General features: G+C 42.9%; 1 protein-coding gene, 2 long non-coding RNA genes and 1 pseudogene across 4 annotated transcripts; 1 reads left to right on the top strand and 3 right to left on the bottom strand.

Annotated features, from left to right (window-relative positions):
• Positions 1-55,211: 55,211 nt before the first annotated feature.
• Positions 55,212-55,343, bottom strand: LOC143842505 (U2 spliceosomal RNA; annotated as a pseudogene).
• Positions 55,344-111,445: 56,102 nt separating this feature from the next.
• Positions 111,446-227,737, bottom strand: ZSWIM6 (zinc finger SWIM-type containing 6). Its single transcript, XM_077347199.1, has 15 exons — positions 226,983-227,737; positions 171,949-172,305; positions 166,124-166,272; positions 164,057-164,207; positions 142,938-143,117; positions 141,295-141,471; positions 140,876-141,022; positions 138,000-138,146; positions 135,198-135,458; positions 132,336-132,471; positions 120,806-120,963; positions 120,249-120,412; positions 117,554-117,635; positions 112,397-114,594; positions 111,446-112,251 (listed from the first exon to the last, which is right to left on the bottom strand). The coding sequence occupies exons 1-14, from the start codon at positions 227,704-227,706 to the stop codon at positions 113,732-113,734; spliced, it is 3,696 nt and encodes a 1,231-aa protein (XP_077203314.1). The 5' UTR covers positions 227,707-227,737; the 3' UTR covers positions 111,446-112,251; positions 112,397-113,731.
• Positions 227,738-228,279: 542 nt separating this feature from the next.
• On the top strand, positions 228,280-282,014 carry LOC143842277 (uncharacterized). Of its 2 annotated transcripts, XR_013233051.1 has the most exons (5): positions 228,280-228,518; positions 251,654-251,829; positions 252,024-252,172; positions 258,408-258,556; positions 281,684-282,014. It is a non-coding gene; the product is annotated as an uncharacterized LOC143842277 (long non-coding RNA). The 2 variants fall into 2 exon arrangements; XR_013233050.1 differs by lacking the exon at positions 252,024-252,172 and having other exon boundaries at positions 228,297-228,518.
• LOC143842278 (uncharacterized) lies at positions 231,148-244,378 on the bottom strand. Its single transcript, XR_013233052.1, has 3 exons — positions 244,260-244,378; positions 234,237-234,427; positions 231,148-233,032 (listed from the first exon to the last, which is right to left on the bottom strand). It is a non-coding gene; the product is annotated as an uncharacterized LOC143842278 (long non-coding RNA).
• Positions 282,015-288,358: the final 6,344 nt, after the last annotated feature.

The following is a 288,358-nucleotide window of genomic DNA, read 5'->3' as shown; positions in this document are numbered from 1 at the left end:
ATGATGATGCATTAGTCCCTAAAGTTGCCTGTTTTTATTATTATTTTAGTGCAAATTATATTACAGTATAAGTGCTTAGTAACCACTGCAATAGACTGTCTGCATAAGTCAGTGAATAAAATAATTACATCGCTTTTTAATTTTGTTAAAATTTTTGAAGACATACTTTAATTAAGAAGGGAATAACAAACACAGAAACAATAGCATAATCCTATAGGAGATGTACCACAAATATAAAAAACAGCCCAAAGAGTAACCTGGGAGAAGTCTGATGTTTGAAAGAAAGAAATGGAATGTGTGAGCTGGGCACACCTCGACACAAACCAATGGGACAGAGTGGCATAGCTGTGCACTGGATTGCAGCCATTATGTGCCTGTCACATGTTCTCAGTTAAATATGAGGATATTTGTAATGTAATGTATGTACATGCACATAACCAGAATTAAATATTTAAAAGGATCTATTGGGTCTTAAGTTTACGACTGTATTGATTGTTTATTTTAAATTATGGCCCTTTAAAACTGAGCGATGGCTTTAAATAAGAGGCTGTTTAAAACAATATATCTAATTAGAGGAGAAAACACTTTGAAGATTGCTTTTTTTTCCCTTTGCCATTGCTAAGGATTAAATATCCAAGACTAAATTCTTTATTGCTGATTTTCTGATATTAAACCAGCGACACATAAGCAGCGCTGATTGCAATATAAAGAATTATTCTCTAGGGTCCTACTTGTATTCATTCTCATTCTACACTTTAAAAACCCATTCATCAATTACTCTGCAGTGGCACTGGAGCTTAGCATGTGCATATTATCTTCTCATATTCCAATGCAGCCTTCTGAAGAGAGATGGAAACGGAAGGCGGGGGGAGGGTGTTGAGAAGCAGGACACAAGTGCAGGTTTTGTGTATAAAGAGGCACAGAAACCTATATGACTATACCTGCACATTACACCGCACACAAAAACACAGGAAGCATTTTTAAGGAATGTAGGCATAACCATTTCCGCGCATGCTTCTTTAAAAAGAGAAGAGAGGAAAAGAAAAGAAACGAAGAAAGAATCTTTGTGTGTTAAGCCCATCCTCTAGTCTTGTAAACAGCTAGGTGAGTGTCGGTGGAGGCGGAGACAGGAGCCTTTTGATACACAGCAGAAGTGAATTGCTGCATAATATAAAATGATGGTACTATTAATCCTATAGCACTGGTGATATACCCAACCCCCCTCTGCTACTGATACCAAAACCATTGTCTCGGGCTTTAAGCTTCATCAGTATGCAAACGGAGTGTCAGTATGATGGGTGGTAACTTGGTTGGATGCACTTTCTACATTTCTGGCAAATGAGTATAATTATTTTCAGAGCTGCGGGCAACTCATGCATGTTTTATCCTCCATCTGGACCTGCACGGTACACAATAGTGATAAAAGATGATTTTCCCCCCTTGGATGTTCATAGGCCATCATCGACACAGTACTGATGAAATGGTCATGTATCCTCTAACACTTCTATATCTGCCACAGCTTGACAACAAAATTATTTCCCTATAGAACTAAAACACTTCAAATATTCAAGCCCTCTGTGCATATATTTGTGTTTTGAAGCATTCGGCGTTAACATAATGTGGTAATTTATAAACTGACAAATTAACTATGCAGAAATCTCAAAGTGTGAGGCCTTCTGAGGTCTGAAAAGGAGGGAAAGGGGGAGGGAGAAAGAACACAAACAGGGTTGTCCCCCCTGTACTCTGAAATAATATTAATACTATCAGCTGTCTGAGGAGGCTTTTGAAGCTTGCTGTACAGCTAAACTTGGTTATGGCATGCTTAAGTCAACAAAGGACTGGGCCGCTATCATCATAGAGCCATGGCAAAATGCAAAGTTCCAAGAAGGCTAATTTACACAATGAGATGCCCATGTAAAATTTCAAAAATTAAATATTAAAATCCACAAGGGGAAATAAACTGTCAAACTAGGTAAAAATCAATATCTTTAAAAGGGGGCCACTCATGAGAGAGAAAATAAAGACAGGAATCTTTTGTTTCTTTGTTATAAAATAATGTTACTGACTAAAAATACTTCCCCGTGATAGCCCTCCTTAGTAAAAGCGTACCATCCTTATAGGTTTACTATTGATCGCTAAACAGTAAGGCGATGGGAGAGAGGAAGCTCTTAACAAATGAAGTATTTTCACTTTGCTTAATTCAGAATAAATTAAAAGCTAATTTTCCTGGACTCTGAGAAGACACTTCATATTGCCGGCTGCCCCGCCTGTCAGATGTGAACACTTGGACTACCTTTTTTTATTCTGCAGAGCCAGGAAGTTATTTACAATTCACAGTAAGAAGATTTCACATTCCTTCATAGTATTTCAAATTAACCCCCCCCCTCCCTCCCTACACACATGCCCACACATTGTATATGTGAATCTCTCATTCCCCCACCCTTAAATGGTATGTACAGGGGCCTACCAAACATCAGACAGTCTTTATCAGCAGTTGTGCCAGGGTCTCCATGGCAACAGTATAATAGATTTGCCCTTATTCAATCCCAGAGGCCACATTGAAGCGCAATGCAAAATTTGCTGGAGCCTGAATTCCTTTCAAGTCATGGCTCATGTGTCAGGAAACAAGTCAATGCACAGACAGCAGTAAACATAAAGATGGAAAGGAACCTTTACTCTCCAATGCTGTTCACTTACAGTGACATTCAAAAGCAGAGGCCCTCTTCTAGATCTCATTTTTGTCTGGTTTTCTAGTTATTAATTCATTTCTTTGGGTAAGAGGAAGAGGGGGTGGGAAAGCCATGCTTTGCAGTAATAAACGGCCACAGAAAGTGCAAAGCAAGCTGTATGCAAGAGAGCAGTGGGCATTTTAGCCTTTAGCCTTCCGAGGTTATTGAATTCAGTATGGCTGAGATCCACCATGACAGAGTTGATTCCAGCCCTTCCAATGAGCCAGCCAGGACTCTGGAATTCCTGAACACAGAAATGTGTGCACACAGGCGCAAACACATACACTCGGAGAAATACTCCTCGGCAACTGGAAATTCTTAAAAGGGAGAGAGAATGACAGTCTCTTGTTTGGAAAATTCTTGGCCACAAGAGAAAACAGTTTCTACACTTTAAAAACATGATATATAAACATCTTCCTGCAGAAGACCACGCAGCAAAGGGGGGGGGAGGAAACTATTTTCTTCAATGTCTCTTAGGATAGATCTTTTAAAAATGTTTTTTACTTGAAAAAAACACTTTAGTTTTGATTTACTTACAGCCTCAGGAGTAGGCATTTTTGTTCCTTGGTCTCCCCTGGGTTTCCAAACTGAAACCCTGTAGAATAGAATTTTTGCTTTAACTCAAGAGGGGGGCCATGTTACTACACTAACCAGAGAAAAAGCAAATTTGTTACAATTTCAGCTTAGCATGTTCTTCTTGTACCCGTTTTCTTTCCATATTATTTTCTCTCCTTGCTCCAGAAATTGTTGTCTCCCTCTCATCTTTGTATTTCAGATTTTTCAGTATCCCTCCCTCTTTCTTCTCTCTCCATCCATCTCACTTCTGTCGCCTCTCCATCTTTTTTTTTTCTTTTCCTTCTTACAGGTTTGTTTACAGCCCTATTATCTTAGTTACCTTCCTCTTTTCTTCTGGACCCCTCATAACAGATTCTTCCCTTTCTGTATTACCACATAGGCCCATTATGCACGGCCGCCGAAACGGCGATTTCGGGTCACATGGAAAACGCGGAGGGGGAAGATGCGACGCACACCGGTTATGCACGGGGCGGGGCGTGATGGCGGCAAAACCCAGAGTAACTGAATATGCACGCGGCGATCCGGGCATCCGGACGCCACTTCTGGTTGCGCCCCGGTCATCCAGAAGCTGCGCTTTCTTCTGCGTTTCGCGAACGCGGCTTTTTCGGCGGCATGCACTGAAGCTGCGGCCGGTTGCAGCCGGCACCATGCGTTATCGGTGATTTTAGTTGCCGCCATTCCACCCCGAATGTGCGTTAAAACCCCCGTGCATAATGGGTCATACTGCTGGTCAATTACATCTCTGATCCCTGTCTTTTACTCTGCTTCCCCACCTACAAGACTTTGTACACCAAGTCTCTCTTTATTTTTCTCTTTTCCATACCTGGGCGCACTTTACTCCTAGTTATTTTCTTTTTTCTCCCAGATCCACTCTTCTCATTGACTTCCAACTCCTCTTTTCTCTTTCCCTGCCCTAAGAGTTTCCCCATACCCATTCATCAGTTTTCCTTTGTCTTCCTTCTTCTTTTCTTTTTTTTTTTTGTTGAGTTTTGCTCTGCTCCCTTGTTCCACAATCTCTACTTGCCAAATTTGTTGGTAACTTGCACACCACTTTCACAGCAATTCACACATCAAAAGAGACTGAGACACAGGTGAGATGTGGAACACTTCATCATATACATCTGAATCTAGGGAGAAGAAATTCAAGGTGCAGGGCCTGTAAGAGAGAGTTCTTCTGTCAGGCATTCAGTTGAGGCCAGGCTAGGAAGTACTGCTTCCTCCCTGTGTGGGCCCATAAAGCCACCGGGACATATCTGTAGCTGAACCCTGGGGGGGTTGCGACTGTTGGATGTGGGGGCCAGGGGTGGGTACTGTGTAGAGGTCTCATCCTGTTGTTGTGTTTTTACCGCCATCTTTGGGTTTTTATTGGGATCTTATTGTTTTATGGGATTTTAGATTTATGTAAACCGCCACAAGCCGGTGTTTCTGGGAGTGGTGGTAAATTTTTTTGAAAATAAATAAATAAATAAAAACTCTCCCTTCCCCTCCCTACCTTTGAAGGGGTTTGGTGAGTGCCTGATGTTCTCAGAAACAGGTGCAAAAAGGCTTAAAAATGGGGATTCAGGATTTCCTCAGCAAACTAAAAACAGCAATGTGTGCAGGCACGTATAGGAAGGAGTACTGCTGGTTTTCCAAGCAGCCCCTTCTACCTACCGCAATACTGCTCCAATAGTTTCCTTATCATTGGGGGGAAACTCTTTGGGCTATGGGGGAGCTGTCACTGTAAGGAGAAGCCAAAATCCCCTGTGTACATATGGAAGACTGCATGCAGCCTTCTGCATCCCGGAGAGAATTTTTTACTTTTTTGTTTTTTAACAAAGGGTTTATTTTCATGTTTACATAATTGAGATATAATTCTGTACAATATATTTTCTCTCCTTCCTTCCCTCCCGCCAATGGATGTGCAGCCAGTTTTCATAAAAATTAAATAGTGCTATATGCGAATTATAGATTGGAAGCAGGTGCCAGAAGACAGGGGAACATTAATATGAATCATTGCAGTGATCCCTCAGAACCAAACACATGCATAAGGAATGTCTCTTGATCAGGTATTAAAATAGGCCATTTTTAACCAGTTCAAACATACTAGATCATTGACAATTATGACTTTCCAAATTAATCTAGTACTCAAAAAAAAATGCAGTATATTCACATAACACAGCTTAAACAAAAATATTACAGGCAAAGAGAAAAGAATCTTAAAAACCAAAATAGTTTAGACAATCTGCCCCAAACAGTTTGGAAATTCAGCCCCAGGTATCAAGTAGTGCAGTGGCATAATCTTGTACATTCATGTGGTGACAGATATCCTAATCTAAGTAAAAGGGCGATTGTAGTAATAAGCATTCCTTAAATATTCCAAATAAATTTAGCCTACCGGTCCTGAAGATTGTTGTTACAGGTTTTCAATATTAAAAACATACATGAAAAATAAACCCAATATGATTAAAATGGAGCCCAAAGGATAAACCAAAACTGTCAACAAAATGTATAAATTAAACCCTAACCTTAAAAACTTTGCCCCACCTGTGAGAATTCCTAAGAGAATTCAGCTCTTCTAACTTCCTTCAGAATGGAATTCTGGAAAGCTGGAGCCATGACTGATAAAACCTTTTGACCTAACATGTTTTGTCAAAACCAACCCTGAGTTGGATAGCCTAGAATAGCTTGATCTTGGAAGTTCACCAGGATTGGCCTTGACTAGTATTTCCTTGGGAGAACTCCAAGGAATACCAGGGTTGTGACACGAAGGCAGTCAATGGTAAATCACCTCTAAATGTCTCTTACCTTAAAAATCCTTACAGGGTCACTGCCCCTCCCCTGCAAAAAACAACAACAACAACAACAAAAACAGGTAGAACCAGTAGGACCCTTTATTGGCTGGCTCTTATTCGGCACATGGGACTGAAACACATTTATAGGAGTGTGTGCATTGTATTCTCTGCTCATTATTAACATGACTCTATTATTCTATGATTCAAGATGTATGTGTTTTATACTGGAGAATCTATAAATACAAATGATAATTTAAGAAGCAATACTCAAATAACTATAGATGTGTACCATATAATTTAGCAAACAATTCTGCAGAATTTAGCATCCAATACATCTCTATGCAGAGCAGACATTTGAGACTGAGGGCCATTCTGCACACTGAAAAAAAATAATGTTACGCCAGTGCAATGGCATAACACTATTAAACAATCACGCTTCCGGACATTCCTCACATCCTAGCTCTCTCGCTCTCCTTTGCCGCCTTCTCGCGCTCCTTGGCACTCTGCATACCTGCTTGAAATGGCAGAGGAGAGGAATGTACTGTACACGCAATTCTCCTTGCCTGTCAATCAACCCAGGCAGCCAATCACCTTTCTTTTAAGTAAAACCACTTTGTTGCTATGCCCATGCATCTAATCATAGATGCATGGTGCTTACTTTACTGCCCTCCCTTTTGGAATTATGAGCCTTGAAGCTTTAAAAAAGTAACCTTGTTCCCGATTTGATGGGGGGGGGGGTTTCAGAGAGGCCTGCTTTGTGTTTTAACTGGTGGGGAAAAAATGTTTTGATCTGCCTGGACGATTTAACGCAAACTTGTTACTCCTGACAGTTTGCTTCAAAAAAAAAAAAAAAAAGCCCTGTCCACAGGAGAAGGGAGAGGGATGCGGGTGCGAGGGCGAGTGCTTGAGTGCTACTTCGCCTCCACACCTTTCCTTAGCACACGTTTGCCGGTTGCTCTCCTCTCGCTCATGCTATATGGCTGGGGGACTCCACTTTTATGGATCTTTAAAATGGAGGATGTAGCTGCCGGTTTGCTGCTGGGATGATGGATGCTGATGATGTCATGTAAAATACCAAAAAAATGGCATCAGCAAAAGATAAGCCTTTCACTATATTTTCCAGGTGTGGAATGGCAGCATTTTTCCCCTAGAAAAAATGGCTGTTTTGAAGGGTAGAATTGATGATATTGTACCCTGTTGAGGTCCTGCCCCTCCCCAAAGCTCATGCTTCACATGCTACCCCCCCCCTCCGCCTCAAAAAAAAAACTCCAGGAATTTTCCAAGTTAGAGTTGTCAGTCCTACTCACTATGGGGCACCATATGCTGCTGTGAGTACACAGGAGGCCACACAGCAGGGCAAGCCCCTCCCCCTGGAGCCATTTCAGCTTGGAAAGATGGTGTCACATGTATTATCTAGCTGAGCCCTAATGGTAACACTCATTGCTAGCAGCTTTAACTTGCTTTTCCATTAACTTTGGTGCAAGGGAGAGACTGGCATGTGTGGGTGGTCCTTCCAATCCCAGACGTTTTGTTTGCTGGCATAAACTGAGAAGCAAATTTTAATCAGAGATTAAGTCTTTCTTAGACTCTTCCTAAAAATACAAATGGAGGCAGCTGCATAAAAATGTGGGGGAAATTTCTAATGTTGGGTTAGCTGAACTTAGTGGGATTAAATGCCACCCTTCTGCCTAATGCATTATGTGAGTACAGCTCACATGTCTGAGGACAAATGTTATTATCTAAATCACCTTGTTCAGACATACAAGGGGGATGGCCTTTGCAGAATTGTGTGAATAAATAGGATCCGACTAATAGTGCTTTCTGTGAATAAACCACATAAGCTTTAGTATTTTTGTGTTGTTTATTTTGACACAGGGTTTTTTCTCCTGCTTTGTCAAGAGAGCCCTCTCTATAGCTTCCTTATACAAATGTCTCTCACAGTGTGTATCTATCTACTTAGGAAGAACAGGGGAAGGTCTAAAGAAGTTCAAGTCTGAAGCTCATCTTGAAAAGTGAAAAGAATGGGAACCAAAGCAAGGTTAAACATGAAGAAAATTGATTCCAAGGGCAGCAGCACTACAGGGAGGATTTCAAATGTTGGTCAAATATTTTCTCTCTAGCTTAGTTATGAAAAATAATCATGGCCGAGTCAGGTAGCATAAAGGGATGATAAAAGAAACCACTATGACAAAAAGAATTCTACTGAAAGTCTTCTCAGTGTTCCAGAAAATGTGAGATAATTCACTTCTATACAGACTGATTTCCTGCACAACACCCAGGATATACTCAAATATCAATTTCCCTTCCGCTCTTAACTTTATATGCAGAACTGAAATTGGTGGTAAGTGCCGTCGTTGCAGCCAACTAATGGTGACCCCATAGTGTTTTCAAGGCAAGAGAGTCAGAAGTAATTTGTCATTGCCTGACTCTGTATAATGATCTTGGATTTCTTTGTTGGGTTCCCATCCAAATACTAACCTGAGCCAACCTTGCTTAGCTTCCAAGATCTGATGAAATTTGGCCAGCCTCAGCCATCCAAGTCAGGGCAGAACTAAGGCTGGAAACTTCTTAATTAGGAATTTCATCAACACAGAAGAAGAAGAAGAAGAAGAAGAAGAAGAAGAAGAAGAAGAAGAAGAAGAAGAAGAAGAAGAAGAAGAAGAAGAAGAAGAAGAAGAAGAAGAAGAAGAAGAAGAGTTGGTTCTTATATGCCGCTTTTCTCTTCCCGAAGAAGTCTCAAAGCAGCTTACATTTGCCTTTCCTTTCCTCTCCCCACAACAGACACCCTGTGTGGTGGGTGAGGTTGAGGGAGCCCTGATATCACTGCTCGGTCAGAACAGCTTTATCAGCGCCTGCAAGCCCAAGGTCACCCAGCTGGCTGCATGTGGGGGAGTGCAGAATCCAACCTGGCTTGCCAGATTAGAAGTCTGCACTCCTAGTCACTACACCAAATTGGCTTTCTACCCCAAACTGGCTCTCTCATAATAAATTGTTATGATTTGAACATCCCCCAAAACAGTAAAACATAAGACCCACCTAAAAATAAGAAGTACAAAATACCAAGTATTGGCAGCAAAGTCCAATATAACCTCCCCTCTCCACCCATCCATGTCCAACAATAACAACACCCCACCAACCTTGGGGGGAGTATCTTCTGCCAAAATGTCCAGCCTGTCGGGCCTATACAGAGAGGGATCCAATATTCCTATCCTGGCCTCAACCAAATGCCTGGCAGAAGAGCTCTGTCTTGAAGGCCCTGTAGAACTTTGATAGCTTTGTCAGGGCCCTTAGCTCTTCTGGCAGCTCATTCCACCAGTTCAGGGACCTGACCTTGCTCAAGGTCAGGCATATTTCCCAGGTACTGGGGACAACCAATAGATTCAAACTTGCAGAGCAGGTGGGAACATAAGGAGACAAGCAGTCCCTCAGATATTCAGGATCCAGGCCACTGATGGTGTAGAGGTAAGAACCAAAACCTTAAACCTTAAACCTGATACAGAAACCTTAAACCTGATACAGAAGCTAATTGGTAACCAATGCAGTTGTCTCAGCACCAGCTGAATATGGGTTCTCCAGGTTTAGACTGGCAAGACTGAGGGCATTTCTGCACCCTTTAAATATAGTGTAACATTTACCATAAGTAGTCATTATATTCCAGCCCGCCAACATCCAGCCTCCAAGCAGCAACTGGCTGGCTACATGCACCATTTTAAACTGCTAGTTGATGAATCCCAAAAAGTGAATTCACCAACATATGTAGCTCTACCTACCAAGGAGCAATCAGCAGGCCACCAGCAAAAAAAATGTATGGAGGTGAAGAAGCGCTATTTCCACCTCAAAAGTCCCGCCCTCACACCCGCCTCCCTCTCCCTTCTCCCGGGGGTGAATAGGCATTAATTCGTGCAGGCAAAGGCAAAAGAAAATTCCCCGAAGTTGTAGTAAAAAGCATGCCTCTCCAAGCTTCCCCCCGCCCCGCCGCAATCAGGAATGAGATTTATTTTTAAAAGAAGCAAGATCCGTGATTCCATAAGGGGTGGCAATAAAGAACCACTATGCATCTATGATTAGATGCATAGGCGTTTCAACCGAGAAGTACTGATTTTCTTTTTTAAATAGCGGGTATCGTAAGGTCCTTTAAAGCATAGGGAAAGGGGATTGACTGCCTGGCTTGATTGACTGTTCATCTCCAGACAACAGATATCAGTTCCCCTGGAGAAATGACTGCTTTGGATGGTGGACTCTATGGTATTGTGCCTCCACTGAGGCCCCTCTTGTTCCCAAGCTCCATATCTAAATCTCCAAGAGTTTCCCAACATGGATTCAGCAACCCCGCCCCCATTCCCTGTTGGTGGCCAAGAGAGACCTGGCAACCTCATCACTGATCCAGATGTGAACACTGGCTCCAGTCAGAGGCTTGCGATGAATATTTTCATGTTTTACTATTATTACCCTCTGAATATGCCTGAAATGCAGAATGGCATATAAATAAAATACCAACCCAATGCTATTCTGCAGATGTGACCCATTATGCTGACTTATTCCTTATCACTTTTCCAATGAATATGTTTTCCGTTGCGATTCTCTATTAATTACAGTATTCTCAACTGAAAGACAATTGCATAGAGCCACACACACTATATTTATATTCATATAATGCTTCATATTGTGTTAAAAATAGGCAGCATTGTTTAAGTCTTCGGGGGAATGTACTGTATTCTTTTTTTTAAAAAGAAAAGCTTCTAATGCAGCAGCACGGAAGGAAATTATGTAATTTTTTTATGCATAGCAGCAAGACTGGAGTTTATTTCTAATTCATAATGAAAAATTGGAATTGGTGAGCAGTGTTTTGGGACCTCACTAGGCCTCGAAGCACTAGCTAGATTTACACACAAAACATAGATGGTCATTTGCAGACTGGCTCATTTTACTTAAACAAACACATAAACAGCTTCTTGCTGGAGAAAAGATTTCAAAGCGTAAGAGAGTTGTTTTTTAAAAAGATAGAATTTCAGAAACTCCAGGAGATCAAAGGTGAGTCAAAATGTAATATTGTTGAGCAAGGCAAGGAGACTCCCTGGTACCCATGGGTAATATTTTTCCCGTGACCTTTTCAGCCAGGTTTGAAAGTGTGGTGTTCGGTATAGACAAAATAATTTGTTGTTTAAAACATTCTTCCTTGCTCTCATAAGATCTTGAGGTGGAGCCCCAAATAAGGTGGCCCCTGACGAATACAGGATAGGATATGAATAATAAGTAAGCTGAGGTGGACTACAGGCTGAGGAATTCACAAGGGGGTTCAAATGGGTGGGGAAGTACAGGATGGACATACTTAAGGTTGCGAGGGGATGGGAGGGTAGGTAGCGTTTTCAAATTCAGGTTGAGAAACTCATGAAGATTTGGGGATGGAGCCTGGAGAGGACAAGGACCTCAGTGGGATACAATGCCTTGGACTCCACCCTCCAAAGCATTCGTTTTCTCTAGGGGAACTGATCTCTGTAGTCTGGAGATGGGAGGTGATTCTCTAGATTCACAGGACTAGAAAAAGTCAGTGAGATGGCAAGTCCTTACTGGTAGAAGCACTGATGCTTCTGTGCAGTGGCAAGATCTCACATTATTAGCATTTTTCCTGCACCCTCTGGCAGGATTGCCAGTCTCAAGGGATACCAGGGGATACCAGGGAGCTTCATGAAAAGAAACAGGAGCTGAGAAAACTAGAGTGAGTTTGGAGGAGGAATCAGGACAAAGCATCAAGAACATCTTATAGGACACTTATGAAAGCCTATGGGATGGCAGTAAAAGTCACGAAAAGATAATTCTATGCAACTTCCATTGCATCAGCTAGCTCTTGTCCAGCACAATTGTTTAGAGTAGTTCAGTCATTTAAAGAAACTAGATGTTTATGGACTGCCCCCACAGTGAGCCTAGGCCACCATTCCCATCCCCCCTGTTGTGATATGTTTTAGCCACATTGAGCACTATTTCCCTCACTAGAGAAGACTGAGGCGAAATAGGACAGGTGATTGAGCAGGCAGTTATGATTCAGTTACAAACATACCTGAAGCCTTCCAGTCTGGCTTCTGGCCTGGCCACAGGGTAGAAATGGCTTTGGTCTGATGACCTCTGAAGACAGCTGGATCAAGGAGGGTCGGTGCTGCTCATGTTGTTAGAACTCGTGGCAGTGTTTTACTTAGTCCCCCCAAGTTCCACAGGGCCTGCAAGATGGTGCTCATCCACCAGGCGTTTGGTTAAGGCCAGAACCAACTAGTGCCAATAGAATCTATGGGTCTCCCTCCACTCATCTCCATTATTCCCTTCACCAAACTAGAGTCAGTATAACACCATAGGATTGTAGAATGGTTTCTAAGAAGCAGATCAACAGACTCATCTGTAAATACAATGGAGCATGTAACTGTTTTGATGGTGATTTTATTGTGTTGTTAACCACCCCAAGCCTGCCTGATAGGGAGGGGTGGTATATAAAACTAATGATCGATAAATAAAATAAATAAAGGTTGGGATTGGAATTTTCCTGGAATTAGCATGAAGCCGGTCTCCGCAATGCAGCCATCAGTTTACCTGCTGAAAATGGTATGCCATAGATTTTAGGAGCAACAAAAGTCTAAGTGTAACATCACATGTCTGTGGAGCTCTCTCCCCTCTCCAAACTTTAGCCTCTTTAAACACTACTCTGAAGTCTTCAGGAATTCCCCAAACCAAAGCTGAAAGCCTCCAGAAACATACACTCACAACTGAAAGCTACCCATGCAGGCTGCATCATCCATGCTATGCTAGTTGTGTAATCGTTCCACTTGAATCCATACAGATAATGAACCCCCATTCAGGTTTGTGGAGATTAGAAGCAACATACAACAAGCAGGGACTCACAAGGAAGTTGCCAGGAGACAGCCCCTTAGCTTCCTCTCTCCCACCTCTTCTCTGTCACTCATGCCTCCCCCTCTTTCTGTTTCCCTCTTCTCTGTTACCAATGCCCCCACTCTTTCTGTCTTCCTCCTTCTCTCACTTGTTCCCCCTGTCTCCCCACAAACCTTCTTTGTAACTTATGCCTTGTCTCATTCTCTCTGACTCCCCCTGGCCCTTCCTCTCTATATTTTGTGTAGGGATTGGCTTACTTACCAGCCCATTTCCTGCTGTCATACCTGCCTGGCCATTCCCCCTGCAGCTGCTCTGGCTTCCCAGATCCATGCCCTCTGCCACTGCTCTGCTTACACTGCTCAATGGCCCAGTAATCTGTCTCATGTCATGGTGGTAGCAAAAGAGGGACATGGGGGGTGGGGGCAGAAACTGCCCTCAGAGGCAGCAGCAAAATGGCTCACCAGCTTTATCATTCCAATCTCCAGTGTTCTGGCAGGCCAACTTGGTGGGTAGAGGTGGCCGCTGAGGTTTCCCTTCCTATTCACCTATTTGCTCACCGCCAGCGATGCTGCTTCAGCAGCACTTATAGTGGCAGGGTGTGGTGGGGTACCATAGGCTATCCCTACTACTCACCCATATGCCTGGTTTCAGTGTTGCTACCTTAGCAGCTGTTTCAGTGATGCTGGGGGCATTGGAACTTTCCCCAGCCAGCCCTTACACAATTAGTAAAGCCACCTCAGTAGCAGATGGAAACAAGGAAATAATTGTCTATGTAAGTGCAGACAACTTATCTCTGTTATTAGATTTGGGAGGGGATCTTACTTTTGTAAGGTTTTAGATTTTCTTCAAACCTGGGCAGGGGACAAAAATCATCCTTCTGTCAGCATGGCCCCAATCCACAGATGTAAGTATTCACAGAATTGGCCTTGTTGAAAATTAATTATATTGTATTTTCAAAAGTAGGACTGGATTTTCAAAAGTAGGGTTTTGTTGGTGTTTGAGAGGAGATGTCAAAGCTGGGGACGTGTGTTTTCATCTTCCTTTCATAAAACATAAAATACAATGGGGGAAAGCTGCATACATTAAGCCAAGTGCCGGACTGTGTTAAATTATGTATCTTTTCACTTATGCAGAATGTTATTACAGGAGTGTCTTGTTTTTGCTCCACTAACAATGAGCAATCCTGCAGACTTCACTCAACAGTCACCCACAATCACAGCCATTGTTTTCTACATTCACATACATTTAACATCACCCGATGCTCCATTTCACTTGCTGCATAAACCCATTTGCAAAAGGAGGGGGGATTTTGCCTTTCAAAATATTTGATCAGAACAGTTTGACATTTCCTTAATTTATGTCCTGTTTCTCTATTCCCCATAATTAGAAACACACGTATCAACCATGCAACCTATAATATCAAATACAACAAAACAATAAAAAGTATATCAAACTTAAATGTTCAAGCATAGAAGGCTGAAAAGTAAACAAGAAATGGGGAAAGGCACCCAAGTTTTGTCTTGCTCCTAATCAAGACCAGGAGACAAAGAGCAAGGGAATCAGTATGAGAATTTCAGACATATTGTGAGATATTTTCAGTGTATTCATTCACTGTGGGAAGATATTCATATTTTTCAACAACACATGGCTATAGTGTTTTTTCAGATTCTGTCCTAAACCCATTCTCTATTGAAATATCTGCGGAAAAATCCCACAGAATTTCAGAAGATTCTGGGACATATTTGTAGACAGTATTTTGTGGTCTATGAACACTTGGGGTCTATGATTTATTTGCTTGCTTGCTGATTTGCTTTATTCATCATTCACCTTCCATTTTAAGGTAGATCATGGAATTATAGAAATAAAGCAATAAAGACCAGTATGATACATACAATAATACATGCAATAAAACTGAATTACAGAATTAAACAATAATGGAATTAAAAACTGTAAAGGTAAAGGTATCTCCTGTGCAAGCACTGAGTCATGTTTGACCCTTGGGGTGATGCCCTCTAGCATTTTCATGGCAGACTCAATATGGGGTGGTTTGCCAGTGCCTTCCCCAGTCATTACCGTTTACCCCCCAGCAAGCTGGGTACTCATTTTACCGACCTCGGAAGGATGGAAGGCTGAGTCAACCTTGAGCCAGCTGCTGGGATTGAACTCCCAGCCTCATGGGCAGACAGCTTCAGATAGCATGTCGCTGCCTTACCACTCTGCACCACAAGAAGCTCTGTAGAACACAACAAATTGAATTTTACAGTTAGGTAACAAGTAGAGGACCCATCTCATTTTCCTCTCCCCCACTATTCTTTCCCTTCCCCGAGATCCCCCATATCCTCTCCCCTTGTCCTGCTTCCTTTTCTCCTTCCTAACGACTAGTCAGCTTATTTCTCCATACCTAGTCAACTGGCTTCTATTTATGGGTGCCAACTCCAGGTTGGGAAATTCCTGGAGATTTATGAGTGCCACTTGGGGAATGTGCCACATGGGGGAGGAAGGACCTCATCAGGGTGTAATATCATAGAGTGTGCCCTCCAAAACAGCAATTTTCTCCAGGAGAACTGCTCTCAGTTGTCTGGAGATCAGTTGTAATTCTAGGATATCTCTAGGACTCACTTGGAAGTTGACTCTATTAATAAGTTATTAACCCATAATGTCAGCCTTAAAGGGTAGGCTCTATTGAATCATATCTCAAAAGGGGTCCTGCTTCCCCAAATTCTGCCCTCTCCAGGGGCTTCCCTCAAATGTCCAAGAATTTCCCAGGCAAGAGCTGGCAACCCTATAAATTGTTCTGAGGATACAAGATGTCAGGGCATACAGAGTCTATTGCCTGTGCCTAGAATTGCTAATCTCCAGGTGGGGCCTACAGTTCTCCTGGAGTTACGGTTGATCTCAGCACTATAGAGGTCAGTTCCCCCGGAAGAAATAGTAGATTTAGATAATGGACTCTATGGTAGCTTATCCCTGCTGAGTGAGGGAGAAGGGAAAGGGCCACAAAAATTATAATTGAAATGGGGCTCTTGGGCAGTTGAAGACTGAGTACGGCTGTTCAAATGCACCCATCAAATCAGTGTGAAGCATGTAGAAAACAGGGGGTGTCCCTGTTAATTATGAATTGATGGAGCATATGATATGGAGGATATAACACTTGTTAAAGGCTATACCTTACCCTAAACTCTCTGGGCAGGCAGGGTTTATATCTTGCTTAGACCTCTTGTAACTCAGACTTCTAGGAACCTATGCTGATATAAGCAAAATTTTGAGAAAGGGCAGAATAGAAGTCTAAGTATTAAATAAACAAATTAATTCATAAATGGATAGTATCCCTTATGATGTGATTAATTTTGACAACGATTAATATGCTCTAGTGTGTTTGATGATACTACATAAAATTTACTTTGATATTAGTGCTCTTGGAGAAGGAGAAAATAGGGGCTGGCATCACATGATGTCAAGACATCACTTCCGGTTGCATACCCAGAAGTGACATAATCATGTCATGTGACACACTAGAAATGTCCTAAATCTCTATGTTTGCTATACAAGTGGAAGTAACACCACAGTGTTGTGTTACACTAGGGGCATTTCTGCACATTGCTAAAAATAGCGTTATGGCAGCTCAGTGGCATAGCGCTAAAGATTATCGGGCCTCTGGCTATTCCTCACCTTCTTGTTGTCTCGCTGCAGTCTGCTGCCTTTTCACGCTTCTTACACTCCACATGCCTGCTTGAAATGGCCAAAGAGAGCAACACGCTTTACAGGTGACTCTCTTCTGCCTGTCAATCAAGCCAGACAGACAATCTCCTTCCTCCTTTGACTAAAATGGGAATGTTGGTTTTTCTGACATTCCATGGGCCTGGAGGAGTGGGGGTTTGAGGTACAGCCTCCAAAATTTCAGGGTATTCAGGCTCCCATGGGCTCCCAAAGTGAGTGCCCCCATCCCTCCATTCTATCCTACAGAGGGATGGGAGTACCCACTTTGGGAGCTCCTAGAAGCTGACCTGTTGGACCAATCCTTTTGAAATTCGAAATGGAGTCAGGGAAGAGCCTCCCAGAAGTACCCTGAAATTTTGGAGGCTGTCCCTCAAACCCCCACTTCTCCAGGCCCCTGGAAAGTCAGAAAAGTCAATGGCATCATTGACTTACACGGGAGCTACAACCAAAGCTGCCAAATCTGGACCTTGCACAAGCCTCCTGATTTTTTTGGGAGTGGGGACTTTAGAGAGGCATGCTTTGTGTTTAAACTGTGGGGAATTTTTGTTTTGTTTTGTTTTTGTTTTGCTTTGCCTGCATGATTGAACGCCTATTGATTGCTCCAGGCAGTTTGCTTTAAAAAGAAAAAAAAAACATTCCCAGAAGAAGGGAGAGGGAGGCGAGTGTGAGGGCAGGCACTGGAGGCAGAGATAGCACTACTTTGGCTCTGCACATTTCCTTGGTGTGTGGCCTGCTAATTGCTCTCCTCTAGCTTGCACTTTTTAGCTTGGGGAATCCACTTTATAAGATTCCCCAGCTAGCACTTTAAAATGGAGGATGTAGCTACCAGTTTGCTGCTTGGATGAGGGATGTTGGCATATGCAGAAGGTAATCTTTTCATTATATTTATGGCATGTGGAAAGGCGTGGTATTCCACAGTATCCTGTCTCCCCAGAGATCCCAGAGGTTGCCAGCAGAGGGCTGATAACCCTGCTTGATATGTAAATATTTTGTTAATGCTTGATACTTTCCAAATAGTATACTTTATTTTGCTTACCATTTTTTTTTCTAATTTCAGTTTCCAAACTCCCAGCTGACAAAAGATACAGGTGCTAACGCAATTTGTAACACTCTTGCTCTAATATTGGATCTATTCATACTTTGGCTGGTAGAAATCTATATACATTTTAAATCCCACGAATATTCCAAACAGTACAAATATGTATATTAACTAAATTATAAATGGTGCATTTAATGTTGTATAAGTATTAAGATAAGTTTGAGGAGGAGGAGGAAGAAGAGGAATTAGTTTCTGTTCCCCGCTTTTTACTGCCCCCCAAAAATCTCAAAGCAGCTTAGAATCACCTTCCCTCCCTCTCCCCACAACAGACACCCTCTGAGCTAGGTGGGGCTGAGAGAGCTCTGAGAGAACTATAACTGGCTGCATGTGGAGGAGTGGAGAATCAAGCCCAGTTCTCCAGAGTAGAGTCTGCTGCTCTTAACCATCAAGTATAGTGGTCCCCCCCCCCAACATTCCAGTTTGTTTGTTTCTTCTCCACGGCTTCAATATCCAGCAATTTAGCCTCTTTAACTGCAATTCATTTTTGAAAATATATTCTTTCTCATATTGATGCCCATCCCAATGTTTTGAAGTGGGGCACCTGATGGTCCAATCAATAATTAAGTCCCAACATGACATTTGCACATCACTTCGGATACAGGAGTCACTCCTGGGAGCCATCCTGTCTCTTTAACAGAAATATGGGAAGCAGCTGCTAAGCCCGGGTTATGTGAGTAGCTGTTGGCAGGGAAAGGTTTTGGCCTAAGTTTCAGGACTAGGAGCTCCCGGATGGGATAGCATGTGATCCGTGGAAAGAGTTGCTTTTCTAATGCAAACAGAAGGGAGGCTCATATTTCTAAATTAGTTGAGGGAGAGGAACGTGTTCTGTTAAATGAGATTGCTACAGTTTTTTTTTTTTTTTGCATCTGAAGAAACCTTAGACAAAATGAGTTATCTTTCATCTAATAAATTTTAAATTAAAAAAATAATCCTATGTGCAAATGTGTGTCGGAATTAATGGCTATTGTATGACATGCAAAGTATCTCACCATTTATAATACAATAAAAGAGGATCAGATAAACACTGGCGTAACCTCTGCCACAACTGATAATGTAAAACATCCCTTGGATCATTTGTCTTTCCTTCAGGCAGTATACAAAAGGCACAAAAATGAACAATTCATGTCTAAACAAAGAGGAGCTTGAAAGCAGCTTATGTCAGATGTTTAGACTTGGTCATTATTAGGGGGGCAACTGGGCTGGCTGATCAAACACAGGTCACTTTGGACAGAGGGTGCTCAGTGGTCTGTTTAAGGAAGGCCACCAGGTGGTAGGGTTGCTAGCTTTTCAAATAGTCACTACAGAAATGCTTTTTAGAGTTCATCTCCATGCTGGGGAAAAGCTTCCTTTGTTGAAGCCACAATTAAAGGCACAGCTCTGTACAATGAGTGGCAACTAAAACATTAGCAAAAAACAGGCTCTGACCTGGATTGGCCAAGCGAGCCCAGATCTTGGATGTTAATTACCATATTTGCCGGCGCATAAGACGACTGGGCGTATAGGACGACCCCCCAACATTTCCACTCAAAATATAGAGTTTGTCATCATTGTACGGCCGCAGCGCGACCGCAGCGCCTCCAGCCCTCCCCTGAATCTCCCTGTGACCGGCACTAGTGCGCAAGTGCGCATGTGCAAGCTCTGCGTAGATAAGGGGCAGGCCAGAGCGCCGCTGCTTCCCACCGAGCAGAACAGGCCGGTCATGCCGAAAAGGCTGGCACCCCTGTCTGATGACCCACCGTGGCCGTGCTGGATACCACGTGATACTGGATGGAATGTAGAATGAGGTGGGTGGGCATCGGGAGGCCACTATGGGCACCGGGCAAGCATTGGGAGGCCATTATGGGCAGCTATGTCTATCCCAACTGAAGTGCACCCGGCGTATATGATGACCACCCCCCCACACACTTGGAGGCAGTTTTTTCAGGGGGGGAAAGTAGTCTTATACGCTGGCAAATACTATAATACTAACCCTGGCTAATATTTGGATGGGAGACCCCCGAAGATTTAGGTGGCAGTTCTTTCAAGGAACACTAGGGGTCATGATGTGAAAGCAGGAAATTGCAAACCACCTCTGAACATCCCTTGCTGGACTGCCAGATAATCCTTAGATCTCCTGGCTACATGACACATGTCATACAATGAATGAATGAATGAATGAATGAATGAATGAATGAATGAATGAATGAATGAATGAATGAATGGATGGATGGATGGATGGATGGATGGATGGATGGATGGATGGATGGATGGATGGATGGATGGATGGATGGATGAATGAATGAATGAATGAATGAATGAATGAATGGCAAAGAACAAAGCATAAGGAATTCCTTTTTTACCTGAAATCATATATTTCTATTCAAAATTGCTGGTAAGCACTTGTCCCAGTTGTGATTTATTTATGTATTCATACCTTGTTTCTCTCCCAACTAGGCCCGTAAAGTGGCTTATAAAATCATTCTCCCACCTCCATTGTATCTTCACACTAAGAATCTTGAGAGATGGTTTGGAATGAGAAAGTGATGAGCAAGAGGTCACATCCAGAGAACATCCAGGACAAATTTGGAAATTGATCCTGGGTCTCTAACTCTTTGAACCACTACACTGCATGGGCATAAGTAAAAGAAGACATATTTATTTTTCTGCCTGCATATAAGGAGTAAAGGTCCCAATCCAGAGATCATCACCCATCACTCCATATCCCCTCTTCAATTAAAAAGATGTTCACATTTACGGACAAACAGTAACCTGATGTGGTAGAAGATGATGATTAGAATTGGTCTCTCCAAACTCATCTTGTGGTTCTTCATTGTAGAGTACTTTTCCCTGGGAGAAATCTCTTTAGTGGATGAGAAACGTGCAGTTGTTTTCATTTTCCATATATACTTAAATTTGGATTGGATTTTTTTCTGCTGTCTGCAGAAGGTATTGAGGGGTTTTAGAACACCCCAACCCCCTGCAAAATTTGTTGTCCAGAGGTGGAAAGAATGATTTCAGCATCTTTTAAACCACTTTGAGGTCTCTTTAAAAAAACAAAACAAAACATCAAACTACTGTTTCCAGTTAAACAAAACATGTATCCCTTAAACACACATGCACAGACATTGAGCAAGTACCATCTTTCATTGAACTGTGAATGGGAGTTAACTCGAAGCATGAAGCAAGATCAGAGAAAGGATACACACCCCAACCCCCTCACTCACACACACACACAAAACCTGCCGGAGACCATTGGGAGGTGTTCCTTTAGTAGCTTTCACTTGATTCTAAGTTTGAAACATGGGATCTTTCAGGAATGTCACATCTTTTTATGTTCTCCATTTTAACCATTCTTATTCATTGCTGAGTTTACACCCAGTCCAACCAAAGGCAGCAGAAGAAAAAGTGCCTAAACAAACAGAGGGAGCCTTGGGGATTCGGTAATGGGTACAGAGCACGCATGCCGTAATCATTCTTTTGATTTGTGCGCAGATATGTTTTCGCCTTGCCTTGCAGAGAATGTGTGCTTTCCCCCTGGATTACAAATAATCTGAATCTGGATAAAACCATTACAAAGTGCCCTTCAAAACACTGCGCCTGCATCTGAAATGAATATGTGATTGAAAGCCTAAGCACGAGGCTTTAAAACTTTGGGAATGAGCACAGGATATGTGCCTGCATGCCACCAGACACAATAAAGAGAGAGGCAGTTAGAGGAACCAGCCTCATTCTTGACTTTTAAAGTCATTTATTCCTACAAGCGTTTAGGGGATTTCATAACACGCACAAAAATATTTTTGTCTGGTTTTTGGACAAAGTAATGGTGTATATGCACAAGAGGAAGCAAATGTTTGAAGCTTTCCCACATAGAATCATAGAGTTGGAAGGGACCTCCAGGGTCATCCAGTCCAACCCCCTGCAGAATGCAGGAAACTCACAACTACCTGCTTACCCACAGTGACCCCAGTACCATGTCTGGATGATCCCGCACACACATACCAAAAATTTCCATCAGGCCTGGAAGAAATTCACCTACCATCCCACAGTGGTGTTCAGCAATTCCCTGGGTATGCAAGGAAGGGCCACAAGAGACAAACACTGGCACATCTCTTCCTGCCCACCCACTCACTATCTGCCTATGTTCATAAAAAATGCCGCAAAGGCCTTTCCCCAGATGACTATGAGAGGCAGATCTATGCCATACTTGTGTTACCAAAATACAAAGCAACTAGTATCATATCCTCATCTATACATAATGAAAAATAGGAATTCAGTAGTGCTATCCTTGCTGCAGGGGTGGGGGGAGAATTATCACAGAATGATCGCCACTTTCTTATACCTCTGGCTTTTCCAGCATGGTGATCTTCAGTGCTGGTGTGAAGAAATCATAGAATCACAGAATCATAGAATCATAGAGTTGGAAGGGGCCATCTAGTCCAACCCCCTGCTCAACGCAGGATCAACCCAAAGCATCCTAAAGCAGGATGAGCTCACAAGCCTCTCCTGTTCCTTCTGGTTGCTCCTCAGGTCACAAAAAAAACTGCCAACTTGAGTCTCTGCTTGGTGATAACACCCCTTTCCCTCACTCCCTGGTCTGCCATTAACAACAATAACTACAACTACAACTACAACTACAACTACAACTACAACTACTACAACTACTACTACTACTACTACTACTACTACTACTACTACTACTACTACTACTACTACTATAATAATAGAGTTGTATTTTCAGTCCACCCTTCCAAACACTCAGAGCAGGTAACATCAATAAAATAAACACCCAGTTAAAACAGTGCCTAATTGTAGCATATTCTCAGTGAAATGTAATAACTGTGGCATTTTGTTCAGATATTGACTGGCAATCACTGAGGAAGCCACTGAAGCCACTCCCCCTCACTGGCAGTCTTCAAGCAAAGGTTGGATACACACTTTTCTTGGATGCTTTGGGCTGATCATGCATTGAGCAGGGGGGTTGGACTAGATGGCCTGTATGGCCCCTTCCAATTCTATGATTCTATGATCATAATAAAATTTTATTTTTAGCCTGCCCTTACAAATGCTCAGGGCAGGTAACATCAATAAATTGAACACACAATTTAAAACTTTAAAACTATCAACCTACACAAGCAACCCCTCTAAAATACCCAGACAGGGGAGTCCTCTAGAAAGGAGCCAATCTTCTAATTTCTCCTAATCCTAGCAGTGAGAACAGTTTTTGGGTGGGCTATTGTGGTGGTTATTGTGGGCCATGACCGCAAACCCATAATCTGAGTAACCCCACTGTCACTAATATCTCTGTCATATATCTAGCTCTTTTTAGGCGTGTTCTTTTTAAAGACTCTGCCAACACCTTTCTCTGTCCCATGGAGTGTTTTGAGAAAGCAGGTGGGGCCAGGTATGGTGCTTGCCCAGCATGGCTTCTGATTGGCTGGACAGATTACTATGACATCGCTTCAGTGGTAGCTGTCACTGCAATGTTGGTTTTATCCTCTGTCTCCTCTTTCGCAGTGTATTTTTGGAGTTTCCCTTCTTTTCTCCCCTCTGCATATGTGGATCCACTTCCTGCAGCAGCCATTTTGTGACTGGTTCTACCACTTTTGGCATACATTTCGTGGTTGCACCCACTGCCTGTGTCAGAAAACAAAGGCTCTCCAAAGGCTCAAAAAGTTTGGGAATCCCGATTTCACCTTAACCCTGCCCACACGTACACACACACAAATATCAATGCCACACTGCTGTGCTTCACTGCCAGGTATTTAAAGGAAGAATGAGCTAAAACTCAGCCATATATACATAAATACTGTGTAGGGTTTTTCTTAATGTCCGATCACTTGGTTTCATTTGTGTGTCTGTCTGCCCAATGTCACTGGCTGGCTGTCAGCTTGGATCTGCATCAGTTCATACATGCACATTCTCACACAGTCTTCTAGGAGCCATAGTTTTACACCCATATACACACAACAGCATCATTTAACTAACTAACATCATTTAACTAACTCAACTTTCCAGATGAGTTTCACTGACTGTACGGGTGCAAAAGCAGCAACGACGAAGAAAGAAATGGAACTCCAGTAGTTCAGCTACTGTGCAGCTGCTATTCAAGCTGGATGGTCCTGAGATGAGGAAAGCCAAGGCTTGGCCTGGCCTATAATCACTGTCAAAAATGGTATGTTCAGCCGATGGCCATATTCATCATGAGGTTCTTAGCACTGCTGTGTTTAATCCCCTCTTCCTTGATGTAGGCTGGGAAGTTTAGACAGGGGCTGGACTCTCCCTCTCCCCATTGTGGAAGAATTTGAAGAAGGCAAGATCAGATTTTACATATGATGCTTAAACTATTTTCTATTTCTCTGCTGCTGTTCACACATAAAAGATGGAAATGTGCTTTTAAATAGACTCATACAGTTTTGTAAATCGAATGATGGTTATATGGGGAAATGGACAGAAAATTGCATTTCAGCCTTTCTGTTTTTTGTTGTCGTATGTTACCTGTGAATGATGACCTATACACACACACACACACACACACACACACAATGTGCCGCCTATATACAAAGTCAAGCTCAAACAATCACATATACATTTCTGGGAAATCCGGATGTTAAAATTCCAGCGGGGCAGCTGTGTTAGTCCATGGCAGCTCAAGCAAAAAGAGGTTTTGCAGCACCTTAAAAACAAATTTATAGAAGCACAGTCTTCCATGGGAGGACGTGGGCTCCAGATCAAAAACATTTTATTCTTCAATAAATCAGTCTTTAAGGTGCCGCATGACTCCTGTGAAGTGACTCCCACCTTCAGAAGCACACCTGACTATAAGCATCTTGTTCACACTGGCCAATCTTAAATTGGTTCAGATCTTTCCTTCCCTTTGGAAAAGGGCCCGTTGCTATGGAAATGAGTCAACCTTCACTCGTTTCTTTGGACACTTACAGTCCATCAAGTTAAATATAGACACGTCAAATATTGTTTCCTAGTTTAGTTGCTTCTGATGGCCCAGTCTATGCAAGGATTATTTCCTGCAACAGAAAGAGTTGCCATTCTTAGAGCATTTCCACCCCCTTTAAATATAGTGTAATGCTTACCTTGTTGTTGTTATGTGCGAAGTCGTGTCCGACCCATCGCGACCCCATGGACAATGATCCTCCAGGCTTTCCTGTCCTCTACCATTCCCCGGAGTCCATTTAAGTTTGCACCTACTGCTTCAGTGACTCCATCCAGCCACCTCATTCTCTGTCGTCCCCTTCTTCTTTTGCCCTCAATCGCTCCCAGCATTAGGCTCTTCTCCAGGGAGTCCTTCCTTCTCATGAGGTGGCCAAAGTATTTGAGTTTCATCTTCAGGATCTGGCCTTCTAAAGAGCAGTCAGGGTTGATCTCCTCTAGGACTGATCGGTTTGTTCGCCTTGCAGTCCAAGGGACTCGCAAGAGTCTTCTCCAGCACCAGAGTTCAAAAGCCTCAATTCTTTGACGCTCGGCCTTCCTTATGGTCCAACTTTCGCAGCCATACATTGCAACTGGGAATACCATAGCCTTGACTAAACGCACTTTTGTTGGCAGGGTGATGTCTCTGCTTTTTAGGATGCTGTCTAGATTTGCCATAGCTTTCCTCCCCAGGAGCAAGCGTCTTTTAATTTCTTTGCTACAGTCCCCATCTGCAGTGATCTTGGAGCCCAGGAAAATAAAATCTGTCACTATCTCCATTTCTTCCCCATCTATTTGCCATGAATTGAGAGGGCCGGATGCCATGATCTTCGTTTTCTTGATGTTGAGTTTCAAGCCAACTTTTGCACTCTCCTCCTTCACCCGCATCAACAGGCTCTTTAGTTCCTCTTCACTTTCTGCCATTAGAGTGGTATCATCTGCATATCTGAGGTTGTTGATATTTCTCCCTGCAATCTTGATCCCAATTTGTGACTCCTCTAATCCCGCATTTCTCATGATGTGCTCTGCATACAAGTTAAATAGGCAAGGCGACAGTATACAGCCTTGCCGAACTCCTTTCTCAATTTTGAACCAGTTAGTGATTCCATGTTCAGTTCTCACTGTTGCTTCTTGACCTGCATATAAATTTCTCAAGAGACAAATAAGATGCTCTGGTATTCCCATCTCTTTAAGAACTTGCCACAATTTGTTGTGCTCCACACAATCAAAGGCTTTAGCATAGTCAATGAAGCAGAAGTAGACATTCTTCTGGTACTCCCTAGCTTTCTCCATGATCCAGCGTATGTTGGCAATTTGATCTCTAGTTCCTCTGCCTCTTCGAAATCCTGCTTGTACTTCTGGAAGTTCTCGGTCCACATATTGCTGGAGCCTAGCTTGTAGGATTTTGAGCATAACTTTGCTAGCATGAGAAATTAGTGCAATGGTGCGGTAGTTTGAACATTCTTTGGCATTGCCCTTCTTTGGGATTGGAATGTAAACTGACCTTTTCCAATCCTGTGGCCATTGTTGAGTTTTCCAAATTTGCTGGCATATTGAGTGTAGCACTTTTACTGCATCGTCCTTTAAGATTTTGAATAGTTCAACTGGAATGCTGTCACCACCACTAGCTTTATTGTTGCTCAGAATTCCTTAGGCCCATTTGACTTCACATTCCAGGATGTCTGGCTCCAGGTCAGTAACTACCCCATTGTGGTCATCAGGGATGTTAAGCTCACTCTTGTATAGTTCTTCTGTATAATTTTGCCACCTTTGTTTAATCTCTTCTGCTTCTGTGAGGTCCCTACCATTTTGGTCCCTTATTATACCCATCTTTGCATGAAACGTTCTCTTCGTATCTCCAATTTTCTTGAAAAGATCTCTGGTCCTCCCCATTCTATTGTTTTCTTCTATTTGTTTGCACTGTTCATTTAAGAAGGCATTCTTATCTCTTCTAGCTTTTCTCTGGAATTCTGCATTCAATTGGGTGTATCTTTCTCTTTCTCCCTTGCCTTTCACTTCCCTTCTCTCCTTAGCTATTTGTAAAGCTTCCTCAGACAGCCATTTTGATTTCTTGCATTTCTTTTTCTTTGGGATGGTTTTAGTTGCTACCTCTTGTACAATGTTGCGAACCTCCATCCATAGTTCTTCAGGCACTCTGTCTATCAGATCTAATTCCTTAAATCTATTTGTCACCTCTACTGTGTATTCGTTGGGGATATGATTTAGTTCATACCTGAGTGGCCTAGTGCTTTTCCCTACTTTCTTCAATTTAAGCCTAAATTTCGCAACAAGAAGCTCATGATCTGAACCACAATCAGCTCCTGGTCTTGTTTTTATTGACTGGATAGAACTTTTCCATCTTTGGCTGCAGAGCACATAGTCAATCTGATTTCTGTGTTGACCGTCTGGTGATGTCCATGTGTAGAGTCGTCTCTTGGGTTGTTGGAAAAGAGTGTTTGCTATGACCATTGTATTCTCTTGACAAAATTCTACCAGCCTGTGCCCTGCTTCATTTTGTACTCCAAGGCCAAACTTGCCTGTTATCCCGGTTATCTTTTGGCTTCCTACTTTAGCATTCCAATCCCCCATGATGATAAGTACATCATTTTTTGGCGTTGCTTCTAGAAGGTGTTGTAGGGCTTCATAGAACTGATCAACTTCATCCTCTTCAGCAGCAGTGGTTGGGGCATAGACCTGGATCACTGTGATGTTGAATGGTTTACCTTGGATTCGAACTGAGATCATTCTGTCATTTTGGGGATTGTATCCCAAGACTGCTTTTCTTACTCTCTTATTGATTATGAAGGCTACTCCATTTCTTCTGCGAGATTCTTGTCCACAGTAGTATACCTGATGGTCATCTGAATTAAATTCACCCATTCCTGTCCATTTTAGTTCACTGATTCCTAAAATGTCGATGTTCAGTCTTCTCATTTCTTGTTTGACCACGTCCAGCTTACCTTGATTCATGGATCTGACGTTCCAGGTTCCTATGGAATAAAAATCTTTACAGCATCGGACTGTCTTTTCGCCACCAGTTACTTCCACAACTGAGCGTCCTTTCGGCTTTGGCCCAGTCGCTTCATTCATTCTGGCGCTACTCGTACTAGCCGTCTGCTCATCCCCAGTAGCATATTGGACACCTTCCGACCTGAGGGGCTCATCTTCTGAGGGGCTCATCATGCTTACCTTATGAAGTTGTTATTTCCAGCCCCTCTACATTATGTCACCAACATCCAGCATCTGGGCAGTAACTGATTGGGCTACATCCTCCTAAAGCGCTAGTTGGTGAATCCCAAAAAGTGGATTCACCCACATGTTTAGTGCTACCTAATGGAGAGCAGACAGCAGACCACTAGCCAAAGACAGGTATGAAGGCTCAAATGCATGAAAGGTGCCTGCCTCATCCCACACTTCCTCTCGCCCCCACTTCTGAGAACGGGAACGTCATTTTTAAAATGTCTGACATCTTTAAATGCCCCTGCCACCCACAGCAAGGGAACTCTGTATGCATGTATGTGTGCATGTGGGCGCATGCATGCAGCAGAGGGAAAACAGCGACAGCAAGCCCTCACTGGGTAGCATGCATGTGTGTGTGCATGAGAGAGGGGGGAGGCATTGGCAGCAGAAGGGAGGTCTTTTTTTCAACTGAACTGCCCGGAGCAATGAATAGGTATTCAGTTGTGCAGACAAAGGCAAAAAAAAAAATTCCCCTAAGTTGTAGCACAAAGCATGCCTCTCTAAACTTCCCCCCTCCTCCATCAGAATGAGATTTATGTTTGAAAGAAGAAAGCATTGAGATTACATAAACGGTGGCAATAAAGACACACTATGCATGTATGATTAGATGCATAGGCGTTTCAACAGCGAACTACAGATTTTTTTAAAAAAATTAGCTGGCATCACAGGGCCATTCAAAGCATGGAGAAAGGGGATTGGCTGCCTGGCTTGATTGTCAGGTGGAAGAGAGTCACCTGTGTTGCTCTCTTCCACCATTTCCAGCAGCACTTGTGGAGGGGGAGAAGTGCGAAATGGTGGCAGATAAGAGCAAGACAGCCGGAAAGGTGAGGAGGGACAAGGAGCTGTGATTATATGTAGTGTTACGCCACTCAGCTGGCTTAACGCTATTTTTAACCACGTGCAGAATTGCTCTTAAAACTCACAATCCAGATTATAGTCTTCTGAATTTTTGCCTCCTTTTAGCTGGATCCAATCCCCCTATTGCTCACCATTGCTTTAATGTCAATCACAGTCAAATATAACTAGCTTGGATTTGGACTACTGCAGCACTACTTTCTTGTTCAATTTGTTGAAGTCACTAATGATCTCAATCTAGTGTTGTTTAAAGAAATTCTCTTAATTCCTCTTTACCCAGCCTCCCCCAGATCCAACAATCCATTCCCCCTTCCCTTTCTTTAGGAATTTGGAGCCAGTTTCTCATTAATTTTGTTTTGAACAAGAAGAAATTCAAAGAAAGGATTCATATTCAAATAGAAATTCAAAGGCAGAAATGAAGGGTCTGACAAATTTCAGAATTTAACTCTGGAGGTACAAATGCTTTGCCCCCTCTTCCCTTATCCACACTAGGTTGACACAGTGTTTATGGCACTAACCGCTACTGGATCTGGATGGTTTGGATGCAAATATGGCTGGGAAAAAGAATCGCTATAGTTTATCCTCCCAGGAAGTACAACCCCCCCCCCACACACACACACACAATCCGGCTTCTCAAATCAAATGAAAGATGTACTTAATGATTCATATACAAAGGGTGTCTGTTTGCGGCTTCTTGTGTGCAGAGTGTATCTTTAACCCCCCCCCCCCCCGATCACAGCATGAATGTTTAACACAACTGAATTGCTCATCGCATTTTAAGAACAGAAAACCCATGATTAAAAGTTGAAAAACTGACCATTGGTGCAAGGCGGAGAGAGGCTCTTAACTTACCAGTACTGGCCAATCAGCACTGTACACCGCTGACTTCTGGTTCAGACAGGAAGAATCCATCTTGCTTCATCCCTTGTGAAATGTGACGAATTCACTTCTGCAGCACATCATTCATTTTAAAAAGGACAAGTATGATTCATCATGATATATATTTTTGCATACCACCCTTTATAATGATTAAACATGGGATTTGGGCAGCAATTGCACACACATTTACTTGCAAGCAAGTTTCATACCTCTGCCCAATAAATCCAATAGAACAGTGGTTCTCAACCTGGAGGACGGGACCCCTTTGGGGGTCGAATGACCTTTTCACAGGGGTCGCAGCAGGGTGAGCAGCTTGGCTGGGGGGGGCGCTGCCACTGTTGCCCCTCCCCCTTCAGGCGCCTATGCTTGGCCACCAGCCGCTCCAGCAGCGCCTCCAGCAGAGCGCAGTCTCCTGCCAGGCACTTAGGTCATGGCACAGCTTGTTGGGACAAGAGGCAGAACTGAACTGAGAAACACTGGGGAAAAAACAATTGATATACAATCACGAACAATGGATCTTCACGCCATTGGTCAGTTTCAGTTTAATTTCCGTGAAAGAACACTTGCATAATTTTATGGTTGGGGGTCACCACAACATGAGGAACTGTATTAAAGGGTTGCGGCATTAGGAAAGTTGAGAAACACTGCAATAGAATTTAGTAGTATTTAACTATTCCTGACTCATATATGGATTTTTTTTTTTGGCCTACTCTTGTTTGTATATGCATTACTAAATCAGTTGGTATTTCATAATCTGATCCACAACCCAGCAATATTACAGTTTAAGAATAGTTGTTTGCACAAAAATCTCTCAAGAGAAATATGATCACATTTAGAACACTTTAAATTCTATAGATTTGGGCTCAGGCAAGAGAAGGGCTCAGTCAAATCCAAATACTTCAAGTGAACAGGATTGTGGATTGAACTACTGGTTTATAATCACTGAAAAGCATTAAGGTATAGTCTTTCAAGTGTGTTCACTGTAGCTTCTTCTTCTAGTGGCTGGAGCACAACTTGAACCACTCTGAGGGCCAGTTCTACAGCTTCATTGACTCAAGAGGCCCTTGTTGCTACTTCAACTGCAGGAGGGGGGGAATTGTTGCTATTTTATCTCCATTTTTAAAAATCCATTATCTGGACGAGTTCTCATTGCTTTGCTCATCATATATATTGTTTTAGTACATTGTTCTCTGACTTTGAGAGCTATTTTTATTGTGTAGTTGGTTGTCATTTATTATACTGCTCTTGTTGTATTAATTTTAATTGTGCAATTCATTTTCCATCTCAGCAAGAAAGGCGAACCATAGATGGGCTTTTCTGTACATGAGTTCCTTGGTACATATCATTCCTTCTTCCCATGTTATTAGCCAAAGTAGGCTAAAAAATAACATGCATACCTATTGTTTTCCCCTTTCTCCATTACAGCAGCTGGGAGAGCATGGTTCTAATGTTGATCACCTCCAGACTGGACTACTATGATCTGTTTTATGTGAAGTTCAAGTGCTGAATAATCTTAGTAGTCTGAAATATGGCTGTCAGGTAGAACTAAACTGATGGCACTATTTTGTTCAGTCTACCTTGATAGGCAATTGATTTCTGACCCAAATTCAAAATACTGCTTGTAACCTATCTCTATCTCGGGGATCACTTTCTTCCTTCAAGGCCTGCTTGCGCACCAAGAATCATTGGAGGTCCTTCTTGCTGCATCCCTCCCTCCCCCCCACACACACATACACACACTGTCCAAATACAGAGACTGTCTATGAGAAGGAATATATTCTCCATAGCAGCACGACAGTTCAAGAATCTTCTCCCAAGGGAAGTCCACCTGACCACATCTTAGCTGGTTTTCCACCATATTCTGAAGAGAATCATCTCAGGGACCCATTATGCATGGGCCAGAACACCAGCGCAGGCCACTTCCCTCCACCCCCAGCTGCTGCTTACCTGCACTCCCAGCGCTTCCGGCCCTGTGTTGCGTGCGTGGGGCCATTGCACCGGGACACTTGGTGGAGCTCCACCCACATATGTACATGGGGGACAGCGGGGCTTTTTGCCTCACCACAACAGGGTGGCAGGTGGCAGGGCGGAGTAACTGCCACCATGCATAATGGGTCAGGAAGACCTTTCCTGGTTATGTTGTTGAGGTCAGCACTGTTCTTTTAACAATACTGGTTTATCAATAGGGATAAAAGAAGACATTTGTGACTGCCTTATAAGTACATATTACTCACTTGGAGGGACCATGTTTTGATAGAATGGTGGGATCTAAAGGGATTTATAAGTATGAAGAGCTTTTTTTGTATACCAATTTTTACTACCCAAAGGTGTCTCAAAGCAGCTAACAATTGCCTACCCTTCTTTACCCTACAACAGTTGCCCTGTGAGGTAGATGATGCTGATGGAGCTCTGAGAGAACTGCAACTGGACTGAGGTCACCCAGCTGGGTGTGGAGGAGTAGGGAATCAAATCTGGTTCTCCAGATTAGAGGCCACTGTTCTTAACCACTACAACAATGTCTCTCTATGATCATTTCTGCACTGGGAACTTTGCTGCCTCAGCTCCTATGCAGGAACACAAATCCAGAGCGGATGAGGTATACCAGGCCAAATGCTCCACAGTGCAGGAGCAGGAAGTGGCAGGGCAACCTGCCCCAACTCAAATTCCAGCCTGCAGCCTGGCGCAAAGCCTCCAGTGTGAAAACGGTCTATTAGAGCTAATTAGTTGGGCTATTAATAAGAAGCTAGAAGGGTCAAAAAGAGGCCTACAAACCCAGAGTTGGGTTAAGATAGTTTGTTTCCCCAGGCAAAGTGAACCTATTTCCATCTGTGGTGATACAGCCATTCAAGTCTGACTTGGTCATCAGCTGAACAAATTGAGAGACTCTACCAATCAACTTCTGTGCTGCTGATGGCTAGGAGTGAGTAAAACCTTTCAGATGACCCCCCTGAAAGAGTCACTCAGGTAGTTTGGCAGGAGAACTTGGCCAGACAAGCCCTATGTTTCACAGGCTTGTTCTGGAAATTATATAACTCACATCCACATTCTGGTTGCCTCTGCAGTAAATTCAGTTGGGTGATTCTATAAATATACAGCCTATTGTAACTTCTGTCATATCTCCTTTAAAAGAATCAGTGATAATCTTCAGGTACCCTGCAAATTCCTACCTGCTAAAATGGAGCAAGTCATCTAAAATTCTTCCCACATACACCCACTTCAGAATCTATTTATCTTAGTCACGACTATGAGCAGAAGACAGAAAACATTTCTCAGAATAAAAATGTGCTGAAATCTTGAGGAAATCTTTTTGGCAGGGCTGCAAAGGTAGAGTATCTGGTACAGTCAGGTCCTCCGATGGAAAAGCAAGCTTATCTAAGAAAGATTCATGTGCAAAGGGAGACATTACATTCTCCATCCACCATTTTTAGTGCCTTTTTAAAGATGGTATATTGGGGCTAGGGTTATCATCCCCTCTAGAAGAATCCCCTTTAGTTGCTTTAGCACATGCTGACTAACACAGCTTCAATCCCCCCTCAGCAACCATTTGCAAGTAGATATTGCCATTTCACACACACACACAAATCCAGTTGCAAAGTGGATTGAAAGTGTGTCTTTTAGTGTGTGAGGAAGTTCCCCTTTGTCCCCTCTAAACAACATAAAAAACAAAATTAAAAATTAAAAATTTGCTTTCACTCCTCTGTAATATCTGCTTGCCTACACAGTTTGTATTTTGTTTTCAAATTTCCTTACTTGCTTACACAGGAATATCAGAGTCCAGTAGCACCTTTAAGACCAACAAAGATTTATTCAAGGCGTGAGCTTTTGAGTTTGAGGAAGAGTGCTTGCACTCGAAAGTTCACGCCTTGAATAAATCTTTGTTGGTCTTAAAGGTGCTACTGGACTCTCATTTTGTTGTGCTACTTCAGACCAATACGGCTACCCACTTGAATCTGGCTTACACAGAGTCATACAGGAAGGATTAAGACTAATTTTGGATTTATGATGGGGCCACTAAGGATTGTGATGAATGGGGCTAGGGTTGCTATTAGGCCTGCAGGTTCAGTAGACACAGACTAGGTGCTTCAAAAATACATCTTTTTATTGAATCCAAACACCAACCAAACAATGAACAAGGAAAAACCACAAATGTATATGAAAAGGAGGAGGAGGAGACTTGGTTCTTATATGCCACTTTTCTCTAAAAGAAGGAGTCTCAAAGTGGCTTACAACCCCCTTTCCTCTTCCTACAACAGATATCCTGTGAGATAGGTGGGGCTGAGAGAGCCCAGATACTACTGCTCGGTCAGAACAGATTTATCAGCTGGCTGCATGTGGAGGAGCAAGAAATCAAACCCAGTTTGTCAGATTAGAAGTCCACACTCCTAACCACGACACCAAGCTGACTAGCTCACCAAAGAACCTGATTGGGCCTTAATGGTCATTGTTCATTGGTTCACAAAGTCTCCCAGTTCAAGTTTTACAGTACCTCATTTGCATGGTGGTTGGAATTAACACAACTAGAATCGCTTGGGACTCTTCTGGAAATTTGGGGGTGGTATCTGAGGCCTGCAAAATTTGAAGAGGGGAGAGAATTCAGAAGGGATGTTATGCCAGAAATTTTGCCACTAAAACTGTCATTTCATTCAGTGGCCAACTTCCCATGGTTGGGCTTTTCCTACCACCCTTGCTCCTCTGAGTGCCCAGGCCAGAAATTACATTCCCTCCTGTAAAATCAGATGTGAGCATGTCAGATGATGTTCTGGCTGTCCCTGAAAACTCTGCATTACTTGCCATGGAATTTTCAGATATGGACAGAGTATCACCTGATGCCACTATGAACATGATGTCACACATTGCCAGACATTATTTCTGCCCATCACCCTGCCCAGAAAGTTCCCAGGAGCCCTACTCTGTAATCTGGAGATGACTTATAGTTCCAGGAGAACTCCAGGTTCCATCTGGAGATTGGTAACTGTGAATGGTGCCTAGGGTGGCCAACTCAAGGCTGGGAAATTCCTGGAGATTTGGGAATGGAGCCTGAATAGGGCAGATTTGGGGGGGGGGGGCAAAGAGCTAAGGAGGAGCATGATTAGGCTTGCTAGTTGATGGCTGGCAACTGGGGAGTAGGGCAGATTTTGGGGAGGCAAAGAGCTCAGGAGGAGCATGATTAGGCTTGCTAGTTGATGGTTGGCAACTGGGGAGGACAGAGATGGGAGAAACAGCATCACACCAACGGTACAACACCATTTTAAGTGAATATCTGGATGTGATGTTACAATGCCAACATTACATCACTGTAATGCTCTAGGATTTGAGCAAAACTCTGTGGTAGAATCATAGGATTTTGCCCAAATCCTAGAGCATCACCTCAATGACATGTTGGTGATATGACATCACTTCTGGGTATTTACTAGTTTTTGCTGAGCTTTTTGGAAAAATTGCTCCCACCAACCTTCAGTGGGCCAGTAGACAACAGAGATGAAAACTGAGAGGTCTTCTTAGAGATCTAGGCCATACAGTGTACCTGCCAAAGTTGCCATTTTCCCTAGAGGAATTGATCTCTGTAGTCTGGAGATGCGTTAATACTTATACTTTGTTTTACCTTTGTTACAGATTTCTACTTGGTTTCAGTTTTCTGCTATCCAAATTTTAATGCACAGCTTATTTGATGTCCCACCTCGTTGATCTACCTTGATTCTCAATGAGAAAGGCAGACTCTAAATAATGTAAATCAAGTTGTAATTCCAAGAGATCTCCAGGCACCACCTGGAGTTTGGCAACCCAGATTTGAGTTCTCTGGTACACTGCCTCTGTTCTACTTAGTGTGCATGTTTTCTGGGTGTTTCTGAAGTGAGGGGAAAGTTAATAGGGTTCATCTATAGGCAAGTAGCTAGGGGCCTAACAGACAAGATAAGAAAGATTTTAGATTAGGATGTTCTGTGGTTTCTTAACAAGCTAATTTGCCGTCCCAGGCAGTTTTTGAAAAAAACAGGGAAGAGTAGCTGGGGGAGAGGGTGTTTAACACTTTCCTCTAATGCCACAAGTTAAATAGCCTAATCAAAGCAGCAATTAGCTCCATGGGTGGGAAAAGACAGGTTCAAGCAGTTGTGAAACGTCTCCTCTTCTGATTTTTGACAGGATCCTGCATCACGGTTATCCGCCTTTTAAAAAACACTGGGAAGACAAGCTCATGGATTTCCCACCACCTAGACCTTATTGAGTATGAAAATGAAGAAATATTTGCACTAGGAACTATGTGCCTCATGGCTTCTGCTCTTCAGCATTACATATGCCAAATCAGTCCTGAGGCATTTAGGAGAGTATCAAAGCACAGAAAGGAATGGCTATTTGAGAATCAAGGAGAGACTCCAAAGCAGGGCCACAAGCCACAGGGCCAGGTGTGAAAGGCTCTTAAGATCTGGAAACATCAAGAACTAGTCTTCTTTCAGAGGGAATTATTTCCATATTTGCCAAGAGCTCCAGAATGCCTGAGGTCCAAATCTCAAAATTAGTCTGGTAAAGCAATCGATGAAATGGAGAGTGGGGGCTCCAGTTTATTATTATATGGAAGCTGGTGTGCATTTAACATGTCTTTATGGGAAGCTATTATTCAAATAAGTGATATAAGTCTTGACAAGAATATTTGCTTTGAAGCGCACTAGAAACAGTTGCAACATACGTGGTTATGTGAAAAGTATATTAGCAGCTTGGTCCAATTCATATTTACTCAGAAGTAAGTCCCACTGAGTTCAATGGGATTTATTCCTGTAGGCTGTCTTCCACATTAATAAAATATAAGTATCTTATTGCAGGCAAATCATAAACTGTAACAGCATGTTTGAAAGATCAGTGTAATAAAATACTGCAATAAATAAATGACTTAATAGGTCAGGAAAATCTATACCATTCATGGCCCAAAAAGTATGGCTTTGGTTTTACTTGTCCTAAGTAAAAACAAAAAAATACATCTCATCTTTATTTTTTTATATAGATTTGTGAACAATAATATGGTTTGCTATCACTCAGAATTTCAGAAAATGAGCGGCCTTTCTCTGGAGGGTAATACTGCATAAAGAAACATCAAGCTGCCTTATGCTGAGTCAGGCCTTCAAGGTCAATACTGTCAGCTCAGACTGGCAGTGGCTCTGCAGGGTCTCAGGCAGAAGTCGTCCATATCACCTCTTCACTGGAGATACTGGGGATTGAACCTAGGACCTTCTACATGCCAGGTTGATGCTCTACCACCGAAGCACAGTTAGGGATGTCAGCCTGCAGGTGGTAACTGGGGATCACTCTCAGAATTACAAATCTCCAGACAACTGAGATCAGTTTTCCAGGAGAAAACTGATGCTCTGGAGCAGGAGTAGTCAACCTGTGGTCCTCCAGATGTCCATGGACTACAATTCATCGGAATTTTAGTCCATGGACATCTGGAGGATCACAGGTTGACTACCCTTGCTCTGGAGGCTGGACTTTATGACATTGTATACTGCTGAAGTCCCTGTCCTCCCACTGGTAAATCTCCAGGAATTTCCTACCCTACCCCCATCTCTCCCTAATGGTCAGAAGGACCCGTCAACCACAGTCTCTCCCTAAGGGAGTCCCCAATTTACAATGCCATTGTCCCAGAATCTCCCAATCAGACCCTAGTCCAGCACCCTGCTTCCCAAAACCAACTGGATGTCCCTATAGTAGCTCACTAGCAGGAAGAAAAGGCACCGGTCCTTCTTCAGCACCACCTCTCCAAGAACCTCTCCAAGAATGGAGGTTCAGTGACATAGTATCTCTGGATGGAGAGATTCCATTTGTCCACCTTTGCTAAATGCTCTTCATTCACAGGGTCAAGATCTTGCTTAGGTGAGTGGTAAGTTGCAGTAGAGAATACTTGTTTTCTGTTGCCCCAGAGGGTTGGACCAGAACCAATGGGTTGAAATTTTGGCTAAACATCCGGAAGAAGTTCCTGACAGAACGGTTCCTCAGTGAAACAGGCTTCATTGGGAGGTGGTGAGTTCTCCTTCTTTGGAAGTTCTTAAGCAGAGGCTAGATAGTCCTAGTTCAAGGTTCCCAAGTTTCCAGTTAGCCTTCCATTTTACAAATTATTATGACAATCTAATGCACAATTATGTGCTCTGAAGTCTCACTGAGTTCAAGGGAAAATAGTTCTGTCCTGGGCAAAGGTCTGAGTCCACACACACCCACACCCACCACATTTGCATATGTATTTTGTGTACATTTCACAATACTATAAAATATTTGAGGATCTGTTAGAAACCTGAGTAAATACCCTGTACATGTTTTTTATACCAAAAAACATATTTGCATGCCTGGGCTAAACCATGATATTGTCATCTCACAAAAGACATTCCATGTGATTTTCCATCTCATCACCATGATTTGAGAATCTTGCACTTTAGAGAATAGCAGTGGCAGGGGGATGAGCTTTAGATTGCCATAATTTATCATTTTGTTTAGAATAGCAATAATAGTTGAAATCTTGGACCAGGTAAACAGCTTTGGAGGCACAGATCTTTGCACAGCTCCCACTGGTCATCGAGCAACATGCCAGCAGCCATTTTAGTGATTCCAGACCTCTGGTATTCATTCAATATTGCAAAAGCAAAAACTGTAAAAATGATGGAGAAATGCAGACCTTTTCAGTGGCAAGCTTAAGGATACAACAGAGCTATATGCCAAGGGAATGACATTATACTTAAAGTAGCAGATAGAACCAGGTTGTCTGAATAACTATAGCCAACCAATGGTTAATACCACTAAAAGTATATGAACTAAGAAAAAAGAATGTTGCCAACACCAAAAAACATGTCGTCAATACCATGATGGGATATCTACCCAAAGCTCTTTTACCTTGGACTACTGAAGCCAAAATTAACAAAAGTATGAAGTCATAAAACACACTGTTAAACACACATGAGAATGGGGATGACCCAGCACATTCTAGAAGGATACAGCATGCTTAAATGATTCCCTCTGATGAGGCATTCCCTAAATTCTAGGAAAGAATGTGAAATCTGAGACACTGGAAAATGTGTCAGGCTCTGCTGATTATTTATTGATGCCATCCAGAAAATGTGAGATGACAAGCAAGCAAAGATGAGATGAACTGTTAGCACGTTTGGCTGTGAGGAAAAATGAATTTACATTCATAAAAACCAACCCAATCTCCACAGCCTGGAGTGAGAGGCCCACTGAATATTCAAAAACGCAGATATTCAGCATTTGATATTTGACATTTGATACTTGGCTGCTATTTTATATTTACCATTATTCTTTCATTGTCCCTACCTGACAGCCAGTAGTGTTTAAAAATGTCTGCGTTGCAGTGAATGTCCAAAATTTGGGTAATGTCATACGTCAACGCTGACAGCCCGTGCTTTGAAAACTCAGGGGCGGAAAAACCCACTGAATGCTGGCAGGGCCCTAAGTGTGGTTGTCACTATTGGCTGGTGTCTCTTTCTAAAATGGGGGGAGATGCATCTGTTTTCTGAAAGTCACAACATTCTTGTGGCATATTTAGCATTTCCCTCTGAATGTCAATATTCACCAAGGTTTGGCCATTCTAAGTCCTCTGGCTTCAGCTTGTTTTAACTGGATATGACAGGCCTGATTAGACACTTTCCAAGCATAATGGGCAGCCACAACCACTGAACTATTCTCCCAACAGGGAAAACATAATAATTAAAATGACTAATTTTTTCTGAATAGGAATGACCACAGACCAGAAGCATTTTCTTTACAAAATACCAACCAGTTGGTGGTCCCTGGCCCCAAAGAAGGATGTCTGGCCTCAACCAGGGCCAGGCAGTCTTGGCCCCTGCTTGGTGGAATGAGCTCCCAGAGGAGCACTGATGGAGCTGATTCAGTTTCACAGGGCCTGCAAGATGGAGCTCTTCCTCCAAGCATTTGCTTGGGGCCAGCGATCTCATAACATCTAGTGGACCCCCCCCCCACACACACACACATGCACAAAAAAAGCACCCCACAGAAACATCAATGTGAAGTAGATCTGATGGAAACCATACTAGAATAACAGTATAATGGTGGTGGTTGCTGGATACAAACGCTCATTTTAAATGTTTTTTTTTAAGTTTGTTTTAACCCATTAGTGTTACCGAATGTGATGTTTTACACTGGGAGGGCTTGCTGGGAGGGCGGTACTTAAATCAAACAAATAAATATGATACCTACAGTTTTATTTATCATATTTCTATCTTTAAATTCTAGTGGAATAACTAAGCTGGTCTTCCACGAGCTTAGAAGAATGTAAATCTGCTAAGAATAGCAATGCAAAAGGAGTTTCGTGGTACCTTAAATACTAACAGATTTACTGAAACATAAGCCAAAAAATGTTACCCTTTAAGATGCCACAAGGTTCTTTTTCCCTTACATCAATGGCCCAGGCTGATTTTGTCATATCACAGAAGCTAAGCAGGGTTAGTAGCCGGATGAAAGACCACCAGTGAAATCCAAGATTGCTACACAGAGGTACATGATGTCACAGTACCTCTGTCCCTCTCTTGCCTTGAAAACTCTTTAGTGTCCCTTTACAGTGGATGTGACTTGATGGCACTTTCCACCACCATGTTCTTTTTTTCACAGATTTTCTCTAAAGTTTAGCTGTTTTGTTGGGACAATAATATTTAAACCACAAAATCTAGACCAGACCAACTAAATGGAATTATTTCAGAGCTTGGAGTTTCATCCTATGATTCTCTTCTGCTAACGAAAAGCTGAAAAAACTGAAGAAAGCTGTGAGCTGTTGGTAGAGGCTCCTTTTACACATGGAAGTTCCCTTCTGCTGGAGAAGTTCCCTTCTGCTCTGCCACACATGGAACAGAATTATGGTTTCCAGAAGAGCAGATCCAAACCTCAGTGAGAAATATGTTTACCCAGCTACATTTACTTAAGAATTTGTCCTCACATCTAAGCCAATCTGGCCATGTTGATCTGTGCAACTATAACCTCTGTACAGAAAAAGCATGCTACATTGGTCTGTCCTTGAGAACGGAAGATTCAACTGGAGTGAAATATGGCTGCCCATCTGCTGACTGGTATAAATTGATATTTTCTTACATCATTATTATTACAAGCTTACTTGATTTATATCCCACCTTTTTCCACACTGAGGGCTCTAATTGGTTTATATCATCTCTCCTCTGATTTATTCTCACAACAACCCTGTGAAGTAAGTTAGGCTGACAGGGTGTGACTAGTCCAAGGTTATCAGCAAGTTTCCATGGCACAGGGGGGAGTAAAATGTGGGTCTGCCCAACCCTAATCCAACTAGTCACTTTCAGAGTTCACTCACAGCTTAGAGAAGGCATTTAAAGGGGCCGTGATTCCTTTAAATGCCTTTTCCTTCCTCAATGGAGAATGTGGGCACCTTCTTTGGGGGCCATAGAATTGGACTCCCTGGTCCAGTCTTTCTTAAACATGGGGGATTTTTAAGGAGAGGCACCAGCAGTTTACTACAAGTTTGGTGCCTTTACCTAAAAAAAACAGTACCCCAGATAACCCCAGATCAATTTCCCATTGTATTCTATGGAGACCATTAATGATAATGGTCTCCATATGGAGCCAGAAAACATTGGGATTACTGGATTGGATTTAGGATTTTTTAGTAATCTTAATATACCAATATTTGGATCTGGGAATATCAGAAATACTGATAGGTTTCAGGTTCAATATATGTTTGTTTGCTCACTTGCTTGCTTGCTTGCATACCCCTAGTCTGCATCACTGTGCCTCATGTTGAGGAGAGACTAAGGCGACAGAGAAGGAAGCCTTGTCCTTCAGTTAAGATATACAAGGGCTGCCTTAGCCATGGATGGGGAAACAGCCCTCCAGATATTGCAGTAATTGAAAAGGTTATAAAAGGTTAAATATAATGATAATTCTTGTGTCTTATAGTATCTTATGCTAACACCATCTTTGGTTTGATTATGATCAATAGGCATTGGTGAGTTATTGCAGAGGGTATAGAATAGTCATATAACTCTTTTGATTTATAGCATCTGCAAGTGTAGCTCTCCATGAGCTGCAGAGTGAATACCACTGTTATGGAGTATGGCTCCTAGGCCTAGTCTACCATCCCACTAAGTCTATAGCCTTCTTCCAGCCAAAGGAGTGTTTCCTCCATCTTAAGTGGTGTTCTGTTGGAGGGTCCCTGGGGGAAGGTTGGATATTAAATTTCTCAGTCACAATCATCACACATTCACAGGTGACCAAGTCCCATCAATGTCACCTGGACTTCCCTATGTATAGAACTACCTCTGTGCAAGTCTACCCTCTCTAAATTCCATTAACAGTCTACTCTTTATTCCATTTTAATAGCATACACAAAAGGTTTCCTTGAATAAATTCTTACTGAAGACTTCACGTTTGTATCAAGAGTTGGCCTTTCTAATAATAACGGAACAAACAAAATTAATTCCCTCTTGGCCAGAAACATTATAGATGCTTTGCTTCTCCCTGCATCCATTTATCCACCTGCAAAATCCATCTAACGTTTGCTTCCCCATGGAGTCAGTTTCATTAATGCATGCAAAGTGCTTGGAGATCCTGATGCATATGTTACTGCATAAGAGCAAAATACTAATACTCCGTTCATATTTGCATGCAGTGTAAGGCATCTCTGCAGGTCTGAAGGAAACCTGGATTTTTCATTTACCCTTACTCAAACAATGCTTTCCAACAAGGAACTATTGAGTTTCTTGCAGTACAGGTTCATTAGGTATGAAGTGGGCTGAAACCAACAATTCTTCCCAATAATCCATTGAACTCAGCAGTAACGTGATGCCGTGACACCTATTCCCAGACAAACCACCTGATCAAAATTCTTCAAGCAGTGGAGCCTTGTGGAATTAGTCTGGTTTCAAAGAATATTTTCCTGCGACAGTCAAAATCAATTTGTTCCTGTGATTGACACATCCTGTACCACGGCCAGCTTCCTCTTATGCTAACACCATCTGTGGTTTGATTATGATCAATAGGCATTGCAACACACTCTGGAAATATGCTGCATGATTACTTTTATAAAGAAAACAATATCGGGGGGAAAGACTACAGAACAGAGAAACCAGCAAACACATTACAGAATGCCGTCTTTGCACTGATAAACTTTTGAACTTTCATTGAACTTATATATTAAGAATAAGCAGTTTTTCCAAGAGGAAAATTCACTCGACAACCTGCAATTTTTCCTTCACATATTTAAGGGAGATGTTCAATCTGGTAAGGAAATAATAGTAATTTATGTCTTTGATAATTGAGAAGAATTATAGTTCTAAACACTGAAAAGAGCAATTGTCACCTGGCCTCTGTGAGTCACAGTCACTTTAAAGTAGTAAATTCCACCTTAACCACGGAGAAACTGTCAGCTTCTAGGAAGACAGGGCTGGAGAAAAAAAGGTAGCAAGAGAAAGCTCCACTTTTAACATGGGAGAGCTTTTGCCCTTTTGATCCTGCCTTACATTAAGGCTGCTCTCAGAATCACTGCACTCCCATTCCTTTTATTTCCTGTCTCTTCAATGTTTAGATCACCCTCTCCTGGAGCACAGATGAAGAGTCCTTTCTTATATTCATTACCAGGTAGCTCAGAGGAAATTAAATGCCTTGGGCCATATGGGAGGAGCCCCTTCCATGTTACCCCATCCAACACTGCTTCTGGAAGCTGCCTCAACATGCATCACAGGAAGGACCTGTGATGTCAGTAGTTCCCGTGCAAGAAACACAGTATGTGTAGGGGCCCAGAGAGGTGCAGACTCTGGAAACCATATTCATTTCCTGATAACAACAAAGAAGGGCACTGTGATGGACTGCACTTAGAGATGTTGCATAAACAGGTAAAGAACTTTTCTTCACAGAGTCAGGCAGCCTATTCCAAGCAATCTGAAAAGCAGAGAAAGACTTCTGAACTGGATGCAGAGAAGAATTCAATCTGATTCCAGCCCTAGCTGAGAAGGTGTCAAGTACTGACAGTTTCATAATTCAGTCTTAATTGAGGGCAGTTTAACAGGCAGGAGAACTGGGGAAAGTTGGCAAGGACAAGTGGGTAGTAAAACAGAGACACCCATTGGGGAGAGAAATAATTTCCCGACCCAGTCTAAACAGACTGCTAGATTTCTAAAGTACAGAAATCCCTAGTCTGGCGAGATTAGAAAATGCTCTTAGAAATCTTAAGAGTCACTTAAAAACTCAAGACAAGTACTGATGTTTCAGGAGAAGGGGCTTGGCTACTGTAAAGAGTGTTCCAGACTTCTAGAAATGAAAAGTATTTAATCTGTGGGTTCACAAATAATGAACACTTGACTAATTAAAAAGATGGCCAAGAAAAACCTAACTAAAGCATAAAAACAGCACAGACTATTTAACAAACAAAAATTATAATTACTTCACTCAGCTTGGTGTAGTGGTTAGGAGTCTGGACTTCTAATCTGGTGAGCTGGGTTTGATTCTCTGCTTCTCCACATGCAGCCAGCTGGGTGACCTTGGGCTCACCACAGGACTGATAAAGCTGTTCTGACCCAGCAGTGATATCAGGGCTCTCTCAGCCTCACCTCCCTCATAGAGTGTCCTTTGTGGGGAGAGGAATGGGAAGGCGATTGTAAGCCGATTTGAGCCTCTTTCTGGTAGAGAAAAGCAGCATATAAGAACCAACTCTTCTTCTTCTGAAAAGGCACATGGGGCTCTCTTCTTCTCTTGAAAACATGCCTTGTGCATGAGGTTTGTTTAATGTATTCTGTGACTATTTTGTTGCATTTTTCTTCAAATCTCTTAACTCATAACCATTTTACAGTAAGTTTCATCACACAAATACTCATATTTAGGTAACTGCTAGTCTACCATCTTGCAGGATGCTTCTGAATATTATCCGTCACACTTTATGACTTGCTTTGAAATGACAGGCTACACATTAAAACTATGCCAGGTTGCTGGATTAGCCAACCCTATTGGGGTATTTTCACACCAGCTTGTTCCCTGCTGTGCCACCCAAGCAACCTTAAAAAGAGGGAAGAGAAAGAAGACTGATAAGGAGACTTTCTCCTTTTCCTTCAAGGAACCTGCCAATTTGTAACATTTTGCTTATCAAATTTCACTTCTTGCAAATTTGTACACACTTGCCAGTTTCTGCTTGCCATTCAAAAACTGGGGGCCATTTCGCACGGCTTCAAAATAGCACAATGGTTGCTAATTGGAAACGCTACTAATTTGCCATAACCCACGACGTCGTAGACAATCTGCAACAATCCTGAAACCGACCCGCCAAAAGCGCTTCGTTGTGGCGCTTTCAGGGGAATCCAGAAAAGTGGATTCACCCTCCGGATAGCGATACACTCCTGCAACCAATCTGCAACAATAGCGATAAAGACCTGTGCGTTACCATTGTTGTGGGTTCTTCAAAGTCCCTCCTCCTGAGCCTGTCCTCCAAACTTCCAGCGAAGCGATCGCCATTTTTTTTTCCCCGAGCGAGTGGAGATCAACGCACCGGCGAGCCTCCGTTTAGCCAGTGAGGCTTCCCAGGCTGCAGTCCCTCCTCAGAGCAGTTTAGTCACTAAGCACAAGAAGCCCGCAGAAGCCCGTTTGCTGATGTATTTTCCCTTTATTTTTCACACTGTTTCGGCTGAAAATCGCGCCCGTGGGGGGGGGGAGGGGGGATTTTTTTTTCCCACTCGGAGGCAGCATGGCCACGATCAAATGACAGCTCAAACAGAGGCTTCCCCGGCTTCAGTCCCTCCCCTTCAGTCACTAAGTGACCTTCAGTTTCACACATTCCATTCAGCCGAAAATCGGGCCGTGAGAGGGGGGGGGATTTTTTTTTTTCACTCGGAGCCAGCGTGTTAACGATCAAACAATCAAACGGAGCCAGCGTGTTAACGATCAAACAATCAAACGACAGCTCAAACACCCCAGGCAGCTGGATGGGTCTCTCCATTGCAACGAATCTACTCAGATTCGTTACAATGGGTGTGTGTTTTTTTTTTAAACCTTTCTTAAAGGGAAAGGGGCTGTTTGGGAGCATGCTAACGGCTGCCCATTGGCTGCTTGACGGCCAGGGGCGGGACGAGCTTGGCAATAGCGCTTCCTTTCTAGCGATTTCTGCCGAGACCGGAAGCCTGTGGGAAACGCTAAAAAACGCAACTGATTCCACTACAAAGCCAGGTATGCAAAACGACGAATTCCACTATTTTAAATGGCGATTTTTCATTCAGTGACCAATTTGCAACAAAGATCCCCGTGCGAAATGGCCCTGGGAGCTGATTTTTCAGCTGTCAGTTCAATTGTTCATTGCCCCATTTATGGCAGTTCACCAGGTTGCTTCTCTGTATCACTTCCTAAGCATGCAGTACAATTCAGTTGGCTTTTTGCACATGCTCTACTATATATTCTAACCACTTGGTTCAGCAGGCAATTGTTTAAATAGACAAATAATTCACAAACTGGTCATCAATAAATGTATATTATGCAGCCCTATATATATATTATGAGGGCAGAAAGGCAGTATATAAATTTGGTAACAATAAATAAATAAATAAATAAATAAATAAATAAATAAATAAATAAATAAATAAATAAATAAATAAATAAATAACAAAAACAGCAGCCTTGTATCCTCTTTCTCCCAGCAACATTAAGAAACATAAAATGCATGACATGACATAGTCACCTCTGCTTTACCGGCTGCTGTTTAAAGGGGCCAGAAAAATTGTAGCTAGCTGACATTGCATCCTATTTTTTATATACAGGCAAGGAGCAGTAGATTACACCACTGTGCATTGGGTGTATTATAAATAACAAATAATAATTAATAGATATTTTGTAGCCCATTGTTCCTGGATAGCTCAGGGTGGCTGGCAGCATGAATTGAACAATCCATTGGAATATAAAATCACATATAAATATAACCAATATAAACATTTTATATTTCAGGAGCTCCCAACTTGTATAGGTAGGGGGGAGGGGTCAACTCCATATGTTTCAGCAGTGAGGTCAGTACTTCTTAATCGTCCATCAGGGCCTTGCCCAAAGGCCTAGTGGAGCATTTCCATCAGGGTCCTGATCAGAGCAGGGCTCTAATCTCTTTGGGCAGAACATCCCACAAGACCAGGGCCAAGGCAAAAATGGCCCTACCCTGATCAAGGCCAGCCTCATATCCTTTAGCCTGGGGATCCTAAACAAATTTTGGTCAGATGATCTTTGGGCAACGTCTGCTTGCTGTATATATATTATCCATCTCTCACCATAATATTTTGTACTTATGTAATATTTTTCTGCACTCTGGATCCTAGTATTCTATGCTGATTTCTGTAATCCTAATCCGACAGTCCATTGCTTGTTAGATGTTGCATCCTATTGAATGCAATTTACACAGTGCAATCTGCCTTAAGTCTCCATGAGAAGGTGGATGATAAACACAGTAAGTCAATATATAAATAAGCTGGGCTTGTGTGTCATCTTCTAGCCCCCTGGCTTAACAATAAACTGTTTTACATTTCGTGGACAGCATATATTAGATTCGATATGGTACTGTGAAAAATAGTGAAAACCCTTTTGGAATAAATGGAGCAATGACTGATGTTCCTTGCAGTCAATGAATCTGTTCATATGAAGAGGTTCTCTAGAGAGTTTCTTTAATTCGGATATTACATTGTCAATCTCTCCATTCTCTTATAGGTTTGCTCTTTAGAATATATTGTCTGTTCCCCTACCCCCTTTTTTCACCAGAGCCCATGGTGCAAAGAGAAGAAAATTGCATTTGTTACATGTGAGATCATTCCTTTTCAGAGACATCTGGGTGCAAATGACAGCACAATTTGGAACTGGTTCCCAGAATGTGCTCAGGGAAGACAGTGGACTGGGTCTATTACCTCCCTTCTGCTCCCTGAAGAATTCTTCCCTGGTGGAGGAATGTTCTTTCCTCCATATTCAGGCTCTTTTGGCCTCCTTTTTCTTGTAGAGCAAAAGAGTTGTTGTATTCACTCTGTTATCTTTTGATCTCAGTTGTCCATCCATCAAAATGGGAAGCAACATATATATGTATGAAAGTGCCAATAAATCACAACAGACTTATGGCAACCCTAATCAGGGGCTATCAAGGCAAGTGAGAAGCAGAGGTGGTTTACATTGCCTTCCTCTGCAGAGCCTTCCTTGGTGGTCTGCCATCCAAGTAGCAACCCTGTTTAGCTGCCAAAATCTGATTGGACTACAGAGGTAGTCAAACTGCGGCCCTCCAGATGTCCATCGCTGACAGGGGCTCCTGGGAATTGTAGTCCATGGACATCTGGAGGGCCGCAGTTTGACTACCCCTGGACTACACCATGCTGCTTTCCCTGAGAAGCAAGGGAGGCAGGGATAAAATGATGTCAGGCAAGTCTACAAAGCATTCAACACAGTTCTAGATTATAATAATCCAGGCCTCACATATCATAGATTTGTGACCAGACCTCACAAGTGCAGAATTGCACCTCAAAAGAATGCAGCAATCTGAGATTTCTCAACATTCTCCATCATTCATGAACAACACCGTTCTGATCCCAGAGTCTGTGAACGTGAGGCTGACCATGTGCATCCACCACCTAGCAAAACCTAATTCAGTTGTGACAGCCTGCCCTGATCCTGTGCTCAAACAGTGGTAGGCAACCTTTTTTGGCATTATGTACCAAGAAGTCAGCAACATGCACCTGGGAAGACACTGGGTTGCCTGCAAGCAAGAGAAGAGAAATGTGAGTTGTACTTGGCTCAGTTGTGACAATACTGCCAGCTTCTCAGGGGCTTGCCTTGGGGGGATATTCTCTGGATCAAGTAAAATGGGTCTAGCATATAGTCTGGCCCATTGTCAAGGGCTCCTTACCCCCCCCCCCAAAAAAAAGAAAGCCGACTACTGAAGTGAACACCATGGCATCAAGGACATGAGTTTGGATGGAACTTCAGATTTGCGCTACACACACCTGCCTAACAAGCAGGATGCTGGTCTGCCATCGGAACTGGCTAACTGAAGCTAGAGATGCTGAGTAGAATTCTCACCAATTGAGGGCTGCGGTTTCATGACTATATATAGTATTTGTCCCTATTCTTCACCAGTCAAGAATAAACTATATAAAATAAGCAAATACGTTTTGATTTCCTTTAATATAGTATATTCAGCAATACAAATTCTTGAGATAGGTTGTGGACTTCCTACTAGGAGAAGTGATACAATGCCCTGTTTATAACAAAAACCAAATGATCACTAGCCTAAAAAATGTAATGGGTGAACTGATTCCCCAAAAGTATGGAAATGTCGCACACAGAAAACTTTGAGAAAATCTGCTATATTATGGAATATTGTCACCTAGTCCTAGACATTTTGGAAATGGGGGAGGGGGGAAGAAGAAGAAGAAGAAGAAGAAGAAGAAGAAGTTAGTTCTTATACCCGAAGGAATCTCAAAGCGGTTTACAGTCACCTTCCCTTTCCTCTCCCCACAACAGACACTCTGTGAGGTGGGTGAAGCTGAGAGAGCCCTGATATCACTGCCCAGTCAGAACAGTTTTATCAGTGCCATGGTGAGCCCAAGGTCACCCAGCTGGCTGCATATGGGGGAGTGCAGAATCGAACCCGGCGTGCCAGATTAGAAGTCCGCACTGCTAACCACTACACCAAACTGAAGGCATTTTGATTGTGACTATTCAAGTCTAAAAAGATTGGATTTTTTCACATTAGGTCATTTTCACACCTCTCCATGGCTATGTTGCTTCCCCCCTCCCACCAGAAACACTCTGAATGATGGACATTTTCCAAGCTGGCCACTCCTCTTTTAGAGCTTTCCACGAGCTACTGTGGCTTGTTGCTCTGCCGGTACTCACCGTTCAGAGCAGCCCCAGGGGCTGCTGCTTGACACAGTTATACAGACAACACCCAAAACCAGTGGGACTGGAATCAAGATGTTCTCACAGCTGGGTTGCATGAAAAATAGAGGTTTCCTGAGAGATGAACTGAAAGGTGAGCAGCTGAGCCGTGAGAAGCAGCAAGTATCTCCATTGTATTTCTTTCTCAACTTCCCTTTATTATTTCCTGAGAAAATATCCACGATTACAGCAGGTGATGGAATATGGGTTGGATCCAGCTACCTCTTTCACTCTATTCCCCTTCTTACTGCACACCCCATCGTAAGTGGTTTTTGTCCACGCAAGTCCCATGATCCTCAGCCTACCATTGTTGGATGGGTACAGAGACTCCTCTTTCACTTTTATCAGTAGAAATACCAGTTTCATCCAACCTTATGAGTGTGTAGAGCTCAGGCCTGTATAGTACCAGAATTCCATGCTGAGATAACTGAACCCATCTCCGGTATCCTCATTATTACACATCAGGCCACCTTTTGGCAAGAGTAAACAACACGCTTTGCTGTCTTTGCAAGATGCCCCCCACTGTATTTCAACCCATTGGGTTGCCACTGCAAAGCACCAAGAGAAGGTGCATATTGTGAGGCCAAAATCATCTTACATGGGACTGAACATTCATTAGAATATTTCATCTTTGTATCATATCAAAGCTACCATTTGTAGTTCTGGTATTTCTACATTCAAGCCTTATTAAATTGAACACATTGAGTAAGCACCTAATAATCGGGTCCACTTCCATGACTGCAAACTAACCGCAGGTCCTTTTTGCAAGGAACCTTCTAGTCTAGAGAGTCTCACTTGCAAAGTTAGACTGAAAAGTGTGCCCTTTTAGAGCAATTCATTAAGTGGAAATTGTTCCAAGTGTCATTTGTGAGTTATCTGTATGGTTCCTTTTTTATGTAAACCGCCCTGAGCCTTCGGAGAGGGCAGTATATAAATATAATAAATAAATAAAATAAAACACTATTGACTGTGTCGATGCAGTTTTGCACCATCTGCACAAGGCCATCCAGCCCAGCTGGTAAAATACATCAAACTACTAAGGCAGGAAGCAGTCATTTTTAAAAAAGTTTTCTTTATACAACACTGTTGTAGAAGGACGCCACTGATGCACCATTTATGGGAGCTAGATGCTCTGATTTGCAACAGCCAAGTTTTGATAAAAACTCACTGCAGACATACCCTGAGATCCAGTAAACAGTATCAGAGTCATTACGGTATTATAATGTATATATGTATGTACAAAATCATTTATACACATAAGAGAAAAATAAGAAAAAAGAGATTCTCTCATAATTTGCCTCCCCAATCCATATTGATGCAGAAAAAAATTCAGTTCTTTTTGGATTTGGCCTGAATCTATTTGGCCAAATCCAAAACACCCAAATCACCAGTCACTGGTTTGGATTCGGCAACATGGATTCAACTGAATCCAAAAAGTACCTTTTCCCTCCCTGTGCACATGCCTATGGCACCAGCCCTTCAAGGCAGCAGAAAGCTGGCTCTCCATGTCTGCTGCCTGAGAAGGTGGGGCTAGGCATTTAAAGGGCACTCCAAGCTGCTGGTCATGACAGATCAGCTGTTTGATGTGCTCTCTCTCTCCCCACAGACCCATCCTAGGCTACCGAGAGCCCCTGAGAAGGGTGCAGTGGGAGGGAGGGGAGAAGTTTAAACTGGCCAAATCGAGGCCTACTCATCAAATTGCAATTCGGATACCACTGATTCGGCCAGTTTAAAAGACAGAGGTGGGTGATTCGGCTCAGATACATCTGAAAAGCACATAAATAGTCTTATACGCCGGGTGCACTTCAGTTGGGATAGACATACCAATCGGTCTGCATAACTGTTGTACCTGCTACATTTTTAATATTATTATATGCTTCCTGGGTGTAACTCTGCCATACAATAAATAAATAATAATGGACAGAGAAAAATGGATTATATGGACACAAAAATTTTACTAGACAAGTAAGAATGCTTCACTATAAAATCTATACCATCCACAGCATACCGCATGAAATATATCTCCTTTATAGGTTAAATTAGAAGTCTGCAAGCACTGCTATTCGGATGAAACATCAAGGGCACCGAATGAGACAGCCACCAAGGTATTGACACAGTATATTAGGCTAGTCAAAGACTCTGTGGAAGCTTCTCCCTCAATTAAGTGATAATTTCCCCAGCTATCCTGCCAGTCATTGCACACTGTATGAATTTAGACAGGGCCTGACTCACGACCTTAAGGGAGTTAAAACAGTCAGATTCTCTGGCAAGCTGACATTTGATGTTGGATTAACAAGTGGGACCTCAGCCCATTTCAGACTGGTTAAGCCAGGGGTAGTCAAACTGCAGCCCTCCAGATGTCCATGGACTACAATTCCCAGGAGCCCCTGGGTTAAGCAGTATTGGAGAAACCGTTAGTGGCGATGAAAAGAAGGCAGAGGGCAAATTTTATCATACACTTGTTTGATCCCCTGAGTGATCATATTAGACAGGGGCTCCTTGTCAATAACGGGAAAGGGTGGCCTGCCCACTAATGCCGACGATGCCAGATCAACTTGCTTGAAAAGTAATGGGCTTTCCAAAACTATGAGGGCTGAAGTATGGATCATTACTCAGATTTTTGGGGATATGCTATTGAAGACAGCACTGTGTAGTAGATGGAGCCGAAGATTGGGCATGAGGCAAATCAGATTCAAATCCCCATTCAGCTATGAATCTCATTGGGTGACCTCAGCCCTGGTACTCTCTCTAGGCCTAACTTTTCTTAGGGGATTTTGGAGGGATCAAATGAAAGATGGGAGCTATTTTTCCTGAGCTTTTTGGAGGGAAAGGAGGTGTGATTCCCCTAACCCTAAAACACAATACAATCTCTCTCAGATCCAAAGGTGACGGTAGGTTAGGCAGTCACAGGTTTGCCACCAATATTTTCTTTAATTTTTTTTTTACAAGACCCCTGACCCTTTTACACCCTGGGTCCACTCTTCAAGCAAAGGTTGGATACATACTTTTCTTGGATGCTTTAGGATGCTTAGGGCTGATCCTGCGTTGAGCAGGGGGTTGGACTAGATGGCCTGTGTGGCCCCTTCCAACTCTATGATTCTATGATTCTATGATTCACTCGCTATTGTCCTATTGCCACTCTCTATTGTCAGATTGGGCAGCCCCTCTCCCAGATATTTCCCTGTGCTACATATTAGGGATAAATAGTTCCTTAGCAGACATAAATAAATAGTTCCTTAGTAGACCTAAAAGACTGCATCTGTGGTCCCTCGAAGATAATACTAAATGAGGCTTTCAGTATTAAAAATCTCATTTTGTTCACATTCTACTGTTATTCAATATGTCCCACTATGGAGCATTCTTACTGTCTTGGTATTCCTTGGTAACACTCGGGTTTTGTTATTGTTCTTTGTATTAGTAAAGTACATCCTCAGTGGAAAGAAAATACTGAAGACATTGTTTAAAGGGGGTGAGGAGGTTGGCTTTTGGTCTCCAAACAAACTAGCTGAGGATGTTGTTAACATTTGAGCTGTTTGGTATGCTAGAGGAGGATATTAATACAAAAAGAGACCTGACAGCACATTCCCAACTCAGAGGGCTCTCTTTTAAAAAATAAAATGAAATAGGAGTCAGATAGAAATAAAATTAAATAGAACCTAACAATACTGAGAGGTAGTGAATCCCCTACCCACTTGAGTCTATTAAAAATCTTTTGATCAAGGAATTAAAACAATTAGAGGAAAGAAACAACACAGAGAGAGACAAATCAGAGAAGATACTTGAAGACTGTGACAAACAATTGAATGGGAAATTATCTCACATTATTGTTGAGTCAATTGAGAAGTAGTCAGAAGCCTGGTTCAAATTTTTCCCATTCCCTCCCGCCATCAGAAAAAATGGGGGAGGGTGGACGCTTCAGACTGGCTAATGGTATATATTTTTGAGTGAGGAAAACTTTATCTTTAAAAGCACTTTTCTCACCCAAAAGATAAAATATTTTATAAGGGTTTCCCTCTCCCCAGTGCTTAATGGTGGAAAAATTAAGAAAGGCCTTGAATAAACCCAAAACGTTTTTCAAAAAATCTCCCAGTTCTTTTCAATGACTCTCGGATACTTCTGTGAGAGTACTGATCGGAGTATGTATTGTAAAAGAGGCAGCACTACTTGGGCCTAATCCTGAGCTGCTTTCCTCATTTTTATGTATTCATTATTATACTTTTTATTATACTTTTATACCCCCTCCTCCTTTGTGACTCAGGGCAGTTCCCAGGGAACATGAATCCAATATGCAGCTACAATGTGAATTCAGTAACTACATCAAATCAATTAGAACAACAATATCAACAACATTGAACATTTAGTTATTCAGTTCTTAACTGTTAACATTTCAACCACAACCCCGCAGATTGGTCAGTTCAGGATGGCCCCTTGATGTGTCTACTGGGCATATCTGGTTGGAAGTGGTTCTGGAGGGCCCAGTTGATGTTCACAGTTCACTTACAGCCTGGATTATTACTAATTATTTCCTCACTAATCACTAGTTCAGCTCCAGATCAGTTGGCAGAAATATGTAAACAATGGCTTACTCTCTGGTTCCACCTCAAGAAACTGGTTGCCTTTTTAAAATTTCTTCTTCCCCACCAACCTGCTTTGAATATTTTTCTGAAGAGGACGATTCTGCCTCTGTTCCGGTCATTCCATTTGAGACTCTTTCTTCCGTTTCTTCTTTTGTCACATCATTCAGTATGCAGCTAAGTGCTGCCAATGTTCACCAACCACTGAAAAGACCAGCAGAGAGGCAGGCACTGCCACTGCATGCAAAAGATTTGTTTCCATTTGTTTCGCTTCACCACCACCTGCAATGAGATGGAGAAACCTAAATATTGCATCTTATATCATATTCTCTCTGTTTAAATAGATGCATTTCCCTTGTTTGTGCTGGCAGTTACTGAATTTTCCTGATAATGGAAATGTCCCAAGATGTCCCTGTGCTGAAATATCAGCTTGCTGTCTTTCATCCTGGATTTGACCACTTTATTAGGCTGTATAAGCACTGAGTCTCAAGACCGAGCAACTACATCTGTGTGTCAAGGTAAAAAATAGAAATGTTTTCTAAGTGGAGGAAAAATTACGGTTCAAACATTTCCAAATCAGGGGGGTGGTTGACCATCAGGCTCCATAGAAATTGTTATTCTAAAATTGGGAGGAGAGTGCAGACTATCAGACTCCATAGAAATCATTGTCCAGTACCCTTTTTTTGCACAACATAACCCGTGTGCCTATTTTCATCTAGCAAAGGTAATGGGGATTTTGTGCGTGTGCTTAAAATGGATATCTACATAACAATTAGCAATGACCTCAACTTAACCATAATCTATGCTCTGCCAGTTGCAGTCATCCTAACACCACAAGAGGATAAGCAAATTGCTTTACTCACTGCTCTGTTGATGTACCACGATCCTTTCTGTTTATGGAAGGCATTTTTGCATTTGATTATTTATAAATCAGATCTCAAAAAGATCCAAAAGCAATCTCTAGCCACAACAAAGTCCAATACAGCTACACAAAAATCAGCAAGATCAAATTTTATCAAACATGAGCACTAGTAGAATTTGACTGAAGTTACTACTAAACATGCAGACTAAAAACCAGGGGCAAAATTCATAACAGGATTGTGAAAGATTTAAAAACACAACTAAACAACAAAGGGGCTGCAAAGCAGCAGATTCAGAACATTTAGCAACAAAAACAATTAAGATACTACACTTGATCTTAGCCAAAAGGCCGAGAAACGATAAAAACAATTTAGTATGGACGATTCATAAAAGCTTGGCCACAGAATTCATTGCAGTGGAAATTCGCCTGCAGTATGTTCTAACAGTGCTGTGGGCTTCATAGTGCAGTGGGCTTTTGTGTTTAAGAACACAAAAATATGGATCGGACCAATGGTCCCTTTAGTCCAGCATCCTGTCTCACACAATAGCCAACCAGTTCCTCTGTAGGGCTAGCCATCAGATCCCCTCTCAGTCGTCTCCTTTCCAGGCTAAATAGACCAAGCTTCCCCAATCTTTCCTCATACGTCTTGGTCTCCAAACCCCTCAGCATCTTTGTTGCTCTCCTCTGGACACACTCCAGTTTGTCTACATCCCTCTTCAACTGGGGTGCCCTCTTTAAATGTGACTGCAAACTTGCTGGCAGTTGTGGCACAATCTATGAGAAGTATCCTGGAACCCTCTATACGCCAAATTTATAGAAGAATAGCAAAATTATAAATGTAAAAAATAAATAACTACAAATCCCCATTCCCTTAGAAACTACCCCAATTAACCCCACCAAACTGGTTCATTGACAGAAAATGAACAGATTATTGCAAAGTTATCTGCACTGATTTCACCTAACCAACATCTCACCTCTTGCCTACAGAGAGCTGAAGAGTGAAGATTTTGCATTGCATCCACGAGAGTTATCCAGGACAACCTGGAAACCAACAAAAGATCAGATCGGTTGAACATGGGGTTGAGCCCTGCCTGGGCCAGAGTGACATCACTTCTGGAAGTTTATGTCATTCCTCTCTAGGAATCACCAAAAACACTATGGTTTCATCATTAAATTTCCAGCAATTCCAAGGCAGGCATGATGTCAAATCCATACCCCCCTCCCCCAAAGTAACATCACGCTATTGACCAAAGGGCTATGTATTTATTTTTCTCCTGCTGCCACTCAGAGTGGTGCCAAAAGATGAGAGTCAATTCCAGCTCCTATTTCGAAGAATCGACAGTTCTACTTTGGCCACTCTGAGAGGTGGCAGGAAATGTGGCCGAGTGGGAGATCCCCCAACACCACTGGGGGATTGGCAATTCTGAGGCCCATCTGTCTGTCATTTGTACATAGTGTCCTACGTTTCATCCAGCTAGCATATTTCACTAGTGATAACATTTGTTTAAATAATTAAACATTGTTTTAATGCACCTCCCATGCAACTGGAAGAGAAGAGACACAACTTTGATCTCTCTTCTGGTGTGGAACTCTCTTGTCATCTGCCTCCATGTAGTCAAATTGACATATCTTGTTTAATCTTACCTAGCAGCAGACATTAAATTGGAATGTACTAAAGAGATAATGGCTGTTGCGTGTCTTATTTGCCAAGTGAAAAGAAAGTCTTTTTTGTTACTGTTTTTTTGCAAACCCACAATCAGACATCCTTGTTCTTTGGCTTCTTCAAAGCCACACAATTGTCACTTGCATAATGTTTTTTACTTCGGGTTTTTTTTTTACAGATTCAATTTTCATATGTTCAGGGATTGTAGGGAAAGCTCTCATTTCTCGTCATGACGTGTGTTGTCCCCAAACCAATAAATATTTCATGCATTTAATGCATTTATCAACTCTGCTGTACAAAAAGTACAGAAGATCGTCTGCAAGGGTGACAAAAACACCTTGCATATTTAAGGAAACCAAGCAACCTCCTGGGTTTCTTTTCTCCAGCATGCAAGTTATATCTTATCCATCAGATTAGTGAGAAGTGACAACTGTTCCATTATCTCTAAGGATAAGGAAGACAAGGGTCTCAGAAGAAATGCAGCACTGATAAAGGATAGAAGATTTATATATAGTTTCAAATTATGAGTCTTTGGGAAAGAAGTTTCTCCCCCTAAGTCAACACGAACAATGGAGATTCAAAATTTTCACACAGCATTTCATTTCATACTTCATACTGAAGACAGATGACAGGTTGTTGTTTTTTAAGGTAGGGCTGAGCAGAAAGGTCTCCAGCGAATACTGTCAGTGTAAAAAAAAACGGGGGATGGTTGGGTGTTCAAGTTTAAAATTTCCTACAAGGCCTTCAAAAGTTTTCCTTTTTCCATAAATGTGCTGATATTTTCAACCCCAATCTTCAATGCCATTTTCTGCCTGAATGCCCCACTCATCTTAGCAAAAGTCATGACATAAAACACAGAACTTGGCCATCTAGTCACAACATTGAGGCCAAACAAAGCTAATTCCAGGTGAGGGCAGTGCTTCCAGAAATTCCACTGTACTCACTCTGAACTGGCTTCATTAGTCCTCTATTGACATTATTAGAAGAAGAAAAGTTGGTTTTGATACTCAAAGGAGTATCAAAGTAGCTTACAAATACCTTTCCCTTTCTCTCCCCACAACAGACACCCTGTGAGCTAGGTAGGGCCAAGAGAGCTCTGACAGAACTGCTTTGTGAGAACAGTTCTAATTGGATGGTTTTTAACATGATGGTGAGAAGCCCCAAGTCATCCAGCTGGCTGCAAGTGAGGGGAGAGGAATCAAACCAGTTCTCCAGATTAGAATCTGCCACTCTTTACCACTACATCAAACTGGCCAGATCTCATGATATTATCTCATGATCTCATGATATTATCTCATGATAATATCACTGTTTCTAAGAAGGGTTTTAAAAATCAAATAGCTCAGTAGAGGGTTGCCTAGGGGATCTGAAAACCATCTTCAAGTATTTAAAAGGGTGCCATTTGGAGGATGGAGCAGAATTGTTCTCTCTTGCCCCAGAGGGACAGACCAGAATGAATGGGATGAAATTAATTCAAAAGAAATTCCATCTAAACATCCGGAAGAAGTTCCTGACAGAGCGGTTTCTCAGTGGAGCAGGCTTCCTCAGGAGGTGGTGGGTTCTCCATCGTTGGAAATTTTTAAACAGAGGCTAGATCTGACGGAGAGGCTGATTCTGTGAAGGCAAAGGGGTGGCAGGTTACAGTAGATGAGTGATAGAGATGTGAGTGTCCTGCATAGTGGAGGGGTTGGACTAGATGACCCATGAGGTCCCTTCTAACTCTATGATTCTATGATTCTATAACAATGACTAAGCTGCAGTCAATTAGTGTTGAGTTCATAATATAGTGCTGCTTTTGTTTTTCAACCTGAATGGCCATTTCAGAGGGGCCTGCAGGTTGCTAAATGTATGTCACAGAGGTGGCTCTTTTTCTCTATAATATTTCATATTTCATACAGCCCATATTGGTCCAGTCCAGCGACAAATGGCATGTTGAGGACATCATTGCTTACAAGGCAGGCTTCCCATCACTACACCGGTGACCAGATAAAAACCCTGTGAAAAAAATCACCAGTGAGTGATGGCATGGTGCAGCCTCCAATGGAAACCCTTAAGTGATGTCAGCTCTCTCTAGGAATCACCAGAAATGCTCTTCCTGGAGTGGTGTGACATCACTTCCAGGTTTCCCCCGGAAGTGTTGTTATCCCAGTGTCCCTGTCCCTTTGGCCTCCCACCAGCTGCCAGTTATTAGCTGGTGAAACTAACTCAAGGAGGTCAGGAAGCCTCCCACACTTTTATTGTTCTGCAGGAGACGTAAGATTGAATTGTTCAAGATGGCGGTTTCATAAAGGGAGCAGGGTTGCAGATTATTGTATTGTTTATGCCCTCTCTGTTTTATAGTATTGTTTTCTACCTTTTTAAATCCCGTTTTTATATTGTTTATGGTGTGCCATGTCTTACTTTTTCATTTGCAGTGTTTTCTAATTTTATCATCCAGTTTTATTGCACATCTTATGGTCTTTTTATTGTGTTGTTTTTAAATTCTATAATCCACTCTGAGTCTCAGCAAGAAAGGCAGATTTATGCAATCCTAAATATCATCTTGACCAGAGATGGAAGTGGGACAGGGGGAACAAGCGTGTCTGCCCCATATAAATATAGCCATTGTCCTTCCATTTTCTGGGGGAAAGGAAAAACTTCCTTTAAAGCCTTAATGAGACAGATGCTCTTATCAGAGACTTCTCACTCAACCCAGTTGTCATTTGGGATGAAAATAATAAAGTCTAAGTGCTAAAGTACATTTAATATTTGTATTTTCAGAAGAGATGCTATTAAAGACCGAATGAAATCCCATCAACATTGAGAACAGTTTCCCCAAAATAGTGGTAATAATATTAACAGAATATTGCCAACCGCTCCCAAATCCAAATAAAACATAAAACATTATTTCCCTGCTACTTCTGATTTCTGCAAGGGGACTGGATCTAGGCCTGGCAGTAATTGGTCAGATAATGATGTTTATCCTCCTCTGATTGAAGAACTGACGGAGGATTTGGCAAGAAAAGGCCAGAACGAGAAAAGGGGAAAGAGTAAGTAAAAGAGCAGCTGTGAAACCAGTGTGCAAATCTTCAACCATTCTGTAGAGCGCATGGCTTGTTCTTACCTATCACGTAAATCAAAACGAAAGACAGTGACAGAGGAAGGCAGGAGGCTCTGGTGAATTCTGGCTACACTTTACTCTCTACCCTTAAGGCTGCAGTGGCATCTGACTTCTCGTGACCTAATTTCCAGTCTAGGGTTGGCACCTCCCCCAGGTGTCCATTGCTCATTCATGCTTGTTAATTTATTGTCAGCCTTCCAAAAATGATTGATGGCCCTGCGTATTTACTTTGAAAGATGTATATCCCACTTCTGTCATGTAGAAAGCGGCTTCCAAAAATAACACACCATAATAATCCACAATTCTAGATGACAAGCAACCCAATCAGAGTAAAATACTAATTGTAAGCAACTCCAAATGTCAACCCTCAAAAATAAGAGTTCCGTCCAATAACAATAAATTAAGTTAATTCTACAAATTAAAAGAACCACCACACCCAACAACACAGACTCTGTCAAATGGGAACTTTTAAAATGAAGAGCTCAGTGTTCGTCATGTTTAATTGCTAAATGCTCTTTGAAATGAAACAGCCTTACCTCTTGCTGGGGATGGGACCCTATATGCCTCATTTGGGAGTCATTTCAAGGTGCTGCCACTGTAAATCTTATGCACCTCCCAGAAGACATGGGCTGATCTGACTTGGCAAATGGGACAGTTCTTCAAGTCCCATTAAGCCAGGTTTGATTCCACGCTCCTCCACATGCAACCAGTTGGGTGACCTTGGGCAGTAATCTCAGGGCTCTCTCAGCCTCACGTACCTCATAGGGCATCTGTTGTGGGGAAAGGAAAGGGAAGGCAAATGCAAGCTGTGTTGAGACTACTTTGGGTAGAGAAAATTAGCATATAAGAACCAACTCCTCCTCCTCCTAGTTTTCAGGTTAGATTTCCCTTTTGAATTTGTCTAATCTCAAGCTAACCTGATCTCACTAGATCTCAGAAGCTAATCAAGGTCAGCCCTGGTCAAGGAAGTCCAGAGTCCCTTTGCAGAGGAAATCAATGGCAAACCACCTCCAAACATCTTTTATTTTGAAAACCTTACAAGGCTGCCATAAGTCTGCGGCAACTTAGCAGCACTTCCACCAACACAAATCCTCTTTTAAAGGCAGGCGTTTTTATCAAGATTACATTGGTGGGAGGAGCTGCTAGGAGCTTGTTCACCTGTGAAAATGTGTACAAGAATATAAAAGGAAAATAGTTACCAATATTTATTTGTTTACTTATTACATTAGTTCTGAATAACACAATTTCAATGGTCTTAAACAACAACAATATAACAGGAATGGTAACTTGGCTAAGGCCCCCCAGAGAGGTCAGACTGGTTCAGGCCATGGAGGGGATGTCAGAGGGGGATGGGTAGGTGTTATTTGGGTTTGGTCGGTCTCGGGCAAATGCCTGGTGGAGGAGCTAATTTTAATTCTCTAATTCTAATATCTAATTCTCAATGCGGCCAGATCCGTTGAGACTTAAATCCAGAGACTGAAGCCATCAACAGATAAGACAAACCTGAAAACACACACAGGTTTATATGGATACTTCTTGTGCCTGTGGTCACCACTGGAATTTTGGTAGTGACCATCTCTTCAACATGACTGCCTTGGGAGATAAAGCCAAAGTCAAAATGGCTGCTGCAGGAATCAAATCCAAATGGAATACATCCTTCCTCATATCTCTTAGGAAGAAAGAAATTCTATGGGGGAAATGGAAGCCCAGGTGCTCCCCAGTCCTCCTCATCTCCACTGTATAACCCTTTCATATGAATGAGGGCAACCAATAAGAAACCCTGGCTACTTTCTGAAATCTTGCATGCATTCAAGGAAGTACAGGTGGATGGCATGGTGCCCATCACACCATTTAGGGAGATTCAATTCTAAAGTGCTATAGACATGCAATGGGAGAGTAATGGATGGATGTTGTGGTGAGATCCATATTCAGAGCTCTTTGCTGACTACCATCAGCCTGTACTGCCTTGGCCCAATGAAGGTCTGACTTAATTACCATCCGCCATGCATAGCCATAATAACTAAATGATTAGAGGAGATATATGCCTGATGACCAGGTGTGCATTGCCTTAACATCCTGCTTTTAAGTTTCCAAGAAAGGCCACCCAAATGAATGTAAATATAAACAAATAAATCTGGCCTCAGTTACAAAACGACAGACTAGATGAACCAATAGCCTGATCCAGTAAGGTCCTTCTTAAATTCTTGTATTCAAAAAGGAAAAGTGGATAAAAGGACAGGCTGAATAGGAGGTCACAGCAACTGTACTGAAGCTTCAACAGACAAACATAATCTCTGGGTTGATTGTAAGCAATTTAACTCTCAATCTTCTGCAGGTCCCATTTCCCACCCACATAAATTGGCCATTTCAAACACAGCACCACATGGACTGACTAGCAAAGCAGAATGGTGGATTTCTCTATATGGCCACTCTTTACAGATGACCATCTGTCCACATGGATGGAACCACCGCATGGTGAGACTATAAGCAGCCACCATCTGGCCCTGCATCATTGACAAAAATTAGAGTAGTTTAATGTATTTTATTTTTTAAAGCATGTGCCCATATTGTATTCACTTCAAATGAAGCACTTGGTTACAATGCTGAAAAAAACATAGAGGCTTCAAATAACGTTTCAAGAAAAAGGAAGAAAGTAAATAATCCACAAGAAGGTAATAAAAATTGCTGCAGAGGAAGGGAATAGCCTTGAGCATGTCCCACTTTTCTTGCATACATTTCTAAATGAAATCTACCATACAGTATATGAAACTCTTATACTGAATCAGACCATTGGTCCATCAAAGTCATTATTGTCTATTCAGACTGGTTGCAGTTCTTCAGGGCCTCAGACAGAAGTATTTCACATCACCTACCACCTAATCCAATTGAGATGCCAGGGATTGAACCTGGAACCTTCTACATGCAAAGCAGATGCACTGCCACTAAGCTAAGACCCCTCTCCCCATTGTCATTTTTACATAACATATAACTTTGTAAAGTATAAAAAATGGTGAAGGTGGGATGTCAAAAGGTGTCTCTCATTTCACATATAATTGGTACAATTGCAACTGACACACTAGCTGGGGGAAGAAGAAAGAAATGAAGACTCAGGGGCAGAACTGAGCCAGATTGCCTGGGAGACAGAACCCAGGGGACAGCTGCTGGGAAGATGAGTGATAGTTTATTTTTGCTTTTTGCCTTTCCTAAACTGCTAAATTACTGGGGAGCATTAACTGAAGTTGGTGTGTTAGACAGAGTTTAAGGGTAGGTGGGTGCTCATAGCCTTCTGGAATGTTATTGTCTGGGACTGTTTGGGTCTTTATCAGGTTTGTTGCTCATTGAGCAAGGTCGTTTGGCCTGAGCTGATTGCAGGTCCCACCCTCTGCTGCTGCTGTTGGGAGGTAGAGGCTGAGGGCCTCTGAACTATAAGGCTCCTCCTAGACAGAGGTGCAATCCATTGGCATAAGACAAAGGATGAAAGTCAAAGGGCTCTTGGCCTGTAGCTGTTAGCCTGAGGATAAGGCCTGGAAACCCTCCATCACACTAGATACCTTTAAACCAGTAACCAATTATGAAGGTAGAAAGCCAGCTGGTGCTATCCAATGTTTTGCAGAGAGTGCCACATGTATGATTATCTACCCATTGAGTAGATCTCTTGAATGTGTGTTCACTACATTGAGCTCGTGGATCCCAGGGAGCAGGTTCATTCCCTTGTTGCTAGAGCTGCCGACCAGAGGATGCTGAGGCAGAGAGAGAGATTTAGGGAAGAAATTCCCAGGAACTTAACAGAACAGTCCACTAGTGTTGACAGTTCTTCTGCTGTTGTGGAGTGTGAGAGTCTTGAGAGCAGAAGGCATTAGACTGAGAAGGAGGGATGTGATCCCTAAGAAGAGACCCTTTCCTTGGGCAATGGGCTAATAGCCTCTCATACCAAGGATACCCATAACAAGAATACTAGTGTGGGAAGCCCTGCACAAATTCCATCTGGGCATCTTACATATGAAGGCCTTAGCAAGGAGTGATGTTTGGTGGCCCAGCACAGACACAGAAATTGAGGAATGGGTCAAGTGGTGCCAGGTTTGTGAGGATAGGCAAACTGAAATGCCTCAGGCTCCCATGCAGCATTGGGAAATGACGCAGACTGTTTGGTTGCACCTACATATAGACATTGCCAGCCCATTTCAGGATCGAAACGTTGATCATAGTAGGCTCATGTTCAAAGTAGCTAGAAGTTGTGCCAGTCTCCACTGTGATGCTGAAGGTAATTATTATAGCCCTCCAATTCATCTTCACAACCCATGGTCTCCAGAACACCATCTCAGACAACAGGGCTCAGTTCACTTTGACTGAGCTCTGGGACTTCACAGTTGCCAACTTAATATGGCACATCACATTGGTGCCATCCCATTATTAAACACAGAAATACAGCAACATACAGACAACCATAAAACAAACAACCAATCAACAAACAATACACAAACCACCACCCTGAAATTTCAATTCGCTATTTCAGCTGATTATTACTTTTACTTAACCTTACTATTACAACTCAAGTCCTATGTCTCTTGTCCTGGTGTCTAATACATCAACAGTCTATACATACTACAGTTTGAAACATACTCCAGATAATTCATCAGATCAAGCCATCAGATTATATTGGAATTATCCTTCTCCCCCCCCCCCTTTAATTACTTATTATTAGTTAATTTTTCCAAAAACATAGCTTATTTTGCCCGCTATTCACTGAAATTCTTTCTGCACTCTTCCAATTTGTGGTGATTACCATCCTGGCTGCCACAATAAGAAAATTTACCAAAGTTTTGTTTTTACACTGTGTTACCATCTATGAATATATTAAATAGAACTAACTAAATTGAAGGCATTAATTCCTTTTTGTAATTTTTTTCAATTCCTATAAAAATTTCTTCCCAAGACAATGTTATTAGAGGGCACTCCCACCACATGTGAATAAAAGTTCTCTTCATCTCACAACCCCTCAAACACAGAATAGACTTATGGACCAATCTCAAGCCTCCATTATGTCTTGGCAGGAGCCTCAAAAGTATATATAAGTACCCCAGTTATAATTGCTGTTCAGTATTTCTGGTTCCAGTCAAGTTGTTGGAGCTGAGTGTCCATGTCTTACTGAGCCCACAGATTTAATACATGATATATACAGTGCTACATGAACTTGGGAAAGAAGAGAGTAGTGTATTGGCCCTCACAGCTTGCCATACCATGAAGTGAATTTACCATTTTAGCAAGTGCAATTTCACTTTTCACTTCTCATTCAGTTGCTCAACTTCTGCAGTTATAATAAATACTTATGGGGCCTGACTGTCTTGATATTGAATGGCAAACTTGAAGTTAAAATTGCCTGCCAGAACTGTGCAGTTTCACAGTCCTAACTCCTCTGGTTTGGCTCATAAATGGGCTACTGTTTGATGGTACGAGCAGCATTTTCAAATTATCTTTACATTGTTTCACTTAAACTTAACAGCCTAAGTAAACTCTTATTCCTCCCTGATAAAGTTTAGCTGGAAAGCAAAATCAATTAAATAAAAAAAAACCAACAACACCAGCCTAAACATTATTTATGCCTCTAATTATCTCATTCTAGTGAGTATTTTAGTCCCTGTCTGGTCAGGACATTAATTATTTTCATAACTACAGCAAAAGTTAAATAACAAGCACTCAGGGCTACAGAACCACTGTAATGCTACTGCTTAAATGAACATATAAATTTTATTAATGGATGCTTTATACAACTCCATACATTATAAATCAAACAAGAGGCCTATTTCCATCTTTTAAGGATGCTGTGAAAAAGCTGTAACATTATTGAGGATAATTTTTATTAAGTTTAAAACTCCTCTTTTTTTGTGGTAATGAGACTGTTATGAGGATAATTTAATCTGGTTTGTCATGAGGCACCTCAGCTTGTTAAATAAGTTAATAAATGACTATGCATTAATCAAAGTGACAAAGCTATGAAGAGCTGTGGATAGGAGACAATTCTGGTGATAGTATTAATTAGTATTTAATTAGAAACTTAGGGGCCATAAATAAAAAAACATCACAGTATAGACGTTTATGCAAATTGCTTGGAATCTGCAGCACAGTTAAATTTGCTTTTAAAGAAACATCTCTCCTTTTTTATCTCTCCGGTGTATATACAAACTGTGACAATATCATACGGGTGGCTGCATGCTACGATGAGGAGGCCAGTTATTTATTTCCATCCCCCAGATTTTAAAATACAGGTTTTTCCTTTTAACCGTGCCAATTTAAGGGGAGCTGAGATATCTGAGGAGATTTTTAGAAATGGAAAAAAAAAAGAATGTTGATCGCTCTATAAATTAGAATATAGTTTACTTTTTAAGAAAAAGGACCAGGTCCTCAACCAGCTCAGCTTCTGGGTGCAGAAATATCTTCCCTTCAGGTAGCAAAACCATTCTGGTCTTTGTAAGCCACTAACTATTATTCAGGTTGCACCTACTGCAGTGGGGCTACTTTTTGTAATTATGGGGAGGATTTTGTTTTTTGCCTGAGCACTCAATAAGATGCCCATTCTTAACTGGACAATTTTCTGATAGCCAGAGAGATAATACATCATCCTGTTATATGCTTCAGAGTGTTCTTTCTCAGCAACACAACCTATTTTCAAGACTTATTATTTGTTGCATTTATACAAGGAAAGGTTATCCACAGTAAAACTGCTTTTTCTATTCAACAGTCTATCTCTGTCACGGCTCATTTATGTGTGAACATGACTGACTGAAACCAGCATTATCCACAACTGACAAGTGTCAAGCCTATGGTTCAATCAACCTCTTCCTTAAGATAATGCCAAGGGCCTGGTGTTTGAAGTAGGTGGACAAAAAAAGCGGAGAGAGACAATCAGGGTCAAATTGATCCAATTCTCTGAATATAGAAAGGATTCTCCCTAATAACGGGGAGCTTTCCATTGAACTCCAAATGCATTAGAGCTTAAACAGGGACACAGCCCTTCAGAAAATCTCTGCGTGACACAAAAATGTGGACGTTTTAAGGTCGTTTGTCTAGAAGTTTCCTCCTCTGGTCTTTTATACTTTTCGGTAACTGGAGAAATAGAAGAGAACACATTCAACATTCAGCAATCTTTATCATCAGTTTAATTTAATGAAAACGGCAAAAGACATAGTGCGGTGCCAAATCATGTCCTATTTAACTAATCGTTCCTGCCGAGGCCAAGATATTAACAAGAACTTTCTACCAGTGAGATTCCAAGTTCTTATGTCTAATACAGGGAATGGCACAAATCCTTATTTTATGCTAACAAGCTAAATCCACAATGCTGGCACAGATAGACCTTAAATCACTATTCGGTCACAAATCACTACAAACTTCCCTTAACTAGCATTACACAGCTATTCCGTAGGACTCCAAAGTTCCCTGATTATGACCATTTATGCACTGGGCACTTCACTGCCCCAGCTCTCATGCAGGAGCACAGTTCGGGGGCAGATGAGGTGCACTGGGCCAAATGCTCCTTCTTGTGGGTGCAGAAAGAGTTGGGGTAACCTGCCACAACTAAAACTCCAGCCTGCAGCCCAGCATGAAACCTCCAGTGCGTAAACAGTCTATGACAGTAGATTCTATGTGTCCAATCTAGGCAGCATTAAGACCTTGATTTCAATGGAAATGTTAAACATATGCTTGCATTGCTCCTGTAGGAACCAACAGGACTTGCAAGTGCTTAACTTTGGCTAGATCATGCTTTGTATGTTTTTCCACAACTCATGTTATTATTGTACCTCCACATACACACATAATTCAACTCTGATTTTTGTCATGGAGATCCTCGCACTCAAGAATGAAACCATGAGAATCCAAGCATATAGCTTAAATGTAGGGTTGCCGCCTACAGGTGGGGTTGGGAGACCACCCAAAATCACAACTAGTCTCCAGACTATAGAGGTCAGTTCCCCTGGTGAAAATTACAGCTTTGAAGGATGGACACAATGGCATTATAGCCCCCTGAGGTCCCTCTCACCCCCGGGCTCCAGCTCCAAAACTCCAGAATTTTCCTAAGCCAAAGCAAGCAATCCTAATTAAACTAGGTTTTATTTAAGGCTGATCTGCACAATCAAAAGGTTGGCATATGCAAGATCTGCAGTGTACATGACTCAAAGGCCTATGAAGAATATCCTACAGGGGAAGATGTAATTTTTGCATTGTTAGAATAAAAACTTCTTGATGTTTTTCAAATAATCTCCTCCAATGTCGGTGCTCCTCCTTAGAAGTTGGTGCTCCATACCACTACACCAAGCTGGCTCTCCTCCCTCTCCCCAAAGTCCTTGTCCTCCCCAGGCTCCACCACAAAATCTTCACAAACTTCCCAACCTAGGTTTTGGCAATCCTACACCACCTTCCCCTGCCAGGGGTCAGGGCAGATCTGGCAACCCTGCTCCTAGTTTACACACAAAACTGCACAGAGGTATTATGCCACACTCCCCTCAAGCAACTAGGGGTTGGATTGCTGCTGCTCAGCATCAAAGAAATCTTCTCTCCAAAACACCCAGATGGGCAAGTAGATGGACCAGGTCTACCACTATATCAGGAGACCTCCTGTCCCCTTCTTGCATGGACATTGCTGCCCTGTATAAGTGTTAGTACAACAGGAAGTGACGCCACACACTGCTGCAATACCCTAGAAATCCCTAAGATATGTGCAATTTTACCAAAGAATTTTGGTGACTCACTAGAGGATTACAGCACTATACAGTGTTTCTTCTGATTATATGACTGGGAGTAGGGATGCCAGTTCTGGACTGGGAGATACCTGGAGACTTTTTGGGGGGTGGGAGGAGCTGGGAGTGGGCAGGATTTAGGGCAGGGAGGGACCTCAATAGAGTATAATACTATAGAGTCCACAATGGAAAAGAATTGATGTCACCCTCCATGTGCCTGGAAGTATATCTCTAGGCATGCCAGGGGCACTGGCATTTGGGCCAAGCTTTACTGTTTAACCATCAGGTTTTGCTCATTCATGCACAGCGACACCAGTGATGCACTGAAATAACTTCTGGGCACAGAGGGAGTGACAACAGTGCATCGGAATATCACGGTCATTCCCATGTTAACCACCATCCCCCCCACCCCCTGCCAGCCAGCTGAGAAGCAGTGGAGAAGTGATCACTGGCAGTGACGGAACAGCAGACTGGGTCTTAAATCATCAAATACCGGGAAGCTATAAACCCAGTGTGAAGGTAGAGTTGCCAGTCCTGGGTTCTAAAATACCTGAAGTTTTGGGGGTAACGTCTGGAACAGTGGGGTTTGTGGAGGGTCCAAAGCCATTGGGCCCATCCTTCAAAGCAGCCATTTTTCTGTGAGGGAATTGAACTTTGTCACCTTTGTTATCAGGCGTAATACCAGAAGGCTGGCAACCCTAACATGAGGTGAAATGGCTGCATTGCCACCAAAACACAAAGTAAGGTTGTACCTGGGAGACACAAAACTCTCAGTTTCTGAGATAAAGTCTTTGTGTTTGTCACAAAGACAAATGACATCATGCACACAAACACGCAGGATGCTGTAACATGTAGATTGTCTTTGTTAAACAAGTTGCCCATGCCTCCGTAGGCACATATTTTGAAGATTACCATATTTTGAAAAGCAAGTAAAGAGGAAATATTTCCTTACTGATCACTTTAAACAAATTATCACTATGACAAACCTCATGTTAAAGACCTGTATTATTTAAGCTGTGATAATTGCTCCTGACTAGGAATGTTCCTAACTGGTTTCTAACCCCAAAAGCAGACATTTGCATCATTTTTTCAAAAACAGCACAACAGAGGACAGATAGAAAAAAATAGAACATCTGGGAACCCTAGATACGTAAATATTCTTCCATAGTATCCCTGTTTATGTGCCACTAGGTGACATTTGATCTGAAAACAGAATATTTTACAAAGCTTCTCCCAATACAAGGATCCGACATTAGTTTCTCACCTTGTGGGGCATTTTCCCAGTAAGAAATAATACTTGCAGCAAAAAGTGGACAAAAGGCTCACAAAGTAGTCAAATCTAGACAGGAAAGGCCCTGGCTAATTGCTTTCCCAAGGAAACACTTGCAGAGCAATTAGACAAGATGAAGCGCCATCTACAGTGAGCATTCAGTGGTGTGACTGTTCACCAGCACCCAGTTAAGTTCTGTAAGAACCTGCTGTCGTAGTCTGCGGGCTCTCATCAAGTCTTTTTGTGTGTGTGTGGACTCCCCAGAGTTTTGGAAGAGATGATCATGCAAGCCAAGAATCCTCTCTTGTTGTTTCTTCTGGGCTTCTTGAACAATGGTGTATTTGTCTGAAAATCCAATACTAATCTTTCTAGAATATCAATATAAAAACCATCCAGATTTATTCCACTGTAATCAGTAACTACATAGCAGCCCCAGACTGACATCCTTTCTCTGTTGCATCCCAAGATGGTGCAGTATAAGGAAACGATAATACTATTTATTGGCGCACACTATCTTAGCTATCTCTCATTGAGAGACAGTAGCAGTACCTATTAAGGACACTCTTGGTAACAACCCTTCTGAATTGCGTGGAAAATATTGACTGGTCCCTCTGGGAGAAACCCCTCCCCCTCCGCTTAATATGTCATTTTTCATAATAAGTAAAAAAAAAAAGACCACTAAATTCTCATTATAAATCGCAGTCATCTCAAAAAGACATTGGACATTGATTGCATTTTACATTCATTTTCAGCCCAATTTTGTATCTTCCCAATATTCATAGAGCCTTTGGTTTTCTTCCTTGAGCAGATTAATCTGCATTCAAGTTCCCTTCCCCCCCCCCCCCATTGCAGATTTTTTTGTCATGAAAGTGGTAGCTATTATCACAGTTGGGAGTTTATATTTTTACCATGTAATCAAAGTCCATAAGCAATCTCACAGCAAAACATTTAGAATGTACAATATAGCTAGGATAATAGAGAAGTCTTTCTCTCTCTCTCTCTCTCTCTCTCTCTCTCTCTCTCTCTCTCTCTCTCTCACTCACTCTTTCTGATGCACTCACTCTGCTTGTGAAAAAAGAAAACCAGCCCTTCGCAAAGGTTTCTTACATTCTCAATTTTAATCCATCAAAAAAACAACAACCCAAATCAGTGTTTTGGGAAATACAGCAAAATAGTCACAGAATACATTAAACAAACCTCGTGTACAAGGTATGTTCTCAAGAGAAGAGAACCTCATATGCCTGTTCAGATCAAGATCAGCCAAGTCACAACTACCAGGTGAAAGATGGAGCTGCCACAGGGAACTTTCTTAATCCTCCCACACATAAACACCAGAAAGTACACATTCAACTCAACTGCTAGCTGCCCAGGGATTGAAAACAGGATGGGAAGATCACCCTAACCTCTCCCACAGCCCACAGATCCAAGAGTGGATGAATAAGAGTAGGTCATGTCTAAGCTATTGGAATATGTAAGACTACTGGCCTAGGAATACAATGGGTGCTAGATTGGGTGGGGTGGAAGAACTCTGTGAATGGCCTCCCCCCCCACGACCTGGAAAGGCTGCAGACAGCTGTTAGGGTGGTGTGTCGCTAGCCAAGGCTGCAGCCAGTTGTCTCAGTTGTCTAGAGCAGTGGTCCCCAACCTGCTGGCCGCGGCCCGGCACCATGGAGCTGGGCCACGGCTCCCTCTCCCCGCCCCCCCCCCCCGCAGTAAAAAACTTCCCAGGCCGCAAGCTTGCGGCCCGGGAAGCTTCTTACTGCGGGAGGGTGGGGAGAGGGAATCAGGGCCGGGCCGCGCATCGCACATGCGCGGTCCGTGGGCGCGGCCCGATGCACGGGCGCGGCCCGGGGCGCGGGCATGGCCCGTGTGGGCGCGGCCCGGTGCCCTGCCGGTCCCCAGCCTCAGAAAGGTTGGGGACCACTGGTCTAGAGGTGAGGCGCCTTCCCAGGGAGCCCCAAGGGCTAGGGGCTGAGGGCCCCCAGGCAGAGAACTTATGGCAGGGGCAGCTCTCACATGGCAGGGACCTGCAGACTCTGAGCCTCGGAGGGAAGTGGAAGGAGGAGGGGTTGGTCAGGGGTAGGGGACAGAAGGCGACTGGCTGGCCACTGGACAAACAGGCAAGTCGGTTGGAGGAGGAGACACTCAGGGGCGGGACAGCCACCCTGAGTGGGTGTTAAGCACTGAATGGCACTTAAGCTCTGAGACCATGCTCCTCCTCCAAGCCCTTACCAGAAATATTAAGTGGAACAGATATGTAGTATATATGATTCAGCAGCACATGAAGAAAATCCTACAGAAGGTACCAGAAGAGATGTGTAGTTAGCATATTTAGACTCAAACCTTCCAAGTCATTTAAAATAATCTCCTCTAGTGTCCTGATTGGCTCAATTGGAGACTTCTTCTTCTTTGACCACACTTCCTTCCCGCTTGCCTCCAGAGCAGACTGAATGAATGCAGAACAATGGTTAGTTAGGTCTCGCTCTCTTTTCTCTCTTTCTTTACCAAGTTGTTTCTCTTCATAATAAAGCTATTCTTTTAAGCTTTGCCCTGGTTAACTCTGCCAACATCAACTGCCTCGAGGATCATTTAATTGAGGGCCAAGGTCTAATTCTTTCAAATCAACAGAAGAAATAGGAAAAGTGGTGATTTTGCCAAATATTGCTGGTTTTCTTTGCAATCTTGTAGCAAAAGGTCAACCTAATTAGCTGTGCCAGCCTCCCAGCGGGGCCTAGAGAGCCCCCAGATTTGCAACTGATCTTTAGGACCCCAAATTGTTCCCCTGGATGAAACGGCCACTTCTGAGGGCATGCTGTATGCATTATACCCCTCTCCAAACCCTGCCCTACTCAGGCCTTACCCCAAATCTCCAGACGTTTTGCGACCCAGAGCTGATAACACTAAACCTAACTGCAACATCACCATGGGGTGAAGCAGATACTTAAATTTTTTTCAAACTTTCTGATGCTGCACCCATGCCTGCATCTTCTGTGCCTTATCAGCCTAGGTACCAGATAATATCTCTGGCCTGACTTCTAAACCCCTGCACTGCCTTTGGATAAAACACCAGTTCCCATGCACAGGTTTGCCCTAAAGAGAGTTCACACACATGAAGAGAAGAGGATAATTCCAAAGGCAATGTAGTACAGTGGTTAGAGTTTTAGGCTAGGCCTGGGGAGGTCCAGAGGTTGCTTCCCCCCCCCTGCCTTGTTGGCTGTTGGTGAGGATAAGATGAAGGAAGGAAGTACCTGGGTATACTGCCCACAGCTCCTTGGAAGATGTAAGAACAGAAATGGAGTAGGTAAACTAGCACACACTTCCTCCCTCCCCCCCCCCCCAGGTCCTCTGTCCTCTCCTGTTGTCACTTCCAGACCAGCATGAGGCAAGTGGGGCAGCAACAGCCAAGAACTAGTGACAGCCAACCTCTTGCCACAAACCTTTGGGGATGATGAGCCACACTTGCTCTGCTCATGTGAGTGTCTTAAGATGAGAGAAGAAGACAGAAAAGAGGCCTTTGTAATGTGAATGAGCAAGGGGGAGGCTTTAGTTCCGTGACAGAGCATCTGCTTGCTATGCAGAAGTCCCCAGGTTCAGTCCCCAGCATCTCCAGTTAAAGGACCAAGCAGTTGAGAATGTGAAAGACCTCAGCCTGAGAGCCTGGAGAATCACAGCCAGTCTGAGTAGACCTTGATGGACCAAGGCAGCTTCGTGTGTGTTCACTGTCGCCAACATGGGTTTCATCTGTGCATGACAGCCAGTCTGAAGAAAGAACTGCAATTGAGAAACCACCTAGTCAGGCCTGAGCTTTAACCGTATCTGGTCCGACTGCAGAATTATTTGTGCCCTCCCACATGCCAGGATCCAGTGCCTGAGAAATGTGTGAACAAAGAGCCCCCCTCCTCCTCCACCCCCCCCCCCGCTTGCATTCCTGACATAATGGTGCTTGCGCTAGCAAGAGATAATCAGCCCCTCTTGCTTTTCAAGGAAAGAAATGATCGAGCAATTGCTGAGAAACAACTCGCAGGGCCATTTGCAAGCTAAAAAATGGAAAGTCTTGCATTCAGGGCTGGACTGCGGAGCTATTTTGGAAGCAGCAGCTCAGCACGCAAGTCAATAAGACTTGTAAATCTATCTACTGCATCTCTTTAGATCAATTTCTCCCCTGCCTTCTTGTCTAACAGTTAAAATCTACTAACACGCCAAGACATGCTTTTCCTGTGGTGCCCTTAAAACAAACTACTCAATCACCACAAGACATGGCCAAGCTGTCCTAGGACCACAAATTGTGACAGGTACATTTCAAATCCCATTTGCATTGTATATGGGGAGCATTACGATTAAGTACAGACTCCTGACTTTTTCTGAATTAAATCTCACAGGGGGGAGGGACTGCTGATGCAATATTTTCTAGTTATTATTTACCACAAATGTATCATTTATAATCTTTAGAGTCGTCGTTCACAGGCTTTGTGTGTGCAGTCGCACAGTCTGGTGGAATTGCTTAGTTGCCTCCTTGCTACCTGAATAAGTTATTTTATTTCTCCCCCACTGTCTCATCTCCAGCAGAAGCTTGGCAAAAGGAAGAGGGTACGTCTCAGCTTTTCGGCGGTCAGGCTTGGAGGGTGCTTCTCCTTACAGATTCACACAGGTACCACATCATCAGATCTCAAGGGGACAGGGAAACCCAGGAGATACATGACTACTATAGTGAAACATCCAGCAATGTGTGGATTCAGTCCCGTAAATGCTTGAGAGATCTTTATTGGGGGTTGATTGCTTCTGCCTTAGGCACCACAGCACAGGAGAGTTTTCTGTGTGGCTGCTGTGTGGCTGCAGGGGAAATAAATTGAGTTTATGAAACATGGATCTGACTTATCAAAACCAGCAACGAGTAGTTTGGCTGTAAATGATAGGCTTTTCTTGACTATGTCCTCCAGGTTGAGGACAACCCCCAGATCCAGTCGGGGATTTTATGCTTGATTCCCAGATTTGTAGGGGCTTGAGTCTAGGGTATAAGCTGCATGGAGCTTTTATTCCATTCCCAGGTCAATTCAGTCCCTGCTGTCGACACAGAATGCGATTTCCATTTTGATTTTGGGCAATTTTAATTTTCCCTCTGCACCAAGCAGGATTGATCCGGGGTCACCCTACCATTTCTTCACGATATCCAAGAGTGCTTTTAATCCTCGATATTTATTTTTATTATTATATGGGAAGATTTGGGTTGAGAAAGCATGAGAAATCACTCCCTCCATGATAGAGAAGCGCTAATTGGCTAGCTGACTCCGTGGTAGAGCAGTTCTGATTGGCCAGCTGACTCTGTGGTAGAGCAGTTCTGATTGGCCAAACCTGCCAAACCAGCCAAGGCTATTAGCTTTTCTTAAAGAGGAAGCCTTAATTTTCTTTCTGTAGAAACTGCAGAAGCCCTCACTTCTGTGGATAGAGTTTTGCCTCGTGTTTTTTTTTTCTTCCTTCTCTGTTATCTTCAATCCTCCCCCCCCCCCCCCATTCAAGAAAAGAAAGAAAGAAATAGGCTCTGTCTGGGCTTGGCTCCCCCCTCCCCTTCTGAGCTTTCCCAATCAAGTGCAGAACACTTTTCTGTTTCAATAGGGAGGGGGGAAGAGGAAGACCGAGTTCAAATTGATCTGAATTCAGCAGGATCCACACCAGAAAAAAACAAAGAAAGTGCAGAAAGCCTATGATTACCAGATCTCTCGCTATGGCAGAAAATCTTCCACCAGCAACTCCCAATGCCCACTGGTACTCAAAAAGGGGCAGGAGAAATGGGGGGGGGGATCATCTGTGCACTGACAAATCATTTTCAATCTTTAATTGTTTCTGGGGAAAACCTGGAATTAACATCATGTCACTCTAGGGCAGAGTCTGCACTTACTTTGTTTATTCCATTGTCAATCCTGTTGAATTCAGATCGCTTTGAACTCGGGTCTTCCTCTCCCCCCCCCCTCCCCATTGAAACAGGAAAGTCTTCTGCATGTGGTTAGGGAGGCTCAGAAGGTGGGGGGGCTCTTTCTTTTCTTGAAGCCTCTTTCTTTATTTTCTTGAAGGGGGGGGAGGAGAAGCCAAGCATGGAGCTTCTTTCTTTTCTCGGAGGGGAGGGGGAGAGGATCGAAAAAGGCAGAGGAGGGAGGAAAAATCCAGGACCGACAGAAGTTGAGAGAAGTTAGGGGCTTCTCCTTTAAGGCAAGCGTGTCACATGACCAGGTGTGGCCTATCAGAGGTTCTCTACCATGGAGCTTTCTTTATTCAGGATTTTCAGCACTCCAAGATATCGCACAATAAAGATAGGGTCACTCCGGATCAATCCTTCTTGCTGCAGAAGGAAAATTTAAATCGCCCAAAATCCAAACAGAAATCGCATTCTGTGTAGAGGGCAGGGACTGAATCGATCTGGGGTTGGAATAAAAGCAGTTTACACCTAGGAATCCATGGAAATAGTGAGATAAAACCATAGAATTCTCACCAATTCCTAGAGCAGCATGAGGTCACTTCTGGGTTTCCTCTGGAAGCAACATTATGTCATTGCATCTATGACAGACCGGTCTCCCACCAGCAACTCTACCTTATTCATATTGCGACGCATGCCACTTTCCTGACCTGAAAGCTGCCATTCGACTCATTTGGAGAATGTAATACATACTAATGTATATCTTTTACCAGTAAGGTAAACAGAAGCTCCCTGGGGCCATTTCAGTGTAGGAACATAGTGGTCCTGATCTAAACTGGGGCCCCATGCAGCTGAAAATTTAGTTCCAAGATGGAATTCTCAAACCACACCTGTTAGCTTGACCCAGGGATGTACTCAGGAATGACCCAGGGATGTACCCAGGGATGTACAATGTAATTAGCTCTCAAGCTTCCAACAAACTGGATGTGGCCCTATCACAGCCAGGCAAACTTTATATTATATTATATTATATTATATTATATTATATTATATTATATTATATTATATTATATTATATTATATTATATTATATTATATTATATTATATTATATTATATTATATTATATTATATTATATTATATTATATTATATTATATTATATTATATTATATTATATTATATTATATTATATTATATTATATTATATTATATTATATTATATTATATTATATTATATTATATTATATTATATTATATTATATTATATTATATATTTCTGCTCTGTGCCTCCCCATTTCTCCCTTATGCTGTGCTTCCTCAATTCCATATGGTGAGCCTTCAACCTACATCCTTTTAAGGCCTGTTACAGGTAGAAGGTTGCCAGGTATGCCCTGGACACTAGCAGGGGGTAGGATTGCTAAGTCCAGTCTGGGAAACATCTTAAGGTTTGGGGATATAACCTGGGGAGGACAGAGGGACACAATGCCATAAGGATATATTTTCTCCAGAGGAACTGATTTCTGTAGTCTGAAAATGAGCTGTAATTCCACAAGATTTAAAGTTGCAAGTGATGCCAAATTGGGAGGAGTCACGAACACCCCTGAAGATAGAGTTCAACAAGATCTGAACATGATGGGAAAGTGGGCATATGAGAACAAGATGCAATTCAATAAGGATAAGTGCAGAGTTCTACATTCATGTTACAAAAATGAGAAGCATCATACTGGATGGGAGATATACTTCTGGATAGTAGTTTGTGTGTGTGAATGAGATCTTAGGGGGTACTTGTGGACTGTAAGCCAAATATGAGCACACAGTGTGATGTGGTGGTAAAGAAGGTATATGCAGTATTGCATTACATCAAAATCTCAAAATGTATAATCCCACTGTATACTGCATTGGTCAGACCCCACCTGGAATACTGGAGACCTCACTTCAAAAAGGACATGGACAAAATTGAGAAGGTGCAAAAGAGAATGATGAGGATGATCTAGCCCTATGAAGAAAGGCTGAGGCACTTGGGAATGTTCAGCCTGGAGAAGAGGAGGTTGAGAGGGGACATGAATGCTTTAAGTATTTGAAAGATTGTGTGAGGATCTTTGGTTACTCAGGAAAGCAAATTCTTGGCGTAAAGTCAGAGGTTTTTTTACCGAAGAAAGAGGAAGCTGCATGGCTACGGATTATGACCATGAGTTGGGTGACTGGACCAGTCCAACATGGAGGTGGCACTGCAATGGGAATTCCCATTGCAGCAATTCCAAGCCCAGCTGGATGGTCTGGTGGGGATGATGACAACACGGTTTGTGGGGAAGGACGAGAGGGTAGTGGCCTTGGCGTGATGCATCCTTCAGAAATTTGCGGAAGAGGAAGAAGAGGAAGAAGGAAGCCTCCACCATTTCTCTGCTGTAGCCACAGAGGTGGTGACTGCTGCGGTGATGGACCCCCAGACAGGGCATATTGCTGCTGCTGGAATAGCAGCTCTGATCACAGCACCTGGGGGGGTCCAGGATAAGGTGAGCGGATTTTAACATTGGTAAAACAGGACACCATTGACCGGGGGGGAGGGGCTCTTGATTAAAAATTTGGTTTATATGGAGCAACAAAAAGTTTCATAGAACGCATAGAATGCAAAAATAGTATTGTAATATATATTTTTTTAATTTCAACATAAGTACAATTGGCCAGGTACCCCCAGATGTCCCTCCCAAAGTGAGACAATCTGGTCACCTTATTCCAGGAGCTGTGGAAGTTCCACACCTACTTTGATGGTTCAGCAGAGAACCTGTCATTCTTTCCGCTCCAGGTGCAAGCTTCCATGGATGATTGCGGCCATCTCTTCCCTGAAGGGGTATCATGTGTGTGCCACATCGGCGCATTCCTGGAAAAAGAAGCAGTCAGCTAGTATGTGGGTCTACATAACCTGGATGCCCCGGAACTCCTGAACTATGATCAATTTATGCAGGCCTTGCAGATGCACTTCAAAGCCCAAGTGCAGGCAGATACCATCCGCGAGTTGTGCAACCTGCAGCAGGGACTAAGACAATCGCCCAGTATGCCACCAAATTCCGCTGGTTGGCTGCCAAGGTCTACAATAAGAATGAAGCCCCCAAGGTCCAGTTCTTTCATGAAGGGCTATGCCCTGATCTTCTGCAGCAGTGCATGGGGCAGGTGAATCCCACCACCCTGCTGGTGCGAGTGTGTCTCGCAGGAGAAACCGAGGCTCAGTTCCAGATAGTGAACTCAGTTCCAGGATCAAGGAAACTGGCTATGCTGACCGGGGAATAGAAAGCCCTGCGCACAGTGGCTCATGTACTCTTGACACCCTTAGTGGAATATCTAGCGCCACCTTATGCAAGGGAGTTGGAAGAGGAGGCAAGTGAGACCTGCAAGCAGATGGGAAACGGGGCTGACTGTCATGAGACAGCAAGATTGGTAAATCCCATCCATCTCCTATTAATCCTCGTGACTCTTTCTGATCCAGAGACAGGTGTAGGAGTCTGAGTACAAGGCGTGTTGGACTGCGGGTGCACCCGGAAACAAATTAACCCCGAGATGGTCCAGGGGTTGGGAGTGGATCTGGAGGAGCTGATATGACCTATCCATTTTGCCCTGATGAGAGTACTTTCTTACTTAATAAAGAAACCTTTGACTTGATGCCAAGAGTTTGCTTTTCTGAGTAACTGAAGATCCTCACACAACCTTTCAAATACTTAAAGACAGCAATCATGTCCCCTCTCAACCTCCTCTTCACCACCCTCCAAAGCAGCCACTTCCACCAGAGAAGCTAATTACTGAAATATGGAGATGAATTGTAATTCTGAAATACCTCTGGGCCTCACCTAGAGGTTGGCAATCTTTTACTTCAACTAGGCTTCTCAGCATAGCCAAAAGTCTCCCTCCCATCACAATTCCCTCTTATTCTCCCAGCTTCCTTTTCTGTTTGTCTCTTCTGCTTGTTGTATTCTTGCATCCCTTTGTAAGACTCCTTTGGCCAAACTCCTTGACATGGCCCCTGAACTGTTTATGCCTCCAGGCATTTCCTAAGCAACCTCCTGGCTTTTCTGTGGAAACTGCCCACAAATCCATTCCAGTCCTTCTCCTAAGAGGACATCACAGCTGCAGAGGTTCCTGCTGTTTCGAAGCATTAGAGCTACTGCTGAAGACTTGGCAGCCCTAGCAGCAGCTCATAAATTGGCCCACAAGTCATACAATTAACCTCCATTTTACTTCATTTGGGAATGCAAACAGAACACTGAAGCCACTTTTAACCAAAGCCGTTACTCAATCATAGATTTGCTTTTATGGCCTTTCCCAGCAGCATGGTATATCTTGGTAGAATAAGCTTTGTTTCTAGCTCATGTCTTTTTAATATGGGATTTCAGTCTTTTCCCAGGATCACAATCCTATGGATTCCAGTCCCCAGGTGGGACCTGGGGGTCCCCCTGGAATTATAGCTCATCTCCAGACTAAAGAAATCAATTTTCCTGGAGAAAATGGCTGCTTTGGAGGGTGGTCTTATACTCCACTGAGGTCCCTCCCTGCCCCAAATCCCACCTACTCTTGGCTCCACCCCCAAAGTCTCCTGGTATTTTCCAACCCAGAACAGGCAATCCTACATAGTCCAATCATTAAAGTGAACTAGTTCTCAAGCACGGATCATTCAGTTCATTCCATCTTGTGCCTCAATGGGTCCATTGCCTGCTTTTGGTGCCTGTGCTGTTGGTGGCATCAATGTTGACATCCCAAGAGGTCATGGGTCAGTCATTTCCAGATGCATCCCCTGGTATTTCCAATGACATTGATCAGGTACAAAGTAATGTGAAGGTTGTTACAGGTAGGATCTTGGTGTAGTAGTTAGAAGCATGGACTTCTAATCTGGCAAGCCGGGTTTGATTCCCTACTCTTCCCCCACATGCAATCAGCTGGGTGACCTTGGGCTTGCCACAGCCCTGATAAAGCTGTTCTGACCAAGCAGTAATATCACCTCCCTCACAGGGTGTCTGTTGTGGGGAGAGGAAGGGAAAGTGATTGTGAGCTGCTTTGAGACTCCTTCAGGGAGAGAAAAGTGGTGTATAAGAACCAACACTTCTTCTTCTTCTTCCCATTTGTCATTGGGCCTCTGGAAAAATACAAATTCCCCATTCCCCATCTCCTGCATCATTCTGCTTGCTGTCTCTTGCAATGGTGACAGCAGGGTGGGAAGTGATTGTTGTACCAAGGAAAACAAGGGTGATTTCCACTGCACAAAGAACAGCATCCTGCACAAACAGATGGGCTGACATTCTTAAAAAGAAAAAAAAGAAAAGCTACATCTTCATTACAATACTTCATCCCTAACCACATTAGGAATAGTTTATACTATCTTTTCCCAAGCAGAACCTCTAAAAATAAACTGAGCCACTTTTTAAAAACACAACAACAACTGTGAGCAGCTTTTTCTGGCGATGCCCCAAAGTGGATGTTCAGATTCAATGAGTCTATTTTTCTATTACAAAGACTGCATGTTACTAGGAGTCCCCTGGACAGTTTTACCATAGGAGACACCCACCCTCACCAGTCCCCTCTGCAGCTGGGATCTTCAACTACAGTTTGCATTGCAGGAGGTCCCAAGGTTCTCCTCTGGGCAAAATACCCTGGCATTATAGGCTTCATTATCTCAAACACCTGCTTTCCTGTATAATTACAACAACTTCCAAATAAAAACTCAAAGAGAAGGGAGGGGGAGCTGGCTGCATATCTGCAGCCATTGTGCCCTGCTCATTTGAATTACAATATGCTGTTGTTTATAGCATAAGAGGAGGCTCCCCCCCCCTTCCCGCTCAATATAGAACTCCCTCGGGCCATATATTACCTGTGTGCATGTTCAGTGCCCAATGAAGAAAAGCTGTCAAAAGATGGAATGCTACAGTGTACTGCTGAAGAGAATTTGCAGAATGGCTGTGCGTGGCATTCAGTCCCAGACCACATTAGGTCTCTCAGAAAAGGTACTATGGTTTCCAGCCCAAAAGCCCAAGGTTTGGTAGCACAGTAAAGAATAATGGTCTCAGGTCAGATGGCAAAGCTCCAGTAGCTTAAAGACAGGTAACTAGTTGACTCCTCAGCAGGGCTGCAGACAAATTGATCATGGACCGAGAGCAGCCTTTCTGCAGCCTTATAGAGAGTGTTTCTCTACAGGTACTGCTGGTGCACACATAAGACTCTGATTCAGCTCCTCTACTCACGAGGAGCACTGGCATCTAGATCCTGTGTCTTCCTCCAAGGACTCCTCCTCCCCTGTTATCCCAGGGCAGTCAGTGACAGAGGGCTAATCAACTGGTAGAAGAAGAAGAAGAAGAAGAAGAAGAAGAAGAAGAAGAAGAGTTGGTTCTTATATGCCACTTTTCTCTCCTTGAAGGAGTCTCAAAGCGGCTTACAGTCGCCTTCCCTTTCCTCTCCCCACAACAGACACCTTGTGAGGTGGGTGATGCTGAGAGAGCCCTGATGTTACTCCTCAGTCAGAACAGTTTTATCAGTGCTGTGGCGAGCCCAAGGTCACCCAGCTGGCTGCATGTGGGGGAGTGCAAAGTCCAACCCGGTTCGCCAGATTAGAAGTTCGTACTCCTAACCACCACACCAACAACTGGTTCTCAGTTTGCCTTGTAAATAACAATTTACAACAAGATAGAGGTGTTACTGGTGGGGGGAAAGACTGAGATGAGAACTGAGGTGTCTCCTGTTCTGGATGGCGTTGCACTTTCCCTAAATAAAACAGGGCCATAGCTGTGGTTCATGCCCTAGCAACACCTGGATTAGATTACTGAAAACACACATTACACAGGGCTGTTCTCAATGTGTGTCTGGACGGAGGTGGTGAACTCCCCTCACTGGCAGTCTTTGAGCAATGGCTGGATAGCCTTTAAGCAATGCCTGGACCATGGATGCTTTACGCTGATCCTGCATTGAGCAGGGGGTTGGACTAGATGGCCTGCATGGCGCCATCAAACTGTATGATCCTATGATTCTAAACAACGCGACAAAATGCTGTGGCAAGAATGCTGAGTGGAATGGGCTATACGGACCATACCACTCCAGTGGCTCCCAGTTTGCTTCCTACACCACTTTTGGTGCAGCATACCTCAAAGACTGCATGCTCCAATATGTACCAACCCAACACTATAGTCAACCTTGGAGGTCCTGCTTTGAGTCCTCCCCACCGCCACCATTTGAGGCTACATGGTCAGCAACCCAAGAAAGGACCTCCCCAGTTATGGCACAAAAACTGTAGAAGTCCCTCCCCACGGAGATTTCTCTGTGCCCCTCTCTCATTGTATATGCCCAGCAGGTGAAGATGTCTTTTTTGTTTCCTTTGGTGTTCCTTTATTGACCCTCCTTCCTGTTTGTGTGTTGACTACAGCCAAATATGCCCTAGTTTTTATGTCGTTTTTTTTTTTTATTTGGAGGTCCTAACTGGGAGGAAAGGTTGGGTTTAAGAAAATGTTCTACAAGTAAGCCAGTCCAGTGTAGTCTCTTGATGAGTACAAGCACGTGTTTTTAAATTAAAAACAGCCGTGGAAGGCTGAGAGTTCCAGGGGATAAAGACAGAGGTAGAGATCATCTAAGCTCTCCCTCCACTAGAGGATGGAAGCCGTGGATCACTGGCATTGGCAGTTTTATTTCTGATATGGCTTTGTGAACTACAAATGGGCTTGAGTGGTCTGATTGGCTGGTTTGGCAGAGAGTTACCATGTGGCTGTGTGTGGATGCTGTGACACAGTCTACTAATGTAACAGGATTAACCTTTGCTAATATATTCCTACTGTTATGATGGCCAGTTCATAGTCTGACAGAGTGCTTGCTCATGCCTTGAATACATCTTTGCTGGTCTTAAAGGTGCTACTGTACTCTGATTATATTGGTCCACTAGATGGTTCCCCTTCCCCAGTTGCTCTCTTCTTTTCCCCTCCCCATCAAGTCACCGCTGACTTATGGTGACTCCAGAGGGTTTTCAAGGCAAGAGAGATTCAGGGGTGGTTCCCATTACCTGCCTCCGTGTCATAACCCTGGTAGTCCTCGGTGGTTTCCTATCCAGTAGTGATCAGGGCTGACTCTGCTTAGTTTCTGAGATGCAACGAGGTTGGGCTAGCCTGGGCTATCCCTATCAGAATTGTTCTATTCTGCCAGATGTGATAGAATTTAGCAGCCCCCTATTTGTTAAAATATACAGCCGCCTACAGATCAAAGTTAGGCATGAACTGAATATGGAAGAGTAAGGATATCAGCCTTAATACAAAAATGCCAGCTTGTCCATGCCATTGTCTTCCCTATGGATGTGAAAGCTGGACCCTGAAGAAGGAAGACAGGAGGAGAATAGATGCTTTCGAATTATGGTGTTGGAGACGAATGCTGCGAATAGCCAAAGTTATCAGCAAGATAGTTTTAGAGAGGAGCAAACCAACTATGTCATTAGAAGGGAAGATATCACGGCTAAAGCTCACTTACTCTGGACACATCATGCGATCAAACTCGCTAGAAAAATCATTAATGCTCGGCATGGTCAGCGGCAAAAGGAAACATGGTCGCCAAAGGATCCACTGGCTCAACACGATAAAAGACGATACAGGGATGACCATGAACCAACTAAAAGAAGCAGTCAGAGGCGAGGCGCATGGCGAAGACTTTCCTATAGAACTGTCGAGGGTCAGACACGATTGAACGGATAATATCATCATCATCACAGATCAAGAACAGAGGTGTTCTTCCACCAACCTACTTTCTAGATTGGCTCCCAGAACTATGGGTACGCCACTTAAGGATAGCAGGTTAACATTACGCACATCCCCATGCAACATCTAATTTAGTCCTGAATCAGTGCCTACTGTTTTGTTGACACATCAGTAGCTCTTTGCTCCCCCCTGCATTTCCCCCCTTCTTTGTTTCCCTTTCAAAAAGGTCACAGCTGAGCAGTAGGAGCTTCTAGAAATGTTCTTAAAATGTGATTAGCCTAAAACTGTTTGATAACAGATGGTTTTTAAAAGAGAAATAAGCACCATTATCACATCTCTTGTTGGTGTACATCTGAACAGTAATTGCAAGTACATGTTGTACCCTGGCACTTCTCTGTGCCAAGACACCGACAGATCTTTTACGAAATGGAAGTGAACTGGCTTACCCTGAGAAACAAGAGAAGGCATTTTTACATAGATCTTACGATAGCTGGCTTTTCATGGACTGAGCCAGAGAGAAGAACAAAAGCCTGGAAACAGCAGCTCTGAAACAACAGCCATCTCATAAACGACATCTAATCAAAGGAGAACCGGATTAGAGAGTGTTGACAAACAGAAGTGTTACCCTCCATCACTTTTTATTTTAAGCTGCCCCTTCAGGTTGTACCTTTCAACGAGTACTCTATAAGGTCAGAAATGAAATACTAAAATGTGTAAAGCATCATTATTGGCGGATCTAGAGAGAGAATTGGGGGGGGGGGGGAGGAAATAGGCTCCAGCCTATAGTGTGGGTTGGGCCCTGCCTGCGGAGGGGGAAGGAGTTAGATCTCCCTATACAGGAAAACTGGGAGAACTCCCAGCTATTTCCCCTGCCCCCCTCTGGTTTTACAGGCTGGAGGGGACAAATGGATGAAAATGGGGGACCAGTGCCAAATTAGAAAGGGCATCCCATTGGGACCAATGTTCTAGGATAGCGATCCCCAACCTGTGGGCTGCGGACCACATGTGGTCCATCGACTAATTGGAGGTGGGCCACGAAGGACCCCTTCTCCCCCCCCCTGGCCCTTTACTTCACCCCCCCTGGCCCTTTACAACACACTTCAGGTGTCATTGTCTCCCATCACTCCCAGATGGGACTATCTCGTTGCAGAGAAACAAGCTCAGGGTTCCCATTGATTTGTCATTGTCATGAGTTACAATTTCCATGAAAATAAAATGTTCCTTATGTTCATTGTTGTGGCGTGTCTGTATCTTATTTTGAAGGGATGTTTAAACATTACCATAGTGATCAGAGAGCGTTAGGGCAGTGGTTGAGAGTAGAGGAGTAAACTACCCCCCCCCACCGGGCCTTAGTAAAATTGTCAAGCATTGAGTGGTCTCCAATGATAAAAAGGTTGGGGACCACTGTTCTAGGATTCATCCGAAACTGCTGAATTTCCTCTGATATGATGACATCACTTCCAGTTGAACATGAGAAGTGAAGTCACACACTGGATGAGTCTGACATGTTTGTCCTTGCCCCCCAGTTTCTGATGGGGAGACACTGACTTTTGTTAATTCTCCCTCCTACTGAAGACCTATAATTCCCTTCCCCATACTCTCCCTAGAGACCCCATGTCCTCCAGAAGCGGCATTGGAGGGAACATTTGCAGTTGCAGAATAGCCAGGGAGATAAGAAAGACATGCTCTGTTGACAGAAATACTGCCACTGGTGGTAATTTTGGGCCTCAGTTTTGGGTGGAAATCACTGGTCCTGATGATAAGAACTGGAGTTAGCAGAGTTCAAAATGTGAACTCTGTATTTGTACTTTTCTATCTTGTGTAAAAATAAAATAAAAATAAAATAAAAACAAAAATTATTTTAAAAAGTGTACTCTCTTAACTTGAAATCACATATCTAGGCACACTCAATACACCTAGACTTGAGTCAGGGCCACCCAGTTTTGTACCTCCCTCTTCTAAAATACATGGTAGTGGTAGAGAGACTGCTCCAGTGCAACTGATAATAAACCTCAAGACAATGCATACCACTGGCCTGAATCAAGACCTAGGTTTTCTGTCTCATTACCAGTGCTGGTTTCTCTATGCCAGGCTTTCTCAACAGGGGTTTCCTGAAACCCTGGGGCTTCCCTAATTCGGTGCAAGTTAATTAATGTTTATGTATTTTTCAAAGTTTTTAAAATTAATTGGGTGATGTGACCATATGAACTTATGTTGACCAAATCCTCCTTTCAAAATGTCCAATGATGGGCCTGGAGGAGGTGGAAAGGAGTCCAGAAAGGTAAGTACTCTCATTTTAATTTAACACTGCACTGGGAGGGTAGCAGGGAGTGATGGGATGGCAGATGCTTGCTAGGGCTGCTAGGCAGAGGTGGACAAGGGCAAAACACCATTGTGTTTTTTCTCCTGCCTTGAAAGCCCTTAATCTGTGACTCGATGACACTCTCCAGCACCACCTCCATGCTCATCTCAGCCTACACCACACTTCATGCTGTTCCCAAGAGTCTCTCAGTGCTCAGAAATGGCTTTGGAGAGGAGCCATAATGGCGTTGATGCACGAAGAGGAAGCGTCAAAAGGCAAGTCCACAAATGATGCTCTGCTCATGATTCTTCAGATCAAAGGCTTTGATTTCAATGGGCTTAAGCACACTTAACTCTGCGCTGCAATATTGGGGGGAGGGGTTGACACATTTTGTTTTTAAAACAGGAGTGCAAAAAGGAGCAGAGCTAAGCTGGTCACGATCGCCTGCAGATAATAAATCTGAAAGTTACTGGAAATTTTCAAATTGAGTTGGATGGTTCGTTTCCATCCAGGACTTAGATGCAACAGCCTAAAGGGATTGTTGCTTGAAATTTCAAATCGTATCGAACCTAATGAAGGGCTCGACATGATCCATGAGAAAAGGTCAGAAATGCTGTAAGTGTTTATTTCAACGCGACCCAGGAAAGGGCTTTTGATGCTTGTTTTACCGTTTCGTGTTTATATCCTATTACACAGGGCACTGGGAACATTTCTAATTCAGTTGAATTCTAGAAGCATAGCAACAACACAGATGGATAATTGAAAGAAAGTACACATTGCAAATAGTGCTATAAGGGGCCGGGATAAGAGGGCTTTGAAGGTAACTGTACATGGACCATTAACTCTTTCTGTTCATCTGCCACAAGATATAGCAATGGCCACCAGCTTAGATAGCTTTTAAAAGCTTTAGGAAAATTCAGTATACTATATCTACCAACAACTAAGATAGCTAATTAATTATCTGTTCTCTCTTACCCTTCGCCAAAGAATCACAAGGAAGCATGGCTGGTGGTTTGATCCCAAAGAATTCTTGCTCCAGTCCTATAAGGGCAGGTTATGCTGAGATGTAGGTAAGTTATGCTGAGAGCAAGGACACTGCATAAGCTTTGTGCTGACTCTGAGGGGATATTTTAATGACCCCGCTTTATGTCTTATATATATGTTCTAACTTTTGAAACAATTTTGACCTTACCATGGTGAACCATATTTCCATAACTTTCCCAGCTTGACTACTATAACATCTTGAGACACACTATCAATATTACTCATTGTTGGCTCTTTTCTTTCTCTCTTTTCGAGAAGAAAAATACTAGTTGTGTGCCTGGTTAGGTCCAAAACACGCTTTGCTGTTCCCTCACAGATGCAAATGGACCATGGAATTGGTGTCTTCACGCTGGGACTATGCCCCAGTACTCCACCAAAAACTTCTGTGGTAAAACCATGACTTTCTTAAGACAACAACATAAACTAGGAGCTCAGAGGGGCTGTTGCACATATCACTATAATGTTATATTGATATAACAATATGCAGCAGCTGACAAAAACAATAGGTGGGGAGAAATGGCTGCCACAGAGACAGGGAAAATCATTACTATTTGGGTGGGAAAATCCAAACCCTCCTCCCTCACAGGCACCCGGGCTTTACTGCAATCTTTTCCCAGTACTTTGCAGCAGAGTAGGTCTGATCTCAGAAAAGCCAGGGAGACCTCAGGAGGTGCACAGATGCACTAAGCTGGAGTGGGAATTTATTTGTTTCTTAAAATATTTATATATTGATTTTTGTCACGGTTCAGGGTGGCTTGCAATAAAAGTTAAAACATTTCCAGTTAAATCTGAATAAAATAATGAACTGGGTTATTAGTGGGATGACCTTTTGGGTGCAGGTTCAGCCCAAAAAAGAGATGAACCAACCACATCCAGTTCCACACATGGAACAGGTGGTTCAGAAAGTCTTGAACAAGTCACTTGGGGAACTGCAGAGAGAGTGGTCCATTTTATTCTTCGATCCGAGCCAAATTTCTTAACTCACTGCTGTGTAAAAGAGAACTGCATTCGGATGAACGAAAGACTCAGTTTCTTTTGACATCCCAGAACCCTGATATAATCGAACCACTAGCAAAGTTTTTACATCTTGCCATGAGAAATCGTGAATGTATTATGTCTAAAGCATGATCTTTGCATTTGTTCTCACTAGCAGTGGATCCTTTTGCATTTTTCCTTCTTATATTGTACTTTTATATGCTAGTAAAGGCTTGTTGTTGAGTGGACCACAAGAGCCAAGGAAGCATCCTTGCTCAGTAGGCCCAAAGTGAGGCACGTGATGTTCCCTAATGCTATAAATGTTCCTAGTTTGGTTGCTAGACCCCTGCTGGAGACAGGGGTTCACAGGCCCTGCCCCCTGTCATCAATCAGTTGGCCTGCAGAGGAATTTACAAAGAGCAGGAGGGATGCCCTGTCTAGGTTGCCAATCATGTGGTGACATCTGGTACACACCAGAAATGATATCATCACATCAGTGACATCCCAATGACACTCTGGTATTTGAAAAAGACTCTCGGATATTTTTACCATACCAATTCCCCCCCCCCCAAATATCAGATCACTGCTGTGACATTCCAGTGTGATGACATCACACCAGAAGCAATCCTCATGGGACCAGTGATGTAGTCTGGATCCCCCTTCCTCTCCTGGTAAGTCCCCCCCCCTCTCCAACCTTCTGCTGGTTGTCAGTGTTGGCAGAGTTTAAATTTGTAAAGAGGAGCAGAACACCAAGCTGCCTAGAAAAATAAAATAGCTTCATTTAGAAGAGAAACCCCTTTGTGTGTGAGAGAGAGAGTGCTACAGTCTAAGTCAGGCTTTCACAACTAGGGTTTCGTGAAACCCTGGAGTTTCTTGATGGTGCTGGAAGGATTTCCCCAATGGGCGGGAGCTAATTAATTTGTAATATATTTTCTAAACGTGTAAAAGTTTGATCAGGTGATATGACTGTATACGGTCATGCTGACTTGCTCCCCCCTCCCAAAACAGCCAATGATGAGCCTGGAGGGGGTGGCTTTCCCTTGCCTTTAACAGCAGCTGGGTCTGCAGGAATCAGCAAATGAAGCCTTCAGCAGAGTAGCGCTGTTACCTGCTAATGTTTGTATATCAGGCTGCTGTTAAGGATGCAGCTGTAGAAGACTAGTAAAAAAAAAATCGCCACCCTGTTTCAGTTAAATTACACTTATGAAAACCAGACTTGCCTCTAGAAAAAGACTGGTGTTCTCTTAGCAAGTTCTAGTGTTATGTCTTTAACATCATGATCTGCAGAAATCAAGCTTATTATTATTATTATTATTATTATTATTATTATTATTATTATTATTATTATTTAGATTTATTACTCACCTCTCCCCGGAGGCTCGAGGCGTCACAACATATAAAACCCCAGTAAAAACATGCAATAGTGCTGATTTCTAATATGTCTTTAAGACATATTAGAGATTCCCTGCTGATTTCTGCAGATCAAGCCCCAGCTAAGAAGCACAGCTGCACCAAGAGGGTGAAAAGTTGCCCAGAAAAAGTGCTTTAGCGCAGTGGTCCCCAACCTTTTTATCACCGGGGACCACTCAATGCCTTTTACTGAGGCCCGGTGTGGGGTGGGGGGGGCAGTTTACTCCTCTACTCTCAACCCCTGCCCTAACGCTCTCTGGTCGCTATGGGAATGTTTAAACATCCCTTCAAAATAAGATACAGACACACCACAACAACGAACATAAGGAACATTTTATTTTCATGGAAATTTTAACTCATGACAATGACAAATCAATGGGAACCCTGAGCTTGTTTCTCTGCAATGAGATAGTCCCATCTGGGAGTGATGGGAGACAATGACACCCAAAGTGTGTTGTAAAGGGCCAGGGGAGATGAAGTAAAGTGCCATGGGGGGGGGGGGAGAAGGCGTCCTTCGTGGCCCACCTCCAATTAGTTGAAGGACCACATGTGGTCTGCGGCCCACAGGTTGGGGATCGCTATTACATTGAAAAATTAGAGCCTCCAACAGAGAGAGAGAGAGGCCCAGAAAGCTTTACAACTGAGCATGGACCTAGTCCTAGTCCTGAGCCCAAATAGCTCCCATGGCCCAGGAGAGGGAAGACTAAAAGGCGTTTATGATCCAAGATGGGGCAAGAGAGAAGGAAGACGAGGACGGATTTATTCTCTGAGAAGAAATCCAGTCTCTGGAACAGTTATAGTGCCAGACAGCAAGAGGAAGAGAAAAGAGAGGGGCAAAGAGTTAAACAGACTGATTGGAAAGATGAGAGGGAAGTGAAACAGCTAAGTCTTCTGGGAGAAAGTTGCAATTATAAAAAGACATGGGGAGAGCAGGTGAAGTTGCTAAGGCGGTAAAAGAGTCTGAAGTGAATTAAAGGTGATTGAGTTAAGAGTGAGGGTAGAGATGGAAGTAGGAAGCAAAGGACTGATGGGGTTATTTACATTTCTAGACCACCCTGTCCCAGAGGCAGACTCTTGCTTACTCTGAGACTCCAGTTGCACCAAAGTAGACTCACTTCATGACAGAACCCATCAGAGCTTTTCCAGGCTGTGAGAGGGCTCTTGTCTCAGTTATTCAAAAGGTAGCCCAGAAAGGTTTTCAAGCCCATTTTGCGGGTAACATTGCCCGCATCTGGAGCAACTTAGATGCTGTAGTTGGTGCCGTTCAGCACTCTGGGTAACCACTCTCTCAGTGGCCTGGGTGTGGGAGTCTTTGGGAGATTTATTTGTTTTCATTATTTATATCCCAGTTTTCTGTTAGACTGCCCAAGGTGGGTAACAAAATCAAAATTTCATAAAGCAATTATAAATAGATCAAGGAGAAATCTATTTGGAAATCAACAAGGGGCTTTCAACTGTGTCGGACTGCCCTATTATTTAAATTTTAATAGAAGTTTAACTATTTATAGCAAATAATTCCCCCCAACACCATTTCCTTCCCAGTATACTGGGGATTTTTTTGGGGGGGGGGTCACCATTTACATATGTATAGAAGGAAACTCTTGAAATGTATGTCACCAAAGAGTACAAGGAGTTGCTCGGTTTCTTTGGTTAAATGCGACTTTTCCAGCCAAGGTCAAAAAAATCCCCTGCCCTGTTTCAGTTCTGGGAGTTTTAATTGACTTCCATTGCTGGGTTTCCTTTTTTGGAAAATAGAACTGTCCTCAGAAACCAATCACACGGGCTTGATGGCCACGTCTCACATTTTGGAGACCTATTCCAGTATATCATGTGTGATTTTGGGGGATGTGATACTTCTTCAAGGCCAACCACACATTATTACCTTTCAAAAAGTAATCAGAACCCCTTGACACCTTAAGCTTAATCTTAAAAAGCAGCCCAGGCAGATGCTTGCTGAGGAAGATAGTATAAAGCTTTCCTCGTAGAGCATACCCCTAAATCAAACCTGCCCTTCCCCAGCTATTAGTCAGGATAATGAAAAGGATGCTTTCTTCGTCTTTTTACTCCTATAGGGGCTAGTAGGAGCATGGGTGGGCAGTTTTGATCAGGGAAATGGTGAGAAGGACTGATGCTCAGCTCCAGTCCAGACCACAGATTGGATCTTGACTATATAGACCATCAGCAGAATACATGAACACCTGAAGCTGCCTTATACTGAATCAGACCATTGGTCCATCAAAGTTAATACTGTCTACTCAGAGAGACCAAGGATCTTCAGGGCCTCTGGTAGAAGTCTTTCCCATCACCTGCTATCTCATGATGAATCAGTCATGTAATTCTGTAAGACATGTATCTTCACAGTGGGCACGCAGTGTAGAGGGTACCTTAATTATTAACAGTTTTTAAGGATTTCCTGGTGGGTAGGGTCCCTTTCCTCTAATGATGTCTTTGAACTCAGAGCAGCAGCTGTGGGCCTTAAACAAATTTCTTCTCTGGATTTTCTCCATTTTGATTGGCCGGGAGTACTTTTCTGATCCCTTGCAAGGATCTAATTGGAAGGGAGAAGATCTTTTCTTGTAAACCACCATGAGTCTTTGAAAGCAGCGGTATATAAGTCAAAATATAAATAAATAAATAAATAAATAAATAAATAAATAAATAAATAATTGTCCAGGAAATCAGGAGAATCAAAGAAAAACAAGACACCTGTGGCTACTGATGACAGTAAACATTCAAGCAAGAAAAACACATGCTTAAGAATCCCAGAGTTGTACTTATCATGGTGACAATTTTTGTCCATAGTTTTGGTTGGTGAATTTCAGGATGCACATCCCTACTTCTTCTGATGTTGTCTCCTAGCACTGGTATACAAAAGTTTGTTTCCTTTGAACATGGAGGTTCTTTTTGAACACTGTAGCTAGTAGCTATTGATGGACCTATCCTCCATGAGTCTGTCTAGCCCCCCCCCCCCAAGGTTATGGCTATCACTGTATTCACTTGCCAATTAAGCTTGGATCCAGCCCAGGGCATCCATTCACATACTAGTCAAGTCTAGTATGGCATTAATACACAGATACAGACATAAGGGAAAGAATGATGGTAGATGAGCAAACACACATCCTGCAATAGCTATTTCAACATTGTTTTAGAAATTGTGTTTGAGGGTGCTTGCATGCATGTGCAAAAAATATAAAGTTCCGCAAGGCCTACAAGATGGAGTTTTTCCGCCAGGTTTTAGATTGAGGCTGGGTGGAAAGAGGAAGATCTAGCCACTTCACAGATGTGCCCTACTGTACCATCTCCCCTGGTGTTATGGCAGTTGTGGGGGGTCGGCTGGGGGGAGGACTGGTGTGAAGGTGGTTGGGGATTTTAGGAGTTGAATTGTTTTTATTGTTTTTATTGCAAGGGTATTTTTATTACTAGGATATGTTGCTGAGAGAGAGAGAGAGAAGGACTGGCACAAGGACACCCATGGAGTGTCATGGCTGAGCAGGGAGGCAAACAGAGGTCTCTTCATCCTCAGCCAACCACACTGCACTTACCATGCTAATATTTGGCCTTGGGTCAGTCTTCATGTCCAGACCAATTTCTATAAATATTAGGAAGATAAAAAACATGAGGATGTTGTCTGAATCCCCCACATGCTGCTTGCAAGATTATGATTCATTTTGAATATTTTTATTCCATGCCCTTAAAACAGAGGTCTCCTTCCCCCCCTCCACACACCCCTTTCTTTGCCTATGAACATCTTTAGAATTTTGATACAGTGGGGGCAGCACAGCTACAAATTAGCTGCCACAGGATGGAGAGCGAGCCACAAAAGGCCTCAGAAGATCCTCTTCAACTGGTGGGCACCTGGCTGTATTTCGAATGACTTCTAGGCAGGGTGGCCTACTGTTATGCTTGAATTACAAAGACATCTGTAATGGAAACAACTCCAACTCCAGTACAGCCCAATAAATAGTAAGCTTCAAACTCTATAAATTCAACTTTCCTCATCCTGGTGTGTGTTGCTTGTTAGACTGTAAGCCACAAGAGGGATTTATTGTTCCTAACATTTGATCAGGCACTTTAATAACATCTTTGTTTGGGTCTGCTAGCTGTAAAGTTGGCATACTTATGAAGATTGCAAAATTGAAAAAAAAAAACCCTGAGTTTGATCTAACAGCCATTCCACATGGAAACCAGGTTTAAAACGTGTTAGAATTATGTCTCTGACCAGGTCAGCAATTATCCTGGACGTTCCAGTGAAGGTATGTGGGAATTAAGTGCCACTGACTATGTTTATGAAATCCATTACTATGGAATTCTTGTGCTCTCTGCCTCGCTCACAGATAGCTTAAGTTCATGATACTCAGTTCTCCCAAGAATAAGGCACTTACTCTCTCTGTGCTTATTAATTTTACATAGCACTCGGAGACAACTTAATAATAAGATTCGTGTCAGCCTTTGTCGGTTAGGGAACTGTTTGCATAGATGAGAAACCAAGTGTTAATAGCAGAAGCTCTCAGGAAAAGGGGAAAGACAAAAAATGTAACCAATCTTCTTCTCTGAAATGGAATTTTAATGTATGGAAAAACAAGGAGACTCAATAATGCATTCTGGACAGAATCATTAAAGAGGAACAAAATACTAATATGTACATGGTAATATGCTTAGCACTCACAACACCAGCATGATTAAAGCAGGGAAGCAACAGCCCCTTGCTAGCTTGAAATATAAACTAAGGCTTAACAGGTACCACCCCCTCCGCGTTTGGGCGGCGGGTGTATTTTAGCCCGCCCACAGAGACTTATGGAGCCCAAGGGATTCCCGAATGCTCTGCAGTAGCGATCCCCAACCTGTGGGCCGCGGACCACATGTGGTCCTTCGACTAATTGGAGGTGGGCCCCGAAGGACGCCTTCTCCCCTCCCCCTCCCGGCCCTTTATGTCATCCCCTCTCCCCAGCCCTTTACAACACACTTCATTGTTGTGGCGTGTCTGTATCTTATTTTGAAGGGATGTTTAAACATTAGCATAGCGATCAGAGAGCGTTAGGGCAGTGGTTGAGAGTAGAGGAGTAAACTACCCCCCCACACACACCGGGCCTCAGTATGAGTTGAGTGGTCTCCGGTGAGTGGTCCCCAGCGTTGAGTGGTCCCCGGTGATAAAAAGGTTGGGGACCACTGCTCTGCAGGACCCAATGCCGTCTGGCAACTCATTGGCAACCTTGGTGGAGGACTGGCAGTCCCGCCTAATGGCCGCTATTGATAAAATCTCTCCTCAGCACCCTCTCCATCCTCCCCTCCAGCAGGCTCCTTAGTACACCCAGAAGCTTTGTGAGAGGCCCATATCCAGCCTGTGCTGAGGCAGCAGCATTGGCTACCAATTAGATTCTGGATCAGTTTCAAAACTTTGGTTGTCACCTTCAAGGCTATCCACAGCCTGGTTCCCACATATCTGAGGGACCGCTTTTCTCTTTATGCCCCACCCAGGGCTCTCCACTCTGTGGTTTGAATCTGCTAGTTGTCTCCAGTCCCTGGGAGGTGCGCCTGGCCTTGATGAGGGCCAGGACTTTTTTGGTCCTGGCCCCAACCTGGTGGTATGAGCTGGAGTCCGTGATAGAGCTGTCACAGTTCCACAGGGTCTGCAAGTGGAGCTCATCCACCAGGCATTTGGTTGAGGCCGGGCCAAGGATAACCAGGTACCTCCCTGCAGAAAGCCCCATATGCCAGACATCTGGGCAGGCTGGGGCAAGCAGCCAATGGAGAGCCGGGCTTTGTGCAGCTCCCCATTGGCTGCTTGGCCCTGGAGTGACACTCGGAGGGCCCAATCAGGAGCTGCTTTGTGGCTCCTGATTGGGCCCTCTGAGTTTTTATCCCAGACAGAACCTGCCCTTTCTCCTCCCCCTTAGGGCTTACTCTTTTATTTATTCCGCTCCGCGGGAGCGGTTAAAGATTGTTTTATTGTTAGCAAGGTCTGGGAGTGGCAGTTAATAAAAGCTAATATGAATGAACGAATGAATGAATGAACAAACAATCAAACAAACAAAAGACAAAGCAGCTCAGCACACATTCATAACATTCTGTGCTCACCTTCAAACTCAAAGTGTTGGACACATGAATGAATCAAAGGCTGACTGAAACCCTTTGGTGTTGTCCACAGGCTTTGTTGCTTACTAACATAGAAGTAAGCTCCCTACTGCCACTTCTGCCTGTGTTTTTCCTAGGAGGAGGCAGTAGTAGCGGCAGGAGAAGGAGAGAGCAGAGAGAGAGGGGCAGGACCAAAGAGTTCAGTGTTGAATTCACTAGTATTCCCAATACTTCGGGTTTGAAACTGGATTTGATGTCTGAATAACATCTCATATTCTGTGCTGGTTTTGGTGTCATATCCCAACTCTTGTCCATATCACTGATTTCAGTGACATTTACTCTGAAGCAAGGCTTGGTGTAGAGTGTGGACTTCTAGTCTGGCGAGCTGGATTAGATTCCCTGCTCCCCCACATGCAGCCAGCTGGGTGGCCTTGGGCTCACCACAACACTAATAAAGCTGTTCTGACCAAGCAGTAATATGAGGGCTCTCCCAGCCTCACCTACCTCACAAGGTGTCTGTTGTGGGGAGAGGAAAGGGAAGGCGAATGAAAGCCGCTTTGAGACTCCTTTGGGTAGAGAAAAGTGACATATAAGAACCAACTCTTTTTCTTCTAGGACAGCAGCACTGACTTTCTGGAGCATCTCTTGATTTTTGATGAGCTTGCTTCTGTTCTCTGAACAAACCATCAACAGCTATCCAGATCATTAAATGAGTAATCAAGTGATCAAAAATTATGATGATCATACATGCATGAACCCACTCATAAACAATGTACTGCTCTCTTTGGGCATGGATAAATTGTCTCTAAATTGGCAAATATGCAATGAACCTACACTGGCATAATGAAGCCATAGCACGGATAACATCTACTGCTGCACACTTATGAGAACTGGGAGTAATGGAGGCATGGTAGGGAAGGAGCGGCCCTTAGCCCAAATTCATAACTTAAATGCAGGTAATTCTCACCCCTAATAAATGTGTAACTTCAAAGGTGTTGTATAACTGCAGACAGGACAATTTTTCAGCTCCTCCCATATCATCCTCATAGTCACAGAGAACAGGTTATCAATTATCTTCAGCCAATCATGACACAGCTCCAAGATATATGAGAAAGGGAATATAATTATATATCAAGGCACACAAAATTACATTAGTTGGTCCCCAAAGGGAATAGTCTGGGCTATAGTCTCCTCCTCCCACTCCCAATTTGCAACTGGCTCTTCAAATAAATGAATGGAAAAATCTGGGATTTCCTGGTAACAGACTTTCAAGAATTTGACAGGCAAGAGAATTTCAATATTTATGAATGGTTAACTTTTAAAATATATTAGAACTTTCTTTATTCAGGCTTATTATTTAATAATAATAACAACAACAACAATAATAAGCTTTACTTTTATATCTTGCCCTTCCCATGAGGCTCAGGGTGGGCAACATCTTTAAACCGCTCCTATGGAGCGGTAGTAATAAAGAAGGAGATAAGGCGGGCTCTGTCTGGGATAAAAACTCAGAGGGCCCAATCAGGAGATGCAAAGTGGCTCCTGATTGGGCCCTCCAAGTGTCGCCCTCCGAGAGTGGCTCCCCATTGACTGGTTGGCCCAGCCTCACCTGGGCCGGCCGGGGAGTTGCCACTCCAAGGAAGAAGCCTTCCCTGGAGGTAAGTCCTCCGGCCGGCTTCCCCTCGGCCTCAGGAAAGGAGCAGGGACACCATGTCGAAGACGCGGCGTCCCTACTCCTTTCCTGCCCCAGGTCCCTTACTCCTCCACCACACGGAGCCTTCTGCCGGGCCCTGGGGAAGCCTTGCCGCATCCAGGACGCGGCGAGAATACCCTGGGCCCAGCAGAAGGCCACGCTGACCACCGCTGCCAGCCACCCCCACCATCCTCGCTCACCTCTGCCGCCGCTTCCCACCACCCACCCACCCCTCCCCCACCTTCCCCACCCATTGCTACTGTCCACTCCCCCCACCGCACCTTACCCCCCTCTTCCTCTCACCCCTGCCCTGTCCCCTTTCATGCCACCTACCTGACTCCCTTCCTGCCTTTCTTCCTCACAGCATTCCCTTTGTCCTTCCTTCCTTCCTTCCTTCCTTCCTTCCTTCCTTCCTTCCTTCCTTCCTTCCTTCCTTCCTTCCTTCCTTCCTTCCTCCTATCTCCCTCTTTCTCACTCCCTGTTTATCTCCCTCTTCTTTTGGCTCTTTCTCTCTTCCTCCATTTCTTTCTTTCTCTCTGTCTCTTTTTCTCCTTCTCCTCCTTCCTTCTGCCCATCCGTCCACCCACCCACCCACCTTCCTAGCACCCGCTGTATTTTGGCTACAGCGGGCTTAATATCTAGTCAATGAATAAAATACAATCTTAAATAACATTAAAATACTGCACTGTAGCAATTAAGCAAAAAACATATAGTATATCTGTCAGTAATATAGGCACTGAGGGGTTTCATTCCTCGGATGGGGATCTTTTTTGGTATTTCAGGAAGACTCATGGGAACTGTAATCCATGGACATCTGGAGGGCTGCAGTTTGACTAACCCTGTGTTAGAGTGACCAGAACTGTCTCTAACCCGTGGTTAGGTCAGAAGCCGGATTGGAATGGGTCAAGTGCCCATTCCAGAAGTTCAGAAGCTTTAATTTACCTTGAATGAACTTTTTCCTTTAATAACTAACAAATTCCTTAAGGTACCCTCAACTTCCTCTACCCTGTCATCATGACCACATTCAATTCATTCCAGGTTTAGTGAAGCATAATATTGACAAAACTGCTTTGTGCCAGAAAAACAGAATTGGACTGATAGGAGGGTTGAATTTTCAATGCTACCACTTGAGGGAACGCCATTCACCCATGACTGTATTTAACTAGAAGTTTCCCAGTTCTAAAAACTCTCTTTCTTATGGAAGCAACTACATCAGTCATCAAAATAATTTTTTTTTAAGAATCTGGTGGGTAGATTTCTATTTTGGGTGGTACCTTCGGTGGCTTAACTCATAAATCTAGAAATAGGAACTCAAATGGAGTTCTGATGATGCAGAGTTTGGCTAATGGGGTACTTGGCACAAACATCCAACAACTAGGGAGTATAAAAGGAGTGGGGAGAGACATAATATTTTTATGGAGGACACCTTATTTATCGTAGAGCTCACATTTCTCTCTCTCTCTCTCTCTCTCTCTCTCCTGTGTTTGCCTGTATGGTAAATAGATAAATAGATAACATTAGGATTCTGAAAAATTTCATTTTATCCCAATCAAATTGTTGAACCTGACATGTAGGCAACATTGCTAAACTGTTATTGCAAACTGGATTAAGAATAGTTTACAAATCCCTTTAATTAACCAGATTGAGGGTTACCAGGTCCCTCAGACCAGCCGGCGAGGCATTGGGGGCGGGGTGACCTGGAGAGAGGTAGAATGCTGAAAATAAATACACAGGAGTTGGCTGGCATGGAAATATTTTAAAGACTCATCTACAAAGTGTCTCTTAGATAATGTGTTTTCTCTGTTGTGGCTGCCACCTTATGGAATGGCCTGCCAGAGGAAATCAGGAAAGCTCCCATTCTCCTAGCTTTCTGCAAACTATGGAGAACTAAACCATTCAAGAGTGCTTTTCTGCAAAGATAATTGGGTCACACTGTACAAAATGGTTATTTATTTAATTACATTTTTAGTTGCCACTCATAAAAAGGGTCTTATGGTGACTTGCAATATTAAAGTCAATATGGTAAAAACAACATAAAAACAAGTAAGGAATAAGATATAAACCCTAAAATATTAAAATTTGTGGCTGGCATCATACTACTATAAAAGCAACCCAAACATGTGGTTACCTTCCAAAGGCCAACCTAAACAAATCAGCTTTGCAGGCCCTGCAGAGACTAAACAACTGCAGTAGGGCATGGATGTCATCCCAAAATGCACAGTCAAGCAATAAACTGGGAGAGGTGGTCCTATAAGAATGAAGGTCCCGGACAATTAAAGTCTTTAAAGATTATTTGATTTCTACACTACCACTCTCCACAAGTGGGTTCAGGGTGGTTCACAACAATAAATAACATACTTTAAAAACAAGGCTCGCTTTCATTCATTCCCACCCAGCCCTTACTACTGTTCAATCCCATGCCAGTATATGAAGCCAAAGAGAGAAGGGAGGCCCTATGATCTCCAGCCACCATGGCCTCAACCATAAGCTTTGTGGAGGAGTATCATCTTACAGGCCCTTGGGACTCTGACAGCTCCAGCAAGGCCCAAGTTTTGACTGGAAACCTATTCAACCAGATTGGATCCAGGACTGAAAACACTAACACTTTTAATTATATCTGGAGACTAACTGGCAGCCAGTGCAGCGGTCACAGAACTTGGGTAACATGAGCTGACCATGAGTTGGCCATGCCAGCAATCTAGCAGCTGCTTTCTGGACCATCTGTAGTGTCCAAAAAGTTTTCAAAGGTAGCCCTACTTTCAGCAAATCGCAATAGTGCAATCTGGAAGTGATCATTGCATGGATTAATTTGGCAAGGTCTGACAAATAAGGAACCAGTGGATAAGCCTGCTGTAGGTGAAAAATGCTAGCCATGCTACCATGGACACTTGTTCATCCAATGAGAACGCGAAATCCAACCACACCCTGAAGCTCTTTACAGAGTCTACAGTGGTCAACTGGAGATACCCTCCAGCTAACATTTCAGTCTTTTCAAGCAACATGACCTCCATGTTGGATAAACAAGTTGACGACACCCAACTCCAACTCCAAACCTCCTGATAAGACCGTGCATATATCGGTTAAATGACACATATATTTCACATAGATGTGAAATGACATTTGAGAGAGTTCAAGTTCTATGGGACCTCACAATTCAGGTCTTGTCAGGAAGACCTCTCTTCCCCAATAGCAGCCCTCAGAGGGTGCCCCTGAAAGAAGGAGGAGAACCAACTAAGGGCAGTGCCTCTTCCCTCCAGAGTAAGGCAATTGATCAGGTTCACAAACTTAATTGGATAATTAATGGATTAGGGACTGGTCTATCCCACTCTGTATTGCTTACTGTAAGAAGACTCCTATAATATAATTTTTGCACCTCTTCATCTGTCATGTTAATACTGAATGTTAAGCTTTAGTCCTGTCTTTTAGATTTCTGGTTGGTTCAGGGCATCTAGAATCCTTATGGATTGTTTGTTGAATGTCCCATTTTGTGGATTATATTGACTCACTCTGTGTAATCCAACCTGAGGACCTGTGAGAATGATAGAGTATACATAATGTAAATAAATAGAGAAGAATCCCTAACAGTGAGTCACATTTTAAGGTTACCCGAGATAAAGGCTTTTGGGGGTTTTTTTGCAGTGGAATATCCAGTTTGGAGCCAGATTGATGTAGTGGTTAGGAGTGCGGACTTCTAATCTGGCATGTCGGGTTTGATTCTGCACTCCCGCACATGCAGCCAGCTGGGTGACCTTGGGCTCGCCACAGCACTGATAAAACTGTTCTGACCCAGCAGTGATATCAGGGCTCTCTCAGCCTCACCCACCTCACAGGGTGTCTGATGTGGGGAGAGGAAGGGAAGGTGACTGTAAACTGCTTTGAGACTCCTTCAGGTAGAGAAAAGTGGCATATAAGAACCAACTTTTCTTTTTCTTCTTCTTCATCCTCTTGCAAGATAGTTGCCAGATTTCTTCTTTATTTCCCAGTGGGCGGTAAACTTTTGCTTTAAGTTTGCTATTTTCATGTTTTCAAATTACTTTTATTGGCTTGGATAAAATGATCCCCTTCCAAGAAGATTTTTTTTTTGTATCAGTACAAGTGTTTCTTTGCTCAGAAAAAAAAAAACTTAGCGGAAGAGATTCACTGACTCCACCCTCTCCATATTACCTTGGATTGTTGCATGATGCTTTGAACTTAGGCAAGTAAGAAATGCTATAAAATAAATTGGCTGTCACTCACCATTCTAGAAAACAAACCTGCTTCCCGGCTTTTCCAAGTACTGCAAACAAGTATCTGCAGGACAAAGAACAGATGTGATTCAGAGAGCCATTTCATAAACACCCCAGAGGTGCTTTTTACCAATGCTGTAACTATGAACTACTTTCAGTTCCAAGATCAGCAGTTAAGTGCTACCCCTGATTTACGCTTTAAGAATCAAAGGATAGGACACATTTAGAGTTCAGGGTAGCCAATTAGCCTCTTACCTTTCAGGGCTTGAGCTACTAGAATCATAGAATTATAGAGTTGGAAGAGGCCATACAGACATCTAGTCTACCCCCCTGCTCAGTTTAGGATCAGCTTATAGCAGGCTTTCTCAACCAGAGTTTCATGAAACTCTGGGGTTTCTTGACAGCTCTGGCAGGATTTCCCAAATGGTTAGGAGTGAATTAATTTTTGTACATTTTTAAAATTTGTTAAATCTTTATCAGGTGATATGACCATATATGGTCATGTCAACCCACTCGCCCCTCCAAAAATGGCCAATGAGGGGTCTGGAGGGGGTGAGAAGGAGAGGGACCTCAGGTGAACGTGTACACAGCTCTGCTTCCCAACCATATTCTGCATGATCGAGAAACCCCAGAAGTGGTGCAATCATGCAGAATAAGGTTGGGAAGCAGAGCTGTGTACATGTCCACCTGAGGCCCCTCCCCTTCTCAGCCTGAAGAATGTTTCAGCGGTTTCTCAATGGTCAAAAACTCGAGAACGGCTGCCCTATAGCATGCAGCCTAAAACCAGCCTAGAAATTGCTTAAATTTGTTTTTTTTTTTTAGTTTGAAGGATCTTCTGCTTTAGGATAAGAGGTAAAGAAACCATCATTCTTTATTTTTAAAGAGGATAACAATTCTGATAACAAAACTGGGGGCCCGTCAAATTATGAAACACTGGGTGATATCCCACCTAAATTCCTTAATATAATAAACCTAAATGGTTTATTATAGTAAGTTTGAAATAGGGCTGTGGCTCAGTGGTAGAGCAACTGTTTGGCATTCAAAAGGTCCCAGGTTCAACCCCTGGCATTTTGTTAAAAGGATTTGGTAGCAGATACGAAAATCTCTGCCTCAAAATCTAGCAAGTCACTTTGGAAAACAGCCCCACAATCCAATTTTCTATTATAACTTGGCTATTTTCCTCTGGTTTTTGTGGCAAGGAAACTAAAAAGATTTGTGTTAGTGAAATGACTGAATGTTCAATGCTCTAGCTTAATCATTGAGCTTGGTGTGCTTTCAAGTAGGGCCAGGGCTGCCAATTATTCATGCAAAATACACTGGTCCCTAGATGGAAGCAAGAAGCAGAGCCAGGGGAGAAACTAGTGGGGCAAAACATGGGGTGGAACCTCAAAGAATATGATTTTTCAGACAGCAGCACTGACTACATTGACAAAAGATTGTTTTAACTAGGCAGGTCTATAGTGAGCTCTGACACAGGGAGCAGATGGAGAATGAACCAAGTAGGAACCTTGCTGAAGCTCAGCTCATATGGATCTGGTCAATAGTTTAGATCCAGCCAAAGTTTGAAGGATTTCTGTCAAACAAAACTTGAGTTTCTTGCCCTTGCTACAGCCTGCAATACTGCTTCAGAAAATAAGGAGCCCTCAGATGCCATGTTGTGAGCTGCAGAAGGAAGGGAGAGGTGAAAGCAGAAGTCTGCGTTAGAACTCGATTGGGAGATTTTCCAGGAACTGTAAGCCACCTTAAATTCCATGATGGAAGGGAGGCAAGGTCTAAATGATGTTTCTAAGGCAATTTTAGGCATCATCAGAATATATCTATGAGGAAAGGTATCAGAGGAAAGGAGATGTGGCTTTAATTGAAAGGAGGGGCTGTAGCTCAATGACATAGCACAACTATTGCAAGCAGATGATGCAGACCCGGTTACCTCAAGTTAAAAGAACGTCAGCTGTCCTAAAGGGCCATTCTCCTGTTGAGGTAGCTGCTGCCAGTCAGGGAATTACTATTTATTTATTGTATGGTGTGTGTAATGGAGCCGGGAGACCTAAGGACTGTCTGGCAGTCAGAGGTGGTGTGCCATTTTCTGCCTCCATGTCATGATGCTCCCTAGTGTTCCTTGTAGAAACTACCAATCAAAATCCTTGGAGGTCACCCATCTAAGTATTCGCTAGAGTCAGCCCTACTTCGCTTCCAATGGGCTCAGGTTTGCCTGGACTATCCAGGGAAAGGCAGGGCAGGGATACATTGAATGAAACAGATTTGACATAAGGAAACTTCATGCAACTCATTTGCTCCACATTCCATATCCAGCATTGACCTCCTTAAAAATGCCGCTTTGCAGAGGACATCTTAAAGAAAGACTTGCCATAAGAATGCCACATGTTATCCTGAGACCGAGTGGGCACATGCCTGTTATATTTGACTTTATGCTTTTGGTTATCAGTTCAGGTAGAAGCAACTCACAAAATAACTAGAGCTGTAAAAGTGACAGATGGAAAATGTGGTTAGGGACCCAGAACATTCAAGGGACACAAGCAAAACAAGTTTCAGCTTTTCAAAAATTAGTGGAAATCAACAGGACAACCTATGAAACGGTTGCATTTTCACGGTTGAGTTAAGACTTCACGCCGAATGAAAGCGACTCAGTCACATGTGTCCTGCTGGAAAGCTCAGTATCACCTTCAGCAGGTTATGCAAAGCAGCAAAACCAAGTCCAGATCGTCATCAACAAAACAGCTGATTGCATTCACAGCGTTATCAAGCCATTATCCTGATCTCAGCCCAAATCAGCAATCCTGGATGACTCACAAGCAACCTCACACTTGTCCTTCGCAGTGGCTCTTCATGCCCTGTAATGGATGTTGCTTCAGGAAGGCATTGAGCAAGCTATTGGTGTGCCACTGCTACCAGAGTTGTTCCCACAGGGTGGGTGGGAGCAGCTGTGAGGGGGGGAAAAAACAGGCTCACAAATTAAGAAATCCAGATTTTTGCCCAAGGCTATGGGTTTAGAGTTCCTGGCTCAGTATGCCAAGCAAGGGACCTGCAAGTGGAACCTCCAGCACTGTAGTGAGTCAATTTTGTACTGCAAATGGCAGAAGTTTGGAAATTCAAGGGTGATTCAATGGTAATCTTGACTTTCAGGAGACTCACAAATCATATGCACCAGAGTGTGTAGATCTGCTCACTTACTAAATTGCCTTTGTATGCTGAGAAAATTTCTACACCAAGAACTCTGAACTGGATGCATTTGCATCCTATTTTTGTTATTATTGTCTTGCTTGCTCCTCCGTCCATTGGCTATCTCTGCTTCTCTTTTCGCTCCCTCAGTTGTGTCTAGTACATTAGGGAAATGTAGATTCTAAGTATTTCAGAAGCCTATCTTTTTTTTGTAACCCAACAGGGAATATTAGTGATAAAGACAGCTGTTTGTATCTAGAAACCCCTCAGAAGTGTACTTTTCTCCTAATCCTGGCTCAAATGAGACCCAGGCTCTTTCCTATGACAGTCTAGGCTTTTCTGCAATGGGTCACCAACCTCACATAATCCTGGAGTTTGCTGCTTTACTGGAGCACTGTGAGAAGAAGACACCAAATGGCACACCCCTGAGGCCTTTAGAGCAGAGGTAGTCAACCTGTGGTCCTCCAGATGCCCATGGACTACAATTCCCATGAGCCCCTGCCAGCAAATGCTGGCAGGAGCTCATGAGAACTGTAGTCCATGGGCATCTGGAGGACCACAGGTTGACTACCCCTGCTTAGGGGATTGCATGCACATCTGGCTGACTGTTAGCTCTGGACATAAGGGTACTTCCTTGTGCTTGAGCCAGGAAATGTAAATGAGGAAAACCCTCCTCGTGTTGTATTTCCTTTCATACTGAACTTAGAATCCCATGTAGGGAAATAAGAGAACAAAAGGAAGGAGGGAAGTTCAAAAACAGAGCTCACATTAAAGCTCATCCGTAACCTTTCAAATTACATCCAGCAGATACCATGTTTAAATCTAAAATTGTTCAGAGAGTATGCCATGATCAATTACTGCTTTCAGCTCTAGGAAACAAAAATATCACCTATAGATATAAGCAGTTCTGCTCTTGAGCTTACGCTTTGCCTACATTTGAAAATGAAAAGAAGATAGACATTCTAGTGTTCAAGGAATAATCCATAGCCAGTCACAAAGGATAACAGTAACTTTGGATGTAGCTGAGCAAGATGATAGAACTCAACCATAAGAAGAAGAAGAAGAAGAAGAAGAAGAAGAAGAAGAAGAAGAAGAAGAAGAAGAAGAAGAAGAAGAAGAAGAAGAAGAAGAAGAAGAAGAAGAAGAAGAGTTGGTTCTTATATGCCGCTTTTCCCTACCCGAAGGAGGCTCAAAGCGGCTTACAGTCGCCTTCCCATTCCTCTCCCCACAACAGACACCCTGTGGGGTGGGTGAGGCTGAGAGAGCACTGATATCACTGCCCGGTCAGAACAGTTTTATCAGTGCCGTGGCGAGCCCAAGGTCACCCAGCTGGTTGCATGTGGGGGAGCGCAGAATCGAACCTGGCATGCCAGATTACAAGTCCGCACTCCTAACCACTACACCAAACTGGCTCCTTCTGTGGCACCTTCTGTACTGGAAGCAGCACCAGTTCTGCAGATAAAGCTGAGTAGAATGGGAAGATCCAGCTCCATCTCTACTTCGCTGAAGAACTCATAGGAATTGCTAAAATACTGGAAATATAAATACCAACAAATATGGCAGTTCCCAGCATGTCACCATGAGAGCTGTGACTGTTAAATCAGCATAAAAACAGTTTCTAGTTTTGGTGTTTGCATACATGCACAATCAGAGGTGCAATGTGGTCCACTATCTGATATGTGGTGACATTTATGCTGCTTTGTCTATGGAAAAGTAGCTGCAACTAGGATGGGTTCTCAAGATTTTAAAAAAACTATAATAAACAAGGGTTGAGTAGAAATTTAGATCTGTACACACAGAACTCTGAATATCCAGCTTCTCTCCCATTTCCCTGCCATCCTTTAGTGATCCTGTTATTCTTTGATCTTCCAAGGACCACATGGCCTCCCTCGCTGGTTTTCTGCTTCTAATGTATTTGAAGAAATGTTTATCATTGATCGTTATAGTTTTTGCAGTAAGTTCCTCACAGTGCCTTTTTGCCTGTCTGATCAACAACTTGCATTTTATTAGCCAAAGCCTGTGCTCCCTTTTATTTACCTCACTCAGGCTAGCCTTCCACAGCTTAAAGGAATCCTTCCTACCTTGTATTGTTTCCATTACTTTGTTAACCATGCCAGCCTTTTTTATACCTATTTGTACCTTTCCTAGCCTGTACTTTATATTTTATCTGAGCTTCCAGGATTGTAGTTTTAACTAACCTGCAGGTTTCCCAATGGGCTTTGACTCTCCTTATATTTCCTTTCAGTTTCTTCTTCACAAGCCCCTTCATTTGAGAAAACTTACCCCTTCTAAAGTTAAATGTGGTTGTGTTGTTCTTTTGGGGCAACTCCCTATTTAACATAAATGCTAAACTTAATTTCATTATGGTCACTGTTCCCAACTGGTGCTAGCATGTTTATATCTTACCAGGTCTTGAGGATTACTAAGGACCAAAGCCAGGATCACCTTCCCTATGGGAGGTTCTGTGTGACCACCTGCACCATTTATTTTATTAATTCAATTTGTATTCTGCCCCCACTATGACATCTCCTGGTGTGACATATCTAGGAACCCAATCTCTTTCTCCTGACTCAAACACATATTGAGCTAATCAGTGTGGGGGTGGTTAAAAATCACCTATTCTGGCACAGTTATTTCATCTATCCGCTTTCCTTAATTCTTTTGCTGCTTTTAAATCATCCTCCAACAGCATCAGCCAAACAGCATTGGTCCTCTACAAATTACCTTCGTTCCTCACTATCATATGGCTCCATTAAGGAATGCGGTGTGAGAGAACAAGATGACACTCGTTCAAAAGAACTTGGCAGTGAAAAGAGAAGTCATAAAGGGTAGATACAGGAAGAATAGGAGGAATAAAACGGATGGCCTTAAACTTACCCATTTGGGGAGGCTTGTGTGTTGAGTGATTTGATGGAGAAGGCAAGGTTCATGGCTCTGTGGTAAAGTACCTATTTTGTGCAGGATCCCAGAGTCAAGGCTTGGTATCTCCCATGCTCAGGAGTGCCAAGTCTTTCCCCATGCAGCCAAGGAATTGTGGCAATAGACGACTGAGCCAGAAAGCAGATAACAATGAAGGAAGAGGCCGACAACACAAGTTTGAACACCTATGGAATCTCTCACTGCCTTCCAAATAAAGATGTACAGCTGGAAACTTACTAATTAAGAATCATCCATACCAGGGGTAGTCAACCTATGGTCCTCCAGATGTTCATGGACTACAATTCCCATGAGCCCCTGCCAGCATTTGCTGGCAGGGGCTCATGGGAATTGTAGTCAATGAACATCTGGAGGACCACAGGTTGACTATCCCTGAGCCATACAATTCCAGTTAGCAAACAAAGTAAACCAGGGATAGTCAAACTGCAGCCCTCCAGATGTCCATGGACGACAGTTCCCATGAGCCCCTGCCAGCCCCTGCCAAGCCCCTGGGAATTTTAGTCCATGGTCATCTGGAGGGCCGCAGTTTGACTACCTCTGAAGTAAACCTTTGAATCCAAACATATGTATTTCCAGTATTCTACAGTAGCCAAAACCCTTTTAATTCTGACCATTATTCTGGGACCACCTTGCTTCAATTTCCCGGTCAGGACATACCTGCCATTTTCTCTCCACTGGGCTCTTACAGCTGTAATTAGAATGCTGAAACAGAGCAGACTAAGAGAAACACAATGGTATGCCTTGTTGCAATATGCTCATCATGGCATAGTAATCCACAGGGACATTTTGAGCCACTCAGAATAAGCTTAACTTACCTCACAGGACTGCTAGGAGGATAGCAGAACCTCCGAGCTACTTAAAGGATATGAGGGGGTGGAGTTCAAACTCTACTGTCCACATGGCTCCAGGTGTATTTCAACGCCAAAGAAGATGAACATGCACAAAACAGATCTTTCGTCCATGCTGAAATCTTGCAGATGGGAGGAGCATGATCCTTAAGGTGCTCAGCAGCATTCAACTGAACCCTAGCTGTTGTGTGGCAGGGAGGGGGAGGGGTTATTGCTGGAGTTCAACATCTCTTGGCACAATCCTGTTCATGAAATAAGGTGCCAGAAACAGCCATGTTTATTAGCATTAAAAATATTGAGATGCACATGCATCCCTTCGAAAGCAAAAGCCAACATCCATGGTTGGCGGCACACCTGGATGGGCATCCTACCGAAAGTAATGGACAGCGACCATAGTGCGAGAGATATTCTGATAAAAACCAGTGGGGACCTATGAGGAACCCAGAGAGAAGAGGAAATCACCCCCCCCCATTGTATCTGCATCCTCCTGCTGCTTCGCTATGTCAACCCATTGCCTTTTCCCCGTCTTTTGCCTTTTCCTCCATCTTTCCTTTCCCACCTGCAGCATCACTGCTGGCTGCTCCATTCCCCATTGCCTGTAGTGCTGCTACTGCTCTCTCTCCCTCTCCATTCTCTGGCATCTGTGATGGACAGCACCTGGAAAATGAAGTGCTGAGTGATGTAACCCCAGCAAGAGTTAGTGAGGGTTTAAAAATCCTCCTCATGCTGCAGTTTGTGGCATTTACCTGAGGCAGTCCTCTTCTCAGCACTCAGTTCCATCTACTGGCCATCTACATTGCCTTTAGATTCCATTTGTTTCTTTGACATATTCTGCAGTGAGCTGTAGTCAGGCTATAAATCACAAAAATGCAGGCTGGCAAGGGGAAGTGCCACCCCCAAAACATGCTCCTTTCACGTGAGCCTTCATTTTACAAGCTCCACATTGGGAGATCGGATAGAATTCTTTCACTAGAGACAAAACACTATTTGGAGAACGAGCAATGAAAAATACTTCGGAGGCTCACGGGATACATTCAGATGCTGGACGGCTTATATTTTGTACCTTTCTCCAACGCCCCGTTTCCAGTTCTCAGTATGGTTTTGGTTTTGTTTGCAGGCAAGTTGCAAGAGGGACTGCTTTGGAGTGTTACATCAGTCGTCTGAATTTCACTTCTATTAAACAGTTCTGCTCGGCTTCTAAATATTGACAGAACTAGCATGATCAATGGCACACATGCCATGGAAGCAAAGCCTCTCTCAAAACTCTTCCAACTCTTAAATTCTTGTGTCTAGCCCAGAGGACAAAAGCCAATCTTACCCCCAAAGGCTTATCCAACAAGGCTGGAGGAGCGGGGGGGCGAACATTTCCCTGGTGTTATACAGAAACAGACTCCAAAAGCTCTATAATAGATAGCATGTACCATTAACAATCAAAACATGGCAAAGCGTGCTGTGAAATAGCTACAGGGAACCAAAAGTTCATGGAACCAAAGAAGGGCTAAGACCTCAACATGCCTTTCAGATGGTTTCAGACTCTTTTCGTTCATTTGATTCTCTAGAAGCAGGAGAAGGGGAAAGAAAGGGGGAAGACAGGCAGAGCTTTGCAAAGCCAGTGACAAACCAGCAACCCTGCCAATGTAGCCAAGATCCACACATTTCAGAACACAAAACAGCCTGTGGGGGTATTACAGCTGCGTGTACCAAGACAGATGGGCAGCCCGTGAAGTCAACAATATTTACGGAGCACTGTCCCTTGGTACAGCGGAGTAGCAAACGTCGCAATATCAACAAGGGTGTGGTTGACAGCATCAGTATGAAGCAGAAAAAAAGGGGCCTAGCAGCCATTCCACACAAGCAATGCCCCAGTCCGGTCCAGGTCATTGGAAATTCCAACCAGATTTTTGGGTTTTTTTGTTTATTTTTGCAGCTGTTGAAATACCAAGCAGAGAAAGCTTTTCTACTATTAAAACGCCCCGCTTCACACTAGCTACTCAAAACATGCTGTACTTTCCATTCCTCAAGACACAATGTCATTATGAGATCAGCATACGTCGTTTGGCAATGCAAGCTGCCCAAACATTTACAGGCTATGGGCTGCTGATCGGAAAAGAGATGGAAATACAACTAAGTATGACAAGTACACTTTAAAGTCCCAGGAAGATGATGCATCCTTCATATCAGTATAACTAAGGGTTAAGCAGCAACTGAGGAATAACTACGTAGGGACCATTTGTTAGTGTAATACCTCAATTTCTTGGAAAGGAGCAAGGACTTCTGTGAATGCACAATCCAGTCAAAAATCTGCCCCCACCCCCAACAATGCTAAGTGGATAAAGTCTACTAAAAAAAGGCAATGTTCCTTCATGGCCCACTCAAGTGACAGATGACCAAAAAGGAGTCCAAAATCAACTTTCAAAAAACTAATTTTAATCAAAACAAAAAATTGTTGATCATTAACAAGTTTATAAAACAGTGATTTAGTTACATAAATAAATTGATATCAGTGTATCAAATCTTAATTACTTTCAACTTCATGAGGATGTTTACATGGGTGATGAAGTACAACCTTTTTCCCTAGTATAATAAATAAAATGAAGAGCATGAAACGAGTCCCCCCCGCCCCTAAACAAAAAAAAAATCTACAAACATACCTCTAGCATGTTCTCTAATGAAGGGAACAAGACACAGGACAACTTTTGCACCAAAATGTTAAAAAATTGCTTTAAAAAGCACAAGGATACAGAACCATCAGCTAAAGTAAAAGACACTATACTGTAACCAAAGTTGGTATAATATAATGAACAGTTTGGTAGTTAGATCTCCAGTTTGGTTATTTTAAAGCATTAAGACAAGGCAAGAGAGAAGGCGGCTTTTGTTTGAAGTAATTCTAGAGGAAATAAAAGGATTTTTTTAAAACAAACCAAAAAGTAGAACAGTCATACCTACACAACTTTCTGTCCTGCACAAAGTCAAATACCTATGCAGAATATATTTATATATATATATAATATATATGTTATTTGTGCACAAAGGTTAGCTTATTATTAGCTCATTGCAAAGGCGTAATGTATTATGTCAATCATTTTGGAAACATTGTTGGTAGCTACAGGTGAGACTGTGCCACCCAGCTGCCATTTGTGAACCAGCTGTGGAACGCACGTGCCTCTGCGGAAACCGGTCATTTGCAGAGACCAGCTGAGCGCCCGATAGCCTATACCAGGGGTAGTCAACCTGTGGTCCCTCCAGATGTCCATGGACTACAATTCCCATGAGCCCCTGTCAGCAAACGCTGGCAGGGGCTCATGGGAATTGTAGTCCATGGACATCTGGAGGACCACAGGTTGACTACCCCTGGCCTATACCACCCCTAGAGCATCCCCTGTTTGTTGAGCTGAAGACTAGCGATAAAAAAAAAACAAAAATCATCTCAACGCACGGCGAGATGCTACAAGGTAACCAGAATCCTGCGTGGCTGCAGTGTGCATCTCAACTCATTGACAAGCAGCAACTAGACAGCGACCAGTCACCTGTAACCACCCTGTGTGTGTACATAGGTGTGTGTGTGTGTGTGTGGAAAAAAAAAGAGAAAAAGATACTTAAGTTTTCTAGGCTAGGAGGCACAAACCCCAATTCTGGCATACTGTATTCTTAATGCTAAGGCTTGCTGCTCTGGCTGTGTTGCCCTCTTCTTTACTAGTGTGCCAGTTAGAAGTGCACAAGTTTGTATACATCGATATATATGCATACCATCTGTATAAATATATATACATGTATAACGTTTCCTCCCATTTTCAGCCAACAATGCAATCCAGGAAGGAGGCTCTGCATAGATGCCCAGCATTTTTCGTTCATCACCTGAGCCAGCCCCTAAAGCTCGGCGCACCTGTGTCTTTTCAATACATTTTCTTGTTTTTGTTTAAAACCAAGCTACTGCAGCTTCAAGTATTTTGCATTATAGATTTTTTTTTTTTTATAAATTAGTTAATGTTATATTTTTCTCAATATTCCGACATATACTATAATATATATACAGTACAATAAATGCTCTCATTCTTTAATTTTTTTTTTTCAGATAAATCCCTGAGAATGTATGTTGACAGTCGCTAAGTTTCCACATGCACAAGCAAATCATGTGCCATGCTCCGGATGAACAAGCACTGCAAAGCCACATGGGTCAGCCTTTGAAACTATTTTGTTATTTCTGTGTGGTTGGTTTATTTAGGTAAGCTGAAATGTCGGGATGAGTTACAAAGGAGTAAAGCTGGAGCCATTCGAGGTACTTATCACAGGATGGAGGTGTTTTTGTTTGGTTTTTTTCTTCTTCTTTTTAAAGCCATTGCAATATATATATATTTTTTGTTTTGAGGCTGTGAACGTATACAGAAGGAATAGAAGAGCTCTGTGGGCTTTTGCCACTTGACAACATATACTCAGTGTAAACCAAACTTGTTTTTTAAGCCTCTCAATCACTCATACAAAAACAGAAAAAGGAAAATAAAAAATACACAAACTTTCACAACATGACAATTTAGTTTTGCAAACTCAGTATATAACTATACACATATAATACCGGTGTGGCTCTGGGTTTTTTTTTTTTTTAAGTTAAAAAGGATACAAAGGCAGGCTCAAGTAAAAACATATCACCCTCCCAGTCCTTTCCCCCCCCTCCCCCCTCCCATTCACACATTTTGTCAACCAAACCGTTCACGAACCAGCATCATCAGTTTCTTTTTGCCTTTGTAGATTTGTTTTAGGTTGTCGATGAATTGTGTAAACTGAATGTGTCCGTCGTGAGCCATTAAGAAGGTCTCTCGGGCCTTACTCAGGAATTCTATAAACTCACTGTAATGCCGTGGACTGATGTGCGTGAGCCGAGAATGTGTGGTATTAATGTACGCTCCAATTGTGGCATCCAGAAGTTGCCTCAGGGGGGCTTTGTCCAATGACATGAGCTTGCCAGAGTTCCTTCGCCCATGAAGTCCCACCATTCCAGGAGTGGTCAAAGTACATCTACGCAGGATGTCCGACAGCACGGTTGCACATTTGACACTTTTGACCACTAGAGGTATTATAGCTGCTAGCTCATTTTTTCCAAGGGAATGGCTGAGTGCGCACGCCCATAAAACATCGTTAATGGCAGGGTGCGTGTCCTGATTGTAACTCAGGTTGAGATGCGTCATGGCCAAGGTGGCTAGTTTGTAGGCCCTCATTGGGTAACCACGATGTTCCATGTATCGTGCTATAGTGAAAAGCTGCGTGTAGCTCATGCCAGTGGCAGCTGCATCAAGAACAATTTGGTAAGCAGTCTCAAAAGCTATATGATCCTTTTCACATAAGGTCAGTGCAGAGAGGGCACAATTCTGAGGATCCTTCATGGCACACTGAAGAGCAAGCGTCCTAGCACTGCCGGCCAGTTTCTCCTGCTGATGGCAGTCTAGATGCAAGCGCACTATGGTGCTGTTGGACATCACTGTGGTAGCAACAATACTAGTAGCTTCAGTTGGAGTGAAAAGTGTAAACCAGCTTTGCATAATGCTATCCAGTGCATAAACACCTGTGGGAGGACAGAAGAAAGAAAGGTCACCAACACTGAACCAAATATCATCTCTAAAGAACTGGATGCCTTAGAGCTATTGGTCCAGATTATTTCATGGAAGCCCCTTGTATCTACGCCTCGAGAACTGTTCTTTTTCGCCACCTGTGCTAGCATGGCAACATAACATGGAATTCAACAATCAGCACCTCAAAAAGGACAATTCTGCATTCCCGGGCAGAGGCTCATGGGAATTGTAGTCCATGGACATCTGGAGGGCCGCAGTTTGACTACCCCTGATCTAGACTACGGTGAATCAAACACATGGTAGATAATATCTTTTTGTTTTTTGCTAGATGTCAGTTAATATAGCAACCTGTAGTCCAGTATTATTCTAGTAGTCTTTTTAAAGGCAACCTCTGTGTATGAAAAATTATGATACTCAGTTGTACTACCTTTTTTCAGAACTTAATTGGCTGGCTTTCAGCTAGTTTTCAAATACAATTAAATATGCTTGGTATTGCCTTTAAAGGCCTTAATATAGTGCGGGATAAGATACCCGAGGTATTGCCTTCTGTCTTCTTAGCCACATACAGCCCGTTCTATAGGGGCATCTTGGTTATGGAACAGATGATAGGCTGGTGTGTTCATGGGCAAAGATGGTCTTAAGTCTCATGTCTGAAGGGTTCTTAACCCTTTTTTGCTGCCCTGTGTGATTTAATCCATTTTCCTGTTATTTAACCCTATTCAAAGATTGGTTGGTTACATAATTTGCTTTTATTCACCTCTGCTTTACTGCCATCTCATTTGCAGTCCATCTTTCTCAAACACACACAATTTAAAAAGTTCCCCGCGTGTAAGGAGAAGGGCACTGCTGCTCACATGGAGGGGGGAGCTTTTCATTCCCCCCCCCTTTTACCGCAGAATCTCACAATGCACCCCACTTTAGTCTTCCCAAGGGTTTCACAACACCTACAAGCTCCTCTTTGGGATACAAAAGCATCTGCAGTAGTAAAGGATCCATGGTACGTGCCAGATAGTTCTGCAAGGATGCCTGTTCTTTCTGTCTGTAGTTGGCTATAAGGAAGACCAGCCTGCCCTGTGGACTCACTGAAAGATCATAGCCTTTGGTTGACCTTGGAAGTCACTATTTCAATACATTCCCCCATCTACTATCCATTTCCCAGCCTCATGGGGAGGGGAAATGAATACAATAACTGATAAATCTGTAATACATTTTACAGTTATCACACACGACTGTTTTATTCATGTTATCACACTGACTCTTAGTGGAAGGGCTGGGTTAAAGCTGAATGACTCCAAGCAAATCCCAACAGCCAATATATTTATGCCAAAATAAACTCACAACCTCTCACAAAGTTCATGCTGCTGTGGATACAACCCCAACAGGAAAACTCTATCCTTAAGGAGACATCCTACTCTATACTTACTACCAGCTTTCCTATTTGAAATGTGCAGGTTTCTTTAGTACCCTTTTGCTGCTCTTGCAAGGGTGAACAACGACGGATGAGCTCCATAAATTGAAGCTTATAGGCAGCTTGAGTGCCTCATTATGGCTCCAAGTAATTTGCACACATCTGTGCACTCATCTAACCACACCCAGAGGTCCTTATTTTTTGCAGTTGGACTTGACTGTACTATGCACAGTCCCCCTCGCCTTACCCTATGGCCAGCCATTCAATGCCTGGTCTTCATTTACATAAACAAACATGCTCCCAATTTACAAACTTGCTCAAGTCTCAGAGGTGGTTTTTGCATGACATTACAGTTTCCTTATGGAAGCTACATATATATGCTAATGTGCTACAGAATCTTTTAAAAAATTGTTTGCTGAGAGCAAACCAAGCAAAACAATGTACTTTATCCTCTAATATCTAGAACATAATCAGGGCTTTAATTATTTCAGCCAAGACAAACATGCCATTAAAAAGAGAAGAGGACTCCATGCAAATCTGCAGACATACATTACTTGGTGCAAGAGCATGGAACAGTAAAGGCTAGGTAGTGTTCTTTAATATTTAGGGGGAGAGGAAAAAGTGATCTCGTTTTTTTTGCAAAGGGCTAAACTAATCTAGATCTGATTCAAGAATACTGAGTACATATTCAACACATGAAAAGCAAGAGTCCTCTGAATTAATATATAGGTCCTACTGAAAGAGGAAGTATGCCTGAAGAAATTTTCTCAGAAACAAAGGACATTCTATAGAACACGACAGTGACTAAGCTGGAAGCATTTAAATGCAACAGAACAGCTGTAAGGAACATATATTGCCAATAATGGTTTGTGCTTCTTGGGAGGGAAGGACCGAGTACTTCCAGAATGGATGTAAAGAATATGTTTTTGCTCTTAAAGGCAGACATGGCATGTAAGAGAAGACAAAGTCTTCAAAGTGTTCCTGGAAACCCAGCTACAGAGGACTATCCTATTTGTGTTCCACAGAGATTCTGAAGGGCTATGTGGACATCCAGAATCCATGTTGAATGGCAGATTATAATGATTATACTTGTAGGAGAAGCAACAGCACATCAGCCTGCTCACATGCGGCGACCCAGCCCCACCCCAGCCCCACAGCCTCCTCAAGGATACTGGTCCTGATCTGGTGATTTATTCTCACCATTGAGTTCATAGTGGCAATTTGTGTAGGGTTACATTTTTCAGCTGCAGCTGAATTTCGTGAATTCGCTGCCTCAACAGTTCCAGTTGTATCCAGGAAGATGGCGGTCAGGTCCTCTGGGACCAAACAGCATTCCAGTACAGGCTCTCTTGCTAGAGTGAATTCTTGGAACATCACTATTTCTATGCATGCCATTCCCACGCTCTAGCTTTTATCGTAACAACATGGTAAAAAATCTCTCCCCCAAATCCTATGAAGAAACACCAACATATTCAAGGCACAATCACTCTGCTTTATGGCACAAGCCCAATTAGGATTCTTTGGAGAGGGACACCTGTACATACCTACTTCTGTTGCACATGTTACCAACCATCTCACCATCTCGCGCCGCCGCCAATTGAGAGTTGATAATGTCATCCGCATCACCTATTGAAAAGATTTTTGTTTGTGACAGTATGAGAAAAACTGCAGCACACGGTTGGAAAATGCAAAAAAACAAAACAAAACAACCCTGAGAACAAGAGCAGCTAAAAAAGACAATTTGTAAGCTAACTTTCAAGTGCTCCAAGGCCCCCCATCATCAGCTACAGAATTAATAAGGATTTGCTAACTTGCAAATTCCTACTCGCAGTTGTTCTTCTTTGGTACAGGTGCCTCTTCCCATACAGGGAGTAATTTTACTTAGCTACAGACAGGGATGATTTTTTGTGCTACCAAGATAAAGGCAATCCAGCACGTGAGCAGAGATCAGCAAAGAGAAGCCCCTCAACCCAATTTTACTTTGTTTCATGAGGTAGCATTGGGACTTTGAATTCTTTCAAACTTTAATTGCTATGATATCGTAGGAAAGTAGAGGTCAAGCGTTTCTAATCAAGAATGGCTGGATACAGGAAGGCTTCTTTCAGACCTGACAGCCAAACGTGGTCCGCCACTATCTGAACAAGCTTTTGAGAACATGCTGTCTCTGGAAATTTAGCTACTAGTTCATGGGAAAACCAGTGATTGACGTTATATCTCAACTAGTATGGTATGGAGTCAAAAAAGTTGGGTTCCTATGAGGAATCCTGATCTGCAGGGCAAGCACAAACATGCTGATCTGGATATAATGGCCAACCACGGTTTATTATGGCCCTGGAAACAACCATCTCATAGGATGCAAGAAGAAAGGGAAAGCATGTTCCCGAGAAGTTTAGGAGCTTGTTCAAACCATACCTCAAACATTTTCCTAAGATCTCACAGCAAGAATGAGTTTTGCTCAATGAACTCTTCCTATTTAGTCCTCTTCTCCCACTCTGAACATTCCTTTGATTACCTTCTCATACCCAATGTCCTCTAGCTGCTGAATGTGTATTAAATTCTGTCCAAAAATAGCTGACTTCTGATCTTTTAAAAGTTTCAAGGCAACAAATTTAGGTGGTTTGCATGGACTGCTTCTGCACAGCAATCTGGACTTCCTTGGTAGTCTCTCATCCAAGAACTAATCAGAGGCAACCCTTTTTAGCTTCTGAGATCTTATGAGATCAGGTTCACCAGGACCCCCTAAGACAGATTTCTAGTCAGATCTCTTTAAATCTAATCCTATCTTCATCTTCTAGTAATTCCTTCTATCTACTAGAAAACACATGCAAGCCTCTCATTGACAGCCAGATATGTTCCCCAACAGCCTGAACATCACTGTGATCCAAGGGTTCAAACTGGTATGTCTGAGCATGTTGGACAAATATTCTTCATCATGTAACAAGGTTCACTGTAACCTGCTGCAGTAATTTCTCACAACAAACATCACTAAATTTGGTGAGGAAGAGGATCACTCTACCAAACTAAAAAACCAAGTAAAGCCTTGCAAAGAAAGCTGTAATTAATTTTTTAAAAAATTACCTGTCAATATATATGCATTATATTGTCAGCAATCCTTTGTTCATACATAAATGTTTTATGAATAAGTGACAGAACGTTAAAGTGTGCAGATTCCTAATGCTGCCTCACAGATGATGAATTTAAGGTAGTTGCTATGTTCAAGCTACAAGCCTAGCTAATGCAGGAAAAGGTCACTTAGACTATACACACACCTGACAGCAGCAATTTACAAATTGTGTTTCATTAAACTCCTATTTAACCTTGGTTGTCCTTTTTGCTGCACTAGTCAGGTGGGTGGCTCTGAAGGAGCACCATATATTCCCCTCCCAGTGGAAAGAAGCCTTGCTTTAGTGGTAGAGCAAATTCTTTGTATGCAGGAGCCCCCAATTTGAATCTGTGGCATTGCTGGTTAGAGGACTTCAGGCAGCAGGTCTCGGAAAAGACCTTTTTCTTCTGCCTGGCTCTGACAAGCCAATGCCAGTCAGAATATGAAGCTAGATGGGCCAGCAGCCTGATTTATCGTAAAACAGCTATAGATGGCCATATCTACCCTGAATACATCTCAGACATAATCTCACATATAGCATTGCCTATTCACTAGACAGCGCTCCTTCATGTACTCCTTTAACTCAAAGGTCATTTCAGCAAAATAAGAACATGCATGAAACTGAGTTAAAAAAAAACCCTTGTCACCTCTCTGGGGAACCTGCCTGATTTGGTGTTGGGTCACTGCTTCAAAAAGTTCAGATCTATTTTAATTGATTTAAGAACCACCCTAAGCAAGTATAGATTTCTGTTTAAACTTTGACATTGTGACTGTTGATATATCATGAATGGCAGAGGAAGATCTGGTTATCTTGACTATTTACTTCCAGACTAGGCTGTGAATGGATGACAATCGCCACATAATTCAAATACATTCTGCCAGCTTTCCCATGTGCTTCTTTGCTGCCAAGAGAACAAGAAGTCCATGATACATCCAAGCTTTCTAACTGTGGGAAGCCTTTAAAAAAATACCACCTATGTGTGAAAGCAACACGGCACTCCCTCTCGCCTAGCAGTTAAATGACAAGATAGTCTTTGACCCTCGATATGCTGGAAACATTAAACTAGTTGTGCTCACTGTTATGTCCAAGGATCACCTTGCAGTGCAGGATGGAACTGCTTTAAAGAAAAACATACCTGAAGACCCAGCTCCAGGGACACTTTCAAAAGGGTGATATCCGGCAAGCTGTCCATGAGTGTTGCTATTTTGAATGCATCTTGGGCAAGTTTGAAGATGTGCGATGAGGAGTGAATGTTTTTTTGAATAGATTCTAACACTGTTTCAAGCCTTCGAACATCACCTGAGAGATGAACAAACAAACAAAGAAAAACGCTGCATAAATATTACTGTAATCAGCACTAAGGGTGTGCAATCCATGAGGTTATCAAGAGCCTGCATGCACTGGAAGATTGGCTGAGCCTCAAAAAAATTAAAAACACAGAAAGCACTTCATATATTCCCTCTCTCAATTCATGTGCACATTATATGAACCAAAACAAACCATTACATGCAGGGATTCAAGATGCTCTTCACTTGACCCACGAGATCCATATGGAAGCAAATTTGGGTTTAAATGCTCTTTTGACACAGCCTTACTAACACTTATAACATCTAGATATAGAATAACCTTCCTCCCAAACACACATGTGCAGTCCACTAAAAAGAGTCACCTGCTTAAATTGCCAGTACTTACCTTTGGCTGCTGTTAGCATGGTTGATGCCAGCTCACACTGCTGAGATTCAATGTGACTTAGGGTGAACCAACGGGGATACCGGTTTGGAACCACTGATGCTATGTGATGTGGGCGGGACATGTCTCCTGATGGAGCTGTTGATTCCAATACCAGTAACCTGTGCAATGGGAGGAAAAATCTTACTCATCATCTGATTATAGCCACGAGTAGCGGTCTGACCGTAAAAGAAATGCTGCAATGCAGATCACGGACCTCCACTGAGTTGAGCTCCTTTCCAACTAGTGATAAAGTTTTTCATGCACAATGAGAAACACTGGAAACTGTAAGAGAGGCAAGCCGATATCAAGATCTCCAAGTTTCTCAAGGATCTATGGCAGTGGTTCTCAACCTTCTTAATGCTGCGACCCTTTAATACAGTTCCTCATGTTGCGGTGACCCCCAACCATAAAACTGTGCAAGTGTTCTTTCACGGTAATTAAACTGAAACTGACCAATGATGTTATCCATTTTTCATGACTGTATATAAATTGCTTTTTTCCCAGGGTTTCTCAGTTCAGTTCTGCCTCTTGTCCCACCATGCCGATCTCGCTCTTTTCCACTGCTCCAAATAGACGAATGCTCTATCTCAATCTATCCCACAAGGCTGTTGTGTGGATGGTGCCCCCCCAATCAAGCTACCTGCCTTGCTGCAACCCCTGTGAAAGGGTCATTTGACCCCCACCAAAGGGGTCCCGACCCCCAGGTTGAGAACCACTGATCTATGGGAACAGCACTGAGGTTAATGAAAATATACATCACACTATGACGCAAAGCAAAACTCTGTTTTAACTCCTTCAAAAAGTGGAAGCTAGAGAACAGTTATAAAGAAAGCTGTGATGCCAAGTCATATTTTAATAAAGCAGCAAATATCTCAAATGAGAATTATAGTCCTGATGCACCATTCTTGGATTCTTTTTTTTTTTAATTTCTGTTCTGTAATATGAAAAATGGCATTATTATCCAGGAGGAAAAAGTTTATATATGGCAACATATATTACTACATATAGAAAGACCTTAAGGGCAGCAAATTTTATTGTACCCTCTGATCATTATGGAAAAGTACAACAGTTTTCGAACACCAACTTTCAGCAGAGAATACTTCAATGAGCTGGCAGCTTCTTAGATGCAATTCAGAAAGTTTCAAGATTATCTGTTGCACTTGACCAGAGGCCTCCCCCCAGTGCCTCCAGAAATTATGCAGGTGAACTCTAGAAAGGGTATTTTCTGTGGTGACACCCCATTTACAATATACCCAGAGAGATTTGCCTGGCACCTTCTTGTTTTTAAGGAATCAAGCCAAAATAATTTTACTTATCCCCATCGTTTTAGTTAAGTAGCACTTTTTAGAGTGCTTACGATATTCATATTTGGCTGATCTGTTTTACTGGTTGTGTCAACTGATTTTGTTGGTTTTTCTCATTTCGCAAGCTATAAAAGTTATAAAAGCAACTCATTTACATAAGCTGAGTGAAATATTACCCCAGTGTTACATGACGTTGTTGGAAATGTAATTTGGCTAATGTAGATTTGTTGCATCTTTGTTCCACATACATTGTTATAACTAAATGCAGTGTTAGATTAATCTCAGGTGCCAAGTAATCATAGCAACTACAAAATTAATTGTGGGGCCTAGTATTTTTAGCAAAGATTTTATTGCAACATATCACAGTTATTTTCAGTGAAATTAAAAAGGAGTAGATCTAACCAGTTTTTCTGCTGATGAAAAAGAAGAGAAAGAGGTCTCCCTTGATCACCAAAAATCTTGTTTGAGATCATGGGACTTGCATGGGGAAAAGTCTTCTGTAGTAGGACTGAATAACTGGCTGAATCCAACCCCAAAATTTGCATTAGAGCATCCCCCCCATGTCAAACATAAAGGTGCATAACACAGCTTGGTTAGGTATAAACCTGACACCATTCAGTAGTGGTGGATCAATTCAATTGTTTTCTATACAGGCTCCAATATTCAATCAACAGGGGCTTTACAGGCAATAATGACATTGGGGGAAAATTAGGCTAAAGTTAGATCATTTGTAGCTTTTGTTCTGGTGTTGACAACCAGGGTCACTCTTCTGTATATACTGCAACAGTTCCCATCACTGTTTTAATAAAATTATGAGAAAATGTGAAGAGGTTAGGGTTAGGTTTTGTGGTGGCGATAATTAGAAAGTGCTATTAAAATATGAAAGCCAGAAGAATGAAAAATGAGACAGGCTTCTAGGGCCAAATGGTCAAGGTCTGAATCAGGCCCATGTAAGCTCCTCCACGCTACTCCAAATGCCTTCCACTGAACTGTTTATTAACATTAGTAGATCTACTGCCAACTAAGCACAAAAACAAACAGGCTGTTAAAATGGACAAGAGATAGATAAACACATTAATCCAGTAAGCAAGCTTAGGCTGATGAGCTAACTCCAGCAGTAAGTATTTAAATTTATTGACAAATCCACCCAATTAGGGTCTAGTCTCCTCAGACAGAGCCCATATATAATACCATATTTCAAACACTGCCAAGTGCATCTGCTTGAAATAAGACAACTTAAAAAAAATTAAGCCCTTTTTTATAAATGCGAAGTTACCAAGTACAATTTAACACACATTGGCTTTCAAAACTAATATTTCATTCATGTTGCAGCTGTGTCCCTTTCAGAACTAATTTCAGCAAGAAGACCTGTCTTAAAGCCCTTACTTTAAATGTATCTGTAATAAAAATCTCAGCGTTTAGGACAAGAATGAAATATTAAAAAACACATTTCAAAAGGAGCAGGGAAAATATTTCAGTAAGTAATACTAGGGTCAAAGGTTAGCTTTTGATTGTTGTGTAATGGCAACCTGGTCATAGCTATCCACCTTGCATCTCTATAGCCCATTATGCACGGCCGCCAAAACGGTGATTTCGGGTCACATGGAAAACGCAGAGGGGGAAGACGCAAAGCACACCGGTTATGCACGGGACGGGGCACAACGGCGGCAAAACCCAGAGTAACTGATTATGCACGCGGCGATCCTGGCGCCGCTTCTGGTTGCGCCCCGGTCACCCGGAAGCTGCGCTTTCTTCTGCGTTTCGCTAACGCGGCTTTTTTGGCAGCATGCACCGAAGCTGCGGCCAGTTGCAGCCGGCACCGTGCGTTATCCATGATTTTAGTCGCCGCCATTCCACCCCGAATGTGCGTTATTCCTCCCGTGCATAATGGGTCTATGAGAAAGCTGGACCATAACGATGTATGAAGAGGTTGGTAGGGATTAGGTTGTATGGGAACTAATGTTGACATTTGATCATTAAAATACAAAGCTTAGGGCTAAACAATGAATCTGCTTCCTAGACATCTGGGTTGGCTCCCAGGGCCAAAGAAAAAATTGCCAAGGACTGCACTAATGCAATGAGAAAGCCTCCTTCTAATATATAATTGTGGGTTTTGTTTTGTTTTTGTTTTAGGATTACTAGAAAAGGTTATAGTAATTTGGGTTGAATGTGTCAGCAACAACAACTAAGACAATATAGGCAAAGTAATAGAAAAGCAGAGCAAAGCTATATATGAATGGATGCATAAGGCTACATATGTTGGAAGAGAGAAAATAGAGTAGCACTGGATGTATGCAAGAAGGATATGTGTATATTTGATTTATGTTGGAGAAAAGCAAGTTTTAGGATCAAAACCATTAACTTGTATGTTGACTACAACGTGAAAGTGTTTGTGAGCCTTACCAATGAAACATTCCTTTCTTCAATGGCAGTTTACAGACTGTACATTTCTGATTTTTTTTTTTAAAGCATGTATGGGACCCAAGTTGTCTCCCTTCAATCTGGTCACTTCTGGCAAGTAACAACTGCACTGGGGTGACGCTTTGCAGCTAAGTGGGAGAGAGCGGCAACAGCTTTCCCCTCAAGGAAGCCACTGTGGGATGCTAGCCCTAGAGCTGCCAGGTTCGTGAAGCTGTAGAAGCCAGGTGAACGGAGCACTTCACAGGTAAGCATTCCTGGAAATGTTGTCTGCAATGCTGCATGGCTTGCCTGTTTTGAAGCCAGAGAAAAGCACCGCAGCCAATATGCATTATTCAGAACACATAGGCATGTTTCCCTCATGTTCCCCACCTAGTAGCCATTACTGTCTACCAGGTGGTGAATACCTGGGGGGGGTCCCCCCCAAAGCGCTTCCCAACAGCAAATTTAGAAAAGCACTAAAGCACTCTCCTATGACATAAGTTTTTGTTTTGAATAAGTGAAATGTTTATCTGTGCACACACTTTCAAGAATGTTTTTATCAAATGGAAATAATTTTGCCACCAATTCATATGCCGTAATGGATTAATGATACATTATTAGACAGTTCAGTGATTTTGAAGTGATAGCCTTAAACTTGATATCCAAACATGCTAGGAGTTACCTATTGAGACTGTATCTGAGTGTTTCTGTCCAAATAATAATCTTTTGCTTACTACAGAATTTATTTTCTACTTTCAACCTTTAATTTGTTATCCCTCCCAGATGTCAAAACTTAAAGCACATGTGCTGAGGTAGCGTAGGCACGGCAGCTTTTTAACACTCAAGCATTAGCTCTATTTGCATTTCTTAAAATAAAAAACATGATATTTATACTTTTGAATTCTAAAAATATGACCAAGAGCAGTTTTATATGCTGTTATAAATGATGCATTTTAAGCTTTTAGATCGGGGGGGAGGAGTTTGTTTGAATTAAAAGTACTGAATATGTCACCTCCTCCCCCCTTCCTCAAGAAGAAAAACCTGAGACTTCCTCCAGTGTTGCTTCAAAGTGTCCCCACATTTTAAATCTGATTGCCTATAGTTAATATGCCGGCACTTTCAAAGGAAAAGTGACAGCATAACCCAAAACACTGCTATGCAATGCTAATCTGGAGGGGTGTGTGTCCAGAGATGCTTGTACGTATATTCTTACACATGTCCAGACATTCAAGGTTTTGGGAACTGGACCAAACGCTGTCCAGAGAGATTCCCCAGATTTCAGAAGCTGCTTCCCAAGGATACTGCAGGCAAAGGAGAAGTATGGAGAACAGGGGAGAAGGAAGGTCTGGCATTTAATAAATGTATAGAATTAGTTACTTGCAAAATTATCCCACACAGGAACATGAACACGAGTGAGGACCTACACAGAGTGAAAGGTGTGGGTTGGAAAAGCCATAGCAGCTGTAACAAAAATAGTTGACAACCCAACTGACAAGCTACCAAGTTTTTTCTCTCTCCTCCTACAGACCTATTATTAGAAGGGACTACACTGTAATCTTCTTGAATGAGAATAGAGTGTGTGTGTGGTGGGGGTGCATATGTGCATGCGTGCGTGTGCGTACACTGAACTAACTCCTTACCATGATGATTAGTAGCAGCCTCAACCTTCAAAAGGTCAAAGCACTAGGGAAAGACAGCTGGGAAAGGATGCTAACAAGCAGAAGTCCACCAGAAATGAGAATGCTTGCAGCCACAAGGATTCCGGATGCACCGTACTGAGCCCCAGAAAACGATCATCAGAAGGCTAGAAGGCCTTCAACAAAAAGATCTTCGGCCACACAAGAGTCCAAACAGCAGCAAAATCTGCCAACAATTTCGAGGATCTGTCTTCTTTAGGAATACACTGAAGGAAGAATGACTGGGTCAGTGAACAAGTTGACAGTTAAGATCCCCTCAGAGGGAACGAAGTTTAAATTGTTGACTTCCATGCCTTGTTTCCAAGGCAGTGGGGAACTCAAGAGGAAAATAGCCTTGAGGTTTAAGGATCCTCTGCCGATCTCAGACAGGTTTGGGGCCCTAACAATCAGATTTCTGGGAGACAGGCTACTTTTCTGAAGAGCTGAGACACTGCCTATTAACTCAGTTGTGCTAGCTGCTCAAAATTGACCAGATTGTTTTCATAGGCCCAGTGACGATTGGCACTGACGCATTTGCTCTATAATGTAAACAGCTCAGGCTAGTTACTGTTCTGATATTTCAGTTCTCGCTTTAATTCTAGCTCAAACCCATGAAGTTATTTTGGAATTCGTATGTTTGCTTTTTATAAGATCAACTTTTGTAACTGTTCATTCCGCAAAAGTGGTCCTTTCCTTTTGAACCCTGATGTGACAGAGCAGGATTTAATTGGAAGGGGGGGGGGGGATTCCTGCAGTAGTGTACTTTGCAAAGAAGGCCCACATTTGAGATATACACCCAAGGAACACTTGCCACTGTCACCCAGTTGTTATAAACATGCTTTTGTTGATATTATAATTTCCATTCCTGTCTTCAATGGAGTAATACACATGACTTAAGACAGTAAGTGGCAGTTTTCGTTTATAAATATTTAACAAATACCTTCAAGACGTGAAACTGGATTAAAATTAAGAGTACTGCACGAAAGGTGGCATTCTATTTGCAACACTAACACATCAAAAGAACCATGCCAACAGCAACTTTGGGAAAACAGTTAAGCCTTCACTTCACAAGGATTAGGAAGATTCCAGTTTCCTTTCATGCACAGTCAAAGTGTTTATGTAAGCTATTTAAGTATCTACTTTATAATTCACCTTTTTCACCAAGAATGAAGGTGGATTACACAAAACAATGTAATAAGAATGCAATAAAAACATACAGTAAGTAAAACTAGGGAGCAAAACAAGAGAACAATGGGACTAAACAGCCTTACACAATATAACTCTGCATCACACAGAAATCATGCAACAGAGCTGAACTGCAAACTTGGAAAACATGCAAAGCAATGAAAGTTGCCTTAGTTTCACAGATACCTTATTCATAACATTCAAAGACAACAAAAAATCTTTGGGTCACAGAAACTTTATGGCTTATTAAGCTACAAGTCAATCATCAGTAGTGATAACCTGTACAGTTACAGTTAAGTGGATAGACGTTCTTATATTAGCTCTCTTTGCATCTCTTGTCCTGAATTTTTGATGAAATCTGGCTTTTTAGTTGGAAAAGGATGCTGATTCCCAGAGCAGGGAACAAGACAGATTCAAGTGGGTCGCCGTGTTGGTCTGAAGCAGCAGAACAAATTTAGGGTCCCATGGGATCTTTCAGACCGACAAAGTTTTATTCAAGATAGGAGCTTTCATGTGCACACACACTTCCTCAGGTGCAATGTCAGTAAGGAACAATTCTTCCAAGCCATGTGTTTGCACAGTTGAGCAACAAGGACTGCTATATGCTGTGCGAGCCCACTCCTGATGCTATCTCATGCACACAAAAACAGCATGCTTTCAGTACAGGTGATAGTGATAAAGGTTAATCTCTGGAAGCGGCCACCTAAGACATATTTACGGAAACCAACCCTCCCCTTCCCAAATCAAAACACTGAGCACAGGATACCTGAGCTGAGGGCTTAGATTAGTACCATCTTGCAGCTGGTTTGATCTCTTGGGGAACCCATAATTTTTTTCAGTTTGGTTGGGGAGGGGGGGATCTTGAAAAAGCCTGAAAGCCAATCAAGATGGCAATTCCAACTTTTACCAAGCACTTAAGCACAGCTGGCCTCTTCTTATGTTTTAAGACCTAACTGGTCTATTCAACTGCAGACTTTTAACATAAGATGTGCCACTTGAAGTTATTTCTAGTGTCCCTGCTTCTTACCGGTTCCAAAACAAGCCCTCAGTGAACAGGTAGCTCAGTTACTACACACGGTAATGAAAATATAACCAACAAAAACAAGTAGACTGAAATGTTCTCAAGGTTCAGAGATATGTGGCAATCTTTCCCGTATTAGGTTTCTGAGATGGTGGCTGAGTATTTCTACTGGTTGGAGGCAAGTCTTCAGGGAACTGTGTAATTCTTTATTGTTCCTCGGATACAAAATTTATGCCCAATACAAAGACCTGCAAATGATACACATAATTTGCTTTATTTTCCTAACTGGTCAGGTTGCAGAATTTCAGTGTTTGGTCACAGAATTTGGACATTTGAGTACAAGTACATACAATCTTGAGGACGCCATGTACAAGTCTGAATTTTAGCAGTCATATTACAGGCTGCATGTATTATTTTGAGTGGTGGTTCTCAATTTCTTGGACAGCACAAATGGCTGAAACTATACCCTTGATTTTTTATGAGTACAGACTAACAAGTGAGGAACTGAAGCCCTATATGTTGACAGATAAATGCTGAAGCAGACTAAGGATGAAACTCATCATCCCTTTCATAATGAAAGTAAGAAGTTACTTAAGAAGATTTCAGTGTAGTAACTACATGGCAATTCTCAGTGGCTTCATGGATTTTTGTGGTTCATTTTCAGGAGTCTGACATGTATCAGTAGCCTGTACTGAATCTTACCAAACTTTCAAGTATATCTGAGATAGTTTAGTACTTCTTTACTTATGTCATTTATTTTTAAGAGTCTTTGACTCCAGTTTATTATGGTTTTTTATATATTGTACTTAAAAATGAAAAGGATTTGTCTGCATTGCCTGATCAAATATTTGCACTTAATAGGCTCCTAAGGGTTCCTTTACAACATGCAAGCTGTACTAGTTGTGCTAACAGCTGTCTAAGGAGTTAGCTTGTAGACTCAACACTCCTTCGGGGCATGCCCATCTCCCTACTATCACAAGCTATGGGGACCTAAGAGCTGATGTAATGGCATGACACACCTCAATTCTAATTTTCTATCTGGATATGCCCAAGGCTGGTGGTTAAGGAAGAACATAAGAACAACCTTACTGGATTAAACTGGAGGTCCACTTAGTTCAGCATCTCTGCTTCACACAGTGGCCAGTCAGTTCCTCTGGATGTCCAACAGGACATACAGGCTAAGATCTTCCCTTGATGTTCCCTCCTGGCACTGAGATTTGGAGGTTTACTAACTCGGAATATGGAGGTTCCCTTTAGTGACCAGAGCTAGAAAACACTGATATACCTATCCTCCATGAACCTGTTGAATATAAAGCTGTCTATACCTATGACCATCATAGAATCATAGAGTTGGAAGGGGCCATACAGGCCATCTAGTCCAATCCCCTGCTCAACGCAGGATCAGCCCAAAGCATCCTAAAACATCCAAGAAAAGTGTGTATCCAACCTTTGCTTGAAGACTGCCAGTGAGGGGGAGTTCACCACCTCCTTAGGCAGCCTATTCCACTGCTGAACTACTCTGTGAAAAAAATCACTTCATCCTCTGGCAGCAAATTCTACATTTTATTCAGGCACTATGTAAAGAATTATTTCCTGGACTGGATCACATGACAGCACTGAAAAATTCTCCTTCTCCACCCCACAAATCCAAGGGTTATACCATTCTAAGCCTGCAGACTTTAATGAATTCATAAGGTTATAGTTCTGGGATTCACCATGAAAAAGGAGAGAAACTGCAAACTGTCTCAGAGTCTCCTCCGAAGAACCACAATGAGAAAAGCAGCTTACATGATAGCAGCATATACTTGAAAGGAGGTCTACCAAGGCAGATCTTTCTCAACCATGATTACAATATATGTGCTTCAAGTTGGCCACTGTAGTAAAGCACATCAAATATGCATTCAAAAAGACAAATGTCAGGTCTATTTTTTGATTTTCATTCTAACTTAAAGAAAAAGAAAAGCACACAGCTAAAATATTGAACTGCCTTGGGCAGAAGGCTGAAATATTTTCTTTTAACTCCTCTATTAATAAAGCCTGAGCTAGAATTTGGAGAATTTAGAGAAGACTATTTAAACACGTGCGTTACCGTAACCTTAACTGCAGCACAAGTACAAAAGCCTCTAGCTTGGATCCAAGCCTCTCCTTTCAAAAGACTGGAATGGTTCTGCCATTGGCACCAATTCCCCCTTCCTGCTGCAGCACTCCATCATATCCCTGAAGGTCCTCAGAAGCAGCTGTTGAGTGTGCAACAGGGAGGCAGGAAAGCCACATGCCGTGAAGCTCTGCTTCTGTTTATACCCTACTTTAGCCAGACTGGCTTTCCACACAACTAACAATTCAGGTCCACAGCAGTAAGTAACTCATACAGCAGTTGACAATGAATTAATCCTCAAATCCACTTGCTTATTGTTAAAAAGGGTGACCGACACACTGTTGGATCCAAGCCATCAATCAAGCCAGTCTGCAACTTGTATGTGTTAAGTACCATCAAGTCACTTCTGACTTATGGTGACCTGATCAGTGGAGATCCTCCAAAATCTCCTATCATTAAAAGCCTTGCTCATATCTTGCACAATAGCCATGGCTTCCTTGATTGAGTCACTCCATTTCATGTTGGGGGGGGGGGGTCCCTGTTTTACTAGCATTATTGTCTTTATTGTTTTTCCCAGTGACTTGTCTTCTTATAATCAAATTAAGGTACCCTCAGTATGGCCACTTTAGCTTCTAGGGAGGGTTTGATTTCATCTAGAACCCACTTATTTGTCTCTTTGGTAGTCAACAGTATCCGTAAAACTCTTTTCCCACATCACATTTCAAATGAATCAGCTTCCTTTATGTCAGCTTTCCTTAGTGTATAAGCTGTCAAACTCATACACATTAATGGGAAATACAGTGGAATGAATGATCTTGATCTTGGTCACCGGTGCTACACCTTTACATGTAAGGATCTTTTCTAGCTCCTTCATAGCTTCTCAGTCTCAATTTCCTTCTGATTTCATGGCTACAGTCTCCCTTTCGATTGAAGACTGAGCCAGGGAACAGAAAACTCTTCTTCATCATCAGCTGGTGAGCCAGCTGATGATGGTTAGGACTATTGGTTAGGACCGCGGACTTCTAATCTGGCAAGCCGGGTTTGATTTCCTGTTCCCCCACATGCAGACAGCTGGGTGACCGTGGGCTCGCCACAGCCCTGATAAAGCTGTTCTGACCAAACAGTAATATCAGGGCTCTATCAGCCTCACCTACCTCACAAGGTGCGTGTTCTGGGGAGAGGAAAGGGCAGGTGATTGGAAGTCACTTTGAGACTCTGTCGGGTAGAGAAAATGGCATATAAGAACTATTCTTCTTCTTCTTCTTCTTCTAGCTGTATAATTCCCTAGAAATCATTACTTTTGTCTTCTTGGTGTTCAGGTATAATCCTAATTTTGGCAGTTTATGCTTTACCTTTCTGCAGCTCCCACTAGATATTAAATGTATACCCATCCATTGGACAAATAGGTTCTCAAATAAGCATAGAATAAAAATGTTTAATCATCTCATACATAGTTATCATTCAATAAGCATGAAGCTTCTTCAATACAGAAACAAACACAAACTATACATCCAAGTTAGGCTTGCTCTCCATAACCCCTTTGAAGAAATGGAAGCAGCCTTCAGAAAAGCCACAATGGAACTTACTTGGGTGACCTCTAATGGGAGGGAAGTCCATTAAAAAAGTACCACCACTGAAAGAGCTCTGTTGTTTGTCACCATTTTTTAAACCTCAAGTGGTCCTGGTACTTGCAGAAAGGGTTTCTCCTAATGACCTGGGGGGGAAGGACTCACAGCTGGATAGGAGCCCAAAAGATTTGGAAAGTACGTTCCAAAGGATTTGTTTTTTTAAACCCCAGAAATCCACCTACCGCATTGCTCTCAGTGCAGCTTTGTATGCCAGTTCAGCATCATGAGGTAGGAGAGAGGTGAAGAGATACTTGGCGAATGTGTGCATTGGAACACTCTCTCGATGGATGATTTCACCTAGACCGCTATAGGGCCCGGCTACGAGAGGGGGAGGGAAAAAAGAAACAAAGTCTTATTAACAGCAGTGTAACTTGAACATGCCTAAGTACTAAAAGTTAGCTAGAAATATTGTAATAATCCAACACTCACAGTGAAGAGAAATAAGCTCTCTGTTGAGGGGTCCTCTAAGTAATGTGCAGTACTAAAAGAAAACGGCGGTGATAAATATATCTTATTGAAGTAAAGTAATGTGGCCTGGCTTTAGCTTTTCTTGCAGGGTTCAGAAAGCCCAGAGCTTTAAAGCAGCATGTGTTAGCTCATACAAGATTTTGAAAAGCAGGCTATTTGACATGGTAGAATTTAAGTCTTCAACATGGAGCAACCTCATTACTGGAAAGCAAAGTTTCCACATCATGACATTAAAGCTACTGCCATGATGAGCATAACATGAACAATCAAAACCTGAAAAATGCTCCAGCCCATAAGCCATGGCAGAAGGTGCTAAGAACAGATTAGAAAGCCTTTCAATCACATATCAAAACCAGGCCATGAAACCCCCCCACACAAACACACAGTACCCTCAAAAGTAGTCAAACAATACAACATGGGTGACCCTAGGATGAGGGCATGGGAGATTTATTCTTGGGAATCCAAGGTTATTGAATTCTGCAGGATTATTTAACCTCACAGTCTTCACAGACAACAATACTCTACTAATGAGCTAAGTGTCACAATACTGATGTACCCCCAGCATCATGCCGCTTATTATTTCAGTGTATAACCTGACATCAAAACCTCAGAAGCAGACTTCAGGAAGTGCCAAGCATTACAAGATTGGGTAACTGTACCCCTGATGACCCCATGGAAGCCTAAAGGGTCACCTGAAAACAAGCTACAAAATTCTATCCCTTGAATTTGGCACCAAAGAAAAATCCAAGAACTTGTTCTTTAAAGAGCCTTTAAGTGTGGGCCAGACTGGACATATTTTTTAGAAATTAAAGACCCAAATACCACCACTCTGAACAGGCTTACAAAATCATTCAAGCCAATGACATGCATGCTAGTTGTTAAAAGTGTTGGATACAGCAAACTACTATTACCATTAGCTTCAACTACCTCAGAGATGCATGTACAGGCTCCCGCCCCCAATTTTATCCTCACAATAACTCTCCAAGGTAGGTATCAAAGTAAGAGGGAATGACTGGTCACCAAAGTCACCCAATAGACTTTGTTTTTTCAATCACTAAATAAGAATTTTAGTAGTAATACATAACCTAGAGGTACAAGCATTGCTAGTGAGGTTGTGGGCCAAGTGGTGGTAGAAAGTGCCGTCAAGTTGCAACTGACTTATGGCATTCCTGCAGGGTTTCCAAGGTAAAAGATCAACTAAGGTGGTGTTGTCTTTGCCTGCCTCTGAGTAACAGCCTCAGTAGCCTCCCGTCCATGTGCTAATCATGGCTGACCTTGCTCAGCTTGAGATCTGATGAGACCAGGCTAGCCTGGGTCAGTGGTCCCCAACCTGTGGTCCGTGGCCCGGCCAGGGCGCCGGGCTGCGGTTCCCTCTCCCCGCCCCCCCCCCGCAGTAAAAAACCTCCTAGGCTGCAAGCTTGCGGCCCGGGAAGCTTCTTACTGCGGGAGGGGGGGGAGAGGGAATCAGGGCCGCGCCGCGCATTGCGCATGTGCGGCACTTTCGAAAGTGCCGCGCATGCGCGCTTTTGGCCGCGCAGCGCGCATGCGTGGCCAGGCCACGCATGCATGGCCGCGCATGCGCGCTGCGTGGGCAGGGCAGTTGCCCTGCCGGTCCCCAGCCGAAAAAAGGTTGAGGACCACTGGCCTGGGTGATCCTGTTCAGGGCTGTATGCTAACCACCCTCGGCTAAAACAATATCAAACCACTACTAAAGGCTCCAGCTTTTTAAAAGCAACTAAACTGTATTTAGATACTCATGTGAGTGTGTGAAGAGAATGGCAAAAAACATGGCTGTGTATCTGCTTTGCTGGATTGTTGCTTTATTGATGTCCCCGTGGCTTCATCCGTTCTCCTGCATCAGTATGAGGCACAAGTACAATATGCTCTCCAACTCAACATCTCCTTTAGCAAAGCCATCAACAGTGCCATCCTAAGCAGAGGTACAGCCTCTTAAGCCCAATGACTTCAGTGGACATAGAACCAAGTAACTACGCTTAGGAGGGGCACTGTAAGATATTAATATACTATTGAGGAATGTTACAACTCTTGTATCTGGGTGTGGAATTCTGCTTACGAGGGTGACTGAGATGACTTTGGCTAGTCCCCAAACTCCCTTTCTGCAAATGGAAATGCAACTGTGGATTGATGTGCCCCAAGTCTTCCATCTAACTCCAGAAACTCAAAACAATCCCAACAGCCTCCACATTCTCAGGGGCAGCAGGGTCACAGTGGGAAAGATCTTATGGCTTGTTTAAACAGGACACATTTACAAATTCTTTGGTACACATTCAGGATCCTCCAATCAGAGAGAAGTTTAGCATTCTTAGCCCTTATATGCTAGCCAGGGCATACAAGGAAGGTGGGGGAGAGAATAATATAATGCATAAACAAGGCCTTTCAATCTCTGCATCAATGCGGTATTTAAGTATAGTAGATTGGGGGTTGATGGAAGATCAATAAGGGCCATTAGATGTCTAAGAGCATGATAATTACCAGATAATCTGACTCCCAAACAAGTCCCTGATCTTTTTATCAGAAACCGTTAAAAGAAGCAGCTACCATCGATAGCCAGCTACCTTCTAATAGGAAGACTGCTTGCTTTTGGAAAATCTTCACCAGCGTGTCGTCCAGTTCGATTTCCTGGAGCTTTGAAATCAGCTGCTCCTCGTTCCGACAAACTTTCTCTTGTGCGTACAAACCATCTGGCATGATCCGCTGCTGCCCGAGCCCGATCAGTGCCACTTCCACAGCTAGTGTTAAGAAAGACTCCCCTTCTTCTAAGAACTTGTGCGCAGGCAGGTGATAGTACTCCAAAGATTTGCACTGGCCCATGTTCTCTGGAAAGAAAATCGTAAGGAGAAAAATACCATTAAAAGCTTATCAGGACTTTCACATCTTATTTATGCTGGGGATGGGGTTACGGTTCTTGCAGGTTTTTAAAAATTATCTGTGAAGTTTCCAAGAAGTGCAATAATCATAGCAAGTCTCAGTTTTAGGTTGTATCAACTGTGAGGCAAGCAGCAGAACAGAAAAAAGCCTGCAGCAGTGAGACCTGAAATTAAACTAATCTAATTTTCAGTACCATTTGGTCAGTACAGCCTGATTAACTATAAAAATACTCCGTATAAATAAGCTGTCCTCTCCCCTCCCCAGTTACCAGTAGTTTCATCCATGTTTTTCAGCTTGTGCACCTTTAACATTTTCACGTTATATCATGTACAGTGTGAGGAGACAATGTATTGACCCAAATGGAATGCACCAGGAGAAAACTGCTTGGTGCTTATTTTGACATGGCCTTTGCATCTTCGGAGAGATTCATTTCCCCTGAATGCTTTGTACACATAATGCAGCAAAGTAACATATCTGAATTTGCTACAGGTGTACCCATGCATGTCAAGAATGCTCAAGTTTGACTATATTAGCTGCTGATTGCAAAGGAATATTCAACAAATGATCACCTCATGGTTCATTGTATGCTACCTGGAATCAAGTTATTTCGCAAAACATCTCGCAAATACATTGGAAGCCTCACAAAAATATAATATTCCTTTAGGAACTTGCTTTTTCATTTATAAAAATAATTTAATTTCATTTTTGATGGTTTAAATCAGGGGTAGTCAAACTGCAGCCCTCCAGATGTCTATGACTACAATTCCCATGAGCCCCTGCCAGCATTCACTGGCAGGGGCTCATGGGAATTGTAGTCCATGGTTTAAATGATGCATCCTGCCTCCCCCTGAAAATCATGGAAGCAGAGTAGTCTATCCCCAAAGACCGAACACTTTTCAACAGTAACAAAATGTTTATGTGGCAGATCCTGTAGTTTAAGCAGGATAATCACTTTTCTGTAGCTACAAGGACCAGTCCAGGAAGTGAGAGTCCCTTAATCCAGCCCCAAAGAATGATTTTAATATCTTTGATTTAGGTCAAGGAGCAGCACCCAGTACAAAGATCTTAATTTTCAACTCCAGCATTGAATATTATTCACAATTATGGTGTTTTTATAATGAGATTAGCATAAAGAAGCACATGACAGGTAAGGAATAAACAAGAAAAAGGGACAAAACGTAGGAAGCCGAATGAGATCAGAACTGCAGTATTCACCTTTCCCACCTATGCTGTTCCCGGTCCATTCGAGCCAGCAAGTCATTATTTTAATATGCAGATTTCTATAAAATGAGCATGGACTGAATTTCAACAGTCTTATTTAACCACAGTGTTTATTTTCCAGAATTTCTAAGCCTTTAACTGCAACACTTCTAGGCCACCTATTTACTCCCCTTGGGATCTCCCCTTCAAATGTAGCGAACAATAAAAACATTAAAACACGATTAAACAACACACACACAACCCCCTCCCCCCAAATTTAAAACAATCAGGATGTGCATTTTCTGGGGGGAATCTGAATTGGAAAATGTTACAATTGAAATTTGAATACCTATTTAAACAACGTCAGCAAAAAGAGCCAAATACACCTTGACTACGCTACAAGCACTGGGGTTTGCCCGTGGCTTCATATCCCACATTTAGCCCACCTACCACAATTGATTTGACCTGACAAATACAGGCTATATTTATGTAAATAAACAGAGGAGGAAGTTTTCCACAGAAAAATCCAATGCTGGAAAATATTCTGATTTTTTTTTAACAACAAAAGAAGGAACAAAATAACCCGCCTTGTTACACAAGTTAGGAACTTTAGAGGCTGAGCAGCAAAAGAATAAGCTAAATATTAAAATTCAAATATTTATTATTCATGTGCACTTTTAGAATTTTAAAAACATCAACGGTAATCTCAGACTATTGCACAAATCCAGATCATATTGACACACAAATATATCTCTGTTGAAGCCTCCCTTTAAAAAGAGTTATTATTCAAAATTCCACCCTTATTATAGTCCACCATAATGTTGATATTTTAATTTTTTAAATTGTGCACATGAATTTAATAAATATCTGAATTCTAATATTTAGCTTGTTCTTCTGCTGAAAGCAGTTAAACAAAACAAACAAGATTGGGAGGATGTCTTCCCTAGTAAGTGGAAAGATTATGATAGCAGGGGATGGATACATTCCCTTTGTTTTCAAATCAAGCTTAATTATAGAATCACAGAATCATAGAGTTGGAAGGGGCCATATAGGCCATCTAGTCCAACCCCCTGCTCAACGCAGGATCAGCCCTAAGCATCCTAAAGCATCCAAGAAAAGTGTGTATCCAACCTTTGCTTGAAGACTGCCAGTGAGGGGGAGCTCACCACCTCCTTAGGCAGCCTAAGGAGGTGAAACTTAATTGAGAAACTTAGCTGGGCTCCAGAGACAAGAAAGGACTTTAAAATGCTCCACAGTATTTACATAGCATACTGGCCACTGTGTCTTACCTGTGAAGTCTGAGAACATATGGAAGCTCTCTTCATCCACCCTACAGGCTTCCATAAGGCTACTGAAGAGAGTGCCAATTGGGTCCAGCGGGTGCCCAACCCAGCCTTCCAGGTTAGTGATAGAGGTTATTCCTTTGTGCAGAAGTTCTACATCATCAGAAAAACAAAAGCAACTATATCACCACAGTGCATTTCACAAGCAAAGCTTCATAGTTCTATCCAGCACTAGTGATGATAGGAGGGGCTGCGATTTGAACCTGATTGTCCCAGGCAAAATTCCCAGTCTTGAAGAACTCAATACAGTTTCTCATTCAGTGCGTTTGAGCAAGACCGACAGCAGAAGAACCTTGGGCTGAACCCATTTCTCAGCTGAAGGTAGTGAGGGTCACAGAGAACCTTGGTGTAGCGGTTAAGAACAGTAGCCTTTAATTTGGAGAACCAGGTATGATTCCCTGCGCCTCCACATGCAGCCAGCTGGGGGTTCTTGGCCGAGTTTCTTAGGCCTATGCTTGCAGAGCAGTTCTATTAGAGCTCTCTCAGCTCCACCTACCTCACAGTGGGTCTGTTGTGGGGAGAGGAATTGTAAGCCGCATTGAGACTCCTTTGGGTAGTGAAATGCAGAGTATAAAAGCCGACTCTTCTTCAGTTTTCCCATGTTACCTTCCCGAGCAGTCTTTTCCATCCCTTGGAAAGTTTATTCCTGGGATCACAGGACTCATGGATTAATACCCACGTGGGTCACGAGGTTCGTCTAGAAAGGGGGAAAGAGACAAAATCTCCCTGTTGATGGAAGACAGAGAAGAGAGCAATTTCAGATCTGGAGTTTCTCATGGCCCTGGGAATAAACTTCCCGGGGGTCGTAAAGGACTGCAATCATGATCAGTGATCCTTGCTGCCAGGATTGCTGGATTCAGACCCTTGACTTAAAAACAAACTTGCCTAGCAGATAAAGTTCACAGGTTGTCCCATCTACCTGACTTGGAATGAGGAATAGAAAGCCAGGTGTGTATAAGGAAGCAATGTCTTAAAAGTCCACCATCATTTATGCCTACCATGCATTAAAACTGCCTGTATTAGTATTTGTGGAGGATAACTTGATGATGAAACAGCTAAGCTTTCTTTAGGGTCAGGGCTGAAGGATTTATAAACAGGAAGCAAACTTGCGGCATGGTCTGCAGAGATAGCTATTTTAGCTTCCTGAGAAAAACAAAGAACACTATTTTAACCAATTAATCTTGTGAAACTGGGGGTGGTTTGAGAGACAAACTGTATTGCACAAGAAAATGTTTTAATTACTAATTAGCATGTGGGGGGTGAACTTAGGTCTAATTTGCAGATTTAATCAATCCTTTGTGGGCAGATGAAACAAAATGATATATATGGGTTTAGTGTTGGGGTCCACAGACAGGCTGTCCTTTCTGTAAAGCTGCATATTTTCTAGAGCAGAGGTTCTGCCCTATCATAAAAAGCTCATACACTCCCTGACTTATCCACTAAGCCACTAACTGTCAGACATCCTAAAGAAAGGAGAAGCTTATTTCTTTGTGTTGTGAAGCTGTTTTGAATCACTCTTTGAGAAGAGGAGCTAGAACACAATAGAAATTACATCAGAGCACTTAGTATAACACAGTCACCTGGTAAGATCATCTCTACTGACCACTTACAACATACACTGTGACTAAAACCAATTCAGGAAAAGAGTGAAGTGCATCAGTGGGGAACTGAGGAAAGTGCCTGGCCATCAGAGAGATACATCCAGCTACATTACCCATACCTAACCCCACAGTGAAGAGTAACAGCAGTGGAAACAGTAGCATGACCTTGCAGGTATTTGACCGTAGGTGTACAAATCTGCAACTTTGTTTTATTATTTGTTAATGGATTTTTTGTTAAAGGAATGGGCTAGTCATCATAAAGTAAACAGAACTATTGTTCAGACAACTGGAGCACTGATATAAGTAGCTAAAGGCTCACAAATTCTTTACTCATGAATGCAGTGCCTCAAGACCATAAAGTTGGTAGGTGTTGTGTAGGTGCTGTGTCTAGATGTGACAAACGGAAGGCCTGGGTAGCAATACTTCATACACAGAGAAGGATATTAATACCCTCTGCCTTACTTCCATTATACCAAAAGCAATTGTATAGGGATGTACAAACGTGTGGCAGGATCACAGAGAAATGGTTAATAGCCTACATACATGCTACTTCTTAGGAATAATAGCATGCCCCACTGCCTGAAACTAAAGGGTAGGTCAAGTCCAAACGATCTACTATCAGAAAACAGCAATTGTTAGCATGGATTATTCACAACCCTCTTCCCTTATTCCACACAGACAACAGGTGTTTCATGCATCAGAGACAGATTTAGGTTTGTCACCAAGTCTACACTCAAGAGGAACCCTGAACCAAATCTGGATTCTAGACTGGACAATATACACGTTTTCAAACATCTGTGCCACAATCGCTCTGTACACTTAAAAATCACGGGCATACATGGAAATACAATGCACGAAGAGCCTCCAGCAATACAAGGCAAAACATGTATTGGATTCATTTACAGCTAGACCTTCTTAGCTGGCTGTTTTGCCAACACATTTCTGTTCCTCTGAAATACATTGAACTAGCCAGGCGCCAAAAGCTCCACGCCAGCATTAGGGCCTTATTGTGACCATTATTTCGAGAGCTACAGAGAGATGGTCCAAGCTCTTACACAGCATTGGGCAATTAACCTGCTCTCACTACCAGCTACTGTCAATCCCTGAAGCGAGTCACCTGCTGAGGTGCGGTTTCAAACAGCATTTCCTTATTGACTTGGCACTGTTCCAGCCGTACCATCACCTTGCGGTGTCCTTTACCCTTCTCTTGCCCGTATTTACCTTTCTTCTGATACCGGAACATTTCCAGCTGCTTCTGCTGCTGCCTCCTTAAGGTATTGACGATAGCTATTGCCAGTCGCAGTGCTTCTCTAGGATAGCCGTGAGACCTTAACGCATCCACCCTTGCACAGGCTGTAGGCACATGCTCTGAGAGGGGGCAGAGAGAAAGAAAGGGGAGAGAGTCATTAAGGAGCGCATCCACGTCTGCAGTAGCCCCAGTGAGCTACTGAAAGGGTTTTGTTTAGAATCTCTGGAAACAGGGCTGCTAAAAGACCATTTGAAGGGAAGCTCTGTCGCTATTGCCAGACCTTTCATTCCACTCCCCAACCCCCACTCCCCCCCCCCAAAAAAAAACAAGCACCATAGAAACTGAACAAAGCACCAAGTCATGGAAACGTCTTTCCGGTTGAGCCACTTACCGTGCCAGAGGGGCCACCCATGAGAGTCAAAAAGCGTGTTTTCAGCATCTTCATGGTAACAGTAGTTGGTGTACAAGTCACTGCTGATTATGTGCTGCAAGTGGCTGTCCTGCCAGTGGAGATCACATGCCTCAATGGCTCGAGTGAACACTGTCCGGTGAGACCTGTTTGATGAATCTGTCAGGCCCACAAGTTCAGAGAAGTTGAGTCTATTCCTCCATGTGGCAAGGTATCATTTACTCACTTCACCTTACTCTTCTCCTCCAACCCCTCCTCCAGTTACTCCTCCTATGTCCTTCCAGCGAGCAGACTCCAAGCATCACCAAGTTCTCTATGCACCGAGCCTGTTTACAACTCTACAAAAATAACCAAGGTTCTAAAACGGCTGGGACTTAAAAGCTAAATCAAGGCTGTCTATAAAAAGTGAATGGCCAAAACTTATCCTGTCTTTGAAATGCATACGTGGCAAAATAATCTAAATGTTTAAATAAGGAAGAACAATTTCAGAAGGGCCCAGGAAATTCAGTTCTTGGGAATCATTAAAGGTTTATATGTCAAGAAACAGAAATTATATCTGCTGTGTGCTTTTGCTGGAGCTTTCAAAAGCTTTATAGCATCCCTTGGCGTCAAGAACTGCAGGGAGTTGTGCTAAACTTTCAAATAGGACAAGAACTTTGCATTTCTGCTATAGATTTGAACCCGCTGACCCTGGACCCTAGGATCCCAACTCACCTACTGCAATGCTTGCTGGATTTTTACAGTGGAGTAACTGCAGGTGTCACAAACTAAGAAGATCCATATGCATGGAGGTGGGGAAGGAAATAAAGCACCACAGGCAGTTGCATAGTAAATGCCATTTCAAGCAAGCTCCTGGTGATTTTACAGAATCAATACAGGGTTGTTTTTTTTTTTTTTTTTTTGCCATTCACCATTCACCAAACATTAAGCGGCTGGCCAAAAGAAATTTCAGATTCTCTATCTCAAAGCAACAATCCTTAAGAATTCAGTGCATATTGAGATACATTCCCCATAGGAATGTTATGGATATGTTACAGAAGGATTTAAGAAAGAAGCTGGAAGTGCCTTGAATATCCAACGCTACCCAAATGTACCTAGTAATACCAGCTATGGAGATGGCAGCAGAGCCACTAACTATGCCCTTTCTCACAAGACTGAGTAGATTCCCCCCTCCCCCTTAGCACTCCTAAGGGGAAGAGGCCACATGTTATATAGCAATTGCAAATAGAAGAATTTTACTAGCTGCAACACTGCCCCTGCCCCCCCTCCCCCCAGTGCACAGGACCATACAGGAAAAAAATTATTAGAAACAGCTTTTTGGCATTTGATCTATGGCCAGTTCAGGAAAGTAGCAGACGCAGTATAATACGCTGTATCAGACATATTCATTAGATTTTTCAAGAATGACTTGAAATGCCTCCAACGGCTAAGAAAGCAAGTGGTAAGGTACACACAGTTAGGAAGCTTAGTTTCTTTTTACTAAAGTCTGGAGGTTTGCCATCCATCTTTCACATGGGCACAAAATGTTTTTTTTTTTAAAAAAAAACACCCAATTACACAACAAAGAGAATTGTACAAGCACACTCTCTAAGCAGCATTTCCTGAGTAAATTAACAATGTCTCACCTTGGATTGCATTTGCACCCTGAGGCAAAGCATTGGTTAGACTGGGCAGATCATTTCCATGGTTCCCATCTTCCCAGGGACAAACGTCAACACTGTTCCACTTTTTCAGCTGCTTCAACCAACTGGCCTTTTGCTCCACCTTGCAATGGGGATTTAAGACTATGCACATCCAAAGAGCACCTATTGAGACAAAACCAATTGCCTTAATTTTGAGATCATTTGAGAGCAACAATTTGAGAGCATTTGCACCTGCAAGCCAACATTAACCAGGCTACCACCTCAATTGCTCGTGTATATGGCACAAATGCTTCAGTGTTCTGAGAGCTGAAAGAAATCAGGTCTCATTGCAGGCATATATAAGTACTCAGTTCACAGGAGCACAACATAAGCTCACCGGCAACTTCAGTGAACCCAGGAGAACTACTGTGAAGTATCCACAGTACGGCAAATCAAAATGTATACTAAAGATAGTGATTTTTATTCTATTACACTTGTATTTGGGAAATACCAAAAATGCCAAATACCCAAAAAAGTGTTAGACGATTCAAAGCTTCCAGCTTTGATACAAAGATAAAAATACCAATAAATACAAATCAGAAGCTTCCCTCTTTGACCTGTAAGGCAGTAACGACAGCTGCAAAGAAATTTATTTATTATTTATTTATTTATTTAGATTTATATACCGCCCTCCCCGAAGGCTCATAAATCCGATTTCACTATCATTATCCCACCCAACTCAACTGCTCAAAGTCACCTGCCCCTTGCTGACCCTGAAATTCTGAAATCGCAGGAAATAATAACTGATTGTGATTCCTAAATTCTTTGCTGACAAAATCTCTTAAATATGTTCTGGTTTGGATGCTAGTTACAATAGAGTGTCAATGCCTAAAAGAACACTCAATGCGTAATCTGGTCCTTTTGCGGATCATTTTAATCAATGTACCATGATGGATATCAACAGGATTGAAAGATCTATGAAGAGCGCCACTTCTACAATGGAGTCATGTCCTCCTTGACTGTTGAAAGTGTATCTCAGAACACTGAGGGATGGATTATATCAATGAATCCCTGAAATATATCATAAAATTCATCATTGACCCAGGGAGAATTCCCGAGGCCAATTAAAACAAGTTATTTGCAACTACTTAAAAAACCATCAGTATAAAAGAATGCTGTGGATTATTATCACCTGGTTTTCAACCTTCTCTTCCAGAGTTAAGGTGATAGAGAGAGCTGTAACAGAACTAATTTTCCCCAGATTCCTTTCTGTCTGCCTTCATGGAACAAAGATAGATTTGGTGACTTTTGATTATCTCTGAATGCAAACAAAAGCTGTTCTTCTTGTTCTTACTGGGTTTATCAGCAGTTTTGGATATGGTGGATCATGTCATTTTACAGAGGCACTTGGAAGAAGCTAGAATTAAGGGATGTGACCTTGGACTGGCTTACATTTTTCCTTACAGGTGGGACAGCTTTTGGAGACTTATTATTATTATTATTATTATTATTATTATTATTATTATTATTATTATTATTATTATTATTATTATTATTATTATTATTATTATTATTTCAATTTATTTCCCACCACTCCCAAATGGCTCGCGGCGGGTTACAATGTCTTAAAAAAACCATTAAAACTCCCATTAAAAGACTTTAAAATGTCACAACATGGCAGCACAATAATAAGATCCCCTTCCTACCCCCATTGCTAAAAAAAGGGGGGGGTGGAGGAGAAGGAGGTCAACGATGTCAAGAAGCCCGGGGGAGAGCAGTCGATGTACCCCAGCAGCCCCAGCCTCAACCATACACCTGGCGGAAAGTTGAAGGGTCCCGCAGGGCCCGCAGCTCACCCGGGAGCTCATTCCACCAGGTGGGGGCCAGGACCAAAAAGGCCCTGGCCCTGGTCGAGGCTAGGCGTGCTTCCCTAGGGCCGGGAACGACCAGAAGATTCTCACTCGCAGAGCGCAGAGCCCTGCGGGGGCCATAGGGCACTAGGCGGTCCCTCAGTTATGTGGGTCCCAGCCCGCGTAAAGCCTTAAAGGTTAGAACCAGAACCTTGAACTGGATCCGGACAGCAATTGGTAACCAGCGCAGCTGCCTCAGCACAGGCTGGATGTGGGCCCTCCAAGGTGTGCCGGTGAGGACCCTAGCGGCTGCATTTTGTACCAGCTGGAGTTTCCGGATCAGAGACAGGGATAGGCCCGCGTAGAGCGAGTTACAGAAATCTAATCTGGAGGTGACCGTTGCATGGATCACAGTGGCCAGGTGTTCGGGGGACAGGTAGGGCGCTAGTAGCCGAGCTTGGCGAAGATGGAAAAATGCCTGGCCGACTACTTTCCTGATCTGCGCCTCCATAGTCAGGGAGGCATCAATGGTCACACCCAAGTTTCTGGCCTGGGACGCGATGGTAAGATGTGCCCCTGCTAGGGTGGGTAAATGCGCTTCCTGTTCCCGCCCCCTACTTCCCAGCCACAGGACCTCCGTCTTGGAGGGGTTGAGTTTCAGGCGACTCTGCTCAAACCATTCTGTCACCGCTTCCAAACATCTGGCGAATGGTTCCGGGGGGGAGTCTGGGTGGCCGTCCATGAGGAGATAGAGCTGGGTGTCATCAGCGTACTGATGGCAGCCCAACCCAAAACTCCGTACCAGCTGGGCCAGAGGGCGCATGAAGATGTTAAATAGTGTGGGGGAGAGAACCGCGCCCTGTGGGACCCCACAAGGGAGTCCATAAGGGCGCGAGAGCTCATCCCCCACTGCAACCCTCTGGGTCCGGTTCTGGAGGAAGGAGCGTATCCAGCGCAAGGCTGTACCCCGTATCCCCGTATCGGCGAGGCGGTGGCCCAATTATCACTTAATGTAGCATTTGACCTGCAGGATTCCACAATGCTCTGTCCTATCCATGTATTTCTATCTCTCTAAAGACTTTTGGATAAATCACTGACAGTTTTGAAGTAGGCCATCATTAATATGCTGATGTCACCCAAGTCTGTTTCTCTTTACCCAAATCATTTGGTGAATCTACAGAGATTTTGAACCAACACATTACTGCTGTGACTAGGAGTGAAGTGGAAAATGAATCCTGGTAAGGTGGAGAAAATGCTTGTATGGAAGGCTGAAATCTTGTAGGACACTTCATTCTCCATGTTTGATGGCATCCTGCTGACATGCCCTGATGCAATTAATAGCCTAGGAGTTCAACATTCAGCATTACTACTAGAGAAGACAACGCAGCCTCAAAAAAGAAAAAAAATCTATCAGTTTTTCATAGTCTGGCAATTGGCCTTCCACCTTGACTTAGCAGACCATGCAGATTCATGCCACTGTTCTCTCAAGGCTAAATTACTATAATAGAGTCTACAAGGGTCTTCCCTTGAAGCCAGCTTGGAAACTCCAGCTGGTACAAAATGTGGCCTCCCAATTAACAATTATGAGATTGGATTTTTATGATGATTTATTGGGGGGGGGGATTATGCATTGTACTCCACTAGTCCCTGGAGAGTGTTGGGCTTGAAAACTAAGAAATAAATAAATACATACATACTAGCAGGTACCAGAACATCCATGTCACACCCATCCTTTAGCTGTTACATGGCTATTACCATGTAATTACCATGTTCACTTCAAGATACCTGAAGGTTATTGCCTACAAGGCTGTTATGGTCTAGGGCCAGCATACCTGCAGGGCCATGTTTCCTGCTGTGCTTTATTACAGAAGCTTAAGTCATCTGAAGAGAACCTTCAAAAGTTCCTTCATGCAAATAAGTAAGAGGATGGTTATCAGTCTGGCGGCTTCCACCTTTGAAATGGTCAATCTGGGACTTGGATGGTTCCCACAGTATTATCATTCCACAAAATGTGCAATCCAGTGTTCAGGAGGGCATTCTTGTAATAGTCATACTGTTGCTTGCTTTGTTCATTTTTGTACTCCTAGTCATATCTGCATTGACTTACTCAAGTACAGTATGATTACTTTACTCTGTAAACTGCCTTGAATTTCAGTGAGAAAGGCAGGTTAGAAATAAGCTAAAGTAAAAAAAAAATCTTACTTCTTGTTGTTAACTGCTGAAAGTATAAGTCAGATGTATTCTAGGAGGTCTGATTACCCTGCACTACTCCAAGAGAGAAATATTCAGCAGTATAATAAAAGCAAAGTCCTGTAGCACCTTTAAGACCAACAAAGATTTATTCAGGGCGTGAGCTTTCGAGTGCAAGCACTCTTCATCAGACTATGAACTCCTTACATGACAGGGCAGTATGTATACCACCCTGAGCCAGTCTTGGGAGGGCTGTTAAAAAATCTAAATAATAATAATAAAAATAAAGGGTCTAAAGCAATACCTTTTTCTTTTCTTTTTAGAAATAGAGGTTCAGTTGTGTACTATTCATACAATTTTGTGCCAGACAAGCATCACGGAACTAATTTCTGCTGACTCTGAACCAATGCAGGAGATACGTTTATCACACTGTATGGCCAAAGAGGCATGCATATATCAGGAAGTTCTGCAGCGTTTCAGAATACGCCATTACTGCCGTGGCAAACACTTGTCAATTTCGGTGAAGACATCAACAAGTACTATTTAGCAACACTCCATTTGTTCATCAAGGAAGCGTTTTTACACACTTCAGAGACCTGCAGAACCCACTAAATTGAATGACAGCCTTTCAGAGAAGGAGATGCAAGCGCCAAATGTGACTAACGAAGAATGCAAATATGAACTGTGCAAAAAGGGTTGCTCTATTATGTTGATTTGCAGAAGCAAAATCAGGAGTAAAGCAGGTAACACGTTCAACAATCTGGAGGTCTGATCACGTTAAGAGACAGTCGGATGAAAACGAGACAGTTCGGCAGCTTGCAGTATACTTCCTTATGTGTTCTATTTCCAATATTCATAGCGTTCCACACATGATGGGGTAACAGAGAAGCGCTTGCATCAGACAACTGGCATTCAATCTGCCTCACTTCAATAAAGCAGGGGTAGTCAACCTGTGGTCCTCCAGATGTCCATGGACTACAATTCCCATGAGCCCCTGCCAGCAAATGCTGGCAGGGGCTCATGGGAATTGTAGTCCATGGACATCTGGAGGACCACAGGTTGACTACCCCTGCAGTAAAGGACTCTTTAATGGGGAATTTCCTAACTCTATATGCTGCTTTCAACCATCTCCTATGATGCTTTTGCCGGACTCACCGTACTGTAGAGCTCGGTGTTACTGAAATGTAAATTCTGTAAGGCTGTATAGGCTAGTCATACAGAGTGGCTAATCTAAGAAGGCATTCTGTGCTGGTAGTAGGTCCCTTAAGATCTGGCTGCATTCCAGTGTTTTCAAGCTCACCCATTCCTTAGCAGCCCAAAAGATGCTCTTCTGAGGGACAGTTGGTGACAGCATCACAGAGTGAAGACATATGGTATACAGTACAGGCCACTGTTTAGGCTGACCCTCTCACTATCAGGCTGTTGATGTTCAACCCCAATGCTATTTTTCCAAAGGTGTGTGCGGGGGGGGGGGGTCACAGTATGGGTCTGGCCAAGATTCTAGGATTCTTAGATTGTTCCTCTCTCTATGGAAGGAGAGGAAGCAGAAGCAACTGATTTGTAACCTTGCAGAGAATCTGGCAGGATTTTCCTTTTCCTTCCCAAAAACTTAAAAAACGCTCTGCATGTTTCTGCATGGTAGTCACAGGAGGGGTTTCAGGACCCTTTGGCCTGCCATCACAACAAAACTGGAAGCTGAGAATCTGGAGGGCAGCTAGCATTTGAAGCTGTACAATTCCAACATCTATGGTCACATACCCAAGCTTGTTCTTAGGAGCAGTTCACCCTTCTCTATGACATTATCCTGGGTGCAGAGATTCATACACCATAAACCAATATGCAAATTTCATATTTCCCCAAAGATAATTGGAAGACGCATCATGCTGTGACTGCAATTTGGTATTAATTTCACACAAGGGAAAGAATATTAAAGCTGTCACATCCTAGTGAGGCATTGTCAGTTCTAGTTCCACAGTCACTCTCTTGACCTGAATAGGAGCTGGCTGCACCACATCAGACCGCTCGCTCCAATGCAGACATGACAAAGGAAGAGCCGGCTCCAGTGTTTAGCTGCCACCAGGTAGAAAGAAAAATCGGAGATCAGTCCTGGGCCAAGAAGTGCCTTCCTGTATCAGTATTCAATCTAGTAAATTCTAGGTGGTGTTTATTAAAGTGCTAAGTTATCCTAACAGTAGGTGCTATTAACTGCCTACTTGTGCTCTCGGTATGCTGCGGTTTCATGAGGTAGGCAGGCAACTGCTCCTTTGAGACGAATCCTTATTTCAATAAATCCAAGGAAGGTGCATTTTATTCTGAACAGGAGATTTCACCACAGTTCGTAAGTACCAACAAAAGGTCTGGCTTTACAAACCGTAATTTAAGCCTGGGGGAAAAGGAATAACATGTTGGCTGCATTTTGCTCTGCGATTCTTCCAAATCACCTGATGTAGCAAATCTCTCCGTCTCTTTAAAAGCCTCATTCTGGGGGAGCCTCATTCTAAGAGCCTACATAAAAGTTTTTCCACTCTCATCACAGAAAGTGAGGAGTCCAATCTACACCTTTCCAAAATGCTTAAGCAGCTGCATAAGAGCAACGTACTGAAAAGTTTCAATTGGAAACATCCAGAAGAAAGAGGAGGGCTCAATTTTATGACTTGACATAGCCATCTTAGCTAATACAGGAGAAAATCATTAATTTATTTGTTTATTTAGATTTTTATACCGCCCTTCCCTACAGCTCTGGGTGGTTTACATAAAACGTTTTAGAACATTTACATAGAACAATATGAGTATCAATATAACAATAACAGTAACATACCAACTAGAACAGTTGGTTTTAAAAAGACTGAGTAACATCTCTGATGCCACTCATTTAATAATTCAACTAATATCATAATCTTATGGTTAGTTATATTTTTTATTTCTATCTATCTACCTATCTCCTTCAAAACTTTATTTGTATTATCGTTTCTCTGCCTTGAGGGTTTAGAGGAATGCAAGGATGATTATTTGGGAGGGGGAGGGGGAGCTGGTTATACTCATAATTAGAAGTGAGCCATGAGAAAGCACCTCTAATGCATCAGCTAATTGTGGCAGTTACAGCAAAACCAATTCGACAGCTCCAACATTGTCTGAGATGTCTGAAATAGATTTTAAGGGCCAGTTTTGGCAAATATTTTAAAACTACTTCCCAGCATTTTGTTGTTCCCGGAAAAAAAATTCCTTTGCCAGGCCAGAACTGTCTGCAGCATGCATCAGCACAAAATTCTAGTTGTAGAGAGCTCAAGGTACAAAGAGTCCCCGAGGGTGGTTCCCCATCCCCACCCCTAAAACTCCCTTGCACTCCTTTGGCACCAGTATTATAACACTGGCCACAGATATCAGACACCAACAATCCAAACTTTTCTGCCACCCGATTCACATCCATCTGAGACAAGTAGAAACTTCCCCAAAGTTGATGTCCACTGGTTTGTTTAACAAGGAGAGGAAGAGTGTGCATCATTACAGCAGGTAAATTGTCCCCTTGGTGAAAGCTTAGCATCCATCACCATAAAGCAATAAAGTTGCCATTTCCCCACTTTACCGTGAAGTTTGCAATGTAAGGAAACAACACAACTATTTCACAACAAGAAGGCCTTGACACCGGTACTGAATTCATAAGGTCTGTGAGTGGCTTATGCAGATGCGCCCTATCCATTCTTGCTGCAACTGGGTATGCAACTAGGAACTCTTCAATGTCACTCTGCAAATGCCTTCCCTTGCGGGCATTCAGCTATAAGGCAGCATTAGGCCTGCAATGAAACTAACCAGGGTTAGCTGTAATCATGGGCTGCGTGCTAGTTTCAATATATGGTTAAAACATGAGCCATGATAGAGGCAGTACACATGAAAGGCAGGACTGTGGTGTAGCCCTGGCAAGGGAAGGAGGAGAGGTTGTGAGAACCAGCAGCCTGTTTTTCATCTCTTAACAATTGTGTTATGGTAGCACAATATCAGTCTTATATCCTGCCCCAGACAAAGCTTTAGCAGCTATTATGTGTGTGCTATTACTCATGTTTTGATGGAAGAATAGGCAGGTGGGGCAATGAATGTAAAAGAGCCTTGATAGGCAATAGAGGTCTGCTGATTCTCACTGCTCCCCTTCAAGCATAAATGCCCCAAATTGCGGGGGGGGGGGGAGGAGAACAGCTCTGGGTCCATGCAATTACAACGGAACATGATCAAAGGCCCCACAGGAGAATAATCCAATTAAATCATTGCAACCCTGAGCAGAGACTATTGCTTCTTACCATGGAAAGAATCCCAAGGAAGTGTGTATGCAGTATTCAGACAGAGGAGGCTGCAATTTTTATTCATTAAAAGCCCCTGCTCTCAATGGAATCCAGCTTTCCTACAGAACCCTAAAAAAAAAAGCCTGCAAAGGGTGCTGTGGTTCTTGAAGCACAGAATGTTTCATTTTGCTCTAATTCATTCTATTACTGAATTAAACTTTGATGTATTGGTCTTGACAAGTGCTTCATGCTGATTGTATTGTGTATGATAGTATAATCACTCCCTATGCATTTCACACTAGCTGGCTGATTAATGCAATAGATTACCTGCAGCATTGATGGCAAGGGGGAATTACTGCCCTTCCACAAGCGACATTCTGCACGTGGTGGCGGTGGTGGTGGCAGCAGAGGGCGAACGAAACAAAGGGACAATGTTCGGAGATGCCAAAAGACAGCAGTAAATTTTAAGGCTGGGTCTCAATGTCAAGGGAGAAACGTGGGCTCTAATGTCGGTCAGGGGAAGATGTGTAGGTTAGGGGAAACAATCCCTTGACTTTTGGCTTAGGCTTGCCAGTAACCTGGCCACATCTCTAGGGTGGACTGAACAGAATTCTCCTCCTCATGCTCACGTCCTCCAAGCAAATTAAATGAGCACCACATATATATAGCTAGATCTCGAGATACAAATCCTGTGCTGACCAGAAGTTTCACCAAATGAAGGTGGGAATATTCAGGTGGGACTGTCCTCTGGATAAAGGTGCTTCATCCAGCTCTAAGTGCCAGTCCATCCTCTATAATCATGGATAATGCAAGGACTGCAACTATACAGCAAATTTAGAGGGTTTTTTCCCCTTTTATATTTTGTAGCAGTGGAAAATACCACTGAGTGCTTTGATCAACAATTATGGGTAGAGTTGAAGCTTTAAAAAAAAATAGTCATAATGTATTCTAAGTGTTACAAATGGGTCGGCAAACAGGAAATATGTCTTTGACTTATCTAGCCAGCAGGGAATAGTTCTTGTGTATTGATTGGATTACTATTAAACAGTTGTACACAGACAGGAAAGGCTTATGGCAACCAGTTCAGGAAAACCAAGAATAGCCATCTGAAGATCTGTAAATATTTATGAAGGGAGAAATCATATGCTAAGGAACCAGATTATATCAGACAAGGAGCTGAATACTTAATTAGCAGAACAAGGTCTTCACAGCATCAGAATATATAAGACCACTATGACAAACACCAAAGTACATTCACAGGAAGTAAACATCTGGGGACAAATCTGGATTTCCTACTACTTGATGAATAACTTTCAGTTTACCTAGGTGCATTTTGTTTCCAAGCGCTCAGTTCAGGCCTATTTAAAGCAGACTGGCTCAAGATGAACCTATAGGTAAAGGTAAAGGTATCCCCTGTGCAAGCACCGAATCATGTCTGACCCTTGGGGTGATGCCCTCTAGCGTTTTCATGGCAGACTCAATACGGGGTGGTTTGCCAGTGCCTTCCCCAGTCATGACCGTTTACCCCCCAGCAAGCTGGGTACTCATTTTACCGACCTCGGAAGGATGGAAGGCTGAGTCAACCTTGAGCCGGCTGCTGGGATCGAACTCCCAACCTCATGAGCAAAGCTTTCAGGCGGCTGCCTTACCACTCTGCGCCACAAGAGGCTCATAGATGAACCTATACGGCCATATATATCTTGGGTGTACCAACACCTTTAGCAGAATGGCATCACAATGCTCCATATAATACAAATCAAGGCTCTTCTGTTTTAAAAATATCTGGAGGGAGGGAAGGAGTGTCTTCAGGAGGGCAGGGCTGCTGAGAATCCACCACGGGTCCCCATACAAAAAGTCCACCTGCCCTCTCATATGACCCTCACCTAAAATAAATGGCAGAATCAAACAAATCACTTGGCCTCCTGTTACTATGAACAGAATAATTGCAATTAGGATTTATTGCAAAAAGCCCAAAATAACTGTAACAAACCAGTTACAAAATAACAAAATACAAACCAGTTACAAAATAACTGTAACAAACCAGTGAACAGAATAACTGCAATTAGTATTCATTGCAAACCCCCCAAAATAACTAACAAACCAGAAGCAAGCAGAATTGGGAATACTGCCCAGGATAAATTGACACAAATCTGACATCAAGAATCACAAGAAGATTGTAGGGAAGGGAACTGTAAGCTGGTTTGAGACTCATAGAGAAAAGCGAAATATAAGAACCAACTCTTCTTCTTCTTGTTCTTCTTCTTCAAACTTACACCTCTGTTCTTCGCAATCCCCCAAGAAGGGCCATATCCAAAACACCAAACACACTGGCTATTAAATTTAGGTGGAACTCAAGTTCCCCGGGAACAAGCCCCATTGAATAAAGTGAGACATCAGCCTATCTCAAAAAGTACTAAAGTGATTAAAAAAAAATATTTCTACTAAGCTGAAAGAAAAAAAACAAATTCACGGCAATGTGAAAATGCTTAAAAGGGTAAGGAAGATTGGAGAGATATGCAAGGTTGGTGTTAATCTTGCTGGAGGCAGGCAAACTGAGTCTTCCCTGCCGGTTTGAAGTTACTCTAGTCTCTGGTTGCTGAAATCCAACTAGCTGCTCAGAGAGAGAAAAGAAACTAGGCAAGCAGGGGGCATTGGGCAACTGAAGTGACCATGGAAATGATTTCCAGACTTATCCTACCCTAATCAAGTTGAAGGTGCATATCTGACTGGGCCTTTCAACAGCAATCTTTAGCAGGTCTCCTTAAAAGTAAGGCTCATCAAGTTCAAGGCTTTGGTTCTGACCTTTAAGTTTATATGTGGCTTGAGTCCTGCCTATCTGAGGGAGCACTTATCTGATAATGCTCCCCCCTGCAGGGTTCTTCACTCTGTGGGTATGAATCTGCTGGCAGTCCTGGGCCCCCAGGATATTTGCCTGGCCTTGACTAGGACCAGGGCCTTTTCAGCCCTTTGCCCCAACCTGGTAGAACGAAGATCTAAGGGCCCTGATGGAGCTGTCAAAGTTCCGCAGGGCCTGTAAGATGGAGCTCTTCCGCCAGGCATCTGGTTGAGGCCTGGGGAGTGCCCAGAGTCACAAACTGGGGTCCTGCCCAACGTTGAGCGCAGTCCATCTGGCAGGATATATCTGAGCCTGACGGAGTTTAATTTACGTAGGTGCATTGGAAGATTATAACCGCCAATTGGAATAGAAGGGTAACCGTTGTTTTTACCGCCATCAGTGTATTTATGGTTTGATAATCTTATTGTGCGGAGTTGTAGGTTTTAATGCTTTTATGGAATTTTATTATGGGGTACATTGTTTTATTGCTGTAAGCTGCCTCAAGATGACAGTCAAGAGAGGCGGGATATAAATACAATTATAAATACATTTTATGCAAGGAGGCTTTCTCCTATTCCATCAGCATATGTGTTTTTTTAAATTTTTTAATGTGATGTTAATGACAAGATACCATCGCTTCGTAGCATGCATGTCATGGGAATTGCAACTGCTCTCCTCCCTTACATTTTCCCCCATGTGTGTAGTTACAGCTGCAAATTCCATTTTGGTTTTGCCATAACACACTAAAGAATACAGAAATTGGATAAAAGACATAATTGGATAAAAGCAGCACAGGTTGCTTCTCCTCAACTTTTCCCACCCAAGCTGTTCCTGGCCCCCAAATGGCCTCCTTTTCAATTTATTAAAACTCTCGTTTTCTTTGCGTCAACCCATGGGGGTTCTCCATGTCAACAACTTCCTTTGCAGAGCCTGTGCCTCCTATTGTTGCCCTCTATAGTCACGTGTCTAATTTTGTAATTTTACAATTAGAGGAAGTGTTTTATATCCCGCTTTTCAGCACCAGGATTCTCAAAGTGTCTTACAATCGCCATCCCTCCCTCTCCTCACAACAGACACCCTGTGAGGTAGGTGGGGTTGAGAGAGCTCTGACAGTATTGTTCTGTGAGGACAGCTCTAACAGGACGGTGACTAGCCCAAGATCACTCAACTGGCTGCATGTGGAGGAGTGGGGAATCAAACCAGCCTTACCAGATTACAAGAAATCTCTCTTAACCACTACACTACTTGGGCTCTCATAATAAATCTACCAATATAGGATATACTTAAATCTCAGGAAGTGGACTTCAGACGAGGCTTAATGCTTACAGTAGCAAAGTTGCATTTACAAAAGGCCAAGTATCATATGTCCCACCAATACAATAAAAATAATAAAATCCACTGCTTGAACCCATTGCTTGAAGAGTGTTTATCATGTAATTAAAATGATGTGATTATTCGGCACAGGAATAGTTTATTATAATTCTAATCGCAAGACTTCATATGTGCTATAGCCATGTCTAAACAAGATGCATCTTAAAACTGCACATAAATTACAATCACAGGATATTTATTGCTTTGATATAAATTGGAATGAAGGTATTCACCATGCTGCATTTATAACCATTAAAAATAGATTAATGTAGATCACAGTGCATTTACTGTGTGTGGGGGACAGATCACATTTTCACTGATAAGATTCTTGGGAGAAAATTAGCTTGATACACATATGCACCCTTTCTGTTCATAATTATTATAGAACTAGCTTCGAGGCCCGCTGCAGTAGTAAAGGCAGTGGGCGTTAGTGGCAGAAAGGCAGGGGGGCGGCAGAAGGCACGGAGAGGCCTCCGTCCCCCTTGGCCACCTCCCAGAGCCGAAGGTGTCAGGGCGGAGGCGCATGGGCATGGGAGATGGCAAATGCTGTGGGGTCCGCGAGAAGCTGGCGGCTTACTAGTGTGGCGGCAGCAGGCCCGCAGCATTCCCGGCGGTGACAGCAGGGCTGGTGAGGGTGCTTCGTGGGCGCAGGGCACGTAGCGCAGCAGGAGCCATGGCAACCATGAGTGGACAGGGCAGGCGGTGCTGCGCAGGTTGTTTGCTGCCACCAGGGCCTGGTGCCCTGTGTCATTGGTGGGTGGCTAGGCCTCTTTTTTGGGGTGGGTGCAGGCAGGCCCTCAGCAGACCTGTGCCTTGTGGCCATAGCGGGCAAGTTGGTTGCCGCTGCCTCATCTTCCATGACCTCAACAGCTGGCTCAGCGTTGCATGGCACGGGCGCAGGTGGGTCCTCGTCAGTGGCTTGTCTGGGTGCGGGCCCCAGCAGCCAGCGGGTGGGCGGAGCAGCAGACAGTTGGAGACACCCTGGCTCCGGCAGCCAGGTAGGCATGTGTGAGTGGAGTTGCAAGCGGATGACGTCCAAAGTTCGCTGCTGTAGGGGCTGGCCCAATCAGGGTGCGCACAGCGAACACCCTGGACACGCTCTACCCCCAGGCCAGTTTCAGAAATATTAAGAGGACCAATGGATAAGGATAGAAAAGCTTTGTTCATATTAAGTATGCTTTAACTCCCCATCCAAGTTAGGGGCAACAGAGCTCAAAATGGAAACCACAGAGAAAACCACAGAAGGAGAGGGTAAAGAGGAATTTAGGCATACCAGATTGGTTGAGGGATATAGCAACTTCCCATGTTTTCCCAATAGCCCTGGAGAACTTTATTTTAAACAACTGCTGTTAAGAAAGGACAGAAAACAGTACCATGAAGAAGCCATATCTACTTCTTACTCTGCTCTGCCTTGTCTGCACCGTGTGGCTGCAGTGCGGAAATGCCCTAAAAATAAAACTGAAATGCATTTGTTGAATGCAAATTGATCCCCAACTTCATGGGCACTGGAATTTTCTTGGGCCCCGGGAGTTTTGTACCCACAGTCTCCCTCAGTAGCCCTATAAGAGACAGTCAGGTTCTCCAGCAAAGGCCTGATGACCTAAAAATTTCTGAAGAGTAGACAGGTTGTGGGTCAAGATTATCCAAGCAGCTGGCCAACATCTATACTATCCACAGCCCCAAGAACCAGTTCTACTATTTTAAAAGAATGCATTTTTTAAAAGATGGACTAGGTGCCTTTAAAATGATTCAGCTGGCCTCTCAAAGCGGCACACGGTAGCAGATGGGAAGTCCAGAGGATCATACTTTCCAATTTCATACTTTGGGTCAAATGCTTATTACCAAGGCAACAAAAGGAGATATTCTGCACACGAGACTGGGTTTCTACACAATGGGGGTGCAGACAAATTTACAAGCACAAACACCCTCCCAATCATGGCCTCATGACCAGACAAGATAATTGAACTCAGAACACTGGCAGCAAATAAGGATGAAGAAGAAACAGTTGAAGCTGGGAAATGGATGTACTGAAGCCCTTCACACCTTACATTACCACCTGGAAGGGCACATTTGAGTTGCAGTGAGTATGTCAACTTTCCAGTCTCCCCTTTCAATTATTTCCAATAGCCCCCACCCTCTATTCATTTTGATATAATACTGGAAAGGCCTACAGCCTCCATTGCCCCTTGATCATTTCAGGCCTTGGGGAACCAACGCAGTGTCCTGAAGTCCATCTGCAAATGTGATTGCCATACAAATCCAACTGTTGGCACTAGATGTCAAACCGTGTATCAAATGCCCTGTTGAGACATACTGCAAGTACACTGTGAGCTACTGGCAGACAGCATGGCACTGGTTAATAGCAACATATTTAGATCACCTCCGATTCAAGACTGAAATAATAAGCCACCTTTGGGCAATGTGTCCCTGTACCTTTTCCTTCCACTCTATTCATTTCAAACTTTGATTCAAGACGTGCTGATCACTCTTAAGTTTGAGTTCAACTTAAATGAATGGTTTTGCCATTTCAAAAACAGCAAGGTCTGTAAATGAGGGGGGGGGGGGGGAAATACCATCAACTTTGTGACCTGAAATCTTGATAAGCAGCTTTCAAAACTGTTCAAAAGCTACTATACAATTTGATGTCCTCAGTCCTGATATTATTACCTTACTTCTAGATCAAGCTTCTGTAATAGGATCAGGATATTTAGTACTGCTAACCGCAAGAGGATAGTCTTAGGATACATGCCAGTTTTGAATACACGTTAAGCTAGTACAAGCAAGCTTACGAAACATGACCCTGTACATAACAATTCCGCCATCTGGTAAGGAATCTGTTTAAGCCTTACTACTCAAAACACATACAGGGGCACTGACAGATAACCTTACGTGTGTGCGGCATTTCTAATACACAATAAACCTCACTATGCATCTTTAAAAAAAAAGATGGACAAATCTGGCAGCATCTGTGTGGCCTCCCCAAGGAAGACACAGGTAATGTTCAACTGCTCCAGCATTTTCAGTAATGCTGGCATTCTCTTCCACCAAGTTTATTTTTATAGATGAACGGGAGCTTGTTATAGAAACTCCAACACACAACCACCATTGTCTACATTGTCCAACCAAGAAACAATACATAACACATTGCATGGCATATGCAGGATTAGTTTGAGCATGGTTGTGCACAGAACCCCTGACCAAAATGGAAGAAGAGTTGGTTCTTATATGCTGGGAGAAACCAAGCTCAGAACTTCAGGAAGCTAAGCACAGCTTCCTGAAGTCAGTAATAAACTAAGTCAGTAATAAACTAAACCCCAACTGGTTATACAGACTAACATCTGAACTAACTCAGTTTTGGAATGAGTGAGAGCATGGCAGCGAAAGTCCCCCACTGATTCTAACACACAAAGGAACCTTCTCATCTGTGCTTGAAAGTCATATGATGATGGATCCACACATTTTAAATTAAAGTTAACTTGTATATCAAGTCTGCGATGGTGGAACTGAAGTGTTTGTTTTGAAATTGTAATACTTTTGTGTGAAGGTTCCTCACTTCTAAAATAGAAGGAAGGCTTGGAAGAGATAATGAAAACCGTAGATTAGAAGAAACAAGAGTTGATCCTGTAATCTACGTGTTGACAAGCTGTTGGGCTCCATCACTCCACCAAGCATCGATACTCATCTTTCAGATTCTTCTGCTTGACTGTTCTCATCAGATAAAGCATCAGAGATTTAATTTAACAGTTTCAGCTTTATTAAGCTGTCACAAGAGCAGCCCCACTTTGATAACAGTAGCTGTGCCAATTATGGCTTGGTTTAGGGTTGACAACTATAATGATTTATTCGTGGCACATGAGACGCAATAAAAGGTTGTCTTGCATTACAGCTTTAAAAAAACAAAAAAACAAAAAAACCTGGGCACTTTTTTTTCATTTAATTTGTCACTTAGCTTCTGCTAAGAGGACGTTTAAATTGCAGTTAAGAGGCAAATGGGTCTTTTCGTTTGAATGGTAATCCCCATATTTAAAAGGAGCAGTAATGGCGCAGCTTTCAAGTGGGAACTGCTATTGTCTCACCGTGGGTCCCGATGGTGACTTGTGACATTTGTATTCTGGCCCGGCGTTACCCATGTGGCTAAAGGGCTTCCAATTTCATATCACAGCCAGAAGCCCACAGAAAACACCAATTAACTGGCAGATCCCGTTTGCTGACAAAAAAAAAAAAACCCAAAAAACTCAGTCTCTTCTCTACGTCTAGCATCTGGCAGGACTCAGCATTTGATTCCAACGCACAGTCGTGCAGCAATGCGATCCCCACACAGAGGCACAAAAAGTCAAACCTCTCTTCACCCCCACACTACACAAAATCGTTCCCTGCCCCCTGAAAGCACAGAAGAGACTCAGACTTTGTTTTCTGGCATATGACCACAGGGTTGTTACAGATTTCAAGCTGCAGGACTCGGAACTGTGAACAGGGCCGCTTAGGCCAGGGAAGCGGGAAATAGTTTGACCTTTGCTGGAAGTCAGCTAACAGGAAGCAACAGGCACCAGCAAGTAAGTGCCGAGCATTCCAGGCCGATGAAGGGAGACCGAGTATATGAAGGGTTATCACTTCAGGTCTTACACCCTGTCAACCGGCAAGAAGCCTAGTAATTTGAACAGCCAGGCACAATTTATGAACTACTTTTCAAAAGCAGGATCAGTCATAAGACTTTACTCTGCTCTGGTTCGGCCTCACTTGGGAGTACTGTGTTCAGTTTTGGGCACCCCAATTGAAGAGGAGCGTGTCCAGAGGAGGGCAACAAAGATGGTGAGGGGTTTGGAGACCAAGACATATGAGGAAAGGTTGGGGGAGCTTGGTCTGTTTAGCCTGGAGAGGAGATGACTGAGAGGGGGTCTGATAACCATCTTCAAGTATTTAAAAGGCTGCCATATGGAGGATGGAGCAGAGTTGTTCTTCTCTTGCCCCAGAAGGACGGACCAGAACCAATGGGATGAAATTAATTCAAAAGAAATTCCGTCTAAACATCAGGAAGAAGAAGTTCCTGACAGTTAGAGTGCTTTCTCAGTGGAACAGGCTTCCTTGGGAGGTGGTGGGTTCTCTATCTTTGGAAATTTTTAAGCAGAGGCTGGATAGCCATCTGACGGAGAAGATGATTCTGTGAAGGGTTAAGGGGATGGCAGGTGACAGTGGATGAGCAATAGGGTTGTGAATGTCCTGCACAGTGCAGGGGTTTGGACTAGATGACCCATAAGGTCCCTTCCAACTCTATGATTTTATGATTCTTTGATTCTAAGACGCATACTAAGTTGAGTTAGACCAGACTGAACCACTTAACTCAGTAAGTCCTTCTTGCAAGTAGTATCAGCTGTCCAGGGTCTCAGGCAGAGACCCTTGTTTAAAAATCTACCTTGGATTTTTAAACTAGAGATGGTGAGGAGTGAATCAGGGACTCTGCATGCAACACACATGACTTCCCAATGAACCTAAATAACCATCTACATGATTGCTTGGATCCAACACTGCACAAGCAGAAACACATATGGGCTTAGTGTGGTTCTGCTTGTGTAAGACCTTGTGCAATACCTAGAACTTTCTTCCCTCTGTATCACACTGCCCAGTGGTTGGTGGGGTCAGATCTTGCGGAAATGCTGGTGGCGATACAAGAAGTTTGACTTCACACAATGATTACCATGGTCTTTTTCTTGCATTTCTGTTTGCTGAAGAGTTCCAGTGCAAGCACAATAATTGACACAGCAGATGAAAAGTTATGGTGAATTTGAAAGTTTGCATATTTATGCACCCTTTAAAGAACTATTATTTTAATTTGAGACATGACAAACCTGCTACATACATTTTTCACTTTACTAATAACCCACAGATGGACTTAATATTCATGTTATATTAGTCACTACTGCTATCTGGCTATACCTGGAAGGGATTCACACATGCACAAAAAGACACAATGAATAAACTCATGATCAAAAGTCTGATATCCAATATTGGTTCCAATTAGATACAGAACCTCCAAGGTATTTTAGACCGCGGGATAAATCAGCACTAGAAGTATATCTTTTGTTTTCTAAGATTATATGCTTTTGGCTTAAAACAACATGAGGGGACTGAAACAAAAGCCATTTCTCAAACAACTTTTGATATCATCGGCAATATGCAATGGGAGCTTGGATGCCATAGATGCCAATGTGGTCTATGGCCACTGGAATTAAAGTAAACCCATACTCCATTTATTAGGAGAATGGAATTTTACATTACATTTTAAGAGGGTTTGAGTCTGTTGACTCGTTCCCTAAGCCGCGAGCCACTAAACTGGAGTAATAACATTCAGTTTCTCAGCATTGTCTACATCTGGATGCAATTGGAAGGCAGCAGTTTCACACATTAATAGGGGAATCTTTACTGACTCAATTAGTAGCCTTATGCTTTGTTTGCAAAGTAGGTGGCATAAAATAGGAGACCAGAGTTCATAAGGTACCTCAGAGCTACACCTTGGACTTTGATCCCAAAGAAGATGATGAATGTAGTGCCTTATGGCCCATTCTACACCAATCCAATTGGCATGATTTGAACCAATTTAAAATTGTCAAGCTGCCCTTAAGAGCAATCCAGTTTCCAGCATTACTGTAATCCAACTGAGAAGTCACCAGGACATGAAAGACCAGCCAAACCCTTGTTTTCCACAAAGAGGCATGGATGATTAACCAAAGCAGACAGAACACATGCCTGGCTACAGCCATTACCTGGAAAATCCAAAAACAGGTCTAAGGGTCTTACCAAGGTAAAATCTGCTTAATGGCAAGAGTGACCCTGGTTGTATCAGACATATTCCACACATCTATATAAAAGGGCTCATCTACAATCAGCAACACTTTGTGCTGCTTCAGTGCTCATAGTTTTCAAGCAGACTAGGTATGTACTTCAGCTCTGTATGGATAAAGTAGTGTCTAGAAGCTACTGAACCAACCCGCTTGATGTTCCTTACTCTGAAAGAGTTCAAGGCTTCAAGAGTACAGCTGGGCAGGTGGTTCTATAGACAACTGGCAGCGATCCAGCTCCATCAACCTTTGGTGACAGATCATCCCAATTGACCCATCACAAAAGACAGCTGATCTTCACCATGCAGCTGTCTATCTAAGACTCAATGTAGGCTTTCCTTCATCATGACTAGTAGAGAACACAAGACCCAGGGCATGACTTGGCACACACTGGTCCTGCTACACAATGGGACACTGAAACCCTAAATAGTGCTTGGGAATCATAGCTTGAGATACCACAACACCATAAGCAAGACTTGAGAGCTTGAGAAATATGTAGGCAATGGGATGGTTCTCTGTTCATATCACTAAACTCCAGGAGCTAACAGTTAAAATGGGCCTAGCAGGGAAGATGGAACTCTTAAGTATCAAAACACTTATCACCTAATTTGAAGCTGTATTTACAGATATCAAGCTGGCAGTATCTGAGCCCTAACAGGATCCCCCCCCTCCCCACTTCAACCAACCAGGCCTCTGTAATGTACACCAAGCCATTATTGAATATAGTATGCCCCAAAGAATGCTGAAATTTGTTGCAAGGACTTCCTTACTGATTGCTTATCTGTGCAAAATAAACTGAAATAATGACAACTTGTTATTATAGCACCTCTGGCTTTGGTGTCATATTTCGTAACACACAAAGGCACACTTAACTTAACTTCAAAAAGAATGCGTATATGCTGCTCACCAAAACACTAGGCATGAATTACAACCAAGGCACCTACTTAAGTCCCAGTTTCCACTGAGGTAGACCGAGACATTTGTATCATGAAAGCTTGCCAAAAAAAAAGAAAGAAAAAAAAATCAAAGGGTGAAGCACTGTTTCCAGTAGTCTTTTGAGTTCAGAGTTGTGCAAAGCTCAACTACTAACACTAACTGAAGTTAGGAAGCAGTCGTCAGCCCAATGGCCCAACTGCGTTCATGACTTATGTGCACGCATGCATGCCAGAAAGCATTTTGTCAAGGTGTGGTGGGTGACTACGGCCAGAGCCTACCAGTTTACGTGGGTCTTCTTGTCTTCGGTCCGCAGACCCAAATACACTGGAAGTAACGAGTAACATTACCCTGGAGCTCACTTCCATGTATCCTCTTCTGGCAAAAAAAGAACAAGAAGTGAGCTTTAAGACCTAGTTCCCCACTACACCACCTATCCGAGTTTAAAACGGAAAGCTGCACAATTTTCCACACCAAATGAAAAGTGATCACTGAAGCAGTATGTCCTTTCATGGGCATTTCGGAATCGAGAGATAGGCAGACCTAAGTAAACACTTACTATTAATAGCTGCAAACCTAGCTCTTGTTAATACAATGGATTACTTATTACCTCGGAAGTGTTTATATTCTGACTCCTACTATTAAACATGTCATGTGGTTATTTCTGGCCGCGTGTCCCCGGCTTTAGCCAAAAAAATGCCCGTGAAAACAACCGGCCGGGCTGCCACATTTCTGAGAGACAGGCAACTTCGCCAGGCTTCGTGGAACAAGAGAAAGGCCTCCCAATGCAGTCAGTATTCCTTTATGTCATCCACGAGCAGCGCTTCTCTGCATTTACCTAGCTCATCCCAAAGCTGCCTGTACTTGTCCGTCATTGCTGTTCCTTGTTGCCTCCACAGAGACAGACGCGGGTCGGCCATGAACTGTTCCGTTATCAATGTCAGCATTCGAGCGCCATTGGAATCTCTCATCTTTAGCATCTCTCGCACCTAGGAAACAGAATCAATGCAATGGAAACAAAACACAAGCTGAGACAATTGGAATCTCCTCCTTTATATTCCTTCTGTGTTTCTTTTCTTTTTTTCAGTTGTTAGATTTTATCTGTGTCTTTCAAAGACGTTTAATGGAAAGAATTAATTCAAAACCCGTGCTGCCAAAAGAAATCTCCCCAAACCCAAGATGCTAACCATTGAAAACAAAATTGGAAGAAAATTGCATGCAAACAAAACAAAGAAGATGCCAACAGAAGCATGGGATTATTTGTGGAACGCTGGATACTGTCAATTTGGACTAATTGGAGAGGAAACTAGTTACAAGATGACTCAATGCAATAGCGAAGAAAGTACGTGATAATGTGTCAGAAGCAATAATGAGTAGCAGGAAACCTCTGCTCCTCATTGTGAGTGGAGGTATTCTACATTGAAAGATTAGGAGAACGTGTTAATTTATTAAACTTTCATATTATGATTTTGTAAAATCCAATCTAATCCTCTTGACTGAGGGCCAAACTATGTTAAACTAGTTCAGCAGTGGAATAGGCTGCCTAAGGAAGTGGTGAGCTCCCCCTCATTGGCAGTCTTCAAGCAAAGGTTGGATACACACTTTTCTTGGATGCTTTGGGCTGATCTTGCATTGAGCAGGGGGTTGGACTAGATGGCCTGTATGGCCCCTTCCAACTCTATGATTCTATGATTCATGCTGAAGGGCACTGAGCAGGCACTGTCCTCCTTCCTCTTCCAATGTGACCTTCATTTGTGCAATGTCTTTCTGTTCTTGCAGGGAAGGAGGGCGATTCCAAATTATTCCCCATCTCACTGTGGCCATACCACATGGCATCATGACCCCCCCCCCAACTCAGTAGTGACATTTCAGGGGGCACAGGAAGTTGCTGGGGGAAGAAGAAGGGGACAACAATTAAAAGTTTGCTCCCTTCGTGTTGCTACATAGACACATTAATGGATGGGATCCCAAGTGGGTCTTATTGTATTTTAATTTTTAAACATAAACCATTCTGAAGATTAATGCATTGTATACGCAAAATAAAGCAGATGCACTAGAAACAGGCAAGTTTATCAACTACTACTATTTGATGCATCACAAGGAAAATATTTCTAGCTTAAACTGAGTCAATTCAAACAGTTTTCCAATTGATGAGAGTCCACTTTTCTTCTTCCTGGTTTCCCATTCTTGATGTCCTCAAGATGCAATTCCTATGACAATCTGTCAGTTTTGCCCTCAAGACTACTACTGCTTGAAACTGTTGGGTCATCTGCAATGCAAACAACTGGGCAGAAAACTCCTTGTTCCAGAACTATATTAACACTATCTGTCACTTTGCCTCCTGTTAAAGGGTTTTGGGGAGGCCTAAGAGGAAGCACTGGTTAAACTGTACTACTGCTTTCGTTAACAGCAAGCCAGAACATGCAAAAAGAAAACTTAGATCCCAAGTACTGGTTATTTCATTAACCTTTTGGATATCATACTACATGTTTCCTTAAAAGTCCTCTCTTTTTAGCGCCAGCTGAGTAAAAGCCAGGCTTTAAAATTTCCACGTTTTGAAACTATTTATGGAATACACACTGCATGCTTTTGCCTGAATCATTAACTTCATCATGGCCAACGCTTCATTTGCAACAAAAGAGCTAGGTATTTTGAAAGCCCCTTTATTCCCCACTTAGCAACTGGTGGCTTTACAAATTCCGACACCACAAACATTGGTAAGCTTGAAACATAACTGGATCCCAAATCTCATCAACTCTCTTTACTCCACAGGAAGCTATTTGCTAGTAATAACCAGATGGATCCCATTAAGCAAACAGGGCCCATCACTAAAGTCGCAGCTTTCCACTTTAAGTCAGCCATGAAGAAAACACAATATGCATATGTTCTAATCACTCCTACCTACCTTTGCAAAAAGCAAGTTGAGCTGCTTCCCTGATCCGTGGTATCCACCCTGGGAGAGGAAGAGTTTAACCTGCTCCTGGACCTGCTCTTCATCCAGATGCCAGCAGTTCTCATCATCTATGCTAGCACCTGCTGTTGGGTCAGGGGCACCTAGGACACAGCAGAAAAACGTTACTGCAGGAATCAATGTACTCCCCGTCGCATAATCCTCAGAAATATTGATGTTTCTTCTAAATGCTCTGGTAGGGGGTTGCTAGCTTATGAGTAACAGCCTTGGTGCACAGTGCCAAATAGGTAGAACTCTGCACATATCCCAAAGGATGAAGTGTGTATTTATTGTATACCCTGGCCTCCCTCCCCCAAGTGGCTTATAGGGTTCTCTGTCCCTTTTGTCCTCAGAACAACCCTGTGAGAGAGATAAGGCTGTGTGTATGACTGGTTCAGGATCGTCCACTTCCTTGGCAGAGTGCAGGTTCAAGTATGGGTGTCCCAGATCCTGGCCCAACTGTGTACTACTACCTCAAATTAGCATTCTAATTTACATCAGTCTGTACACAGAAGACTCCGTATAAGACACCTAAGTCAGTATGAACATCAGCTGCATTATTACATTAAGGAACCAGTGCTCATGGGTTGAAATACACACTTCTCATGCAAAAGGTCTTAGGTTCATTATATGCAGCATCTATAGTTTCAAAAGGAACCTGGACACCAGGGCTAGAAGAATCATCTGCCTTAGCTCATGGAAAGCTGCTGCCAGATGAGCCCACTGCACGAATCAGCCCCTTAAAATATTTGACAGCACTTGTACAACTGAGATGTCAACCAGCTCCACAGAGCAGGATTCCCCAATCATGTTGAGCTTCTGGGCATTTTTGGAATTCAAGGTAATGAGCACCACTACATGATGGTTGCTGTAAGGTTAGGACCAACCACAGGTACAATGGCCAAAGGTACAATGGCCAGTCTCAAAACATTGGGAAGATTAAAGCCAAGTGCCATTTTATTAAAGAGGCAGCTGCTTCTAGAATGGAAGCTTCTTGCAGGACAATAATTATGCCTGCTGGGGTCTTGCTGAAGTACTTCTTCCAGAAAGGTGGATGAACTCTGGGATCATTTCTCTGCTTCAGGAAAGAGGCATCATTTGTTTTCATTTTCCAAAGAAGGGGGAAGGTTTCCTGTGTTGGACTGAGACATTTCCAAGCTCAGGAGGACAAAAAAAAAGACATTGTCTCTAACCAAAGTGGGAGCACATAGATGACATGTACCTGACCAAATATGTCCAGTTGTTTGGTAGCTAGTCAGCTGGTAGGGAGTGAACCAGAAGTTCCCTTTTTTGCCTATTCTATACAAGATCCCTTTGTCTTTTATTCCCAAGAGCAAAGCAGCAAACACACACCAGTGGTGAACACCAGTGGTCCTGGAATCACTGTTGTAGAGTCTACAGACAGATCCATCTTAATACAGCTTACAACCACCAGTTCCCTTCCTCCTTATTGATTACACAGCTAGGCAAACATCCTCACCTACATGGAACCTTTCAGAAAAGCCCAGCAGTTGGCAGAATAGATATTTAAGTGCCTAGAAAATGATTACAAGGATTCCCTGGCCAAAGTACACCGCACCATTACAAGACTGAGGTGCAGTTGGGAGGAGAGCTGGTCAAAATTGCATTCTTCAATGGGTGCAGGTGGAGGAAGAAGTGGAATTCCGCCAAGGATTCTGGGGACAAATTCTTTGGGGAAGGCAGAACTATTCTGCCAACACCCTCCATGAGCATTCCTGTGGCACCCAATCCCATAAGAATTGTTCTGATGTGGAGGGCAGTCTTTTTTTAAAGGCCATTTTCGCTAAGATGTAAACTGGATAGTCACTTAAAAACACTGAGCTATATTTTTCAGCCAGGCAAGCAATATTACTGAACTTTTCCCAAATAAGCCTTTACTTTGGAACTCATCCAAGTGCTTCAAATGTCAGTTGAAATACACAACGGCCCAAAACTGCTAAAACTTTAAGTTCTTGACCTCCTTCATGCATGACACAAGAGTAAGTCTGTCTTAATGGAGGCACAACAAAAATTGAGTCCAATAGCACCTTTAAGACCAACCACGGTTTGAGCTTTCATGTGCAGGCATCTTACCATCGCGTCCCAGGCCAGAAACTTGGGTGTGACCATTGATGCCTCCCTGACTATGGAAGCGCAGGTCAGGAAAGTAGCCGGCCAGGCATTTTTCCATCTTCGCCAAGCTCGGCTACTAGCGCCCTACCTGTCCCCCGAACACCTGGCCACTGTGATCCATGCAACGGTCACCTCCAGATTAGATTTCTGTAACTCGCTCTACGCGGGCCTATCCCTGTCTCTGATCCGGAAACTCCAGCTGGTACAAAATGCAGCCGCTAGGGTCCTCACCGGCACACCTTGGAGGGCCCACATCCAGCCTGGGCTGAGGCAGCTGCACTGGTTACCAATTGCTGTCCGGATCCGGTTCAAGGTTCTGGTTCTAACCTTTAAGGCTTTACGCGGGCTGGGACCCACATACCTGAGGGACCGCCTAGTGCCCTAAGCCCCCCGCAGGGCTCTGCGTTCTGCGAGTGAGAATCTTCTGGTCGTTCCCGGCCCTAAGGAAGCACGCCTAGCCTCGACCAGGGCCAGGGCCTTTTCGGTCCTGGCCCCCACCTGGTGGAATGAGCTCCCGGGTGAGCTGCGGGCCCTGCGGGACCCTTTAACGTTCCGCAGGGCCTGCAAGACGGAGCTCTTCCGCCAGGTCTATTGTTGAGGCTGGGGCTGCCGGGGTACATCGACTGCTCTCCCCCGGGCTTCTTGAACATCATTGACCTCCTTCTCCTCCACCCCCCCTTTTTTTAGGAATGGGGGTAGGAAGGGGATCTTATTATTGTGCTGCCATGTTGTGACATTTTAAAGTCTTTTAATGGGAGTTTTAATGGGTTTTTTAAGACATTGTAACCCGCCGCGAGCCATTTGGGAGTGGCGGGAAATAAATCGAAATAATAACAATAACAATAACAATAACAATAACAATAACAATAACAATAACAATAACAATAACAATAACAATAACAATAACAATAACAATAACAATAACAATAACAATAACAATAACAATAACAATAACAATAACAATAACAATAACAATAACAATAATAATAATACTTCCTCAGACAAAATGGAACAAAAATCATATCAGTGCTGATATATAGAAAAGGTAAATTAGTAGCAAATTAGTGAACTGAGTCATAGTATCCAAATTATGCCATATTATGTCAAATGATTATTCTTTGCTAAAACACCTAATCAGTCATTTTGAGTTCAATTGTAGTTCAGAAAAATATTGGAGAAATAAAACTGTCCATGTTAGTAATTAATAGCAGACACTTTCCCAGTTGTGAAAAGAAATTCTAGCCTATCGAGTGAGGGCACAATCTAGGCCCTCACCAGGATAGGCCAGAAAGGCTTCTAGGTCCTCACCAGGACAGACCAGAAAGTGACGGGGAAGTGGCAGGACACCATGTGTAAAAGAAGGAGGCCTTCCCCTCAAGGCCCCGGGTGTGCTTCTAGGCCCGAGGGGAAGGCCACACCGCTGCCAGGGGGAATGGAGGGGGGAAGCAGACCTTCCCCTCGGGCCTAGAAGCACACTTAAGGCCTCAATGAGGCCCCAGGTGTGCGTCTAGGCCTGAGGGGAAGGCCGCGCCACCGCTGGGGGGGAGAGGGGAAGCAGGCCTTTTCCTCGGGCCCAGAAATGGTGCACTCGGGGGCAATGCCACCTCTATGTGTCTGATGGGTGGCCCGCCCATCAGACAAAACATATTGTCCATTTGTTCTTTTGGGAGTCACAGAACACATACGACAGTGAAGCATCTGAAAAGTTAGAAAAATATTCAAGGCTTTAAAAGCACATGTCCTAACTAAGATTGCCTTGCGTTGTGTCTAATGCAGGCCATCAGTAGATATTTGAAATCTGCCACTACTCAGTTGTCTAGAACAAGATTATAGTAAGTCATAAGATTAGTATGGCATCCAAGGTAGGTACTACTCTGCAAATTGCTTTAAAAGATTAATTGTCCCAATCCAGATGAAGATAAATGTCAATGGAACGCATGCAAAATGCAATCCTAACACCAGCAAAGTTGCCAGAACATGCTCATTGATGGCATAATGCTAAAAGACATGATGCCACTGCATTCGACCTCCAAGGAGCTCAGAGTGGCACAAGGAGACTCCCATCACAGCTCTCATCAGGTCCGCATCGGATAAGTTTCATACCAGGAATGGAATTATCGTCTGCTCTTTTGTATCACAGTAATTCTGACAAGTGAGCTGCATGATACCATATGATGTTGCAATATATTTTTTGTTTTACATGATTTGGCACTTGTACAATTATTAGGAAGCATTTGAAAATCTCATAATTGCTAAATTTCAGCAGAAGTGCAAAGAAACCAGAAAATGAATCCATTGTTGACATAGGACCCAAGGTACAACAAGAACCTAGTAATATGGATTTTGCTACTGAAAGCATAAAGCTGAAGATTCCGTCACAGCTCTTAACTGATAAGCACTGCGCCCAAAGTAGTTCACACACGTCTCCACAATAATCCTCACAAATGCTCTGTAAAATAAGTCAGCATTACTCCAATGAGCAAGCCTCAAGGGAATGGACTTGCTCCATAAACACCAAGAGTTCACTGCATCTAGGTATACACCCATGATTTCCCTGTAGCCAGGCAAACATGCGAAACACTGCACAGTCCCAATAATGCAGATAAGGAGAGAGAGGCTAGAAGAACAGTGACACACAGTGAACTGGACCAAAATCTGACTATCCTCATGGGCTCATATTCAGTTATGTTGGTACAAATGGCAAAAGGATATCACTCAAGTGGACTTTTCCAAGAGCACAACAGCTACATGACTGATGCCAGTCTTAGACACCCATCAACCAATGTCATGGATATGATATCAGAACAGGCTGGCCTGGCACCCTTGGAATTACACCTCAAGTGGGAATGACTACAAGACAGACTAGTAAAAGGGAAAATATTTATCAGAATTACAGATGCCACAGGAAACAAAGGAGAAAAGAATTCTCACTTTCCTAGGCTGTGTTCAAAAGAGATGCAGCTTAACCCTTGTTTTAAGGCATAAGCATCCACATAAATATACCAATAACCTACGTGGCTAGAGGCTTCACAGCACAGCCACAGTCCACAATAAGCATTTAAATAGCTCCTGAATACATCCTTGGCTTGCAACAGCCCCAAGAACTCTAGCACTGCAAGAACACCTTGTAGAATCCAGCTAGTTATCTTCTCCAAGCCTATCACCACCAACAATTACCTGGGCCTGTGATAACTTCCTCGAAGTGTTATAGAAGCTCAGCTTCAATCCACTGCCTACTTAGGGCATAAGCTAACACTTGAGAAAAAGGTCTATGGGCAACTACAAAGTACAATTCCATGCAAGAAAGTCAGGCATGTCAACAAAAACAAAATCCATACATGTGTATTTGAAGTACATTCTGGAAAGAACCTGAAACAGGGATTCCCAACCAGGGGTCCACTGCCTTAATGGATTCGGCCACAAGCTAAGGAACCTGCCACTTCCATTTCTCCCCCCTCCTGTGAGTCTGGAGCTGCACACCTACTCCGCAGTTCTGCCTGTTAATGTCGGTGGTGATAGCACTTCCAGTGACCTGTAACTTCTGGGGGCACGGCAGGCTCCTTGAAGCCTGAAAAATTATTACAGGGGTTCCTCCATGGTCAAAAGATTGAAAAGGGCTGACCTGGGGGGAGGAAAAACAAACTCACCATGAACTTGATTGATCTCCGAATTCTGAGACAGAATTTCGTCTGCCAATTTCTGAGCGGTTGGCAAGACTTCCGTGTGATGCACTGTGATCAAATACTGTACAAACTTTTGTAGCTGGTCTCTGTTCATTTGAAATAGAGTCTCTGAAATGGGAAGATGCAGTTTGACCTGATCGGGCTTGCGGATCCGGTATAAAGAAAGCGCCACGACGTGGGCACAGTAAAATATGTCTTTGTTTCCACAGCTACAGGTCACTGAGGTAATCTTGCAACGATCAAAGCTGATGGCTACATTGCAAACAGTTTCTGGCTCCGATTGCGCTGCAGGCTCGGTCACCGTGCCACTCAGGTGGAAACCTGTGCAGTAAAGAGAAATTTTAAAAAGGACACGTCAGTGAAGGGTCTGGGATGCTCTGTTTGAAAAATTTAAAGTAGCACGTCTTAAAAGTGTTCAGTTTTCTTGGAAACAGCTCAGAAAGCAACTGTGGTCTTCAGCAGGGACCACCCGAATCACCCACAGCAGAAGACAGTGTATATAAATAGTTTCATACACTCAAAGTAGTCATTGTGGTAGATGACTACAAGGGGAAAAAAAACAGGAAGCAGACAAACACCAATCCACCAAGCCTACATTAATTTAAAAGGCTTTCAGCAATGTACTTTCCAACTCCACAGGCACACAACTACAAACACGTCAGAATCTTCCGCTGATGAAGTATGGCAAAAGCCCACTGGTTTAATACAAGTCCAGAATTTGATTCATCTTTGCTTCCAACATGCAATACTGTTGTAGGGGTTATTTAGGAACATAAGCCTTATTTCTGTTTTATTCACCGGCAGAGTTCCCCAGTGAGAGTACAGGGCAGTTCCCTGCCGAATTCTCTGTAGATCCGAAACACTGCGTCCCATGTTAAGTGTATACTGATCAAGATGTTCTGTGATCATCCATCCCTCATGCAACATGGATGCCACATGATCCTGAGCTACAGTCCAGGCAGCTTTTCTCAGATGTTTATAAGCTGCCTTTCCATCGAGGTCTTTCATGGTACAATAATGAAATATAAATGAATCTACAATACATTAAAAAAGTCAACCGAGCCAGCAATAAATACAATTACAGAATACTAAAAGTGCAAGCTTTGTTAAAAAAAATTTACAAATATGCTCATTGATACCTGCGTGGTGGAGACAGAGTGAAAAGTTTAAACGTGGGATGTTTTAAATTTTGATTATTAACTATTTTGTAAACTGCCCCGAGCTCGCTTGCTGAGAGAGGCAGTCTATAAATATTAATATAATAATATAATAATGATTAGTCGTCACTGATAGCCCCATCCTCCATGAATGTGTCCACTCCCCTTTTAAAGCCTTTCAAGTTGGGGGCCACAATCACATCCTGAAGCAGAGAGTTCTACAAATTAACTATGCACTGTGTGAAGAAACGCTTCCTTTAGGCTGATCTGAATCTCCCACCCTTCAGCTTCAGTGGATGGCTCCAGGTTCTAATATTATGGGCAAGGGAGAAAAAAGGCCCTCAAGTGAGTGTGCTGGCCCTTGTTTCCCTGCCTCCACATGATCACCAAGTCATGAGCATGGTACCAACCTGCTGAGAACTGCCCACTCGCTTGGTTCCTATTGGTGCGGGGGATGACACTTTGCAAATATCCAGTCACAACGGTATGTGTGGACACTTCCATCACACATACATACTGTGGTCAGGGATACTTTTAGCCACTTCAGAGTCCTGGGCAAAAGTCCAGAATGGGGCCCCGGAATCACCGCTACCATCTCCACTCGTGTCAACCCAGGTTGCTTTTCTTCTCCTCCCCTTCACAGGACACACAGATTATACCAAAATGACACAATAGAGAAATGCTACATAGAGTACACAAGTACGAATTTGTGTTCAAAGAAACTGAGGAGCACACATACCTATCAATATTTCTCCACTATTTTCTCCAAGTAATGGTGTCAAGAGAATCACCTGGTGAATCTTTGACTAGACCAGAGTACTTCAGCCTACATGCTACATTGGGGCCTGCTGTGAGTTTGAATGATTCCCTGTGCTAAACGCAAACTCTCTGCACACTCTAATGACATGTCAATATGAAAAGCTCATATAGAACGGAGCACTGAAATGCTGCTAAAGGGAAAGCTTTGCTTTTTAAGGACAGAATAATGGAAAGACCTGCTGTACATTCATAGGTAACTAAAAGGAAGGTACATTTGTGAGCATTATTATTTCATTTTCTTTTTCTTACTGTAATCATAAATAGGTTGCATACAAGTCTTCCGGTCAAGGAGGCAATAAAATGCCACAGAAACCACAGCACTGAACAGTTCCAGGAGAAGAAGCTGGGATGGTCACAGTACATTAGCTTTGACCCCAACTGAGATTCCAACTGTCTGGAAATACAAGATACAGCAGTCGGTTTCTGAGCATTGTGGTCAGAAAACCCTGAGCATGACTCTGAAGGGGACACTCACAGAATGCTACTGATACCACAAATTGGGAGCCCGCATGAAAACGGCTAGACAGAGGTCTGTCACCAAAGGAAGCAAGTGAAAATATCCGAGGTTAAACAAGATTCAGAGACAGAATATGTTATTCCCAGTAATGTCAGACACATTGTTAACTCAGTTAATTTAGCCAAGAAAGCCTAGAGATGCTCATATTTTTACCAGCACGCCCATCAGTGTCTCATTTGGACTTGTAGCTTTTCTGGCCTCTTAGCTTTCACCTCTGATGAAGTTTCACATTTGGTGCCTATATTGTTAAATTGCAAGACAGGAATATCACAGCTTTGGTACTCAATCCATGCAAAAAACCTCAAGACAAAATATGCATGGCAAGAATTTGGTTCCTATCTACTCTGAATTTAAATGCTAACAAAGACGTACTTGTATTTGTGCTTGTACCTATCTATATCTCAAACCAATTCCTTTGTTTGGCCCCATTATACAAGACAACAAAGACTGTGGGCCAGAGTTTTCCACATGTCATAAAACAGTTTAAAGGGCTCTGTTAACTATCTCACCATTTCCCCAACTCTTTCCAGCGGGGTATTTCTGCCATGAAGTCACAAAGCTGGAAGACATTTTGCCCCTCTATCAAAATATGCAAAGAAGCACTGAATCCTCACAAAAGGTTTGTGATTTAAAGTTGCATACCAAGGAGCAATCCAAGATTTCCACCTGGTGGATTGCTGAAGGCTTCATTAGAAGAACTATGAATCCGGAGCGTTTTAGATGACACCAGCATCTCGCCCAATAGGGGGAGAGGCGGAGAGCAGAGTCATGACAAGATCTGCACTGCAGCCAACAAAACGGAACAAATTAAAACAAGCTGCCAATTTTCTATTTTGCGAATTTCCGGAACAAGCATGCATACTAATTGATGTGATAATTGAAACATGTTTGTTTGCAGCTAAACAGAACCTTTATGCTGGCAGAAGCTTAATCCAGAGTTTCTGGCTACATAAACCCACATGCTGGGTGGATAAAAATTCAGTTAACAAAAAAATCTTTGTTACAATAAGTTCAGCAATAGCTTAGTTTAAAACAGAGCCTAAATTTGATTTAAACATTTTTTAAAAAACAGATTTTAAGACATTCAAGTTATATTTTTGTGGGGAAAGAACTGTGGGGAACACAACAATATAGTAGCTCATATATTATGGTTTCACCAAGGAGTTAAGGATTGGCAAATCACCACCACTAATGTCTTCTGTTCCTCTATCTGGGTGGCCTTCTACTCATGTTCTATGCCAACTATCTGACCCTCCTGTGCATGATTCTGTAAGCCAACACCAAAGAACATGGCCTCCATTTTACAGAAACCCTGATCCACCTACTATGCTTTTGGTTGAGATTGTATTGTGGGGGAACACACAAGACGGAGCAGATTGAAATTGGCCTTTTGGGAAAAATTTGGATTTTAATAATAATTCATATTACTAATCAATCCACATTACCCAAGCATTTTTTCTACTATAGGATTTCTATCTGTATGGAGTCAACTGGGCAGCTGAGAAATTTAAACATCAAAACACTAAACAAGGGCATTTAACTGAACACTAAAAACTTAACCAGAACTTTCCAGAAGCAAGACCTGGCTAAAGTTAGACAGAATAATCCAAATGCAAAACTCATGTAATAACCGTTAACACCAACTAAAATTACACAAGACAGTGGTGCAAGATTTCAAATTCTCCATAACTCATCAAGCTGGATGTTAACCCCACCCTCCCTTTCCCAAAAGGCAAAGGAGAACAGTTGTCTCAGGCTGCAATTTTGAAGCTCTCAGAGTCAACTCAAACATATGTGCTAGGGCAAGGACTTAATTTGGAGCCAAGCACTTGTGGCATTCCTTGTGGGAAGAAGACTGAGAACAGTAACAAACTCCACTGTGAGTACAAAAACAAAATACTGGGCAGAAATAGTTCCACCATAAAATGGCAAGTCAGTGCCCTTTGGAAGTTTAAACATTCAGTCTGCACACACTAATATAGGTGACCTATTATGTTCTATGGGTAATATTTAATCTCAAGTCAGACATTTTTGGCATAGTACAAAGACTGGAGGATTTAACTCTTCTGTTCAACAGTAAATGACATTGAATTTTAGGAGATGGAAAACATGTAGTATGTTTACATTTAAGACAAAACACATTTTGTCTTATATACTGCCCTGAGCCGCAAGGGAGGGCGGTATGTAAGCGTAATAAAATAAATAACATAAAAAAATTTAATAGTGATTTTTTTAAACCAAGAAAAATCTAGTTTAAACCTAAGATTTATTTAAACAAGTATACATTTTTACCTACACTGGCAACAATCCCCCCACCTAGAATCATAAAATCATAGAGTTGGAAGGGACCTACTGGTCCAACCCCCTGCACCATACAGGACAACCACAACTCTATCGCTCATCCCCTGTAACCTGCCACCCCCCTGAACCTTCACAGAATCAGCCTCTCCATCTTACATCTTAGGGAAGCTTTGGGCTGCTCCAGCCAGAAGCACCTTGTGTGTAACTTGCCATCACGTCGCAGCTGAATTATGGTGCCTCCACATAAAGATGATTTGCCATAGCCTTCCTCTGCATAGCAATCCCGGAATTCCTTGGTTCACCTCCCCCCCCCCTCCAAATACTAACCACAGGTGACCGACCCTGCTTAGCTTCTCAGATAGGAAAAGATCATGCTATCCTGGACCATCCAGGTCAGGGCCGAGATACTGAGCAGAGCAGGGCATGCCAGTGCGCATTTCCAATGAAGGATGACAGAGGAGAATGATGGTCAAGATGTGCCTGGTGAGGGAGGAATCGTGCAACCAACAAAGTCTGTGTATTCCACACATTATAATATTTCCTTTATTTTGCCGAAGCCTTGTCTTGTGGTAACGTGGAGCTTGTGTTTTGTAGAAATAAAGTTATTTAACTAATAAAGTCCGCCCACTTCCTACCCATCCACCTTGGCTACTCCGCAAACCGAGGTAATGGGGAGTTGATCTTACTGCGGGGGGGGGGGGGGGGAATACGCTACTGGAGAAAGGAGGACAAGAAAATACTTTCTGCCCCAGTTTCCTGAAGGGGCTGTGATCTGACTGAGGAAGTCTAGGGGAAAAAGCAACTCACTGACAGGGCAAGTTAAGTAGCCTTGCCACAGAGCAGGGTGGGAAGCCAAAAACACTCCATCATTCCGCACACTGAAATAGACAATTAAAAGATTTTAACTTAGCCTTCTTCCCAACTAGCTAGTTCCCTATGTGCATGGTGTTCTGTTTGTAGGGCGAAACTGTTAAGTTGTGAACCCTCACTCAATATGACACAGCACAGCCCAGATACAGGTTTACCACCTCTGTGAGAGCTAGGCTATGGTCTAGCAGGATTGATAGGCTACTACAGACCCTTTCTCATCTGGCTTTTCCTGTTTTTGCTGAAGGAGAAGCCTGTCTTTAATGATAAGAACTGTAATGATATAGCAGCGCCTCAAACACTTCCTTCGTTTCCTTGTTCTAACTTTGCTCTTTGGGGACCAAATAGAAGGGTGCCATGTAAAGCCACCTTGTGCCATAGAAATTCAGTTACAGAGCAGTAGTTTCCCTGAAATGTCCGCTGGTTGTTAAATATTCCTCATTCATCCCCAATACATAGGTCAGCCTATACTCTTCAACAAAATTCCATTAAAAAAAAAGGTTAAGACAGACAAATGAAGCATTTATGCCATGGAAATTCGGGACTTCCTCATCAGATGGGTACTCCTATTTGTCAGTGGCTGGAGAGCAGACATGACATAACTGTATGGGTGGAAAGAAAAAAACAGTGTCTTTATCCACAAATTCCACAGCAGATGCTCCTTGCAGAACAAGTAACCCCCACCATGCACCAGCTTTTCTTACATGTCAGCATTCAGGAGTAGCTACTTGTCTACTAAAGTAATAATGTGACTTTTACTATAAAGTCAGATGAAAAAATTGCTCTTCATAAACCAATCCTTTCACCCTTCCAATGCTCCCGGCTTCTTAAATGCGCCTCCATTAAAAGCACATCTCAGAACGTCCTGCTGGCTTGGGTTGCCAGAATGCTCTCCCTCCCCGCCCATTCTTCTCTTTAGTCTCTTGTGGACTATACAGAAGAAATTAGCTATTAATTACATGTGAAGGAGTCACAGATAGAGCTGCACCCTGCTGTGGAAGACTGCTACTTTATGTGTCAATTTCACAACAAAAGCATCTGCTGCCTTGCTAATATGTATATTTAAAACTGCCTCACAATGCGCAGAATTATATGCTGTTCATTGCCTGTTTGTTCAGATATTATGAACTCTTAAGCAGTATTGCTCAAAATTATTCCCTTTGAGGCTTTCACTTCCTGGTTTTCTTTGTAATGCACTCCCCCCCCCTCCCTTTTTGAGTAGCGTGGACACTTAGGGGAGGGAGAACACAACCTGAGCCAACCATGTGAGATATTTGGGGGGTAGCAACTACCAATGTGTTTAATTTTGCACATTAATGGTAAAGTAGAATCATGGAGTTGGAAGGGACCTCCAGCGTCATCTAGTCCAATCCCCTGCAGAATGCAGGAAACTCATAACTACCTGCCCACCAAAACAAAAACAAAACACAGTCTGGCCTGGAACAAATTCAACTGCTGACCCCAAAATGGTTATCAGCATTTCCCAGGGCATGCAAGAAATGGCCACAAGAGTATTAGTCTCATGAGTTAAGCCTGAAAGAAAGATCATCCACACATTTCAATACATAGTGGCAAGGAGATCAGACACCGGAGTCTAGAGTTCTGCCCGGCCTAGGCGTTTTTTGGGTTGCATGGGTTGCTCCAGGCTTCCGTGCCCCCTCTTTTTAGGTGGTTAGGCTTGAGGAACATCTTCCCCTTCCTTGGAGACGGAAACGGGCCCTGAATGGGCAGAAAGCGAGGTGGAGTGGGGAGAGGAGTCAGTGGCCTTTTGCACAGAACATCCTCAGGCTCGCGTTAGGAGGCCCCTAGGAGATGATACCATAGCCAGGGTGGAGCACCAATGCGAGCTGTGAGCTGTGAGCTGCTTGCTATGTTGTTTCGGAGGCTGCAACAAGGACACTTGCTTATAGAGACCTGGCAGACCCTGCTCCCTGCCTTTCATCTCCCTCCTCTCCGGGCACCCAGCCCCCTCTAAGGTGCCCCCCATGAGTACAAAAGGCCGGGAGGGGAGCTATGAAGTGCGTCCACTCACCAGACCGAGGTCTGCTGCTAGTGCTGCAGGAAGGAATCATCCCCGCAACTGTGGGCGAGATGGACCGGGGGAGTTTGGCTCTTGTGGCTGGTTTCTTCGCGGCCCAGCTACATGGTGGCAGAGTGCGATCTGGGAGCGGCGGATTCGGCTGAGAGGCTTGATCCTCTGGCTTGTGTGTACACCACAGGTCTTTGGGGCCCTTGTGAGTGTAGAAGATTGTCAGGTCAGCGACCGGCAGTTCCCTGGAGTGCTTCTTACCCAACCTGAAGCCCAGCGAGGCTCTCATGGTGGAGCTACCTAGTGGAGTGGCAGCCTGAGAAGAGCAGGCGGGATTTTGCCTTTAAGAACTGGTGGCTTCTGAACCATCTGCTGGCGAGTTGACCATCTTCCAGAGCTATTAGCTCCAGGATTTGGAGACAATTCTCCTGTGCAACCCAGTGGTGAAGTGGTGACTGATTGGTTCCATCTTTCAGTCATCAGACCCTGGCTTAGGTCTGAGTTTGTGTGTGGGGTTACTCTTAAGATCTTGTGGAGGGGAACAGATTAGGTTTTGTATTCCAGCGGGGGGAAGTAGAGCTGAGAGAGCCTGTTAGGTGGGATCTTGCTCGACCCCTCCCTCCAGTTTAGTTAGTGGTGGGTATCTGAGTCAGCTGGTAAATTAGTGGGTTGGGTGGGGGGTGGCTGGGGAGGGTGGGTCTTGGGTTTTTGGTGGGGAGGGTGGGTAGGTTTGGGATGGTTAGAATGGGAATTAGTGCAGCAGCTGGGGATAGATAGGTTAGGCTAGTGGGAATAGTCCCCCCTGCTAGAGCGTGGAGAGTGGGGGGCCATTATTGGGGGGCTGGGATCCCAATGGTGATGGGCCATTGGTGATATGGCAGGGGGACGAGGTTGGACAAGAGAAGAGTTGGGAGTGCTGTTCTGTGCACTCAATCCTCTTCTATCATCCGTCCCATCACCAGATGTGTGAAGGCGGAGGCTAGGGGAGATCAGACATTGATCCTGTGCAACTCAAGGGCAATTAACAACGAGGCCTCGACTATGCAACATTTTTTTGCAGTCAGGGGCGGACCTTGCTTGTGTGACCGAGATGTGGGAGCAGGAAGGAGAGACAGTTACCTTGAAAGAACTGACCCCCCCCCCCAGGTACTCGGGTCTTGCATCAATATTGGGTCCGTGATAGGCAAGGAAGGGTTGCAATCCTGGTCAGGGAGTCTTTCTCCCACGGGGCTCTCCGGTTCCAGAGGTCAGTGGGGTGGAGTGTGTTGGTATTGGATTGAACTCGGTTGAGAGCTTGGCCATCTGGCGGGTTTACTGCCTGGCCCAATGCCACACCAGATGCCCTGCAGAGGCGGTGGCCACCTGAGTGTTGCAGTTTTCCAGGCTTCTGATCCTGGGAGACTTCAACATCTACACAGATGCGCAGCACCCGGGGTTGGGACCTGGTGTCATCCATGGCAATGCTGGGGCTCTCACAATTCATTGCTGAGCACAGCCATCAGGCCAGCCACACCCTCAACTTGATCTTCAGGGCTGGTATAGGATACCTCCCCATCCCCAATTGGGTACTGGATGTATTTCTGTTCACCTGAAGAGACTCATGGATCCACTTGGCTCTGTGGGACCCAATGCCTCCTGGAATTGACGGCCCTAGTGGAGGACTGGCAGTCCCATATGACAGTCACTATCGAGATTGCCCCCAGACGTCCTCACTGCCCTCAACTCAAATAGGCCCCCTGGTTTACTGGGGAGCTTCAGGAGAAGAAGAGGGAAGTGAGATGATTACAGCAAATGTGGCAGAAACATGTAAATTCACTTCACAACCATATGGAAGTTCATTCGATAGCATAGTATACAAAACCAGAAAATCTCTAGTACTACAAAATCAGCAATAATAAGACAATGGAGAACTCACTGCAGTTGTACAGTCAGAAAAGAAACCAAAAGATGCTCTTGGAAACAAGAGGAAGAAACGCTAATCACTGAATTGGTCGTCTGCCAAAATTAAGAATTAGATTTATTCCAATGTTCCCAGCCACATAAACCTATTAATTTAACAAGAGGCTACTAAATGGTTGTTACCACCTTAAACATATATTCATAGTCATTGTCATGCCTACCTAGAAGACATGGAATTTTTAAAATGTATTTGTAGGAGTAGAGTCTGAAACACAACACAAAGACCTAACCTAGAACTTCGTTCAGCAGCAGTTTTTAGTGTTCTCCTCTGAGGCAACAGATGCACAAATGTCACATCACAAGATATTGCACAAAAGTATTAATCATCATTGGGCATATCAACCATTAACTGCCAATACAGTGCAGTAATGGAGCAAACTTCATTGCCTAATACCATGAGGGAACAGTAGCAGACTCTGAAAGCAGCAGCTAGAATTCAGTTGCAAAGGAAGACAATCTAATAATGTATTTAATACTTTTTTACTCCACCCACTCTTTTACCCATGTTATCTGAATGATCATATAAGCCACAAAAGGCAACGAGGAAATAGCTGGACTAGTCAATGGTCTATGGTCACTTACAGTAAACTCTGGAGCAGAAGGAGGATTTTGACCTGGGTCTTCCAGATCCAGGTCCCAGCACTCTAAGTCACTAGACAACATTGGCAACTAACAACACATTCCCTGTTATTGACACAGCAATACCAATGAGAAAATAGCCACAAACACCTTTCATTGGTTGGATTTAAGATAAAGCCTTCAACATGAAACGGCTGTATGATGCAGGCACTTAAGAAGCACCTTTCAGGCAAGAAAACATTGACTATAGAGACTGGCAAGGCAACAGACAGAAAGCTATTTACTGTCTATTTGCAACATTTACTTTGTTCCCCTACTCACACACCAAACAATTCCCTTCCATATCTCAGACTGCACCGCCAACCTGGCTGCATGATCACATCCCCTGGGAGGAAAAGGAGGAGTCCTTAACTTGCACAAACCAGACAATGTACACCTCTGCCAATTAAGCCGGCGTCTGGATAAAGTGCAACCTTCCAAAAAGACCAACACTGTATAAATCCACATTACTATTATTTAGAAGAACTACTTTGACTGAGCAAGATCACATCTGTTGGTAAGAAAATGCAGACCGAAGATTCATCTATCAAAAGGAATCAACTCCAAGCTAAATATGCATTATTTACATCCTGCACAAAAGCGTATTTGTTCTTTCAAGCCACTATAATGGTAAGTCAAATGCATGCACTGTATTTCCAAACTTAACATACCAATAAGTCACAAAGCATGATGTATTCTAATGGAATATTTTACCCCGAAGTTCATCTAATATCACATATTATCACAATCTGGTTTCCGAACTGTTTGCCAAAACAGTTGCTGTACACAGAGTTCTGCAGGACTGAGCCGCCTATTTTATAAATCGCTTCATTTGGTTGTGCTAATCATGTCCTCCCAGGAATAGGAAATAAATTATTTATTATTGGGTATGGAGAAGATTGTGTGATCATGCTAGAACTCTGGAATAAGCACGCTGATGTTACTCCATAGATCAGGGATAACCAACCTTGTTGAGTGTGCAAGTACATCTGGAATTGTGAAAACACCTAGTGGGTAGCACCACAAAATGGCTACCATGAGAACACATAGACTACAAGACTATATGCTAAGGATACTGGGCCCATCTTAAAATGTTGTGGTTACAAGCCTCACAAGCTTGTTTCAATAAGTACAGAATCAAGGTAACGCCTCCAGCGACCTCCCAGAACACTTTTTGCTCCGTAGAAGAACCAATGACCGATTCTTTGCTTAGAGGAATAAAAGTGCCTACAACATTTTGGCAGGCATCATGTGTTCTCATGGGGACCACACAGAAGATCACCAATGTAGACAGAACATGCTAGAACTTCAGGAAAAAAATAAAGCTCTCCTGTTTTTGTATTATTTTGACTTTTGTTATTAGCAGAGGTTCCTGCTGGTCACACTACTGCTGTATCACTAATGGTAAACATTACACCTCTGTTCACCCTGAGAATATAATCCCTTTGTTGTTTGCATGATCAACTCTGAGGATATATTTTTGATATGGAACATTTACTGGCTGGCTACCTCAAACGGAGGTCTATGGACATGACGTCCGTAGTCCTGCCCACAGGGACCATGACAGCAGCACCAGAGCACTGAGGCACACCTGTTGCTTTGGTGTCGTTGCCACTGCTGCCAGTGTTCTGAGGCAGCCCCCACCCTCCGGAGAGCGGGGCCAGCCTTGGGAGACTGGGGGGGGGGGTGCGGCCAGCCCAGTGCAACACACCAGCAGGTAAGGAGAGGGGGAAGGGGGGAGGGAGGTGGCAGGAAACAAGGATTCTCGCCCCTTATGTGGAAGTTCCACATAAGAGGTGAGAATCCTTGTTGGTTGGGTTTTTTTACAAAATTTATCTTCTGCATTTCAGCCCTCACAAGGGCCACCAAGATTACTAACAAGCTAAAGCACGCATAATAAAACCACATTTTAAAACCACCCCCACAATCCCTCCCAAAAAATGTTAAAAAGTTAAGAACAGAGCTAAAACACATACAAATACAGAAAAAGAAATAATTGAAACACTAGTCAGGAACAAGCATTATTCAAATGCAAGACCAGTTTTTTCCAAGTATGCTAACAAAGCAAAGTTGTGTTATCCTATGTTTGCATACAACTTAGTTGTCCAGTAATGTAACAGTTCTGTGTACAACATTCAGGGTTGCCTTCCATATGAGTAAATATGGTTTTTGCCATTGGGCTTTGTTACTCAGTTGTATTTTTGAAGATGTTGTTATCCTTTAAGTGTTTTATTGAGAGGGGGGGGGAGAAAAATCAATATTGCCTCAAGGCAGCACATCAACACATCCTTTTAACTGAAGCTTGTGCTATGATAAGGGAGGAAGTTGTTCAGTTTGTAGCAAGAGTTTAGAAATACGTTTTACCACCAACCTGTTTAAAGAAAAGGGTCACCTGCTGTTTCTCCCCCTCCTGCGACAGCTACCGTTTTTCCCCAGCATGTATCTGCTTGTGACCCACACTGCAAGTCTTATCTACTGGATCAAGGGAATCAACGGAGTACTGGGCTGGTATCATTTTGGTCCTTTTGTCATGCTTTTAACATGCCGCTTGGAAAACCTTCCTTCCAGGGTCCTTTTAAGGGACCTCCCAGTACCGAGCAAAGCAGCATCAGCTTGGTTAAGCATGTATCAACACACTATTTACGTCTTTGGGAGAGTGAAGGTAGATCTCCTGTATGGCTTGCTTGGGTTATTTGGATTTCATTACCATCTAAACAACAATGCATGTATGGCAAAGATTCTCCCTCCCTCCCTCCCCCACCCCAAATTCCAAGGACAGCACAGGCCAAAGCAGCATTTCACAGCAGTTGAGGAGGGGGAGGCAACATTGCCCAGAAATTCTGAGAGAAGTAGGCTCTTGTATTAGAACAAACAGCAGCCTGTTTCTATCGCTCCTTTGTTTGACAAGTTCGAGCTGGCTGGAAAGGTCATTTATGCCCCAAAGCATCGAATCAACATTTGGAGGAGATGAATTTTAAAAATGGCTATTCGGCTCTGCTCTCTGAATTACTAACTTTAAAAAAAGGCTTAGCCAAACCCCAAAAGGAAAAAAAAAAGTAGTCTTTCCTCAAGCAAACTAAGCATTGATTTTATGTCTATGTCAGCACATACCCCACCTATATCTTAATTAAACCTCATTTTGAGCACGAGAGTTAAGCCAGTAAGATGAAGTGATGTCAAATTCATGGGACTACAGAAAGAAAATTACTGTTTAATTATCGCAGGAGAGGTCTTTTAACAGTTCATACAGAACATTAAAGTTTCCTTCTCCCTTGTCATCGAGATAGTACACAGTCAATTTGTAAGGAACTCAAAATGCAAAATAATCCAGGCAAAAGCCTCCCAAATACAGAAGCTGGCTAGTCCATTTATGAAGATCAGCAGAGGTCACAGTACTCATATCAGGGAAAGTCCAGACTTCATTTCTTATAAACTTTCTACCTAAAGCATGCAAATGGCTTCCTGCAGGATAGCTCAGGCTTGACACTGCAGCTATGAATACTTGGCAATTTATATATAATGTACAGAATAGCCTTGAAAATCCCTGTGCTACACTTAATAACTGGCACACCGACCCACCCATGTTTATTTTCTTTGGCGCAACTGACACCATAAAAGGAAAAAACCATGTACCTTGTGCTTAACAACTCTCTGCTTGTCTCGTGAACGAAAGCAGCCTTTACAAATCTAACAGGGGAAACACTTACCAAGACCTACAGTCTTTAGATGTTTTTAAGATATCTTCCCCTCAATTCTGACAATTCACATAAACTTCAGCCAGCCTTTTCCAACCTTCTGACTGTGGAGGAGCCCCTGGAATATTTTTCAGGCTTCAAGGAGTCCTGGAACTGGGCCAGAACCTGGTAGGGAATATCCCTGACTTAAGCCATGAAGGTCATTTGGTTACACTTCAGCATGTAAAAAGCTGAAGTTGGTAAAAAAAAAAAACAACAACCCAAAACCTCTCTTACTATAACCACTTCCATGTTTATTGTTATATAAACTCATGCAAGCTGAGAAAACAAAGCCTTTGGTGGTCTCTCCGAAATCCTAATATTTAAAGTCACACAAGGCAATTAACCCAGCAAGCTAGGAATATGACAAGCTAGGCTGTTATCAGCCCCTAAAACATATGGCCCACTTAAATAGACCAGCATTCCAGTGCACAAACTCATAATCCCACCCAAAGCTTGCTATGGACATTCCATGATGCAGACAACAAATGAGTGTGCCGGTGATCATCTGAGAAGCTCCTGTCTTAAACTGTTATATGCATGAATATGTTTGTCTATAGATCAACACTATGAGAGACCAATATGGCATTCCCATATTTGTATGACTATTCACATTCATCTTATATTTTCTGTAAGACTGTGCTATCATATACAGTGTCAAGGACAAAGCTGGAAGATTCATGCAAGAAGAAAGATGATAGATTTTCGGAGGTCTACCAACCAAGATGTCCTTAAAGTCAGTTTTCAAGAAAAGGGCTGTCATCTACGCCTACCACCAGCAATGCACATAAAGAAAGACTGGCAGTCTTAAAGGAAAGGCTGGATACACACTTTTCTTGGATGCTTTAGGATGGTTAGGGCTGATCCTGCGTTGAGCAGGGGGTTGGACTAGATGGCCTGTATGGCCCCTTCCAACTCTATGATTCTATGATTCTATAAAGACACCTGTGAAAAACCAAAGTCTTGTCTCACCTATACCATATTCAGTTTTTAAGCACAACACCAATAGATCTAGCAATATGACCAAACTGACTTCCTTCAACTGATATATATATATATATGTAAGGCTTAAGACCAACTGAAGACTGAGATATTTTTCAGTCACTATAAACCCTGCTGGTCCAATAGCAAACAAACAGAGCATTATAACCTGTATGGCAACCCTACCATTGGGCAGACTTTTTAGAAGAATTTCAGAATTGTTTTAAATTGGGATTATAATGTATTGTTGGTTATAGTTCACTGCCCTGAGCCTACTCTAGTGGAAAGGGCAGTTTATATATTTAAAGAAATAAATAATTCCGGTTTGGACATCACAAATTATCCTCATTACAAACACCAACAGGCTATATAACCACCTGAGTTAACACAGTTGTCATTCAACATGCTGCACAGCTTGTGGTAAATCTCTCAGATCATGGCTAGACAATACGTGAGTAGAGTAATCTTACCATATTGTGAATGCCAGCTTAATTTAAAAAATCTTCCGCAACTTTGTTGAAAAAAGACTGCTCTGCTCAGTTTCTTAGAGCACAGCTGTGGCTCTAGTCATTTACCAGCACATGAACACTTGTGAGGATCAGTAATCATTTCCCATCCTTTTCACACATAGTTTAATGGTCTTAACAGAGACATTCTGTTGTGTCAGAGCCCTGCATAAGTTTTTTATGGGTGCAATGTGTTTTGTCCTGCTTAAAGAAAAAGAGGCACCTGTTTCCTCAACAGCCTGAAAGATCATTGAACTTGACTCACTGTGACAAAGAGTCCGTGTTGCAGGCCAAAGACATATGATATCTCACGAGGTTGACTCCCCTGCTTTTACAAATAACTTAAAAAACTAGAGAGTGGAACTTAATGCCTCCTGTCTTAACAGCTGAAGTAATACACACCCCAATATGACGCATTGCTGATAGAGAATAGGGGGAGAAAAATGAATAATCAAGACGGTTACAAACAAAATTAAAAACTCTACCTCACTAAAGCAAATCCATTTAAAGACTTGGACAAGCTTATTTTATTGTACAGGCATAGATCAGAGTCTGTTTAAGTTTGGTAGTCTAGAAGAAAACTTTGGTTAACAGATAGTTTGACTTCTAAGGTTCAGCCAAGCGTTCCTTGGTCTGAACTTCACCAAACAGCAAGAATTCCTTGGATCAAACCAGAGGCTCCTGTGTTCTCAAGATGATGGTGGGAAATACCATTGTCAGAGTTGACTTGCAACAACCCCAAAGGGTTTTCAAGGCAACAAAGGTTCAAAGAGGCCACCACATCATGATCCATATCATGATTCCTTGGTGGTCTCCCATCCAAAAACTAGCCAGAGCTGACCCTGCTCAGTTTTCTGAGATCAGATGAGACTAGCCTACATGGGCTATCCAGATCAGGTCATCTTCTCAAGCTGTCTTACATGGTCACACATTCATTAGGACGAAAAGGACATCACTAGGAATGGGCATGAACCCACTAACAAACTGAACAATCACCACAAACTTTCACATATTTTGATGCAGTTCATGATAGATCATGAAGAACAGAAGGCAGGGTTTTAATCTCTCACTTTCTGCTCCTCTTGGAAACAGCTAGGCAGCAGGGAGCTCCTCCGTGGCTCAGCTGTTTCAGGCACGAACTTCACAAAACTATTTCAGTTCATACGAACTGCATTTTTGTGCTTTATATTAATTTCTAGCCATCACTCTCTTAAGGGAGTGGAAACTTTGACTCCATTCTTCTTTCTGGGCTAGAAAAATCCTATTTATTCCATGGTTAATGTGGTTCCCTTGTATTTTTCTACATAAATTCTTTTCCACATGGAATTCTCAATGCAGTCGCTGCCACATTTGCCTAAGCATGAGCTATCTTTGAAAATAGTAGATTGTAAAATGGGGTCACATTATGTAAGTTAAATCAGACAGTTTATAGTATGCCATTTACTGTCCATATTGCCTGGCATATGGGTCAAAAGTATAAAAACAGAACATTGGTCATTATTTTAATACTTTGAAATTCCAGGCCTGCTGGGATCACAATATTATGAGAAGCATGTATTATTATGTATTTATAGACGACCTTCTCTGATCAGGCTCAGGGTGATGTACAACAATATCCTACTAGTCCATTTGTATTCCATTTCATGGCCTTGACCTACCTTTTGTCAATCAAGGCATTATCTGTGGTAAGAAACAACCATTGGTCACTTCCCAAAGAGGGTCCTTCTCCTCTACAGATAGGAAGACTTCTGAAGATAGTCTTCTCATCCACTTTGAGGGAGAGAGCAGTTAAACATCAATGAACGCTCTCCTTCGGAACTCTGGCATGTGCACTGAGAGCCTTCTTCCCTAGTCAGGAACTCAAAAAACTCTCATTAGCCCACAGTATTTGCCACAAGGCCCGCTCGAATCTTTCTTGCAGCAAGGGTGGCAACCCTTTGTATCAGAAAGCAAATAGCTTAATTTATCATGAGTTGAAGAAAATGCCCCTGGAATAATTTTATTTAGAAATTTCTTCCTTGGATCTGTGTTAAGTAGACATTCCAATAGATAGTGTGGCAGATCTTCAACTACTGGGTTCCCACAGATACATAGATGTTGTAAAGGAGGAATTTGAGGACATCTTCCTGTCGGAACAGAAGAGGTCATTGACTGAAATCTCAAGACTGAAAACGCAACCCTTAGCTTGCTCACATTTATATTACCCAGATACAGGGCAGTAGATGACAGTAATTGGTGCATCAACACTTGGCAGTTGTAACATCTCTTCAGCATCGTCATGGAGAGTGTATAAATGTTTAATAAAAGACGGTAATTGCTTATTGACTACCAGCTTCTTCCATTCAGCCCGCATTTGTTTTTCAAAGAAAAGTGGCATAGGGTACAATTTGGGTGCACTTTCTGGGACTGGGAAAAATTCCTCAAACCCTCCAACTTAAAAAATCTAGCCGTCTGTTCTGGGACTTGTATGTCCTCAACTGGTTCCTCATCTGAAAGAAACTCTGCTTTGTCTTTTGAGGCAAAGTCCCCATACTTTGAATAGGCAAGGTTCCTTTTCCTTGCCATTTTGGTTGTCCAGGAATAACAAGCCTGGGATTCCTCTCTGGGACCAGAGTCCTCATAATATAAAGGTGAATGCTGCGGGGAAAAGAGACCCTGTCAGGCAGTGATCCTCCCCTGACACAAAAAGCAATAATCGCTTCCCTCATCTGCCTTCTAAAGAAATCAATCATTTCAGGGTTACTTCCTCCTAGGCCAGCACTCTGACTCAGACTCTCCTGGGACTCATTAAAATCTGTCTTCCAGGGTGGGACCTTTAACCACAGAATCACCCCTGGGTGTAAGGAAAAGATCGTTACAATGGCCGCCAAGCTGTACCGGCTATTGGAGAGCCCTCAGTGCAAGACCATTGCTGGCAACAGACAGAGGAAGGAAAAACATGGAGAGGAAAAACTTTAAACACATATCTAATATTTCCCAAAGTGGAAGAGCTCCTAAATCTCTGCTGTCTCTATCTCAAGGCAGGAGAATGACTGGGACAGAAGGCTCTCAAGTGTGCATGCCAGAGATCCAAAGGAGGGCTTTCGTTGAAGTTTAACTCCTGCCTTCCAGGAAAGTAGATGAGAAAACCCAATCTTCAGATGTCCTCCACTCCAGAGGAAAAACTGAAGAGGGGGGTAGTGGAAATGATGTTATTTACTTGCCCTTAGCTTCAACCATATGTCTGGTGGAATTGTGCTCTTTTGTATCAGCCTCAACCATATGTCTGGTGGAATTGTGCTCTTTTGTATCAGCTCCATCAGGGTGCATGTTTCTGCCAGCTGTATATTCCACCAGGCTGGAGCCAGAGCCAAAAAGGCCCTTACCCTGGTCAAGGCCAGGCACACTTCCTTAGGGCCTGGTACAATCAACATATTAGTGTTCACCAATTTTAATGTTCTTCTGGGGGTATATGGGAAGAGGCTGTTCCTTAAATATGCATGTAGTTGTTAGGACTACTGTGCTACAAATCGGCCATGTCAGACAAACTAAATGTGGCATATGAAGCATCAACAAACCCCAGTGGGTGTAGATAGGCCAGGCTTGTATACAACGTAGTTGACTTTTTTGCTAAATTTTTAATTTTGCTAATGTTTTTCAAATGTTTACATTAGAATCAGAATTTCCCCCCAGAAGGCCACATCACTGCAACGAAGCATGTTGAAGATGCATGTTCTTCTGAGGTTCACAGACTTCTGAAGCCTCACAGCATTCCCTGTGATACATGTAAACACCGTTGCAGAACTGAAAATGCACCTTTTAAACCTATTCTCTGCATTTTAACTGCCATATGGGTCTACGATGCATTACAGATCCCTGCTATGATCTATGTCACACACCCTTTCTTTCTCGAAGCTATGCAATGGAGCATGCACTCAAATCTAGGTCACAAAGATGAAAGGAACATGATTAGCTATTCCCATCTGAAAACAGTAAGGAATGCAGGCTTGACTTCTGCACTGAAACTAATCCTGATTTGGCAGCTTGTATTTTTAAAAAAGGGTTTTGTTTCCTTCAAATTTGATTCAAAAAACAAGAAAGATCAAAAATTTCTACTCTTTCATTTTCTAAAGGCAGACTTCAGAAGTGTGCTTCAGTAAAAGTCACACTTGACCCCAATTTGGGTTTCTGAACACTTGTAAATGTCACTTGTTGGAGGGGGGAGCAGGGAATACAGAGGACATCACCTGTTTTGACCAGAATGTGAGGACCCATGACACAGAGACAAAAAACCCCACTCTGCATCAGCTTACCATAAACGCCACCACTTCCCCCCCCATCACCCACCCTCACTTTGAAGCCTATAAGATCAGAGCTCAAAACCAGCATTTGAATTTTATCTTCCAAATCGTGCAACAGGCCAGAAAATTGTATGCCTCTCACAGTGCCATAAGATTCCTACCTATTTCTGCTGAAACACACTGAACACAGCAAATCCTTAGGGCAGTCATTTTCAAAAGTCATTTTAAAGACCATGTATCAAGATTAAAACAGATCCAGGTGGCACCTTTAAGACCAACAGTATCAGGAGAGATACTGTTTACATGGATGTCGTGTCCCTGACACATTGTACCGTATACTTCTGGAGTGTCCTAAGTTTGATGTATATCGTCGCCCGTTGGCTAATTATCTGAAAAAATTGAAATTCAGTTGTGTTAATGAGAAACACTGGATTAAAATGATACTAAATGTGAGGGACTCAGCAATTATTATAAAAAGTAGCAAAATTTTTACTGGCAATTTTAAATGAAAATCTTTTACGATAGATTTTACATCTGGAACTGTTTGAAATTTTCGTTTTATGCTTTGCAATTTTATGGCAGTAAAGGTACTCCGAATCTGAATCTGACCAACAAAGTTTTATTCAAGCTGTAACCTTTTGTGTGCATGCACACTTCCTCAGATTCGTTACCAATCCATTCATATAGGTAAGAAGGCGAGCAGCAAATTAGCAGGTAACATGATTAAGATGTTTAACAAATGCAAGGGCCAAACAGACATAACAAGCTGAGTTTATATGGTCACCGTTTGTTTGGGTTTAATTCGGGGGGAGGGGTGATGTGAAGTAAATAAATGTATCAAAATTGGAGATTGATGTGTGTAAATGTACCCTTAATTGCGGAATGCTGGGAGTAATTAACTGAGACCCTGTCATGCTGCCTTCATCTCCTCCCAAGCACGACTAAAACAGTCGCTATTTCATAGGGAGGCGATGAGTCAAAATGTTATAGTTCAAACATAAAAACCCTGGTGGAAAAAGGCAGAGAGGAAACTGAAACGCCAACACTGAGTGCAGCAACAGAGGAAAGTGCAGTCTCACTCCTCCTGCCATGCCCAGCATGCGCGCGCAAGCACACACGCACACACATACAGAGCTTACACAACGCTCCTCCCATCCGCACTGTCAGTCTGGCCTGGCCCTCAGCTGAACTGCCTGTGCTGACGTCAGCTGGCGACTGAGACAGCATTCCTAAACAGTTCAGATAAACCCACTGGTGGGAAGCTTAGAAAGCCCTCAGCTGTAGTGAAGAAAGCAAGGCTTGGCTGGAAGCCAGACTACTGAGCTCAGCATTTTGTAATGTACTTCCTTTTTGCTTAACAGCTTGCATAATGCCTCAGCCAACTTTGCCTTTAACCCTCTCGCCTCCTGAGTATAAACCAATCCTTTAGGAACATCACAGGGTTTGGCGGGTGTGTGTGTGTGTGTGTGTGTGTGTGTGTGGAATGAACTAATGCATGGCCAGATCCAGCCACAGTTAAACACTTGAATTCCAGAGATTTCAGAAGGCACTTAAATCTACATTGGCTCCAGGAGCTTTTGCGGTGATTCGGCACATGCAAACACACATAGGGAACATTCAATTCCCAGAAAGGGCTTAAGCATCTGCAAAACCAGGACAACTTATACACAATTAGTATTAATAGTTGCACATAAGATATGGCAAGTCTGCTCTGCTCCACTCTACAGCCCGTGTGTTTTGAGGCAAAGCTATCCTTAGCACCGCCACATTTGGGGTGCCTTCTGGAGGGGAAGGGATTATGCTGTCAATCTTGATTTGGTTTATGTTTGGTTTTATGTCGTTTGGGAGTTTTAGTGGGTTTTTTATGTGATGTAACCTGCCTAGAGTCCATGGAGAGAGGTGGGCTGAAAAATCTAATAAATAAATAAACAAAATTTTGTTCACTAAGAAGTCCAGAAGACACCTAGGAACACAACCAAGTGACAAGGTCCAGTTATCACAAAGACTTCAAAACTGGCACCAGAGACTTGCCATCAAAAAAATCTATGTTGCACTTCCCTTCCATCAGAGACCACAATGCAGTGTACAGAGGGATTCCAAGGTGGCCTCCCATCCAACCTACCACTGCAGGTTGTGCCCCCAACAGTCAAGTCACACAAACTTTTCTCTCCTACAGCTGGGGTAGTCAACCTGTGGTCTTCCAGATGTTCATGGACTACAATTCCCATGAGACCCTGCCAGTGTTTGCTGGCAGTGGCTCATGGGAATTGTAGTCCATGAACATCTGGAAGACCACAGGTTGATTACCCCTGTTCTACAGTATCTCCATTTCCTTTCACTTCCCAACTCCTTGCCCTACACAATAAAGCTAGTATAAGCCCACATGCATGAGTGCATCAGCAACAAAAACCATTGCATTGATTAGAGACCATACTGGAAGTGTACTTTCATGGCTCCATCGATATATTATGCTTACAGGAGCTGGTAAAGGTCTTATTCAGCATCTTGAATCTAGCCAACTAAATGTCTTCAAAAACAGTGCAAAAGAAAGAGCCAACTAGCGTTGGACTTATTTGCCAACACCACCAGTATGAGGTCTGAAAAATGCAGCATCTCTGAAAGTCAGAATAGTATCTACATAAAAGCTTTACCATTTCTATGTATTTAATAGAGCCTCTTCTGGCACAGAGTGGTAAGGCAGCAGGCATGCAGTCTGAAAGCTCTGACCTGAAAGCTCTGGCTGGGAGTTCGATCCCAGCAGCCGGCTCAAGGTTGACTCAGCCTTCCATCCTACCAAGGTTGGTAAAATGAGTACCCGGCTTGCTGGGGGGTAAACAGTAATGACTGGGGAAGGCACTGGCAAACCACCCCGTATTGAGTCTGCCATAAAAGCGCTAGAGGGCATCACCCCAAGGGTCAGAATGACCCAGTGTTTGCATAGGGGATGCATTTACCTTTATGTATTTAATGAAATCCCTATATATAGCCTAATTGACTCCAGAAAATATGAGTTTGGTGATATATAAAGAAGGAGGGGTATTTAAAAGCCAGAGTCCCAACCAATGGCAATAGATAATGAAATACTCCAGAAAGAGGAATACCGTATATACTCGCATATAAAAGCAGAGTTTTCCAGCACAGTTTTTAGCACTTAAAAGACCTCCTTGGCTTATACTACGGTAATTGATTAACAGCCTGCCCCCAGCCAGCCAATCGCACCATTGCATTTGCAATTTGCAATCTAAGCTCTTTGCAAGTGAGCTAGTTGCTTCCAGTTAACCTTTGCCTTCTGCAAAGATCTTAAAAACTACGCTTTTTGGAAGTGAGCTAATTGCTCCCAGCTAACCATTGCCTTCTGCAAATATCTTGAAAGTTTACTCTGGCAGCTTGGTTTGACTGAGGGATTCTGATATTTTTTCCCTTCTTTTCCTAATCACTTCTTCCAAACTATTCTTTTGTTTTCTGTGGGTGAGGTGGGTTTTAGGGGTGCTTTGGGATTGACTGTTTCTTTCTCCTAGTGTGTCTTTCTTCTTTTATCTGGGGAGCAGCATTTTTACCTTTTCTCTGTGGGGCTGTGTTTCTTTTAAAAGTTGATTTTTACAGTTCTTTCTTTCAGTGTTTTGTTCTGGGGGGGGGGCACTGTAGCCCTTGGTTTGTACTTGTAGTAAGTTGCCAATTTTGGGTACTATTGTTCTGCTCTGGTTTGCTGGCCTGGAGGGCACTGTTTGGTTCTCCTGCCAGAGCTGTTCTCACAGAGCAGTTCTGTCAGTGCTCTCTCAGGGTGTCTGGCATCAAGAGAGGATGGGAAGGCAATTGTAAGCCACTTTGAGACTCCTTTGGTTAGTGAAAAGTGGGGTACAAAACCAGCAGCTATTAATCCTCTTGACTTTTCTGCATTTGTTTGGGGGGGGGGGCTGGATGGGAAAGCCTATGATGATTGAGCATGAATTAAATGCTTAGGCCACCCTGTAAATTTACCAGTAGCATGCTGCATTTCCCGCCCTCAGCTTATATGCGAGTCAATAAATATGCCCAGATTTTGTGGTAAAATTAGGTACTTCGGCTTATATGCAGGTTGGCTTATATGCGAGTATATACGGTACATTACCATCTTTTCGGTGTTATTCCAAACATTCATATATTCTGATGTATCATCTATATCAGGGGCAGCCAAACTGTGGCTCTCCAGATGTTCATGGACTACAAATGAGCCCCTGGTCTATATGGTGCATAATTACCTCCAGTCTGCCCATGTATGTAAAAGAACCTCCTCTGGTTGTCAGAGGAATTAGTTCAGCAGTGGAATAGGCTGCCTAAGGAGGTGGTGAGCTCCCCCTCACTGGCAGGCTTCAAGCAAAGGTTGGATACACACTTTTCTTGGATGCTTTAGGATGCTTTGGGCTGATCCTGCGTTGAGCAGGGGGTTGGACTAGATGGCCTGTATGGCCCCTTCCAACTCTATGATACTATTATTCTGTGAGGAATAAATATTCCCCCATCCCTAGAAGCAATGTAGGAACCTTAAGCATAACAACTAAATTCCAAAACAAAATGTTTGGTTGGCCTCTTTCTTTACCTGGCCAGACAAAGAATCCAAGTCCTATTTTTCAAAAGTTTGTTTTATGTGAATTAGTGCAATTCCACGCAGCTTTAAAGGGTTAACCTTTTCTCCCCATACCTATCATTTTATGATGTTTTACTAGAAACATCACAACATTTGCTACTGTATAAAAGCCTGGAGGTTGCGGTGGGGGGGGGGGTACTGTTTTTGCAATTGCAAGTCAAACTCTTTGGAAATAATTAATTACCGGCATTATTATGCAAACTGTCAACACAGAACCAGGTATTTTGCATTATCCCCTAGAAAGTCTGACTATAAAGCAGTTCTGAGAAATTGAACTCACGTAGCATTTGTGGGAAAAGTAGATCAGTTTAATCCTTCAGAATGCTCAGAGCCATTTATATGAACACGTTTTCCCCAATGATGCTATAACTGTAACAACATACATCTCTTATTCCCCAAGACTGAGTATATTCAATACTGAATGTATACCAGGCAGTGTTACAATCCCCACAGCAAACGTAACTTTTAGATTTTTGATTTGTGGTTCAGATTTAGAGGGCCTCTGTATACGAAAGAAAAAAGAAGCAGAAGTAATGTCCTAGCTAACCTAATTCTTTGCCACATGAATTATATTCAACCACCACATTAAGGTCAGGGAGGAAGAGCACAAAGGAGACAATTCCAACTCAGCATCCTCAAACACTTGCAAGGTCAGGAGCTCAAATTCTTAGTAGAATTGCTTCTCCTGGCATATGCCATGATTTTTTTTTTTAAACATTGGAAGAGTACCATCACTGAACTCTGTGTTCCCACAGCTCTAGGGTTCATTTGCCACCTCTAGCTATGAAAAGAATGAATAAAAATAATTTTGATTATTCTGCAGGAACGACTTTCAGAATCCAAAAATGCTTAACCGCATGTGGTGAAACAGATGGCCCAAAATGACCTTGCCCTGCAGGCCAAATAAATATGAGGCTGCAGAGGTTTGTGGTGGGACTGGGAGGAGAAATGCAGTGACCCATTTTGAGAGCTATGTGGCTAAACACAAAGATGAACCAAGTGCAGAGCAAGTAATGAAAAGACAACCAGGAATGTTGGCTTTACAAAACACGAACATCTTTTAGGAGACTGTCGAATGCTGGCTTTTTCATGTTATTCCTGCTTAAGACAGTATGCGTGTTCATGGGTATTATGGTATCTGATATGCCTTGCTTCTGAGGTTCCTCATTTAGAAAAGGGGGTTTTACTTAAATGGCTTCTGAAGGAATATGAACCATGGTTTCTTATGAATTTAGGAGCTCTTTAAGGTATTCAAGTGATATAATCAGGCAGACCAATTATTGCTTTGGAACAGAGTGTATCCATTTCTCCAATCCACATTCTCTTGATAAAGCTCAAGCAACATTAATGGGGTTATCCCATTTTATTCTCACAATGACCTTGTGAGATGTATCAGGCTGAAGGGCCTGCAACAGCAAAAAATGCAAAGAATTTGGTTCTAAACCTTTAAATATAGGTTCATATTGCGTGCACTAGAAGAAAGCAGCATCTCTAAATTTGTGATATAATGGATGGATTACTGCAAAGGTCAATGTTGTAACTGAGTTGAAGGAACTCAACTCAGCAGCAGCAACCAAGTGTGGAGCCAATACAATATAAAGGGTGGGCGTGAGGGGGAAGACACAAAAATTTGTCCTGCCCTTGTCCACAATGAAAACGATTCCATACCTTTCCTGAACTATCTGCTTTTTGTTTTGAAACGCTGAACTAGATAAGTCAAAGAGCTCAATCCAAAGCACCACCAAAACAGAGCAGAGCAAGACTCTTCCCACTGCCACTGAAATTCTGTTCAGGGGGAAAAGGGCTATGGGGGGGGGATATGAGAATCTGTCCAATATAACCTTCCATCCCTTCACAACAGAAGGGTTGTTCTTCTGGAATAGTACCTTCAGATCCAACCTGAAGATCTCACCCAGGTGTGACCGGTCAGTTTCATCAACTGAGGGGAATCATGGAGCCTCCTATGATTTGGGCGGACACAGTTTTATTTTAAACTATCAACCTTCTCAGCTATCAGGTGTTCTAAGGGAAGGAAGTGTTTAGGTTCCGGGTTCACAGTAAATTCCACAGTGTACAAGTAGAATATGGAGGTCACTGAGACAAGAATTATATATGAACAAAGAAGATTTATTTATTTGCAAATAGGTTTCAAGGAACAGATCAGCAGCACAGAACTCCAGGTAGACCACAGAAAAACCTGGCTGACTTACATCAGTTCAGAGAGTATTTTCACCTTTTTCAAATTCTTCCAAGCATAAACAGACTTTTACCAATTAGCCATAAGCCTGGATCCTCCCAAACCCTCAGGATTCCACCCCTGCACCAGCCTGCTCTCTCCAAGAGTCAAACCAATTGGCACAAGGTCTGTGCATTGCCAGAGACATGTCTAACAATTGGCCGCTGTATTCTCTGTCAGCAGTTGAGCCAAATCACCCTGCCACTACCAAGCAGAACTGCCCTTCCCTCTGCTCTTTTTCTAAGCCGGACCTGAGCTCTCCCTTCTTCCTCCCTGAGTCAGAGCTGAACTCCTGCTGTGCTTCTCTCTTCTCCAGCATTCCATCCCCCCTTCTCAAAGATGACTGGATGCCAAAGCAGCACTCCCATAGGCTCAAATGGGAGGTTGTTTCCCCCTTCAGGGGCTGGCCAGCCATCTGTCCATCATACCAGCATCTTAAAAAGAAAGTCAGAAATTAGAAATTGTTCTCTCCCCTTCCCCTGCTACTCAGGTCCCTACCTGTGTGTAGCCATGGTTGTAAGTTGCAACTTTCTCCACATTTCCCTTCTTCCCTTGTCCAGCTACAACCACAAAGTTAAAGCAACAATCTGGGAAGAGAACATATTCACTTCAAAGGAGGGGACACGTGCCCTTGGGCCACCATAATTTTACCTACTTATCCTGGGGTTGATGTTGCTAGTGAGAAAACTGCTCAAGTAGTGAAGCATTTCACACCCTTGCCTCACGCGCTCTCACAGCACGACTGCCAAAAAAAGAGAGGAGCTTACACCTAGATGCCTTTAAGAGTTTCTAGAGGACAGCAATTTAGTTTTCATGTGGTGCAATTCAGAGCCTCTGATATTGCCAAGAACCTGATTTGCAATCTTACATAAGTGGCAAACTGTCATTAGATGTGCCAAGGATTTTAAAACAGTATAATAAATTGCTAGAGGGCACATTTAAGTAGTATTAGCAACTGAACGTTGCCAAGTAGAAGGCTAGCATCTCATGAGAAAGACTAGGAGTCCTAGGCTGCTGTTACGAAACCATCTTCAAACCGCAGGGTCTTCCCAGGTGCACACCTGTGATTCTTTACTGTTTTTTAATTCACTACTGACTGGACTATCTGAAATAAGCAACAAAATCCTGTAATGTTTAGAATCTAAAACCTGAAGTCATCCAAGAAATTGTCAGACTGCAGCCAATTAGATGACTTTGTTTCTGAGATATTGCTTTCCAGAGCAGAGATTGGATACCAAAAAAAGCACAGTTTCTTATACAGTGACCAACTGCTGTTCCAAATAGGTTGCTGGAAGCAATTATTTTCTAGAAGTTTACTAGCAGACAGTCCCTAGGGTGCGCAAAAAAAATAAAATCAGTGTTTTCCAAGTTTAGGTACATTGAACGTGAAAAAGACTGGTATATTTGGAAATCCCAAATTTTTCCAACTCCATTATACCCTAAAGGAACCATTATAGCCAGCAGCCCCCATAAAGAGTATAAACAATCTGGGGTTCTCTGGATCTCAAGGGGGGGGGCTCTTTTGCAGTACAGGCATCAAATTTGAGCATGGATGCTGGTGCCTTTCCTCAACACCACCACTCCAGTTTCAAAATGAAGGTACTTCTATCCTGCATTGATTTCAATGGATAAGGGAAAGATGTTTAAAGTGATTGCAGCTCCTTTTAAATGCGTTCTCCAAGTAGAAAGTGAACAGTGAAGGCCTTGAAAGGGCTTGCCAACATGCAGCCGATTTTACAGCAACTGCATTGGTTGCCAGTTGTATATTGGATCAAGTTCAAGGTATTGGTCTTTAAGGCCTTTAAGACCATTCACCATCTGGGTGCTGCATATCTGAAGGACCACCTATCTGCCTATAATCCTTGCAGGGCACTCTGCTCTGCAGGTTCAAACAGGCTTGTGATCCCAGGTCCATGGGAAGTGCACCTGGGTCTTTTTGGTCCTGACTCCCCACCTGGTGTAATGAGCTCTCAGAAGAACTGAAGGCCCTGACAGAGCTGTCCCAGTTCCACCAGTTGTTCAGTTGAGGCCAGGGCAGGACAGATCTATCTACTGGGCCCGTCCTCTGCACACAGCCTCTCACCCCAAGGCATCGGGCCTACTGGGATGGGGGCCTGCTGGCTTGGGTTATTGGAAGGGTTGTCACACTGGATTTATTGTACGCCAGTTAAATAAAATTATTATTATTTTGCCAACTGTTGAATGAATCTGGAAGTTGTTTAAAGGGACAATCCCCGTAAACACTCTAACTTGAGCTATCTGGCAATCCTGAACAAACTCAAAATGTTTTGGGGATTTTTTGGGCTTGATCATTGTGGATAGCTGAAAAAATGCCAATCTGTATCCAGCAGAAAGAATAACCAGAAAATACTGATAAGCTACTTTCTGGATATTTATTTTTGGTTTGGATATAGCTGAATGTGCAAACCATCCATAATTCTAATTCAAATCTGGCTGAACAACAATTTACATTATGGAGCAAAGTTTGTGCTGATAAATCTGAAAGACATTCTCCAATCTTCACAAGGTCATCACTCTGTGTGATGCCATAAGAACAGTATGGCCCAGCTTTCATGTGGAAAGACTGCAATTAATGTAGCAAGAGAAGCTTCTCACAACAATGGTTGACTAAACCCATTTGAGAGTTATCTTTCTTTTTTCCCCATAACATAACAAATGTCATCTAGTTTTAAAACTCCTCCAGACCTCATCATCCTCTCCTGGGCTGTCTAACCATCTGAGAATTGGTTTCTGGGTACTATGATCATAAGGCACTTGTGATTTTTCTTGTCTTCCTTGCCCCACTGAACCAAAAACGGTGAAACAGGAGACTGACAGATGACGTTTATCTGTAGTGAATTGTGGGCACAACAATTCCTTTTGTCCTCTACACTAGCAGAGCTTTTAGTGCCAGCTGAAATGCAGCCAGCTTGGAAAACACAGGAGGAACCATTTTACCCACTTCCTCTTTCCAGCATGCTGTATGCCTTCCCCATGTAAAAGCACTGGAAGCAAATAGGTTCCAATCCAATGAAATGCTCATGCGGAGATGGGAATCAGTGTATTAAAATGAAGAATCAAAGTTGGCATATTTCTGAAGAGCGGCTTCTTCACTCATCAGATAGCATCAAATCTCAAGCACTTAGCAGGGTTAGCCCTGGTTAGTCTTTAGAGGGAATATTACCAAATTCAGGATTGCTACGCAGAGGCAAGCACTGTCAAAATACCTCTGAAAATCCCATGGGGCCACTGTACGACATCAGAAATTTTACAGCACTTTCCCACCACCAGCTCTTTTTAAACAAAAGACTTTTGCTTAAGTTTTATTTTATACACTGCATTAATATTGCATCCTTGTGAAGCACTAATATTAACATCAAGTACTGGGGTTTAGGTTTTAATGCGGAATAATAACAGTCCTGAGTCATGATGATGAATGCAGTTTCAGTTAAGAAATTAATGGCTGGGTATCAGCCTGCAAAGCAGCTATTTCTATTTCCTCCAGGAAGCATTTGCGCTTCTCACTGTTCAAGTCTCCTTCACGACAAATCAAGGGCAGTGCCATCAGAAAGGAAGACAGGCAGACGCTTTGAGCAATGGATTCTGTTTGCCATCACGAGAAGCAGTGGAGAAGGGGAAAGAGACAAGAACTCATCCATGGAATTGGCACACTAGGAAAATCTCATGAGCAGTCATTGAAACAAACACAAGCATTATCTTCAGCCACTGACTGTTAAATGCTTTCTCCACTTCAAGATACAACTTTGGCTTTGCATGAACTTGAGTCCACAGGCATTTAAAGGGACTGCAATCTCTTTAAATGCCTTTTCATTCCAGCTATCTGACAGTGTAGGGAAATCCCAAATATTTGGCTCTTCTATTTCAGCCAATACAAATATATTTAAAGGTAAAGGTATCCCCTGTGCAAGCTTCGAGTCATGTCTGACCCTTGGGGTGACACCTCCTAGCGTTTTCATGGTAGACTCAATACAGGGTGGTTTGCCAGTGCCTTCCCCAGTCATTACCATTTATCCCCCAGCAAGCTGGGTACTCATTTTACCGACCTCGGAAGGATGGAAAGCTGAGTCAACCTTGAGGTGGCTGCTGGGATCGAACTCCCAGCCTCATGGACAGACAGCTTCAGACAGCATTTCTGCTGCTTACCACTCTGCGCCACAAGAGGTTAGTTACTAGCCAACAAATGATTTACTGGGTCTCCTAACTCAGAAGAATCCCAGCTGATAACCCAACAACAGAAAACTTAGCCCTTTTAAAAATAGCCAGCAGCTCTGGACAACTGGAACAGATCATTTGGATGTCAGGCAAACAGTTGTTTTCTTAGGCCTTAATGACACTGTCTCCTTCAGTGATGCAACCACACCTCCAGTTTGGTGAATCCAAGAGCGAAATCTGAATGATGCCAACTAACATCAATACAAAGGTAGCCTCACAGAAAGGTCATGGCCCAACTAGGAGGAAACTGAGGAAGAAATAGTTAAGTAGGATTTAAATTTTTAATTATGAGCTTCCCAAGGTGACTTAATATGCCAAAAGATGTTACAGAAAGTAATGGACCCGGAGTTGACAGAAGAGTGGGATCAATGTCCTCCTGTCCTCAGAGAAGGACCCTCTTTGGTCAATCTCCATCTGAGGCAGATAACATCTGAAAAATGAGACCTTCTAGAGCCATGATCAAAGGCCTAGGTGGAAGAACATCTTCCTGCACCATCATATGCTGCAACACCCTTCTACCGAATGTTACACCTGCAGAACAAACCTTATTTATTTCTGCATTTATGCCCCACCCTTCTCTGGATATTCATTAATTTTATAATGCCTCAAATGTTGAGAGAGGCAACCAAGTTGCCACCCTGCATACCTCATCTACTGAGGCATTCTTAGTGAAGGCCACATGAGTTGTGGCTCTCCTGATTGAGTCTGCTATAATGCCCTGGGGAAAACGGTTTCTGCTTTGACTATGAATGCTCTTAAGACATCTGTTAATTGCTGCCCTTGACATACTGCACCCAGTTCTGGGTAGGGACACTACAATGAAGAAACTGTTCGACCTGCAGAGCACATGTGTGCAATATGAATGCCTTTAAGGCTCAGTGATATGCCACATTTTCTCTTTGAGGTGCTTCAGTTTTGGACAGAGAGTAGAAATATTTCTTGTGATGTATGCAAGGTAGTGCTCACCTTTGGACAAAATGCTGGTTCAATGTGCAACATAACTTTATCTTTATGGAAGAAGCAGAACTCCTAATTCTAAAATCTGCCTTGCTGAAGTCACTTCAGCTATGAAGAGTATCTTCATCCTTAGTAGTTTAAGTGGAATGGGTTCAAACACTGTCTTTGTAAGAGCCATTAAAATTGTGTTAAGTTTCCAGGCAGGAAATCTAGGAGTCTGAACTGGAGACTTGGTAAGTTGTACTCTTCAGGAATTTTTTCATGTGGGACTGTCTAGTCACTGAGAAGCCATTAAACTGTGTAAGATAGAATCCAAGGCTGCCAGACAGCAGCCTCTCCTGTAGAAAATTCAAAACATCTTTAATCTTCTACTGTAAATAGTTGATCCTCTTACATTGTCCCCATCTCAAGACCACCTTCCATGTTATAAATGTAGATGGTGGACACATGTCTAGAGGCCAAAATGGTGTTGGTAATGTGTTTCAAGTATGCTTCCTTCATGAGGGCTGACAGTTCAATTTCCAGATGGTCTATCTGAGCTAATCTGGGTGAGGGTGTCAGATAGGACCTTGTTTTAAGAAATCTAGTAGTGTTAACAACATTGTGTGAAGCTCCATTACCAGCTGGAGAACAGTGAAGAACTACAGCCAGGACACAACAAGGAGGACGGTTGCTTGTTGTTATTCTACCTTGAAGAGCACCTTGGAAAGACAGAAACTGGTAGAAATGTGTAAAGGAGACCCTCCAGCTTTGGGTGATAGAACCTGGAAAAGAATCTGTTCACCTGATGGTTGATTATGGAGGCAAACAGGAGGCTCTGGGAGTCTGTTATACTAACATGTTATTGATCTCTTGATTCAGTGACCACTCCCGTTCTGCATTGTTGGGGAACAGAGACAATTTGCCTGGGGGTTAAGGGTGTCTTTTGTGTGTTCAGCTCTTAATGAAAGGAGATTACTTTTGCCCCATATGAGAATTCTGGGAACCTATTTGTGCAGATCTGGTGATCTTGATCACCTTGTCTGTTGAGATAAGCTCTCATTGATATATTATCTGTCCTGACCAGCAGATGTCACTGTGAGATCTGGTCTTGAAAGTGAGTTAGTTTCAAGAAGATGGCCCAAACCTCTAGAGCAGGGGTAGTCAACCTGTGGTCCTCCAGATGTTCATGGACTACAATTCCCATGAGCTAGGAATTCCCATGAACATCTGGAGGACCACAGGTTGACTACCCCGGCTCTAGAATATTGTTGGAGAGAAAAGATACTTGGGTAGACCAGATGCCCTTGGTGGTCCTTTGACTGATTATTAACCTTCCATCCTTGGAGGCTGGGATCAGTAAACATTGGCACTTTGTTGTGGACTGTGTAGAATCAGCCCCGACAGAGGTTCCTGGGCTTGGTCCACCAAAACATGGCTTTGCTTTACTCTCAGAGGAATTTTGATGAAACTGTTCTTTTTCCTGGCAATCTAGAGTTGATATGGCCTCAAGAGGGCTTGCAGATTCCTGGAGTGCCATCTGTGCTACTATAAAACCTCTATGTTCGCCACTAGGAGTCCCATGAAGCTTGCTAATGCCATGAGGGAAAAACATTTGTTCGTGATTACATTGTGAGCCAACTATCTGTTTTCGAAACCTTCTTTTTGGGGAGAATTTGCATCTGGAAGTGTCAACAATCACTCCCAAGTGCTATAGCCATTAAGATGGTATGCAACAGACCAGAAAGCCAAGTTTCTGGATGGTAGCTTGGGTGCTTAGATTGTCTGGAGCAACACCCAATAAAGGGTGCAAATATACCCTCGGCTGTCTCAGAAAGACCACTAGATTGGAAAACACTCTCAGGGCTTTAGACAATCCAAACAGGAGCACCCTGTACTGAAAGTGTCTTTCACCTTTACAAAATTGGTAGAAATTTCAAAGAGTAGGAAATATGATATGGGAACATAGAGTCTAGTAAAGCCAGGTACTTGTTCCTCTGAGGGGCCTCTGCCACAGGCCAAAGGGTCTCCAGACCAAACTTGCAAAGGCAGAAACATCTGTTCATAAACTTGAGGTACCACCCAGTTTCACTTGCCAGTCTCCATTTCTTTTGGGTACCATAAAGAAAATGGACTCAACCACTTTGTAATGCTGAGAATCTGGAACTATGTCTATCATCTGAGTTTAGAAGACATCTTCAATCACTTGCAAGGTTATTTGCCTTTTTAATTGATTTCTTGAGAGGGGCAATGGAAGAAACTGATCCGGTGGAGAAGTCTCAAAATCGATTTTGCAGCTGTGTGCAAACATATCTGTGGTCCACTGGCCTACCAATGGTTGATTCCAGAGATCTTTGAATAGGAAAGATAGCCCTCCCACTGGCAGTAGTGAGTCATGCCCTAACCTGCTTGCTGGTGCCACAGTCAGTCTGATGAGTCTGGAGAAGGATTATCCACACATGAACCCGTGTCTGGTCTGGTTCCAAGATCCACACCTGAATTCCTGATGAAACCTTAGCAGTGTGCTGTGGGAATGAAAGGGAATTGACTGAAAGGAGTGTTTCTCACCTCCTTTCCTGATACACCTAGGCAGGACACACCTCTCGTCACATGTTTCAACCAGGATCTGCTCCAGGGAGTCACCTCAAAATCTATCACCCTGAAGAGGTACGAGACCACAATGGTTTTTGAATAGTTGTCAGCTGATCATCCTCTGAGTCATAGAATCCTCATGGCAGTCCCTATGGAGGCCATGGATCTAGGAAAATGTAATAGACTCAATGGTGGCATCTGCTGAAAAAGAAAGCATTTAGTATCCTAGAGCCAACTTGGTGTAGTGATTAAGAGCAGTGGCTACTAATCTGAACAATTGGGTTTGATTCTCTATTCCTCCACATGCAACCAGATGGGTGACCTTGGGCTAGTCACAGTCTTGTTAGAGCTGTTCTCACAGAATAGTCCTGTCAGAGCTCTCTCAGCCCACCTATCTCACAGGGTGTCTGTTGTGGGAAGAAGGAAAGGTGATTGTGAGCTGCTTTGAGATTCCTTTAGGCAGTGAAAAGTGGGGTACAAAAAACCTTCTTTTATCAGCCCCTTCTAAAAGTTTATAATTTCTGCTAGATAGCTGTATAATTGTCTTAGCACACAGGACCAAGGCTCTGGAAACACTGGCTATTGTAGCCAAGGCTCTGACAGCCATGGCTATAGTCTCATGGGCTCTTTTGAGTGAGAAATCTGCCTTTTTATCCATGGTATCATTGACGGTTCTCTCTCCATCCTCAGGAAGCAGTCCTGTAGAATGAATAGCTGTGTCAGGGGCATCAGCTGTAGAAACCTGCAGAAGCCCTTCAGCTTATGGGGCTAAACTGCAGAGTTCTCTGGTGGATGGCTGGGAATTGGTGGTTAGACATGTGTTTTTGGCACTCCGCTCTCATTTTCTTCTTGAAGGGTTGAAGTGGGGAAAGCTTTGGAAGTGACTGCACTATTGGAACAACGTTTCTTCATCCCTTATGACAGTACCATCCTTATTGCAGCCGGATTTAGAAAATAGAGCAAATAGCTCCTAAGATACACGGCTCTCTTTTTTTTTTGAGGCAGGAACAAAACTGGAGGTGGGGCTGCTTCACTGAAGGAGACAGGAAGAAGAATACTGTTTTTTTGGTTTTTGCTTCCCTGGCTAAATGGTAAGGAAACCCATTTTTCAGATATCCTCTACCTCAGAGGGAGAACCAGATGTTTCATTACTATGTATGGATTGTCCTTAAGGTAAAATGTCCATATAAGGTCTCATTTATGGTACTTCCTATAGGCAAGCCCCCCTCATCAGCACTGTACATTCTGAACTCAACAGAGAGCATTTGGTGGTTTTTATTCAAAAGAGAAATGGTTAAATATTGAAAGAGTGCTTAACATTACTGATGGAGCTTGAAGCACAAGAACAGATGTCTTAGAACCTACTTCAAAACTGACTTGGACTCCACACAAGGCAGACACTGTCTTACTGACCTCTATCTCACTGAAGGTCATCAGCCATAAAGGAACAATAAAGAAACGGTCTCAAATACTTATGTTCTAAAGCAGTTCCACTGTGCAGATGGGCATATAAAAGAACACTATCAACTGTTTAAGACAAAACTACAGTGCTACAGAATTTCAAGACATTAGAGCAGCTCCCTGAGACGAGTAAAAGGCAGCTTTAAAAGCCTCTCTCAAGACTTTCTAACAGAGCATGCAAAAGAAGGGAAGAGAGAACAACCGATTCACCTAACGTTGTCTATTCTTGAAACAAAACTTCAGCAAGCAAGAGCCAACCTGATAGAAATGTTAGGATCTGAATGAGAGGATTTACCGTAAGATAGCTCTGCACTCCTACTCAGGGACACTTCACCAAGATCCATCCAAAACTTATCTTCCCGTACAATTTCCACATGAAAAACCAAACCATTTGACTAAAAAGCTCTATTTGATCATCGGACAGGATGCTCAAGTGAAATACTCATCAAGCTAATGCAGAGTATCTGCAAAGTATACGGCATCAAAAACTTCCAGCCTCATTTAATCGTCATAAAGACTATAATCGTTGACATTATAACTTAAGTAATCTACCAGCCATTTTAAATTAATAAACTCTACAAAGCTGAAATTCACTTGTTTCCTCATACTTCACAATCCTATCAGAACGGTTATCCCGCTACATGCCAGACCACTACTGCTTAGCTTACAAGCTCTTTCTGAGCTAGACCATAGGCTGGCTCAAAGGCAAAACTGGAAAAGGGGGAGGGGGAATGAATTTTCAGTTCCTAGGCAGTAGACTCAAATTTCTAGAAGCCTGGAAAGTATCCAAGTCTGCCTAAAGGACCAGCTCTTTTTACCCTTTGAAACTAGGAAATTCCGTCAGCTGTTCACAAGTAAACAGCTGACTGGTTCAACAGAAAAACCCTTTCATGTTGACTCAAGTGGAAAACACATTTTGTCCAGAGAACTTAACAGTTATGGTGGGGAAAAGTAGTGATTTAGTACGTTCAATAAATGAGTCAGCCATAATATTAACCACAGCGCAACAGCAAAAAATGGCAACTGAAGGAGATTTTCTTTTGCCGCTCAAACATTTGGAAAGCAATTGGTGTGCGATTGCCTTGCAAGGCTCTTTTAAGACCTCTTTAGTAGCAAGCAGAAAGCATCTGATCATATTAAATTTGACAAAAACTATTTGGCTATTGGGACACAGGGTGTCCTGCCCTTTCTCTAAGGATTCCTGACACATATTTTCCCCTGTCCTTCCATGTGAACTTAGCACCCCTGTAAAGAAGTGTTGGCCAAAAAAAAAAGTGATAGAGCAAATATTAGCCAGGGAGTTTTCTGGCTAAGGAAGGATTTTAAGTGTACTCTCCCCCAGCACTCATTAAACATTCCAATCACTACAGTGGTTAGTGACTACACAACACAGGCTCCATCATCCATATTAAGTAAACAGGGACGCTTTTCTACAAGAGCTCATTGTGTTCATCAACCTGCAGAACCTGAATTCTTCTGTAATGAAGAAGAGCCCACCAGACTACTTGCCCCCTGTCCCCCAATCTTCCAATGAATTTTGTTTTTTTCAGGAGAAACAAATTTAGAAACAGACACCAGGATTTCCACAGTTCACAACACTTGAGGTTCTAATATGTATGGTTCAGACTAGAATCAGGCCCAAGTCCTGCAAAGATCCCACATGCGGACACTTAGCGAGTTGTACAGGCTGTACAGCCACACAGGTTTTTTAGTATCTGTTTTACCTACCAGCCTTGAAGAAGAAGAGTTGGTTCTTATATGCCACTTTTCTCTACCAGAAGAAGTCTCAAAGCGGCTTACAATCACCTTGCCTTTCCTCTCCCCACAACAGACACTGTGAGAGGTAGGTGAGGCTGGTGAGGCTGAAGCAGCACAATGCACATTAATCAACATACTGACTTCAGTTCACAGAGTCACTACATGATTTAACACCAATAGATGTAAAGCAAGAGACATGAACAATCCATGTGTGATATCTGGGTGCATTCAAACCTCACACACAACACAACATATGATCTGCAGTGATATCATTGAGAACCATCCAGCCAAATGTAAGCATTTTAAAGCCACAATGATTTGAACAAGACAGATTTAAACATGTGTTTAAACCTTCCTGTAAGATCAATGCATCCAATTTATTTTATTTTATACAGTATTCAGAACTATTCTAGACAGCTCATTCACGTTTGGATACTTAGGTTCAAGACCTTTCCAGCATCAGACTTATCCTTAAGCCATTTTAACACAGTTCCAAATTAATCAAAATCAAGATTGAGACTAGCCCAAACGGGAAAGAAATACTGCCATATATTATTCAACCTCTCAACAATATCTTAATGTACTTTAATAATTTCTCTTGCTCATGTATCAAGCTAGAATGCATCAAATTACTCATGCCTGAATTACCACTTAAAACGCAGAATCAATAAATAAACCCCCCAATACATAACACACAGGATTACAGAAAGCTTTTAAATCCCAGCATTGTCTAAAATGACCAGTGGTTACTTATTTAGAGACCTTCTCAGAGGATATAAGGATATCTTGGTGGGTGATTCCCACCATTCACTCAGTAAAGAAGAAATAACTTTTCTTCTTCCTTTCTCCTTGGTGGGAGTCACTCTCCTTTTGTACTCTAGAAATGTAAATACTAAGAAAACATTGCATGAGACAAAGTGTAATAAAAAAAATCAGTAAACAAAGCAAGAAAACAAAGCAGGAATAAGGAAAGACTGGAAAAGCTACTGGGCTAATATCCCTTGAGCAGGGGTAGTCAACCTGTGGTCCTCCGGATGTTCATGGACTATAATTCCCATGAGCCCCAGCCAGCAAACGCTGGTAGGGGCTCATGGGAATTGTAGTCCATGAACATCCGGAGGACCACAGGTTGACTACCCCTGCCTTGGAGGACGATGAGTTGGGAGGCAGAAGATAAATAGGAGCTTCTTTTTTGTACTCCACTTTTTACTACTCAAAGGAGTCTCAAAGCAGCTTACAATCACTTACCCTTCCTTTCCCCCCAAAAGTACAATTTGTGAGGTAGGTGAGACAGAGAGCTCTGAGAACTATGACTGGCCCAAGGTCTTAGTAAGTAACCAATCTTCTTTCTTCTACCAAGGCAGAGAACATTTTGGTGGTACCTCCCATAGATGTGTCCTAAATTCCAGGTGGGTCATCATCACTGACTTCTATGACATGCTGGAGAAGCCTTCTTTGGAAGGTGACATCTGATGAACTGTGCAAATTGATCTTGTAGTGCACAAATCTTCCACTGTTGCATGTCTTGCAAATGCAGCATTAGTTGCAGAGCTCCCAAGTGGACAGTGATGCTCAGAGACACCATTTGTCTTTGAGCTTTATATGCTTCAATGATTGACACTTTCAATCATTTGCCATTGACTGTCTTTATTCAGTATTTCAATGAGATTTCCTTAATGGGTTTTACTGGTGCTTTGTTAGTGCAGACAGCATCACTTCTTAATCTCCAGGTCAAAATTCTGTTTTTTTACATAGGGTTCTTCAATGCAGCTCCCCTTTAGAAACCCGATAACACGTGGTTATTTTGAACTTGGTTCACCTTGAACTCCAAGAACAACAGTGGGCAACACTGCCATCTGCCTTAGAAATGTGGCCACCTTCAGACTTGTGCTTACATCCTCCTGTAGGAACTCTAAGATATCCTTGATCTGAGGAAGCATGCAGTTCACTTTCTTCTGTCTGCACTGACATACAAATACCTTCCAAGTGCAGTTGATTGACATCTGAAGGTGAGAATTCTGTCAGTAACATCTACACTGTATTCCGCCTTTATGAGAGATGCCCTCTCAGTCTCTATGCGGTCAAGTTCAGCAATTTGGGTGGGGGTGCCAGATCAGGCTCTGGCAGGATCAGTGATAGTTCCTCCATTGTTTGTAGAAGGGCAGAAAATCACGGTCTCTATGACCAACAAGGGGCCACTACTACAATTTCTGACTACCATTATTTGATTTTCCAAAGAAGCTTCAGGAGAACCAATCTTGGAGGGAAGGCATACAAAAGTTTGTCTGGCCAATCAGACATCAAGATGTCTATCTTTTTTGCCCACCGATGGAAATATGTGGGAAAGAAATTGTCCTCTTGGAGACTGGGAGCTAATGTGAATAAGTCTACTATTGGCAATCTGAAACGGTTCACAATCAGGATGAATACTTCCCTCTTCAGGGACCATTCTCCCTCCTGATTTATTTAGTGGCTTAGTCAGTCCACTTGTATGACGGACACTCATCGGATGTGTTCTGCTTGAATAGATGAGAAATTCTCAGCCCATTATAGTATCTTGAAGGCTTCCTTGTGTAGTGCCAAAGACCTGGAACCTTCCTTGTTCATGCAAGTCTTGGCTGCCATGCTGTCAGTTTGTATGATAACATGGGTGTCAGTTATGTCATCCCTGAAGCATAGAAGGGCTAAATTGACTGTCCAAAGCTTCGGTAAGTTGACTGAAAGGGATATTTAAAATTTGAATTCCATTTGAATTCCATTCAGCGTCACACCCCAGCCTTTGGGATTTGTGCCTGTGAATATTTGTTTTTCTTTGTTGACTGAATATATTTTTCCTTGTTTGCTCCTTTGTCCACTCTTATCGAGGCATCTTGTCCTCCAACAATTTGAGTGTGGAATGGTTTGAGACATTGTTGTAGTAATCAAGAGTGCATTCTGTCCTACTGGATCACATCTAAGTTGGAAATCAGCAGTCTCATGAAGTTTATGAGGCTCATGAGAGATGATCTGCTTTTTATAATTGCTGTTGCCATACCTTTGGTCTTTTTTATTTTCTTGTCTGTGAGGATTAGATAATTTTGGGTGGTGTCTATTTGCACCCTATCTTTGAGAAGGATTGAGAGACCTCTTTTGTAGAGTTACTAGGAAGCCAAAGCATTGGAGACAAATCACATTTTGCTGTGTGATTAAGCACTGTGTTGTAGGGATCTGGACTGAATGTGCAAGTCTTCTAGATAAGGGTGTAAGTGTATTCTGACATCTTGGAGTCAGATCAGGATTAATAAGTAGCTTCGAGAATACCCTTGGGGCGATGGACAGCCAAAGGATAGAGCTCTGAACTGCAAATGAAGATTCCCTACACAGAATTAATGGAATCTACAATGAGTAGAGAAGATTGGAACATGAAGGTAGGCCTCAGTAAGATCTAATGAGGTCAGAAATTACCTCAGCTGAAAAGCCTCAGAATCCAATCTCAGCACCTCTATCCTGAAGTATCTTAGGTGAATGAATCTGCTGATAAATTTCAGGTCTAGAACTGCTCTCCAGTCATCATTTTTATTTGGACTGAAGAAAATAGAATAAATGCCTTGACCTTTCTCTTGATTTGGAATAGGTTCTATGGCTTGTATTTTTAATGAATGTTTAATGGCTTGTATTGTTCTTTGATGCTTCCACAAATTTCACAAAACGGGGAACACCTTGAATCAGTGTGGTAGTAAGCAGATTAATTCTATTTCATAGTCTTTGGAACAACTTCTGTCACACAAGAGTCCCTCTGAAGGTCCTTATGTCTTTGAAGAGCAGCAGGCAACCTCCTATAGGTGCCCCAATTCTGAAATCTCCATTTGTTAAGGGGACCTTGTAAGGTATCTTCAGCAAAATTAGGCAAAGCATTTAATCTGTAGATTTAGCAATTCCCAGTTTGTGTGCAGACAACAGACATGGTAAAACCCACTCTGAATAGCCCTCACTGGGGGACAGGTATTCTATAGGGAGAGGGCTCTCCCTCACTGAGGGCTAATCACAGGTCTTCCCCTCCCCTCAGCCTCCTCCTTCATGCCACCCTGCTCCCAAGCCTCCTGACCATGGGGAAGATGGCCAGCTGTGCTCCACCATGGGCATAGCATGGGCCCTGGTGGCTAGACCCCAGGGGAGAGCCTCAGAGGGGGGCAGTATATAAATATAAATAAATAAACCACTGTGGATGGGCCATAACAGCCTTCCTGCCCACCACCCCTTTAAGAGCTCATTTTAAAACTTGCTTTAATCTTATTTTGATAAATGCGAGGGACTAGCAACAAGCCATGTCTAGCACACTCTGCCTACTGTTTTTCAAAGTCTGGCAGAAGAAAGACATTTTGAGTTGTACCCAAACTGGTGAACAATTCCTTATTTCTCCTTGGTCTGAATTCCTGTGGTGTGTTCATCTGCAACTGGGGATTGTTTTAAATTTAACACAGTCAGAGTCTTAGTTAATAGTTATTGATTGTCCTCATTCTAAAAGAACCTTAGAGACTGCTCATAGACCTCTATTTCATCCTAATCGTGACAGAAATTCATATTCCTTCCTGATATTAGAATTGCTGTCATTTTAGAGTTGCCTTGATTGGCCATCCAGCCCTTTTCCTGCTTAAATCATCTTTTCCCCCTGGTCTTTGGGGGGGGGGGCAGCTTGATAGAGGTGTCTCTGAATGAGGGACATACCTTTCGCAAAATATTTCTTCTTTAAATAGTCTATGGCTAACCAGAGGTAAGTTAACAGAGGAAAGGAAGGTGGGGTAAGGGGAGAAGGTACAAACACTGAAGATTAGAAGTCAAGTGGTCAAGGTGAGTATGATAAGAAAAAGGAAAGAAGTCAATGGGCCCAATCAACTAGCTGCTCTCCCTGTTGAGGCAGGAATGAAACTGGAAAGAGGGGTGACTCCCACCAAGGATACAGGAAGAAGAAAAGCCATTCCTGCCTCACTGAGTGAAAGGTGGGAATTACCCACAAGATGTCCTCCACCTCAAGAAAAACAGCTAACCAACAGTAAAAACCAAGAGTTGTCATGTGTTGTAATAATATAAATCCCTACAGCATCCTTTCATTTATACATTGGCTTTCACATAAGCAGAAAATATTCTCTATTATGAAAAACTGAAATTAAGACTTACTGCATTTTGTATTCTGTATCTGACAGTTCAACAGGCAGTCATTAGAACAATCTGGAACAAAAATTATACTCACCAAAGCAAAATGTTTCCTTTTCTTCCTCATTGTGTCGCTATAAGATTCATCTGACTTCCCAAAATCCACTGAGGATGTGAAAATAACGTGGACTGTCAGTGATGTAGAGTGGAAAATTCTCCACAAAAGAAAATTTTCCAGTGCTGTATTTTTCTTCCCCAAATAAATTCTGTTGATCTATAATTGTCTGGGCTGTTGTGCGGTCAGTCATGTCAGATGGGATACGAAGCATAGACAAACCTCAGTGCTTTATATGATTTATTTGTCTCCTTTTGCTAACACAACTTAAGAATTTCCATAATTTAAATGTTTAAAATTTCCTACTCAATTTGCCCAGAAAGCCCAACACACTGAAATCTGTATGGACATACCTACAAGCATGTTCCTTTGGGCAAAAATAAGTCATCTTATTAGCAGGATCAAACAGAAGAGACAAAGGGAGACAACTAAAAAAATTTTTGAAGTTAATTTCTTTTCATCAATGAAAGCTCATTTGTTATTGTTCTATTAAAGCTGGATACCACTCTTTGGATCTCTATTTTATCGTAACAAATATCAACTGTTAATTACCCCAAGAACAGTGATATGGCTAAATCCCACAGAAGACCTTGAAAGGGAGCCAAGATATCATGAAGCTATCATGAATCATGAAGTTAAGCAAACTGCTAAATAATTGCTTCCTACTTTCAGTGAATTCTTCTTACTGGCCTCGCATTTATGGCTGACTCAGCCAAATTAGGTGTACCTAAAAATATTTAAACATAGCATTGCAAGCCAGTGCTCCTTCAAGTACACAAAGCCAGCTCCCGTGTACTCTTGACCAGCAGAAGAAAATGAAACTGCTGCCTTCAAAAAATGTTTATTTCAGAACTGTGTAGGACCTATTAAAGGGGGGGCAGGGTCTGGGCATGGAGAATGTGGGAATAGCTGGAAAAAACAGCAAAAATTTAGCTTGCTCCCAAATCTCCCCCCTCCCATTAAAAGAAAAAAGCTTCCCTGCCTTCATGTACACTATAAACCCCACATTCTCATAAATATTCACATCAATAAAAGTGCTTGATGTGATAACATCAAGAAACAAGTGTGCTTAAACACTTATGGTGGGATGGAAGTTCTGTTCCGGCAACATACTCCGTTGGACACAATACGCAGTATATCCCTCAGAAATAGAAATGTCATGGACATTTGGTCAGCTTTTTTTAAAAAAAATGCTTTGCTTTGGACTAAAATACTACATTTTAAAACAGCATTAAAATTTAAGCTCATTTTTCCAGATGAAGCGTATTTTTCTCACATGAGAAGCTTAGACAGCAACATTTCACAAGAAATCAATAATGTACTCATAGCACCTGATGCAGCTTCCATATTTTTCTAAGAAAGATGCCTCTGCAGACACTCAATGCCAATATGCTGCACAACAGAGCTATGTGATGTCCCGCTTCCACGTGCAAATGAGTGACCAACTCCATGACCACGCATCTGAGAATTCTGAAGATGGGCCCTAGTCTAAAGGATGCTTTGGATTTCCTTACCAAGTCAAGCCAAGCCAAGCTGAGACTGCATAGCTAAACTGAGAGGTATTTGAAGTACTGTGAACCACACACTTCAGGCAGAACATGCTTAAGAGCCAGCATGGTATAGTGCTAAAGCTTGGTATAGTGGCCCTAATCTGGACCAGTCTTGGTTCTCTCAGAGCTCTCGCTGATCACCTCTCACAGCATGTGGGGAGAAGGGTAAGCAATCATAAGCTGCTTTGGGTACTAAAGAACAGGGTAGGGGGGGAAACCCCAGAACTTCTTTTTTTTTTTTGATTCTCCATTCCAAGCAATACCCTAAAGGAGGTACAGTGGCATCATCTCATGCCCAACATTAGAAGCCCAAGATCTCATGGCAGAAGCTCTGCTGCAAACTATCTCCCATAGTAACAGACCTCAGATATCCAAGAAAGTGGAGAAAAGAAGGGGAAAGAATATTAGCATGGGAACATCCATTGTGTGGAGCAGATGAAAAACTTGAAAGAGCAGAAAATTGCTGCCCATCTCTTTACAGCAGAGAACATTAATTGCTAATTGTCCTACAGTTGCACTATTTATGTATTCATTTTTAGCTTTCTACCCCACTATTATGCAAGGAGCTCAAGGTGGCTTAATGGGCTTCATCGGTTGTGTCCTGTAAAGCTTTCAGCATCCCTAACAGCCTGGCCTAGCCTGGTCTGCTGTGAGCTTGGAAGCAAACCAGGATCAGCTCCAAGAGACCACCAAGGAAGACTAGGGCTGCTATGCAAGGAAAGGTAATTGCAAACCATCCTCTGCTCACCTTTTGCCTGATCTTACACTGTGCATATGGGGTGGCTACAAGTCATTAAGATCTTCAAGAATGTACCAATTACCATTACTAACTTGAAATGTCATGAAATTCCAGTTAGCTGCTTTTCATAACTGCAGTTAGCGTTTGTGCTTCCTACTGGTCCAAGATAAAACAGTGGCTCGCTTTTTATCATCACAGGCTTAGATCCAATCTTCCCTTTCCAACTTGCAGGGTCCTCTTTTGCAGGTGGATGAGGCGAAAGGAGATTATTGGCAATCTTCCCCTCCCACTGCAGACCCCCACTTCACATAGTGCAAGAATTCTGCTGAATTGGACCAACAGTGCCTCTAGTCCAGCATACTGTTTCACACAGTAGTCAAGCAGTTGACCTGGAGGGCCAATGAACGAGACAGAGGTCAAGGTTTCCTCTGAATCTGCTTCCCGGAACTGATATTGAAGTCTGCTGCTTCTGAAAGAAATTCCCTTTACTCACCGTGGCAAGTAGACACTGATGGATCTAGACTTCATGAATCTGTCTAGTTCTATTTCAAAGCCATCTAAGCTTGTGACTAAGTCCACTGGCAGTGAATACCAGAATTTAATTACCCATTGTGTAAAGCAGTACTCTTTCACTGTCCTGAATCTATTGCCGAAGAACTTCTTTCAGTGTCGCCAAATTGTATTATGGGAGAGGCAGAAAAGGCTCTGCATACTTTCTCTGTCTTATGCATATTCATGACTGCTGTATGAGGAAGCAAGAGATAGCCATAGCCTACATGACTTGCTTGACCATAATTCATTTTGTGCATGTGCACATTTATGGCTACTCCCTCCCCTAATTTCTAACCCAGAAATAGTCCTCAGGCTGAAAAGTTTGCCCATCAATTGCAAACTCAGATGGGGGAAGGCCCATGAGTTCAGAAAACAGACTTAAGCAAATTGTGGGATATTTTTTGCCCTCTCTGCTTGTAATGTTTCTGCCCTTTTGTTAACTCTAACTTGTGATGAGCCTGTATTTAAACAAACTGCTTACAAGAGAAAGCCTATAAACCAGTGGGGTGACAGAACCAAAATCATGCTATTTCCTTAACCAAATGAAGGTTGGAAAGCAAAGCTAAGATTACACTGCCCAAGAATCAGAAGCTGTATTTCTACAGGGAATGGGTAACTAGTTCAAAACTACCTTCACACAACAAGAAAAGCAATTGGCTCACATCCTAACCATATTTTCTACAAGTAGAAACTTCCGCTACAGCAGAAGACGAATGGCGGTATTTTCACCAATCTTTACCTCCTACTACAGATTCCACCCCAGTTCATACCCCCCCCTTATTGTTCCTACAGAGGAAGAGCTACAAGAAAGTTTGCTTCCCGGTGTCGCTGACTGTACTGGATAAGATCTAAGCCATTGTGGTTAAAACCTGGCTTCTCTACGAGGCAGACTACACGTACAGCCAGTCTTGCCTCTCATAATCAAACACTGCAATAGTATCAGCTTAACACATATCTGTGGCTCATAGTCAAGTATTTATAAATGCAATGCTTACACTGCGAGAATGCTCGTCTGTGATATACCAGACAGCACTGTATTAACTAGCAATAGCAACAACAACAAACCCCACAAACTGCTAGCAGCTCAAAACCAACTGAAGTTATCAAAGACAAGGTTTCTTAGAGATACTACAGGGCCTTCCATGTCCAAGATCATGTGGAATGAAAGACCATGGGCAGAACAACTGCATTAATTTAGGACTACACACCCCTTTCTCTGCTGCCCCACATACCTTCTGTGGCAGTCTGTTAGTATAAGTGGGTCTGGTGGCAATTACTAAAAAGGTAACTTAAAAAAAAACAGGCAATTAAAATGGAGAAAAGGTAGATCAGCACATTCATCTAGTAAGCGAGTTTCCAATATATCTGGTTATGAGAACTGAAACTTACTGACAGGTTCTATTACACCCTCTCAGTTAAGATCAGGCCTCTTCACACATTACCCATACCTATCTTCCAGTTTCAAAAACTGCTAGATGAATCCACTTAAGTTCTTTTTACAAGTGTAATGATACAAACAATGGTTTAATATACTTTAGATTTTAAAATTGTTGTAAGTTGTGGCCTTTTCAGAAAACCGGATGTTGCTAGAAGCTTTTGTAAGAGGTGAATAAATGCAGCCTCAATAAAATACTCAGCATTTTGTAGCACAAAGAAATTCCACGGGAACCCATTTCAGAGAACAGGGAAGAAAAGTCAGTAAAAACTTATTCAGCCTTCAATGACTGATCTGGTAATATGTTTAAACATATATTAAACATGTCAGGCTGTCTTGTGTCAAGTCCAGTAACTGGCCCATCAAAGCTCAGCATTGTTCACTGTTAACTATCAGTGGCTCTTCCAAGTTGCCGAGACCTGCAGTTCAAAATTCTTTTCATTGAGTATTTCAGGCATCAAACTTCTGCATACAAAGCACTGCTACTGAGAGACAACCCTTCTCCTAACTAACCATAGGTAAAATACTTACCTCCTTTTAAGCCAGTGGTTTTCAACCTGGGGGTTGGGACCCCTTTGGGGGTCGAACAACCCTTTCACAGGGGTCATGGCAGGGCAAACAGCTTGGCTGGGGGTGCACCATCCACACCACAGCCTTGCGGGGTAGATCGAGATACAGCGTCCGTAGTCTGGAGCAGCAGAAAAGAACAAGATCGGCATGGTGGGACAAGAGGCAGAACTGAAAAACCCTGGAAAAAAACCCATTTATATACAATTCTGAACAATGGATCTTCATGCCATTGGTCAGTTTCAGTTTAATTTCTGTGAAAGAACACTTGCATAATTTTATGGCTGGGGGTCACCATAACATGAGGAATGGTATTAAAGGGTCGCAGCATTAGAAAGGTCGAGAACCACTGTATTAAGCAGAAGTATCTGTGCCTTCAGCATGCAGACCTAACATGCAGGCCACATAATAAAGCTAACAATTACAAAGGACTTATAAAGAAGCAAAAATTATCAATAATCTTGTAGAATATCCATAGTCTTGTAGAGTAGCCTCTCATGGCCCGAAACATGGAGAGGTCCTGGTAGCATCACAGAAAACATTTACAAGATACTGCAACTGGCACAAGAGTTGACTATACCTTTCACCACCTTTTAGAACTGTCAACAATCCCTGCTTGCAGCTTCCCGAGAAGATGGAAACAAAAGAAATGGGAACAGGAAATAAACTGTAGTCACGTTGAACAGCTACAAACCACATGCAATGGAAGCAGACAGAGTTTCAACACATGTCTGCTCTAATAACATACGAAGGAGGAGATGGGTCAACTTCATAGTAAGTGCTAACCTCCCCCAGGTTGTAAAGTCACCTTTCAGATATCTGCTCCCCCCTTCCCCAAGCTGTTTTTCGTTCTTGGACAAGCATGGATGCTGTAAGTAAAGTTGGCTTCCAGAAGAGCACTGGGAGAACAAGAAGGGAAAAGAGGCTCTGGAAAAGTTAGCAGCAAGTTCATTTTCCCTACCACCCTTTTGGCTCTAAAAATAAAAACTGGACACTCACCCCTATTTTGTACCTAATGGGCCAGAGGTTTAAACGTCTGCTAGTTACATGTCGTTTGAACCCGATAATATCAAAAGCCCGCAGGCAGCCCTGATCATGACAGTTAAGCCAGTGTGACAAAAATTTCTTTTAATCCATTCTATACGATACTGACACATCCATTGCCTTTAGCTAAGGAAGACACTGGTGTCTTTTGAGTACATTCAGAACAAGCTGAAAGCAGCTGAGAGTAAGAATCATATATGGATTTGACACCAGAATGCTCACACTTACTGAAACCTTGCAAATGCTAGAGACATTTATTTATGAATGCACTGCTATGTTCAACTCAAATTTGAGAGGAGACAGGGTCTCAAATAGCATTCCTGAAGCATAAGGCCCCAAGCTCACAACAGAGGCTGAAAAAGACTCATCCCATGTGTTGCCATACAACTCACAAGGGAAGAGATGCCACAGGACAGAGAAGGTCACATGATAACCCACCCCCTTTCAATCATAGTTTCTACCACAGCTTAGTTCTTTGTTGCTAGTGCTGCTCATTTTGCTTCTGCACTACTGTTTGACAGGAACTGGAAATGACACTAGCATGCTATTTTGAGTGTCATCTATTTTGAATCAAAAGCTACCACCAAACAAAGATTTTAAGAATCCGTTTCAATGCTGCAATTCAATTTCTCTAAAGCTCCAACTATGTCTCTAGGTCTCCAAATTGCTAGCTTTCCTTCCAGGTCAGGTCCAGAAAATAAGCATACTAAACACACCCACTTCCCTCAGTTATGTGCCAGGAGAGCATATGAGCATTGGATTGCACTAACGCTCAAGAAGTTGTCTTGGCATCAAAACTGGATCAACTAGTAAGCAAAACTCTCAACCAGCTCACCCCCTAGAAGCATTTTAAGTTGTGAAATATAAAATGGTTTACCTATCATCAGCAGTCTGTTTTACTGCTGATTTCATACACGTACAGTCTACATAAACTCCACCCTGAACTTCGTGCCAGAAAATAGGCACTGCATGCATGCAATCATCAGAAGAGAGATGCAGCTATGTGGAGCACTGCACTTAAATAAGGAGCAAATTATGAGATAAGTCTGACTTCAGGAGTTTCTTTGGCTCCTACTCTCTAAACACTGTCATTTTAAATTGCTCATTTATGGGACTTCAATGGATGGGAGCATCAGCTGCAGTCGCCACACCTGACCAGAGCTTAAGAATGGTTATATACTGCAATACTTCATGCACTGACTGGCAAGCTAACAAACCAGTTAAGACACAGTCTGGGAATTTAGAATAGGCTAATGGAGCAACCTGAGCTAGCTCCAGATACACATACGCCCTTTGATGGTTGCAACAGTTATGGATTCTGGTCATACCCATGAAGCGTCACTCCAGCCCTTTCAGTTGCAGCAAGGAAGTCACTGCTACTCCGCTTCGCTGCCGGCAATGGTAGGCACAGCCTTGCTAAAAGAGCGCCCCACAGCAGGCTGTAGCACCCTAGAGATCCCAACTGTAACAGACAACCACAGCTTTCTGTACATGCAGTCAGAGGTTCTTTTATGAGCTGGCAGGCCCCCTCCTCCCCCACCTTACCTCAACTTGTTTAATATTATTGCAACCAAAACTGACAGCAGTATGCCTTCGTATGGAAGCTGAAACAGCAAAATACTGTTAATCAACCTGCCAGAACTTAAAAGATGATAATCTGAAGTTTGGCTGGAAGCAGAATTCCTGCCTTAATTTAGGTAGAATGTGCAATATTGCCTCCTCTATGTTGATATACTATGAACCAAGGAAGGAGGCTAAGAGGCAGGACACCTAGGAAATGCTACAACATAACCTGTCACTTAATTACTACCTCCATGGTAACTGTTACATACTCTACCTTATGCTTTGAAAGATTTCCAAAAGCTTTCAAGGCTTTTCAAAATCAATTAAGCCACAACAGTCACTGCTAGGCAGATGGAACTAGGTTGGTGTGTCCAAAACTCAACTCGGGCACCTAGAGGGGCAGGAGGACCCCCCCCAGACACACACCATAAACACATGTCAAGGAACAAAGGCAAGATGAATTTCTGCAACAGCAAACAATGTCGTAAGGCTTCTCCACAGGTTGGGATTATATGCTGTCCATCTACAACACATGGATAGAAATATGCTGCTAATAAATAATGAAGTAGAATTATTTGATAGGAGTATCAAGCTCTGCAAATTGGAATAGGCAAGAGAGGGACTTAAAAGTCTATCAGGGCAGATGAAAGCTCTGATTAAACCCTGCCCAAAGATTGATTCACTAATTCATTTGCTGATCCTTATCTGTGGGGAATATCAGCAAAAATAAACAGCCATTGGATCCACCAGTAATCAATGACCCTGTTTCACACTTACTAGACCTTTTAAAAAGAAATTTACATTCCTTGTTATTCAAAGTGACTAGTATACATTTTGTTTACACAAATACCTCAGACGTTTAGAGCTACTGCAAACTTGCTGCAGGACCATAGCTAAATTATATTTAGCAAGCTTTTAGCATCCTAAAACAAGTGCTTAAAGAAAAAAAAAAACTAAAGGGAAATTATTGGTTATCACCTTCCTAAATGTAAGTTGCCCACTAAAAGTTACAACAGAAATGCACAGGCAGACGCTGCCCTTTGTGCCCTATATGAAAGTAGCTAAACATTTAAGTTTTATATTATTTGCACAGCGATATATCAGCTAACTTTGGCCTGTCCAAAGTTTAAAATGATCCTAGGATTATAGCTTTGCGCCCTATTCAACATAGCTTCATCAAGCATTTCTAAAGTATGTAGATGGAACCTGAAATTAAGGTACTAAGTAAGAGTGCGTAATCTTATAATTCTTACGTTTGCAGAAATTAGAGCAGTTTGCCACGAGCTACGGTTTTGATCCAGCCTGAAAGGGAACCCCTAAGGCACAGTTTTTAAAGAGTACAACCAATTCAATTAAAAAAAAAATGGAAAGTTGATTATAAAGACACATCTCATACCTAGTATGACAATTCTGCAATTTTCATTCTAACATATAATGTACAACTGGCACTTGTACATCAGCATTTCAGCCACAACATAAAAACAACACCCCTATTGCTGGCTCTCAGAAAGGATGCTAACTTGGATTAAAGATGTCACCACCCCAATATCTGTGCTATAGTGCTAATGTCATGCTGCAGAACCCACACTATACTGTGTGTGGGGGGGGCACAGTGTAGATAGCAAGCATGAGCATTAAAGAAGGCCAAGTTGCCATATAAGTGCTGCTCCTTTTTTGCATGCGCGTCACTACACAAAATTATTTCTACTCTGCTTTCCAGCTACTCTACTTCAGTGCAATTCTCAACACCTCAACAAAAGTGAAGAAATACCATAAATCTCTTGTACTTAATTATACAACCAGTTTACAAAAATCCGTCAACTCAAATCTGTTCACAGAAAACAATACACGGGCATTGAAACAAGCTATTCATTTATAGGCTTGGCGCCATACAAACCTTAGTGAAACGGACTTTAAGATTTGCTGTAGGAAAATATTTGGGATTCGGAAAACTTCAGCATCTGCTTTGCTCATCCCTCACCACACCCCATACACACTCACATTAAACAGTGCTGTGAAATACCAAGTTTCCATCTATCAGTAGGTTGGAGAAGTTACAACATTTCATGTAAGAAAGAAATGAAAGTGTACTGGGTAGTGGGGCAGCATTCATGGCTCGTTTATTAACGTGTCCCAGAAGCAGCCATGGACACGAGATATATTTATGCATATTTTCCCCTGTTCAGATTGACCTTTGCCAGCATCATCCAGTGCCCCTCCCCTTTCCAGGGCGACACAAATTATTTTTTCCTCCTTTCACTGCGTCCACAATGAGGCCTCTTCGACATGCCGAAAGCAAGCAAAGCAAAGCCCATGCTGGGTGTCTGTCTCCTGGAGAAGATTGCATCTTTTATTTATCGCCCCTTGGCTTTATTTTCACAGTGAATTCCTAGCTTAAATGTAATCAGCCAAGAAACCCTCCCTATGTGCACTCCTGTCATTCCTCATCCCCTGTAAGCAGAGTCAAGCAGAGGCAAAAAAAAAAGAAGAAGAAGAAGAAAGAAAGAAAGAAAAAGAAAGCCTTTGGCAGTGCCAGCCAAGCCAGAAAGAGATTCAGTTCTGGTGGTGCCACTGGCAAATAGAGAGATGCTTCAATCCCTGCTAGAGGGACGAACTCAGATGTCTGGAGGAATGTTAATTAGAACTTAGAAGACTGCCCAGAGATAAACCATTTGCAGGCAGAAGGGAAAGGCACCATTGCAGAGTGCATGAAGTCTGTCTCACAGCCCAAGGAATCTGCGCAAACCCAAGCTGACTTTGACTTTTGCTTAAAGATGGGGAAAGATTACCCCCCCCAAGGTACACTGGCATGGCCAAACGAAAACCTCATCAGCGAGGAGTGCCCACATCGAGTGATAGTAGCCACAAGAAAATGGAGCTCTTGTGCAGAAGGAAAAGGAGGGAGAGCAATGGTGCTTAGCTTAGTGGGTTCAAAAACAATTAAAGTCCTCTTTATACATGGACAAATGAGGGGGGGGGGGGGGGACAGTTGGGCTGAACCACAGCCTGTATTTAAACTTTCACAGTGGAGCAAGCTGGGTTAAGCCTGAGAAGCAAGCAGAAGTGAATTGTGCTGCGTTAAGACCAACAGCTCTCCTTTCCCCTTTGTCAGATCCTTGCTATTTTGCAGGCACTGAAAAAGCAATGAAAGAGCCTCTTTTGTTCGGTTCCCTCCTTTTCATGGAGCAACACAAAACTGAAAAGGACACAAACAAACATGAAAATGAGAAAGTGCCAGGTCCTCCCCTCCAAGGATGTGTGTGTGTGTGTGTGCGCGCGAGCGAGTGAGCAAGCCTGAAGGCCACTGGAGATGTGCAGACAAACATGAAACCTCTGGAAACAGGGCAACAACAAAAGACCCAGCTTCACAGAGCGCCTCACGCCAACCAGGAAGTTTTCAGACAGAAATAACCACCCATCCGCCTAGTTCCAGAATCAGAGACTTAATCCCAGAGCCCAGAAAATGAGAAAGCCAGACCCACAGAAAGCCTCCCCACCTCCCCCCCCCTTACTGAGAGAACCCAGAGAGGAGGCAAAGGGGGAGCTACCTGCCAATGCCCTTTAATTTAAACCAAGAATTGGGGGGAGGGGGGGCTTTTCTCCCAGAAAGGATTAAAACCAGCATTTGCTAAACGAAACAGGGGTTCAGAAAAATGAGGAGCACTACCCATTGGGTGACCCAGCTACCTCCTAAGGCTATTTGGCAGCATCCAAGGCCAGTCTGCCTTTCTGCACAGCAGCCCCCCTCCCTCCCCCTCTGCCCAGACAAGCCCCCTTTCAGGCTCAGCTCCATCAGTAACCTGACAGCTTTATGACCCGATGACCTACCCCCGGTGCCACCGACAACAAAACGGAGGAGGAAGCGAGGGGCTGACTGAGCAAGGGAGAGAGAGAGACAGGCAGGCAGACAGGAGCGCCCAAGGAGTCTGAGCCAAGCAGCCAATGGTGGATTTCGCTGCCTCCTCAAGTCCCGCTGTCCTAGATATGTCTTTGTTTGGAGACTCCAACCTCTCCTGGCAAACCCAAGCGATAAGGAGGCATGCCCCCCCCCACCGTTCCCCGGGGGCTCCTTTTGCTGATTCACTTCCATTCACACGATTTGACAGTGGGAAAGGGGGGGGGGGGACAATCGGAACACGGACGAGAGAGGGGACGGCAAAAGGGAGAGGCGCGGGGCAGGAGGGGACCAGCAGCGACTGACGCAGGACAATGCCGTCCAGGAGAAGCGGGGCACGGAGGGAGCCGGGGGGTTCGGCGTGTTTTGTCTGCATGCGAGACAGAGGGGATTAGGCGCGGACGCTTCATGGCGGGGCATCTGGAGCGGCGAGAGGAAGGGCTCGCGGGGAGGGGGCGTGCGGGGCCAGGGGCTGCCGGCAGGGTCTGGATTCCTAGAATACCCGCGGCTGGAGGAGGAGGGAGATGCCCAGAAAACGGGACGCCAGGCCCGGCGGACACAGATGCAGGAGAGACGGCAGGTCGCGGCGGTGCAGGTGGAGGAACCGGGGAGGGGGGAGGGAGGGGGAACTGACATCGCCGTCTCCTTCGTCGCCCCCCAGCCAGTCCGGCGAGCGAGCGGGCGGGCGGGCGAGCAGCCGAGCCCAGCGGGCGGAAAGAGAAAGCAGAAGGTGCCGGGTGCTTCTCCTCTCCCCCCCGCCCCCCCGGGCACCCTGCCCCATCGCCGGCCGAGTGACTCACCGACTTGCAAGACGTTGTCGACGCAGCCGCCGTCGAGCAGAGCGATCCCCCTGCGGAAAGGCAGGCGGTTCTCATCGGCCGCGGCGTCCGCGCCCCCGCCGCTGCCGCCCCCTCCGCCGCCGCCCCCGGCCGCGGCGCTGGCGTTGGGGCCGCTGTTGCCGGGCGCCAGGGCCGAGGCGGTGCCGGCGGCGGTGCCCGTGGACCCGACGGCGCTAGATCCCCCGCCGGGCGCGGCGGCGGCGGCGGCCGAGGCGCTGCTGGCGGCGGCGTCCTCGGCGGCGGCGCCGGTGTTGAAGGAAGAGTACATGCAGATTTCCCTCTCGCTGCGGGGGAAGGACCAGTAGACGATGCGGCGCTGGACGGGCTCCGGGATGCGCTCGAACCGCTCCTCCACCCGCTGGAACGGCCACTTCTCCGCCACGCGCCGCGCCGCGATGTCCAGCAGCGTCTCCGGGCTCTGCGTCTTGCCCAGCGGCAGCACCCCCAGCGCGGCATAGGCGGCGGCCAGGGCGGGCGAGAAGGCGAGCGCCGCCGAGGAGGAGGAGGAGGACGAGGCGGCGCCGGCCGAAGAGGAGGAGGGTCCCGCCACGCACAGCGCCCCGCCGCCCAGGCCGCCTTCGCCGCCACCGCCGATCGCCCGCTGGCCCGGCCTGCACCCGGCGCCGTAGCCAGGTCTGCAGCAGAGGCGCTTGGCGGGGAGAGGGAGCTGACCGCGCTCCGCCATGATCGCGCCGCTTCTAAGCCGACAGCGGAAGTGCCCGTACTCTATAAACGGCACCAGGAAGCCAGCGACAGGCTGCCGGAGGCGAGGCACCGCCCCCGCCTTCCAAATATGGGCAGGTGGGCGGGGCCAACCGCCGCGCACACAGAAGGAGGGGAGCAGAGGGGCGGGGATATGCAAAGACGAGAAGGAGAAAGAGGCTACAAACATAAATAGAACGGGCCCGGAGGCCGTGTGCTCAGCGCGTCAGCGGTGACGGTACGGGGAAGGGGGGGGGAGTTTGCGCTGAAGGGAGCCTCGTTCGGAGGGGGTGGGGCAACACACTCCCACCCGCTGGTTTCCTTGTCTGCCTGTCGGTCCGTCTGTTCCCTTGTACCCTTCATGCCCCCCCTTCCTCCTCCCCCCAAGGGTATCTTACGCACACTCAGCGGAGCCCTCCCCCGGACGCGCCTCACGCGTGCTGCTCGTGGTGGGAAAAGGGGGCGGGGTTTGCCGGCTCCCTTTTGTGGCGCCATATAGGGAAATGGAATGCGGGGGCGGGGCGCGCCGTTCTCCCCAGCCGGTCGTTTCGCTCTCTCGCGCAGGCGGGGCGGGGCGGCCCCAACAAAAAAGAGGCTCGGCGGAAAACGTCATGCTCACGAGGCAGGGAAATACGGTAGCCGCCCGCCGGCCACTAACCGCCGCTCCCGCGCCCCGAGCCTGGCAGAAGCGGCCCGGGCGGGAAGAGGAGGCGGCGGCGGCGGCGGCTGAGGGAAGAGCGCGGCGCCCGTTAGAAGGCGGAGCGGCGCTGAGGAGAAGTGAAGCGGCTCGCAGAGGTGGGTCGGGGTTCTCCGGTCTTGAGGCGAGTTAGGAGGCCCGAGCCTTGGAGAGTCTTGTGGAGCGCAGTTTGAACCCGGGAAGGATTCGCGTCGGAGGCGGGAAAGAAACTTCTGGCCGCGGCTGGGCCCTTCTGTCCGCCACCGGCCTCGCGCGGCTGGTTTTGCGGGCCCCGAGGAGGCGGCGAGCCGTGCGTGTCGCCTGGAAGAAGAACTTTTGTTTCCCATGGGGGGGGGGGGGGAGGCGGCCTCGCGGTCCGGAGGGGAAGGGTCGCCCGCGGGTCTTTCTCCTTCCCCGCGCGGAGTTTGCAGAGCTGCGATTCTTTGCGTAGTTGGCGGTGGAGCACTTATGTAGTTATGTGTTGAATGGCGCGCGTGAATATGGATAGCCAGGGGGTTGTAGCCTTGCCCGGCAGCCAGCCTCTACGGCATGGCCCCCTTCAGGTAGAGAAAAGAGTAAGGTGACGAGATTTTAACATTGGGAAAGCGGGACACCATTGACTGGGGGGGAGGGGGGGGTCTTGATTTAAAATTCGGTCTATATGGAGCAACAATTTTTTCATAGAATGCAAAAATATATTATTTTTTAGCTTCAACGTAAGTACAATGTGTCAGGTACCCCCAGATGTCCCTCCAAAAGTGGGACAATCTGGTCACTTTACCCTAATGTTTCTTGGAGGTCTCCCGTCCAAATATTAGCCAGGGTCGACCCTGCTTAGCTTCTGAGATCTCATGAGATTGGCCTTATCCGGGCTCTCCAGGTCAGAGAGTCATAAAGGGAGCATGTTTCCACTTGCATAGGCTCAGTCAAGCTTTCCAGGGAGTTGTGTTTAAAATGCTGTTTGCAAGTGATATATCCATGAGCAGCGATGAGTCTTCTGGGATGGCTGTGGGAAGTGTTATGACTCCTTTGACAGCCTTCCTAAACCTATTGGTTTGGTGGTTGAAATGTTACCCTGACTTGGCAGAGGCAGATAAAGGGACTTTCAGCAGGAAATGTAAACACTGGGGGCAAGAGGTGACAAATGCCTGTGACATTTCTTGCAAAGCTTTAGTTGTTTGTTTGCACTAGGATCAACACAATCTCCGGTGGCCAGGGCACTGATGGGTGATAATTCAAATTAGCATAGCAAAGCCAGGAAGATTAGCACCTGTAACTGACCAGAAAATAATGGGACTGAACTTGAATAGCCTTGAATGGGCTGTCAAGTTGAATAATAATATCAGAGATATGGAAATGGCAGGAGTTCCCTTTCACACCAGTCATAATTCCAACTTCAGCAAGCCCATCAAGCTGACGGTCCTCATGTTATTTCCAACATCATCATTCCACTTTTCATTCCTTTTGATAGGTTTACAACCTGATTGGATCACTCCTCTTGTATCCATTCAGTGGTCACTGCCAGTATGCCTCCCTAGTACAGCTACCTATCCTGGATGCTTGAGGCTGATCCTGCACTGAGCAGGAGGTTGAAACAGATGACCTCTATGGCCCCTTCCAACTCTGTGGTTCTGTTACTGAGATATACTTTGTCATCTACACTGTTATCCAAGGACTGATTTTCAAATTGGCAAATTGATAGTAACCTCCTTTTCTGGATTAAGGATAGATTTCTGAATATCTTGTTCCCAAGAGAAAAGAGAGTATTAGTAATATGGCTACACTTGGAATAGGTTTGGAAAATGATAACAAATTTTTCTTCTTAGCACTGTCTTGTCATTTATCCCCCAGCTTTTAGCAGTGCTCATTCCTTTATGAAACTTAGTAGTGAATAGCAGGAGATATTAGATATATAGTCATATATACACATTGAAGGGCTGCAAAGGTAAGAGTTAAGTGGGAGAACAAACTGAAGCTCAGATTAGCTGCAGAAAACCCCAAACTTTGGTTAAAATTAAGTCGGAATTTATTACAAACATATTCAAGTCTATAAACTCCCAACAGTCAAGCCCTTGATTGTCCTGAAAACACAGAGGTATATTCCGTTTTTTCTGTATAAAAGTATTTACCCAAGGGCACAAATATCTTACTTTTATGACATGGTCATATAATCCTGCAATCCATAGATTGTTGAGCTGTGAAGGAACCCCATGGTGCATGTATTCTCTTGTCCCTTTCCTCTCAGATCCTGCATTTTGAGATTCTATGTTTTGGGGTGCAGGTGCTAACATAGTTTGTCTGGCAAATAACCCCCCCCCCTTCTTCCAATACGTAATAGTTGAGGGCATCTTGTTTCACTGTATCCAAAGAAGTGTGCATGAACATGAAAGCATATTCCCCTGAATAAAACTTTGTCAGGCGCAAAGGTATCACCAGACTCAAGCTTTGTTCTGCAACTTCAGACCAACGCAGCTACCAACCAGAACCTATAGTTTGCCAATATGAGCATCAAGGCAAACTTTCATTGTATTAAATCTATTTGTAATTTTAAAAAGCATGAGTGAAGAGGAAAAATAAACTAGTCTTCTAAGCCATAACTATATGTACTGTTTGAAAACTGATGTTGAATTGTTAAACTGAATAGTTCAGATATTTGTATAGTACATGGATACTGATTTTCCTTCTATAGAGAATTATTCTGCTGAGAAGCTACTATACTTGTTTCTGGAAAATTATGAGCACTAAATTTTCAAGTAAGTGTTCTTGCTACAGTGCTTGCATGTGTACAGACAGCCGAAAGAAAATATTTAATTTCAAAACCCTTCTTAATGGTACCCTTGCTGTCAACAGATATAAATTAGGGCATATATATTTTTATTTACTGCATTCTGATTTAAAAGATTCTAAAAGTCAAGTTAGAATACACCAGTGTGCAGTTGGCTACTGTCTTCAGTTTGCATCTTTCAGTGCAGATCACATGCATTAAAAAAGGATTCTTGCTGCAGCCATGTAATTTCATAACATTTATTTTTATATATTGCCCCATATGCATGCTAATGCATATTTTAAAAATGTGAATGGAGAACTACAGCTAATTGCACATATGCAGCAGTCTGATCAAGTCTGGAAACCAAAAGTAGAAGAATGTCATGTTGCTAACACACATCAGCTTACATAGCATTCCAAAATCCAAGAAGAAATAGAAGTTCTGAATATAAGCTCCATAGAAGAAAACACAATGGGTCCTTGGCTAGAGATGTCCAATTACATTGTTTAGGGTTAAGTCATCAGTTAGTATATCTAATATCTAACTTGGCTTAAACTAATACATTGGGGCCAAGTGAAGAGAAGGAAGATTTTCCCACAAACCTGAGAGGCTCCCAAGATTTGAAGAAAAATCTAAACTTACTGTGTCATGGGAGTAATCAGAATTGCTGCTGCTGTCAGCCTTGTTGTCATGGAACACCTTAAGTTTTCATTGGAGGAGGGGGCCCCCCATCCCCAAATCTTTCCTTGGCAAACCCTGTCTATAAAGCATGCAGGCCCTTCTGCAGGCTGAAATGACAAAGGCCATAAACAGTTACCCCACTAAATTCAGCTGACTAAACTGGCCCTAAGTCAAGTTTCCCAAAAGATGATCTTGAACGATTCTCATCTCTTGTGTTCGGGTACTTATCTGTGAGTAGTTTATGGTGGAAGAAAGATGCTACAGATACTTCAAGAAACTGAAGCAGTGAATGCAGGGCTGACAGCTATGTTTCACGTATTTGACCAAGGAATTCCGGGTGCTAGGGCAGGAACGCCGGCTCAGCATAGGGGATTTCTTTGGTACTCCACCTGTATCTTTTTCCCATTGCCTCTACTGTGTGGATTTAGACTCCAAACAGATGTGTGAGTATTCCAAGAAATTTGAGATTGTGAGACTTATTCTGGGACACTAGCAAATTCTTCACTCTTCCACATGAAGCCTGTTGGATGATGTTGGGGCAGTCACATTTCCCTCAGAACTCTTTCAGCCTCACCTACCTCACAAAGGTGAGAGCAAGAAGGGGCGATTGTAAGCTGCCTTGAGACTCCTTAGGGTAGAGAAAAGCAAGGTATAAGCAATCTTTTTTCTTCTGAGGTGGTGCATGTGCATTCATGTGAGTCAGTGGGGCTTCTCTTGAGCTCTAGGATGTGTTCAGACTTCAGAAAGTCGATGCTGGGGGGTGTTTACTGAAACTTGAGTTGGTGGAAGAGCTCCCAGACATCTCTCTTGGGCAAACCGTGCTCCTTAAGGGTTTGCTTTTGAAGACACAGGCTATAGCTTAGATTCCCCAAGGAAAGGAACTGTGATAAACTGGACAGTTTGCTGAGATTTAAGGCATTCAGTAGTAAGTGGCATTGTGCAAGAAAACCCCATCAGCTAGTCTGCTAAACAAATGAATGCACAAGGGGCAGGCAGCCAAAGTTCACCAGGCGTGCTGCAACTATTCTTACTTTGCCTTGATTTTATTTATTGTTTTTAATTCTGCTTTTTTCACTGAGCCTCAAGGCAGATTACACAGGTCAGTCAATACAATCAATCAGATAGGACATCCAAAATGCAGTGCAATAAGATTTGACTTGTAGACATCTGGAGCCAACTAGAGATCTGAAAACAGAGGCAAAGCAAAGCATGCATTAACAAGACACATTGAATAATGCAAAAAATACAGAACAGGAACCTACTTACAGCAACTGACAGTACAAAGTATACCCAGTGGTACAGTATACAATCCCTAACAATTAGCTCCAGACTTCTTTCCTAAACCGTTTGTTACAGTTTAACTTGCTGTCCTTCAGAGATTACCAAACTAAATGCTTTGCTGGTCCTGCCTTCATTCCTAGGATCATTTTACACTTTCACCCTCTGCCCTCCCCAATTTATTGGGAATTCTAGATGCATGTGTATGTCTTGTGAATAAATTTTGCTCATGATCATGTGCCAACACAGGCTTGAAAGAACATAAGTAACTGATCAAACTCTTCATTAAGCAGTCTGGAAAGGTATTCATCTTTCATCTCTTGGCAGTCAGGTGGCTCAGAAGTATTTGGAGGTGTCAGTGAGCTGGTTCTGTCAATAGTTAGGAAATGGCAACTTTAATACTTGGCCTGATGGAGAGCCCCACGAACATTGTATACTTGAATACCTTTCACCAACAGAAGTTAGAGCAGATAAAATATCATATAGAGTGTTTTGCCGCTCCTGGTTGTTGGAAACAACTGATCACTCACAAACATAGAGAGTAGTTTAGATAGCTAAATACTCTTGTCCACAAGATCTCATATCACAACATCACAGAAACCAGCAAGCCCAATTTTTCTGGGTTTTATGATACCGTTAATTACCCATTCTGTATTACACTTCTATTAGGATATGTGTGGTAAAATGTTGCTTGTTTCTGCTTTTTCTAATTCTCCTTTCCTTCTAGTCTGACTCAAAGCACAGAATCTCCACAGGAAGGGGATAAAAGAATATTCAGCAGGAGAAAAATATTTGATAACTGGTAAATATAAAAGCCAGTATTGGGCCTTACAAGAGTTTCCTTCTATGATTCCAGTTTTGAAGCTGCAAGCAAATCCTTCCCAGTTAATGATATTGGCAGCATCTAGTGCCTCAACATTGTGTGCTGTATCCCTATCTTTATAATGAATGTGTAGTAAACTGTAATTGCTAGAAGGTATAGTAAGGTAGCTATAACTGCTAGAATTCTTTGGTTCAAGGGAAAGGATTTCTTCTTGCTTCAGTCTATCAATAGCCAGATAGCCTTTTACTATGATGTGCTTTTTGTTAGTAAGCCCTTCACCAGACTTACCTTTTCCTTTTTTACATCTGTGAGTGGTCATTGGAATAAACATGAAATGAGGTTGTATTAGCTTGCAGGTTGAACTCCAAAATAAAAATATTTGTATGGCAACATGAATAGTCTGTCTGTATTAATGGTGCATCATCTTCTGAGCTGAAGTCAATGAACAGTGTTCTTTTCCATCATTACTAATAGATTGTCTGTAATATTAACAAATCATAAATAATGAAATGTAGGAGCAACCATTTCACTTAATAAGAATTTTACAAAGCTTTACTATTTACACAGTAAATATTTTACAATGTTTCTAATGTTTTTAACAAATAAGCCCTGAAATATGATCCTTTTAAAAAACTTGAATTCAGAGATATAGATTGAAAACACTTAGTACTATTAGTTCTGTTACTTAGGCAATTGTACCCTTGTAAACCCACTGGCTTCAATAGATTGAGAGCAGTGTAATTTTGTTTTGGATTGCACTTCCAGTCTTTCACAAGGAAGCAAAAGTGTTTGTACAACAAAAGAGAAATACACTTTAACAGATCTACTGAGGGGGGACGTGAGGAGAACATCAGAAACTGTCCACTGCTCTTATGGACATTAGTCCCAAAACATGAGTGGAGGGCACATTTATTTATTTAATTTATTTATTTAGATTTTTATACCACCATAACCCTACGGCTCTGGGTGGATTACAGAAAACATTTTGAAACATTTACATAGAACACTCTCAAAATCAATGTAACAATATAACAATTGCATACCAACTAGACCAGTATTCTAACATGACCTCAACACCTTGTTGGGCCAGTCCCTGGATAGGATTTCTTCTCAGAATATCTAAACCACCCTCAGTTCCTTTTAATGAATATTAAATATGGCTATCTGTTTGAAAAATCTACCAAATACTGGTTGCCTCAGATTTTAGAACTATTTTAAATAATGAGACTTGAGACAGAATAATGAGAATTAAACCCCTTGTTTTATTAGTACATTAGGGAACAGAAATTCATATTTCTCTTCTAATAGCAATTTTATGTGCATCTTTGTACAAATGCAAAAAAGATTGTGATTGATTAATCTTTGCATTCCATCTCTAAATCTGATAATTTACAAATTTGAAAAATCCCGTGTACACACTCAGCATACCACTGACAGCAAGCTTTCAGTACTCAAGAATGACTGGCACAGTACTTCCTTCTGCTCAGGAGCCTTGCTCTAAGGAGTGGCTGCTTTCATATTATCATTTACACCTTATTGTCCCCTTTTGTGTATGTTTGCCTGTATATCCTCATTGTAAAGATTAGTGATTTGTTCTTTTTATTTCTTAGATTATGAGTAACAAAGTTATTTCTAGATTTCCTGTTCCTAGATGCATTGTAGTTGGTTATAGATACTGAGGCTCTGTTTTGTCATCAGAAATAGTGTTTCATGCTGAGGCAATGGGTGGTAGTGGAGGGAGACCATACAGTTAAACCTCTGGCTGTATAGGCGTATGTGACTGTGCTAAGATGTAAATGAAAATTGCAGCCAGTTTGTAAACCTGTTTACTAGGAGGTATCTCAGTGAATTTTAAAACTAGAATGCTCAGGATTTCAGCCTCACACCACTATCAAATGCATGCTTACTCTGAAGTAAATTCTGCTTTGTTTAATGGAGCTTATTCTACTAGAAGCCCGGGACTGCAGTACTATACACATTATGGATTGCATGGGTCAGTTCTGACAGATTTATATACCATGTTTCCATATCCTAATCCAATACTTAACCACATGGATTCTGTTTTTCAGTCTTCAGTCTTTTGGGAGTTGGGGGGAAAGGGAATTACTTCCTTGACTGTTGGTAACAGCAGCAATCACATGAATGTCTCCCATGATAATAGAAATCCTACCTATGAGGTAGGATAGGCTGCTGAGAGTATGTGACTGGCCCAAAATCACCCAGTAGGTTTCCATGGTGGAACAGGTATTTGAGCCTGGATTTTCTAGCTCCTGCTCAGGCATTCTAATCACCATACCATGCTGGTTGTCACTGAATCATCTCTAAAATTATTTTTAAGAGAAGACATGCTAGAATGGAAAACTATAGTTGGTGGGAGTCTTTCTCCATTCCCTGCAGCTTCTCCATTCTTAGAAACTCCCTCCTGAAATGACTTTTTAAAAAATGATGCTAGGGTTCTAACACACATACTTAGTGCCTTACTTGTTAGATCTGTAAACTGTCTTCTCCTACACTATAAATAAGCTTGGAGACAGCATAGCGTAGTGGTTAAGAGTGGTGGCTTCTAATCAGGCAAGGCAAATTTAATTCCCCATCCTCCACATGCTACCAGCTTGGTGACCTTGACCTTCTCACAGCACTGATAGAGCTGTTCTGACCAGGTAGTAATATCAGGGCTTTCTCAGTCCTACCTATCTCACAGGGTGCCTGTTGGGGAGAGAGGAATAGGAAGGCAATTGTAAGCCACTTTGAGACTCCTGGTAGAAAAAAGTGGCATATAAAAAAACAGCTGTTTCTTTACAGCATTAAGTAATCTGTAAGGAAAGTTCATATTTGTAGGCCGAGTGGAATAGGCAGTTTTAATCTAATTTTTTGAAAATATTTGTATGCTGCCTCTCCATTAGGTTTGCCAACAGCCTGTAGAAAAATAGTCCCTCCCCTTTCAATAGTGACTTAAATGTAGAAATAGGCAGATGACGCTTTTCATGACATGAAATTGATGTAATGTGGTAAATAACACCCCACCAAGCATCTATTGAGAGGACAGGACAGTTTTTCTCAAGGCCGTTGGGACTGCTACTCTCTAGAAAAATACAGACTATGAAAGTAACTCAATAAAATAAAAACTCACCAAACTAGTGACAAAAGGGTCCTAATCTGTTGTCAACAGCCAATAAAGTCTGAATAAAATAAAAATTATGTAACTGATAAAAATAAACACATACAATAGAGAGCAAAATGATAAAAATCAAAACCATGATTGATCTAAACAACAGGTTGGCTGAAACATCAACCAAAAGACTAGGTATATTATAATATTTTAGCCTAATGCCTAACAGAAATATATCAAAGCGGGCCTCAAAGGAGAAGGAATTCCAAAGAAGAGGGGACCACCTCCTAGAAAGCCCTCTTTCTGGTTGCTACCTCCCTCAGTTCCCTGAGTGGGATCACCAGGAGGAGGGCTTGTGATAAGGATCTTTACTGGCAAGATAGAGAACATGTGAGGAAACCTTCCATTTCCAAACTAATTAGGGCTTTAAAGGTAAACACTGCCACTTTGAATTGTGTCTGGAAGAAAATATGCAGCCAATCATGATGCCCCAATATGAACACTGGGATTTTTTTAATTCTTTTGGAAAATAAATGGATTATTGTCCTGGTAGCATGTTAGATGTAACAACATTTTCCTTTACCATACTGTTAAGACAAACGCGCATCTCAGAGTGGTTGATGGTTTTCTGTGCAGCATGTGGTTGTTGAACTGCTTTCAGAAACAGAGCCCTGCATTTCACCTATTTTGTTTCTGCAAACTAGTATTGCTCAAATTCTAGGTGAAGAGTGCAGTCTCATTTAGCATATGGTCCACCTTGAACAAACACACAGACCTCAGAGCAAAAGGCTTGATGCCACAGTGTATTGTATGTGAACTGGATGTAACTAAAACCTTCAGTGTTTGAAAGGATCTATAAAAAAAGATACCGGTATTAACCATCTGCTCTAGTTAATTTTTAGCAAGTAGATTAATGTGTAATGTTGCACATCTCACAGAAGTAATGTTTGTTATTAAATTTCTTTTTGATCCTGAATTAAGATCTCTAGATCAAAACTGTACCTTTTAATCTTGATTACGGATTTGAACCCAAGTCTTCTGCCCACTGTCACACTGAATCTCAATGAGTGAAGAGAATGATCTCATCAGCGGTAAACTGAAATTGCCTCTTGCATGTCACTTGTTTGTAATCCCTTCTAAAAGCTGCAGAATTGTGGACCTAGGTCAAAGAGAAGGTCTTACATACTAATTTGAACTAACCGGCCATATCTTTTGCTGCAGACCTCATGTATTAAAGAAAAATAATAGGGTAGATCCTGGGGGTTCTCTCAGCCTCACCCACCTCGCAGGGTGTCTGTTGTGGGGAGAGGAAAGGAAAGGCGAAAGGGGAGGTGCTTTGAGCCTCCTTTGGGTAGAGAAAAACGGCATATAAGAACCAATTCTTCTTCTTCTTCTGTTCTCATTTGTGCTTTATCTGCTTGAGTTACATTAATTGTTAGTGACCGGGTATTTTGATTATGCCCTATTCCTCCAATATAGTGAAAATATATTTTTTAAAACAATGAGATTGTGCAACTCAAGTCTTTGAAGAGTATGCAGTTTTTTCTTGCATGTGTTTCTTTTTTCCCATACTTATTATATAAAGCAATTTGATTTATACATGATCTGCATTTCAATTTGCAGAAGCCATACTGTGTAGGTTTAAAGGGTAATTAAAAACTACTGTGTGCAGTCACTGAATTCCACATAGCTAAACTTGAGCTGCTCTGTTGCCACTGAGTTTCATTCCCATTCTTTGCAGTGGACATTGAGGCTGTCAGTTAATTCAAAAGCGATTTGAGTATTTGTTTCTTGTTTTAGCCTGCCTTTTCTGTTACAAAATATTGCCTCAGAAGCATGAGATGAATGCTTGAGTGGTTCAGTATAAAGCTGTTGGTGGTTTTATCAGCAATGCAGTTCTGTATTTCTGGGTCTCTTGTATTTGATTTCAAGAGTAGACAAATCTGCCAAATGTATCATGGAAGATTTCTCTGTCCTGGCCCCCACCTGGTGGAACGAGCTCCCTGAAGAGATCAGGGCTCTGCCGAAATGCCCACAATTTCGCAGGGCCTGCAAAAGGGAGTTCCTCCACCAGGCATTTGCTTGAGCCTGACTGACCCAACAACACCCACTGATCCCTCCCCCCCCCGACACCTCCTTACACGACTGAATCTGATGTACCTAAGGGTTCCTTTAAAGTTACTGTATCTGTTGAACAATGTTTCTGTTGAAATATTCTAGTTGTTATGTCATGATGTTCTATGTAATTATCCCATGATATTTCATGTAAATCACACAGGGCTGTAAGGAAGGGCAGTATAAAAATCTAAATAAATAAATAAATAAAATCCCCGTTAGTCTCCCCCTTTGGCGATCTTTTAGCATTGGTTTTTCTAAACTTAGAGGAGAATGGTTTCAGAGAGAAGGTGACCTATGCACACTCTTTTTCTCTGTGGCAGTACGACAATGTTCTGCAGCAAATATCTTGACTGGCAACAGTTTTGGCGCTTTATGAAACTGAGAACAGCCATTTTTTCTGTTGCTCACAGTGACACCAGAAAGGCAAAGCATTCTTCAAATGCATATTAAGAAGTGCTGTTCTACAAAGAAAAGTCCCTTGAAACATAATCTGTACCAATTAGGAGTGCAAATAGCAGCAAATCCCAACAAAAAAAGTAAACTGATCTGTTAAGAAATATTACATAGTATCCTGAAAGACCTCTCCCCGGCGCACTTTTTAAACTGAAAATGTTAACAATATACTTCGTTTACAACACATGGAACAGCTATAGAAACCTCGGGAGTTGTAGACTGATAATGGAAATTAGTAAATTTTCAGAGAAATAATCTTATATAGAAAACTTTTGTGATCGTAACAAGGAAAATTTATTAGTACAGTAGCTAAGGGAAGCTACAGCATTCTAAGGTAGTAATGCTATTTTCAGAATTTTTATACATTTGTATTCTTTAACTGCAAACCTCTTTCAGAACTAATGTCTATATAACATGGAAGAGATAAGAGGCCTTGCAATTGATGTGTACACAGCTAACAGAGCATTTGTTTCCCTCCCTTCCCATAAAATGCTCCCATAAATCTACCTTGTGTTTTAGGTTTAGCTAGTAACATGTCCAAACTTCAGCGTATGTTTGGATTCTGCATTTCCCATATCCAAAGTGGACAGCAAATTGGATTAAACATGATCCCAAGCAATGATTCAGTTAGTGGTTGGTAAATAAACTTGGAAGATCCCTGTATTCTCATAGTTTCTCCTCTCATTGATAATTTGCTATTATGTCCAGGCTCAAACGATTGTGAACTGTTCTCAACACACAAACACACACAAATTTGCAGCCCTGATTTGAGAGCAAGGGTAAACCCAGTTGGGTAAAATTGCAAATTATGGATTGTAGAGAAAGGGGTATGTAACTAATTAGATTAGGATACATAGGGTGGAAGAGAGTTCTATAGCCCAAGGCAACCTGTTGTTGGTTCATGTTGCACCAAACCATGCAGCTGCAGCCACAACACCCATTAACTTGTATAGGAAATACATTTCATAATGCATGCCAGTTGCAGAATTTAGAATCTTGCTGTGGAGTTTTATTTGGGAGGACATAATCCTATTCTGTTATTCCCCCCCTCCCCTTTCTGATTTGATTATACTTGACTACATTGAGTCATGACAGTTATCTCATACCGACGAATAATGGTTCAGGAGTATACTAGACAATAACAACTGCCTTACATTTGTCTCTTATAACTACACCAGATAAACATTGCCGGTAGGTTTTCTATGGCTTATCAACTGGGAGTGGACTGCAGGATCAAACAACAAGCAGCGGGAAAGGAGTGGGTGTATTCTACAGCTTACTGAACCATGGTTCAACTGTGAGAAACAACTTCAGTGCCCTTTAAAAAAGAAAAATTGTTGTATTCCAATTGTTGCTCCTGTCACATCCCAGCTTATTCTGGATATGGCCTGAGTTTCCAGGTTTTGGTGACAGATTTAAGTAGTGTTACACTCATCTGTAAGTCCACCGAAGTCAATGAGTCGCAAAAGCAGATCAGTAAACTTTTGGATGCAGGGTGTGGCATCCACTTTTTAAAAAATATATACATTTGCAGATTCTCATACATATCATTGAGGAGAATTTTATCCAGCTGAATTTCTGCATTATTTATTTACCTGAAAAATGTATATGCTTTCAACAAAATTAACTAGACACTTAAAGCAATAATAAAACAGTATAGAACAAACACTGAGCAGCCTAAAATTATATTCATAACAGTGTCCTCAGACTATGTCTATTTCTATGGAGGCTTAGGTCACTAAAGTAGCCCTGATGGCATTTTTCCATCTTCGCCAAGCCCGGCTACTAGCACCCTACCTGTCCTCGGATCACTTGGCCACAGTGATCCGTGCAACGGTCACTTCCAGACTGTTGACTGGTCTGTTCACCTTGCAGTCCAAGGGACTCACAAGAGTCTTCTCCAGCACCAGAGTTCAAAAGCCTCAACGTGCCTTCCTTATGGTCCAACTTTCGCAGCCATACATTGCAACTGAGAAGACCATAGCCTTGACTAGACGCACTTTTGTTAGCAGGGTGATGTCTCTGCTTTTTAGGATGTTGTCAAGATTTGCCATAGCTTTTCTCTCCAGGAGCAAGCATCTTTTAATTTCTTCCAGATTAGACTACTGTAACTTGCTCTACGCAGGCTTGCCCTTGACTCTGATCCGGAAGTTACAGCTGGTACAAGATGCGGCTACGAGGGTCCTCACTAGGATATCTTGGAGGGCCCATATTCAGCCGGTGCTTCGTCATCTGCACTGGTTACAAGTCTGTTTCCGGGTCAAGTTCAAGGTTTGGTATGAACCTTTAAGGCTATACGCGGCTTGGGTGCTACTTAACCTGTGGGACTGCCTTTACTTATGCCCCCTGCAGGGCCCTCTGCTCTGTGGTTAGAAATTTACTGGCTGTCCCGGGCCCCCGGGATGTTCGCCTGGCTTTGACTTGGGCCAGGGCCTTTTCGGTCCTGGCCCCAACCGGGTGGAATGAGCTCCCAGAAGAGCTGAGGGCCCTGCTGGAATTGTCAGCTTTCCATAGGGCCTGCAAGACGGAGTTGTTCCACCAGGCATTTGGTTGAGGCCAGGGCAGACCAGGCCAGTGCTTCCATCAAGGACACCTTCCCAAAGTCTATTAGAGTCTTTTAGATCTGCACCCACTTACTCCTAGTGGAAGAAGACTCGGCTGCCGTCTGAACAAGGCGGGATGGGAAAGATTATTGAAATATGTTTCTGACCACTTGCTTGTCTATTGTAAATTGGGGTTTTATGGGGGTTTTATTGTATTTTAATGTTTTATTCTGTGAACTGCTGTGGGTCCCTAGGAAATGTGGCAGTATATAAATCTAAATAATAAATAAACATAGCTCTTAAAAACATGGAACCCTCACAAAAACCTAGAAGAAAGTAAATGTTTTAACCTGGTACCTAAACGAAAATAAGACAGACACTGATCCCCAAGGGGTGGAGGGCATTTGCAAAACCACTGAAAATACATGTCTCTGCTTACCACCTACTTTACCTACCTTGAGGACCTTAAAGGTAAGAGCCTAATGTATGAACCACACCCTGGTTAGCAGTATATATCTTTCGATACAACATCAATTCTATAAACTCTGAATACAGCCTGCTTCTGACAGTAGCCTGGCTGCCACATTTTTGGGAGCATAAGGCAGAAGTATCTACAGTTTGTCTAGATTCTTTTCAACTGGATAACTACCTACATGGCACAGCACTCATCTGGCAACAAAGCTTTAGGACTCGGTAACAATGAAATGCTGTGGCAGCTATCAGACGATGGGCTTTAACTGCTGCTGGCCCTCTACAACTGAGAATGGTAAAAACAGAAAAAAAGAAGTAGTTTAACTGATGACAGCACTGGAGCTCTGGGACATGGGCTTCTGATAATGGAGAAAAATGGATTTACCTCAGAGTCACCAGCGCCCTTCCTACCATCCAAGGAGTCCTCTCTTCAAGTGGACCCAGTATATTGTCTCGGGCTGTCTTAACCACAAGCAACAGACAGAGAGCATGTAAAAGCTGTGCAGCCTGCCAAGAAACCAAGGAATAAAGTCCCGGCTTCTACAACCCAAATGGCTATGCCTCTCTCAGGCAGCCATTTTACAACAGCCAAGACACAAGCCTCTGACCAGATAAGTAACCCTTTAGGTGCTACAGGGGTTTCCAGGGAGAAGGTACTACTCAGGTTAAATTACCTTCAGATTTCTTTAGATTTTTGCGATCAGCAATGAGTGAGACCTATGATAAAGAGAAACAAATGATCTTCTAATGCCCAAGGAGACAGCTGTTATAACTGGCCAACTAAAGCAGCCAAAAAGAGGGACAGAATAAGCCCCAATAGATCAGAGTCCTCAGATGAGGAAGACATTGATTCTGTCAGAACCAGGGATGATACGGCTTTTCTCGTGGATGAAGAAAAAGTGGTGCCAATCCAGTTCCAGAGCAGACTGATCGTTTTTTCAAGGGAGACGATTTTCAATATGTTTTATATAAATCCTTCAGTATATTAGATTAAATGACATTGCACCTCCTGAAACAACGACAGAGGTAAAAAGTAAAATACTAGGACCTACAGGGAAAGGGGAATATTTGCCCAAAGTAGATCTTTCTCAAAAGCATTTCCCAATGCGAGCTTTTTTTCAAAAGAGAGGAGTGGAAAAGACCCTTGGTTAATAAGCAATTCCCCCACATTCATTAAAATATATATATACCCTTCCAGAATATGGGGAGTCATTATTGCAAATTCCGTTAGTTGATGCACCAGTGGCAGCATCACAGTCATAAGGGTTAGTCTCTGAGGATGGGGAATGCTCTCTGAGAGATGCAATGGATAAAAAAACTGACACTACCCAGAGACACACCCACGAAACCATAGGCATGGCAATAAGAGTTGCATCTGTAGTGAGTAGAGCTATCTTAGCCTGGAGTAGAAAGCTCTTAGAACTGACTCCAGAGACAGAGTAAAGAAGGACTGAAGGAATAAATATAATTTTAAAAGGAGCTTCCTTTTCTCTAGACACAACAATGGATAGAGTAATTTTTCTAGCAAGGTCTCTAGCATCTAATAATGTGTCTAGATACCTCCTCTGGCTCAAAGCTTGGCAGGCCGATTATCAATTGAAAATATTAACAGCATACCTCTTCCAAGGGGATAAGCTCTTTGGTGATCATTTTGAAAATATTTTGGTAGAAACGAGAGACAAATGTAAAGCCATGCCTACACATGTACAACGGGAATGTACTCCCTTTTACATGCAGAACACCTTACCTAGATATGTCAAACAATAGAAGGGGTTCTTAGAATCATAGAGTTGGAAGGGGCCACACAGGCCATCTAGTCCAACCCCCTGCTCTACGCAGGATCAGCCCTAAGCATCCTAAAGCATCCAACCTTTACTTGAAGACTGCCAGTGAGGGGGAGCTCATCACCTCCTTAGGCAGCCTATTCAATTGCTGAACTACTCTGACTGAAAAATATTTTCCTGATATCAAGCCTATATCGTTGTACTTGTAGTTTAAACCCATTACTGCGTGTCCTCTGCAGCCAATGGAAACAGCATCCTGCCCTCCTCCAAGTGACAACCTTTCAAATACTTAAAGAGGGCTATCATGTCCCCTCTCAACCTCCTTTTCTCCAGGCTGAACATTCCCAAGTCCCTCAACCTATCTTCATAGGGCTTGGTCCCTTGGCCCCAGATCATCTTCGTCACTCTCCTCTGTACCCTTTCAATTTTATCTACGTCCTTCTTGAAGTGAGGCCTCCAGAACTGCACACAGTACTCCAGGTGTGGTCTGACCAGTGCCGTATACAATGCGACTATGACATCTTGGAACAACAACTTTTGAAACAACAATAGAAAGGGAAACTTCTCCAAGTTCCAATGCAACTCCTCCAATAGAGGATACAAGGCAGATCAAAATCCCCTAGGGCCTAAGGAATGACAGACAATTATCAAATGGGGGGGGAGTTACAAAGGTTTGCTCAAAATTGGGCCACCCCTCGCATAGACTCCTGGGCTCAGGAAGTTGTTACTTACAAAACAGAATTTTAAAACATTCCCCCAGAAAGATTCATGCAACCCCCAATGTTAAAGGTTATGCACACAGACAGTTATATCATATCTGCTAGAAATACATGCAATAGAGCCGGTTAAAATCCATTAAAAAGGATTAGTTTCAGTTCCACAAGGACAAGGTAGTGCTTAGAACTGACCCCACCTTTGATTTGTACAAGAAGAATAGAGCTACTGCATTGGAATTTAAACTGACTGTACACACAGCAAAAGAACAGCATGGTTAGTTAAGCCAGAACAGGACAAAGGACCAGCAAAGTGAAATAAAGTGTAATAGAAATTTCCTAACATAATTAAAAGGTAAAGGTATCCCCTGTGCAAGCACCAGGTCATGTGCAAGCACCCTTGGGGTGACGCCCTCTAGCGGTTTCAAAAGGTAAAGGTATCCCCTGTGCAAGCATCGAGTCATGTCTGACCCTTGGGGTGACGCCCTCCAGCGTTTTCATGGCAGACTCAATACGGGGTGGTTTGCCAGTGCCTTCCCCAGTCATTACCGTTTACCCCCCAGCAAGCTGGGTACTCATTTTACCAACCTCGGAAGGATGGAAGGCTGAGTCAACCTTGAGCCGGCTGCTGGGATTGAACTCCCAGCCTCATGGGCAAAGCTTTCAGACGGCTGCCTTACCACTCTGCGCCACAAGAGGCTCTTACTGAACATATTTCCCTAAACTTATTCATTTTCTACTTAATTCCTCCAATCCTGTAGGCGTAGTTCATATAATCCATACAAGGGCATCATGAGCCACTACTATTGAGCATCCAGGAATGCGCACCTGTACTCCCTGAATGCAGAATTTTGTGAAGTTTGGTTATAGGATTGTGTGAGGGATTGGAGTGCTGCTTCCTGGTGAAGTTTGGCAGTGACCCAATTATGAGCATTGCCTTGACCATGGAGGAACCCCTGAAATATTTTTCAGGCTTCAAGGAACCCCAGAAGTAGTGACATGCCTCTTCAGAGAAGTAGGTGCAGAAGTAAGATTGGGGAGCCCGCCAATCAATCAATTACCATTTCCATTGAAGAGAAAGAGACTAGGCCAGTAGAACAACAGGGAAAGTGGGCTCCAGTGACATCTAGTGATGTCCGTAGCCATCCAAACCTCTGGGAAAGGCAGCATAACCCCTGGGGAACTCTCACAAAATCTCAGGCTTCCCCAGAATACCTGGATTTTACTTGAATTACTGTGGAAGGAAGAGAAGGATCAATACCTCTTCCTGAGAGAGAGAGAGAGAGAGAGAGAGAGAGAGCTTAATCTCCATTAACCAGATGGTGCTTTGTGAGTCAAAATAGAAAGGCTGAGGAACAGAGGAAACTTATTAAGAAATAGGAAAAAGTACAATGAATCACTGGAGTCTATGAGATCCATCACAAGAATTCACACTATTTCCATCTATTCCAGTCTTTCCAGTAGGAAGAGGATGTTCTTTGAAGCCCTGCTCTTTGTACAGCTCTAATCTCCATTAATATCAATGGTATTACCACCATCTGTGGTCTCCAGCTGTCAGTATATGGACCTGTTAAAAATCTTCTCTCATTCAATACTAAATGCTTACATGATTTCCCAAACTAAGACCATATGAGCTTTTTCTAGAGGTACGGTTTACATCCTAAACCAGAACTAATATTGGAAAAAATTGTATCCCAGCAGATACTTAGAGCTGGTACTAGATAAGAAGACATTCCTAATTCACAAAACCTGCTAAAGGCAAAATGTACAACAGACTTCATCCAGTCCTAAATGGTTTGTGCAGGGCCAGTAGTCTTGCAGGATTTGACCCATCATTTGACCTCAAAATATTCTGTGAATTATATGCATCTTTTCTGTGCATAGTCTGCGTGTGGAAGCATTTGAACCTACATTATGTTTCCATTGTGTACAACTGTTCTTGCAGATAGATTCAGGTGGGTAGTTATATTAGTCTTAAGCAGTCCAGGGGCATCCTTAAGACCAACAGAGTTTTATTTAAGGTATAATCTTTTAATATAATTTTGTTGGTCTGAATGGTACCCCTGGACTTTGTTGAACAGTTCTTGCAGTATGCTGCTGAACTACAATCCTTATCCAGTTACTCAGGCTGGGCAATGCAGTTGTCACTCAGTGGGAAAACATTTGCTACTTGAAGATCTTTGGTTTCAACATTTGCATTCAAGACTTAAATTTCTCTTTCGACTGTTAGATTGCTGCAGTAACACCTCTCCCACCATTCTAGACCAGGTGTCCTCTTCTGTCCCAGGTAATGAAACCCATCCAATATGATATATTGTTTAGCCCATTGGGATCTCATTTAGCCTTTTATCTTAAATTCTAGGACAATGTCTACAAACACTGAAGAGTATCTAGAAAGCTCCATACTGACTCATTTATGTTATCTCCCAACTTTTGCAATCCCTTCTAGGTCTGGGTTAAATAGTTTTGCTCATACCACTGCTTATCTCATTTGTTTCGCTAATAGAATATTCTGTTGCATTTTGTTGAAGTGAGAATTTGGGAAATAAAGCCAACAAATAGGCTGATTAGGCTGCTGGGAAGACAACTCAACCTATTGTTTGACATGCAAGGATCTTATATAGTGATTTCACATTCAAGCTGAAGTTATAGTGATAAGAGCTTCAGGAACAAAATGACAATGTACTTCTAAAATCAAACTAGTATTGCATCAATGGCCAGTTTGGTGTAGTGGTTAGGAGTACGGACTTCTAATCTGGCATGCCAGGTTCGATTCTGCACTCCCCCACATGCAGCCAGCTGGGTGACCTTGGGCTCGCCACGGCACTGATAAAACTGTTCTGACCAAGCAGTGATATCAGGGCTCTCTCAGCCTCACCCACCTCACAGGGTGTCTGTTGTGGGGAGAAAAAAGGGAAGGCAACTGTAAGCCACTTTGAGCCCCCTTCGGGTGGAGAAAAGAAGCATATAAGAACCAACTCTTCTTCTTCTTGTTCTTCTTCCAAATGCGTCTTCTCAAAATTACAGGGAAAAAGTTGTCCTATTTCAACTAGGAATTGGGTATGAAGTGAAGTTCATACCCACCAGCACTGGCTAAAATGAGAAGTGATCCTAGTGTGTCTGGCTTGTACTATTCCCCTGACAGTCAAACATGTACACCCTGAATAATCATGTTTCCCCATCTGCTTGCCAAAACTTTTCTACGTGCACCCTTATAAAATTTGTGCCATGAGGACCTATTTCTGTTTCCAGTAAGAAAACTCAACTGCATAATCCATATCTATTTGAAGACTACTGAAGGGCTAAATTCTTTTTAAAGGGAATGATTTATTATTGGCAATGTTCTATAAAATAGAAGTCTTTAAGTAGAAGCTATCTTGTTTCAAAATCACTTTATGGTGCTATATGGTATAGAGATGCCATGGCGGCACCAACAAAATCCTGCCTACAGAATAAAGTATGAAAGGCTTCTTGGCAGGTATTGTCATATCACTGGGTAGCTATGCAAGGGGATGTAGTAATTTAACCATAGCACTGTCTCCACACATCTTTCAAACAGAGTAAAACAAAAGTAAAGCATTAACAAATCTTACTGGAAGAAATAAAGAATGGCACAAACTGAGTACGGGGGGGGGGGGATATCCAAGAATCTATTATGAGAGTCAGGGGAATGTCTTCCATTTTGGTAACAGTTAACATTTTGATTTGAGAAAAAAATCAGCTGCTCACAAGTGGAAATGTCATAATTTACATGGATGTAGACTAATATAGGCTTAAGTTTAAATGAACTTTCAAGGGTTTTTTTAATGGATTTTAAAAATCAAATTGAATGCAGCATCCTTGTTTTTGAGCTTACAGAGGAGTTTATCCTGTAGATTGGCACAAAGATGCCATTCTGTTGCCCGAGTAAGGACGTTTAGTTTTGCATACACAGAGATCATGTTACACAGTGCTTATAATATTATGTTTATGAGAATTGTCATCATTAGCATTTAGTTTTGTATCATATTGAGAGAGTCTAGCTAACAAAACCAATTCCATCAAATCCTTAATACTTAAAATGTGTGCTTAATACCACTGATGTCAAACAAAGGCAATACTAGAGGAAACAAAGAACAGGAAAAATGATTGCAGAATAAAATTCCTGTTTCAGCAAAACTATCAGGAAAATTTTCATTTGATCTTCAAATTCAGATTGTAAATGCTGTACAGTAGTAACACAGATGGTTTGGGGGTAGAGGCAAAAAGATTCACTAAAGCGATCATCTGCCTAGTACCTACACAGCAGGAAGAGCTACTTGTCCTTATGTCCAAAAATATTAATATGCCATTATATCTATCTTGTGTTTAAATGTTGTAAATTAAGCCTTCATCTTCTCTCCTTTTTTCCCTCCCGTGTTTCTAAATAAACCACTTCAGTACTGTTGAACTTGGGTAGCAATAGACAAAGACACTTTGTACAATTTCATTCTATTCAGTATGTTTCTGCCACTTTTTATTCAGTGCACATAATAGATAGCTATATGGGAACAGATGTTAAGAATGCATGGGCAGTCATAAGCATGCCATTTCATTCAGTTAGATATGCTTGCCTCTGCTATGTATCATTCTTATAATTTATTTAGTCTGTGAAACATCTAGTTTCTTCTGCTCTGTTTATCTTCAGCCCGGACCCTTCTGTATTTTCTACCTGCTGTCATCTCATAGATTCTTACTTAGTGAAGGATATTATGTCAGACCTAGATCTGGCTGAGGTCTAAACTCTGCCATAAACCCATTGAATTATCAGATGGGCAGCAGTTGTCTAAATGGACATCATGGTGGCATACATCATGGATGCTGCTTGTAAAATAGCTCTGGTATCAAGTAGGTAATTCTAACATCTGTTTGTTTCGTTTAGTATAAAGCAAACTTGAATGGATTCCTGTAGCTTTCTTTTGCCATACCGAGTATTTCTATTTGTTCCTATTTGTAATCAGTGTTCTCCTTTCTATAGCTACATCATTGTTTAAAATTTTACCTATAGTTGCTGCTTTTTGCTAAGAAGCCAGTTTATCATCACTTGGAAACTGCCTGTAAAGGGGTGTGTATGTTTCCAACAAATAATATCAATTGCAAAACTAATTTGCCTGCTACTTATCTGCATCTGCAATGAAATGGCAGACAAATTTTAATGAAAGAGCATCAGTTGTGTGATCAGTCCTAGTGCTGGAGTTATTAAAATGCTTATAATTTCAATATTTAATCTTTCTTGGCATGTTAATTTATGGGATGCCTAGTGGAATAGATTCTTTGAAAAAAGGGAAGGAAATCTAAGGAATTAACTGATACTGGTATCATGCAAAATGTACAGGTAATCGTTCAGCAAATTAAAAATGGGACATAGAAGCATTCTATTCGGAGTGCTTCTGATTTGTAGGCCTGGAATATTACAGGTAGAGAGGGGTAGGACATCTTGTTATGTGTGATTCCTATCTGTCCATCGAGGAGTCAAGACCCAAAACTCTTAACTTTCTGTGTCCTGGGCTTTGTTTCCAGCCTTATCAGCTTCTAAGTAGGAATGCCAAGAACCAGACTATTATTACCACCTACAAACTACAAGTTACAATTTTCCTTCCTTCCCTATTGTTTTTGTTTTGCCTATTTATCTTCCTTTCCTCCTGATTTTCTTTGCTCATTTATCTCCCTTTTCCAGCTTCTCCCTCTCTCCCCCTGTTTTCAAGGAATGGTGTGGCCAAGGCAATGGAAGGACAGGGAGTCTTTAACAAAACCTCAGATGATTTTCTGCCCACACAGGATGAAGGCTCTTCCCTTCTGCTGTTCCCTAAATGCAGGAGTAGCAATTCTTCCCCTGCACAGCCAAGCTGGTCAAGCCCTGCAAAAGCACACATAACCACAGCAACCCAGAAGAATTTTGGAAATCATTTGGCATGGCCAGGGATGGGATGATGACAATTTGTTCATTGGCCCTAACCAAATGCCTGGTAGAAGAGCTTGGTCATGCAGACGCTGCAGAACTGACCCAGTTCCGTCTGGGCCCTCAGCTCTTCCAGGAGCTCATTGCACCTTGGTTGAGGCCATACATACTTCTTTTGGGCCAGCCAGGGATATTTTTTGGCTGCTGTCTAAAACTGTAACTTTCTTCCACTAAAGATGAGATCAGCTTCATTGGATTGTTTTATGAGATACACCATTGTGTAAATGACTTCTAAATGTTATTGTCTGAATTTTGTTTCAATTAAATCCATTAGCCACTTTGGGGGCCTGCAGAAGCAGAAGGGGAGCATATAAATATTTTAAATAAATAAAATGGGTAAAGTAAGTTATTAAGTTATGAGCCAACTTCAAAGAAAAAGATGCTGTAAAGATGACTCTATCCCTGAGAAAAGGTGGATGGAGTGTAATGGCAGGGTCTCAGTTAATTACTCTCAATGTTCCACAGTTAAGGATACAACTGCTTATTAATCTTTAATTTTGGCGTATTTATTTCCTTCACAATGTTCTCTCCCCCCAGCTGGATTTTCCAATGCAGAACAAGAAACTGCATTGAAAGTGCATTATCTAATGTGTGCAGAATGGGCCCAGAAGAGAATAATCTTACGTAACACTTGCTACCCAAGATTCTTTAACTGCTGATGCCAGGAACCAAGAATATCTTCCAATCACCATTCTCACCCTTCAACACACAAGGTAACATTCTTCTCGCCAAACCAATCTATTTATCCTTAGATGCACCAAGCCTCACACATCTTGCCTTTAGAGCACTTGCCAGAACAGACAATATTCTTGTTATTAGAAGGATAAATTAAATTTATGAAATTAAATAATTTTACATCTTATAATGTTAATTGTTTTTCTTCATCTCTGTTGCACTAACACTTTAGGCAGTGTTGGCTGAAAAAGTGTTACCATCATAGGCAGAAGAATCTGTACACCACCCATTACTGTGTTTAGCTTGTTTGGACCAGCTCTAAATGTCATCAGCACGACTACATTGTTTACTACAGATTAGTGCTGAGAATTTGTTAAGAAGGTATGAAATTCATCATGAATTGGGAAAGAACAGTTCTATGTGTGGTATATCTAAGACCTACAGGCAAATTGCACAATTCTGTGAAGTTATATGTTATATATGATGCTGAGAAAGATATTTCCCACAAAGCCATGGGACTGTTTACCATTCTGACAATGTAGATGCTGCAGTTAAACATTACAGTCAATTTAGGTCATTAATCACAAGCTTCTATATTTATTAGAATAGGGCTATCCAGCATGCAATTTACATTTTAAAAAATTACAAAAGCACAAGAATAATAAAATCAGTAAAATACAATGCTGCTGCATTGTAACAAGACTACATTTGAAATATATATTCAGAAATGGTGGGACTGTCTGGGCAATGGCTACTGGGGGCATGACAGTGTGCTTCTGAGTGGCCAGCTGACTGCCCAGGGCCTGGCCGAATCCCTCTCGAGCTCTTGATCATTAACATGGATTCAACAACACTCTGTGTCAGTAGGCAAAGGAAACAGTAAGCTGCTCCAGCTGTCAGTCTATTGATACGGAGTGATATTGAACCCATGTGAACGATCAGGGGCTCAAGAGGGATTTGGCCAGGCCCTGGGCAGTCAGTGAGATCAGCCAGCAACTTGGAAACGTGGTGTCATGCTCCCAGCAGCGGTTGCCCGGACAGTCCTGCCACTTTCGTCGTTTCTTATATATTAAAACAGTCATGTACATTACAATGCAGCAGCAGCATTGTAATGTGGGTTTATTTTATTTATTTATTTTATATTTATATACTTCCACTCTCAAATGTCTTGCAGTGGTTTACAAAATCAGTAAAATACAGTAAAATCCCCTAAAATACCCCTTCAAACACAACAGAATAAATAATAACATAGCATAACAAGATGACGGACAATTAAAATATCAACCCCTCCCCCATTCAGCATGGGTCAGATTCTCTCTCTACCTCTATCTATTACACCTGGGGGAAAGGAAGGGAGGAGATTGAGGACACAGAATGGTTGGATGAAGGGACATAATGAAAGATGCAAGCAGGCATCATTTTGCAAAAAAAACCCAAAAACCCTAGAAAGGGGATAATGGAGCCAAATACCATGGGAGGTTCCCTCTTTCTGACTCTCAATTCAGAAAACATATGGCGAAATTCAGCCTGGGAAACAAGGGGAGGAAAGCTCAGATGTGGAAAGCAGAATGTCCTCACAGCCTCCAATCAAAATCCAAAGCGAGACTAAAACAAGATATATCTCCTAATGCAGGAATGGTCAGGGAAACCTCCAGGCATGGTCAGAACAGGCCCTCTCACTGTATTCAGTCTGCAGTCCCAGCCTGCTTCCTACAGTGAAGTATTGCACCTGGCCAGCTCTTTCACCTGCAACTCTGCTCCATTTAGACACATGTTGTGCCAGGGAAGGCCATTCACCTCTGCATGGCCCCAGGGAAGTAGCAACTTGAGTAATCAGACATTTCTACAATTTGCACTTCAATAAAGTTTGGTTGTGTCCCCAGCAGTGTCTTTGTCTGTTTTGTTTGGACTGTGTGACAGGAACTCCATGTCCCTCCCTGCCCCAATCCCTCTATACCTCATCTATGACTCCTCCTTAGGGCCGCCTGATGACACATCCAATAGGGAGAGCTCTAACCCAGTGATGCTTATGTGTGGGTGGCTGTGGTTGTCTGTCATGATGGTCAAACAGCAGAAGCCCAGCAGCACCTCCAATGCTACCCTTACTGGCCTCATTGTGAAGGGGAGATGGATCAGTGGGTGGTCCAGGTGAATTGAGCCTGCATGATGTGATGGTTAAAGTGCCAGAATAGGATCTGGAAGCCACAAGTTCAAGTCCCCACTCTGCCATGGATGCTAGCTAGGGCCATCTGCACACTTTCAGCCTAACCTGCTTCACTGTATTTTTGTTATGAGGATAAAATGGAGGAAAAGTGAATGATGAAAGCCACTCTGGGTAAATATTTACTTCATAAAGTAAATAATTTTTTGTCTCTAAGAAGGTTGCTCTGTTAGCTGGAAGCAGGCATCTTGGGGAGTATCACAGGGCAGAGCACCATGAGGGCCCTGGAGTCAATTGTTGGAGGGGAGCTAATGCAGTGGGTAGACTTAATGTCTTCTGAAGAATTGGGGAAGGCACTGGTGGGGGAGGTGGACAGCTGTCCCAGGTCCAGGATCCCTGGAATTCAGAGCCCTTGCCGGGTCCCTGGGTATGGGCTTATGACCAGCAAAGCCCATCTCCCCAAATTTTCTTCCATGTGGGTGGTGACTGCATGGGAGTGGCTGGAGACCTGATAGGAGGGAAGGATGCTTTCTCCCTGGAAATGGGGCTTGGCAGTGTCGGTGATGGCACCTGCTGTGTACCTGGAGGAACTGCTGGCTGTCACAAGGGACAGTGAGAAAGCCAGGTGTACATTGAGAGGATGACAGTACGGGAAATTCCCGCTTGCACATGACGTTGACAGCAGCCTGCCCCCCCCTTTAGGGCTTCTGATGCCCCCACAGCAAGGGAACACTGATTTTTTTAGCATACCCCTTTTTGCCACAGCTACCATCGACAGCTATGCTGGGACAGGCCCATGCACGCAGGGAAGAACTGGGTCTTCCAGGCCCGGCTTCTCCCCCGCCTACAGGGTCCCAGCAGGGAAACAAAACACCCCATTTGGTTTGCGGCACCCCAGAGCTGGACATTTTTAAACCTTTAAACTTTTGTGGAAGTAACCCCCCACCACACCACAGCCCCGCTGCCATGAAGAAACATATTGGAACCTTTCCACCCTGGTTGACATGTATACAAGCTGAATTTTGAGGCAGACCACATCCAGTGGGGGAAATCTTCCCCTGTTGGTACACAAGAAGCAGCAGAGTATGCTGCCTTGCCACAAGAAACGGCAGTGCCCTGCCATGGTTGCCACCATACATAATGGATCAGAGTGTTCCAGTAAATGTGGGGAAGGAGGGGTCACCTTAAGTTAATGCAGTCAAATTAAGGTCTGAGTCAAGAATCCATTTTATTACCCATCGATGAAGTACTACTGGACTGTACTTGGTGTCAAGGTCCTGTATTGCACTTTGTGTTAATATAAACTGGAGTTGTGAAAAGTATAATGGAGTACAGTAGAAGCCATCATTACTTAGAGTCTTTGAAGTTTTAAGGACAACTTGAATCTTATGCAGCTTGATTTTACTGTCTGTTGGTGCCCATTAAAGGTAAAGGTTTCCCCTGTGCAAGCACCGAGTCATGTCTGACCCTTGGGGTGACGCCCTCTAGCATTTTCATGGCAGACTCAATACGGGGTGGTTTGCCAGTGCCTTCCCCAGTCATTACCGTTTACCCCCCAGCAAGCTGGGTACTCATTTTACCGACCTCGGAAGGATGGAAGGCTGAGTCAATCTTGAGCCGGCTGCTGGGATTGAACTCCCAGCCTCATGGGCAAAGCTTTCAGACGGCTGCCTTACCACTCTGCGCCACAAGAGGCTCTTTGGTGCCCATTAACATGGGTTTAAATTTTATTATTTTAATAATAAAAAGCAAAGATGCACAATATTGACTGGCTTCCTTGCCAGCCTTGATTTGTGTTTACTATCAGATTCCTCTCTTTAATCCATCTGGCATGTACAGAAGACCTTCAGGGAGAGCCAGGGATATATCTGATTTACATGGTGTACGTAAAAAGCATTTTCTCATGCTGTCTCTTACCTTCTCCATGCCACAGCACAAGTAAGAGAAAACAATGCCTCTCCCTGAAAACTCAACAAATGCCAGATGTGGGAATTTCTGGTGTTATCTATAGGCTAGAAGTATGTACAACTGAAAAGCAGATTTATTTATGCCTGTTAATTAAGTGTTGTCATGTACAAAGTCTCAAATAAACTTCTTTAAAATAATGGACGTATTTTGATTTAGTACGAATACACACATTATCATACTTAATTATGGTACCATTTGGCTTGTTTCTGACATGATTGCTAACAGGCAATCTGCCTTACCAGCCCACGTTTGTCCCACACATTAATACCTTTAGAGATTAACACCAGTAACTGATTAGAAATTAAAGCAGAGATTGTGTCTCTGTGCAGTACAGCCTGAAGGCTCTCCACCCTTGGTAGACATAATTGGATTCATTGTTGGGATATGGCAGCAAAGTTAAACACAACCTGGCACAGCAAGTAAAATGAGTCTTGTTACCTTTGATAAAGACTTTTGTAAAACAATTAAAATCTACATAAAAGAAGCAAGCAACAGAGTAACACCTGGAATGTTTTTAATTCTTTTATACCCCATCTTTCTCCCCAATGGACACTCAAAGCAGCTTACATCATTCTCTTCATCTCCATTTTATCCCCACAACAATCCTGTGATGTAAGTTAGGCTGAAAGTGTGTGACTGGTCCAAGGTCTTGCCAACTCCTGAAGAGGCTTCTCTTTCTTCAGAGTATTGCTGCCAGCACTGATTTTGTATGGGATTGCCCACTGAGATTGTCTGAGCTCCCAGTTTCCCCTTATGATTTTGAAGCCTTGACTCTGTGTCTCCCACAGCCCAGTGCATGGCCATTATGGGAACAATTTGCTGCTGGAGGAGTAAATGCATGTCAACAGCCAGCAACCTTCCCTTTCCTAGGGCTCCCCTCTGCAATAGCACATCTGAGATGGGGGTGATCTAAGTGGTACAGAGAACCACCACCAGCATCCAAAGTTAAAAACTATTAAAAAGAACATTTTTATAAGTATAGTCTTAACATGGCACAGATTAAGTAAGAGATTCAAAAGAAATTAAGAAGTTAAAATGCCATCCTCTGACCCTTTCACTAAAACATGCTCTATTAGATGATAAAACATCAAAGTAAACTTGATAGTTTTAACTTAGTTTTCCAACCCCACACAAAAATCAGAGAAAAATGCAGGGTTCAGTATTTAGCCGGGGTGGGGAGAGAATCAAACATACAGGTATAGTTTGGGGCATGCCTGTCTTGATAGTAGTACATTTGAAATCTTGAAGTGTGTTTGATCACAAGCTGATCATGAGATTGTAGTGTGTTACAGCTGCAAAATAAAAGGGCTAATATGATTTTAGACTGCATTAATAATACATAGTATCCAAGTCATAAGAAGTAATAGTTCTACTCTGTTCTGTGCTAATCAGACTTCATCTTGAGCAGTGTGTCAGATGCTGGGCACTGCATTTTAGTAAAGATTTAGTGAAGGAATGGAGTCAAAGGCTGGAGTTCTGGAGAACAAGTCCTATGAGCAAAGGTTAAAGAAATTAGATATATTTGGCCAGAGAAGGAAAGATTGAGGGTGGACTTGATTAATTTCTTCATATACCTAAAAGGCTATCACATGGAAGGAGGCAAAAATGGCCCTATAGGGCAAGACTAGATCTAACATACTGGAATTACAGAAGGGTAAAGTTTGGGCGATTGTTAGGAGAAATAATGGTGACAGCAGTTCAGCAATGGAACCAGTTACTTGGGTGGGAGATGGACTGCCTCTCACTGAAGTTCTTCTGACAGAGAACTGAATAGCTGTGGATTTCCTATACAGAGCAAGAAATTGCACTAAATGGCCCTTAAGCATTTAACACTAGTGTCATCTAAGCCCTCACCAGATAATAACAGTAGGATACATTGATAGTGAAGATTTGTATGGAAAATAACTCCTCAAGTTGGTTAAACTTTTGAAAATTGGTATTCAGTGTGTACTTCTCTGGCTTTGTATTTGGTGATTTGGGATTATGTAGTAAGAGGCAAAGAGCCTCTTGTGGCGCAGAGTGGTAAGGCAGCAGAAATGTCTGAAAGTTCTGCCCATGAGGTTGGGAACTCAATCCCAGCAGCCGGCTCAAGGTTGACTCAGCCTTCCATCCTTCCAAGGTCGGTAAAATGAGTACCCAGCTTGCTGGGGGGTAAAATGGTAATGACTGGGGAAGGCACTGGCAAACCACCCCGTATTGAGTCTGCCATGAAAACGCTAGAGGGCGTCACCCCAAGGGTCAGACATGACCCGGTGCTTGCACAGGGGATACCTTTACCTAGTAAGAGGCAATTAAACATAATGGTAGTTTTACTGGATGTCTGACAATCTATGGATGAATCCAGAATCCACAATTGTCACTGTGAGAAAAATTCATAGAGTTAAAGAGGCGGACTGATATTTTTTGAATATACACATTCTATAGTAAATTCCATGTTTGTAAAGGTATTTCGTGGCAAGCATTAGCAAACTGTGTGCTTGATTTCAGTGGAAAGAGAGAGCAGAAGGATGGATTTAATTGGCAGAGAAGTCTGATCTTCATTGACCTTACATTTAAGGCATATCAAGCCTTGATGAGCAGATACCATTTATTATTGTTGAAGAAGATGGCACCATATCAGGAACTGACTTCAGAAGGTAAGTGTCAATTAAATTTCCATAGGGAAAAAGCTATTAAATTGTCAAATGCATTAAAATGGACTGAACAAATTAATTTTATATCCCATTTGAGAATTATTTCCTTAAGGGTATTCTGGCATAGTTTTAGAAGGATGCTTTTACACAACATTATAGCTCTTTCTATAATACTTCAGTACTAAACTTTTAATGGTCCTGATGCTGAATACACCACTACAAGTAAAGACTATATTTTGGATATCAGGTGTCTCTTCAGAAAATGCATTACTATGGCAGTAGACTATGTACAAATGTTGAGCTGCATTATTTCTCCAGAGCTAAATGACTGGCTAACATTAGTTTATTCCAAAGCCATACTTTTAATTTAGTTTTGTGTATAAATGGTAGTTTTAGACTGTTTGTCCAAGGCTCCTAGATACTTGGGAAAGTGATATTTCTTTCACTGGGGCAATGCTGATGAAAAGAGAAGCTTTTGACCCCAAACAAGGAAGGATATTATATCAGTATCTCAGTATTCCAATGTGGTTAAGGCTCATGTATCAACATTGTTTGTGATATAAGCAATGTCAAAGTTAGATGCATCAAACTTTAGTTGTTAAGGTAATTCAGTCCCCTTGTGTACCATCATTTAGGGAAATCTATCCTTCCTCAGATCATTACATAGGATGCTTGCCTGCATGAAAGGAAAATACTGTAACTCAGGGGTGTCAGACATAAGGTCCCCACCCTGGAAGGGGGGGCAGAACTAGCCCAGGGCTCTTATCCAGCCTGTGAACAACTGGTGTAAGGAAGGGGAGGCTGCTAGTGGGGGTGAGTGGCTTAGGTGCAGCAGGAAAACCTTGCCTGCAGCAGTCAAGTAGAGCCCCTTTGCTTCAGTGAAAGCCTCACTGGTAAGTTGGGATCCTTCACAACCACTCACCGGCATGGAGGTCCAAGGTAAGGCCACATTATTTGTTTGTTTGTTTATAATTTGATTTTTAGACCGCTGCTCCCAGCAAAACTGGCTAACGGTGGTTTCCAACACAAATATAACACATTGTATATAAATTTTTATAACAATAAAATCCCCAAATTTTACCACAATAAAATAAGATAATAATAAAATACAATAAAACACAATAAGTCAAGATGGCGATATAACTGAAAGATCTCCCCAGCCTCCAATGCAGTCGATTCGGTGGACTGGAGTGGCTAGGAGTATGGATACAGCAGGCTAGGTCTAATACCCAAGAACCAAAGGGAGGGGAGTTTGAAATTCCCCAGTACTTATTGTGCCCAGCCTCAACCAGATGCCTGGTGGAAGAGCTCCATTTTGCAGGCCCTGTGGAATCTTAAGAGCTCTGACAGGGCCTGCAGCTTTTCAGGGAACTCATTCCACCAGGTAGGGGCCAGGCCCTGGTCAAGACTAGGTGTGCTTCCTGGGGCCCCGGGACTATCAGCAAATCCATACCTGCAGAGTGAAGTGCCCTGTGGGGGGCATAAGGAAGTAAGCAGTCCTGCAGGTATTTAGGAGCCAAGCTGTGTATAGCCTTAAAGGTCAAAACCTTGAACTTGATCCGGAAACAGACTGGTAACCAATGCCGTTGCCTCAGCAGAGTCTGGACATGAGCCTTCCAAGATGATCTAGTGAGGACCCTAGCTGCTGCATTCTGCACCAGCTGTAATTTCTGGATCAAAGCCAAGGGTAGGCCCACATAGAACGGGTTACAGAAGTCTAACCTGGAAGTGAATGTTGCATGGATCACTGCAGCCAGGTGTTCCGAGAACACGTAGGGTGCTAGTAGCTGCGCCTGGTGCAGGTAGAAAAACACCATCTGGGCTACCTTTGTGATCTGAGCCTCCATAGTAAGAGAGGCAGCAAAGATCACCCCCAAATTCCTGGCCAGCAGTGCAGATGTCAGTTATATGCCATCCAGGCAGGGTAATCGTGCTTCCAACTCCTGCCCTCTTCTCCCCAGCCACAAGACCTCCATTTTGGAGGGGTTGAGTTTCAAGCAACTCTTCCTGATCCATCCAACCACTGGCAAATTTATCTGGGGAGAGATCCAGCCGGCCGTCCATTAGGAGATAGAGCTGGATATCATCAGCATGGCGTCAAGGAGAGTATCGCTCCCTGAGGCACCCCACAAGGGAATGCATAGGGATCCAACAGCCTCTCCCCCACTGTCATCCTCTGTTCCTAAGGAAGGAGGTCAGCCATTCTAAGGCCACACTTCCTATCCCCGTGTCAGCAATACAGCGAACCAAAAGCTTGTGATTGACCACATCAAATGGAGCCGATAGATCTAATAACACAAGAATGGCCGACCCTCCTCAGTCCAGCTGGCGCTGGAAGTCGTCCATCAAGGCGACCATTACAGTCTCCACCCCATGGCCAGAATGGAAGCCAGACTGGTCCAAGGTTGAAGTTTCCTCCAAAATGCTAGGAGCTGGTCCACGGCAGCCCTCTCAACCACTTTGCGATACTGAGCAGTAGCTGGCGGGGTCCTGTGGATCCAACAATGGTTTCCTCAGCAGGGGACGCACTACTATCTCCTTTAACCTCTGAGCAAACTCTCCCAAAGAAAGGAAGAGGCTGACAATCTCAGGGGATCACCTATCGGCCGGTCGCTCAATCTGATCAGCCAGGACGGACAGGGATCAAGGGGGCATGTGGTCACTCTCACTGAACCCAGCAATTTGTCCACTTCGGATTAAGAGAGCCACCTGAAGACATCAAACCTAGTCCCCTGCGATGGCCACAGAGCTTCCAGTTTCCATTCTGTATCAACCGTGGCAGTACGTTCCTGGCAGAGTGATAAGAGGCTGAGAGAGCCGTGATATTACTGCTTGGTCAGAACAGCTTTATCAGTACTGTGACGACACCATGGTCACCTAGCTGGTTGCATGTGGAGGAGTGAGGAATCAAACCTGGCTTGCCATATTAGAAGCTCTTAACCAATACACCAAGCCACAGTATTCGATGGACCATGTCCTCCAATATTGTCCAGGCCACTTGATAAGGTGTGCCTCACATGCCCAGCTCTCTGTGCCCTTGTGTAAGGTGGGTGGCAACCAGAGATGTGTCTTTTTCAGTAGTGGTACCTCAGTTGTGGAACTCGCCTTGAGGTTTGCATCTGCCTACATTCCTTTGTTTTATGTGCCAGGCAATGTTTCTGTTCACCCAAGGATTTAATTAAGGGACTGATCTTTTAATACTATTTTAGTCTAGAAACTGTTATTTTAAGTTGTCAGTCGTCTCTTTTGAGTGGTCTGTACTTTTATGCCAGCCTAGGTTTTTAATAATGGATTTTAATCAGTTTTAATCTGATTATGCTTTTATTATTTTTTTATTTTGTAAGTCACTTCAGGCGGGTTCCTGGAGAGGTGTCATAAACATTTTCTAAATGAACAAAATAATAAAGGAGGTTCTGTATGCATCATTTGTGTGACTTACATTTCTGGATGAAAGCTTGCGGATGAGAGTACATGTCAGAACTGAGCAGTTACCATTTATGCTTTACTGTGGAATCATCATGCCTCCTGGACTAATCCTGCTTGGATGAGTGGGAAAGTCCTCTTGTCGCTGTGTGCCTTGAAAAAGAGAGCAATTGGTTAACTTCACTCCATGATTTACTTCAGGGGGAGAAGATGATGATCTGTCCAGCACAGTTGATTCAGCCTTGAGGGAGAACAGGTGCAGAATTTTGCAGGGCTTGGCCAAGACATTAATATGCCACCCATGCTGCAGGCCGTGTACTCGAGTGATTCATTTGGGTGGAGATGACAAGCGGGAGATTTTGGGGGGGAGGAGGGAGAATCCGTTTATGAGAGTGAACGCAAGCAAAAAGTACATGGGTTTTGGAATTTGGTCTATCTTCCACAGAGGGATAGCATAGGAGGCCCAAGCCATTTTGCCTCCTCAAATGACTATGCCCTAGAATGCTTAGAAAAAGAGAGAATATTAGCCTAAAGAAAGGCAGTGGCTGACATTTCATGCCAGAGTGAGGATTACTTCCCATAGAACAAGTTTTAATGAATGGGATTTGAGGAGAAATACCACACCCCTTATGCACACACACAGTTGAGAAAATTAAAACCCATCTTGCAGATTTCTATTCAAAGAGATTCATGTTCAACTATAGCTGTTGGTTTTTAGGTAATTAACCAAAGACATTGTTGTGTTTGTACTATCAACGTTTTCCCCTATGAATTGTATTACATTTGAAACACCCTAAATGTAATACTCCACAGAAATGATTTCCCAGATGAGACAGAGGAAACACCTTATTTTTTCTGTGTGTGTGTGTGTTAAATTCCCAGATTCACTGAAGTGTAACTCATGCACCTAAGTTAAGCTGGTTGACCAATGGAATTTCACCACTTTTCTCCCACTTGTAAAGGGATTTTTAAAAAAATGATTGTGGTTTGGGTGTTTTTTCCATTCAAAAAAATTCTTAGAATGGCTAAAATATTATATGTCAATGGAATAAGGTAATTTTTGTTGTTGTTGTTGTTATGTGCGAAGTCGTGTCCGACCCATCGCGACCCCATGGACAATGATCCTCCAGGCCTTCCTGTCCTCTACCATTCCCTGGAGTCCTTTTAAGTTTGCACCTACTGCTTCAGTGACTCCATCCATCCACCTCATTCTCTGTCGTCCCCTTCTTCTTTTGCCCTCGATCACTCCCAGCATTAGGCTCTTCTCCAGGGAGTCCTTCCTTCTCATGAGGTGGCCAAAGTATTTGAGTTTCATCTTCAGGATCTGGCCTTCTAAAGAGCAGTCAGGGCTGATCTCCTCTAGGACTGACCGGTTTGTTCGCCTTGCAGTCCAAGGGACTCGCAAGAGTCTTCTCCAGCACCAGAGTTCAAAAGCCTCAATTCTTCGACGCTCGGCCTTCCTTATGGTCCAACTTTCGCAGCCATACATTGCAACTGGGAATACCATAGCCTTGACTAAACGCACTTTTGTTGGCAGGGTGATGTCTCTGCTTTTTAGGATGCTGTCTAGATTTGCCATAGCTTTCTTCCCCAGGAGCAAGCGTCTTTTAATTTCTTGGCTGCAGTCCCCATCTGCAGTGATCTTGGAGCCCAGGAAAATAAAATCTGTCACTACCTCCATTTCTTCCCCATCTATTTGCCAGGAATTGAGAGGGCTGGCTGCCATGATCTTTGTTTTCTTGATGTTGAGTTTCAAGCCAACTTTTGCACTCTCCTCCTTCACCCGCATCAACAGGCTCTTTAGTTCCTCTTCACTTTCTGCCATTAGAGTGGTATCATCTGCATATCTGAGGTTGTTGATATTTCTCCCTGCAATCTTGATCCCAATTTGTGACTCCTCTAATCCCGCCTTTCTCATGATGTGCTCCGCATACAAGTTAAATAGGCAAGGCGACAGTATACAGCCTTGCCGAACTCCTTTCTCAATTTTGAACCAATCCGTGATTCCATGTTCAGTTCTCACTGTTGCTTCTTGACCTGCATATAAATTTCTCAAGAGACAAATAAGATGCTCTGGTATTCCCATCTCTTTAAGAACTTGCCACAATTTGTTGTGCTCCACACAATCAAAGGCTTTAGCATAGTCAATGAAGCAGAAGTAGATGTTCTTCTGGTACTCCCTAGCTTTTTCCATGATCCAGCGTATGTTGGCAATTTGATCTCTAGTTCCTCTACCTCTTCGAAATCCTGCCTGTACTTCTGGAAGTTCTCGGTCCACATATTGCTGGAGCCTAGCTTGTAGGATTTTGAGCATAACTTTGCTAGCATGAGAAATGAGTGCAATGGTGCGGTAGTTTGAACATTCTTTGGCATTGCCCTTCTTTGGGATTGGAATGTAAACTGACCTTTTCCAATCCTGTGGCCATTGCTGAGTTTTCCAAATTTGCTGGCATATTGAGTGTAGCACTTTTACTGCATCGTCCTTTAAGATTTTGAATAGTTCAACTGGAATGCTGTCACCACCACTAGCTTTATTGTTGCTCAGACTTCCTAAGGCCCATTTGACTTCACATTCCAGGATGTCTGGCTCCAGGTCAGTAACTACCCCACTGTGGTCATCAGGGATGTTAAGCTCGCTCTTGTATAGTTCTTCTGTATAATTTTGCCACCTTTGCTTAATCTCTTCTGCTTCTGTGAGGTCCCTACCATTTTGGTCCCTTATCTTACCCATCTTTGCATGAAACGTTCTCTTCATATCTCCAATTTTCTTGAAAAGATCTCTGGTCCTCCCCATTCTATTGTTTTCTTCTATTTGTTTGCACTGTTCATTTAAGAAGGCATTCTTATCTCTTCTAGCTTTTCTCTGGAATTCTGCATTCAATTGGGTGTATCTTTCTCTTTCTCCCTTGCCTTTCACTTCCCTTCTCTCCTTAGCTATTTGTAAAGCTTCCTCAGACAGCCATTTTGATTTCTTGCATTTCTTTTTCTTTGGGATGGTTTTAGTTGCTACCTCTTGTACAATGTTGCGAACCTCCGTCCATAGTTCTTCAGGCACTCTGTCTATCAGATCTAATTCCTTAAATCTATTTGTCACCTCTACTGTATATTCGTCGGGGATATGATTTAGTTCGTACCTGAGTGGCCTAGTGCTTTTCCCTACTTTCTTCAATTTAAGCCTAAATTTTGCAACAAGAAGCTCATGATCTGAACCACAATCAGCTCCTGGTCTTGTTTTTATTGCCTGTATAGAACTTTTCCATCTTTGGCTGCAGAGTACATAGTCAATCTGATTTCTGTGTTGACCGTCTGGTGATGTCCATGTGTAGAGTCGTCTCTTGGGTTGTTGGAAAAGAGTGTTTGCTATGACCATTGTATTCTCTTGACAAAATTCTACCAGCCTGTGCCCTGCTTCATTTTGTACTCCAAGGCCAAACTTGCCTGTTATCCCAGTTATCTTTTGGCTTCCTACTTTAGCATTCCAATCCCCCATGATGATAAGCACATCATTTTTTGGCGTTGCTTCTATAAGGTGTTGTAGGGCTTCATAGAACTGATCAACTTCATCCTCTTCAGCAGCAGTGGTTGGGGCATAGACCTGGATCACTGTGATGTTGAATGGTTTGCCTTGGATTCGAACTGAGATCATTCTGTCATTTTGGGGATTGTATCCCAAGACTGCTTTTCCTACTCTCTTATTGATTATGAAGGCTACTCCATTTCTTCTGTGAGATTCTTGTCCACAGTAGTATACCTGATGGTCATCTGAATTAAATTCACCCATTCCTGTCCATTTTAGTTCACTGATTCCTAAAATGTCGATGTTCAGTCTTCTCATTTCTTGTTTAACCACGTCCAGCTTGCCTTGATTCATGGATCTGACGTTCCAGGTTCCTATGGAATAAAAATCTTTACAGCATCGGACTGTCTTTTCGCCACCAGTTACTTCCACAACTGAGCGTCCTTTCGGCTTTGGCCCAGCCGCTTCATTCATTCTGGCGCTACTCGTACTAGCCGTCTGCTCATCCCCAGTAGCATATTGGACACCTTCCGACCTGAGGGGCTCATCTTCCGGCGTCATATCGTTATGCCTATTGGAACTGTCCATAGAGTTTTCATGGCAAAGATACTGGAGTGGTTTGCCATTGCCTTCTCCAGTGGATCACCTTTTGTCAGAGCTCTCAGCTATGACCTGTCCGTCTTGGGTGGCCCTGCACGGCATAGCTCATAGCTTCACTGAGCTACGCAAGCCCCCTTGCCACAACAAGGCAGCGATCCTTGAAGGGGGATAAGGTAATAATTGCCCCGTTTGTTTTATAATTAGTCACATTGTTATCCGATAATATTCATAGCTGTATGAGTATCTCATCCTATAGATTTGTCCTTGTGCCGCTGTTTCTACTTTTCGAACTGGAATTGGGTGGAACAATTACAGATTTTATTCATACTTATTTATTTCTACAAAATACCACCCAAAAAAGGAAGTGTGGAAAATGAGAGGTTCTATCACATGCTATATTCTCTGTTTCAAAAAAAAGTATCTGAGCTACACAAATGTATGTGTGTGTGTCTGTCTATTTTCCAGTTTCCTTTCTAACATGTGTGTCTGTCTATTTTCCAGTTTCCTTTATAACATGCCAGTATGTGGTTGGCAAATTCCCAACACTCCACTTTCAGCTGGGAAAGTCTCTGCAAAGCTCTTGACAGTATTACTACCCGCATCATTATATGGATGGGCCTTCAAAGGGAGGGTTTGAAAACACGCTGGCCTACGCTCGCCCTTAGAGAATAAGCACATTGCTTTTACTGTTTATTTTGGCATCTGACATTATCTGCAGGAGAGTCACATTGTGGCAAAATAGGCTGACTAAAATAATACAGTTGCAAAGCTTGTTTTGTGATTCACGCTGAATCCAGAACTGTTTGAGGTTTAACTCAAAATATAAAGAGTCACCATGTAAATTAACAAGCAGAAAGCTTGTCATAAAACAGCACATGAAGGCCCCTTTTCCCAGACAGAATCATCCTTGCAGAATATTCTAAAAATCATATTTATTCTGCTATGAAAACAGCTGCGCTTCACTCAGCAGCTTTGCTTCTCTATGGGGAGAAAAGAATCTTGACAGACTGTTGTGTTATCTCATGGTAATGGGCCCATTCCTCATTCTCACTATTTTGCATTTGAGAGCCTCGGCGCTGAAGATGCTTCAGTCAGATCAGTCAAGGCATCACCAGCTCCTGCCTTTTTATTTTTAATAAGGCAGTCAGGTTTTTGCTTGAGTTATTTCAGTGTATTTAGTATATGTTTCCATTTTGATGAGTAGAATGCATTGTTAAAGGTAGAGAAAGAGGCTGGTTGTGAAATATGCATCACAGTTTAGCTTTTGACAGACATTACACATCAGTCCTGTATGTTGATACGACCTTGAGCCTACATACCTTTTTGCGATAAACCCAGATGCTATTATAAGGAAGGGCTTGGCTTGTTAGCTTATTAACAACAACCTTATGTTTCTCCTCCTTCATTTTCCTCATGCGAAGTTTACTGCTACTGGGGAAAAGACCACATGAAAAGAGATGGATTGGGAGGTGAAGCAGTTGGTGCACTGCTGACCTTCAAAGTGGCTGTGTACACGAGTTCTCATCTTTGAAAGGACAGGATTGGGAACTCGGATTGTTTCTACACTAAAAGGTCTGTAGTTTTTCTGCAGTTCTCTTTTCATGGCATATTCTTCATCAGGAGGTTGTGGGAGTTATTTATTCATTTAATAGGGATGCCAGCTACCAGGTGGGACCTGGGGATCCCCTGGAATTACAGTTTATCTCCAGACTACAGAGATTAGTTCCCTTGGAGAAAATGGATGTTTTCTCACTACCTTTTAGAATGTTTTGAGAGAGTCAACAATCATGCGCTAAACAGAGACTTGTCCTTGCCAAAGTTTTTGTCATGCTCCATTACCAAATGCTTCTGAATAGGCAGTCACTGGGAATGGATTAAGCACATAAAACAGAGGGGAAAATAAGCGGACAGTTTCACAGCAATGAGAAGTAAGCATTAGTATTGCCCAAGGACTTGATCTATTTAATGTATGCTTAAATGATTTAGTTGCTGTGGTGAGCAGTGAGAGAGCCACGTTTTCAGATGCCACCATGTTAGTGAGGATGGTGAGATCCTAAGCAGACTGTGAAAAGCTCCAAAAGGACCTCATCTAACTCTCTGAGTGAACTACAAAATGCTAAATGAGATTAAGCATCAGTAAAAGTGAAATGGTGTTCATGAGGTAAAGTTCATGAGGTAAACTGTACACCCATGGGAACTGAATTAGCCTTGACTCCCCTTGAGAAATATTGTATTGGAGAGCTTTGTGAAAATATCCCCTCTCTTTCTGGTGGCAGCGAAAAGGGCAAATTCCATGTTAAGGATTGTTAGAAGTAAATATAATAAAAGTTTGTCATCTCTCTCTCTATAAATCTGTGGTGCAACATTTGAAATAGTTTGCACAGTGTCATCTTCTCAAAGGATATTGTAGGTTAGAGAAAATACAGAAAAGGGCAAGTAAATGATCAAGCGGCTGGAGTACCTTCTCCAAAAAAGGCTAGAGTAGTTTGGAGATCTTTAGTGTACAAAGAAGGACAACTAAAGGAAGACAGTAGAGATTTATGAAACCATCAATGGTGTGGAAAAAGGAGATGATGAAAATGCTCACTTCCCTGTCATAAAACTAAATTGTAAGCTCATCAAACCAAATTGATTAGTAGATCCAGAAGACAACAGGTAAATAGAAAACATAATTAATTTATGGAATTACCAGGCACAAGATGAGGAGAGATCAAATCTAAATCAAGATGGCCTGATTAGATTTTTGAGAAATTCAGAGGATGGATTATGATCACCTGTCAGCCACAACAGCTAAACTAAATTTCCAGGGTAAGAGGCAATGTATCTCTGGATCTCAGAGTGTCGATATTTCAATCTGTTGGAGTTGGCATTTTGAAAATGAAGCAAGCACTGAGATTTTCCAGAACATGTTTTTAATTTTGGAGTTTCCTGGCTTTGAAGGCTACTCCCCCTGGTGGTTTATAAAAGTAATCTCCCTCTAGAGAACAAAGCAAAATAATTATCAAGCTTTTTCTTCTTTTTTGTCACTGATTTTCAATACTAAATTGCTTCAGTAGGCAAAAATACAAGAGAATCTGATTTCTATATTCTAAAAAAAATTTGCTATCATTTCTGAATGCAGAATAAACCTTGTAAGTTGAAGCCTGTATGCTTGGAAGAGAGCCTCAATGGGGCTTCATTGTATGTAAGCATGCTTGGATCATAGCTGGGTGTTTTAGCTTGATTGGGAGTGACAAGTGCAGCTTGCTGTACTGTCTTAGCTGACAGATGCTCACCAGTTGCTTCACAGTGCACAGGGAATGCTTTATGTTAGAATTAATCTCATGTGTGTGTGTGTGTATATTTAAAAAAAGACTTGGTCATGCAATCCTTTAATACCAGATAGATAATTTCTTGCCGAGTTGAAAGGTATTTATCTTATCCCATTTTCTTCAATTTGCCATTGTGAGATGTATATGTCAAAATACTTCGATCATCCTCAGGAAAGCTGTTTCACAGTGATGGGGAAATTGTTCTGATTAATTTAAGAGAGAGACTGTACAATACGCAATTGTCAGCAAATTGTTCGGCTGCACTTTAACTTACTTACACTACAATGTTACTGTTGTTGTTACTCTTCTTTTCTGGCATCAACTTTATCTGATCAGATGAGGGGAAATATACTGTTTGGAAGATCTCAGAACTTTGAAGACAACCTATGAACTTGTTTGGGCCTAATGCTACCTGTAGGCTCGACAATATCCCCTTGAACAGAAGCCCTATAAATATCCACCTGAACGGTCATACCTTTCCAAAACTGTGATGCTGAAACAAAGATTCTATAGCTCTGATGCAACAAATGTCACTTAGACTTAATCTGTTTTTAATTTTTTATTTATTTATTTATTTATTTATTATATTTATATACCGCCCTCCCCGAAGGCTCTGAACTGCAAGCGGAAACAATTGCAGGCAGGAAATACAGGAAGTCCATGGTGTGTGGTGCTGTGGTTGGTGTGTCAGGTTAGTATCTGTGAGACCCAGGTTCAAATACCCACTTGGCTGTGTGACCTTACTAGGTGACGTTAGAACAGTCACATGCACCTACCTCACAAGGCTGTTGTGAAGATAAAATGGACTAGAGGGGAAGCCCCATTACAGAAAAAGGCAGGACAGAAATGAGGTAAATAATTGCTTGTTTGCTTTCGATTTAATAGTGCTACTGAAATATGAGGGGTGTTATCATTCTGAAAAATAGCACAGGAAGGTAGAAAACAGTAGAATACAGTGAATATCGCTAAGCTGTACTATGATTAAGCATTTGTTTGATCAGTGCTTCCCCCCTTTAAAACGTCTTGGTCTTTGTCCAAGACTGCATAATACATTGCTTAGCAGTCAGTAAATCAACCAATTATTAATTTTTGGAAAGTGCTGCCCTGTAGTCAGTAAATCAACTGGTCATTAATTTCCATGATCAAACAGAATTCATCCAATGCCACAGAAGTCTTCCAATAGCCTAGGCCAGGGGGTAGTCAAACTGTGGCCCTCCAGATGTCCATGGACTACAATTCCCAGAAGCCCCTGCCAGCATTTGCTGGCAGGGGCTTCTGGGAATTGTAGTCCATGGACATCTGGAGGGCCACAGTTTGACTACCCCTGGCCTAGGCCTTTACTTATGCTTTTCCCGCCATCTGGTTCTCTTCTCTATGGCTACAGCTGTAATTTTTGCTCCAGTCATCTCTTGTATTGCTGACTATCATCTTCTCTCTGGCATCCTTGGGTTATCTGACCTCTAGCCACAATTCTACAGTCTGCCAACACAATTCACCTCTTCCATTCCTCAGATCCTAGGATCCCTTCACAGACTTCTGTCCCTTCTATATCCAGTACAAATTCCTTAACTTTTTAAAGCTTCCCCCTTGTTTCTTGTGCCCCTTCCCGTGACCTCTACTCCTCCAAGCCTTACTGAAGATCTTTTGCTGTCAGTCATGTTTTCGTTCTGCCCTCTTCTGCCCTCTATACATAGAGCTCCCTCTCCAACAGGTAAGCAAGAACCACCTCAAAAACTTACCATTTCTGGAATGGTTTGGCATACACCTTTAATCCTCCCACAACAACAGAGAAGCTTGAGGTATATTGTTTCATTTAGTCTGAGGAAGAGTGCGTGCACTCGAAATTTCACACCTTTAATAAATCTTGTTGGTCTTAAAGATGTTATTGGACTCAATTTTTATATGGACTGATGTTCATCTCTATGTTTGTCTGTGACTATTTCCCATTGTCTCATGCATGTTATAATTTCCTTGGGTCAGAGACCTGTCTGGTTTTGCCTACAAAACTCTTCACCCAGCATATACTGATATGGCAATGCTTCTCAGCATTTAGCAGCCCAAGAACCCTTATTTTGAAATATTTTTTCATTAACTACCACCCTTGTCAGAACCTGCCAGATGCCAGAGAGCACCTTTAAAAAAATGTCCTCTTGTGTCTTCAAAATACCATAGTAGGAACTATATTAATTACATTTTTAAAAAAATTTGGGAGGAGGATTTTGTCAGTCTCTATAACAATTACATACTGAGGAGGGTTTCAGTTCCTTCTCCCAATCTCACATTTTTAAAAGGAATGTTAAGGTCGGTCTGCCCTAAACCAGAGTCCTTCGGAACACAGGGACAGTAAGGTTTCCGGAGGGTGGGAAAAGGAAACAGTATATTTTTTACTTTGTTTATCTGAAAAAGCCACTGCAAAACCAAAGCAGGGATGAGAATTCTGCTGTGCCCTGTCCAGAGTATTCCTCTTAGCGGCTGGGTTCCTCACTTCTGAATATTTTGGACAAACTGCAGCTCTGGTCTGATCCATCTCCCCTACCAAAGAATCAGCTGAAATTCTCTGTGCATGTCTTCAATTTTGAATTAAGAGAATTTCTTCTGGAAAGGAGGATTTATAGGAGCGAGAAGGAGTTTAATATCCTTTCTTGCTTGCCTTTTGTAGTAAAAATGACTTGTGGTAGGTAATTATACTGTGGGGGGTGGGAAATGTTATGCTGGCTGTCAACCCTAAACTCTAGTTGCTGTATTCAGAAACTGAAGCATGGATGATAAGACTACTGCACTTAGACAAGAGTTCAAAGTTGTAGTCTAGATAATTGCATAGCACTGAGGACTGAGGCAAAACACTTTCCTCCCGTATTGCTTCCCTGATTAAAGCCACCTTGCCTCTTTTAGCCTTGGTAGGAGAAAATGCAAGCACCCTGTCTTTTCCCTACCTACAGGGACTACAAGAACTCCTTAGGGGACACAGTTCTAATTGCAGAAAATGAAAGATTAACACTTTCTGCTTCCACCTCTTCCCTAGAGCCATGGCCCGAATCCATGTTGCAGGCCGCCTTGGCTGCTTTTTGAAGACAAACGGCACGGGGAGGGAGGGGGAATTCTGATGATGGATCCCCAATGTCACATGTAGTTTCAGCTTCTCTTTGGAAAGTTGCCTATATGCACATGGCAATGGATAGATTCCCGATCTGCTGATCTGAACAAGCAAATGTGGTTCTTTTATACATGTAATCTGTTGTCACAAACTGGGTCACTTTTTGAGGCAAGACTAGACACAGTCTTGCTTTTTTCCTGTCACTGCCAGCACCTCAGGTAAAATCCAGCCTGTTTCTCTTGTGGGTTACCTGAGGCTGACACCATAGGGGCACATAATGAAAGCACAGCACCTAGCCAAGACAGATAGGTAAGGACATGTGCAGACTAGGCATGTACACAGTAAAAGAATATTGAGCCATTTCAAATTCAGCCTGAGTTGATTCAGGCCAAATCCAAAACAGTCTGAAGCTTCCTTTACTGGCTTGGATAAAGCAGAACACCAAAAGTTCCTAATTTTTCCCCATGCGCATTGGGGAGGGCAGGTGCAGGGTTCCTATGCCCTCCCCTCCCTGATGTGAGCCAGCAGAGGGCAGGTGTGGGCTCCCTGTGCCTCCCTTCCCCAATGCAAGCCAGGTCTCTGCTTCATGGACAGGTACTTGAGAGCATCATAATTGTTGGTGAAGTACGAGATCAGATTTTGGCCATTATTAGTAAACAAACCCTCAGATTTTCCTACGAGTGTAGATTTCGGTCCTTGATTCGTCCGTGACAAAGATACAGATGCACCTGTGAAGCTGGGAACAAATACTGTGAGAACTGCCTTGAAAACTGATTTCTCAATGTTAGCACTCATTCTTCATTTAAATGTACCTGCCCAGCTATGTACCGAAAATTACAGCTTTTGACTCCTAGTGGTGGTTACTTAAGAGTTGTACCTTAAGGCTGTCGTTGGTAGACTTTGCACTCCACCTGTCAGACTTGTTTGCAAATACCATTTAAAACAAGCTGTAGCAGATTTCAGGATGCTTTCCTCGAGCAATAGTAAACTGCAAATTCATATGGTGGATATATCATTGTTTCTAATGTGGTCAGATTAAAATCCATTGTACTACCCTCCCCTTCCCCTCATCTGCATTTCGGTTCTTTGCTGTTGTTCTGATTTGTCAGCACCTTGGCAGCATGGAAGTCTTGTTCTGACCCAGTGATTTATTGCCCCACATTTGTTTTCACATAGACATGGGAGTGGCTTGCAGAGTGAGCTTTCTTGACTCATTGAAACACCATGGGAATCAACCTTACACTTCAGTGATTAAGATTACAGAGATGTTTCACTTGAACCCTAACATTTAGGCCTGGGGGGTTTGTAAGTAAATTAAAGCCAGCAAATGGAGTTAGAGTTTAGAACTGTCCTTCAAAGCAGAGTTACAGTCTTCTAAGCCCACCAACTTCAATGGATTTAGAAGGATGTAGGTTGGCACTGTGCCTAGGTTGGCACTGTAGGTAATGACCTCCAGTCTTACTACCACAAATATTTGAACAAATGTAAAGTCTTCATGGAAGCCATGTATATAGACCCTCTTCCAATTAAGGAATGAGGAACATCTCACCACACTCTCTGAGATTTCATGTTATCCTTTTCTGAAAGTGGCTAGCAGTGCCTTCTATTACATATACTGAGTGCACAAATTTGCCCCCTATCTTAATGTCTTGGTCCTGCCATGCTGAACCATGCCACAGTAACCTCAAGGCTAAATTATTTGAATGAGTTCTGGGTCCCAGCAACTTCCCTTGCTCATCAGGTGGTATTAGAGAAATAGGAACTGCATTGGTGGGGGTGATGGAAAGCGCCATCAGGTCATAGCCGACTTATGGTGTCCCCATAGAGTTTTCAAGGCAAGAGATGTTCAGGGGTGGTTTCCCATTGCCTGCCTCCATGTCACAACCTTGGTATTCCTTAGAGGTCTCCCATCCAAATAGTAGCCATGGTTGACTCTGCTGGGGTTACAAGATCTGACAAGATCTGGCTAGCCTGCCCTATCTAGGTCAGGGCAGATCTTCACTAGCTCTGGCATATCTTCCTTTCTTCAAGCTGGTTCCTAAATAAAAGAATGTGCCCTGCATACAGCACATTTGGAGGGAACAAATCTATTTTCATGTTTCCACCTAGTTACAGTAAATAGTTTGGAGCTAGCCAGCTTTTCTGTGGTGAAAAAAGGAGGATTTGACCACCAAGAAAGGTTATGCCGAGGATCACAAGTACAAAAGCCACGTGGAATGAGGGACACTGTGAAGATGCTGGCTGGCTCTAATCCATTAGCTTATAGTTTGGATTGCTTTTTAATCTATCTTTTAAAAACTTTGCATGAACCCATAGCTGTGTAACGCAGACAAGGATGTCAAAAGATACCATGTGGTACTGTTTTGCTAAGTGAGACATTGATTTTGAGCACCATATGTGCTAAAGTTTTCATTTGCTCGCCATATGATTTTTTTGAGAAAGTGGCTTTGTGTAACCCCAGAACAATATTCTAGAATATTTATCAACGATGTAGTCAGTGTCCCATGAGGAAGCTGCTATAGTGACTCCTAAATGCACAGGCTGTGGCTGTCAAAATTGTCAGCTGAATCTAGGACCCAAATCCATGTGCCTCTTTCGGCGTTTGAAATGTTTAGCTCTAGATTTAGACAGCTACTTTTTGATAAAGCTGTCAAAACAGATAGAAATAAATATATATTATCTCCTGGAAAGAACACATTTTAGCTGACTATGGTATGTTAATGGATGCATTGCTCTTGACCTATAATATTTTGGGGCCCTCCCAATTCTGCATCTTTATCTTGTTTGTGGGGTCTGAAGAACACACTTGCTTCTATACACTTATAATAAACAGCTACATTATATAGCTGTGCTAAACCCAACCGTTGTTCTGTATATTTGTTGACACACCCCACCGCTTTTTTGTGGCTAGATTTTGCATGCTTGTCAGCTGCATAGTATATAAGAAACCTCCATCTTGACAGGCAAGCCAGTGGGTATGGTACACCTTTGCAGAATCTCAGCCGCATGTCTAACTCTGCCAAATCTAATTGAGAGGAGTGTTAATTATTCCATAGTCTTGAGTGCAGGGGACTAAGACCTGGGAGGTAGGAGAATGGGTTGTCAGCAAGATAGCTGGAGGGAATTGGAATACATATTACCTAAGGGAGTGGTATCCTCAGTATTCATTGACTTTAATTCCCTCACCAGACACATCAAACAATAATGCTGTAGGGCTTGAAAAAATTGGGGCAAGACAGCAGGGGCAGTGGGTGGCAGGTGATGACAGCCTGTCTATAGAGCTGAGTGGCAGGCTACTGAAGGGAAACCACATTGTCACGTGGCTAGTGCAAGGGAAGGTATGTCTGGTAATTTAATTGGGGGGAGGGGTTAATGGGAAGAATTTTTTGTTGCTGGGACAAGGTTGTTGGGTACTCAGGGGATGACATGTTTGGCACATGGGTTTAATCAGGTTAAAATGTGATTGTTCACCTCTGATGATTAGCAGGGTACATAAAATACAAAGGCTTTGGTGTAATGGTTAAGATGATTAACAGACCAGGACTGGACAGTTTCAGGGCTACTCTACAGAATCCAGTGGGCATGCAGCTGGATAGCTACAGAAACCTGCTCAGGTTTGTGATGGTTTTGACTATTGCCCAGCCTTCATCTTAAAATTTTGCTTAGAAGAAGAGTTGGTTCTTATATGCCACTTTTCTCTGCCCGAAGGAGGCTCAAAACGGCTTACAGTCACCTTCCCTTTCCTCTACCCACAACAGACACCCTGTGAGGTGGGTGAGGCTGAGAGTGCCCTGACATTACTGCTCGGTCAGAACGGCTTTTATCAGTGCTGTGGCGAGCCCAAGGGCACCCAGCTGGCTGCTTGTGGGGAGCAGGGAATCAAACCCAGCAGATTAGGAGCTGTTGCTCTTAACCATTACATCAAGCTGGTTAGAGATAGTAAAGACTTGAGAAGAATGTCTTTCTCCTGTAATGCAGAAAGAAATCCTTTAAAATCATCTTCAAAATGGGAGAACAGTGTTAATGTCCTTCACATACACAGACACACACACACACACACACACACACACACACACACAACAACCTCAGTTGTCCCGTATAGATATTTTGCCTAGCAAATATACCAAAATTATTAAATATAAGTAAAATCATGACATTGATCTGTACAAGGGCAGAGTTTTGGGGAATTTTTTCACTCCCGCTAAAATCCATCCTAGGTGCTATGTCTTGCTATGGCTACAGCTACTATTCTTTCCCCAGATACCCAAGTTAAATTGCACTGAAATCAAGATGGGGGTCTAATAATTGTGGTTGGAGGGGGAGGGGTGTTTTGTTTTACCTCCCAATCACAGTTTTCAAGCCACAAGGTCATTTGCCATTGCCTGCACAGTGACCCTGAACTTCCTCGGTAGTCTCCCATTCAAATGCTAACCAGGGCTGACCCTGCTTAGCTTCTGAGTCCTGATGAGATCGGGCTAGCGAGGTCATGGCAGCCACTGTTGGTGAAGTCATGCAATAAGAAGACAGCCTTTCTCATTGCTCCCAAGAAGCAGTGGCTGTTAAACTGCAAAAGGGTCCACCTGCTAGCTGTGGGAGGGTGTCTGTTGGGCTACAGACACAACTGTTTTCCATTAGCTTACAGTTAGTCCGGGAAGAATTGACCGCCACAGTGCCTTGTTGAAATCTTACCTGATGACCTTTCTGTTTCTGCTGCACAGCTAGGGAGATTTCGCTTTCAGAATGAGAAGCAAGGTTCTGCTATTCAGTTGGTGGTTTCCTGCACCGAGTCTTAGCCGCTTGCTCTCACTAGGTATGAAAAGCTGCTTTTGCTGCAGTGACTGTTATTTGCATTTCATGTACCAATGGAAGTGAGCTTTTGCCTAAGAAAACTCAGTCCACAATAAATTGGTTTCTCTCTCACACACACACCACTTCCCAAGTGTGTATTTGTAGAAATCCATTCTTTAGGGGTCTCTTCTTCACTGTATGCAGAAGTTTGCAACACACCTGGATTTTCTCAATAAAATACACATTTCCTTTAGCTGTTTAGCCTCCTCCATCTTAAAAGCTCAGGGCCACGGATAACATAGCTGAGAGCAGGGGACCCCATCCAGTTTTAGCCTGCCAGCACATATGGCATTCTGACAAGGCATGGTGGGCACCGTCACAAAATGGCTGTCATAAAATGGCTGCTGCAGGAAGTGGTCACCCAGCTTGCCTTTCAGGCACCCGCAGTGAAGATCCTTGTTTTGCAGTGGCAGCTGCTGCCAAAACAACATTTGAAAATCTGCACAGCCAATCAAACGGTCATTGGCCAGTCAAGAAATCTTGCTGGACAAAAGTGCCACTTCATCATGTCCACTAACACTTGGCAGGCACCAGGAAAAGATACTGTAGGCGGAAACTGGTGATCCCTCAGATTTACACCTGATTTCCAAATTGTAGAGATCAGTTTCCCTTGAGAACATGGCTACTTTGGAGGGTGGACTCTGGGGCAGTATACCCCACTGAGGTCTGCCCTCAAATTACCAAGAATTTTCCAATTTAAGATCTGGTACTCCTAATTGGATTACAAATGTGCAATAGCCTGAAAACATCTAAGGCCATTATAGTCTTCTTAATTGGAATGACATTAGAGTTATTTTGGTGCAGATCTCAATTGTTCCGCTATGCATCTACCCAAAAACTCATTCTGATAAACTTCAGCATTCGGATATGGTACAATTCACCTCTAAAAGAGCTGCAGTCAAAGAGGACTTGAAAGGAAGAAAACAGTACATCATCCTTGTTTTGTATATTTTGGAGTTTTAAAAATCCTTTAAACAAAGCAAACAGTGGCACAGCTGCACAAACAAGAATCAAATCAAATGATTAGCTCCCAAATATAGAAAACTTAATTTCACTAGAATGATGGACCATTGCGGAGATTCTTAAATTCCTGCATTTGAACAAGGATGTTGAGGGACAACGGACTATTCTTATGCTAACCAAAAGGGCAAACATGTGCAGCCAATTTGGGTAACAAGCTCTTTCAAACTTCATTAACAATCTGCATCATTCTAGGGCTGTAGTGTGAAATCTGTACTGACTTGGAAAATAAAGTCTCTGTTCTGTCAACCTCTGAAGAGGTTTTGTATGAATTATTCGTATTAAATAGTCAAAGTATTTTAATACTATTAGAAATAGGTTCGGCTATAATAGACTTTTCGATTTCGCAGAGTCTTTCATCGTGGAACCTACCTTGCTTATATTTGTCGCACTATCATAAATGTGGCATTTTATTTATTAAGGGGCTTTTCACAGGCAAGGACTGACTGGCGCTCTTCCGCTGTGTTGCAAACCTCTTCCACCATGTCCATGTCCAGCATATAAAATGGCCATGCAATGAGATTAGTGTTTACCTCTGCCTTCACTGGAATATCCAGGTAGAGCTTGTTTGAGTACATTCTGCATGAATTGGAGAGAGCTGTACTCATGTAGACCTTCCACTGAGTGTTCAGGTGGTCATTCTGCTCCCCCTCTATGCATGTTTGCCTGTGAAAACAGTTCTAACTATACAGTAGCCCAGGTTTATGGACCTTTGCTTCTTCTGTTAATAATTGAGTCTGTCACATAACTTCCCTACGTGAACGTAACATGACTTTCAAAGCAGGGTCCAACACTGTCAATTCTAAACATGAGAGAATATTTCAATAGTATTTCTTTTGCCATTGAGTTACGTGCCGAAATTTGGACTTCTAAGGCTGGAAAGAGACTTGATCCCCTAAACAGACATTAACTTCTCAGATCCTTTTGAAATTAAGCATCTAGTTTTGGCATACATCAGTGTATTTTCATTTTGTTTTTCACAGGGTAAGTAGGACAAAGGACCGCCAAATTCATTTGTACCAAAAGGCACCAAATCTAACTCTAGATTTTAGGATTTTCATGGAGAGGGTACTACTAATCCTATGCAAAGCTAAAGGACCCATCCAGCACTTCTAAGGTGTCTTTTTCCTTATATAAGAAGTTGGGAGTATCCCTGAGTTCTAGCTTTTCTTCCCATGCAGTCCAGTTTTCATAGAGTACATTCACAAAGTGATGATCGGCTTTCTCTAAAGAGAAGCCTAGCATTTTGACTATTCTCCTGGGGCATGACTTGTTCCATTTCTCTTTACATGGCCATGATGTTTCTGTTTGAATGCTGGCATTTAGAAAGTTTCATAATTCTCATGGTCTCTCATAGCATCTCTGATGGAAGAACTTAGATGACTGTGAAGCGATCTCAGGCTTTGGAACACGTGTCCTACCTGCCTTTGCAATATTGGAGCAGTTCACAGGCTTCCAATATCTGCAGCACTGGCCTAACTGGATGCATTTCTACACATTTATCGTTTATGTATCTATTAAGTCTGTGGGTTCAGTGAACACAGACTCCAGTTCTTCAAAACAGCTCTTTTAGCAATTCCAGCAACAAACTGGACCTTAACAGATCTGGTTGGACCTTAACAGGTTCCTTTGATTGGTTAGTTTCTTGGCTGGCAGAAGCCCTCATTTGCATCAGTGGCCAAATGCTCACAGACATAACCGTATCTATAAAAAGGACCTTTGAGTTTTGCCAGGATTTATAAATGCTAAACTGGGCAGAGGACTCTAGATGGCTCCAGCTCCAGAGAGAGCTCCAGATGGCGTTTTTTCACCCATAGGCTGGAACTTTCAATTGGGTTGCAAGCTCCAACAGAGCCACTTTTTTAAAAAGTGGAATCTCTAGCTAGTATATGCATGCAGAGCAAGAGCACCCTGCCTCCTGTCCCTTTGAATGCAAATGGGGAAGAGAGTGAGGTGACAAAGTGAGGTCATGCAGCAGTCAAGACAATTTCTCCATGACTTTAAGACTTCATATGCTGCTCCTTACAGTATACCTCCTGGAGCTCTCTTGTTTGGCTGATGATTCTCCTGGACTTGAAACGGGAGTGATCAAAACTCTGCCCCTCACCCAACCACCGCAGCAGCAAGCATCCCGAAAAGCAGTGGGGGACAGGCCTGCCACGACAAGGTTGGCCTCACCACTGCTGCTTGCTGTCGCCGTGTTTGTGTGTGGATCTCGCTGCAGCCTGTGGGAGTGGCACCTGCAGAGGTGGCAAAAAGACCACCACAGACCCGCCATTGCAGCAGGCAGCAGCTGATGAGGCGGTAGTGGCAGTGGTTGGTTACTGGCCTGAGGTGATGACGGTGGCAAGCAGAGGGGAAGGGCCCCGTCCTCTCCACATGCTCCTTCATTCCTGTCCCCACCGTGCCATTTCTCTTCCATCATAACTTCTGCTGCATTTCCCCCTAGAGCACGGCTAAAGACATTTTCACATTTTAAAAAATCTTTGCAAACTACATGCACTGCAATCCTGAATGATGCCTTCAGTACATGCCCATCAGAATAAATGGGTTTACACAGGAGTATCTCTGCTTAAGATTGCACTGCAAGTCTTCCAATCTATCTACAGCAGAAGCAAACTTGAATTTCAAGTGAGAATTGTGCCTGTTGCAATAACATCAGAATTAGGAAATTAATCTGAAAATAAACCTTGAAACGGTCCTTTGCCGACCCTTACATTAACTCAGAAATCGGATTCACCCTTTGGCTGCCTTATTTGTCTCCAATGCTAACCTCAAAAGTCTAACAAGCATGAAATCTATCTATTCATTCCCCCTTCTTTTTAAATAAAGTGTCCATATATTGATTTGTTTACTTTTAGGCACCAAGCCTGAGGGTTTTTTCCTCCCCTTGCCTAGTGATTTATGAAGCTGCTTTTCCTGTTTAGTTCAATACTTAAAAATGATTCCCTACAATATAACACAACAGGCAAATGCTGGTTAATACTTCACAGATCAGGGGGCTGTCCTTGTTCTATTGAGCAATGTGGGCATCAGATGCCACCACCATCTCAGGCTTGGACCAAAGCTAGCACCCTTCTTAGGCTCAGGAGATCCACAAGGAGCCAGGAACACTAGGCTGGCTGGGGATTTTTACTGGAACCACCATTAGGCAGAGCTGTTTCCAAACATCCAAATGTCACATCTGTTCTGGTTATAGTGAGTTGTCTGATGGCCGGGAATGAAACTTGTAGGGAAGAATCATCCTTTCAGCAGTATTGATGAGAAATAACAAGGTTCTTGACTTAGTCTCTAAGCCTATTTCTTCTTTTGGCCAGGCTTTCCAGAGCATTATATGAGCATCTGGTGAATGAAGCTTCTTCATCTGCCCCATCACCACCATTGCAGCAATTCAGAGGACATCTCTTGAAGTTGCCATCTGCCTCCTAAGTTCACAGAGCAACAGCATGTTGGTAAGTCTTCTCCAGACTGTCTGCCCATCCATCCCAGCCTTTGGAATGCCTTCCCAACAAAAATCTAACAACAAGAAAATGCCTTTTAAAAAAAGAAACAATGGAACATTGTTACTCTTTTGTGTCAATGGCATACAGACATTTTTTAAAACATCTGCTGGAATTACCATTTGAAAATAAACAGTTCTAGCCCTGACCTTTTGTTGACCTTATGTTGTGCAGAAGCATACACTTCTTTTTGGTAAGATGGACAGACAGGTTGATCCTGGTTTACAGTAGTGAGAACACAGCTGAGTTGCCGTTCCAGTACAAGCCTTTATACATTTTTTGATGTATTATAAGCCCACCTGTCTCACTAATATTTCAGGCAGATTACACAGTGTGAAGCATGGCAAATAAAATGAAAGTTCTAAAAAGCAATGTGATTGGTCCGTGATTACAAAAATCAGGGATGGGGCAAAGAAGCATAAGACATGTCAAGTGATACCGAAAATGGAACAAATCCTTCAATGTTAAGAGTTATTAGTGAGATCATTTGCTGAAGTAGATCATCTCAAATGCTTCAAGCTATTCCCACATGGTTGGTTTGTTAAATGTGCTCAAAAATCCACGTTCACTCCCCCCCCCCCAGCAGTTGCAGTAACATCTGAAGAGGATGGGGACAGATTTTTTCACAGCTGAAGTAATTTCAGCACAGAAATGAAAATAATAATTCTTTCACATCACCAGCCAGCTTAATTTAGAGAAGTGGACTGTGTCAACATGCTGTTATCTGCATCATCAGCACTAATAAACTTTGTTCAGATGTGTAAAAATAAAGAAATAAATGGGTAAAGTGAATAGATTTAAGCAGGAATTCATGGAACAGATTTCTTTCCCTGCAACCTTTTATTTTCCTGGAAAAGCTGTTAGGAGTTGGGGCAATGCAATGACTACAGCAAGAAGAGGAAACAGAAATCACTCCCTTCTTGTCTTGTGCAAGTTCATGCTTCCTTTGCAGAAAAGCTTACACAAGAGGGAAGGACATTTTTACCACTTTCTCTGAAAACTGTCTCCCCCTTGTACTGCCCCCTACTCTGCTCCTTAGAATTCCTCCACAGGAACAAGTTTCCAGGGGGCTGGCAGGGAGGGAGAGAAATCCGTTCTGTGAAAGACTTCATTTACAGATCATTGGATCCGGTCCCCTGCTGTGTGGGCACATTATGTTGTTCACAACATTTACACAATGTTGATTTATAGCCCATGGCAGACCTGCATGCTGGGCTTCCATGTGTCCAGATACTGTTTGCTAATGATGAGCAAGACATTACGCTGCATGCCAGTTGTAACTTTACATTAAGCAATTGAATAAAGTTTTTAAAAAGTAGTTGTAAAGGAAGGAAAATACTTCTGGCTAGACTAAGAAGATCTGGTCTTGAATTAAGGGCATTAACAATACAAACGGGTAATGATTCATAGTTCAAGACATGCTCTGGCAGATTTTAAAAAATGTTGATTATACAGGAAACTCATGCTCCATGATATATGTGGAAATATTCTATTGCACCCCAATTTCTTGAGCAGTGAGAAGTTACAGGAGTAGTTCATTACTTAGTTTCCTTCAGCTGACAATGCCTTGGAGAGTCTGGCAATCTTGCGATATTTGTGTGACACCCAGAGTACAGCACTGTTTTCCAATCTTATTACAGTTCACGTGGCACTGCTAAATTTCGTAAAGTGCCCCAAGTCTCATCAAGAAAGGACACAAATGAGCCATGCTGGGCGGTGATGGTGGTCCCCCTGCAGGGCAGCAGATCTGCTATCAGGGCCATACAGAGTTCCTATGTCCCCAAAGTGCTTCAGTTCTCTCTAGCAGTTTGCTTTTTCGCTGAGATACCAGCCTGTTTCTTCCCTTCACGTTTTTTTCTTTTTTTCTTTTCCTTTTTTTTTGGGGGGGGGTCATCTAGTCTATGCCCTGATGTATACCATAATAGAGCCATTTTCTGATATTTGAGGTCCATTAAGGGAATATCAACAGTTGTTGAGACACATTTTATTCTTTTTATCATGGAGAACAGATGGATCCACGGGAGAAATAGAATGCTATCCCAATAGTATTTGATTCTTTATAAACTCTACATGCCATGGTGATAACAGTGGAAATAGCAATTAGAGGAGACTGACTGTGTTATTGTTGGACTTCCGCTAAAGCTAAACAACATAGGACACAAAAATCTATACAATAAAGCACAGCGCTATTTGGGGCCCAAAAGTTTCACATACCATTGTATCCAACAGAAGAAATTCTAAGCCAACAAGAAATGCTAATTGCAACTAGCTTTATTTTTTGAAAAACACAAGCAAATCTAGGATGAGAGAATGATCTGTAGAATTGTGATTCCGCTGTTATGCACTTTGCTTAAAGAGAAAGATGGCATTTACAGTTTGTTATTTATTCAGGGTACCCTGCCTTTCTTCCCCCACAGGGGGGGGGCAAGCAGCTTAAAACCATTCCCCTCTCCTCCATTTATCCTCACAAGAAGCCTTTGAGGTAGGCTAGACTGAGAGGATGTGACTGACTCAAGGCCATCCAGTGAGCTTCCATGGCAGATTGGGAATTCAAACTGGGGCCTCCCATATCTTAGCGTAACTGATGGCTTTCCCAGTTCTCAAGATCAAGAGATCTTTTGCTGCCCTGATCTACAGGAGGTTTATGTCTTCCCTGGGCTCACCTTACTTCTGACATGGTGAATTTTTATACTTTGATTCTGTCCTCCACTCCTGGTTAACTTTTAAATGAAATAAAAAATAATAATTTAAAAGGAAAATACCTTTTTTGTCAAGAATAGATTTACCTCCAAAGTATCTTGGCTGCTCCTCTGTATAATATCTTATCCATTAACAAAGCTATGGTTTTGTTATTCAAAGTGTGGTTATCAACATAATCACAACCACAACTTTTGAGGCACCTTTTGTTAACAACACACACAAGAATGGTTTCATTTTGATAAATGAGGCCACTTTATGGAATGAGGGAAATGGATATGTCTGCATAAGGAAGACTAAGTTAGTCACGTAAAATGAGCAAGCATTTTTGTTTGGCTGATATATTATCCCCCCCCCCCTCCCCAATATATCATTCAAAATCAGAGTCTATCACAGCTACTGTTTTTTGTTTTGTTTTTTAACTTAGTGAGCTGCGAGCTGCTTGGTGCAGATCTCTGAAGCAGCATATAAATGTTCAAAATAAATAAAACATGGAATAATCAATTGTAAACTTACCTTGTTTAATATGAAAAACTGGAGAGTTTGATCATTAAAGTGAGTTTAATAAGTACCAAAGAAAATCTCACTGATCCTGGGCCTACAGGGGTTAATAATAGCACTTAGCCGAGTAGAAAGGAGTAACAAAACCCTCTGCAAATGTGTTTATTAGCACTGCAATCTGATACTTCCCCTAGCAGCTTTGCAGAACATGCATGCCGCTCATTTTATAGCCTCCAAGCCTTGTGGAAAGGAACAGCCCAACCTATAAAGTCCTCTGCCAGTGGAAACCCAGCATCTGGTTGTGAATCCAAAAAAAATTGCAAAAAGCAAATTGCTAACGGTGCCTAAGAGAAGAGTCCAACATTAAATGAGAAGTGGCTGATCTTGCTATTTTCCAAACCAGAATATTTTGTTGCTTCCAACAAACATCTGGACCTTTACTTAGTGGTGCCAATATTCTGAATTACAAGTTGTCATTCTTTACTGAGAGCATCACATCCGTTCAAAGGGCCATACATTTGAAATTCTCATCTGGTAAACTTACGTGCATTGTACAAACAGCTGTGAATATACAATCCCTTTTGAAATAAGTCCCCCCTCGTTCCTTGATCTTTTACTGCAGCCCCACTGAAAGGCCTTCCGTGCTATGAATTTTAAGATGACAGAGTGCATAATTTTTAAAGTGCCAGTTAGGACCAGCATGAGTTTATTAGTGGTTGTCTGTAAGCTTGATGTGCTTGTAGCTGTCCCTTTCCAGGGTTTCTCTTGGCACTCTGTCCTTGCAACCCGTCCAACATCCATTCTGCAGTGCCTGGATCATTCTGTGCCCTGCATTTAAAGTTACTGCCCAGGCTAGATTTCATTATGCACTATATGGGATGCTGAGGAAGTTCACAGACAGCAAAAGATCAATTAAAGGAAAAGACACTCTGCAAAGTACCATGTATAATGAAGACAGTTAGCAAAACAAGGGCAGGAAGAGCAATGTAACTGTCATCAGAGCAGACAGATAATATTACCAAAATGCCTAGTAGGTGATGATGATGATATGATGATGATGATTATAACCTGACCTGTGGGTAACAACATATATGGGACAATAAAATAATAATTATTGTATTAAAATATCGTCACTATCGCTATAAACATTATAAAGTTGAAGTTGCGTGCAGCCAACTCACTCCCTATCTGATTGGTCCTGGGGGTGTGCAGCCAACAGGGAGAGAACGCTCTGCAAGGGCCAATCAGTTCAAATTACACTCTGTCAATGAGGGCTGATCAATTCAAATTGCACGCAAACAATTCAATCCCTACCTGATTGGCCCTCCCTGGGAGTGTGCTACCAATATAGAGATACCACGCTGCTAGTGCAGGCCAATCAGTTCAATTTGCACTCTGCCAATTAGGTCTAAGCAGTGCAAACAGTACTCTGTCAGTGCATATCTATCAGTTCAAATCTGTCAGTGAGGGCCAATTAGTTTAAATTGCATGCAGACATTGCACTCCCTACCTAATTGGCCTTTCCTGGGAGTGTGCTATCAATAGGGAGAGAGCACTCTTCCAATGAGGGCCAAATGTGGGGCTTGTCTGTCCTTTTCCTGCTGCTTGCTGGGTGGAAGAGGTGTTGGCCTCTTTGAAAAGCCCTGCTGCTGGTAATTTGCTCCATTCACAGCCTCTTCCCACCTTCCATCTCCACCAGGCAAGGACGGAAGCCAGTTGCTTCCTTTGCCTCCTGTGTTGGTCTCAAGTTTGAGCTCTCTGCTGGAAGGAAGCACAGATGAGTTGCATGGGAGGCAGAGATAATCAGTAGTTCAAAAACAAAATGCCAAGGGACAGACAGAATGCAATGAATGTCTTAACTCAGTCCAGTGAGTCAAAGGTTCCTTCAGGCAGTCCAAGGCCATCAGCAGAAGGACCAGGTCCCAGATTGTGTCCACAACCCAGGCCTCCCAACTTCAAGTTAATATAGATTGTCAACAGCCTCTCAGTCTTCACTCTGTGATGACTACCAGTCTTCTTCTGTCAGTAACTGTCCTGAGGGCCCGGATCTCTTTAGGGAGAGCATTCTGCCAGGCCAAGGAAAGTTTGGGGTCTGGGATCTTGAGTAGGTTCTGCTCACTAGTTCTTAAGCTACTTTGGGGGATGTAAAGGAAGAGGCAGTCCTGCAGTTAGGAAGGTCCCAAAACATTCAGGGCTTTATTGGTAATAACCAAAACCTTGAATCTTATCCGGTCTTCAATCTGGAACCGGTGCAGCTGAGAGAGCACAGGTCAAATGTGTACGGTCTGCTAGGTCCTGGTACGGACCATCATCTAGTTGAAGTATCCAGAGCAGCTTCAAGGGCAGCCCTGCGTAGAACGAGTTGTTCTAGTTCAGTTGGGAGGTGACCATTGCATGGATCACTGTGGCAAGGTCAGATATAGGCATAAGGTGCTAGTGCCACTCCTGGCAAAGGTGTTAAAATGCCTGGCAGGCAATATTTGACAAAGAGGAGTCTAGGATCACACCCAGGAACTTGACGGTGGTCCAAGTTGTCAGATAGACTCCATCAATAGCCGGGAATTGCACTGGCTCACCTGGAGCTCACCAACCCAGCCAGAGGATCTCCATCTTAGTGGGATTCAATTTCAGCCAACTCCACTTGAGCCAGTCCACCACAGCCTTAAGACAACTGGTCAATGAGGTGTATACCAGACAACTGGTCCAGAGGTGTATATGGATGGCCATTCATCAACAGATACTGCTGGGTGTCATCTGCATATTGATGACAATCCAGCCCAAAACTCTGGACCAACTGGAGGAGGGGCCGCATATAAATGTTGACTGACATTGGAGAGAGAATAGATCCCTGTAGAACTCCACAGAGCATGTCACCAGGAGGTTCTCTCCCCAAGTGCCACCATCTGTTGCTGACCCTGGAGAAAAGATTGCAGCCATTTTAAAGACCATACCTTGTATCCCCATGTCAGCTAGGCATTGGGCAAGCAGCCCATGATTGACTGTGTTGGTACTATAACTTTTTAAGCTATGTCCTACAGGATGGGGATGCCTCTGCATACCTAACACAAATAGGAATAGCTGAAAGCACCACAGAAATATATTGCACTGGTTCCCATGGCCACTGGCAAATACTAATCCATAACCCATGTAGCAAAAAATCCTCAATTTCCACTACATTGGAGCCTCTGATCAACATGTGCAGCAAAATACTGGAAGCAACATAGCTTCTAGGAAAAATGTTGGCTATTTTGTTTCCTTCTGTGGTGCAGCCTGGCCTGTATGTGAAATTTCTGT

Source organism: Paroedura picta, chromosome 7 (genome assembly GCF_049243985.1).
Source record: "Paroedura picta isolate Pp20150507F chromosome 7, Ppicta_v3.0, whole genome shotgun sequence".
NCBI classification, from domain to species: Eukaryota; Metazoa; Chordata; class Lepidosauria; order Squamata; family Gekkonidae; genus Paroedura; species Paroedura picta.
Note: the sequence above shows the minus strand (reverse complement) of the source record. Positions and strands in the feature narration are given on the sequence as shown.

Bases quoted from the DNA above. Each gene is read 5' to 3' on its own strand.
- ZSWIM6 (XM_077347199.1), bottom strand. From the start codon at position 227,706: ATGGCGGAGCGCGGTCAGCTCCCTCTCCCCGCCAAGCGCCTCTGCTGC. The intron at 120,964-132,335 runs GTAGGTGGATTT...CCCATTGCACAG, and splicing joins GCTGCACTGAGAGCAATGCG to GTTACTGGTATTGGAATCAA. The intron at 114,595-117,553 runs GTATGTACAGGT...GTCCTCCCACAG, and splicing joins AACATGTGCAACAGAAGTAG to GTGTTTATGCACTGGATAGC.